Source organism: Python bivittatus, unplaced genomic scaffold (assembly GCF_059951505.1).
Source record: "Python bivittatus isolate LINGU-HERP-01145 unplaced genomic scaffold, Pbiv_v1 ctg000640_np1212, whole genome shotgun sequence".
NCBI lineage: Eukaryota > Metazoa > Chordata > Lepidosauria > Squamata > Pythonidae > Python > Python bivittatus.
The window spans coordinates 599,299-841,596 of NW_028277090.1; the positions used below are offsets into that span (position 1 = coordinate 599,299).

The 242,298-nt window shown below is 42.5% G+C and overlaps 9 protein-coding genes and 1 long non-coding RNA gene across 28 annotated transcripts; 5 read left to right on the plus strand and 5 right to left on the minus strand.

Annotated features, from left to right (window-relative positions):
- The first annotated feature begins 321 nt into the window (after positions 1-321).
- On the plus strand, positions 322-9,813 carry ANTKMT (adenine nucleotide translocase lysine methyltransferase). 2 transcript variants are annotated; one of them, XM_025165806.2, is made up of 6 exons: positions 322-747; positions 1,853-2,053; positions 3,794-3,898; positions 4,650-4,790; positions 6,018-6,068; positions 8,263-9,813. In XM_025165806.2, exons 2-6 carry the CDS (start codon positions 1,892-1,894, stop codon positions 8,449-8,451), a joined length of 648 nt encoding a protein of 215 aa, XP_025021574.1. In that variant the 5' UTR covers positions 322-747; positions 1,853-1,891; the 3' UTR covers positions 8,452-9,813. The 2 variants fall into 2 exon arrangements, with proteins under 2 accessions (XP_025021574.1, XP_007426879.1); XM_007426817.4 differs by having other exon boundaries at positions 324-747; positions 1,887-2,053.
- Positions 9,814-10,188: 375 nt separating this feature from the next.
- CCDC78 (coiled-coil domain containing 78) lies at positions 10,189-28,452 on the minus strand. The gene is made up of 14 exons (XM_088151028.1): positions 28,363-28,452; positions 26,865-26,996; positions 26,490-26,576; positions 25,268-25,447; positions 24,637-24,813; positions 24,049-24,099; positions 23,818-23,906; positions 22,200-22,278; positions 20,133-20,258; positions 19,545-19,738; positions 17,995-18,213; positions 13,369-13,435; positions 12,066-12,166; positions 10,189-10,324 (listed from the first exon to the last, which is right to left on the minus strand). The coding sequence occupies exons 1-14, from the start codon at positions 28,438-28,440 to the stop codon at positions 10,198-10,200; spliced, it is 1,707 nt and encodes a 568-aa protein (XP_088007154.1). The 5' UTR covers positions 28,441-28,452; the 3' UTR covers positions 10,189-10,197.
- A 5,519-nt stretch (positions 28,453-33,971) lies between these two features.
- Positions 33,972-34,830, minus strand: PERCC1 (proline and glutamate rich with coiled coil 1). The gene has a single exon (XM_025165795.2). The coding sequence runs from the start codon at positions 34,806-34,808 to the stop codon at positions 33,972-33,974; it is 837 nt and encodes a 278-aa protein (XP_025021563.1). The 5' UTR covers positions 34,809-34,830.
- A 9,962-nt stretch (positions 34,831-44,792) lies between these two features.
- On the minus strand, positions 44,793-49,008 carry LOC112540475 (uncharacterized). Its single transcript, XR_003084557.2, has 3 exons — positions 48,704-49,008; positions 47,762-47,827; positions 44,793-47,159 (listed from the first exon to the last, which is right to left on the minus strand). It is a non-coding gene; the product is annotated as an uncharacterized LOC112540475 (long non-coding RNA).
- On the plus strand, positions 48,936-68,506 carry LUC7L (LUC7 like). Of its 8 annotated transcripts, none has more exons than XR_015797982.1 (14): positions 48,936-49,132; positions 50,901-50,971; positions 51,610-51,694; positions 51,914-52,008; positions 53,019-53,117; positions 54,118-54,228; positions 55,241-55,384; positions 55,886-56,062; positions 57,465-57,553; positions 58,009-58,038; positions 59,645-59,815; positions 60,759-60,820; positions 61,883-62,033; positions 63,093-63,231. XR_015797982.1 is itself a non-coding variant. In XM_088151038.1 (13 exons), the coding sequence occupies exons 1-12, from the start codon at positions 49,072-49,074 to the stop codon at positions 60,784-60,786; spliced, it is 1,161 nt and encodes a 386-aa protein (XP_088007164.1). In that variant the 5' UTR covers positions 48,936-49,071; the 3' UTR covers positions 60,787-60,820; positions 63,093-63,229. The 8 variants fall into 8 exon arrangements, 5 of the variants coding, with proteins under 5 accessions (XP_088007164.1, XP_088007162.1, XP_088007163.1 ...); XR_015797980.1 differs by lacking the exon at positions 61,883-62,033 and adding an exon at positions 60,086-60,226 and having other exon boundaries at positions 63,093-63,171; XR_015797981.1 differs by lacking the exon at positions 61,883-62,033 and adding an exon at positions 60,137-60,226 and having other exon boundaries at positions 63,093-63,171.
- Positions 68,507-71,291: 2,785 nt separating this feature from the next.
- Positions 71,292-100,390, plus strand: NLRC3 (NLR family CARD domain containing 3). 2 transcript variants are annotated; one of them, XM_025165801.2, is made up of 18 exons: positions 71,292-73,209; positions 76,901-77,046; positions 78,132-79,872; positions 82,058-82,144; positions 84,569-84,652; positions 84,867-84,950; positions 85,039-85,122; positions 85,623-85,706; positions 87,106-87,189; positions 88,266-88,349; positions 89,383-89,466; positions 91,095-91,178; positions 91,790-91,873; positions 95,715-95,798; positions 96,597-96,680; positions 97,384-97,467; positions 98,180-98,263; positions 99,980-100,390. In XM_025165801.2, the coding sequence occupies exons 2-18, from the start codon at positions 77,040-77,042 to the stop codon at positions 100,068-100,070; spliced, it is 3,018 nt and encodes a 1,005-aa protein (XP_025021569.1). In that variant the 5' UTR covers positions 71,292-73,209; positions 76,901-77,039; the 3' UTR covers positions 100,071-100,390. The 2 variants fall into 2 exon arrangements, with proteins under 2 accessions (XP_025021569.1, XP_088007135.1); XM_088151009.1 differs by having other exon boundaries at positions 76,904-77,046.
- A 40-nt stretch (positions 100,391-100,430) lies between these two features.
- Positions 100,431-155,335, minus strand: IFT38 (intraflagellar transport 38). Of its 4 annotated transcripts, XM_007426809.4 has the most exons (13): positions 155,161-155,319; positions 150,667-150,778; positions 148,984-149,068; positions 144,385-144,564; positions 142,528-142,623; positions 131,484-131,567; positions 129,162-129,295; positions 127,269-127,410; positions 115,045-115,117; positions 107,409-107,516; positions 103,953-104,008; positions 102,364-102,420; positions 100,431-101,554 (listed from the first exon to the last, which is right to left on the minus strand). In XM_007426809.4, exons 1-13 carry the CDS (start codon positions 155,180-155,182, stop codon positions 101,402-101,404), a joined length of 1,302 nt encoding a protein of 433 aa, XP_007426871.1. In that variant the 5' UTR covers positions 155,183-155,319; the 3' UTR covers positions 100,431-101,401. The 4 variants fall into 4 exon arrangements, with proteins under 4 accessions (XP_007426871.1, XP_015743320.1, XP_088007137.1 ...); XM_015887834.3 differs by lacking the exon at positions 102,364-102,420; XM_088151011.1 differs by lacking the exon at positions 100,431-101,554 and having other exon boundaries at positions 101,637-102,420; positions 115,045-115,113; positions 127,265-127,410; positions 155,161-155,335.
- A 22,605-nt stretch (positions 155,336-177,940) lies between these two features.
- On the plus strand, positions 177,941-208,030 carry LOC103051800 (glucagon receptor-like). The gene is made up of 14 exons (XM_088151003.1): positions 177,941-178,131; positions 190,931-191,060; positions 191,980-192,076; positions 193,622-193,729; positions 196,213-196,334; positions 197,477-197,583; positions 198,573-198,729; positions 200,618-200,777; positions 201,857-201,917; positions 202,709-202,778; positions 205,798-205,886; positions 206,001-206,139; positions 207,243-207,284; positions 207,907-208,030. Exons 2-14 carry the CDS (start codon positions 190,983-190,985, stop codon positions 207,976-207,978), a joined length of 1,302 nt encoding a protein of 433 aa, XP_088007129.1. The 5' UTR covers positions 177,941-178,131; positions 190,931-190,982; the 3' UTR covers positions 207,979-208,030.
- ANKS3 (ankyrin repeat and sterile alpha motif domain containing 3) lies at positions 204,178-228,301 on the minus strand. Of its 7 annotated transcripts, none has more exons than XR_003084554.2 (19): positions 228,202-228,301; positions 226,847-226,896; positions 225,684-225,854; positions 224,561-224,759; positions 223,873-223,994; positions 222,651-222,732; positions 220,853-220,988; positions 219,897-220,055; positions 219,102-219,230; positions 218,191-218,303; positions 217,509-217,676; positions 216,646-216,770; positions 215,804-215,945; positions 215,303-215,475; positions 214,486-214,571; positions 213,191-213,274; positions 212,889-212,983; positions 212,271-212,485; positions 204,178-204,962 (listed from the first exon to the last, which is right to left on the minus strand). XR_003084554.2 is itself a non-coding variant. In XM_088151001.1 (18 exons), exons 1-17 carry the CDS (start codon positions 228,280-228,282, stop codon positions 212,901-212,903), a joined length of 2,100 nt encoding a protein of 699 aa, XP_088007127.1. In that variant the 5' UTR covers positions 228,283-228,301; the 3' UTR covers positions 209,123-212,485; positions 212,889-212,900. The 7 variants fall into 7 exon arrangements, 4 of the variants coding, with proteins under 4 accessions (XP_088007127.1, XP_025021564.2, XP_007426868.2 ...); XR_015797973.1 differs by having other exon boundaries at positions 212,230-212,485; XR_015797974.1 differs by lacking the exon at positions 204,178-204,962 and adding an exon at positions 204,970-207,913.
- A 391-nt stretch (positions 228,302-228,692) lies between these two features.
- Positions 228,693-238,860, plus strand: DNAAF8 (dynein axonemal assembly factor 8). Its single transcript, XM_088151005.1, has 8 exons — positions 228,693-229,377; positions 229,902-230,015; positions 230,511-231,029; positions 233,272-233,374; positions 234,016-234,157; positions 235,677-235,823; positions 237,047-237,142; positions 238,491-238,860. The coding sequence occupies exons 1-8, from the start codon at positions 229,249-229,251 to the stop codon at positions 238,858-238,860; spliced, it is 1,620 nt and encodes a 539-aa protein (XP_088007131.1). The 5' UTR covers positions 228,693-229,248.
- The last annotated feature ends 3,438 nt before the right edge of the window (positions 238,861-242,298 follow it).

The window sequence follows — 242,298 nt, forward strand, 5'->3', positions numbered from 1 at the left end:
CATCAGTGGCGCTGCGCAAAAGTGGAACTGCGCGGTTAGTCGCCGACAGGCAGAGCAGCATGAGACCTGAGCATGCAACTCTCCACCTACCCTCGAGCGTGCAACCGCATTGAGCATGCTACTCTGCACCCACACTGAGGTGCACTGAGCATGCTACTCTGCACCCACACTGAGGTGCACTGAGCATGCAACTCTGCACCCAGCACCAAGCATGCAACTCTGCACCCACACTGAGCATGCACCCAGCACTGAGCATGCAACAACACCACCACCCCCAGCGGATCTGCAACCTTTGCACTTTGACAAGACACGGGAACGGAAGCTACCGCGGCGCGCGTTTGCACGCGGAGCGTCAAAGCGGCGCGCGGCTCCCGGGAGGGCGAGCCACGTGGGCAGGCGACGCGGGTCCGGTCGAAGAAGCGCCGGGCGGGGCCCAGGCCCGGGTGGGGGGGCACTTGGGTCTTTGCACTGAAAAAGGAAAGTGGGGGAAAGCGAGACGCAACGGGTGGCCGGCTGGCTGCAAAGTCGCCTGCTCGGATCTGCCGCTTTCTGCGGCTGGAAACCTGTTTCTCCTTCTTTTTCTTCTCAGCTGGGGCATGCGCGCTGCCCATGCCCGGAAACAGCCTTCTCCCACCGCCTTATTCTATTTCTAGGCCATCCTTCTTGCAATTGACTCAGGGCACCGTATTGTTCTCCTCCCCTACCGCGACAGCCCTGCAAAGTAGGACAGGCTGAGCAAGGGTTAAGGTGAGATTCGGGGCTGCTGATTGCAATAGTTCGCGTTGAGGCGGGGGGGGGGGACGGGACAGCGCAGCAAAGTTTTCTTGGCAAACACTCCGAGCTCTGAACCGGCTTTTTTCTTTCCTTGTCAGCCCAGCAAGGACCAGCCACCGTCTGTGGCTCGTCTTGGGAAAGAAAAAGAAAAAAAATCAGGCTCCCATGGATGGGAGGCCACTAGGAAACCCCACCGGTTAAATGTTTAAAAATCCTACTTTGCAAGGGCAAACGGGTTCCAAACGCCATAAGTGTGTTTGTGGGGTCCCTGGGAATCAAGCTGGACTTGAGAAGACTTTGCCCTTTTATTAATCCAACCCCATATGGGGAGGGGAGGGGAGGGGAGGGGGAAGGGAGTTTAGGATAATTAAAACTGCAGTCTTACTTCTGCTTACCTAGTGGTAAACCCATTGAACTAAATGGAATTTGCATCTGAATGAGTCTTTATTGTAACACCTTGCAGTACTGTAGGCTGTTAAATTAGACCAGTGTTTCTGAACCTTGGCCACTTGAAGACGTGGACTTCAAGTGGCCAAGGTTGAAAAACACTGCTTTAGATAAATCCAAATCGAGACAATCCTATTCGATTTGCAGAAACCACCCTTTTGAATCCCCATGCTGGCTGGGGAATTCTGGGAGTTGAAGTCCACACATCTTCAAGTGGCCAGGGTTCAGAAACACTGAATTAGACTGTAAACTGAGGTTGATTTGAAGCTAATTTTGCTTTGTGCTTTGGGATTACAGGGTGGATAATCATCAACTAGCAATTTAGGAAATCAAGTATTCTCTTTATGGGAGGGGGTGAAGAAAGGGAAACACTAGCATTGTCCTCTCAAGGATAAAATACGTCACAGTTTGAACATGCAGAATTACATCTTTGGGGTGCAGCTGGAATGAAGCTTTTCAGAACGGTTTCCAAATTAATTTAGAAAATTGGGGAGGGGGGTGACTCATAAAGGACCTTCCTGCATCAGGTATGGATAGATTTTTATTGCAAATGCTAGTCTCTTCACTCTCGCTGCCTTACTGGTGTCCTGGCCGGAAATTGATTTTTTTTAAAAAAAAAAAAATTGGGAAGGAAATTGTTTCCTCTCCAATTTGATCTCTTGCAGAAGAGATGGATCCAGAAGATGCCGAAGAGGTGGCCGCCGAATTGCAAGGCAGGAAAATAGATGGTTGGGGTGTCTTGCAAATTGCAGCAGGCACCGGCTTGACGGCTTATATCGTGTGGGCGGGTATTCTCATGCCCGGTTTCCGCAAAGTGCCCTTAAAACTGCAGGTAAAAGCAAATCATTGTTTTGGGCGTTTTAAAGGGAGAATGGCATGGAAACGCGCAGGGCAGTGAGAAGATGGGGGACATTTGTCCTCTTCCCCCCCCCTCGACTTTTCCACATCTAGTGCTGGACATATTTAGAGGGGGAATTTTTGAAGGCGAAACTTTGGGGCTGGGCAAGAAGGATCTGAAGGGGAGTCATCAAAGATTGAAATGGTGACTGTTTAGTTGGATGTTCCTCTCTGGTGTGTGGATAGACAGGCAGACAGATCGATGTGGTCAGTCTCGCTAGGTAGGCCAGATCAAGAAACGAGCTGTCAAGTCCACAATGTCCATGCCCCAATCCCGAAGAATTCTCATGCAACCAGGCCTGGTTCAGAAAAATGCTCCTTTATTTTGTGGTCCATGTGGCTTTGAACAAAACATTGCTAAAACTGAAGCCTTGAAAAATTTCCCTCTATTTATTCCCCCTCCCCTAATTGCCCTGGCACCTCAATTCCTCTTCACCTGGTGGTGACCTCTTCCCTTCCTCCCACGGATCCATAGCTCCTTCCTGGCCATCAGGCCCCCACTGGCCTTGCCTGCAATCCAACCTGGCCTCATTGCCCATATAAGGTTAAGCTCCTCACCATCTCCTACTCCTATTACAACCCTTAACTACTAGCCCCCCTCCCCAGTCACCATTGGCAGAAGCAAATCAAACAAACTCCCATTGACTGCTATGCTTTGTAAATTAACAATTGTTGGTTGATGCAGGTTCTGACACCAGCACCGGAGGAAGGCTGAAACTACTTCTGTTGAGATTGGCTAGAATAACAGAATCTTGCAAGTCTGATTGTATACCTCCTCCTTATACTCCAGTGAATTAGGGAGGTGACGTAATGGGTAGAAGGAAAAATCTGGAGGAAGAGGAGGAAGAGTCACAATCAAGACCTCGGTCAGATAAGAGAAATTGGAGTCCGGGGCGGAACTGTAATTTGAAAAAGCGTCTCAGATAGGACCCTCCCTAGTTCTCTTGAAGATAAAGGGAGGGAGGGGGGAAGCGCATTCAGCCTTGCAAGATTCTGTTGCCGTAACCTTATAATAAAAGTAGCATCAGCATTTATAACTTGGGTTTCCTAGTCTGGTCTACCTTGAAGGGCTGACAGGCATCTGCCTGAGTGTTATCTCATTTCTCGGGACTTAAAATTTTTTTAGCCCCGTTTGTCTGGGGCATAGTTCCTGCATATCTCCAAGTTTCCTCCCTTACTCTCTACAGATAGTGCCCATTTAGAATAACACATCATGCATATAATGATGGGGAATAAAAGGTTATGTCACAAAAAATTCATTCGTTTTTAAAGTGCCACAAGGGTTTTTTATTAATAGAAGAGACTATCTGTAGCTCAGGGTTGAACTGTGGAGTCCTCGGGGTTCTCTAGCTTGGTGGTTTTCTTGCAGACGTTTCATTACCCAACTATAACATCATCAGTGCTAGAAGATAACTTAACCCTAACCCTAACCCTTCTAGCACTGAAGATGTTACCTAGTTGGGTAATGAAACGTCTGCAAGAAAACAGCCAAGGACTGCACGGATTTTTTTACTGCCACAAATTTGGTTCAACTACACCTTAATGTGGGCCACCAGAACATTTGAAGGTGTTTATTCCAGGAATGTGCACTGAGCATGAGATATCCTTTGGGTCCCGCATGATGGTGTTTGTGGCTTCTCCAATGCGCAATGCCGTTTCCTCTTTCCTGATCCAGGTGCCCTATGTCCCAGCGAGTGCTAAACAGGTCGAGAACGTGATGGAATTGCTCAAAGGACGCTCTGGGAAGATCGCAGATTTGGGCTCCGGGGATGGCAGAATTGTAAGAAAAACTTTGCTGTCTTCCTCTAAGAGCGTTAAATCGCAGCTCTGCAGTACCTTTTTGCTCATGAAGGATTTTTGCTGCTCACGGTTGAAGGACATTTGCGTGGTTGAAGGGCACCTTTGCCTCTAGCTCTCTTTCTGATGAACGCATTGCAGTTTTTTCCCAAATGATAACATAGGATAACCACTCTAGCGCAGTGTTTTTTTATTTTATTTTACATTATTTTATTTTATTTTTCTATTTTTTCTGTTCTATTATTTTTTATTTTTTTTATTTTATTTTTCTATTTTTTCTATTCTATTCTATTCTATTCTATTCTATTCTATATTTTATTTTATTTTATTTTATTTTATTTTATTTTATTTTTTTGCCACAGAAGTGGCATAGCTTTAGAGGTCTCTATAGTATTTCAGTGAAATTGCTTTTCTTCGGTGGGTTTGTTCTGTTACTATATCAATTGTTGCATAATTTTTGGTGCTCTTTTGATATTATAAATTTCTCCCAAACTCTGTTAAAAATGGAAAGATGGTAATGTGCAAAATATTGGAGGTTCGCTTCTTGGTATTTCCAATTAAAACTTAACTAGAAGATGGGATCAAAGATTTTTTCTCTCTGAACCCTGAGAAAGCCGCAGTCCGTCTGAGTAAAACCAGAGCGGGATGGATTGTTTGATTTTGTGGAAAGGAGCTCCTTTGGTTCCTGAGGAATAGAAATCCAGTAAATAAGTAAACATGGTCTATGTTTTCAGGTCCTGGAGGCCTACAAGCAAGGCTTCAGGCCAGCTGTTGGCTATGAACTCAATCCGTGGCTGTTGCGGCTTTCCAGCTATCGTGCGTGGAAAGCTGGGTGTTACGGAAAAGTTTCTTACTACAAGGAAGACCTTTGGAAGGTGAGAAAAAGAGAAAGGAGCCGGGATTCTGAGCATAATGCCAGGATATCCAAACCCTGGATTCACACATGGCTTTGTGCCTCTGGAATAAACCCTCTTTAACCAAGCACACCTTTTCGTGGGATTGCACATCAGGGCCAGCTGTGCAGTCCCAGGAGAGGGCACATCTGCTTTAAAGAATTGCCGATAGGCACAGTTTTGCTTTCAGATCTGAAACTCTTCACGGTCCTATTGCTATGGATTATATGATTCTTGTTGAGGCAGTACTTAGAAAGAACAGGGGAAGTTGCAAAAGTTTGTGCTGAAAAGTGTTCCGTGAGCGTCTGCAGAGGGGGCAAAATTGGCAAGATGGCAGAAGGAGCGTTGTGCTCCAGCCCCTACCTCCACCCCCAGAATTGCGTGCTACATCAGTGCATGGTCAAAAGGGGCAGGCCCTCAGTTGCACATTCTGTTTGTCAACTTGGCCCTCCCCATGGATATCTGTGGCACGCTTAGTGCAACTGTTGATTGATTGATTGATTGATTGATTGATTGATTGAGTACCATCAACTCAGCATTAGCTCTGTTTTTCTTCACGAGGATCTGTCCTCAACCTGGTTCTTCAGGTCTTCCAAAGATGTACCCATTGCCCTGTAACTGAATCCATCCCCCTTGCTGCTGGTCATCCTCTTCTCTTTCCTTCTGCCTTTCCCAGCATTGTGGACTTCTCAAGAGAGAGAGGTCCTCACATTATGTGCCCAAAATATGATAGTTTGAGCCTGGTCATTTGTGCCTCCAGTGAAAATTCTGGGTTGATTTGTTCCGTGATCCATCCTTGGCCGTCCACGGTCTTCTCAAGAGTCTTCTCCAACGCCCATAATTGTTTACATATGAGCTCTAAACAGCACTGTCTGTGTTGTATGTACCTATCAATCATTGTGATAACTAAATTACCCATTGTGCTAAGTCGTGGTTTATTTAGCTACAGCTTCTTGAATGAATCACCCTTGGCTGAGCTCAAACACCCTAAGCTCTCATTTGCAAACCAGAATCTCTTGGTTTGTACAACACTCTGAAAGAAAGCCAAACCAATATTATGGCTTGTAAGCGAAGTGTGAATACCCACCTAGTGAGTTGGACCAAGAAAGATTTTTCCCTTTCGGCTCCTTTTAATGAAAGCTGCCTTAAGCATTTCACAAAAGTAACCTTTTCTCCTATTTTATGCTTTGCCTTTTTTTTTTTTTTAAGGTGAATTTATCAGATTGTCAGAACGTAACCGTGTTCCTGGCACCGAGTGTGGTATGTACATTTGTCCTAGAAGCGATAGGCTTTGCTCCAAAAATATATGTATGGTAGGGGTTAAAAGTCCTGTTTGTGGCAACAAGAAACTTTATTATTGTCACTGACCAGTTCAAAAACAAACCATCCAAAAAAATTCTGAAACAGAAGAGAAGAAATACAATAAAACTTAATAATTATAAAACTGATGTAGTAAAGTATGGCTTGTTTTACAAATAACAAAACAGAACATTGCCATGTTCAGTAAAATAAAGCCACATTGATTGGATCAGTGTTTCTCAACCTTGGCCACTTGCAGATGTGTGGACTTCAACTCCCAGAATTCCCCAGCCAGCCTTGCTGGCTGGGGAATTCTGGGAGTTGAAGTCCACACATCTGCAAGTGGCCAAGGTTGAGAAACACTGGATTAGATGGTAGCCACTGAGAATAAATTGGATCCAGTTGGCCTAGAAATTTGACTACATGGCAAATTGTTAACTGCAACCGGGCATCTTTATAGTAAGAACAATTCCTGTTTGCAAATTACTGGTTTTTTGTCCTTTCAAGGAAGAAACAGCTTTAAAAAAATGAAGCTAGGTCTTCTTGGAAAGGAGGGTACAATCCATGGAGCATAGTGTTAAGAATTTTGGAACAGGGAGACCTGTGGAAATAAGACTCCATTCAGCATTTATGACCATTTCATGATTCAAGCACAAAGTCCTTTGGAATTTTAGCCAGACCCATAAATGCTCTTGAGCTGTTCTGAACTGCCTGTTTCTGCTTTGCTTTTAGCAACAGTAGGAGGATTTGGGGAGGGGGCATGTGATTTTGGGGAAGGCTTGTTCTCTGCCCTTCATTCAGCTTCAATCAGGAAGTTCCCACTATAAATGCTGAAAATTGCAGTTTGCCAAGGCTCGGAAGCTTCGCTGAACTATAATTCCCAGAGAATTCCCTTGGGGGTGCAGAAGGGGGAAAGCGGATATCAAGAAAGAAAAATCACTTTAAATCAAAACAGGCATCCGTAAACTGAGCAAGAACCAGCAATCTTTTGGAAACTCGTCCAAATGTTCAGGTCTCCCACCCTCTCTAAATCTTGCAAGTTTTCAACATTCTCACCATCATTCAATAAACATAACTGTTATGCTGAACTTTAAATTGAATGTTGGCCGTTGTAAGCCATCTGGATCTGCGAAATGATAGCAGACAGAGGATAGTTTCAAATAAACCAAAGATGAATGTATAAATTTACCAGAGCATCAGTGAACTCTCCTGAGATTTAGCCTTTAGCCTTTGTAAAATTCCATATATGTTTGGTTTAATTGAGTGGGGGCACAAGTGCAATTTGGGGCTTGGAAGGCAGTCTCTTCCCTGTGGGCTTCACGATGCTGACCCCAGAGTGTCATTTGTCAAAAGCCCATGTCCTTTGCGTCCTGCTCTGTAGCCATCAAGGGGTTTGTTTGGATTTCGCTTAGCGTGTTGAATGAAGCCATTCCTGTGGGTTTCTAAGTCACGATTTCTAGCACAGCAGTCTGGGTGGACCCAAGCACTGTGGCTAGCTAACAAACCACAGGTAAAGCAAACCATGGCTTAGCATAGTGTGTGAGTTTATTTCTTTACAGACTTATATGGCCTCCTATCTCATCGAATGATTCTAGGCAGCTCACAACAGTCCATAAAAATAAAGACAAAACCACCTTTCTGCCAGACCAAAGAACTTCCCAGCTCAACCCCTGTCCTAGCCCAGAGCTTGGGGGAAGAGCCAGGTCTTCATGGTCTACCGGAAGGCTAAAAGGGTGGGGATCCCTTGGATCTCAGGTGGGCCTAGTCTTTGAGTGCAGTGAAACAAGGGGATATTTGCAACAACCTAAGAACTTAATGATTGCGCAAGAATATGTGTCCTGTGGGATCAGACCCTTGGCCCATCTAGTCCAGAAGTCTGTTCTCACAGTGGCCAACCAACTGCAGAAGGAAGCCCACCAGTCTCCCAACAGATGGCTGTTGGGAGCAGTCCCACTGCTCCCTAGGACCACCATGAATTGGTCCAACCCTTTCTTGAAGCCAGCCAAGCTGGTAGCCATTATCACATCTCCATTTCAAACCAAGGCCATCTTGAGCTTCAGCTGTAGCCCAGGAAAGTGCCTGACTGGTCTGTCTTTATTCCCTGTTGAGAAATAGATCCTTCAGAAGGAACTCTCTCCTCCTCTTCTCTTCCTAGCTGATGCTTCTGGAGAAAAAGCTACTGTTGGAACTTCCAGAAGAGGCCCGTGTGGTGGCTGGGCGTTTTCCTCTCCCCAGTTGGACTCACACAGACACAGCTGGGGAAGGTACGAACCAAGCCTGGGCATACGATGTCAAGGTGGTCCGGCAACTGGAGAAGGATAAGCCAGAGGGGAGCCCAGTGTGAGAACAGGTCACCTTGGACACGCTGATTTCTCAAAACCCCCATGCATCTTTGCTGGCTGTTGGGCCACCAGGAAGGGCCCTTTCTCCATTGCTGAATCAATAGCCTATTTAAGCTGGTGGGATTAAACAACACATTCTTCCCCCCTCTTTTCCCGTTCAGGATTCAGCAGAACAGGGCAGTTCCCTAGAATTTTTGCTCAAAGATTTGTCAGCAGAATCATCCTCTTGGGACTGCTGTGCCTATTTATTTCACTGATTTGCAAGCTGGGCTGGCAGAAGGAATGTATTTGTGACCCGCTGGATTGTACACCAGGCATGGACGTGTCCTCCTCAAGTGCCAATGTCTCCTCATTGGCAGATGGTTTGCTTGGGGATGACTTTTAAAAGCTATCACGTTTCTTAGATTTTATTATGAATATCAGAATGTTGATGGAGGTACTCGGAATACAATGGAAGGGAAGGATGCAACTCAATGAGAAATAGTTCCTTGCATCATTCAGGAGCTCACATCATGTGGTGGATTGACTGTCCAAACTTCAGATCCATGCCTTCCCATATCATTTAGTGGACAATCTTGGGCTGGTTGCTGATTCTCAACCTACCTGTGATGGAATGGAATTATGAAGTTTTCAGGGAGGAAAACATGCTCTTTCGTCTCCTGAGGAGCGAGGGAGAGATAAGAGGATGAGACTGGCACCTCCCTGAGGAATTCACACCGTTGTGGCTGGCTGACTTTGGGAGATGGGGTTTCAGCCTGGGAAGATTCTTGCTAGAGGTTGTAGCTAATAAACATTGCTGGACTGAATCTCCATGGTCTCTTGGAGTTCCTTGGGCTAGGCCTGACATCAATCTTCCCAGACTGAAACCCCAGTTCCCAAAGTCAGCCAGTCACCACAGTGTGAATTCCTCAGGGAGGTGCCAGCCTCATCCTCTTATCTCTCCCTCACTCCTCAGGAGACGAAAGAGCATGTTTTCCTCCCTGAGTTTGGTCTTCATAATTCCATTCCATCATACTACCCTACCTTGCAAGTTTGTTGTGAGGATAAAGTGAACATTGCTGCTAAATTATTTCTCCTTTTGAACGATTACTGTAATTTTTTTGAGTTTTACTTAAATTGTACCAGTGGTACCAACTGAATACAATATTTACAAATGCCAAGTTACACTATTCAAAACTGGCCATGCTATAATATAGGCTGGAAGAAAGCTAAACAGGATAACTAAAAGAAAAAGAAGAGAGGAAAAAAAGGGGGGGGGCGGTTAAAAAGAAAAAACTGAAATACGTTCATACAATACAATAAACCTAGCGAACTGAAAATAAAATCATATTTATACAAACATTACAGTTTTTAACCAACAAATTAAACATAGATCAAATGGAATCGTATTTGATCTTGTGTCTTTGTTCAAAGTCAATACAAAGCGTTGACAGATTTTGTTTAATTCACTTTTACAGGATGTCCTTCCAAAAATGCATATAGTAATCACCTTTTTCACAGCACATATGTTTGATCATATATTCAAAGGCTCTTTGAAGTTCCAGAGTTTTGGAGTAGAATTGAACAACACATTCACATTTTTAAACCCTAAATTCCACCCAAGGACCCAGTTGGCCACTCTGAAGGACTTCAGGTCTTTTTCTTCCTAATACCTCTTGGGGATAAATGTGTACCAGATGTTGGGTCTTGGTTACTCAGGCCAAGAATCCAGTGGTCTTGAGAACGTTGCAAGGATTCTGACCCGCGAACTACACTTCCTCACTGAGGTTCCTTTGGGGTATCAAAAGCATTGGCACCTCAGACACAACAGCACTCAATGCTTGGGATCCGTCTGTTCCCAGGAGTTTCCGCATTCTCACGATCTCCTGCTTGTATCTGCAAGGGAAGCGTAGAGGAGATACGGCTGCTGTGTTGACCTTTGCTGGCGCCTGATAAAATCCAGGTATTCATCAGCTTCCGGTGTGAAAAATACGTCAAGTAGAGCAAAGAGGGCAGAAGGGTGGAAAAAATGAACTCACCTGGGAGGGACTTAACCTGTGTCTTTCAGCATTTGGGAAGTAAAGAGGATCAGCCGCTTTTAGGTTGTAGCAGGCAGTGAAATGCAACTTGGGTTGCCCAAGATGACCTGTTTTCCAGGACCAGTTGTGTTTCCATCCACCTTGAGCTGGCTTTCCTTTCCTTGAGTCAGGGCTCCAGAGCGTAAGATGCTACGAAGTCCTACTTGTGCTCCTGAGACAACCCAACCTGGTCACATCTGAGCACCCACCCATGTGTTGCTGAGGTTCTGCTCTTGCTTTCCAGGTAACTTAAATCAATAGAGGGTGGTTTTGCCCAATATAACTCTTAGGCCAGACTGGGTTCCTAGGCTTGGCTTGTTCCTACGTGTTGACCACCGGCTAGGGGACGAATCACAAGACCTCTGCCAAAGACCTCACTTGAGCCATGAGCTGGCTAATTAGCTATGGGCGAGGGGGGCACCTTCTTTCTAACTTGGTTTCATTACTTGTAGTATGTGAACTATTGATCTGACAGTAGGTCAACTTTATTATGTATTGACTAATATTTTATAACAATTTAAAATAGCTTATTTCAAACTTGCAGCATACAAACGACTGATCTGAAAGGAGTTCAAGGTTGTTATGGTATCTATATGTAGTATTTTATGCAGATCTAAAATACATTGTTTCAAGTTGTAGTATACAAACTATTGATCTGATAATAGTTTAAGTTTATTATTCTATCATCTACCTATCTTGTCTTGACTACTGTTATACAAATCTAAAATACCTTGTTTCAAACTTGCAGTATATGAAATTATTGATCTGACAGTAATTCAAGTTTCTAATTGTCACTGACTATACACACACACACATTCTCTGTATTGACTAATACTTTATACAAATCTAAAATCATAAAGTACTAAGGGAATTAATAACCAAAGGAAAAGACAGGTATGTGGAGTGCATAAAAAGAGTTTATGCAGTCCTTCAGATGCTCAAAAGGAAATAAAGTATTAAGTGGAAATAAGATGTTAACAATAGCATATTAGTAAAATATAGTAACTTGAGTATTAAGAGCTAAATGAAGAGCCTCCCCAATTACTAGAACGTTAAGAAAAGCTGAATAAAGCATTGATTGGTTGGTTGAATGATTGATTATGTGCCATAACCACCCAGAAAGAGATGATTATGAGCTTCCACAAAACCAGAATAAATCCGTTGGGGGAATCTGGCCGTACCCTTGTGTGGTTTCCATCAACTTTGTACAGAGTGTCAAGAGCTGTACTCCAAAATGGGGCAGAATGGGGATCCCTTTGGGAGTGGGTTGGGAGTTTTAAGTCATGCAATGGGGGTCTTGAAGCTTCTGAGCCTGAAGACAATCATTTTGCCACTTAAACCACGCTCCATTTCAAAAATGCAAAAAAGGGAGTGGCTAAAATGTTGGATCCCACTTCCTTTAGGGCCCCCTAAAAGGATGTTGGCAAGCCACACTTCCTGGACCCCTGCTGGTTGCAAAGAAGATCATTTATGAAGCTTTCATCTTGGGATTTTTGAAAGCTCAGGATGAAGACAGACAATGCTTTGGGCCCAAAGAAAAGTTTTGCCTTTGGTCTCACCTCACCAGATGTTTGTCCACATATTCCTGAAGTTCAGCAATCTGTTCTTCTGCTACCATTGCCCGGGCCAGTAGCTGGCTTCTCTCCCTTTCAAGTTCCACCTGAAGTTGTGGGAAGGGAAGCAGAGAGCATGAAGGATGGCCAATAACTGAATGTCTGTAGAGAAGTACTGTCAGCCCTTCAAGGTAGACCAGACTTGAACACCAAAGTTATATCATATTACTCTTTCTATAATCTATGCTATCTAATCATCAAAACCATAAATCACAAGTTCTTTTTTTTTTTTCATTTTTACGCAAAAAGTCCGTAAGAGGCTTCCAGTCACCAATAAATGTAGATAATGTCTTCTCTCTAATCAAATAAGCCAATTTATACATTTAGGCAAAATCTCTCAACTTCACCAACCATTCCTCTATAGAAATCTGAGACATTTTCTCAAATTACATTTCTGCTTTGGGACTCAGACTTCTCTTATCTGAATGTTGCCTTGACAGCGGCTCTTCCTCCTCTTCCTTAAGGTTATTCTCACCGTTTATTACAAATACAGAGATGGCCTTGAAGGAAATACATAGCAACAGCTGGGAAAACATAAACTTAACCCAGAGCGTGAGAAAGAAACTCAAGATTAGCCTGCCTTGACTCTCTGGTATAAGAGAGAGGAGTTCTAGCATTTCCTATGGGGTCTGCTTCCTGACCTGGTCTACCTCAAAGGACTGACAATGTCTAAGATTTATGGGCAGCTTTCTGTCTGTAGACTGGAGATAAGCCATTCATGGGCTTTTTGTAGAGCCAAATCCAAGGTTATGGCCCCTGGAGCATCCCCAGATGGCACCACTGACTTCTCACACTAAAACCACAAACTTCAAGCAGTAGGACCTTTCTCAAAATAAGGCCACAATGAAGGTGTGTTATGCCCCCAGATGCTTTAATGTATCCATTTAAGTTTTAGGCGCCACCAGATCCTACCAAAACATGAAAAAGGCTTTGGTCCTGCCCACCGTGACGTAGCCATGCCCCTACAGTTCTGGGGAAACCAATACCATTCCAAATTGGAAGACGAAAGTGCAAATTGAAAGTTCTTACAAAACCATGGAGGAATCTACGGACATGGCCATGAGAGGTTAATTATGGGAAGAAAAAGCGTATGTGAACTGCAAAGTGTCTTGTTTAACTCAGATTCATTTTAAATGCTATGACTAATCTTCAGCTTTGGGGGTTGAAGCCAACATGGGGACTTGGAAAAATGCACCCTAAAGCCCCTTCATTGATTGGCATTGCCACGTACTTGGAGAGTTTGACTTACTTGTGTAGCATGGGTGAATTCCTGTAGCTGCTTTCTGAGTTCAGCCCAGCCTTCATCCTCCAGCAAACTAGAGACGGGGAGGCAGAATATGTGTGAATTAAAAAGAGACACTATTAGTCTGTTGTCAGTGGCTGTGTTCAGATAACCCTTTTACTTTGACTATTGGCTCACTCAGTTCTGAAAATATTAAGCCAGAGTTTCTCAACCTTATCAACTTTAAGATGTGTGGACTTAAACTCCCAGAATTCCCCAGCCAGCATGCTGGCTGGGGAATTCCAGGAGTTGAAGTCCACCCGTCTTAAAGTTCCTGAGGTTGAGAAACCCTGCATGAAGCCATAAACCAACCAAACAACCTGGATTCATCCCATGCATTAAGTCACAAAACCAATCAACTACCTTTAAAATTCACTAAGGTTATATATTGTGCAGCTACTTGGTTTGTAACTGACCTAGTAAAGGATGTTGTAGGAGGACAGCCAGCGTAATGGGCCATGAGAATAACCTTGGGAGACAGGAGGAAGAGCCACAGTCTAGACAAAGGTCTGATAAACGAAATTTGAGTCCAAAGGAAGGATGGGGGTGGAGAAAGCATCTCAGAAGGGGCCCTCCCTAGATCTCCGGAAAGTATAGGCAGAGGAGGGGAGAAGGCTTTTCAGACTTGCAAGATTCTGTTGCTATAATCTTACAATAAAGGTAATGTTTGTACTCATGATTTTGGTTTCCTGTCTGGACTACCTGAAAGGGCTGCAGCCAGTGACTATGTTTGTCCACCCTAAGCTTCCTGTTGACTACTTCAGTAAGTACTTTTCCTGAGGTTCATGGGTGGGAGCTCATAGGTGCCTCATAGAGTAGCATTGGTTGGCACTGTTGACCAAGACTCAGTGCTTACACCCACGTGGATCCCTGAAGTTCCCTGGTTTCGCTGCTGCTCCCCGGCATTGCCTGTTCAGGTGATCTAAGCAAGGAGAAGATGGAGCAGTAACCTCAGCCTCTCGGGGCCAGCAGACGTGGGCAACTGAAGGACAATGAGGAGGAGAGGAAGAAGACAGCAAGGAACAGCAAGGAGAAGGAGATGTGATAGGGAGTGCCTGCTAAGGTGGCTCTGTGCTAGAACATCTGCTTTGCGTGCCCAGGTTCCACATTCAAACCCAGATGTCTCCAAAACCCCAGCTTTAGCTCTGGAGAAGACCTGTGCCAATCAGGGTGTCTTACAGTCCTGACACACTGAATTACAACTACCTGCTGTCTGGAGGAACAGAAGTTGTAGTCCTAATATCCCTGGAAACTTGGGAGGGAGGGAGGAAGGAAGGAAAGAAGGAAGGAAGCATAGCCAATATCAAGCTGATTGGTTTGGTGCTCTCTCTCTGCCTTAGGCCGCTTCATCAATTCTGTCTGCAGCCCTGAATTCATCCCTGGATAAACATCTCTTCCAGGGACTGAGCAAATGCAAAACCAAATTGCACCCTCCTAGTTCCTGCACAAGAGAAGCATTCTCTAAAAATGGAGGTGAGAAACCATGGGAAGGAGGCCCCATCGTCTTGACCCTCGCCCATCTTTTATGTTTTCATTCTCGTTTTTGTACTTCAGGGAGCAAATCCCCTTACTTCACTTGTGGGGTGTTGAGGGTAGGTGATCTAATCATGGGGAAATATGCGAGCGAGCCGTGGGAAAGTTCTGCTAGTTGGTCCGAGTCCCGCATAAGTAAAATATAGGTCACTTTTGATGTTCGGGGAATTCTGACTGTATAGAAAGAATGGAATGAACTCGGGAATGCATTGTGCTCCAATTTGCATGCGTAAGAAGCATGGATGTCCAAAGCTCCCTCTGGAGGCCACGTTCCTTGCCGCAAGGAACATACAACACCGTGGTTTTTCTCTCTTTCAGCAGTGGAAAAGAAAGACTGACATTTTCACAGCCAGGTCTGACTCAGAGGCGCCGTTTATTCCTTAAGGCAAATAACGCGGGGTGCTTTCCACCCATCGGCTCTGCGTTTTTTTATTTTAGGTTGGCGTTTATGGCTAGCCCTCTTGAACGCTCTTTTTGGCCAGATAGGCAAAACAAAGCCTTACGAATTTACAGGCCTGGGGTGCTTCTACCCCTTTCGTGTGGTGAAGGTGAGAAGTGCTTTGGGTTTTCATGGCATTTTAATGAGGTAACCAGGCTTGACTGCAAATGCTTCGCTGGCAATTCTTAAGGCACCCATAGAAGAAATAGGTGTCGCTCAGGGTTGAACTGTGGAGTCCGTGGGCTTCTCTGAGCTTGGTTGTTTTCTTGCAAACGAAACGTTTGCAAGAAAACAGCCAAGCTCAGAGAAGCCCACGGACTCCACAATTCCTAAGCCCCTGCCTTTAGGAAAGGCAAGATAGAAATACTTCAGATAAATGCATGGCTGCTCCTGAGTCTTTCTCCTTGACGTGCTGTGTTTCTATATGCAAGTTTTGAAGTGATTTTGTTGGGTGGAGGAGCCTTCGGTCTGCCTCCTCTTTGCAGAGGGGAGAAGCAGATCTCAAAGAGGGGTTGCCACTGGCATCACCCCAGATGCTGGGCTGACCCCCACAGGATTACATTTGACCTTCAGGTTTCCACACGGATGACTCCCTGGCCAAGGATGATCAGATGAGAAAGTGAGAGAAGGGGGAAAAAAAACCCCAGGAATATGCCTTTGCTGCTTGCAAAGGTTCCTCCTTACATCTGGTCCCTCTGTGAGAAAGGAAGAATGTTGCATTCAATTCATATAACCCTTTGGCATTATTATAGGGCAGATCCTCTAAAATCCCATTTGCAAGTTCACCCGTGTGGAACCAGAGATGTTGAAACAGTCCAATATGTGTTAATTTATTGCACCATCTATAGAGAGATTCATAACATTTAGCTCTTGCCTCTTTTGCACCAGGACCCTAGGTGATTTGACAATACAGGGAGTCCTTGTTGAGCAACCACAACTGGGACTGGCAACCTGGTCGTTAAGCAAAGCAGTTGCTAAATGAACCCGCAACTGGGCTTATGATCCGACTTCAGCTTTCCTTTGCTTTACAGACGTGTGAAGGTCATAAATGTGAGGATTGGTCACAAAGTTACCTTTTCATCACTGTCATAACTGTGAAAGGTTGCTAAACAAGGCAGTCACTAAATGAGGGCTACCTGGTACTTACATGCTCATCCTTTTCTCAGTTTGTAAATCATAACTCAGGTCGTAGCAAAATACTGTACAGAAAATTAGGTGTCCATTGGTGAAAGGTCTCCCAATGTTGTAACATACTCTTATTTCAACCATTACAACTGCCTGTATTATTTTACTTTTATTTTTTTCAGTTCTACATTTTCTCTCCAGCCTTTGGCTGTAGTAAAGATTTGAATTCATATAAACCCCATGGAGAAGGAGAAGTACTCACTGGGAAGATGTCCCGGAGGCAATCTTTTCACTTAGTTTTACCTAAAGTGACAGAACAAGAAAAAACAATGAATTTATGATTCGATTTCTGTCTTGCCTTTATTTTTGTATGACTCAAGATGGCATACACAATGCTCTCACCTGCGGTTTTCCTCACAACAATCCTGTGAGACGGGTTGGGCTGAGAGAGGAAGGGACTGGCCCAAAGTCACCAACCAGCTTTCCCAGTTTCTAGTCCAGCAACTTCATCACTACACCAAACTGGATTGCTTTGGAATTTGACCAAAACATATTGGAAAGACCTATCTTTTTGCAAGGAGATGATGGGTTCAACCATGGTTTGTTGAATCAACTCTAATTAGTTAGGTCCACCTGACACACCAAGTCATAAACCATAGCTTGCAAGCCAACAGTTGGGTTCATGCTACACTCCAAGCCAAACCCAAGTGAATGACATTCTGTTGGGGATGAAGTCATAAACTCAAGTTCGTATTTGAATAGATCTTCAGGAAGTCCCAAGGCAGTAGACTAGATTGATAATTTGAAAAAAGAAGACAAAAGGAAACCAGAAGATAGCAATAACTAACCACTTCTTTACTCTTGCCAAGAAAACAGCATGGTTGTGTCTATGGAGTCACCATGAGTAAACGCAACTCAGAAAAGACTTTTTAAAACAAAACCTGCCACCTGTTCCAGATATGTCTTCAGTGAGACCATAATTTTCAATAAGAGAAGATGTAATCATGGGAACAGCTTTCCTGATTGAATGTTGCAAGTCCTTGCGGGGAGATCTATGAATAGTTATGAGTGTGGTAATAGAGTCAAACTCCTAGCTGAACATAACAGGTGGTGTATAATATTTAAAATTAAATTACAAAACCTTTAGAGAGGTGTGGGAGGGTAATGGTGTGGGTGGCTAATGTTTTATGCTCTCTTTTGTAAAGAGTTCCAGCTGAGTTCTTATCTTGACTTTATGCCTGACATGCAGTGAAGAGGGTTTGGGAATCTGCTGGAGGAAGAATTGGTTTGGGAACCTGATGGAGGTGGAGGTGCTGAAGGTCCCAGGCTTGCAGAAGCTGGATGTCTTTCTCAGGTCTGAATCTCCTGAAATCCCTTCTAAGAGACCATACTCAGCCTTTAGAAGCCATAGGTTCATCCTGCCCATCCCTAATGTTGAATACTTTTCAGGAGGGATCTATTCATTGGTTGACCTTCCCAGCCACACCTTATATTACCCACCCAAAAGATCCCCTTCTGGGAAAAAATGATGTGGAGTCACCTTCATCTGCAGCTCATGGAGCTGACCTTCCAGTCTGGCTTTGTCTTCCCGCAACCGATTTAACTCTTGCGAGGTGTTGGTCAGGAGTTCAGTATCCGTGATGGAAAAATGGTGCTCCGGTGGACCAGGATCCAGATCACGAGAGCCCAGTAACCGGATTTGCTCACGCTGCATCCTATCGCCAAGCATGCATGTTATTGACAACTGGCCTACAGTCTCAGCAGAGAGGTGGGATCCTAAGCCAGCATCAGAAACTTTAATAAAGCAGCTGCAAACACCTTGCCAGAATTTAATTTGCCTGTCTTTTCTCATCATTGAGTTCAGGGCATAGTGAAAGTTTCCTCATGAGGTCCATGGGACTTGCATGACAGAGCAGGCCTTCCCTGAAATAGCCCCCAGATTATTCTATGGAATAATCTCCCCCCAGAAGTATGCGCAACTCTCAACTTGCTGCAGTTCTGAAAACAGGTTAAAATTTCAATGCACTTTTATTCCCCACTGTAGGTTCTGATCTTGGATTTTATTTGGAGTTTATCTTTATTATTATGTTTTCCTTTCTGTCGATGTTGGATGCCACCCAGAGTCCTATAGAATTGGGGTGGGTTACAAGACTAACATAAATTGAACTAACAAACAAACGCATATTTTAAAAAGTTGTTTTTAAGAGTTTGGGAACTTGAAACCCCCAAACGCCTAAAATGCAAAAAAAACCCCAAAAACCTTTGTATTTTGAGGTGGAAACTGAACAAATCTGGTCTGTGGCCTCAGAACAGTGGTTCTCACCGTAAAGTTGCTGAGATTGAGAAACCGTGCCTTAGAAGGTAGTACAAGAGGTCGCTATTTCATTTCTAAAACAAGCATGCTAAATTTGTATGTTTCTGAAAATGTCAGCCTGGAAGATTGGTAGGCGTTGGACAATACCTAATGAATTTCCCCAAAGTAGAGGAAGATTCCAGTGGTTAGGCAGACAAATACATTTCCTTTCTCCCATGACTTGCTGCAATCAGCTCTTAAAAATGGAGAAAATATAAGCAAATCTGCTTGCTTTGTTTAATATAAACAGGCTGAAAAAAACTAGAATGCCTTCTAGATGACCCGCAGCCCTGACTCTTTTCAAAAAGATGCATGTCAAGAGATGAGCTATTGGACTGCAACAAAAGATTGAGGAACGTATCATTCCGTAGCATTCACAGTAATTCCTTCCCCCAATAGAGTAACATACATACATACATACATACATACACACATATGTATTGGGTTTTGCTGTTTGTTACTGTTTTTCCTCCTTGTTTTCTTGCTTCAATATGTTGCCCATCACCTAGAGCTGCTTAGACAATTCAGGAGGTTTATAAATTGAAAAAATAAAAAAACTGGCCTGACGTACAATGAAAGCATTTTGGAGGTTAACCCAGAGCTGAGTGCTTAGAAGATGCAACGTCCAAAAAGTCTGGGGTCTCAGCTTAAATATTGGGGTGTGCTGTCCTCCAACGTGGCCCCTTCTCTTACCTGTATGCAATCAGTAGACCTTCATGCTTCTTGACCAAATTCTGCATGCGTTTCTTGTAGCCACGAGCAGCTCTCGCCAGCTGTTCCTCCCGAGATCTGTAGGAAGCCCGGATGTCTTTCAGCATGCTGTCCACAAAACGCTTCATTTGACCAGGTTCCTTTGTAGCAGCTGCCGATTTGCTATCGGTGTATTCCTTGAAATACAAACAGCATTGGTGAGACGGCAAAATGGGGCACCCTAGCCTTAATTGCTGACCGACACAGCAGCTCACTCTGTTTGGTGGGCTGATCTCCAATTCTCACCACCATCCCTGGAGTCTAATTTGTGCTCTTGGGTTGCTCTAATGCAGGGTTCCTCAACCTTGGCAACTTTAAGATGGGTGGACTTCAACTCCCAGAATTCCCCAGCCAGCAGGGCTGGCTGGGGAATTCTGGGAGTTGAAGTCCACCCGTCTGAAAGCTGCCAAGGTTGAGGAACCCTGCTCTAATGGGAACTCTTGATTTGGATTGTCGTAATGGGGCAAAGCAAGCTGGTAGAGGCATCTGGACTCACTCCTTTGGGGACCCACTCCAATGGGGAATGCTCACCGCCAGGTCTGTGATGTACTGAACAAGGCGCGAACGGTATTCCTCATTCAGCTCTTTCAGTTGTAATTGTAGCCTGGAATTCTCAGATTCAACTTCTTGAAGCTGGCCTTGAGACGACAGCAGTATCTGTAGCCCAAGCAGAGGAAAATGTACTGTGCTACCTACAAAAGATTCTGTCAAGACCAGAAAAGTCCTTGCAGGATTAGACTGAAAAATGCATTTGATCCCAAAACTGCCTCTGTCATGGCCAACACTGCCTTTCTCAGCTGTACCAATAGAAGACACTATCTGTAGCTCAGGGTTGAATTGTAGAGTCCTTGGGGTTTTCTGAGCTTGGTTGTTTTCTTGCAGACGTTTCATTACCCAACTAGGTAACTTCAGTGCTGTGCGGTGCACTGAAGATGTTACCTAGTTGGGTAATAAAACGTCTGCAAGAAAACAACCAAGCTCAGAGAATCCGAAGAACTCTACATTTCTCAGCTGTTTTCCCAGAAAAACACTAAACTGCTTCTGAAGACATTGTCTACGTCTGATCATTAGGACCTGAAAGCCACTGGTTACATAGCCAAAATGGCCTCCAAGATGGAAAATACTAGCAGATTCGGGGCAATTGGACAGTCTTCAAACTAAAGAAAGGAGAAGAATAATCTAAAAAATCAGCGAAGAACAGAGATGTTCAGAGGCTGCTAGATTCTGTCTAATATGGCTGTGCAGTGTTTGTGATTCAAGAGCAAAGATGGTTCGGAGTCCTGAGGGAGCCACATAATGCCTGTCTGCATCTCCTAAAAGTGGCTGCAGGTTCTTGTTCCTTTTCTGCCCGCCCCTAGTGTTAACATCTCATGTCCAAAAAGTTTCTCCACTGTGGATGTAGTTGGCTGGTGTGATCTCCTGGGTTAGGGTTTCTCAACGTTGCAGGGTTTCTCAACCTTGGCCGCTTTAAGACATATGGACTTAAACTCCCAGAATTTCAGCAGGGTTTCTCAACCTTGGCCGCTTTAAGACATGTGGACTTCAACTCCCAGTTGGGAGTTGAAGTCCCCACGTCTTAAAGCGGCCAAGGTTGAGAAACCCTGGATTACAGCATGTGTAATAAATTTGCAGTGGTAACCATCAACCATTGATTAATAACCCTAACCCTAACCCATTAGATGGGTAAAGGAGTGCAAGACAGCCAAAATAAGTGGATGTAATCAATTGGAGCACAAAACTCACTGGTGGACAAAGAAGGAACAAGAACAAAAAAAGGAACAAGGACAAATTATGCATCTTTTCTTGAGCTCTCGCGGTTGTCCTTTTCCATGGTAGTGCAGTTCTGGGAAAATATACCTTTGATTTAAGGAATTGCAGACACACTCCCAAACATCTTTATGCCTTTGAATCTGGAGCGCCGCACAGCTGTACTCTTTGTTAGATGGATAAACTGGACAAGATGGAAGAAGGAATGGAATGGAATGTCTTGGAAAAAGAGGTAGGAGGACTAAGCGCAACCTTTATTTCAAGCCCGGCTTGTCACAGCTAAAAGCCACTGATGGATCTGTTTTCCTCCAAGGTCTGGCATATAATTTTTAAAAGCATCAAAGCTTGGCAGCGATCAATCTGGGTGCTATAGCAACAGGCAAAGTTGAAAAAGCATTCGGCACAGAACTATTTTCATTTGTTTGCTCTAGAGCTATTGTAAGTTGAAAGTCATCAGCGGACCTCTAATTCTAGGACAATGGATGACGAAGCCAATTTCTCTTGCTTCCATCCTGTTAGAGCTTTGAGGTAGTCCAGACAAGAAGCACAACCTAGAGTACTAGCTCTAGCTTTACTGTAAGGTTACATTAACAGAATCTTGCAAGCCTGAAAGGATTTCTCCCCTCCTTTCCTTTTACTCTCCAGACAACTAGGGAGGATCCCTTCTGAAATGTTTCTCAGGCCCCTTTTCCTTCTGTGGGCTGAGATACCTTTTACATGCCAGTTATCCAGTCTGTGGCTCTCCCTCCTGTCTCCCAAGGTCATTCCCACAGACCATGACACATCCCCGCTTTTGATTTTGCATACAAAGCATTGCTGATTTATTCTTACCACCGACTCCTCTGCCAGCTTATGCTGCGTGTTCCGAATTGCTTTCTTGGCCTCCTGCAACTCCTTGCCCATGGTGACCCTGAAGATACCCAAAACATCACAAATATTACTCTTTGTCCTTTATATTGGGTGAGCTGCCCTTCACTGACCAGGAGCATTATTTAATGCTTTGAGGGAGATGCAGTGGGTGGAGCAATTATGCAAAATTAGCGACGCCTCTCTTTTCTGGCCCTTGCTGTTATTTGGAATATATTTCTTTGTGTTAAGCCTATTTTATTTTTAAACTGAAACGGTAATGTGTTTCATTCCTCCAAATGTCAGGACGCCCAAGTTTGGTGATTCATTCACATGAAGCTGTGGGAAGCCCCATAATTTGGGCTCAGAACAATACGCAGAACTGAGACCACAGCTGCCCCATTCTTGTTTCACATGATCTTGGCAAGAAGGAGCACATGTTTCAGTCTGGTTCCACCTTGTATCCTGTGCAATATGTTTTTTAACCAGATCAATGGATGGGCAGGAATTATAGGGCTACCATTCACATGAAAATGTGAACCTGCTTCTTCATTCTGCAAGTGTTTGGAATAGAGATGTCCAATGATCATAACTCAAAACCAGTCTCTTCTGCTTTGGATCCCACATTTGGATCCTGCAGCCAGATGAATGCATCTCCAAATTGGGTAGCCGGCAGACTTTGATGAACTGTCTCTAGGCTGCTGATCATGTCTCCAACTTTTAACACCCAGGAGAAGTTGGCAGAAGAAGGATATTAGCTGCAGTATTTGAGAGATGGAATTTCCAGTAAGATCAACTGTCCAATCTCAGTCCATAACTCCAGGAGAGTGGTGGAATAACCTCTCTCCATTCCACCTCTAGGGCTGCTCTCCATGGTCCTGAACTCAAGTTCTCTGGTTGGTTTTTACTGTATTGCTTCTTTTTATGGTTCTTTATGAGCCTCCTCCTCCTCCTCCTTTCTCTAGAGCTGAGTTGGAATGGGGAGAAGCATCTGAGGTGTCCACCTATATTTCCCTGCTTTTTTTAAGGGACCAAGCCAAAAGAAGAGGATGATATATAGTGATTAAAAAGGAAGAAAGGATCACAAAAATTACCACATCTATCATCTTGTCAGCTCAGGGATAGAAAGAGAAGGCTCTGAATATGCTAAGATAACTCAGAACAAAGAAAATTCCTTTAGCTACAGATATGATTTGATACATCAACAAGTTTCCAGTCCTTGAATTTCTTAAAACGCTTTTAAATGCCGATGACACTCCCCAAGTTACTTGCCAATTATCATCAATTCTTGGACTATATTTATTTCTTATTTATTCAGGACAATTTTATATTGTATTTTTAATTGATGTTAGCTTCTCTGTAAACCGTCCAGAGTCGTTTTTTAATGCGATGGGCGGTGACAAATTTGATGTATAAATAAATAAATAAAATGTGGTGGCCCAATATCTGTGAAAGAATGAAAGAGAAATTTATGACAGAGCACTCCAGGCATCTTCCTTGGACAACAATTCCCACTATTTCTTAAGGAAAACTATTGGTCAGGTAAAATGTTAGAACACCATAAAAATTTGAAAGGCACTTCAGTTGCTTTAATAGGTCTTACATTCTCTCCTCCAATTTCTGTTGCTGGGAATTGTACATTTCTCTCATTTTTTCCATCTCTTCAGTGACGTGACCTTGGTTTCCCAACAACTGCTGGAGGGGAAAACATAGCAATCACTCAGACAGAGCCATCCCACTTCAGCATTGCCCATCCTGGCTTTTTCCAGTCTGATTCACTTAGATTATAAATCCCATAATTTGGGAAATGAAGTGGCTGTGCCATTACACTCACACTTTTCTCCAGTTTTCGGCGTTCATGTTCTGAAGCCACCACGTCTTCCGGCTAAAAAAAGGAAGCACACGTTGGAACTGTTAGTACATGGAATGAATACAGGAGCTCACTACAATGCAATTTAAGATCACAACTAAAATATAAACCCTCAGAGCATCTGAATGCCCCCCCCCAATATTTTAACCAACAATCTAAACAACATTTAAAATGTGTTGTGCAAATAGGGGCCCTTAAGAAATGTATGCAATTTGTATGGAAATCTCTGTCTTTTTTATGATGCATTTTTATGATGCATTTTCTCTACTTAGTGATACGAGACTGCTCTAAGACGACTTCTGTCTGTAACACATACAAACTCAGATAAACTAAACTAAAAGTCAGTTCCACCTTTCTCCTGCCAACATCCAGAAAAATCATTCTTTCAAGAGACCATTTTTAATAGCTCTCAGAAAGAGGCAAAATTTGCTAGTCAGCCTGGAGAAGGCTTAACTTTTCTGATCAGACGCTCCATCATCTTGTTCACAATCATTTGATGGCAATATCACCATTCCTTCATAAGAAGGAGAGGCAGAAATGAGATCTGGATACCTTGACTTTGCGGGCAGAGAGACGATGAACCAAGGCCCGCACTCGCTCCTCTTCAGCAAATAGTTCTTCAGCTTTGGTTTGGGAGTCAGGGATGTTGGTTTGGATGTGGTATGGATGCTCCCTCTTGGACTTAACCAAGTTAAGTAACTCTGTGCTCAGTTCTTCATTCTTAGAGACCTACAAATGAGAGAGTGGATGAATACAGTTATTTCCCTGCCCCCAAAAAGTTGCAACTTCACAAGATCACTGAATCTTTGGAGATTTCAGGGTTCTCATGTGAGATCATGTAAGATCTTAGGGATGAGTCTACTGAAATCTTGCAATGTTTGATTATTTCATAAGATGTTGCCCCCTGTTTTCAAAGCCCCTGGAAATACTACCGATTCCAGAAATACTGGATATAATGGCAAATAAGCAGGCATGATTGTTCAAGCATTTATCTTAAGATAATTTGCAGTAAAATGAACTTTGAATCTAAATCCATAGCTTTGCACACCAAACTCAGGATGGCACCAATCTTCAGATCCTAATTACAACACTTTTACCACTGACCCTTGATTTCTCCCTCCCCAGTTTGGTAGGCTGCCCAGTGCCTGAAGCAGGTGAAGGATTACTCATGAGCAGCTCATACTTCCTGTTCATGCTCCTTGCCGAGTGCAAGGTAATGGCTCTTCAAAACAAGGTACTCATTTGCCAGCTCCTTGTGGTCCTCCTCCAAGGTGTGCAGGTGTTCCTGCAAAGCATCACGTTCCCCAGTGGTCCTCTCATCATGGAGCTCAGTCTCCAGAATACGATTCTCCAAGCCCAAGATCTGGGGGAGTAGATCCAGAGAGAGAAATGCATGTTAAAAGTAGGCATTGAGCAAGAATGGGAGTAGGAAAGTAGATCAAATTTTAAACCCACGCTTCCCATGATACAACTGGATCATGGAGGGAGAAATGTGTTGTATGGACATTCTAACCCAGACAAATGACCCAGTCAACTAACCTTGAGAGAATTATTAAAGTAAACCTCCTTTGTTAGGTTTCATCCAAATGGCTTACTCGAGGTTAGTTTTTTGTCACCCTTTCCCCATTCATGATAGAGGCAAAGTCCTAGAGAGGCCTCAAAAGAATGGGGCTTCTCTAGGCACTTCATCTCTGTTGCCACTTCAACACCCACATGGCTATATGGGGAATGAAAAGGAGTAGCAAAGGATGGGGTAATTCCCTTCCTATCCTGTCCACATAACATTGAGCCCTACTTGTATTTTTCTTTTCCATTCTGATTGGATAAAAGCCAGGGAGTGAGAAAGGAAATGACAACCTCCCAGCATTCTTTTTGACAGCTGGGAGGACTAACTAAAGGGCCAATGGCCAACTGTCTGTCAGCCTTACTAGGTAGACCAGACAGGAAACATGACCAGATGAGCTAATTCTACTTTATTGTAAAGCTATATTAACAGAATCTTGCAAGTCTGAAAATACAATTCCCCCCCTCCCCATCTTCTTTACAGAAACTAGGGAGGTTCCTTCTGAGCCTCTTGCCTCACCCATTATCCAGCTGCGGGCTGTGCTGCCTCTTATCTGACCATTCCCTTGGTTGCGTCTCTTGGCCCCGTCTCCCATGATCTTTCCCAGATACCATTACACCATCCCAGTAATCTGTATCATGCTGCTAGTACTTGGAATTAAATAAGTTGAACAGAAATTAATTATAAATAATATTGGGGGTGGCTGCATGGTGGGTGGGGCCACCCATTCTGAATCATAGGTTTTAGGGGATGTGACATTAGGCTCGAAATAAAATATGGGGGGGGAAAGTACCTGTTTATAAAGATGTAATAATTAAGCATCCTACAAAAGATCACATACCAGATTCTTCAGTTCAAAGTTCTCGGCTTCATGTTGTTCTCTCATTTTATTAGTTTCGATCTGGAAATCAATGAAGTCTTTGGATATCTATGAGGAGAAATACATCAAGCTTACTTTGTACTCCTGTGACAAAAAGCAGCAGGGACTTAGTCTGTCCCCCTACAGGCACCCTTGGAGTCAGAACTGATGTGGTAGGTGACCCCAGAAACAGTTAAATGTGACCTTCTGCATATGGGACATTTTTATTTTTGGCCACCCTTGCAGAGTTGACGTGTGGGTTTATTGAGGAATTGTAGACCCAGTGCTTTGAACCCAGGAGGAAAGGGGAACACTCTTATTGCATGTGTCAGAGCCACAAATTTGTCCTCCTGTTACCTTAAGTTTCTCCTCTTCACTGCAAATCAGTCTGGAGGACAGGTCCGTCTTGGAGACAGCCAATTGTCCCAGCTTCTCTTGCAACTCTCCCACCTTGCTGTAGAGCCTTTCATTTCGATCTTGCAGCTGAACCTGGGCCAGGAGGGAGGAAGTTTCAAGTGCTACTGGAGAAGAATTTAATTCTGGCATCTTTCAACATAAGAAAGACCAGAGTGCTGCCAAGAATTGAACCTCAGGTCCAACATGTCAGATCTTGGCTGCTGGTGAGGTCCCAGATCTGGCCAAAACTGCACTGAGAGAGGGAGGAGGATGTGATCTTGAGGAGATTACAGCTGTGGAGGGAGAGATCTCTGCCCCAAAGAAGAATGCAGTCTAAATGTATTGTCGAAGGCTTTCACGGCCGGCATACGATGGCTGGTGTGGGTCTTCCGGGCTGTGTGGCCGTGGTCTTGAAGTTTTGTTTCCTAACGTTTCGCCAGCACCTGTGACCGGCATCTTCAGAGTGCAGGAGCACAGACAGAGTGCAGGAGCACAGACAGGAGCAGAGAGAACTCCTGTCTGTGCTCCTGCACTCTGAAGATGCCGGTCACAGGTGCTGGCGAAACGTTAGGAAACAAAACTTCAAGACCACGGCCACACAGCCCGGAAGACCCACACCAGCCAATGCAGTCTAAAATCTGACAGATAGAAAGCAACAGCAAAAGGAGAGGAAGATGGAGGCAAAGTCAAATGAGAAAATGTTATGCTTCCTTTCAGAATTGCAGAAGATCATTTGTGGGATGCTAAAACCACAGGGGCTATTGCAATAATGCCAACCAGTGGATTTTCCTTCTCCTGGTTTTTGGAAGGGGTGTTTTTGTTGTTATTTTTCTTTGTTATGTTTTTTTAATTAAATTGTATCATATCAATGGTAGGGTGCATGGTACAGTCTGTTTATATTTCCTGCTTCACAGTGGCACCCAGCTGCCCTGCCAGTTTTCAGCAATTGTGCTGTGAAATTCAGCAGCTGACTTAGAGGAAGCTTAAGAAAATGGAAAGTGGGTTTGGAGACCGCAAATGGATTGTTTCTGGTTTGAGACTAGTTTCAGTAGATGCAGATGAGAATTAAGGAGATGAGATAGATAGATAGATAGATAGATAGATAGATAGATAGATAGATAGATAGATAGATAGATAGACAGACAGACAGACAGACAGACAGACAGATGACAGATGACAGATGACAGATGACAGATGACAGATGACAGATGACAGATGACAGATGACAGATGACAGATGACAGATGACAGATGATAGATGATAGATGATAGATCTCCCCCAAAATGGCGCAGAAGAGCTCTGGAGGTTATAGATACTTACATTAGCTACTATAGGATGGGAGTTCAAAGGGATACAACTGTTCTGAGTGTTTCTGCTTCCTGGATCTTGGTTATTATGATATCAATATAATAGGACAGGAAAGCATTTATTTTAACACTTAACGTTTCCATTCACTTACATTTTCATTGGTGAGGCACTGAACTTGCTCACGGAAAGTGCTGGTGGTGCTGTTCTCAAGACCCTTTGCCAAGTCCATGCGGTCCTAGGGGTGAGGATGGAACTTTGCAGGCACAGAGGAGAATCCAGGAAGAAGCCAACGAATATTGTCTGAATGGCAAGGAAGTCACCAATTGTTCTGGCTGGCGAAAGCAGGGTTGCTATCAACTCCAGTTGCTAACAGGCGTGGCTCTCAGCTTGTTAAAAAGGTGCAGAGAGACGGACATGCCTCTCCTCCATCGAAAAATACAACATTGCACATTAAATCAAACTTTCTGGAAGAATACTACCCAAATATAAAATGGGGCGTTGTAAGATTGTCCCAGAAAAAGGGCTGAAATATGGTTTTCCAGCATGGAGTGGTTTGAATTATACAAATGGCCAAATTTCCTTTTTTCTGGAGCAAACCTTAAATTTTGAGAGGCGTGTTAGGGGCCACCCTAAAAAAAACTAGATTGGGGCTACAATAAAGGCTTAATGTATTTCACTGGTTCTCCTTTCTGTTACCTTAAAATCTCTTTGGCAGAAATTTTGAAAGTTTCTGGTAGCTGCAGTGGACGTTTTGTCTAAAATCTCCAACTGTAATTCAGGTATTCCTTGCCAAACCAGTGGAGCTAAATTATCCATTCGGATGATTTACCACCTCTTTTCTTCATATGTAAATTAAGTTAGAGCACCAGACATTTCTTCATACCAGTGTTTTTTAAACTTGGGAACTTTAAGATGTGTGGACTTCAACTCCCAGAATTCCCTAGCCAGCCATGCTGGCTAGGGAATTCTGGGAGTTATAGTCCACACATCTTAAAGTTTCCACATTTGGGGAAAAAACACTGCCTTATATCATTCTAAAATGTCCTCATATCATCAAAATCAATCAATCAATGAATCAGTCAATCCCTGTTGCCATTTGCATGACCATTTGAAAGTTCAAATTCTCTTTTTAAAAAGTAAGGGGAAGGCGATAAAATCCTCAAATCAGAGTCTACTGCTGATCACTTTTCCACAATAATATGGAAGTGTTTTGTCAGTGACATTTTCTAGAACATTAAAAAGAAAAAAGAAAGAAATCAAAGATTAGCCTACCACTATGAGATTCCTAATAAGCCTCCCATCCAAGTTTTACCAGGCCTGACTGCTTAGCTTTGGAGGCAAGCAATAATCACTAAGTGTTGATGTTAATCACTTAATTCAATAATAACCAGTTTTTCCAGGATAAACACTACCCTTGATCTCTGAATGTTGCTTTCAGAGACGTCACACTCTGAAAAGCTATGGCAGGCATCGAGAATAACGGGGGCTTTCATTTATTTTTAAATATATTATAAATTAAATACAGTTAATAAGATTGTTCTCTTATCACACAGTTAATTATTTTCCCCTCCCATCACATGAAAAGGTTTACTTGGTAACAACATTTGCAGGGAGTCCCTTGGAGCTCTGGGCATCAGATAATGCAGTTCTAAAGTGTTGATCTGCTGTATAGCCAGAAAGAAAAGAAAAGAAAAGAAAAGAAAAGAAAAGAAAGAAAGAAAGAAAGAAAGAAAGAAAGAAAGAAAGAAAGAAAGAAAGAAAAAGATTTTAAGAGCAATAATAAGAACTAAGAGGAACTAAAATTGAGCAGAGAAAATGAAAAAGAAAGACAAATAACAGAAAAAGCTAAAAGTGCAATAAGAAAAAAAGTAGAAGAAAGTAGAAAAAAAGAAAGATATAAAGAAAGATATAAAGGTATAAAGCAGTGGCTTCCGATATTCTTCACAGCAATTGTAAGGACAATTATATTTTAACCTCTCTCTCTAAAATGACATCATAATACTCTTCTGTCTATACTCTCTCCTGTCTAATCATCAAAGCCATAAATCCAAGTACATTTTTTTCATTTTTATGCAAAAGTCCATAAGAACTTTCCAATCACCCATAAACGTAGATATTGTCCTTTCTCTAATCCAAGAAGTCAGTCTGTCCATCTCAGCACGTTCTGTCCATTTCACCAACCATTCCTCCCTGGTGGGTAATGCTGAATCTTTCCATCTTTGTGCATCTAATAATCTCACCGCAGTAACCAGAAAGTTCTTGAACATGAGTTCTCCAAGGTAACTTAGGCCTGCTTTCCTACCATGGCATAACTCCCCTTGTCCCCCTGTCAGCTAGCTGTGGATGATGATGACTATAGTCCAACACAAGGTGGCAGGCTGGGGAAGATAGGTCTTGTTTGTGCAAAGCCTCTGGGACATATGGAGTTCCTTGATAGCAATCACCACCAGAGAGCAGTGCCAACAAACTCTCCATCAACCATCTCTCACCCTGCAAGTTGCAGGCTGCCAGGGGAGGCTGATGCAGAGGCCAGGAGAGAGCGAGACCCCATTTCTGGGTCAGCCAATGATACTGATGAGAAGTCCATAGCAATAACTGGGGATAAATGTGATTTATTCACACCACATGCTATTAACTTAACAGGCTGGTGTTAGTTTTGCTCTCAGCCTGTGAACATATTCATTCACAAGTTCCATCCTGCAAGTGATCCAAAGAACTGATCCAAAATGAGGTAGCTACCCTAAGTGAGGGTAGCAGCTTTAGCCATGAGACCAACGCTATGGTCACAACATGGGCTTCCTGTTTGCTTCCAGGTAAAATTCCTGACATATCCACATGGTCTCAGCTCCTGGGTACGTAGAAGACCATCTTTCCCAACAAGCTTTGACATCTTCTGGGCGTTCTTTGAGGAAGAGAATGCTAAACGTTCTCACCCCATATGAATTGAGGTGGATGCCTGACAACAAGACCCCACCCTCTGGAACCTCTCTCTCCTGATATGGGGTGCCCCAATTTCCTAGTTTTTAAGAAGCCATTGGCAAGGACATTGGGTGTGAATGATAAAAGGCCTGCCTTTAATTACTTTCTTTGTGATGGGTTGCTGGAGATTAATTTGTGTTTTATACTTCTGTTGTTCTGCCTCGAGTCCTAGAAGGTGGACAGCATATAAAACATTATATACAGTAAATCCCTTCATCCAAATTGCAACATGTTGTTACAGCTGATACTTTGCAATTAATGACTTGCGTGGTAGAACTGAATCCTTCAAACCAACTTCAAGTCTCAACAGCCAGGGAACAGCTGAAATTGCTCCCTCACCTTCAGTGTCTGGTGCCTCCCATATCAGCTCTCTGGGTAATGGAGATGGAAGATGGCCATAAAAGCATTAAGGGGTTCCTTAAGAAAGGGGCTGGTAGAGATTTCAGAACCAGGTTGGGATACTCTACCAACCACCCCCACCGTGGCTTGTTGCCACCAAGTTAATTTTATACAGCCCAGAACCTTTGAAAACTGTTCTCCAAGAGATCAGCTCAGATCCCTGTTAAGAACTATCTGTCCCTTTGCTAAGGAGGGAGAGAAGAATGTATCAGGAAGAAAAAAAAGGGGGAGGCATTGAGGGTAAGGGGATGAGTGGGTGCTCTGCCCCCTTTTTGTTCTGGCCCTTCCAGTGCCTGCTTCAGCCCCCCCTCCAATCTCCCAGCAGATAACTCTACTTTAGAATCTCAAGAACTTTTGGACAATAAAGCCAAATGGGGAACTTAAGACGACCTGAGGACTTACCAGCCCTCCATGCCTAATCAAAGGGATCCTAGCTGCAGGGAGATTCATTGAATGGCACAGAAAGCAGTGGAGAATAAAATGCTTTCCTGCAGATAAGTGTCTTCGTTCGTTCGTTCATTTGTTCGTTCGTTCGTTCGTTCATTCGTTCATTCGTTCTTTCATTCGTTCATTTTGTCCCTGAGCAAACAGACAGGTTTGCTTAGAAGACAAATGACTTTGCTCCTCCAGAAGTTTGCTTCCAAACATTTATCCCCCACCCACACATCCCCCGTCTGATCCCCCTTGGATTACAAAGCTCCTGGTTCACAACCCTTTCTCTGTGTCCAGTTATTCCCTGGGAATATTAATCCATTTTGTTTATGGCCACCGAGGACAAAAGTGTGCTTTCAGAAATGGATTGGTACCTTCTGATTTCTTGATTTCTTTCTTTTTAATCAACAGGAAGAGATGGAACAGTGAGGTTAATTGGCTTGGCCCATTTTCATTTGGTTTTCATTTTTATATCCCTTATATTAACTCTTCTGTTTTCTTTTGCCCTCGACAATTGTACTGTTTTGTTCCAGATCCACTTATTCCTCTAGTCTGATGCTACAGAGTAATATTAATTAGTAAGGTGGACAATGTAATTAAAATCAGCCCTGAATTATTTCAGTGTAATGTAGGGGGTGGAAGGAATTATAGCTACAGCCATACTGTCTTACAACAGAAAGGTCAAAATTGGGCCGAATCCCCTGAAATCGAGGCGGTGGTTAAACTGCAAAAACAAAAATCAATCCATCAATCACTGCACGCTCTCTTTGATTTAGTTATTTTTGGTAATTCAGTAATATCAGATGTCACTGAACTCGCCTTCAGATTGATTGAATTAAAACTTAAGTCATTGAGATACCTGTCTATGTGATATTCATTGTGGCTGATTTAATTCAGATTGGGCTACCTTATCTTGGAGATGCTCAGGTTCTAGATGGGTGAGGATCATGAACCACATAAAGTTGAGGTGGCCGGGGCCAAGAAATGGGGAGGGCCAGGAGAATAGCTGCATTTGATTTAGTTTGACACTTAATGAAAAAGCAATTGCATGCGTTATTATGATGGTTCCCCCTGTCTTCAAGATGCCCTTGAGCTGCACCCAACTCCTGGTGACTTCATGGACACATCCATGTTGTTTTCTTGGCAGCAGAATAGAAGTGTTTGGACATCGCTTTCTTGAGGGATGTCTTTTACTTCCTAGAATACAGTCTTAGGATTCCCTGGTAGTCTTTCAACCAGTATGAAACAACTCTCTCCCTGCTTAGTTTCTGAGCTCAGAGGAGGTCACCCAGATGCTGCCAAATCCTGAGATGTATTTTTCATATTTTCCCTTTCTGTCACATTAAAAAACACAGTGCAGGGGGTTTTTGGGTGGGTGGGTGGGAGAGGGGCCTCTGGAGCTTTTGTTCATGGCTCTGAGATACTTCCTGGGACCCAAACTGTACTATATTGCAAACATGTCCTTAGACACATCTCTGTCTGTCTGTCTCCAGATCTGCCGCTAAGGGCTGAGATCTATCTGAAAGCCTATCCCCGAAATTAGACCTTCTAAGCTTCATCTTCAGTTCCCAATGTCTTCTCACATCCATCTCACCAAATCCCAACCATGATTTCCACTGCTGCCCAGAATCATCACTCAAAGTCATGTTTCCTGTGTAAGCAACTTGTGCCTCCTCCCCTAAAAATGTTGGATTTATAGGCATCCTTCAGCATTGACCGGACCAGCCGGAAGATGCTTTGGGAGGTAATTAAAGCAAAATCTGGAATGCCATAGATTCCCAGCCTCTTGTCTGCTTCCCTGGGAGGGGAAAATACTGGAGGAGACCAACATATTCCCTGAATATGCATTTACAAATGTACACACTGAACTGATGAGAGAAAGGAAGGCTACAAGATGGGAAAATGACTCTGCCTCCCCCACGTTTGATTTCTTAGAGCCCACTCAACTTGTCAGTGTCCGTCACCGGCCACCTCACCAAGCTGCTCTCGGCTGGCATTCAGCTCCTCCTGGCCAGATTCAGAGGTCCAATTAGCCAGTAGATCACTAAAATCGGGGGGGTTACCACTGGGGGTGCATATGGGGCTGAGGGTGGGCTCCCTCCAAAAGGACTGAGGGAGCTTCCTGCCCTGCATGGGGGTGACGTGTGCGTATTTCCTCTCCAGCCTCATCAATTTCTTGTTCTCAGGAGAGAGATGCCGCTGAAGACACCTACACAGACCATATTCGAAAAGTTCAGCCAGGGGGCCCAACTTTTCATCTTTCCTGCAGAGGGGTCTCCAGAGCTGCTCAAAAGGCTTGTGGGGGTCAGAAAAGTCTTCCTCATCCTCACTCTCCCCACGCTGAGAAATCCTGACCAGATCCGTGTAGTACACTATTCGCCCTGACAGTGGTGGGGAGCAGAAATCCTCATAGGTGCTGCCGGTGGTACTTTCCTCCACCTCCTCCTCCTCTTCCTGCTCTTTGTTTTTCCTGCCAAAATATCTCTGGATGTCATTGCTGATGCGCTCAGCAAACTGGAGGAGCTGCAGTGTTTTTTTGGTGTTACTTATGCTGGGGTTGGCCTCAGTAGCTGCATCTTCATGGGCAGGACTCATAAGATCTTCCACTAGTTCCATCTCTTCTCTTCCTTCTTCTTCTCCCTCATCTTCCTCTTCTTCTTCTGTGTCTTCTTCTCCAGATAAATATTGGAAAGCCATCTCCTGGCCAGCCATGGAGGACAGGAATGGATGCTGGAATTCTGTTGGTAGCCTGAACTTGCTTAGAGTTTGGATCACTCCAGCTGCCATTTTTTCCTCCTTTGCTCTTCAAGTGCTTGACTTTCTGGACCGAACAAGCACCCAGGGAGAAGAGGGCATCAATTGCTGGAAATGGAAGACACAATGAGGCAAGTTCCTATCAACACTGTCACTATCTCTTTCTAGGGGCAAACACCAGGAGACTGAAGAAAAGCCATCAAGCCATCGAGAAAGAGAAAGGAAGTTGGCTTGTTTGTAACATTTCTATCCTGCCTTCTTGAGGTTCAGACAAGGTCAATGTTAACAACAACCCCATGGAGGGTTTTGAATAAACCCAGGTAAATGAAGAGGTGGGCAGAAGTGCCACATTAAATGGATCAAAACCAACCCTCTCAAACCCAGAAGAGACAAGACCTGAGTCCTACAGCAAAAGTTGTGTCGTTTGATAAAAATTCAAAATGTAGAGGGAAGATTGGATTTATTTGCCAGTATCCCTCACCTTTGCTAATAGCAGCCTTCTCCATGCCGTGGTGGCGCAGGATGATGGGACTTATAGCCCCACACACCTGGAAAGCACCATGCCAGGGGGAAGCTGATTTATCCTGTCCTCTGGAGAGGCATCTAGCGCGCAGAACAGAAGCATTCCCTTGGCGGATTCTGGGTCTACACTACAGGACATAAAATACCATGCATGAGATGGGGAAAGAACCTCCATTTTGATGCCAGAAACCTAAAGCAGTGATTTGTATCATTAACTACACCAATAATCAGTGTTTTTCCTCCGTGGGTTGCCCAATGGGCTCCCTACATAGGGAAAATACATATATTATGGAAAGAACTATATTTTCTCTGTAATGGGCTAGTTCCCTATATCCAGGTCACCCTGGATGTTGAGGGTTTATTGCAGTGTTTCTCAACCTCAGCAACTTTGAGATGGGTGGACTTCAATTCCCAGAACTCCCCTAGCCAGCATGGGGGAATTCTGGGAGTTGAAGTCCACACATCTTCAAGTGGCCAAGGCTGAGAAACACTGGTCTATTCTGTTTCCATTTGAGGAGCATATTCTTTTCAAGCCCCATCTTCAGAAATAACATGCTTCTCTCCCCCCTCCAGCATGAAAATGACCCAGACCTTTGAGTCTTAAGACAGCCACATCTGGACCCCTACTCTCTCGTTGCTCCTTGGGTCATCTTGGAGCAATACAACATTCGCCACTCAACCTACCTCATGGGGTTATTCAGAAGATCCAAGAGGAGACATCTTCCTAGCTCCTTAATGAAGAATTAAACCAAGGAAGCACTCCTCATTTTGCTGCACCAAGTGGTCCTTAGCGAGAAGCCAGGGGCCCAGAGGACCGTTCCCCCCACCTCCGTAACCAGCAGTCTTTGGGATGCTTACCTGATCTCGGCAGGTTGGCCCCTATGCCTCCTTCTCGGCCAGCTCTCCGCCCATCCACCTGGAACCAAAGTATTTATAGTGGAGCTGCAAGACTGCCGACTAGCAAATATTTGGAGCCTGCATTGTAACTGTAGACTCCGTAAACAAAGCTTGGGTTTGCTTTAGTGCCCGGCAACCGGAGAACACCGTCGACAAGGAGCCAGCGGACGGGAGATAGGGAGTCACCTTAATGGTGGACTTCCTGGGGGATTTTCAAGTGTTATGGTCACTGAGCTCCCTCCAAGCTCCGCAGCTCCAGCTGCTGAACCGCCTGGCGCCCGTTGACCCTTATCTCTCACATTGATTTGGAGACCAAATTGACTCTGGTCAAATAGGCGTAAAATTAAATTTCATGGTCTTTTGACTCCAGGAGTAGGAATCATCTCCAGAAGAAAGTAATGCTTATCCAACAATTTGTGAGCAAACAAGAAGCGTTGGAGCAAAGTTCTTCTCGTTGGAAAAGTCTCTTCTCGGGCAATGCAGCCCTTTGAGACCAGGGGAGAGTTGGAAGGGTAGAAATATTGGGGGGGGGGGCTTTCATTTTAGCCTTAAAAAAGAAGAGGGGGTCTTCAATTAAACAGAATGCAAAGGAAAATAATAATAAAACATTAGAAAAGGGAAGAATGAAGGAAAGGCAACAAGAATATTCGGTCTACAAGGGTTTCTCATATAGGCACATGAAGCTTTGGAACACAGCAGGGGTATCCACAAGGTGTGGTCAAAAAAGTCAAGATGGAGGCCCCGATGGTGCAGTCGAAGCTCTGCTGGTTTTTATGTGCAGTGCATCAATTCACCACTGTGGCTGCCCTCTTGACTTTCTGATTGCCACAATTCATCACAATAAATGTTGGTTTTAGAATTTCAGAAAAGCAGTTGCTTGTTTTTCCTGTTAACTTGTTAAAATAAGCAATGTTTATTTTTTGTGTTCACCATTTTAGCCCACTTTTTCTCAGGGGATAAACCAGTGCAATGGAAGTTTCCCCCCCAAAAAAACCAATCCTGTGAGGTAGGATGATTTGAGATTTACTGACTGGTCCAATGTCACCCATGTTCTTCATGGTTGAAAAAGAATTGAATGAGGGTCCCCCCAATCCTATGTGACAGTTTTCCCATTTACAACACCCTGGTTCTGATAAAGCAAAAAAGCTTTACTCTGTATCACCCCCCACCGCCCCCAAAAGCATTAGGGACCAAGAATGGAGAAATCTTTCCTTGAAATAATAGGCGGATAAAAATACAGAATTTATTTTAATGGTATTTTATATTTTTTAAAAATATAGAGATTTTAATAGATGTTTTAACACATTTTCCCAAACGCATACAGCTTTGTGCAAAACTTCCCTTAACAGGTTTTTGAGACAAGCCCTTTTTTCCTAATACATTATTTCAAGGCGCCAGTTTCTCTAATTTAGAAAACGAAGACAAAATAAGAACAGAATCTTTCAGTTCTGAGAAGTTAAAAAACTGAATTTCCAGCTGTCATATTGATTGCAAAATTGATCAGTTCCTAGAAATAGGAAGCAGATAAAATTATTCTCCTTGCCTAGTGGAACCCTACAAAAAGTGCTAAAGTTTCTCTTTTTTTCCAAATAATGTTCTTAAGAATTACAAACAGAAAGAATAAAAACTACTACAAACTACAAAAAAAACACACCGAAATACAAGAAGAAAAACACCAAAAAGGAAAAAAGCATAGAAAAGGAAAAAAGGAAAGAAAAATAGAAGTAACTTCCCCCTTCATCCCAGCAAGGAAAAACAATTTTAATACCTTATCACCATCTCTTAACATAACAAAAGTTCGTCTTAAAAAAGAAAAAAACCCACTAACCCCGGAGACCATGTGGGCTGGATAGACACATGCAAGTTCAGGACTATAAGCATCTTTTAAAAAATAGCCGTGATCTTGTCTTGTTCATTCTGATTCTTTCCTCCTCTAGATATGTTCTTGAGAAAAGAGATAAACTGAGAAAGAAAATATGCCTGTTTATTTCTTGGAATCGGGGGGGGAGAGAAAGATAAAGTCTGCGAAGAGAGAAAAAGTTGAGCACCCAGTTCACAAACTGACCTCTCTCACTGGTAAGCCTTGTTCAAGTTTTATCAGCGTTCCCATATCTGCTACAGCGGGGCATGAAAAGGGATTATGCCCCTATGAAAAATGGGGTGGATGATTTTTTCAAATTTCTTTGGGGGAAGAAAGATTCTCCCATCTTTTCTCATAGCTAGGTTGCAGCATCAGCCAACCTTGGCTGACTTCAAAAAGATAAGTAGGATTGCACTTGGATGGGAGACCACTAGGAAAGAACAGGGCAAAGCTGGGAAGTTGAAGAAAGTTCCTGGAAAAAGACAGTGGCAAACGACTTCTGTGGGCTGTCCAGAAAACAACACGGATCTGTCCATGAAGTCACCAAGAATGAAGTTTGACTTGAAGGAGACTTCTCCTATTGTCTAGTCCACTAATAGTTTGAAGCATAGCTACTCCCAATCTCAAAACCTCTAACAATAAAATAAGTTTAGGACCAGGAATATAATACTAGATAACAGGAACCCCAAATGAGTGAATGGGGATTTAGAGCTGAGAGGCTGCTACTGAGTAGATCATATCCAGTGGGATTGTCTGTGGGACAAGAAAGAGCATAAAGCAGGACTTCAAACCAGACCTGACAACCAGGTGGAACACAGGTGGTTCCATGTTTCAAAACATGTTGACCCTGCCTGGGGAACCTCTGACCACTTCTGATACTTTCCCCTTAGAATTTGCCAGGTGGAAAATTCTAAGCTAAGGTTCATGGCCAGGAGGCCAAGAGAACTTGGAGGTGATGACCCTGCAAAGAAAAATATGGCAGTATTAGCCATCCTTTGCAGCACAGTAGATAGACTCAATTACAGTGTTGATGGGTGCACTGTTGGAAGACCTGAAGGACCAGGTTGGGGGCAGATCATCCTGGAGAAAGTCTAACTGTCTGATTGCTAACGGTCGACACCAATTTGGTGGTGCATCATCCATCCATCCATCCATCCATGCTAAGACCCAGCTCTTTGAGAAGCCCAAAATGCTGGGAAAGATGGAGGGAAAGAGAAGAAGAGGACAACCAGCAGCAAGGTAGATGATCTGCCCCCAACCTGGTCCTTCAGGTCTTCCAACAGTGCACCCCTCATTTACGGTGGCGACGGGTGCACTGTTGGAAGACCTGAAGGACCAGGTTGGGGGCAGATCATCCTGGAGAAAATCTATGTGATCGCTCAGAGTTGACACTGACTTGAAGGCACCTATCAGTAATAATCAGTCATAAGCAACTATGATCCTGTTCTCAGTAGGTTGCACTCTGCCTTTTGGAGAGGAGCTGGAGTCAAGGAAGGAGAATCTCTCATAACAAGGAAGTGAGCAAGCAAGAATCTCAGTTCTTTTTCAGGCTGGATATTAAGCATTCTCCCTCCCCTGGGGCTACAAATACCTAAACAGATCAAGACTACAAATACCTAAACAGCCACTAGATGGCAGCAAAGAGATTGTATGTGCTGCTCCTAGGGGTTGTCCAGGTTTTTGCGCCCAGATTTGATAGCTGTCCTCTACCACCTCCCTCTCACAAGGGGAAAGGAAAGGTGGGAGAAGGAAAAAAGATCTAATTTACACCATCAGAATAATGGGGGATTCCTTGTTAGACACTTTCAGAGACTAGGAACTGCTGTCCATTTCCTCATCCTCTGATTCGCACATTTCTGGAAACCCCAGAGCAGTTGCTGCAATGTCCCCAACGGGCCTATTTCCATTATTCTACTGAGCAGCAATTTCCTCTCCCGGCCCCCCTTTTTTACCATCCCCAACGCCATCCTTTATGGGATACTAATCATGACTCAGACAACCTGATATGCCTCCCTTTGCAAGCTGATTTATTGATACCATTTGCATCATAAATCATGGAAAACAACAGAATACTATTAATAAAAGACAGGGGTGGAGAAGCTATGCCCCCAAATGTTGCTGAAGGACAGCTGGGAAAGCTGGAAGTTGTGGTTCAGCCCTTTCTGGAGGCCCAGAGCGTCCCCCAAGAGATGCGTGGTGCTCAGTTGCTGGCACGAATCTTGCTGTTGCTGCCAGGAACTGAACAGCTGGATTCACAGATTCGGCTGAGCCATCAATCCTGGCTTACAAACTTCAGTGGCTAAGTTGAAGCAAAGCAGGCCACGTCCCGGCAGAGCCAGGAGTCTATGACTGGGTGGCATACCAGCCTGCGAAATGAATAAATCAGCATGTGAACCATTGCCTTTCAATGGCTCTGAAGGGCTTGCTTGCAGAAGCCTTTTGAAATCCGGCTGAGGAGGGGCCCCACCGTGTCTGAGAACCATGGGCTGTGACACCCACACCGTGTCTTTTTCTCCCATGTGCTGTCTTTTCTCCCCTGAGGTCCAGCATGGGCTTCCAAGGTTCTCTTACATTGCACTCAACTCCTGTCGATAGCATGCTTGGGTAGTATTTATTTATTTATTTACTATACTTGTAAACTGCCCCAACTAAGACTCTGGGCAGCATGCAACACAGTGTACAAAAATGCAGAAATAAGACAGACTAGACAATATAAGAAAAACAGTAGGATTTAATAACAGTCGTCATCTGCAATCAATCAAAAGGATGCTGGAGCAGAATGGTCCTAACAGCCGTTGAGGCCAGATAAGACTTAAGAGGATGAGGTCAACTTTGGGGGTCGGAGGGAGGGAGTGTGGGGGCTATCATTGAAAAGACCTGATACCTAACCCATGTATCACATCTCATGTACCTTTGGGATGGTGGGACCCTCGGCAGGCCTCTAAATGTTTGGATTGGACGGACAGAATCAATTCTGGCCAGGAGATTCTTGACCGTTTTCTTAGCAGTGGTGCAGAAGTGATCTTCTTCAGGGATTTTTTTTAAAAAAATCCCAGCCTAGCCTACACCCCTGAGATATTTTAAATAAATAAACAAATGGGTTTCCTAGTGGTCTCCCATCCAAACCCAAACCCACTCCAAAAGCTACACTTTTTGGAGGAGCTAGGGGCTGCCAGATCTGTATGTCAAAAATTTGGACGGTCTACTCCTCTAGATGCAAAAGTGACCCTAAGAGTCTCGATACACCTCAGGTCTTAAAAGATCAGTGTTGTTCATTTGTGCACCACGGAGCCAGAAGCAGCCTCGGTGACGTCAGATGAGCATATTGGAGGGGCAATGACCGCCTTATCAGCTGCGGCTCGGATCTGTTTGTCAAGTCTGCAAATGGGCCAGATATCTGCTAAGGAGGCAGGAGGGCTGCCAGAGGCAATGTTTGGAGAAGACGAAGTACTCCCATACGGGGCTGGGTTTTGCACGTCATTTGTGCAAAGGGCACTGGTGGAAGAAATCCAGACACACCTCTAGAGTGGGGGGACAAGACCTTCTGTCCCTTTGCGCAAAGGACTGGATTTTAAAAGCGGGCTACTTTTGCCAATCCTGCCAGGGTTCAATGTTCTCGAGGGGGCAGCTAGGTCTACCAGTGTTAGACTTTAGCATTTCCAAATGTTGGAAATAAAACATTGGGGGTGAAGAAAGGGACAACCTCAGGGGCACAGTACTTAGCCTAAAAGAGCTGAGTTCAAGTCCTACCTGTTGCATGATTTGGAGCTCCAGATATTTCCCCCTCCAAGAAAAAGAAAAAAGAAAAGCTGGAAGCTAAACGGTTATTAGCTACTGGAAGCAAAGGTCCACCAGATACATATACTGTACAGGAACAGGGATGTGTCTCCTATAATCCCTTGCTTTTGGTCTTGTTTGGCAAGGGCTGATGAAAAAGCTGATGTCCAAAAGGTTTAGAAGGCCCCCAAATATCTACTCCAACCCTATCATATTGTTATGGGTCATTAGAGATGGATGGCACCTCTGTGATAGATTTGATTCACCCTAGGTGGGGAGAAGTGGTGGCTCTCCAGATGTGCCAGAATTACAGTTCTAGCTCCTCTTATTTTGGTTAGGATTGTCATTCACCAGCATCTGGAGTGACACAGATGGCCCACCTTTGACTGCATGGCACCCTTACCAGTGATGAACAGAATGATGGATTACTCCATTATGCCTATTGCCTTCGTTCACACCAACACATATATACTAAGGCCGTTTCCTCATTAGTGATTTACAGCATCTTCAGAGCATCACTCACCCATCATTGAAGAGATATAAAGCCTCTCCATATTACTCTCATTCTTGCACGTGGATGGTTGGATGGCTCTAGAAGACACCCAGTTCTTACTGGGTAAATTATTTAAACTAGCTGGATTTACACAATTGACTGAGCCACAAACTAGTCAACCACATGTTAACCCAACAGGCTGAGTCTGAGTTCACCACCTTTGGATTCCCAACAGATTCATGTTCCTCAACAGACTCTTAGGGAACAGATTTTTTTTTTGCAGAGAACCAAGCAGCTCTCCAATCATTTAAGCTGAATCCCTGCTGAAGCCACAGAACTCTAAGGTCCAACAGAAAATGGAAAATGGAGAAACATCAGCTCTTGTCTTGAATAATAGGAAGCACCATCTCCAAGAATATTCTCCAGGATCTAAAATGGGAATATGAGAAAAGTACTGATGGGCCTTCTTAAGAGACTATTTCTAACAATGACTGGACAAATATCTGTGGGAATGTCTTAGAACTTTCCCCAACCTGCATTTCCTTCAGATGTATAAACTTCAGCTCCCAGGATACTCAGCAAATCCACATATCTGGAGGACCCTCACAGTTGGAAAGGGTTTCCTAAGACCATGGGAGGCTATCTTAGAGTGAGATGATTCATCCATTGCCTGAAGCCATGGTCAGTTTAATAAGCTACCATCAGGTGGGTTCACATGTCATGCTAGGCCACCATGGTTCATAGACCAAAAGGGTTGGGTTCCGTTGGTGCTTTGCCTCAAACCAAACAAACCAGATTGTGTCCCAGAACGAAACCCATCACTGAAAGAGAACCACATTTCAATTGACAGGTGAGATTTCAGGCAAGAATCTTTCCTAGCATTACATGAAGACATCTTAGGACTGAGCTGAGCTCTCTCGGCTCTAGGAGCCAAAGGCCTTATCCTTGAGGCATAGCACCCTGCATATAGGGAACTCAAGGCCGCAGCAGCTGAGTATCTCTTAATCTTGGCCACCGGTCCTAATGCTTGGAGAGGAGATCCAGGGTGGTGTGTTGCTGAAGGACTAGATGCCAGCCTAGTAGTTATCTCTTGGTTAACATGTTGGGTGAATGCTGCAATGACGTTTGGACCTCACAGGATAACCTGTGTGACTTGGCATATATTCCTGTCCGGGCACCTCTCTTCCTCCTTCGATTTTTCTCATAAATGATCAGCGCTTTTGAGCCAACTTCTGTCTTATCATCCCAGGGGCTCAAAAGCAGCAACCAGGGGTGGATGGAATGAGGGGCAGCTACTCCATCCTTATGTGTGGACCGGGCTTCCTCTTCTTGGCCTCCATGCAAGAAAAATCAATAGCTCCAATATGTTAGCACTCCAAATGAGCTCCAATATTACATGGCCATTAATCCAACAAGCACTTAGCTTGCTTCTGCCCATTAGACGGAACACCGGGTTGTAGCTTTCTACATGCTTACATTCACCGGCATTATAAAAACAAGGCCATAACAAGCGCATGAGACTCTGAGATGAGTAACGGAGGATCAAGCATGTTATTTGTACCTTTGAGACAGTCTTGACTCCTGGTAACTGCCTGGACAAGTCCCTGCAGTTTTCTTGGCAAGATTTTTGGAAGTGGTTTGCCATTGCCTGCTTCCTAGGGCTGAGAGAGAGGGGCTGGCCCAAAGTCACCCAGCTGGCTTCTATGCCCAAGGCAGGACCAGAATCCAGGGTCTCCCGGCTTCTACCCCAGTACCTTTAACCACTGGGTCTCCCGTAAGGGGTTGTTATTAGCAGGTTTGCACACTGTGCTCTGCCATTAGGTGGTTTGCTTTGATTGTGCTTGGATAAACCATTCATTGTGGATGGTAATCCATGATTTATTGTATTGTGCAAACTCAGAAAACTATGGTTTATTAAAACTATGGTTAGGCAAATATAGTTTAACTGATGTGTGAACCCAGCCACTTTTTCCCTTCTCTTTCTTTCATTTCCCCTAGAAATGGGCATTTCAAGACCATCCTTTTACTCTGGAAGCCAACAGGGTCTACCTGAACACATAATTCATATAATTAATTAGAGGAATTATATTAACAGGGATCATGCATCAAGTAAGCCATGTTTTTTTTAACTAGGGCTTGTTGAACATAAAAGAGCAACCTGGTAAACACATGTTATAAATCATGGTTTACATTCCTCAGGTGCTGAATTCATGTATTGGACAATAGGTGAACCATGAAGGTTTCAAAACTATGGTTAAAAGTATGGTTCAGTGAACTCACCTTATGTATTATCACTGACAAATTCCAGCTAAAAATGGTCCAAATTGATTCAGGAGCTATGGGACAAGCCAACAGTATTAGAGTAGGGTTTCTCAACCTTGGAGTCTTGAAGATGTGTGGACTTCAACTCCCAGAATTCCCCAGCCAGCCTGTCAGAAGCAAGCAAACACAAGATTCTGGCTAGGTTCCCAAACTGTGGTTTTGATTGGTTGAAGGTAAGGTAAAAACCCAACTCTACTGATTTGTAGGGGTTGCACTTCCTCATGCAAGACTGTTGTGCAGTCTGGGTGTCCTCTTGGACTCACAGCTCCTCCTCAAAGAGCAAGTGGCAGCTGTGGCCAAGTGGGCCTTTGCACAAGTTCACCCTGAGCACCAATTGTGCCATTTCCTGGACCAGGAGGCCCTTCAGACAGTCACTCACACCCTGGTCACTTCTCGATTGGATTACTTTAATGCACTGTACATGGACCTGCTCTTAAAGAACACTCAGAAGCTACAGCTGGTCCAGCATGCAGCAGCACAGGCAGTGATGGGTTTGTTGCAGTATGCACGTATATCCCAGGTGCTTTGCGAGGTATATTGGTTGCCAGTTGGCTTCCAAGTGCAGTCCAAGGTGCTGGTTATCACCTATATAGCCCTGTATAGCATGGGGCATGGTTTCCTGAGGGACCACCTGTCTCTAGTTGTTTCTATCCATCCAGTGAGGTCAGCTAGAGTGGGCAAGTTCCAGGTCCCATCAATTAAGCAGTGTCATCTTGCAGGACCCAGGAAACCTACCTGCTCAGTGAGGGCTCCTATAGAATGATACCCCCAAAAGATTCATAGTGCTCCCACCCTTCTGACTTTCCACAGACTGCTGATGGGCTAGGATGGGGATCAAGCCCCTTTGATTGGTTATTGGCTGCTTGGTTTGGGGAAGTTTTGGTCTCCAGGCTCCAGTGAGTTGTCTTCTTTTTCTTCTTGTTGTATTGTTTCTTTTTAATTTTTATCTGTAAGCCCCCCAGAGTCACCACTGAGTTGGGCAGTCTTGAAACTGAAATAATAAACAAACATCTCATGACAGAGCATGCTGTGAGAATCAACCATGGTTGATTCATAATTAAACACATCATGGCTTAGCACAATGCATGAATGCAGCTACATTCTAACAAGGCTCAGGTGGAATCTGAGAGCAACTTCAATTCCTTCCCAGCCTAAACCTGCCGTTCTGTCTGCGTACTTTCTAGATATGTGGATTTCATCTCCAGAATTCTCAACAACAGCCACGTTGATGGAGAAATCCTACAGTTGAAGCCCACACATTTGGAAGGCAACCAGCTTAGCAAGGCTGTCCTAAGATCCAGTATTCCATCCTGACGGTAGATATAGTCAGTCCAGAATTGGAAGGTTCTTCTTTTAATTGAAGCTTGTCTTGATTGGGGATAAATTCTAGTCCCTTCTTAGGTAGATGACTTTTTCTGACCCAGAAGCTGCTCCCCTCTCACTGTTTCATCAGACCCAACAAGCCACACTTCCCAGTGGTTTACCAAACTGAATCAGGGGAGTCACTACAACATCACTCAAGCCACCCTAGAATCATGATTAGTTACTCTCTAACACAATTACATGCTTAATCACTTTAGAGAATAACACTGCACGACTGAAACAAAAAAATACAGTTCGTTAAGAGTACTGATGGATCTAAACCTGTGGTTAAAATGACTACATTCAGAAATTTGTGGCAAAAGATCATCTTCCAAAAATCTGGGCTATGAATCTGAGATCCCCCATTTCAAGATTTTATAATTGCAGCCTATTGACCACCACTTAGACTACAACCTCCATCATCCCCAGCCAGCTGGGCCCATAGTTCCAGGTTCCTCTTGGTTGAGAGGTGGTGGTCTGGGAAACTCCAGGTTAGGGAAGGCTATTTTAGATTGTTGTAAACTGAGAATAACTTTCCACAACCTCCTGTGGGGACTTTGGTGGTTTGCAGAAAGTTTATGCTGTAATAAATGTAATTAGTCCTCACTTACTGCTAAACGATGCTTGGAGCAGTATAAATACTTAGTGACCTCTGCTGTCTAGGATCAGAGCTACACATTGTAAGACACCAGGGTTATGAGATTCCACCACTAGTCTTGCATACAGACATTCATTAGCTCAGCTTGAATGGCCAAATGGCTTTTGGTCGGCCGCCATTTCCTTTGCCATAAAGTAGAATAAAAATTGACTTTTCTATGCTTGTTCCGGCTCTTTCCTGCCATGTTTTCAAGTGTTAATTGCTGTGTTGTTATACCCAAGAACATCCCTCCTCTTAGTATTTGATCAGAATAATGTAATAGAAGAGAAGAGAAGACTCCAGACTCTTTCTCATGTTGGAACTCAGCTTCACTCCATTGTAATGTCAGAACTGTGGTAGGCAAACAGAAGTTTTAGATATATGCTCCTTTTTAACCAGCAATCAAAACCGTCCCGCAGATGAGCCATAAAGAGCCAAGTGTAGTCCCACAACATTTTTTTCTCTCTCTCCTGCCCCCAGTTCTCTGGTAATGTGGTATTTTCCCCCTTCTTCCTGGAACGATTAAAAACCACAAATAAGTCTTGCTGAATGTGTGTTATTTCCTGAATGTGGAACATTTGATAGCAGTTGTATGAAAACCATCTTTCTCTGGTACTATCTGGTGGAGATGGACTACAACTTCTATCATTCCAAATCAGCAGGATCACTGGCGGGGAATGATCGAAATCTGAGCCAAGAAATAGCACGAGAGGGACTATCCCATAGCATAGTATAAAATTATCCTAATGAAAGCTTACATGCTACATGCTATCTGCACAGATTTCTGCTGAATAGAGTGAGACATTTATTTGTTTGTTTATTGAATGCATATGTCTCTGAATCGACTTAAGCCATGAGGAATTTGAGTCAGTTCAGGAACGTACACATTTAATAAACAAACTAACAAACAGATAGATGTATTAAAACATTAACATTCCCAAACAATCTAGGAAAATGACAGTCAATAAAAGAACACACAACTTAACATAGCTAGATGGATGCAATGACATGCAAGGAAGCTAGAAAAAAGAAAAGAAAAGAATCATTTCCATAAGCAGCTATGGAAAATTTACAACATAAACTTATTTTGGGTTGCAAATCCTGCCCCATCTTACCAATCCTTAGTCAGTCCAAGAGGCTAAGGAAGTGCCAGAGATCAGACATGGCTGGCCAGATCGTTCCTAAGGGTGAGAAGAGATTTAGAACTTCCAAATTTTTTATTGGTTTATTCCACAGATCTGTATATTATCAGATTCCATCCTAACTTACAGCAGTTAACTTTAAATACCAAATTCCAGTTTGGTATATACAGGCTTTTTCTTGCTGTGAGGCATTGAAAACCTCTTTTTTCGGGCAGATTTGCTCCGTTGTAACCTTTTAAGTTCCACTTCACTCATAGCCATGAATGAGATTAGCAGAAGACCTGGTGGTGGTGCTCATCCAACATAAAAAGCCTGGTGAGCTGAATTTTGGGTAGCTCTTTGTTGCTTAGCAGATTGTGGAAACCCAGCAGGTTGGGGAGTTAATGGGTAATGTCTTGCATGAACCCAGAACATGGGGATTCAATAAAGTGTGTTGTGTGAATGCAACCAAGAAGCTGACTTACAGATTCTGGCCAAGTCAACATAACCTAAACTATGGTTGTATGATTTATTAAATCAGTCATCATTGGCTGACTTCATAAAGTACACTAAGCCAGTGTTTCTCAACCTTGGCAACTTTAAGATGTGTGGACTTCAACTTCCAGAATTCTCCAGCCAGCATGGTGGCTGGAGAATTCTGGGAGTTAAAGTCCACGCATCTTAAAGTTGCCGAGGTTGAGAAACACTGCACTAAGCTATAAACTCTGGTTTACAAATCACAAATACCAGGATTCACACAACATCTAAGCCTGAACCAAAGAAACCAGAGTTTGGCTAGTTGCCCAAACTCACTCCATATTAGAGTGGGTAGCCTTGTCATACAGGCCCTATTTCAACATGCTCTACATGTTATTCAACTCCACTTCCCACCTTCCCCAGCCGACCTCACAAAGCTTAATACGAGCCCCTGCTTACGGGCCAACAAGGCCCATCTCAGGCCCAGGGCCGAACTACAACTCCCGAAAGCCTCTGCGCGGAAGGCGCCTCTCCGCTCCCATCTTGCCCCACGAGCCGACCTCCTTTCCCAGCGTGCCTTGCTTGCCCAAGGTGGAAGTGACAGAACGCGGCGACGTCGTCGTCGTCGTCGTCTTCTTCTCCTTTCTCTCGTCCCCTCGCCCGCTCCGCCCTCTTTCCTCCCGTCGTGCCTTGCGGCGGCAGGCGACGCCAAGAGGCCGTTAGAGCCGCTCGCGCCCGGGGCTCGCGACGGGCCTCCCCCCCCCGCGAGGTTTCCAAGGAGACGCGAGTCCCTCCGCGGCCGCCTCGCCGCTTCCCCGCTGGCCGCCATGTCGGCCCAGGCCCAGATGCGAGCGCTGCTCGACCAGCTGATGGGCACGGCCCGGGACGGTGAGTTGGGGCGGGCGAGGCAGGGGCCTGCAGGAAGGAAGGAAGGAAGGAGAGCAAAGAAGGAAGGCCGCGCCTCGGGCCCGGCGTGGACGGTGTCGAGGCGAGGCCTGGATGAGGCGACCCGCCGCCTCCCCTCTTTTCGTCGCCCTTCGCTTTGCCTCGCCCCCCCCCCACTTTGGCTTCCCTGCTTGGCACAACGAGGTGTTTCCGCCCCTGACAGGGACAGGCAGGCGTTGCTTCTCTCTGCGACCCCCTTCTACCCCCCCCCCCAATAATACCGCACTGGTAGCAGCGCTGTTATTCTGGGGTTTCCCTGAGGATTAATCCCTGAAGACATTCGGGGCTGGGGCAGGCTGTGAAGGATCAGCATCCAGGACCTGGCCAGAGTCGCTCTTCCTTTCTAAAAAGAAATTTTTTTTTTATTTATTCTTATTATTTATTACTATTATTTTTGGCTTTGTTATTTCACAGGTTTCCTGGCTTGAGCCCTTGCATTGGTTCTGCCTGGGGAAAACCCCGTGTGGCATAAAATGCGAGCCTTGGGGTTGATCTGGATACACGGCTATATAAATCGAAGAAATAAACAAATAGGCTGTGGGAGGAAAAAAGGAAAGGCTCATGGTGGCTGTAGGGGAATGTAATTTGAAAGGAGGAGGAGGGGCAATATGCTGCTTCAGTTGGTGTTATTAAGTGGAGCTTCCAAATCCAGAGGCAGTGTATACTTCGCTATGGTAAAAATTTTGGGGGGGAGATTAGTGAGAGCTGCTGTCTTCATGCTCTCCTGATGCGCTTTCCAAGAGGTAGTTGCTGGCCATTGTGGAAACTGGGCAGCCAAAAATGGACTTTAGCCTTTGGCAAAGTTCTTGTTTAGTTATCCAGGCCATCTTTAGCAAAAGGAAACTAAGTACAACAGCAAAACAAAGGCAGCTGAAAGCCAAACCAGTTGGGCTAGTTTGGCAGAGGAGCAGCTTGGCCAGCATAGTGTTGGTCATAGTAATATGGGTGGCAAAATGGTGTTCGGCGCAGCGCCTGGTGACAGGTGCTTAAGCAGGATAGACAAGTCCCTGGCACCTGCGTCATCACATCTTCTTGGTGCCCGAGTCCAAATACCTGCTCAAGCAGGTGGTAGAGTTCTCGATGTAACATCTGATCCCTGGAAACATCTGCTCAGTAATATAAAACACTGGTACAGATGGTATGAGGGGAACAATCAGGCTTTGAAATTAACATAGGGTTTGGTGTATACAGTACATTTATAGGGCTTTCTCGAAAGCATTGGCAAGGAATACATATTACACTAAGTTTTTATAACTTGGACAATTGAAGCTGCCTATAAAACATAAGGCTTTAAACCCCAGATATGTCGGCTGTAGCTCTGTGTAATGAGTTGAAAGCTTGACTTTTCTGGTTTTACATGGTGAGGCTTTTCTTTTGTAGACTCGCCTGTAGACATAATGCTTCGTGTGTAAAAACATGAAGGTAGGCCTGTTTTGCATAGAAAGAGGACTTTAGTATGTGCCCCAGAAAAATATTTCCCTTGAAAAGCTGTGCATTCCTGACAAGGTTTGTATCTGCTTCCCTACTCGAAATCGGCAACTGAAAGTCTGGCACATTTGCACAACTCTGCAGATAACTTTTTGCACTTGGTTTCGTAAATGAATAAAGTGCTCGTTCTTTCTTTGTGTATTTGAGTTGTTTTCTAATTGCTTCCCATATTTTTATTTCATACAAACTGAACAATTGTGGCCCCTCTATTTTATTTATAAAGGTTCAGTGTATCTTTGCCTGCCTACATCAATCTGCAAGGGAGTTGCAGAAAAGCCTCATGTTCATCGAGCCGTGAGTCACAACCAATTTTTAAAGCTGTTATAACAAAAAAAGTGTTTGCTGCTTTTTTTCACGAGTAACTTTAAAAGTGTAGCTTAGAAAAGAAGGAAAAAGAAAAAAAAAACATTTTCAGTAGACACAACAGGATGCTTGCGAATCCTGATCTATAGTCATACACAGACTAGCTTTTTAAAAACAATTGTCACATACCATTACCACTTTGCCTTTACTTTTTATGTATCATTCCCCTGACTTCCTTACTGCAGGTTGGGCAAGAAAACTTTTCCTTTAAAACTTTTCAACAGCGGGCATAAAATTCTGCAGCTGAGGTCTTGAAGAATGCAGATGGGTATAGTATGTGTTGGAGCTCGCAGTGTGTATCAACTAACTTTTTTTTTTTTTTTGCTTGTTTTAAGTGGCTCCCAAATGAGGGTGGGGAAGGGGAGGCATAAGATAATTATCACTTTTTAGACAAACATCTTAAAGTTCTGGTGGCCTTTAGAGATTCAATGTGTGTTAATATGTATGAATCAGTACTTAATGAAAAGATACTTGATTCATAAATGGCTGCCTATTAAAATTTCTGGGTGTGATTCACGGCCTTCAGCTAGTATGGGTTTTGGTTTTCTGAACCTTTGTTTTCTCTGTAGAAAAGATCTTCTGTGGTCTGGACCCAGATTGTTTTTTTACATAAATATCTGACTACGGATCTAATTATGGTCAGCACCATACTTAGTAAGTGGTGCATGTGATATTAAATGCTGTGCATAGTTTGATTCTCAGCTGTGAAAGAAAAAGAATCCATAACTTACGCTTTTATAATTTTCTGAGCAGTTCTGGGGTTCGTGAATGATTTTTGTCTGCATAATGAGGCAAAATAAAACGTGACATAATTTACCTTGCTTAATCAACATTTAACAGTTTTTCATATTTATAACCAAAAATGAATTTCAGGAGATGAAACCAGACAAAGGGTGAAGTTTACAGATGAACGAGTCTGCAAGAGCCATCTTCTGGACTGTTGCCCTCATGATATTCTAGCAGGGACGGTAAGTCCCCTTTCTAATGGTACTCATCCTGGTCACTGCTTTATTTCACCATTCCTCATCCTGCTCCCTACAGCTATATTGGAATGCCACTCCCCGGGTTTCCAAGTAGTGTGGCCAGTGGCCATGTTGGATAGAAGGATAGGACTCAAATCTAACCTTTCTGGAGGGCACAAAGTTGGAAGAAGTGGTTTGGTTTTGCACCTGAAATATGCTCTATACAATTGTGGGCATAAACCAAAACAGAAAAAAAAGCTTTAGGTATTGTGGCATTGTAGGCTTTGATATCTGCGAAATATGAAAATGTAAATATTTTCAACTTCATTTTTTTCTAATAGTTTAAAGTTAAAGTACCAAGTTTAAAATGTTTAAGTTACTTATTTTTATTAAATAGGTAATCAGGTGGTGTGTGACAATAATAAAGCAGTTTTAAAAGGCAATAACAGTATAATGGGGCAATCATGCTTGGGAAAATGTAAGAAAAAAAAAATGGTGCTGCTGATAAAGGAAGAGGTGTCCTTTTAGGAAACAGGATCCCAAACCATTCCACACAGGGCTGTAAAAGTAAGCTCCAACCCAAAAGCAGATATGCAGCTCCTTGTAATATGATGCCGTTTGGCTGGGTCACATGAAGCTTCAGGGTCATTTTCAAAAATGGTTGCATGCATCATCTAGTCACTCAAATTAGATGACTTAAAATGAGAAGGATACATCCCAGAGGGATTCCATGAAATTGTGCTCTATGATCCTGTATTTTACTTGGAATAACAGTACCCCAGTTTGTGTAGAAGAACCTTCTATAAGTATTAAAATATCCCAATATTACTATTGCTGTATTGCCATGGAAAATCCAATCTGTATGATTGTCTTGGGAATATGAAACAAGCCGAGTACCTGATACACCATTATAATTAATGTATTTGCTAATCGCGAGCGGCTTCATATTTTGCTTGTGGTGGCACACTTGATTTTCAGATGACATTGCCTCCCACTCCCCTTTTTTTCTTCAATAGCGCATGGACCTTGGGGAGTGTACAAAAATTCATGATTTGGCGCTAAGAGCAGATTACGAGATTGCAAGTAAAGAGAGGGACCTGTTCTTTGAGCTGGATGTAAGTGATTTATATTTTGATAATAATAAACAGATACAAGTTTGGGCAACAGTCCTATATTCTTTCTGTTATGTAAGATTATTGCAGTAGGCGTAAGTGCTGTGTGGCCTGTGCAAAACATGTAGCAGGTTCTGGGCTATGCAAATCTGTGACAATGTTACATGTTTTATTGTAATGAGATTAATAAGAAAGGTACTCATTTATGACAAAACTATTCTAGGAAGCTTCAAGGTTCTCTGCTTGTCACAGGCTTCAAATTTTCAGTGTGGGGCAGAGCTGTAGCAGGTTAATTTACAGCATATGTAATGGTAAATGCTGATAACCAGAAGCACTTTTGCTCTGTGTGAATCAGTTGCAGATAGAGCCCCGCTTCACAGAAGAGTGGAGACTACTGATCAGGTAGTCTGTCCTCCTAAATTCAGCCTCTTCAAATTCCAGATACTATGATTTAAAACTTGGTTATCCATGTCAACTTTGGAGAGCGTTTGAATCCTCTTTGCTCAGAGGATTCTGACTTACCACTCATATCTTGTCTTAAAACAGTCCTTCGTGCTTTAAAAGCTACACTTTTACCTAAGTGTGTTCTCCTTTCCTTTATATTGTTGATTATTGACTATTGATCTTAAACCAATTCCTTTATATTGTTGATTACTGACTATTAATCTTAAACCAATATTACTATGAAGTCATAATTCTATAATGGTGCTGCAATATTATTAGGCTGTTACTTTAGCTATGAGGGAACAGTTTTATAAATAACATTTCCAGTTCTTCTTCAGAAGAAAATCTCTTGTTTCCATCTCTTTATTTATCTTTTTTTGAAGTGAGATGACAACAGTCATTGGTGACAACAAGAAATAAAGGGAAATTGGGCTCTGCATTTAAGAGAAGGATTTTTCTATTGCCCTTTGATACTGTCTTCATCCCTTGGTTTTTATTCCTGAAATAACGTGGAGGAATGGTTTCCTAACGTTAGCGCTGTCTGTGTCTATGCAATCAGGCAATGGACCACTTGGAATCTTTCATTGCTGAGTGTGATAGAAGAACAGAACTGGCTAAAAAACGACTTGCAGAAACTCAGGAGGAGATCAGCGCTGAAGTGGCTGCAAAGGTATTTGAGTTGTGCAATTGTGCTCTTGGTAAAATGGTAAGGCTCCTGGAGTTCACAGCCTCCTAACTGGCTGTTACGTGAGGCTTCCGGTGGTTGTCTGTGCCATTGATCAGGCAAACCCCATCTGGCTAGTCTTAGTCTGTAGTTTCATACGCTGCTTCAGTGACAGTCTATACTTAACATCTGTGCTAAGACGTGAGATAACTAAGAGCTGGAAGTATCATGTTGTAGAATTTTAAGTTGAGTCCTTCTTCAAACCACCTTGAAATTCCTTTAAAAAGATGGAATATAAATCTAAAAATCAAATAAAAAGCATAGCTGCAAGTTCAGCATTTACGTTGGGGATAACATTAGTTTATCTAATAGATTATGTGGAGAATTGCTGATATGGTGTATTCATGCTTCACATGCTAAATAAATAAAACAGAGCTTTTACAATATATAATAATTGCTTCACTTACTAGTTACTTTTGTCTCATGGCTTTCTACCAGTGCTAAAATTCATTACAAAGCCAAAGATGCAGGTGTTGAACCAGGAGATTAAAAATGAACATGCTTTCTCTTAAACCTGTTTCATGCCAGAACATCAAAAAATAATATTGCTTCCACGAGGGCTGTATATGGACCCTCCAAAAGACTTGGGTGCTGCCCTGAATCCCTCCAAAATTGCCATCAGATCAAGCTCTTTAACGTGACAGAAGAGGAAAATTGTTAACCCAAACAGGGTGTCATAGGATGACAATTTTTCTCTTTTAATAGCATTTAAATTAATTGGATTTTTATTCAACTTTAACTAAAAATGGATTGATTTAATTTTTTGTCCTTGACCCACCTGTTTTTTTGATATGGAGCCCCTGATTTCAAGTTTAGGAGTACCCCTCAACCCCAAAGAGGTGATCTATTCCTCTTCTGATCATTAAAAAAAACAACGTCCCTCGCTTGCCCAAGAAGCAAAAGTGCTGGAAAACACGGCTTATTCCCTTGATGACCAAAACCCGTCTCCACTCTTCAGGCAGAGAAAGTGCACGAACTCAATGAAGACATCGGCAAGCTCCTGGCTAAAGCTGAGCAGTTAGGAGCTGAAGGGAATGTGGATGAATCCCAGAAGATCCTGATGGAAGTTGAGAAAGTCCGTGCCAAGAAGAAAGAAGCAGAGGTTGGTTTTGCTCTTACCTTATTCAAGTTGGATATGCAGAAGTTTTGATTTACTCTTTGCTTAGCCAAAGGCCACCACAGAAAGCCAGGGTATAAGTAACAAAACAAAATGTGGAGTTACCTTAGTCTAAAAATGGAGAAGGAAAATGTAATGTTTATCTTCTTTTTGACTAATGCAGCTTACTACTTTCCTGAGATGGGGATTTTTGGAAATGTAATTGATACTTACATAAAAATAAGTAGTATTTTTATCATTCACAGAAAATGTGGTAACTAATTAGCAGTTTAACCACCAAAGCCAGTGCATAATAAGATGATTTGTGGCTAGATTAGTGTCACTAGTATTCTTTGTGATGTGTTATAATTAGGTAAGAATGCTGCATGAATTATTAAAAAGAATTGCTTGGTAATGATGAGTCATTGGCTGAGGTGGAGAGAAGGAAGACTGAGAAAAGTGAGCTTGGGGTAGTTTTAATTCTAAGCTGTTTCTAATCTTCCATAGGAGGAATACCGCAATTCTATGCCTGCATCCAGTTTCCAGCAACAGAAGCTGCGTGTCTGTGAGGTCTGTTCTGCATACCTCGGTCTCCATGACAACGATCGTCGTCTTGCTGATCATTTTGGAGGCAAATTGCATTTGGGCTTCATTCAGATCCGTGAGAAACTGGACCAGTTGCGGGTAAGGGTTGTAGTTACTCAGAGGTAAAGTAATGTTTTGCATGAAGAGAGCCTTGAAGTCAGTCTGGACAGTTTTAATTAAAACAGTTGGGTAGCAGAGGATGGAGATGTTTTGTGCTGTGGTTTCAGAACACACAATATTGGTCTAGGTGAATCAATATTTGAGTTTGCTCTTTCTCTTTCAAACTTAATCGTGGGTGAGACAGTCAGACAGTCCTATAAAGTAGGGATAGTTTTATACACCCGTGATTAAGTTCATGTGTATGTACCTTGATTTTTCTCTGCTTAATACCTATACAATTCTTAATAGTGTGCTATTGTATGTATGAATTGACCTCATCGAGGTGATGTGAGGTGTTCTGTGCAGTTGCATGGTTGTCATCAGGTAAACAGGCCCATGTGAGTCAGAACTGTTTATTAGAGTTAAGGATGAATTTGACCCTCCTGTTTAAATTGCTGCCTTTGGCCTTTGGGTAGATCCATAGATTGAAACTAAAACTTGTCATTATCAACAGGCAAGTCTGTTATTCTTTTAAGTAAACATTTCTGATATTTCTCATCTTGAGAGGTAACCTCAGGTACTGTATGTGAGACCAACACTTTTTTTCAGCCAATGCACGTGTAAAATCAGTGTGCGGCTGAGGTTTCTGTTGCTGCTTTGCCCCCTGTTTTGAACTTCGTCAGCCTGAATATGAGAAGCACCACGTTCTTTCATCATGAAGAAGTTAAAGACTAATGCAAGTTACAGTAACATTGGTAGTAGAGTGCTAAGCTCTAAAGGGGGATTCTGATCTCGTTCTTTTGTTTTGTTTTTTGGGGCTTTCCTCAAAAATTCTGTGAAGAATTTCTCATAGGATCATTTTCTTCAGGCTTGGGTATTTGATATTTTTGCAAATTATTCTCACATGGGAGCTGTTTTCTCCCACTTCAGCTTCTGCCTTGATATTAACCTGTTGCCTGTTTCACATTAATCTCTGCAACTCCCTAATAATTTGCTTATTGGTTGTTGGGTAAAGGTGTTAGTCCTGAAGCTGTTGGTGGGCACACTGACCATGCTGATTGAGATTTGCAGACCCAATATCAGGAATGTATCGGAATATACTGATGTACCAATGTAGATAACGATAATGTACTCAGATAATGATCTTAAGTGGTTTCTACATACTAACTACTTGGTGCTGCTTTTAAGTAGCTGAATTTTTTTTTCTAATCTGCTTCCTTTAGCTGCTGCATTTACGTTTAATATGCCGTTGTCAGGTTTGTCTCACCTGTTATATAGGAACTTCCGAATAGGAGAGGATGATGTCACCAGATGTCTCTGAATGACTCTTCCTTGTTAACTGCTGGAATCCTTTTGATGTAGAGCACAACTACATTTGACGACGTTTCTTGTCTTGCTCTAGAAAACCGTAGCTGAAAAGCAGGAGAAGAGAAACCAGGACCGGTTGAGGAGGAGGGAAGAAAGAGAGCGAGAAGAGCGTGTGGGACAACGGTGAGGGATTGCAGAGGAGGGGTGGTTATGTGTGTGTTGCTTCCTGTCACAGTGGCATAAGAGAGTTTCTGCTGCTGTATTAAGGTTTCAAAGAAATGGCACGGTAGAAGCTAAGTTACATTTGATCCCCAGGCAGTGCACGCCTATGTGGTGCCTTGCTCTCTGAAGTCAGTAAAATTTAGGAAGTGGGAGGAGGAATGTGGAAGTTCAAACAGATGTCAAAAGTATAGTAACAGGATTGCCTGATAGAAGATGAAAAGTGTTGATTAAACGATTGTCTTTCCGCTATTTAGAATTACTTTAAAATCATTTTCAACATGTTATCTTCTGGGGTCTTAAAAGTGTGCAGGGCTTTTTAGAGCAAAGAATCCTGTTTAATCAGAACATGCTCATAACTCTGCATGCCTACTGTCTCCAGCCCCTTCTCTGAAATAAATGCTGTTCCTTTTTTCTAGATCTGGATCAAGAAATAGAGATCGCAGAAGGTAAGAGAGATTGTATGCGTGTGAGTGAAGGTACGTGTGTATAGTCATTGAGGTGATGGTCTTTCGTTTGAGATGAGCTCGTTGATAACTTTTTGCAGCTCTCCACTTGCTGGCTTTCTCCAGACACGAAAGCAGAAAAGTCCCCCAATCCTTCCTGGACTGTTACTGTTTCTGCCTGTAGCAGGACCCACCTGTTGAGTTGCCACTGAATTGAACTATACTGGGTTGGTACCCTTGGAGTTCCACTCTTTTAAATTATGGTGGCTTTTTGATATATGAAAGTAACTTTGAGTTGCTCAACTGCTTGGTGATCTCATCAGCACTCTGTGGAACAGAAATCCGCTACAAAGTTCAGGACACCCACACACACACCACCCCATGTACTTGCTGAACTGTATTGTTTTATGTGAACAAGGACTATTAAATATATTGTGTTTTAGCATATCAGTAGTTCTTAACTAATTTGAATTAATTTTTTCCTGGTCCAACCCACCCACAGGCAATTGAAAGGCCACATGAGGCCTTTAGCATTCTCTCCCCAAAAAAGCTAGGTAGTCTCACCTTTAGAGAAAGGGAATTTCAATTCCAGGAGCCAGTGCACTCCATCATTTAGAATTCTGCACGGATCCATTGCAGATGCTGTCATGCTGGCATCACATTCTCCTTTTAGCAGAGACTAAGAGTGAAAATTACTTTTAGCTGGCACTTCTCTTGCATGTGCTATAGCTGTTGGGAAGAGAAAGCTCCTTCTCCACGGAGAGTCTCTCTAAAACACAACTGTCTCATCTTTCTTAAATGGGAGGTGGGCTTTTTATGTGGAAACAGTGCATATATGTCTTATGCAAAACAAAGTAAAAGATGTATTTCCTGCATGATGCAATTGAAGCTGGAAAAACAGTGGCTTCCTATTCTTCACGGTTGTAAAAAGTCTGAAGGAATATCAGTAAACAATTGGAACATCGTTGTGCAAAGTTTTAGTTGTAACCCTAGCCTTTGGGTGTATGGGCTATGTACCTTCCAATGACTTTCTTGTATAAGTCTCTATATAATTGTAGCTCAGATGTGTAGAGTTGTCCTGAGAAGTACTATAAGGCAGGGCTGAAAGGGCACGGTAAGACTAAGCCCTTCTGTTCTGTCATTAATTTATGTGGGCATAATCTGAAAATTACTTAGATCATTGTTTAATAAAAGCCAACATTTTCCTATGTAAAGAGGCCATTCATTCATTAATTATTTAATTGGAGCCAGTGACAATTGTGTAAATTGCTGAATGCCCTTGAAAACAGGAGAGAATAAAAATCTGTTTTTACTTGAGCTTAAAATAATGATCCTTAAGGATGGTCTTTTCATCCATATAAAAGCACACTTATCTTAATACTTGGACAGTGGAAATACAGTAGTGATTAGTACAATGTTGGCATAGTTGTTTGGGAGATAAAATACAGGCAAACTCTTGTCTCCTCCTAGAGGAAAAGTCAGGCATAAATAATACATGTACATGAAAAGGGATTTCCTTTCAAATGGGACAGTGAGGAAATCCAGTGACTTTTAATGTAAAGCTCTTCTGTATCACTGGATTGAATTTTGTTCGATCGTCCTGCTGCAGATCACGATCTCGAGAGCGGAGGCGGCGACGTTCACGATCCCTTTCCCGCGAGAAGCGAAAATCCCGCTCCAAGTCTCGAGAACGAGAGAGGCACCGACGCCACCGTAGCCGTTCCCGAAGTCATAGTCGGGGCCACCGACGTGGATCCAGAGACAGGAGCTCCAAACATAAGTATGGCCAGCATTTCTCACTGCTGCTTTGGGGGAAGGCTTGTTTGGCTTGGAGTTTAGCCAGAGGAAACATGTTGATTTCAAACCAGAGATGAAAGCTGAAAGAAACTAGGATATATTTAGAAATTGTGGTGCCAGTTCCCAAAGCCATCAGTGCGTTGGGTTAAAAAGCGTGGTCATAATGATGCAAAGAAGCAGGGAAGGCGTAGCTCCTGTTTTCTCCTACAGTAAACCTTGAATATAACATGCAGCGATCTCATCCACTTTAAAGATCACAAGCTCCAGCAGCCATTTTGAACTCATACCTTTTACTGCACACTAGACCTGCAAATCCTGTTTTCCACAATGTGAGAGAAGACTTCCCTGCTTCTTCGAAACACTTGTTTCTGCCTAAAGGCGTGCTGCTTACTTAGTGAGTAATTGGCATATTGCTCTCAGTAAGATGTTTGTTAGCATTTCTAAAGATGTACGGGTAGGCATGTACGTTGATGCACAAAAGTGGCCCAAACCACTAGTGCTGGTCTGTTATGTAGAAAGTAATTAATAGGTTTAATTCCTATTCAGGGGGAAAAAAAAAGAGATCCTCACATTAGTATTGGGGATGTTGTTGGAATGGATTTAGTTTCTAGTTTGTAGCTGGTAGTTCCATTTAAAACTTACCATTCTATCCCATATAGAAGAAAAAGCTTAAGGAAAGTAATTGATTCCCCATATACAAGTTTTTTTACCAAACCCCTTTGAAAATCTCTGTTCTCTAAAGTCACCAGATTTATAACATCACCCATTAGATGAGCAAGTGAGAAATAAAGAGTTTTTAACCCCTTTTCTCTGCACAAAAAGGAGGATTGAAAAACAGGGATATTAGAAAATGTGTGGAAACTATTACATCATGGTTGAGATACTAAAATCATTTTTTAAATCTGTCTTAAACATGAACAATAAAGAAAAGAAGTTTGGACAATTAGGAAATGAGGAAGACCCTGTAATTACTATTGCTAAAGAGCAGGTAAGGGAAGACTTCAGAAAACTCAAATGTACTGTAGCTCATAAGGTGCTCCCCCGGGAAAAGAATTGCATGGAGGATATTTTCTGGAAAAATGGGGAATGCCAGAAGCCTGGAAAGAAAATAAAAGATTGCACAACTTCTTATTCCTTTTAAACAACAATCTCTTACAATTTCTTAAAAATTCAGCATCTCCAGAAGAAGCAGTACCTGTCAGGTGCAAAAAGTATATATATAAGAGGTGGTGCTGGATAAAGGAATTAACCTATTTATGGATGTGGAACTGTTCCCATCTTTTTTATTTCTTTTGTAATAGACATGTACGTTGGTATTACATTCCAGAATTACGAAAGCGTCATTCAGGGACTGGTTTTGTTGGAGGGAGGGGCACCCTTGTTTTAATTTCAAACAGCATGGTTATTCCTGAGTCTAAAGAACTCCTTCTCAGGTAAAGCTCTTGGTGCACAACTTTTGGAACACAAGTTTTCACCTAATTTTCAACTCAGGTCCATAGCAACTTAAATGTAATGAGCCACTGGAATAATTAAAAACAAGTGGTAATTCTGTAACCCATAAGGTAAACCTCTTCTTTAGATTCCCTTCATATGCTAGCTAGAAAGGATGGGATTTATTATAATGCATTTGGAGGCCCATCCTGCTGGAGAAGACGATTTGATGGAATCAAATTAAGAGTATCGCCCTGTAATTGCAAAAGTAACAATTTCAGTTAGTTTCATACCTTGTGTCTTGCCACCTTTTAGCAGTTGAAAGATGGCATATTCTGACCCCATGTGATAAGCCAGGGTTGAAAGAAAATGGAGATTGCTCACTTGGGTGAGGACCCAAGATTAGTGGAATTATCCAGCTTTATCACCTGCTTCCCATTTTATAGACTGAAACTGTAGCAATCAGGCTGGTGTTGAAGGTTGCTAGCTAGGCACATGTGCTGAAGAAGGAATCTTATCAACCTTAAGAATTCTTGACTCTATTTTTCTTCCCTTTTTTTTTTTTTTTGCCTCTGTTTGAGCACTAACGTCATTGTTTGTGCTTTTCTCTGGGTGGCAGTATGGATTGGACCCAGAAGGAGAGGGCAAGCGAATTTATTATCGTAAGGGGAGAGAGGTTGGGCCATTCATAAAACTGTCTTGCCTAAAGATTCCTTGGCACCTGGTGGCAATAATGTCCTTGACCAAGTCATTCTTGGAGAGCTCCTTTGGTAAGCTGGGTTTTAGGGTCAGCGGGGAAGCTCTAATACTATAGTATAGAACTGGTTCCTGTGAAGAACAGTATCTAGATACAGTATCTAGATTAAGGTTGAACTGTAGAGTGGAAATGGAATTTAAAAATGTGTGTAGTGAACCACAAATTGCAATATGGTCAGATACTGACGAGAGAAGTTGAAGAGTGGGTGATAATTGTATAGAATATTATAAAATATCTCTGTGTTTGATGTGATGCAGAGTAGGGAAAAAAACTCCTTGGTGCTGATATCGCCATCAAATTGTAGGAGATGAATGAGTAAAAGCATGTATTATTGTAAGACTGAATTAAATTTAGAAGTTTTGAAACTGTCCCAGCAGACATTGGGGCGAATTTATTAATTGCCAAATCTCACTTTGGGAAGGTCCTCCATTCTGTTTGGATTCCAAGGCTTTTTTCATGTCTTGCTAATCACCAGCTTTTATTTACTGGACATGAATATTGCCTTGATAAAAGCAGTAAAGAATGTCTACTTTTTCACTGAATGTTTTAAGGAACTTGTTTTTGACTTCTGAGATAGGGCAGTCCATCCATTGCTACAAAGTTGGAAGAGTGGGATTAATTTATATTCCAATGACTCAAGGACAACACCCTCTGAATGGCATTCTTGTCTAGGAGAATTTCATTGTTTAAGAGTTCATGTCCTCTTAAATCTTGATTTTGAAGCATTCTGTTGATGCACAAAAATCAACGGGCTATATATGGAGAACATGAATTATATTTTGGGGAGTTCTTCACATATTCTTTTGTATTGCTTTGCCATTCCTTTGGGGTTGATGTACTATATTTCAAATAAAAACAGCCTTTGAATTATTATCCTTGAGACCAACTTTAGATAGCTTATGCTGAATGAGGATTCCTCTTCTCTGCCTGCCCATCCAGAAAAGTGATTTTTTCCCCCAACTAGCTACAGGTATCTACAGTTCCTTCTCCTGACCACCTTTATGTATATGTAGATTGAACTGTGGTGCTTTTGTTGTGGATCCTCTATAATGTTGCTTGCTTTGTACTTCAGATCCTCTAGGGACCGGTCTTCAAGAGAGAAATCGCGGGACCGGGAGAAGAAAGAGAAGAGTTCTTCTGAACGACGGCATGAGAGCACCAATGGCAAATCTCGCTCAAAGAGGTCGGAGGAGAGGGAAGCTGGCGAGATCTGAACTCCTGCAAGAACCTTCTTGTACTGTAAATAGTCTTGAGAAGCATTCTACACGGCCCAAATCTCTCATTTATATTAACGGAATACAGCACATCTTTTGTAGTTCTGAATTTCTATTGTTTCTGCAGCTAGCAATGACAGTTCCCTGCCATTGACCGAAACTTCGTTTTTATTAAGTATAAACAGACCCAGCAGCCAGTGATCCACCCAAATTAATTCCTTAAACAGAATGCAGCTGCTGGAAAGCAATCCTGTGAGAAGGATTGTGATCTGCTTTAAAAACGTATCCTCACCTTCACCTGCTCACTTTAAAGCATCACTTGCATTTCTGTTGCAATTAAGTTTCTTCCCTCCTTAAAGAACCTCAGATGGTGGGGCTTTCCCCCCCTCTTCTAAACATTGCAGATTCATTTAGGGATTCCAGTACTGTATTTCAAGCATTCAGTTCTGTGTAAACAAGTCAACAGTTCAGCTTACATGCACCCTTGTGCTTTTGAGACAACTGTTACAACTGGAGATGGTTTGGTTTTGGGGTAATTGTATTTATAGTCTGGTGAAGTTAACACAGCATTCTGATTGAAACGAATGATACTGGATTATTTGGCCCAATGCTCTGCTCCTCAGTGTAGTTTTTCACAGCTTGCCTATTTTCCAGCCCATTCACTTTCCGAATTTTGCTCTCGTGTCCTAATTTGTCAGTCATCAGTAACGTTAGCTGCTAGACATAAATATTTACTGCCTGATGGAGAGGTCTTAGCTTAGGTGGCTTCGGTGGCGGAATCTCAGACACTTTGGGGCAATCCTAAACAGGTCTTAAAGACACTGTGTTGAGAGGTGCCCTCAGTGGGCAGATAATCCCGAGAAATGTATTTGTTTGCTGAACAAATTGCAGTGCTGCGCTTCGAAGCTGCGCTTGCAACGACAAACTAAGCATTGGTTGGAAGAGATCAGCGAGATAAAGGAGCATCATCTACTATTGCTATGATCTGTTTAAGACATACAGCAGCTAAATTCTGACAAATGACCACTGAAAGCAGATAAAAGGTACAGCAGATGTTTGGGCCTCTCCTTCATCCCCTCTCCCCCCAGCTCTTTTTGGCTTCATCTGCAAAATTGCAGAGATTAACAGAATTATACTACTCTTCATGCACATTTAGAGTTTCTTTTCTTTCCTATTTTTGTTTTGCTGTCACTGCTACTTTTTCTGATAGAGCAACGTGGCATGTATCTTATTCGTGTGTAGTATTGAATGGCTAGAAGCAGCAGCAAGCAGGTGCATTTGCTGTGGGGAAATGGCCCCACCTCTGATTCAGGCTTTAGGTTCCATGGGAAAGATTCTTCCTGGGAATCTCAAATCTAAAATGCACCCCCCAGCTCAGGAAGGTCAATGGGTCCAGTAAAAGAAACTGGCAAGGGAAATCACGTTAAATGTACAGAGCATTAGGAATGCCTCCCTCAGTGAGGATTTTTATGTTTGGTATTTGCAGTTGAGCAGTTTGATCTGTAACAGCACTTCCCCCCCCACACACACACACACACGTCTTTTGAGGAGTTTTGGTCTAAGTAACGAAGATGTAAGTAAAGTGCTGTTGTCCTGCCAGTCTGATTCACATTAAAAGCTTATCTTTGTGGCTTGGAGTGGTCAGTGCTCTATTTGAGGGTCGTATTGATGTTTAAAACGTCCTGGAAAACAAGGTCCTAATTAGACTAGCATAGAGGGTTAGAAATATACTGAAGCTCACTATGGGGCAATATGATGAGTATCTGTAGCTCATAAGATCCTGCATTGTATTACACATTCCTGAATTGTAGAGACTTGGTCCAATGCTGGGTCAGTGTTTCTACTGTATTGTAACAAGAACAAGGCACAAAAATTGGCTGTCTGTCTACATCACCACAGAGAAGGGCTATTAACATCTATATAAAAGAGAGTTTTAAGAGTTGGAAGTAGGTTTGAAGCTAGAAAGTTACCACCTCTGCTGAAAAGCGTAGGAATTCCAGTTATCTGGTTCCTCCGTAAACACACACATAGCACACGAGCTTTATTTGCTTTTTGTTTGTTTGGGGAATGAATGAATTATTCAACTTCAATTAGATTGGGAGGCAACCAGGCATATTAGTTTCCATTGAATTCTGTTTGAAGGGGAGCACCTCCTTTTGTTTGTATTGTTTCTCATCATGGGAACCACCCAAATCTGCTAATCCTTGCTTGTAGTTCTTGATAACCCCAACAGTTTTCTCATTCGGCCATACCGTTTATTCACTGTCAGGCTCCTGCAAATAGCCAGTGCTCTGAACTTTGTCCAAATCAGATTGGGGCTGATTTGGATGTCAAATAAAATAGAATCAGTTTTCTAAATCATTTTGCATGATGGAGTCAGATTGATTTTTCAGATGAGCTCAGATTTTTGTCTGGACTTCATTTGCACCCCCTGTTATTATGCATTAGATTAGGGGCACCAATTCCCTAAAATTACCAAATAAGCTCACATGGAAGTAGAATCTGAATACTTCCTGGCTTTTAGTTTGTATTTTAAGCCAATGAGTATTTATTACCATGACGTTCCAGAAACAGCACAGTGCAGCATTGCCTTTAAAAACTGAGGTAGTGTAATAAAAATTGGTGTACATATATTTACAATATGAATTCCTAAAGTTCATAGAATTCTAAAGAGCCATTTAGGCCAAGTGTAATCCTCTTGTTTAGTGCAAGAATCTATATTAAACATTCCTGACAGGGTGGGTTTATTTTGGGGGAGGGGGTCTAGTCTCTGCTAGGATACCTCCATTGAAGGGGAACCAACACTTGGTTTGGAAATTAGCTCATTATTGGTTTGAGCCCCACTCTTCCCAGAGGTGATGTAAAAAGTTGGTAACACCCAGGATTGTTTTTGGTTGGCTGATATTTTCACTGTTTCGGTCATAACCATTTTCTTTATTTGAAGCAGTGGAGAGGAAGAAAAAATAGATGCATCTTTTTGAAATTGAGAATTAAGGTATAGGTGGGATTCAAGTGGGTAATTAACATTTCTAAAGGCCTTGAAGGATTGTGGGTGAACACCTTTTCCTTTTTAATATCATATATGTTGCATTCCAGCATTGAGGATTTGCAGTTGTGTAAACAACACAAGCTTTAGAGCTCGAAGCCATTTATAATCTTTAAGTTCAACTTTTCTGTTTACATTCAGCTACTGTGCATTTTTATTCAGATTCTGGCCAACCATGTATAGCAAATAGCTAATTGTCCATCGGTACTATCTGTAAGGGAAGATAGATATGATCCAGATTGAGGGAGGATTCTCTTGCCTATCAATCTGACAGGGAGTAGCTGGAGGTGGGTTTGTTGGGCTTTTGGTCTGTCAGCTGAATATTTGGTTCATGTGTTGTCCACTCTCTGCTATGCAACCGATTCCCTAACAAGTCCGAAGAGTGATTAAAAACTTGTTGGGACTGCCTGGATGATTTCTCCATTCATGCTACCACTGTTTTGTTGGACATTAATTCACACTTGTAGGGCTGCTCTCCTGGCCATGAAGCTGCTGTCCTCTTCTGACCCTGTGTCTGGGGCAGGACATGGGTCTCCTAGAATTCTGTCCTCGTCAAGGTTATTCTGTGAATAGAAGGGATTTCTGTGACTCCCTTATACAGGATGAGTCACGTTCCTGCTGAGTGTTGAACCAGGCACTGGGAACCTAAGTGGTGTGTGAGTCTAATATAAAAGGAAGCCTCCCATCAGATGACATGGGATCCAGAGTCCTTTCATCTTGTACTTCGGAGATCTCTTGTCCAGATGTTCTTGAAATTCTGGATTGATCAGGGTAATCAGCACAATTGTATGTTGCACTGTAGTCTCCTACTTTAAATCCAAGGGACAGATGGGGAAGTAGTTGGGGTGGGTACTAGAATTCAGCTAAGAAATGTTGGGCATAATCAGTTCAAACAATTTAAAAGCCCACTTGAGTTCTTAATCTCAGTTCCCCAGCCCCTTAATGCCCAGCTGTCGTAGGTGGAATTTATCTAGCATGCTCCTTGACCTTATTGGTGGGGGATGATCAGAACAGTCGAGAACATCTGGAGAGCACCAGCCTGGTTTGTCAGTGACTTGCAGCAACAAAAATAGGTCTTTGGTGCGCCAGTAGGTGGCATTAAAGCCTCTGTATAATGTATACCAAGTACAAAGTGGCATATCAGTCTTAATATTTCTTGTCCTAGCCCTGTGCTTTTATGACCTTCTGTGTCTTATTGCATAATAAATGTATTAGATTTTCAAGGTATTAATGTGGTAAGATTGTTCTGATTGGCCAGATTTTGAGACAGGTAACATGTCACCTTCAGCCGTGGTTTGCTTCTCAGTCGTTTATTGGATAGACCATAGTTGGCTGGAGTCAATCTGACAAGCCAAGACAAAGCACACTGCGGCTTACTGCGGTGAGTATCAAATGTCAAGTTATATTTATAGCAAGCGGCTGAAATTTGTAGAACTTAATTTATGCATGGCCTTGTCCATATAGTCACCAGGAGTTGAGACTAACTCGAAGGCACCACCCAGGAAAAAAAAAACATGGTATATATGTGACCTTAATTGGCTAAATTAGGATCTGTCTGTTTCTTCAGAACAGAGGTTGAGGGAGAAGCTGCTTTACTCTGAATAATGCTTACTTGGACAGGTGTATTTATGGAATTAATACGTTGATAATCTCGGCTTTCGGTACAAATAAATGTTCAGAGTACTTTATGAAACAACAGACGATCAAGTAAAAATAAATGAAACATAGAAGCCACGAACTCAAAAACTTGAGCAACTAAAAAGGGGTGTGTTTGCTTTGAGAAAGCATAGTGCCCAGTTCTATGCAGTGCTAATTTCAGTTGTAAAATGAGCCAGCGCTCCTAAAAACAGATTTGGGCTGGGAGGATTTAGGCTGCTACCCTGTACATCTCTGAAAAACTTCGAAACAAGCATGCAGGATTCATATGCATCCATCAGTTTATAAATGGCCTCTCGTGAAAATGGCACACGAATCCTCAATCCATTTTAGTGTCTATTCTGCTGGGGAATTTTGTGTGGGGTGAGTGAGGAGAGGTAGCCCTCATGCAGATTCAAAATGGGAGTCAACAGACTTTATATCTGTATTAAAACTGAAAGCTTGCCTGAGTTTAGATCACTATTAAATAACTTGACATTTTTCAATTATGAATAATCACTCATATCCTGCTTGTAACATTATGGGTGAAAATTGTTCCTATTTTATTTGAATAAAAGACATTTGAGTTAAGTGAAATGCCTCTTCAACTATCTCGTCAGAGGCTCTTGTGCTGTAACTGAATACTTGAAAATAATGAGATATTTTTCTGCTTACCTTGGAATTACACTTTCCAATCTACATATTGAATGATTAATTAGTTGCTGCTTCCTTTGACTCCTGAAGCAAGAAGACTTGGATTTAAACTGACTTTGTTTCATTGACTGGATTCAGGCATCATGCTGCTAGGCCAAAATGTATTTTCATTTGGCTTTGATTTTGTGTGGTACGTGAACAGTGCCCTTGTGGTTTTGTAAACTGTGGTTTATGGCATAGCATATTGGGTGAACCCAGCAAACTATAGCCTGTTCAATAAAGCAGTATTTCTCAAAATGGGATTGCAAACCCCAAGACAATGGATGGGGTCCTTTCCAAGCAGGCCTACCAGTTTGATGCAAAAGTATGCAGAATATAAAGCAATGCAGTGGTTCCAGGAGCCTGTACAAAGCCTGAATGTACTTTTTTCTTTAAAAATTAAACAAATCCTACTATGTTTGCTTTGCTTTGATGCAAAGCTAGGAACATCACTTTGCAGAAGGAATTGCAACAGAGGGGAACAGAAGAGGAGCTGATACCTCAGGGCAGCTGTCATAGGATTGAGAGCACCAAACGCAGCACACGGTGTTTTTGCAAGCAGCATTTTAAGAACATCGTAAGAAAAGGTGACTTAAGGCAAATGTCTTCAAAATGGAACCTTGATTTTCCATAATGCAAACGTAAGCAAGTTCCTCCATCCCATTAAAAATATGGCCTTATGTTTTATTTGCTTATTTCCACTGAAACAATTGTATCACATTGTAAGGTTCTATCATTTTATTGGATACCTAAGTTAAAATTTAATGATGAAAAAGAAGTGGCATATTTCTTCGTTGCCCAAGCCAAACCCCCAAAAATCATTTAAAATTGCTGAGGTTGGAAACATGGCTCTAGAGCAGTGTTCTTGGCTTCAGCAACTTTAAGATGTATGGACTTGGACTCCCAGAGTCCACACATCTTAACATTACTGAAGTTGAGGGACACTGCCCTAGAGAAACCCTGATTTGCCACTGATTTGATAGGGAGCTTGATCTAGTGGGCAAGCATGTACTGAACTCTACAACCCTTTCCTGGAATGAAGTTCATTAGATCTTTATTGTATATAACAAGGTCAGAGATCTAAAAGGAAGCTGGAAAGGAAAAAGGAACGAGCAGCTGTCTCCTGAAGAGGTTGATCTTAGTGACCGTCAGCACAGGAACTACTTTCTCCTTCAACCTGACATGAACACCCACCCACCCAAATAACTTTGTGCTATCTAGATCTCAGTCCCTGAAATCAAATCTGTACAGCAATTGGTTTCTTTCAAATACCCTGGATCCAGCCCTGTAAAATAGCAAAAATCCACTGCTGTTGAGCGTCAGGAAGATGACCTTGATGGAAATACGCAGGAACCTAAGCAAAAGGGGCTGAAACGTTTTTTAAGTCCAGAACAACCAGATAAGGTCTGAAAGCAGCTCAGGCAGACTTCATTGGAGTGTAAGAACGGGGAGGAGATCCAGCACAAACAGAAGAGCAAGATTCTGTTCTTATAGCCAATCAATAAAAGAAGTTTTAGCCTTCCTGTGAAGCTGATTTTCTGGTTTGGTCCATCTAGTGGGGCTGACAACTATCTTCTCTTATAAAAACCCATCTGAAAGAAAACTATTCACCCTTCTGGTTGACTCCTTGGTGTTTTCCCAGGCCTCCAGTGTGTCTGCTTGACCAGGTAAATCTTTCACCCTTCCAATATCTGAATTTCCTGAAGTGGATTTTCTCCACATTCAATACAACGGCACAATGGTGTTTTCTAACTGGTAGCAGTAGGTTGCCTGATCGGAAGCTCCTTCAATGACATTTCATTTCTGGTCTCTCCTAAACTCAGAAAAATCAAATTAGGCGGCCAACTTAAAATGTTCAATTTTTTCCTTGCTCCCTTTTATAGCAAGTAACATACCATAAAATGTCCCTGCCTCCCCTCCTTCTTTAAATGTGGTTTTCTGCATCCTGTCTACAGATTGATTTGATGTAAGAGCTCTCATGCCACAGTCTGTAACCATCTGAGCAAAGTGACAAGTCCTTTGGAGATAGAAGATAGGTTGATCTTGGGTGGGTGGAGGAGATAGATAGATAGATAGATAGATAGATAGATAGATAGATAGATAGATAGATAGATAGATAGATAGATAGATAGATAGATAATGGCCTGGAGGGAGGGAGGGGGAGAGACAGAGATGGATAACCCAGGATGGATGCATGAATGGACAGATGTTTTCAGAGTGTATGCCCAACATTCAGCACAGTTTGACTTGGAACACGTTGCTTTTTAAAGCTCAGTGTCAACCTTGAATGGATCTGAGTTACGTTCTGCAGGTCAACTCAGGGTTAGGCAAGCTGCAGTCAAACGCCCCCTTTTTGCAGTTATGAATACACTCTGTGACTGATGAAAACGGAAGATGCCATTTCTTGCCATTTTGAAGTGGGAAGGTGATGGATACTGTAGCATAAAACCTAAAATAAACTTACAACAACAACAACAACAACAATAATAAATCTTTCAAATATACAACCTCACCCACTTGGGTGATCTGGCGTCATCTGCTTTGTGGTCTTCAGCATTTGTTCACCTGGTTTAACTTGGCATGTAATTTTTTTAAAAACAGAAAAAGAACGAAGGAGGGAAGGGAAGGGAAGGGAAGGGAAGGGAAGGGAAGGGAAGGGGGAAAAAAGAGAGAGAAAGGAAAGGAAGCAAGCAAGCAAGCAGCCATTAGCAATGGTGTAAAAACTACTCTGACAGGAAAAGTTATGTCTATGGACAAGCCACATGTCTGGTTTATCTTTCTCTCTCTGGAAATTTAGTACTGATTTCTCCAGTTTTGTACCATGCATGTTCCTTGGGAGCACAATTTTATTTATTCTCTTTTATTGTCCTTTGTATTGTTTTTGTAAGCATGTTTTTGTTTCTATGCCTTGTTAGCATAGTTATTTGGTTAAAATGGTGGCCATATAGAGTTGCAGAATAAATAAAATTTCTGGAAGTCTCAGCCACTGGGCTTTGAAGCACTAGCACATCTGGAGGATGCCAAGAAGGGGAAGCTTTGTCTAATACAGAGTGTCTATGTTTGAATATCACTGCATTTCCCAGAAGCACAGCTGATGATGCCCAAGGGGCAGGAAAACAATGGTGAAGTTGGGTAGTTTTATTACAAAAGAGAGAGAAAGCATGTAGATGAACTTTGACGGACCACTTTTTGATAATATCTGGATCAGCCCCAATTGAGCTTAATCTGCAGACCAGTCTGCCTTCTGTGTCTGAACCCTGGATCACTGATTCATGAAGGATTGTGAATTTAAAAATAACCAGCTAACAGTTAATTGTATGAAGCAGAATGGAATCAAGTAGTTTTCAGCCCACGGAGACTCATTTTTGCTCACTGCAAAAGGAGAACAATTCTGGCTTCAACATACTAACTCTGGATGGATCTGAATGTGAAATGAAAAGGGAAAAGGAAACTCTCAATAAATTAAAAAAAAAAAAGAACTTTGCATGGATTATTCAGGAAAACATTATTTCCAAATCTAGAAGTATTGATCAGACAAGTTCGGTGAAACATTAGAGCTCGTTTAGCAACTACATAAGAGCCCTTCCATAAATTGACATCTGCTTCAGACAGCAGACACTGGTTTCTTTTAAGAGTAGTTTGGATCCACTGGAAATGTTCCTGCAGATTTGAAATGGGTGGGAGTTATGCCAAAAGCTTGAGCAAGACCCTGCAAAGTGAATCATACTCTCTAGGAATTGATAGAGCGGGGCCCACCTACTCATTTTTCGCTTTAATTGTAATCTTATGAAAAATTACAATTAAAAAGATTAAAAACGAATACGAACTAAAAAAAAGAAAAGAAAAAGAAAAAACTGCAGAAAAAAGTAGAAAAACAGAAAAGAAAGAAAAAGTAAGAATACAGTAAAGAAAAAGAAAAGAAATATATACATAAAAAATGACTTCCCCCTGTATCACAAGAAGCATAAACAATTTTATCACCTTTTCTTAAAACCATCTATTTGATTTTCCCCATCCAATATCGAAAATAGTCTATTGTGCAAAAAGAGTGGTTTCTCTTTTTTTTTCTCTTTGCCACAGTCTGGTAGCATCAACCGAGACAGTTTGGAGTTCAGTCTCTGCCACGTTGCTCCTCAGTGGTCACCACACTGCACCAGGTTGTCATGTAGCCTACGCAACGAACAGGAAGGAAGACCAAATGAGACCCACAGCACAGGAAGAGGTGAGCAGCGAAACTCTGAAGAAAAAGAAAAAAAGACAATGCAACTTTACAGGAACCATGTCAGCAATGCTGTGAAGAGAAAATCCATTGTTTGCTGCATGACTTAGCCTCGTCACAACTTTATTCCCTTTGGACTGAGGGCATTCAAAAAGAGACTCGAACCCACCTTTTATCGTAGAAGCTGCTGGGCTGTTGGGAGCAGTTGATCTAGACAGGACATCCTCCTTCAACTCTGAGTCTTCCGGGCAAGGACACATCTTTGAAAAAAAATAAGCTCTCAAAATCCAGAAGTTTGGCCTTCAGCAGTTTGTAGCTTGCGTTCGAAATGCCAGAGCCAGGGAATGCTGGGGGAGCCTCAAGAAATGTATCTACAAAGAAGGTAGGAGATTAAGTGTGTGTGTGTGTGTGTGTGTGTGTGTGTGTGTGTGTGTTGGGAGGGGCGGTGGGTTAAAAAGAAGAGGGGAAAGCAAAAACTATTTTAAATTTCTCTGCTGGTAAGGTATCCAAAAGCCATGAGAAGGTCAAGCTACTCCTGACAACTGTGTAGCCAAGAGTTGGCCTGTTCCTTCCAAGTTTAAAATGGATGTGTGTCTTCCAGTAGCAGCCACATTAGAGTAGTTTGTGGTTACCAATGTGCTCAGTGTTGCAGATTTACACAGGAGATGTACAACCTGTGTGTGACCTCCCCAAAGTCTGGAAAGTTTTGTTAAGTTTTAAACTGAACATAAGAGCAAGGGAAATTGCTAAAGATGTTTGCAGGAAACCTTCGTAGCTTTGACCCAAAATCACAACAACCGGAGAATCCTGGGGAAGTTTCATGAAATGGAGAGTGAGAATCGCAACTACATTTAAATGTAAATGATACAAAATGCAAATTAGTTTTTCTTATTTTTGGAGACTCGAATCCTGTCCCACCACGGTTCGTGCTGCCTGGCATAGGTCTTCAGCAGAGGAGTTTTTAAGCTTTTTCCTGAAGAGAAGAGACTATCTGAGTCCTTCTGTAGATGGAGATACATGTTTTTTTTTCTTCTTTTTAATATAACATTTTATCCTACACATACAGCCAGTTTAAATTCTTCACGTTGATAGTAAAGCATACAGAATATAGATACAGAAAAGTGAGATACTGAAAACAAAGTGAAAAGAAAATAAAACATAAAAAACATAAAAAGGAGGAATTTTTGATGGCTCATTTTTCTCTTCCCTTTCATTGTTCCTAGCCACTAATGACTTAAGTATTTTTACTTTTCTCAAAATATTGGGGATTGTTGCTTCTATTTATTTAAATTATTTCATCTGATTTTTAAACTGACCTCTTAACTCTTTTTCTTAGAAACCGTAATTCAAATGTCTAAACCTGCTGTGTGATATATCATACATAAGGGGGCCATTCCTGCTTGAATTTAGCTCAATTTCTGTTATATATATTTTTTCCATCGCGGCATATTCACCAATGCTGCTCTCCCATTCTTGTATCGCCAACAGAGTCTCACTTTTCCAGTGTGGTGCCAAATTGGTTCTTGCCACTGCCAGCATCTATTTTAGTAGATTGCAAAACTTGGTAAAGATTGGTTGATGGTGGTCTCAAAATATTTTATCCATTGTTGCACCACTGTGCCTTTTTCCCATGCAGCTGGGATGAATTTTCCAAGGCGTTAAGTTTCACTTCAGTGAGACAGTCACATCTTGTGCCTACAGATTATACCCTGCCTCAGTAACTTTAATAGGGAAGGGAGGATCATAAATTAGCGCAAAACTCAAAACAAAATAAAGCCAAAAGCAGAAAAGAGGAAGGAAGGAAGGAAGGAAGGAAGGAAGGAAGGAAGGAAGGAAGGAAGGAAGGAAAGAAAGAAAGAAAGAAAGAAAGAAAGAAAGAAAGAAAGAAAGAAAGAAAGAAAGAAAGAAAGAAAGAAAGAAAGAAAGAAAGAAAGAAAGAAAGAAAGAAAGAAAGAAAGAAAGAAAGAAAGAAAGAAAGAGGAAGGAAGGAAGGAAGGAAGGAAGGAAGGAAGGAGGGGGGAGGGGGAGGGGGAGGCAGCGGTGGCGGCCAGATCGAGCCAGATGACACTGCTTGACAAGTTGCAACCATAGCTAATGAAACCTGCTTAGCGTTCCTGATGGAAGAATCTATCAGGGAAGAAGCTTTGTCCTGGTTATCAGTCAAGACGGGTCCCAATTTTCTTGATGTGATGCCAGGTGTTGCCAGTCATACATCCATCTAGGGAGAAAGAAACTTTCCCTCATTTCCATTTGGCCTTTTCCTTGCCAACCCTTCTCACCAACAAGGGTTCTCAACAGTTTTGCTCTGAGACGTAAGTCTAGGTGAAGGGAAATGGTACCACAGAATCCTGATCTTCAACTTAACCTGCAATGAATGGTCATAATCAACAGTAATACAAAATCAGCCATCTTTTGATTGTTTTGTATGAAGAGTCAATTAAATCCCCAAGTGAGCAGTATTTTTTTTAAAAAGAAAGAATGAGAGCGAGTGATCATTTGATTAGCAGATTTTTTTTTCAGGGTGATGCTTTAATCTATTATAGTTTTGCAAACCAGACAGGCTAATACTTGAAAGAAGTAGTGATTAAAAAACGGAATGGCGTCCTTGCAAATACGTCCAGGCACAACCAATTCTTCAGTCCTTTTTAGCAGGGAAGTCATGGCTAAATTGACTACAACACTAATGCAGTTCTAAAGGCTTTTGCGTCAACAACATGAAGCTGAATAGGTTGAATGAATGGCTTATTTATGCAATATACTAAATAGTATAAAAGAATAATAATAATAATTCAAAGAATAATAATAAAAGACTCCTGCGTATGGAAGCAGAATTCCTGTTTGTTTATTGAATACTTCTTTTCCATCCAATTAAAATTCAAGGAGGCTTACAGAACTTAGCAAAATTGGGAATAAATAAATAAACAAAATGCAGATACTTCTTTTGGGGGGTATTTGGTATTACTTTTTAAATCTATTTTATTTTTTAAAAATAAAATAAAACAGGCAAATGTGGGTCTCGCTCATTTTGATGGCCCACAGGGCATTGCTGTTTTCCCTCTTCCTGATGCAAAGCCCCCTACCCTATAGTTAGACAGAGAATCAATGGGAACCTTTTGAAAAAGGTATCGCTGCAACATGGGGAATTGTGATTGTCATGGCTGGAGAGAGATGCATACATGTCCGCTCCCAATTCAATGCAGTCTTGATGGATTCAAGGTTGGATACAAGTACAGGGTGTCTCAGATCAACCATGCTTTTAATCCTGCCTGTCTCACCCTGATATTCTCCAAATGGGTAAATTTCAACTTCCAAACTCTGTAGCTGGCCAGGCCGCTGCTAAGAATTGAAATCCACAGGTCTGGAGTTCAGTGTGGGGAAAGCTGCATTAATGTGTTATGAAGTTTAGGTCCTGAAAAACATCCATTGTCAGAAGAGACAGTAAATGTGAGGTTAAGAGGCAAGGAAGGAGTGAAAGAGTAGGAAGTGGTGTGAAACAGTGGGAGTTGATTAGAGGAACAAGTGAGGGCACTGAAAAAAAGGAAAGTTCTGTCCCAGCCAATTCTTCTTCTTTACCTTACCAAGTGTTCAACAGTGTCATGATAAAAAAGTTCAGCTTATCGATATATCTGTCCACAACTGAGCACAGCAACAAGGATGTTGCATCAGCAGCAGCTGGGCTACAGATTTATAAGCAAAGCTGGTTTGCTATGAAGACCATAATACCAAGTATTTTTCCATCTCATGGGTAGGGTTCAGACATAGCTGACATACTATTGTCTTTGTTCCTGGAGGCAACCACAGTAGATAAGGATGGAGAGTTGAGACTGATCAAGTCCTTTAGTTCTTCCAATGCTCTGACTTTCTCCCAGAAGGCGCCATCCAGGTGGTAAATTCGGGTGATCCTATTAGGACAATGGAAGGATATGAGAGTGAGAGATATGGCGGTGAAGCATATACAGCAATAGAAATAGAGAGAGGAAATAGTGATGAACTGAAAAGATTGAGCTGATTGTTTTCTCTTCTCTCTTTTCATCCCTCTGCATTCACAATAACCTTTCTTTCTTCTCCTTCAGAAGCATGGATAAAGACTTGTCCAGTAAGATTTCCCATGCAATGCATCAAGTAGAGGGTTGTGAAGGGTGAACATGGTGGAATCCGTCTATCACCTGCAGTCAATATCCTATTGTAGCTAATGATCCCAGCAAACCTCTGATGGATGGTGAGTAGATAGTCTTACTAGGAGATGCATTTTTGCTCCATGTTATTATTCTTATGGTTGGTCGCACAGTCAGCCAGATGTTTAGACAGGATTTGGCATTTTTATCCACCTGTTGAGTCCTTCCCAAAGACCCGGGATAGGCAGATGTTGTTATTTAATAATATTAAAGGTATCATCACAGGATATGAGCTATTCCAAGCAGAGCTGCCTTTTGCAATCGACTGGTGGTGATTCTGTCCTTGCTGATGGTCTTCCAGTGGTGCTCCAGATGTTTTGGGATTGCACCTAAGGCGCCTATAACTATTGGTACTATCTTTGCTTTCTTTTGCCATAGTTGATGTTATTATTATTAGCCAGTGCTGAAGGTTTTGAAAAGCAGTATTGTGTGTGAGTCATCTGAACAGGTTTGCACAATTTGTCCTGATTGTCTTTAACCTCAAGATGAGAACAACTTTTAGCAAAAAACTTTACTCCATGGACCAGATCTCTTTCAAATACTCCAGCCATTCTTGGCTTTGTATGAACAATGGATATTGATTTAGGTTTCTTCCCAATATGGGTGTTTCTAAATACATAAAGGAGATATAACTTAAACTTTCATTTCCCATTGAAGCCAATACTTACTGATAGAATTGTCTGCTATTAGATCACTGTTTTTCAACCTTGGGAACTTTAAGATGTGTGGACTTCAATTCCCAGAATTCCCCAGCCAGCCACGCTGGCTGGGGAATTCTGGGAGTTGAAGCCCACACATCTTAAAGTTCCCAAGGTTGAGAAACACTGTATTAGATGGATGAAGAGTCCCTTCGTTCAGAGTATTGGAGAGGATTACTATTATACCCATCAAACCCTTAAAGATCAAGCTAGCTTACTCTGTGGCATTCAGTGCTGAGCATCATGATATTTGATCCTTGAAAAAGAGGGAGTGTATGTGTAGAAGGAGGGAGGCCTCCACTTTTGCCTTATTGAACTATAGGAAAGCTCTTGCCAGCCATCTTTGGCCTATTAGCCAGATGCCCCAATCCCTGATGTGACACCCCTGCCTCCCATGTCATTTGGTCATTCTCTTCCTTCTTTCTTCACAGAACCAATGGTGCAAAAGCACATGGAGTGTCTTCAGACCTGGTGTGGTACTAACACAGAACTCATCCCTTTGGGGAAATTGAATGATCTCCTCCTTGTGGAAGGACTGAGTGATCTCCAGCAGAAGCAACATGATTTTATACAGATTGAAACCACCAATGGCTTAAGGAATATTTCCAAAAGGATCCCCTTGGAGAAGCTCTTCCTGCCTCTCTCCAAGTTCAGCGTTCCTCCAAGGATCTCAGTGACAATTGGGGTGGCAGGTATCGGCAAGAGCACCTTGGTCAAATTCTTTGTCCACGCTTGGGCAAAAGGAGAGATAAGCAAGAATTTTACGTTTGTTCTGCCTCTCACTTTTCGGGAACTGAATGCTTATGAAAAACTCTCTGCTGAGAAGCTAGTCAGGCTGGCAGCCCCCCATTTAACTGATCTGAGCTTTCTTCCCATGAGCAGTGCCAGAACCCTTCTGATTCTTGATGGTCTGGATGAATTTAAGACACTTTTAGATTTTTCCAACACAATGGCTTGCACAGACCTCCAGAAGGAAATCCAAGTGGACAACTTAATCACCAACATCATCCGAGGCAACCTGTTGCAAGAGATGTCCATCTGGATCACTTCTCGGCCAACAGCAACCAGCCAAATCCCAGGTGGCCTTGTGGACCGGATGACTGAGGTACAAGGTTTTGGAGATACAGAAATCAAAAACTATTTAGATCACATGTTCAGTGAGAACCAAAGCTTAGCAGATGGTGTGATGCAGCATCTCAAGACTAACAAGTCTTTGTATACCCTCTGTACTGTACCAGCATTTTGCCGCATCTGCGGGTCCTCGATGGGCTATTTTCTAAAGAATGCTGATCTCTCTCCTGAAACGTCACCAGTTCCTAAGACTTTGTCAGAAATCTATTCCTATTTCTTCAAAATACTGTTGTGCAGTGATTGGCAAGGGAAACAGAAGGAAGTCCTTCGGATTGAACCAGTGGTGAGCAACTGTAAGAAGATGATGAATGGGTTGGGCCGACTGGCATTCTATGGCCTGATCAAGAGAAAGTATATGTTTTTTGAACAGGACATGAAAGCCTATGGAGTTGACCTCTCTTCCCTTTACTTCAGCTTGTCCAACAGAATCTTGCTTAAGGAAGAGACTCCATTTTCTACCATCTACTATTTCTCCCACTTAACATTTCAGGAATTTCTAGCTGCTACTTATTATTATACTGCGGCAAAACGGGCCCTCTTTGATCTCTTTGTTGACAGTGGAATGTCTTGGCCCAAGTTGGGCTTGGGCAACCATATAAAAAATGCCATCCATAGATCCTTACAATCTGAGGATGGGCACTTGGACGTTTTTGTACGCTTCCTTGCTGGTCTCCTTTCCTCACAGGTCAACAAAATCTTGTCTGACTGGTTCATGGTGAGGGATGAACACCACAGCTACCGGAGTCATGTGGTCAGCCTCTTCCAGAATTTCCTAGGAGTGGACCAAGTTGTTTCCTGTAGGACTGTGAACCTCATGCGGTGTTTATGTGAGCTTCAGCACACTGAGGTGGCTGCCAGCGTTGAAGAGGCTATGAAAACTGAGAGTCTAGCCGGAAAGTTGACACCGATCAATTGCTCTGCCTTGGCCTACCTTCTACAGACTTCAGAGACATGTGTGGAAGAAGCAAATCTCTCCAACTGTCTCACTTACCACATCTTGCAAAGTCTTCTCTCCCAGCTTCTTTACTGCAGCAGTCTCAGGTAGGTCTCGTCCAGGATTTGAAGTGAGACAGGATTCACCAGAGCTTGCTTATTTATGTATTTATTAGATTGATATCCCGTCTTTCGTTCAGTTGCTCAAGGTGGTGCATCTAGGGCTCTTATATCTGCTCTTTCTTAGTGGGCAATTCCAGTCAGTTGGTGTGCTGAGGAGAGAAGAGGAGAAGGAGTAATCAAGCCTGTGGTTGCATCAGTATAGGCACTGTATTCCTTAGCTTTCTTCCCCATGTTATTTAATATCTACACAACATCATCTGTTGGTTTAGAGTGAGGTAACAACTGGTGATACTTAGCTGTGTACTGCCATTCCAGGCCAATCTGGGGAAGCTATGGAAGTCTTGACCCAGTGCCTAGAGGCTGTGAGGGCCTGGATGGGTCAAAACAAACTCAGATTAAAGCCCTGAAAGATGGAGCTGCTGTTCACTGGGGATGGATCTTGCTCTATCCACATTCCAGTTCTGGCTCAGGATGAGTTGCATTTTCCCTGAAAGAGTAGGTCTGTGATTTGACATTCCTCCCGGTCTCACAGCTCCTCTTAAAAAGCATGTGGAGGTTGTTCAGCTCCAGGAAAAGGTCTCCTGACATCCCAACCAGGTAACCTGTGTGTGTGCATGCTATACCTTCTGTGTGAGGCCCCCAGGCAGTGAATAGCTTCTTCCCCACAGTGGCACAGCAGCCAGATTCTTCCCTTCTTCCTGCAGCTTCTCCTTTTGCTAGGTTGACCATAAGTCCCAGTTTGGACTATAAATTATATGGTTGCCCTACTTATAAGCAACCCTAAGAATGTCAGATTTAAATAAACTAAGGGAGGAAGGAAGGAAGGAAGGAAGGAAGGAAGGAAGGAAGGAAGGAAGGAAGGAAGGAAGGAAGGAAGGAAGGAAGGAAGGAAGGAAGGAAGGAAAAAAAGGGGGCTATATGTGATGCAGGACCTAGTTGCTTGGCCAATGGGAAAGACTGACCAAGTAGCCATCCCAGTAGCACTAGCTCAAGGAGGTGCACACAGGGGATCAAAAAGTCATGAAGGTGGCCACAATCATGCAGTTGAAACCTTGGCAATATTTCAGTCCCATGGTTATGGCTGCTATCTTGAACTTTTTTACCACCATCATCACCACCATCACCCCCATTGCCTCTACATGGGATAAAGTTGGCTCCTGTTCACCAGTCTATGCTTTGTCTTGTCCATTCTCCCACCAACCTTCATCTCATAGTCTACTACCATGGCCAAGTGTTGATTTAGTACCTCTGGCTCCTCAACAGGATTTTGTTAAGAAGCAGAAGCAGGTTGAGGCTGCCACCCCCAAACTGATTACACCTCCAGTTAGACAATGTTAGTCTTTATTTGAATGACTGAGTCAATAAGTTGATTCTGTTCAATGATCTTCTGTTTAGGCGAACCATCATTGATGAAGTCAGTGTGCATGTGTGCAAAAATCCACTGAATTGCTGAATTAATTCTGAGGGACTGAATTTATTTCAACACATCAAATCAATTTGCTGATTTGATTTGAAGGGTTGCTTTGATTGGTACACTTTTGAATGGAAGCTTTGTACACAATCCTTGTTTTCATATTAGGTGTAGGCTTCTTCCCTTTTTTTTTTTTTTGCAGGTTAGGAAGTAGTTGTGAGAGCAGCAGAAACTGAGTAGCTTCTGCTCTGAATTGAAATTTCTTGTTAGGTTCCTTCCTGGGTGTGGCTGGGTTTAGGGCACCGCTGTGCAAATGTTTGATGCAAAGGCAAATATTCTACTCAGTTTTCAGAAAGTAAATCCAAATAATCAAACAGGAGAGTTCTGAATCCACTTCAGTGTTTCAACAGAGGCCCAGAAATGGTTTTTTTAAAGAATGGATTCAGAAATCTGAATTGATCTGATTTGGTTTGAATGTTCAGATTGATCTGAATCATGGAATGACTGATCTTCCCATTCAAATCAATGATTCAAGACAGAGTGGGACAATTTTACATAAGTTATCACCTAGCCTAGGTTCACACCTTGTGCATATCCCCCCCCCCCACTGCTGCCGCCCCCTTGGGCCACTTGCTCTCATAGCCGCTAGGAACACTCCACCATTGTTCCATTCATGCTCAAGGAACCTGCCCATTTTTTCTTTTCTCTACCTTGGATTAATTGAAAATGCTTTGTTTTCTCCCTTCTCTTCCCCACCAGGCTGGACTGCAACCAGTTGAAAGACAGTGCCATGGACCTCCTCGGCAGTGTGCTGAGCGGAAAAGACTGTCAGATTCAAAAAATCAGGTATTTCTCATCAACAGTACAGTTCTCTCTCTCTCTCTTTTCATTCTGTACAGGTTGAACACAGGCATTTTACATTTCCCTTTCCATGGTTGGAAATGATTAGCAGCTGGCAGAATTATACTTGACATAAACCCGGGGCAGGCCTATCGTTGGGAAAGGGGAGGTGTCCAGCTCAGGTGGCAGATTCTGGGAACCTTCATGAATTTTCTGTCAATTCTTCTTAGTTAAAAGACCAAACAAGCCACAGGCTTTAGGGCCCTGGCCTCAAGCTGAAATTAACTCTGTTCTGAGGTGCAAGTCACGCAAACTCTTCTTTGCAGCTTAATTGAAGCCAAAGAGATGGGGTTGCAAGAATCTCAGCAACTGCATTATTTCCCGTTGAGAACCAATTTATCTCCTAAGTGAGGGTGGATCCTTCTGTAATTTCTTTCTAATGGCTTTTCTCCAAACCAGCAAGAATATGGGTCTTGTCTTTTCACTCATAATGCATGAGCTTGCAGGTGTCAATTTACACAGCCGTCTCCTGAACCCATATCAACTTGACAATTCACCTGTGCATCAAGGGTGCCAGATAGTTTCTCCTGAAGACCCTATATTAACATGGAATCGGCTGTTGAATGAGGTGAAGGGCTGTTACCCAGGTGTTGAAGTAGGATGCATTTTGTCTGCTCAGTTGACTTCTGCTTGTGGATGATGGAAAGGCATGTTCTTACTTGCCTTTGGGCAGCAAATGCGTTGGGAACCAGATGCTACAGAATGGAAGAAGGTCATGGAAGCAGTGATGCTATCTCCAGAGTGCTTGCAGATTCGAAGGAAAAATTGGACATTTCCTATGTTGTTGGGCAATGTGCATTTTGTATGACTGCAATAAAGAGGAATTTCAAGGTGGCATCTTCCTTGGAAGGAGACATCACTAGGGACTTTCATAGTCCTTGACTGATCTATCAGTTTCAAAGTAGAACCAGTAAGGAAGTAGGGAGAAAATAAAGCAACCTAAGTGACAAATTGACATCCTTTTCTCGGGTACCCCAGAAAGAATTATACACATTTTCCAACAGAAAATGTTTATTTTTATTTCATACATAGAGTTTTCTTTCAGCCCTACTGCCCACAAGTAGGAGCTACCTTCTCAAGATCTTTGTCCCATTCAGAACATTCTGGAGGGTTCCCCAATTGTTCCTAAGCCACTGGCTTGCCTTTTGCCCAAATTTCAGACTTTGCCCACATATTGCTCCAGAACTGGAGAGGGTCCCCAAGGGCTGCAGGTAGCCCTTGACCTAATTTTGTGCAGGTGCAGGCAGCCCACAAAAATAGTTGGTTAAAACAGTGAGAATGGTGAATTGAAGACCTGATGTTCCTTGAGACTCATGACCATGTTGCTTACATATATAGTTCATGCATGGGTGATTGCAATGAAACATGGCCAACTTTTACTTTATTTGGGACTGTTGTGTACAGTTTTTACATACAAGAAGCCCTTATAATATGATGTTTGTGGTGGTGGCACAGCTTTCTTTTTTCTTTCACTATTTAGTCTGTTTTATCAAAGAAATAAAAGCAAAAGGAATGGGGTGGATCACTGTCAGCATGCAACCCTGATAGACTATACCCAAATGCAGATTATCCCCTAAGTGGGGAAGAAATTATCCTTGTTTTGGGATGAAATCAGTCCTAATATTAAGACTGAAACTTCATAACAGAGATTTGGGGGAATTTGCTCATTTTCTGCTTCTCCTTCCTTGGCTCTCTATCAGGGAACCAATAGAAATGGATTTTGAGCCACAACATGCACATTCTTTGTAGCTGCTACTTTCCTTGATTTTCCAAGATTTTATTATATTACTCCTAAGACAAGAATGCATGACCAAAACTTTAATAATGCCATTTCATATGATTGATGATCTTCGATATTTCTTCTGGCACTAAGATTCGAACCCGAAGACAGTATTTTTAGGAATAATTTCTTATAGATGGGAAGGAGCGAGGGGGATTGAAAATGACTTGTAAATGATTGGTTTATGGTTGCTTCAACTGAGCACATCATTCTTTGAGATGCAGACCCCAGCATCTTGGAGTTACACACATTCCAGGGCAACAATTGCTCCAGCTTAAGGAAACCGTAAAGACTGAAGCCTGTTTCAGCCCTTCTAATCACAAAAGTAAATTCCTGTTTAGCTTTCCTTTGCTGCTCATGCCAAGCCTCCCAAACCCTCTATTTTAGTTACTCTGAATTAATTTCAGAGATTTGGGATAACCTGGGTCCATAAGGGAACATCAACTTTACAACAAAGCCATACTGTATATTAAAACAACAAGCTTCAGTTAAAATGATTGCGACATCTGGGGGAATTACACATCTGGTGAACGGAGTCCTTTTTTTTCCTAATGCCTTTAACCATCTTTTAAAATACCTCTTTCTGGCAGCTTGGCAGAAAACCAGATTGGTACCAAAGGAGCGAAAGCTCTTGCTAAATCCCTGATGGTCAACAGGAGCCTTTTAGCTCTGGAGTAAGTATTTCGTGTGTTCAAAAGCACTGGGGCCCTGTGAGAGGGGTGGGCAACTGTGTGCAGGTGAGCTGAGCCTGCCCCAATGGAGAAACCCCTACCTCCACTTGACATTTATCATAGTTTTAAAAGCATGTTTATCCTGCTTCCAAGCTGATAGGGAAAGTCTGCAGGTTGTCAGCGTGTGGCTAATTCTCCCCTCCCTTCCTTCTGCTAGTCTTCGGCTTAATGCCATTGGACCCAACGGAGCAAAGGCGCTTGCGGATGCATTGAAAAACAACCAGCACTTGCTTTCGCTCAAGTAAGATCTTCCCTTTCTTGGCCTTGAACTAACGATCCCCGAATCCTTGTCTGGAAGGCTTATAACAAGGTCATCTTTTTTCCTTCAGCCTCCAAAGTAACCTGATCAAGGAGAAAGGGGCAATCGGCCTGTCGGAGGCTCTCGTCACCAACCAAACTCTGATGACGCTGCAGTGAGTTTCTCCCATCTTTGCCCAAGTTGCGTCCTTCCCACCCCGCTCCTTGTTGGGCAACAGCTGGCATTCGTTTTAGGCTGTCCACTGCCCGCCCAGGCAACAGCTTTTCGTTTTAGGCTGTTTGCTTGTCCTCTGGAGCGGTGCTGGGAGGTCCCGATCCAGCCTGGCCCATTCTGGCAGTGCAGGATGAATGGCTTTTGCGTGCTGGAATGCCTGCCTAGATTTCAAAGCAACAGTTCTGCAGGGGAAAGGCCTTTAATCTGCTTTTCTCCTGGACATCATATGAAAAAAGTCAGTGACATGCCCTTTCCCAAATTAGAAAAAGCCCCCCTCTTGACCTAGGACACTCCCCTCAATTTTGGTCCAGGGCAAACCAAGCGTCCAGGGTACTCCCCTCAATGTTGCCCTCTTTTGAAATAGAGAGTTGCTTGCTGCTACATCTGGAAGGACAGTTCTCCGTTTCTGGATCCACTAACCATCTCCTTCTCTTTTCCCAGCCTCCAGAAGAACGGGGTGGGACCGCAAGGTTCAAAGCAGCTGGCTGAAGCGCTGAAGAAGAACTGGGGGCTCAAGGACCTCATGTGAGGAACAAGAAACTGAATGCCTCCCATCAAGCATGGTGTGGCAGTCACGTAGATAGGAACCATCTAGCAGCCAGCAGTTCCATAGCTGTAGCTATGCCCTCCAACATAGGAATAAGCCAGTATCCGCTGTCTGATATTGCTGCTCCGATCTGTCTAATGCAGTGTTTCTCAACCTCGGCAAGTTTAATATGTGTGGACTTCAATTCCCAGAATTGCTGGCTGGGGAATTCTGGGAGTTGAAGTCCACACAACTTAAAGTTGCTGAAGTTGAGAAACACTGGTCTAATGGTAGGGCTGGCTTCAAATATCTCCCTTTGGGAATTAGCAGCATTTAATCTTTTTGATAGTGGGGTTGGCCTGCAAGTTGTCTTGTAGGCCCTGCTGGAGCTGGCAAAGCTAAATAATATTAGCATGTTTAACATGCATTTAATTTACCGCCATATTCAAACCCCACTTTCATCCCCTAAAGCAGTGTTTCTCAACCTTGGCAAGTTGACGATGTGTGGACGTCAACTCCCAGAATCCCCCAGCCAACCATGCTGGCTGGGGAATTCTGGGAGTTGAAGTCCACACATCTTAAAGGTCCCAAGGTTGAGAAACGCTGGTTGAGGATAATAAAAGGAGAAAGCAGTGGGAAATGAAATGCAGGAGGTGCAGGCAGTGTTAATTAACAATAGTTAGTGGCTACTCGTAAGACAGCAGAGTGGTACATGGGGATTTGCAGAAGGAATAATGAAATGTGTATTGCCATGTAAACTCTGCCCCTATTATGTGTGCCTCAGGACATCACTCACATGTATTTAAGGGGTAGAGCTTGTGACACAAGGTCATTTTAATCACATCTCTGGATTCAATAGATGTGTCTGATGTGATTCAGCCATTCCTCCATTGAACAGTTGATCCACAAATGTTGTGATCAGAAAGGTAGGCCTCCATTTAAAGTGCCAGAAAAACGATTCCGCTAAGCTCTAGCCCAGCTACGTTCTATCTCCCAAACTCCTGGCTAAGGAAGACCATCTTGAGGCCAACATTCCCGGGCTCCCTTCCCAAGGTCAGGAAGGCCAGGGCAAAGCTTCCCCCATTCCTCATCTGCAGATGGTGAAATAATGCTGAACAAGATCGTGGTCTAGTCTTCTCTTGACATATAGTAGGAATCAGACCACATGTGAAGCCATCATAAGGGTTCTGTTTGGGAACAGGATGTGCACTGGGCCAAGGTTGAATCCACTCAGTTGGTCTCCATCTCCCTCCCTTTGCAGGATGATAACTCTGTGCATCTGATGGAATGGACACTCAGCCTATGAAAACTGAAATTATAAGCATTTTTAAAGTGTCCTTTTCTGGGTTTTAAGTCATCAAGTGACGTATTGACATCCATTCATTTCTCTTCTTTTAGTTTGTCGGGGAACTGTATTGGAGACATGGGTGCAGCGGCCCTGGCTGAAGGACTAAAGTCGAATCACACCCTTTTAACCCTGGAGTAAGTTGCTCCTGTCCCCACTGCTGGTGTCTATCTGTTGGGGTTACTTTTTCTCCCCTCCTTGGAAAGAGACTATTCAGAGGTTCAAGAAAGTTCACAGAACCAGCGCAGAAGAATTGGTTGTTTAGAAGGGCAGAGAAAGATCCCTTGTCCTGGGTCATCTCACAAACTGAACTAGTCCCCTTTTGTCAACCCCCAGGGTTTGGGGCAGATGATATCTCCAGACGGAGCTGGTCCTGAAACTTTGTGCATGAAAAGTGTGTGCTGTGTTACCTGGCCAGGCTGGGACCATGGGAAACTACAGCAGGCCTTTGGGGCATTACATTTTCCCATATCCCACCAGATTCCATTCCTTTGGAACTCATAAAGCTAATCTCCCCTTTAAGACCAGTTTTTAAAAAGCTCCCAATGCAAGTTTACACCAGTAGATACTGTAAATCGGTTGGAGAACGAAGTAAGGGGAAGTCAGAAGTTAAATATTTATCTATATTGTTTTTAAGGGTTTTTTTTTCTCTTCCTTTTCTTCTATTTTTAACAGATACAAATAGTAATATAGTGGAGATTTTGCTACTAAGCTCAAAAATTCGTTTTGATAGATAGATAGATAGATAGATAGATAGATAGATAGATAGATAGATAGATAGATAGATAGATAGATAGATAGATAGATATGCTGAAAACAACTCAGTGTAATTGCTTGGCATCTTTTATTAATGCTATATTGAGCATTATTTATATAGCCTCAGTTATTATCTGGCCATCTATAGATATTCTGGAAATATCTCTGTTTTACATTTTTTTTAAAAGGGGGAGGGAAAAGAAAATAAAAAGCCCCCAGCTCCTGCTTCTGAGTCCAAAGGCATCGTGCTCTCAGTTAGTATTACTGTAAATACGGCTGGCTCCTTCTGAGATTTCACCCATGCCATCGTAAGGATGAGAGACTTGAGATTTTTGCTCTCTGGATCCAGTGAAAACAAAGCTTCAAACAGAATGGAGAGAATGCAGTTAGGAAGGGATCCAGCTGGCCCACCTTTCTCATTTCCACCCTCCCCACCCCGGCTTTGTGTGTATTTCAGCCTCCAGAGCAATTCCATCAGTGACACCGGAGCGACTGCACTCACCCGTGCTCTCTGCTGCAACCGAGGTCTCACCAGCCTCAAGTAGGTCCATTCTGCGGTCTGCCCAGTGCTAACACCCATGATGTCTTCTGTCCTTTGCCTACAATCCTGAAAGCAGGAATGGACCACTGGCTATGCCTTTTTATCACCTGGGCTGAAGTCAACAGAGATGGTCTCACGCCATTCTTCTGCTCCAGCACCATTTATTTGTTTGTTTGTTTGTTTGTTTGTTTATTTATATTTCAAATTTGTTGCCACCCATCTCACTGTGAAGTGCCATGCTAGGTCGCATAGTGAAGGCTGCAAACCAGGCCCACCTTGGATTTTTGAGACCAGCCAGGTTTGTCTAGGTTCTGCCGTCTCTTGTGACAAAGGCAGGGGGTTAGTGCTGAATTGTTACAAGCTTCTCCTTTGGGCTCAGCTCTTGCTGTTTTGGAGGAGTTTTTCCTCAAACCTTTTGGCAAATAATTGTCTCAGCAGAAGAGAAGATCTGTAGCTCAGGGTTGAACTATGAGTCCTTGGTGCTCTCTGAGCTTGGTCCTCTCTGAGATGTACTTTCGGACTTGCAAGATACTGTTAAAGTAACCTTACAATAAAGTTGGAGCTAGTACTTCTGGGTGTGCTTCTTGTCTGGACTACTTTGCAAGGCTGAAAGTACATTTCTCCCCTATTGCCTTTACAGTCCAAGAAACTAGGGAGGGTCCCTTCTGAGATGTTTGCCATGCCCCCTTTCCTTCTGAGGGCTCAGGTGCCACTTATCTGACCATCCCCTAGTCTGTGGCTCTTCTTCCTGTCTCCCAAGGTCATTCCCACATAACACTTCCCCAAAGGTTATCAGATGCTTGGGATATCTGGATGCTTTCTCTCACATGCCCACCTCTTCATACCCCTGTCAGGTTGTATAAACAAAATAATTAGCCATTAAATCATCACAAAAAGGAGTTGCAAGGAAACAGACTTGCAAATTTCACCCTCTTCTCCTATGTTCCAATCACTTATGTCAGATAGGGGTGCCAAACTCAATGAAGGCTTTAAGAAAACATCAGTAATGGTTTTCTCTTCTTCTTTTTTTAAGTCTACGGGAAAATTCCATAAGCAAAGAGGGAGCACAAGCCATCGCCAATGCTCTGCGAGCTAATTCTACTCTAAGGAACCTGGAGTGAGTCCCTTCCCTATTCAAAATTCACAAGTCTGTAAATTTTGCCTAGGCTACAACATTTTACAGCCTGGCACTGGGATGGAGAAATCATGGCCCTCCATAGTGCGAACTACAGGACCCAATAGCCCCATGCAGGAAGAAAAATGGAGAGACATGCTGGGAGTTGTAGTTCAAAGGGGGAAGGGGCCAAGTTTTTTATTGTGGGCCTTTGCAGTATAACTATAAAGGATGTGTTTAATTGGTTTATTTGGGGCACTTGATCTTGGGATTCATCTCTCAAAGAGATCTGCTGTGGGCCTAAATACAAAAGGACAAGTCTCTTGTAACAGCAGCATATTAAGACTTTTGTAAGCTTAATATTTAATTATTGCTTTGGTATTTTTAATTTGAGAGCCAGGTTGGTGTAGTGATTAAAGGCACCAGGCTAGAAACCAAGAGACCATGAGTTCCAGTCATGCTTTGGCAAAAAGCCAGCTGGGTGACCTTGGGCCAGTCCCTCTCTCGCAACCCTGGGAAGAGGAAGCCGATAGAAGAGAATATCTGTAGCTCAGGGTTGAACCGTGGAGTCCTTGGGGTTCTCTGAGCTTGGTTGTTTTCTTGCAGACGTTTTGTTACCCAGCTAGGAAACATCTTCAGTGCTGTGAAAATGTTATCTAGACGGGTAATGAAATGTCTGCAAGAAAGCAATCAAGCTCAGAGAACCCCAAGGACACTATAAGAAGAAAGCCAGGGCAAACCAGTTCCCAAAATCTTAGCAAAAAAACTGCAGGGACTTGTCCAGATAGTTGCCAGGAGTCAACAATGACTTGAAGGCACTAATTATTATTATTTGGGAAATGTGTTTCCATCGTTCGCAGGCTAGTACGTAGGAGTCCTGATCTTGTTCTGGACTGCTAGGCACAATTAGAATTTTAAAATCAGGTGACTGCATCCTTTCCTCCCGCTGGATGCTCCTTATCTTCCCCCTTTCTTTGGGCAGGCAGGCAAACTTTCAAGCAAACCTCTAGACCTTTTTATTGGGTGCTCAGAGGCTTTCCTGGCCATCAAAACCATCCTGGAAACTTGGTGCTTTGCTTTTCCACAAGTTGTAATTAAAATATTTTGGGGACCCCCAGTCAGTTGGGCCAGGGATGAAGGCTCCATAGGTTAAAGAACGGTGGGCAGTTAGTTGAGCAGGAAATGAGTCAAAGGGAAAGAGGTGGAGAAAAAGGTAGGAGAAAAAGAAGGGAAATGGGAAAACCTGAGAAATCATCAAGAGATAGAAGAGGCAAAAGATCTTGGTGAACTCTGGAGTAAGTCAAGATGGTAGGCAATCTAAATTTCATACAGATAGTCCTCGTTTAGCGACCATTCAGTTATGATGGTCATGAAAGAGTAACTTTACGACCAATCCTCTCATTTACGACCTTCACAGCTCTGTAAAGCAAAGGAAAGCTGAAGTCAGATCATAAGCACAGTTGTGGTTTCACTTAGCAACCACTTTGCTTAACGACTGAGTTGCTGGTCCCAATTGTGATCACTAAACGAGAATTCCCTGTATATTATTTTGAAATACCCCCATGAAGCTATATCTTCAATGGCATCAATGCACCTTTTTAACCCTCTTTTTCTCTGGGTGCTTCTTCCAGCTTGGCGGCCAACTTGCTGCATGACGAAGGGGTCCACGCCATTGCCCAGGCATTGAAGGAGAACCAGGCCCTCACTTCCCTGCAGTGAGTTCTAGGGACTTGCATGAAGGTGGCGTTTGCTGTCTTTCTTGGCATGGCCTAATCCTGTGATTTAGTCCTCAGCATCTTTTGAAATACCAAGCCAAGTGCAGGTCACCAGCCAGGGATGGAAGCCTCCCAGGAGCTTTTGAGTTTCCTACCTCCCTGGGACTATAAAAATGGTGGTGTGGGGGGCAGATTCACGGTGTAACCTCTACCTCGCACAAAAGGGAAGGACTTATCCATAACACCTTGCAACTGGAAAGAGAAACTCTTTGTCCATTTGCAAAGTTGCTTCCCAAAGTCAGTTTCACTCATTTGAAGCTGCTCCCCAGGCATATGAGATACTTTTTAAGAGATAAAAAGCTGTTTTTGACTCTGTGAAAAAGCCAGAAGAACATTTCCTTCACTTTGAATAACTGTAGTCCCAAATCTCACTCAAGAGAGTATTTGGGAAAGGGACTTTGGGAGGAAGGATGTGGCGGGCACCTCCTCCCTTTCCAAACCATGGGACCTTGGACAGCGACAATTCAGACCCACCCATCCACCCCGCTTATCCTGAACTGGTATAGTCCAGAAGACCTGGCTCTCATTCTGATTTTTCTCTCTTCTTTTAGCCTGCAGTGGAATTTCATTCAAGTCAGAGCAGCTAAGGCCCTGAATCTAGCTTTGCAATTCAACAGGAGCCTGACCATCTTGGAGTAAGTCCTCATCTACATCTAACATGGACAGTTTTTTCAATGAATGAAAAAACTGTCCACTTTTCTAAAATCTCAGGATTGATTTAGTCCCGTAAGAATTCTGTTGCAGCAGAATGCTTTAAGATTACACTGCTTTCGATGATGTATAAGCAGCAGCGGGATCCTGCAAGACGGTTACTAGAATTCCTCATCCGGGCTCCCACCACACACTGAACCATAAACTAATTAAACAGGCAGGGGTTGCCCAGCATGCTCATCCACAAAGCAAACTAACCAAGGTTAAAATTCACCAAGTTTAGGTTGTGTGAAGGCAGCCATTAGATCATTAACAGGTCTGGGTAACTATCAACAAAGCTGATGCACCACTTTGGATCCTCACACAAAGGCATCCATTGAACAGAATGTTCAGGACTGGCTTTGATTTGGTTCAGAAGAATTCTTGGCTGATCAGAAGATGTGAGGTGGGTACCAGTCATGTTCTGGAAGAATCTGAACAGGGAAGAAACACGCTACTTGAAGCTCTGATTTGCAGAACAGCTGCTCACCAGCCATGTAGGGTTGTTCTAAAAACTGCTGTGAGAATGTATGTGAAAATCCTTTAATGGCTTGCTCCGTTTTGATATTCCTGAGGTGCCTTCAGATTCTCAGCCCAGGCTGGGGGAACCCTAATCCAACTTTCTGAAGGCTACCAGTGTGAAGGAAGATGCTCTGAATGGTGGAGTTGCACTATAGAAAAGCCAACAGACCTTGACACTGATAGAATAACTTTGTATTTAAAATTAAATCTGATGTAGAATTGAATTTTACTTGGACACCATTCTTGGACTACAGTCTTATACATGGAATCATGCCCCATCCAAAATTGTATATCTTAACTTGATGTCTAATTTATAGTTCTGGTTTAATGCATTATTTACTCTCTACAGTTTTAATGATTTGAACTGTGTTAACCAAACATTGATTTAAACTTAAAATTCAACAGGGAGTTGTGGATTTTGATTAGAAAATCAGTATGAGTATTAGAATGTATTAGTTTTACATACATGCGTATATACATAGAAGCCGTGCAGAAACAGTTTGCCTCCTGGCTGTTTTCTGGGATTTTTTTTTAAATTCCCCAATCAATCCTACAAACTACGGATTTTCCAGTGGTCTCCCATTCAGGTACAAACCAGGTCTGGCCCTGCTCGATTATTTTTTTGAGATCAGCTGAGCGATGGTGCTTCCCTTCCTTAAGACAGGGTCGAGATAGCTATTCCCAACTTTTTTGAAAGGAAAAAAAATATCAAGCTTTCTGACATAAATTAACCAGCCCGATTATTACTTGGTGCTGTTATGCCGTATAAAGTGGCTTGACCACTTCTCTTAATTGCATAATATAAATGCCAAGCTAATGATTGCGGTGGTAAAAAATCCGCAGCGGACCCCATTTAGTGTTCATTTTATTGCAGCTGCAGTGGGGGGTTGACTCTAAGCAGCTTACAATGGCAGTTACGGTGGGAAACATTGAAGCAATAAATATAACACCAGCTAATGGCAGTCCCCATGTAGCTTACTGCAGCAAAGTGTGGTAGTGCAACAATCCATACCAGGCTCCCCCCCGCAAAATCACTTCCTCGTCTAACAACCTGCTGAAACAACCAAATCTTAATGGCTTCCTTGAACCCCAAGAAGGATGGTGCCAGTTTCATCTCAGGGGAGGGGATGCAGAGACCCACCCAGATCTTCTTAGATGGCTAGATACCATGGAAGCAGGAAGCATATCTACATGTAAGTGGGAATGACCTTGGGAGACAGAGGGAAGAGCCACAGCCAGAGGAACAGTCGGATAAGAGAGAGCATAGCCTGCAGCTAGATAATAGGTGGGGCAAGAGGCTCAGGAGGGACCCTCCCTAATTTCTCAGGCTGTAAAGGCGACGGGAGACACTTGTACTTTTAGTCTTGCAAGATTCTGTGAATGTAACCTTACAATAAAGTTAGAGCTAGTATTTCTGGGTGTGCTTCTTGTCTGGGCTACCTTGCAAGGCTCACCCTATGGGAGTTATAGAAAGTAACAGAGGAGGAAAGAGACCAGTGGGTCACACCCACTTTGCAAATTTAAACCCATCTTCAACTTCTCAATGTTGTGACCTTTGTCTGAAAGAACTCCTGGAATAACAGGCCTGTCTCTCAGGGAATTCTCCAACAAAAGACCTGCCAGCATCCTGACGGAATTACGGTCCTTAAAAGCTATTGTGAAAAACTCTGAGAGACCTTTCTTGGAAACCAGACACTTTCTAAGCCTGTTTGGGGATGCATGTGAAATTAAGAATATCTCCTCTCCCCCAGTTGTTCTTTCTCTCCTCTCTCTCTCTCTATATATATATCTATGTATCTTCCCCAGGCTTTTAGAGAGGAATGGTGTGATAAAGTCACATTGAAAATGTGCCTCCTTTGTTTAAGTTGGTTATATTGTACTTACATATACCCCGTTTTTCCCCTTGCAATAAAATGCAGTGCATTGGGAAGAAAGGTGTGATTAACTTTTTCTAAATCCTTGATTTGCAGACAAGTTTATTTTTTTAAAAGTCTGGGAGCATTTAGAAATGTCACCCCCTTTCCTGCCAGCCACATTCTGCCAGCTGAGCAACATCACTCTGTGCAATGCTTAGAAGTGGTACCCAGGCTTTCGCCACGTCTTCTTGAGAAAAGCAGTTTTACAAGCCGTAACTGGAGTGGGCTTGTTAAAAAAGTAAGCTTGGTCCAAGACATTGAGCAGAACAAGGTTGCCAAGTCCTTGGAATCCAGTGGGCTGTTCAGACTGCAGTTCCTGAAAGGGCCTTCATAAATATTTTAAAGTTTAAAATGAAATACAGTGGTACCTCGGGATACGAACTTAATCCGTTCCGTGACTCTGGGCGTATCCCGAGTTGGTCATAACCTGAAGGAAATTTCCCCCTAGGGTTCAATGTAAATCCGGTTAATCCGTTCCGCCCTCCGAATTTGGTCGCACCCCAAAGCAAATTTTCCCATAAGGTTCAATGTAATTACCGTTAATCCGTTCTGGTGTCCGCGGACCACGCGTCAGGGGTGCGAAAACGGCCGGGCGCGGCGCGGTGCGAAAACGGTCGGGTGTGGCACGGCGTGAAAATGGCCGGGCACGGCGTGGCACGAAAACGGCTGGGCACAGCGCGGTGTGAAAATGGCTGGGCGCCGCGCTGCGCGGCAGAAAAATGGCCGCGGACCACGTGTCAGGGGCGGAAAAATGGCTGCGGACCACGTGTCAGGGGTGGAAAAATGGCCGTGGACCATGTGTCAGGGGCGGAAAAATGGCCGTGGACCACGTGTCGGGGCGGAAAAATGACCATACCCCAAGGCGGAGTTCGCACATCGAGGTAAATTTTTGCGGCCGGAGCTGGTCGTAACCCGAAAAGTTCGTTAGCAGAGGCGTTCGTATCCCGAGGTACCACTGTAGTTCCTTGCAAGCAGATTGTAGCCAAATGTGCTCACCAGCCTGTGGATTTTCAGGTTCTTGATGCATTACTTGTATAAACTTTGCACACATTCAAACATTGCATCCTCTGTCACCTTTTTTGGTCCAGATGGCATGGTTTTGGGCAGTGTTTCTCAACCTTGGCCACTTGAAGATGTGTGGAATTCTGGGAGTTGAAGTCCACACATCTTCAAGTGGCCAAGGTTGAGAAACACTGGTTTAGGGAACAGTCCTTCGATCTTGTGTCTACTTGGAGAACAGCAGATGATATTCTTTTTCCCTTGGTCAAAGGATTTCTGGCATTCCTAGAAATCTCCACCATCCTTGAGCTGTGAAGTAAATGAATCCTTTGCGTTTGTTCTCTTTCAGTTTACAAGAAAATGCAATTGGGGATGAAGGAACAGCTGCTTTGGCTTCTGCTCTGAAGGTGAACTCAACGCTTGAGGCTCTCTAGTAAGTTTCTAGGCTACATACAAGGGTACCACATCAATCAAGAGAGAGCCAGGCAAAACCATTGGTGGACGCGGTCAGCTACTGTTGGCCCAGGACTTAAATCTGGCCTAAAACAGTTGACCCACTACTTGTCCATGGCTGGTGTTCATGTGTGTGTTGAAACTGGGCTGTTATGGATAATTTCCTCAATGATATGTTTAGTGGCCGATGCCTTTCCAACCCCAGAGAACATTAATGAACTATGATTAGATTCCAGCTCTAAATGTGAGGTCATCCAATCCCAGAAAAACCAAATTTGCAGTATTTACTTTTGTGAGTGGAAAAACTGAACAACATGAACCACCTTAAGAATGCTGAATGGGAGTTTCATTTCCCACAGGAACTTTGTAAGATGAAGAACCAACCAAGACCAGTTTTGATCTCGCCAGCTTCCCCTAACTATGTATTTCACCTTGTTTATATGGAAAGCGGAGAGGACAGAGAGCGACAAGTGCAAACTATTTTGACATTAAAGTCAGAGAATCCCACAAGCAAATGCTTGGCATTAAAACTACGCTTCCCATCTTTTGACAATTTATTCCGTTGACTCCCTGGACCAGTGTTTCTCAACCTTGGCAACTTGAAGATGTGTGGACTTCAACTCCCAGTATTCCCCAGCCAGCATGCTGGCTGGGGATTTCTGGGAGTTGAAGTCCACACATCTTCAAGTTGCCACGGTTAAGAAACACTGCCCTGGACACTGCTGAATGGTGGGCTGGCCCAGCTTGAACCCTCTTAAAGGTTCTGATTTGTTTGCAGCTTGCAGGTGGCAGGGATCGGGGTGAGCGGGGCCAGAGCCTTGGCAGAAGCATTGGCTGTTAACAAGTGCCTTGCAGTGTTGGAGTAAGTAATCTCACCTCTCCCATAGGGGTGCAACTGACAAAGAAAGTGGGGAGGGGGGATTACACTCATGCATCTCAGACCCTAGCAGGTTAGCAGAGTCCAGCTTTCAACAATCTGCCACTCCCCAGGGGTGATGGATTGCAATTCCCATTATCCCCACCGGGAATTGCTGAGATAGCTGGGAGTTCTTTGGAAGCACCAAGTGTAATGGTATGTGGGAATGATCTTGGGAGACAGGGGAAGAGAGGCTGCCTAGAGAACGATTAGATAAGAGGGGGCATAGCCCGCAGCTGCATAATGGGAAGAGAAAGAGACTCAGAAAGGAACCTTCCTAACTTCTCAGGCTGTAAAAGAGACAGCGGGAGATTTGCACTTGCAAGATTCTGTTAATGTAGCCTTACAATAAAGTAGAATTAGCTCGTGTTTCCTGTTTGGTCTACCTAGGAAGGCTGACACCAAGTTAGGCTATAAAGACTGTGCCAACCTTTCCCAGTTCAAGAGTTCAGCCTTGGGCCCCTCCTGAAATCTCTGAAACCTACTTCAATTTCAGCTGTCCCAACTTCTCATGGGTTTTGAATATCTGTTATGTATTTATTTTTTAAATAATTAATGGTGTTCCCTGGGTACCACCTAGGAACATTGGGGGTCATTCCCTGCCCGGGCTATGGGGATCATGTCTTTCTCTTCCTTATTTCTGATTTAGCCTGAGAGGAAACTCCATTGGTCTGATAGGAGCCAAGGCAATGGCCCACTCCTTGAAAGTTAACAGCACCCTCCGCAGGCTGAAGTAAGTAGTGCATCTGGGAAAGGCTACTGTGAAAGACGCTCATGATATTGCTCAAATGAGAGGCAATCTTTTCTGTGTCCCGGTATCGTTTGTCTGGAGGAATTGCTTTTCTAGCTTTGGCAACAAGTTTCAGCTCTTAACATTTGGGTCATATATACCCTGCTTGGGTCAGACTGAAAGGGTTTTGCATTTATTATCCAGACAAAGAAAGAAGCAGATTGCTTTAAGGGCCTACTCGAATCAATACCATACCTATCATCAGCCAGGTGTTAGATTTGTAAAGCACAAGGCTTATTGATATTACAAGAACATCTTGTCTTTGTTCCTAAAGTAACTGGCTGCCTTGGAACGGCTTAAGCTCAAGGAAATGTCTTAACCCGAAAGAAACATCTTAAGCTCAAGGAAACAGGAAATGCAAAACAGGACGGTTGCATCAGTTAATCTTTTAAACACAGCTTTAGAGTTGCACATGACTCATTTTCAGGCATAAGTCTTGATAGATTCTCAGCATTCATTTGGTATTTCTTAGGACCTTTTGTGGAAAATAAAAACAAAGCTAAAACAGATATGAGGCATGTGCTAAATCATACCAAAGACTAAAACAGACATACAGATTGCGAGAAATAGGTTCACTCAGCATGCTGAGCAAGAACCAAACGACGTTAGAACTTCCTATATGTGTATACAGCCATGTCTCTGTGCTCTTGCTCAGCCTCCAGGAGAACTCCTTGGGCATGGATGGGGCTATTTGCATCGCCACAGCCCTGACGGGGAGCCACAACCTCACCTACATCAAGTAAGTACCTTTTATGAGCTAGTGGGTTTGAGCTAGAACAGCCTTTCCCAAGGTGGTGCCTACTGGAGAAGTTGGTCTAGAAGCCCCAGAAGCTCCTACTTATGGTGAAATGAAAAGCAGGCAGAGTTGGTTTTTACTCATCGATATACTATGGAGGCAGAAGTCCAGTTCCCAATATTCTTAGCCAATATTTTTAAACCTCAAAAGTCAAGTTTCTAGCCCATATCATTGTTGGAGGGAAGTCTAACATTTATAGACCTGTCTTTAGTGAACTATCAGTATGGAGCTCAGTAGAGACTAGAAGATGCCCTAATTCCTTCTTTATTGCTGCCACTCCTTGGCCCATCTTTCTGCAAACTTATCTACCAGTTACTCTCCCCCTCCAGAAAAGTAGAGAAAATCCAGCACTATTGAAAATCTGAGTATTGAAACCAGGTTATACTCAGGAAGATATAAGGGGGACAGGGCAGAACCAATGCTTTCATCAAAATGATGAAAACAGTGTTGCAATGTCACAGCCCCAGCGCCACCCCTCCCGTAAGTAGGTGGATGTCATAATGCATATACAAAAGGGGCATAGGTTGCATTGTGACACCATAACACTGCTTTCATCTTCTGCCACCTCGCTGGAGGCCACTGAAGGGTGAGGCTGGCTGCAACCACCGAGAGGGAAAGTTTCTATCTTAGGAGTTACTGAATCTCAGATTCTGCCTTGCTGGGTAGGTCAGACTGTTTCTGTGTCCCAGGACAACCCTAACTTTAGACACATAAAGTACCGGAAAACGTAGCATTAGCTGACCACTTGGATAGCTGATAAGGAGGTCAGCCAAAGACTATTAGTTATATACCTTTAGTATCAGAAGGCCAGAGTGCCACGCGGTCAGGGCATGAAGCCCCTAGTTGGCTGCTGATCTGATCCAGCAGGCTAGAAACTGATCATCATTAATGCCATGTTGACATGTCTTAGCTGGCATAACAGGCTATATCTGTAATCCAAAGCCAGGTACAAAATGAATTTTAAGCTATAAAATGGTATCATCTCAAAACCTGAAATTGACAATGTATTAAAATCAAATCAGTAATCTTTGCTTTTCTTCATTGTTTTGCTGTCCTTGATTGGTTCTGGCCCAAGTCTATATTGCAGGATGAGGATTACCCACTTTTAGCATTCACTCACAGCTTCTACTTTGTCTCTGTACATTTGGGCACACATGCCTTTGAGTCAGTCCTGACTCTTGGTAACTATATGGACAAGTCTAGGCAATTTTAGGCACCAGGTCTCTTGAACCCTTTATAAAAAACAGCCCCAGCCTGCTCACTGGCAGCACTGATCAGGAAGCTAAAGCTTACATTTTGGGCACATAATGCAAAGGTAAGGGTCAACCAAGAAGACCCTGATGCTTGGAAAACTCAAAGGCACTTGAAAACCAAGCCAACAGAAGACAAGGTGGCTAAATGCTGCCACCGATGACCCAAGCATGAGCTCATGAGCTCCAAAGAAGCCGTTAGTCCTGCTGAAATAATGTCTGTTGGTCACAAAGAGTCAGAAGTGACCGAATGACGATGACCATAAACCAATACCGTACATGACTGAAAGTAAGCAGTGAAGCTACAACCACCTGCTCCCCGCATCCCCTTCCAACCTGACCAGTCTGACCTTGAGCAAAGTCTTTGTGGTGAAGTTGCCCCTAAAGCTTCTTTTTTTCTCTCCCACAGCTTACTGGGAAATAAAATTGGGGAATCAGGAGCTAAGGTGATTTCCGATGCCATCCGAACAAACACTCCTAACTGTGTTGTGGAGATATAAAGCAGGGCTGGGACTATATCAGAGGAAGAGTGGTGTTCCACACTCTCGGATGGATGCCTTCCCTGTGCCTGGACCGCTGACTGAGGGCATGGTGACGGGATGGATCTCATGAAGGCACAGGAGAGGCCTGAAGGGGAGATCCAGCCATGAAACAGGGATGAAAGAGAAGCCCCACCACTACCACCACCACCACCACCACCACCACCACCACCACCACCAATCATGAGCATTCCTGATTTTTGCTCCTGCAAGAAGGGTGCTTGGATGAAGCAGCATTACCAAAGCTGATTTGAAAGAGGCCAGTATATTGATTCTGGAATAATCACTCTTGTATTTCTATAATTGGGGAGAAAGGTACAAGAGCAAACATAAGGGAGAAGGGCATTTATTTGCAAAATGCAGGAATGTTACAGTCAAAGAAATTCAGAAGGTAATAAAAGAGTCATTGGCCTACAATGGTGAACCAAGGAACCTTCAGTACAGAACAAGGTCAACAGAATACTTGTTGGCTTGAGCAAAACAGTCTATCAAATACTTCCATGAATCTGAAAAGAGCTGCTTCTACAGAAGTCCCAGGAATTGTATTAGATTTGTAGTGAGAGGAAGGTGGCCATGCCAAAACCACAATGCTTGTCCTCTAAATAATGAAAACTTGGTTAGGAGAATCACATTGATAAAATATGCTTTACGCCAGCATGGATTTGTGGACAGAAGTCTCTATGTACTTAATTAAGTTAAAATAAGCTCTATTTTTCCTAGAATTTTTTTCCCCAGATGCGAGTTTCCCCCCAAATGGACCAACTCGCGCTGGATGATAGGGTCAAGGACAAATGAACTGAAAAAGCTCCAAACCAATCAACCTCCCCTTGTGGGATTTCCCCCCACTTTTGTTCAACTGACAATTTTGCCTTGATCTATGACAAAAAACAATTCAAAAAACAAAAAGTGGGTTTGTTCAAGGCTCAACCACAGTCTGTAAAGTAGACCCAAGGCCAGGCTGTTAATTCATCCTAAATTGCTCTTTGAAATAATTGGGACCCACATCCAAGTACCGGCCAAGATTTTGTTACTAGATTGTAAACTTGGAGGTGTGGGGTTGGGGGTTCTTTGACCTTCAGCATGGTAGAACTTCCATGGCTTCCAGCGTTATCATTTTGTTTCCTCAATTATGACTCCTTTTTGAGGCCTTTAAAATTCATGAAGCGATAACAGCTTTGAGGCCTAAAATATATCACCATTCTAGGACTGCTTACACTGCCTTAATATGGCCTTGTAGTATGTGTAGCAAGAGTCATGGGCAAGCTGTCATCTGACATCCCTGTTGGGGTTCCTCAGAAATCATTATCGCTCTCCTCCAGAGGCTCAGGCTTCCTGACTCTCCGATTGGCCTTGGTGGGGGAGATGTCCATGCTGTCATCTTCCAAATCATCATCATCGTCATCGTCGTCATCATCCAGATCAATTTCACTGTCCTCTGAGTCCTCCTGTAAGAAAATATATGCATTGGTTATCTGATTTTTTTTAAAAAATATGCCTGGTCTTGAAGAATTAATATAGATAATATTTATACAAAACATTGAATGAATACAGTTGCTATCCAGTTAAATCATCTATCATCTATTTAGTCCATCTTTAGTTTATTGTGAATAAAAGCTGTAATTCCAAAGGACAAAGCACTTTGTGTATGTGTGTGAGAGAGAAAGAGATGAGTGGGGCCTGGAGGTTCCTCTCCCTCCCCTATAGTAACCTCCTGTCCTACTGAAAAGTTTTGTTTGAAGATAAAGTTCCACAGGGAAACACAATGAAAAGGGGGAATTTTGAGGGAAAAAATCAGGATGGTGCAAGAACTTGCCTTTCCATTTTCTTTAAAACATAAATACAAATATCCTGGTTCCCATAACCTGCTTTATGGCTAACCCTAGTGGGTTTACTAAAACACAATTTAAAGCTCAATATGTTGTGACGACCCAGAAAATCGTGGCTAAACACAGTTTGGCAAACTAATCCTGAGAAATCTCTGCTTCTTAGTTCTGGGGTGACTTCCATCCATTAGATCCAGCCCCACCTCCCTTGATGGTAGTCTACAAACACAATCTGACGTTGGGGGGAAGCTCTCACGGGTTGTCTCCATCCCTGGCAGATGGCGTGCCAGCTCTTGCTTCTTACCTTCATTCCTTTCCTCCCACTGCCAATGGCTTCTGATGGTGAGCAGGACCCAAGGCCAGAGTAGGGAGGCAAGTGACATGTGGGTATGGAATGAGGAGCAAGGTTGGCAGACAGGAGAGGCACGCACCTTTGCCTTGGCTCGAGAAGCCTTGCGCTTTTTGGTTCGGGCTTGGGCTGCCCCGATCTTTGGCAGAGGGAGCAGCGGCATGCGAGGCGACGCAAGATGGGGGTAGAAAGAAATTAGAGGAATGACAGCAGAGAAGGTTATAAAAGAATGAGTGCAAAAGGCAAATAGAAAGAGAATTCAAATCCAAACAAGGCTGGAGAAAACAGCTTAGCGACATGACTGGGTCAAGCACATGGACCAAGCTAAGAGGGGAACTACCTGCTTGAAGAAATATAATCAAGGCAGACACTTTAGGGTTAGTTTACACTTTAAAGGCCATGTTATCTCCATGGGGCTCTTGTGTAGCCTGCTATCTGTGGGCAGCTGCTGATGTTACAACCCAGCCCAGCAACGCATTTTCAGACCTGATACCTAAGTTGCCCCCCAAATCTGGCCCAGGGTGAATGGATCTATTTTGGGCGTAGATCTATTTTGGACGATTCTATAAATCTCCAGAGTGGGCCCAGCAAAACAAATCGGAGAAGAATGCTTTCAAACTAGAGTTACTATTATAGGTAGCATAAATAGATGCTGAAACAAACCCAGCCTGATCTTTTTGCTCAGCCATTCAAAAAGGGAAACTATCCATCACAACTACTGCACGGAAACTGGGGTTCATATTTCCTTCATCCCTGCAAAGACATGGAGAGTGACCTGCTAGATGTGTGCTTGAAGTATCAGGACAACGGAGAGAAGCTGGTTCTGTGGGGAAGAGCTCACTTCTATAACTAAGAATCATGAATCTTTGACAACGTATTGTGTGAAGAGAAAGAAGGGGTTCCTGTTAGCTGGTTGGCAATACAGATACCATATGCATAGTAGAGAAGCAAATTATAAGTGTCATGTTTCTCCTCTACTTCTATTCACATCAGAATCAATAGAGTATCTTATACAAAGACAGTAGAAAAATTCCAGCAGGATCCTGAATACTCAGAGCAAAATACTTAAGAGTGCCTAAATCCCATTGAAAGCCATGGGACTAAGAAGGAAATTACAAAATTAAGTACTGAAATAAGATGCAGGCCCAAACTCTCAGTTCTGAGAAACATGTAGTTATGGCCACTTAAGATATTATCCTGCAAAACATTTTGTTGTCAGTGTTCATGACCACTTTTAATCAAAGTGAATTCTATAAATCACCCAAAGCTTATTCACAAACCCAGATGTTTTTAGTATGCAGAGCACATGTGTATTTGAATATACATACGAATAAATCATTCAAAGAGAAGCATAACCTATAGAGGTCATAAGGTTATAGTTGATCATCCTACCTTTATGAATGATTCACAATCCTAACTTATCCCTTTGTCTTCTGGTTCAACCCTGCATAATTTAACTGTTATTTAAAACCTGGTGTAACTTTACACACAGGAAATGGTCTTTGCCTTAATCATAAATAAATGCAAAAATGCACCGGCATGAAATGAGTTAAATCTTCATGCTTTCCAAGAGAAAAACCTTTTTTAAAATAACCTTTTCTTCTATTTTGCAAAAAGGGCACATGAACTCATGTTTAAACATATCACGGGACACCAGCCATAGCCACTTACATCATCCTCCGTGTCTCCCCCTTGCATGGTTCCAACAATCCGCTTGCTTGGCCGCCCTAGAACATACAGAATTCATCAGAAAATGTCGTGAAAAATGCAAGCAAACCTCTGGCAGAACCCTAAATAAATAAATAAACTCTGAGACCTCAAAGCCCAGAGATGTTTCCATAGTCATTAGAGCTATGAAAGATACTAATGTCCACGCCTGTTTGAATGGGCACCTTCTTGGTGTGATTCCACCCTTCCAAGGAGGCTCTTTTCCTTTAGCCCAGGTTGAATTAGGTATGATGGGCTTAAACCAGAGGAAACTGACTTGGACAGTCTGTCAGCCATCTACTTAGAAAAGCTTTCACTGTTACAGTCTGAAGCTGTGGTTCCTTCCGTAAGGGACAGTGAGTGAGTGTTTTACTCCTGGAGAGCACTCGGTGGGGGAAGCATGTGAAATAATGCATAGAGGGCTTTGGGAACTGGTTGAACATGTTCTTTTCAACATACTTTTTAGAGTTGGAAAGACATTTTTCTGTTAAGACAAGGTGCTTAGGAGAACATCTGTATCTTTTGCTCTGGACCAAGCGGAAGTCTTCATGACTGCTGTAGCTTTTAGGTCAATAGAGGTCAGTTTTAAAGAGCCCGGCTGTCTGATTTTAAGGCAAGGGCGGCTGACCCTTTTCAGGCAAAGGGTCACCCTTGGCCTTTGGATGACATGCCAGAAAGCATACCAGGTCCCAATTAGCACTAAATGTGAACTGACTCAATTTAAATATAGTGAACGTTAAACAAGTTAAATAACTCTGTACGATTAATTGCACTGAAGTTAATAATTTTGCCCTTTCTGGCATTAGCAAAGACAACTGAGCCAAAGGATGATGCAAAACGTTTTGAATTCAAACTGCTTCAAAATTTTAAATGCTTCAAGTGCAAAACAGTAACTTTGGCCATTTCAGAATACGCTCAACACAGTTCCAAAAGGATGGAAACAACCTGTTTCTCTCCCCAAACAGTTGCTTTGTGCTTAAACTGGTTTGAATTCAAAATGTTTCGCACTCCACCTGAGCAGCGCTGGGGGGGGGGTCACTTGAGGGGCCACAGGTTGCACCCCGCCCCCACTATAAAGGCAAAATGAGAAGCGAGGGACAGTTCCATGCACATAATGCCAACCTGCCCTCCACATGGGGGGTGGGGTAGGAGTTGATTTTAAAAGAAAAAGAATGAACAGTAAGAAGTCCTCAATGCTCATTTCCTCACATTGTAAGATTCTCCAGATGTGAGCTGTGATGAAAGCTCCTGAGAACAGGGACAGCAGGGAGGAAGAAGGCCAGATGTGGATGGAGGATGCAGTGATCCTCATCCGTTCGCTTATTATTATACATGAATGGATCCGTTCTGTCTTTAAGTATCTCTACAACTGAACAGGTCTTGCAAGGTCAATCAGGTTGACCTGCATCTTTTGTGCCAAACAGCCTGGAAAAAAACAGCTACACTCTATTTTTAATTAATAACTTTATACATCAGGCTTCATAGAACTGAAAAAAATATATATATTTCACCTCCAGGGTACTGTCTCATGACCCTTCAAGGGACCTGTTACCAATTATTTCCAAAGAGAAAAGTAACTGGGTTACTTGAGCATTTTAACTCACTTATCCCTGCACTTTATTTATTTGTATTTCAAATTTAGTCACTGCCCATCTCACTCAAGAGCGACTCTGGGCGGTTGACAGTAAAACAAGAATAAATATCAATTAACATACAATTAAAACTGCACTTGCTCTCCCAACAGCTGTTGAAGGCTAGGAGGGTGAGCATGGTGGGGGGCACACTTTGGCAGAGAAGGGGGGGAAAGAGATGTAAGAGTGGAAAAAAATGGTAGGTTGGGCAAGCAGAACTGGGGGGTTTTTTTGCGCAATCTTTTTTTTTAAAAAATCTACAGATGATGAAGCTATGAAAACAGAAAGATGGGGGTGTTTTAGCATAAAGGGTAGGGGTAGGCATAAAGGGATGGAAACACTCGTACAAACAACAGCAGCAAGTTGAGGCTGGTTGGGAAAGCAGAGCCAACTTGGCACTGAAGCTTCACCCTGGGTGAACGAACCCTGCGCTGGCTCCCGGGAAGGAAGAGCCCTGCCGTCTGCAAAGATCGGTTCTCATTTCACGCCTTCAACCTAGCCTCTAGCCCTGATCCCCCTCGGACAAAGAAAGTGTGCTGTGTTTTTTTGCCATGAGCAACAAGGCTAAGAAAGTCGTACTCTGCAGGCTGATTCCACAGAGCAGGGTTTGAGAAACCCGGCCATAGAGACTTGGCCTTGTATCGAAAGGCAGGGCTCCAATCCAGGAGGTTTAGCGGGCTTCCTGTCCCCTGCTGAGTTGTGTGACAAAACTGCAGATGTGCAAAACATGAAGAAGGGGGGCAGCCAATGAAAACAGCACAGAGCCAGCCTAGACTTCGCTGATCCCACCAGGGCTCCCGAGAGCTTGTCAATCCTGCTGCTCGGGAAACACGACGATGTAGAAGTGATACGTTCAATCAGCCCGACTGAAGACAAGATGTCCTCTCCTTTAGGGACAACTCGGTTGTTCTCCGAAAGAAAAGGAAGAGCAGAGGTGCCACGTCTCTGCCGTGGCGTTGTGGCCAAGCTGGATTCCCCTGGGCAGAACAGCATCACAGGGCAGCTGGCAGGATGAGTGCAGAGCTGGGCTGGAAGACAAAGGAGACCTTTGTCTTTTCTTCCTTTTTCGTTCTTCTGCAACAGGACGTGGCGCACCGAGCCCAAGGCTCGGCCTAGGGCTTGTAAGCATTAAAAACAGCAGTGTTAAGGAGTCTTTTTTCTTGGGCCTTCTTGGGTGGGTTTAAGGAAGCATCTGCATAAGAAGGGCCAGGTTGGAGGGTTTTATGTTAAAAGCTTAAGGACCAGGCAGATGAGCGAATGCCAAGGAGTACGGAGAGAGATTGCAAGAAAATATGCCGCAGCCATTACAAAAACATCAGCTTAGCCTGAAAAGGCAGGCCGGGCTGAGAAAGAAGCTCAAGGCTGCCTCGGCTTGACTCTCTTGGTTTAAGAGGAGGGGAAAAAGAAACTCTGTCCAGCTTTCAAAATTCTGTTATTATAGCCTATCATAATAAATAAAGAATTCTAGTATTTCTCGTGCAGTTTGTTTCCTGACCTGGCCTACCTCAAAGGGCTGTCTGACAGCCAAGCACACGTTTCTAATTCCTGTAGCCCTCGTTCCTACGCGCCTCAGTTTCATCTGAACTCTGGAGAAAGGCAGCAGTCCACATTCAGCTCAGGAATAAGGGAATCTTTAGAACTTGAAGAATACGAACTTTCCTTGTGCTTACATGTGTTTAAAACTGGTTTTCTAATTTGCGTGGTCACGCGAACAGGCTGAACAGTTTGAAAATGAGCTGTATCTTGAAAGCAGTTAGGGAAGAAGAAAGGGGGGGGCAGATCGACTCACCTTGCATGAGCATTTCCATGGCCGTGTGTTGCTTGATCAGCTGCCGGTCTTCCATTTCGCTGTCTGATCCATCGTCCTCGTGGATCTCAATGTCTGAGTCATCATGACCTAAATAAAAAACGAGAGCCCTTCAAGTTATTAACTGCCCGAAAGACAGGCTGAGGATGTCATCTTGTTTCTCGAGCTTCTTCGTACCCTTTGAAAGAACAAAAGGGGCTGTTCAGGCCACTAAGAGGCCACTGCACGGTGGTAGAGAACACGGAGCACGTGCAAAGGAGCCGGAGGCTTTCAGATGAAAAGACCTCAGCTAGAAAAGCTGGGCAAGGATTGGGAGGCATTTCAGAGCTTACACTAGTTTTTGTGGACTTTCCACCTCAAAAATTGCAGGAAAAGAGAGCCGCGGCTTTTGGGCAGTTATGACTCAGGTGACCTTCCCAGATTGCAAAAAAGGGGACTGGAAGGTGGCTTACAATACAAGAGGCTCAGAATACCCACCCCAGGGGCATCAATGGACTGATTGATTCTACGGTGGCTTTATGGTCTGGATATTCTGGCATTCCTTAACTTCGTCAAGCAGAACTACAGAGCCTGAGAGGGTTAAAATATCTTCCTCTGCTAGGTCAATCAAGTCAGCTCTCACTGCCACACTCCTCTGCTTACTCTCCAAAAAGAAGGTAGTGGATGCCTGAGAAGGCTTCTCTTTCGAAGCTCCAAACTGCAATTTCTCACATGCAACAGGGATGTGTAAATCTCATGGGTGTTCAGAGTCGTCTGGTCAAACCAGGCTGAGCAGTATCTTTTTCTGTTGTTGTTATTATATTTCATTTATTCAAACATTTAAAGAAACAGAATAAACAGCCACATTAAAAAAAAGAAGATAGAAAGAAACACAGTGGATAAGGAATGAAATCAGTGAATATACAGGGAGTTTACAATTATCATAAAATTTAAAATCCATTATTCCATAGTTAAATGTATAGAACTAAGTTCATTATGTCATCTTAAGAAATAGCTAGAAGTCTCCAGAAAACTCTGAACGTGATATTAATATTGATATCATCACTATTTGTCATTATTCTAAGGATAAAAGCACAGGGGGAAAAGAATTAAAAAACTAAAAAGAAAAAAATACAGTAAAAATATTGAGAAGCTACATTGTACCCGACTGATAATTGCATAATGTATTTATAAACATTGAAATGGTTAATTATCATCTTTACGACAATTATTTTTCCCTTAAAAACAGAACTCTAGTGCCTGAATTCATCTTGTGTGATGTATTATAGGGGAGCCATTCTTGCTTAAATTTAGTTAAACTTCTGTTCTGAATGTATGCTGTTAATTTTGTCATTCCTTGCATATTCCCCAAGACTGGTTTCCCAGTCTGATATTGTTGGAAAACTGTCTCTTTTCCAACATTGAGCCAAATTTGTCCTCACGGTCATTGGCATATTTCTTCTTAAATTGTGATATTTTTAATTCAATTGTTCTGGAACAATTCCTAGTAGGAAAAAACTGAGGTTTCAATTCAAACTTTCCCTTAAAAATTTTTTTTGGAATAATGCTGGGTATTCCTTTTCAGTACTTTTGAGGTTTTTCACATGGCCAACCCGTCCGATCAACTGTTCTTTCTGTATCGGGTTGAGTGACATCACGCCATGCGTTTTTCATGTGCTATCTGCATTGATTGTGTTTACAAAATCCAGAAGGCGCTTCACTCACATGCCAGCTGGTTATTCATCATGAAAATAGAAGGTTGGGGCTGATAAGCCCCAGATGCATTTGCTGTCAAGCTGACCTATGTAGTCCCACTCACAGACTCCCATTTACATAGTTCCCAGCACTGGCATTTGGGGCTCGGCCTTCATCCCTTGCAGGTAAGTGACGCTATCGATCTTCTTGCCCTTCTCAAAGCATTGTTAGGGGATCTGATGAACCACTGGCCACCCCCACATTACATCTGCAGGAGATGTATTCATCACCAGGTTTTACAACTGTCAATTATAGAAGCCAAAACATTTGATTTCAGAAGGATGCCTATCCTGTTTATAGTAGATCTGCTTGTTTACAAGATCTTGGAAGTTTTTCTCTCTTTTATTTGGGCTTTCTTTTTTTTAAAAAAAAGCAACTCTGCCTCTCTCTGGCCTTCTGCAATCCCAATGCCTTTAGATATATTGAACTTCTAATCAGTAACTTTTAAAAATTATCCCTACTGTTCTCATTTATTGATGTTTTATGCATTTTGCAATCATTGATATTTGACAACACCTGGCCAAGCCTTATTTGAGATACAGGAAGAGCACAGGGGAGCGTTTGTTTCTCTACAGCCATGAAAGACATTACAATGGCACCCAACCCATGTTAAAATAAAAATAACAAAGCATTTATTCTGGTCAGGGAGAAAAGTCCATTCCAGAGACACAGAAAGGACAATGCACATAGATAGCGAGAAGAAAAGAACTGCAGTTTTAGACCTTATGAAGTAAATGGCTATGTTAACTAAGTTTGCACATCAGCATTTTAAAAAGAAAATTCAACTTACAGGCAGGGAAAAGAAACCAACTGAAACTAGCAGATTTGGAGACCAACCAGTACACCTCCCTGATCAATGCAAGTTTTTCTATGATGATACGTATCCCTGACTGATGGCTGCCCAGTTCCCATTCAAGTATTTCCAATGAGGGAGTCTCCACCCCACCCACCAAACAGCATTTTTTCCCCATTGCTGAACAACTTCTATTGCTAGGAAGTGCATGCCTTCTACTGAGATCATTTCCCTGTGGTTCTCATCTACTGGTTCTAGTCTTATCCTCTTGAGGGGAAAAAAAAAGGAAAATTTGTGCTCCATCATTTACATGTCAAGTATTTATGTTAGCATCCTTTTTTTGGCGGGGGGTGCCTTCTAGTCAGATCTTGATCTTGGTGTCTGCCTAGACTAGTCCCTGCAGTTTTCCTGGCAAGGTTTTCCAGAAGGGGTTTGCCATTGCATGCTTCCTAGAACTGAGAGAGGGTGACTGGCCCAAGGTCACCCACTGGCTTTGTACCTAAGGTTTTTCGGAAAGGGTTTGCCATTGCCTCCTTCCTAGGGCTGAGAGAAAGTGGCTGGCTCAAAGTCATCCAATTGGCTTTTTCTAAGGCGGGACTAGAACTCAGGGTCTCCCGTTCTTAGCCTGGTGCCTCCACCACTACACCAAAATGGCCCCCTTAGCATCCTTTACCAACTCAGTTTTCTTCAGCAATTTCTCATATGACTTGGGTACCTATTGCCTCACCATTTTGGCTTTCTTCTCTGGACAATGCCCTTCTTAAACAGCAGGACCCAAAACTGGATCCAGCGCTCCGGCTCGGGAACTATCACAGGGTGATATGCTTCCTTCACCTCTCGGCTTTTTTAGCAGGAACCTTGCCCTGCTGGTGTAGGCTTAATTCCTTCATTTGTGTTGGCCTTCAAGCTAGGTCCTTCCTATCTAAATATCATCTCATTTCTACTAAATTTCATCTTGCTGTTTTGGTTGATTGTTCCAGCCCCAAAAGGAACGGCAAACAAAAGGTTCATTCATACCTCAGCTTATTAAAACAAAACTATGATAGCCCATAGTTGCTGACAGTGATTAAAGTAATGCTATGTTTTCCTTCTGAGTTTTGTATAGAACTTTGCCAGTAAGACCTAAGCTCTGTGAACTCCTGCCAAATAATATCAGTTTTAATATGCATCCCAGAAGTGGTCAATCTGCACCCCTAGTCCCATTTTTAAGCTCCCAGAGCCAAAACTAAGCTACTGATTTTAACCAACCCTTTTTTTCAAGCAGAAGGGGCAAATAGGGGCATTAAACAACATTAACCTTATGAGGTTTAGTACAGCCAGTTTGTTCCTTAAATCTCTCACATTTTTTAAAGGTCTGAGAATGTCAGTCCTCTCATGATAGCGAAATAAATAACTGGCCTCATTGTTCAAGCTCAAAATGTTTTTAAAAATATTATGACCACAACAAGGGTAGAGTGTCTTGATTTAACCTGACCATTTTTGATACGTGGCAAAATACTCTTCAAGAATAGAATGGGAAAGTCCATCACACAGTTTTATAACATACTCTTTATGCTGAGAGGGGTCTGGGTTCCATCCTTGGCATTTCCCCTTGACAGGATTTTAAATGTTAAGGTCCTGGAGAAAATCTCGGGCAGGGATCCTTTGCGCTCCAGCTCCTGTCCAGTTCCCAACATGGCCAATGATCATGAGCTAAGAGTTGTAGAAGACCTTCTGTAGGACAGTAAATTCCTCAGAGCAATCTAACTTAGACATGTTGCCTGTTTTCTCTGAATGGCTCTATGCAGAAAAACCGATCGAGAGACTCCAGAAGGCGGCTATCTATTTGTGCTACCACAAATGCACAACAGCTTCTGTGAACATCTTAATGTATGTGCAGGTCTCGGTGAGAGAATAAGCAAGAGCAAAGAGTAAAGCAACCGTTTAGGAGGAAAGAAAGCACTTAATCCCCAGTGTGCAAAATAAACCCCTCCCTGATCAAACTCTGGTTCCACTTTAGCAACAGGCAGAACCTATGGAGAGATGTGTCACTTTCTCGATAAAGCTTCTGTTCCGGCAAAGAACAAAATGTGCTTTGCATTCACCCAGGGAACCTGCGCGTTTCCTTGGATTATGGGGCCCTGCTAATCAAATGCTGCTCTTGTTCTTTCCTGGGGCTTCACATATTTCTTTACCAAAGCAAAAGCCATGGGACACTCCTTTGAATGGCCTCAGCTCTGGAGCCCAGACCCCCCCCAACCCATATGGCATTTTGCTGACAAATAACCCAGACTGAAGGTCTATGATAAGAAGAAGCTGGGTGGCTGAGATAATTATTGCTCCAGGGGAAAAATCCATATCCAGCACTTGATGTCCCTAGTTCACTTTCACTTCTCTGAGAAACTCATTTCGTGGCCCTAGGCACATTCTCATTCATGAGTGTAGGTCTAAGATTGTGGAGGTGAAATGCTCCAAACACTCTTTAAAATGCAAGAACTCTGAACATGTCCTCTGTTTGCCTCTTGTTGCCTAGGCCTTCTGGTATTCTCCTGTTAGGATTCCACAGAAGTACACATTTTCAGCATCAAAGTAAGTAAAGCAAACAGACAGTCTCTTCGCCTACCCAAGTGGCTACCGTGAAAGAAACATTAAAGAAAAGAAGGTTAACAAGTGGAAAAGTGGGAAATGTTCAGCTACAAAAAAGGAAACTATTAATTCACCTGCAAATTCAAGGGTATTTCCTAAAACCTTTAGTTAAGATATCCAAATAAACTTCATTTAGTAGATATTTGCATATTTTTGTATAAAAGTAGCATGCTGGCTGGGGAATTCTGGGAGTTGAAGTCCACTCATCTGAAGGTTGCTGAGGTTGAGAAACACTGTAGTAGACCAAAGATACTATATATAAGCTCTGGTTCTGCTTTTGATCAGGGCTGCCTGACAAGCTGGGAGCCCAGTGTACACTATTTTATGGTTTGCATGCTAATAAAATTATGTTGTATCTTCAAAGAGATTTGGTTGCTTTAGGTGAGTCAGGTTTGGCCACAACGAACTCTAGCCTCCTCCATGCATTCCCATGATGTCATTTCACTACCCCACCAAAAGCACTGATATGACACTCCCAGCTCCCCCCAAATTGCTCAGACTGCCTGAAGACTTTCTTCTCAATGCTAAGCATGACTGCAACATCAAATCTGGATACCAGTTGATATTATATATGGTGAAACCCTAGCAGTGCACTATACCAGCCTCTGCCTTAGATATTAGCTCCCAGAATCCCTACCCAGAATGGCCATACACAGTGCAGAAGATTGTGCTATTCAAACTGAGATACTGATGATGGGGAAGGAACACGGTTCCACTCCCTTGTCGAAGGGAACACTTTCCATTCACACCTCCCAAACACTGATAACGACAAGGAGCATTGCATAAAGCACATATAACTTTTTATTATATGTTGTCCAGGTTGCTTATTGAATGCACCCAAAATAAATACGTGGAAAGTAAATTGTACCTATCTCCATTTCTTTGCTATAAATGGTAGAATGGTTGAGAAGAGGGGCTGTGAGTGCTCGGAAGAAACTATCAGCAGGGACTACAGCCCCACTCAACAAAACAATCTGTACCCTTACCCTCCAAATTTGGATCGACATACACACACACACACACCCCATTGTGCAACAGGTTGAAACTTGAAAAAGGAATATTTCATCTATATCAAACTCCCCCAGATCTGCTGCCCCTCAGTGCACGTCGAGTTGCAATCTTGTTTCCTAGGCAACACTTCCAGAACTTTGCCATTTAAAATCAAGTTCCAAAGAGGGAAGACCCTTTTGGGCATTCTTGTACAGGGCAGTTGCAGTTGATCCACTTTGGTCCAACAAACCAGTCTGTAGTCAGTAATTTGTTCTGTAATGTTGGTTTCTACACCACAGAAGAAAGGAGTGGAAAAGAGGAAAGCCACAAGCCAATGGAAAACCAGCTAGCATGATAAAATAAGGCTTAATTTCCTTAATTGACCCACCAGAGACCACCTTCATCTTCTTTTCAGTGCAAGTTAACTAAGTGTGGCAATATTAAAATTGCCCGAGTGATTCATGCAAAGGGCCCTTGCTGACATCTTATTTAAGATGAGTCAAAACTGTTGGCAGAAGCTCCCAAATAAATTATTCCAAGCTATTACTAATTTTTCCAGTCAAACGTTATTATGTTAATAATTTATACTGCTATATATTTCAACGTCTGGCTTAATTATATCCTACTAGAAGGGATATTTTCTAACAGAGACATTTGATCAAGACGTGCAAGAAAGAAAGATTATTCATTTTTCATTCCAGATTGTAACCTGTCCCTTGCAGCACATAAATCAAATGAACAAACGAATGAATGAATGAATGAGAATGAACAAATACTGCTTTTCACAGTGGTCTTTTAGACCATGAATGGCTAACGTTCAGGCATGCATGAACAGGACAAGAAAAACTTTCTGCAAATAGCAACTTTTGTGGACTCATTTGCGAACACTGATTAATTAAATGGTTAATTCACTGCACTTAGCTGAAACAATATTACTAAAAGGTTAGTCTCAATCCTGACTGAGATCTAGAATGTGAGATATACCTTTCTGTTCAACTAGCAAAGGCTGACTATTTCCCTGCCGAGACATATCTTCTGCAGGCAGAACTTTTCAAGCTAAGTCTCTGATTAAGTTAAAACTCAAATGCACCATCAGAGATCCCAGGGCCTCCTGTGGCCCTCAAAAGCCTTGAGGGAAACCCCAAGAGCTACTTCAAAAGTCAACATTGAGTTGTCATGCTTAATATGACAGAAGGCAAGAAAAATTAGATTGCATGTGTTTAGTTAATTTAATTGCCTTCCTCCTTGAGACAAGGATGAAGATACAGACTGAGAGATCTGCTCTCAATATACCTCAAAGGTCAACCCAATTGGGCTGTTTCGGCTTTATTTATTTATTTAAAATTGTCATGGCTGCCCACTCCAGCAAACTTTGGGCAGCTGGCATTAAGCTATGGCATCATCCAAAATGGCTACAGTAAACTGGACATGGAAAAAGTCCACAGGACTATCCCAGTGCATGAAAAGGTAACTTACTTCCACTCTTCAGCAAACGTTTCTCTTCCTCCTTCAGCTTATTCTGCATCAGACGCAAAGTATTTTCTGCTTCCTGTAGGGAAGGGAAAAGATCAAAATCAGGACAGCCACTCTTCAGGATCCCTCAGCTTAGGAGAGAAAGGAGGCAGATGCTAGAATGCCAGGAAAGTTAAGATCAAGGGCTTGTGAAAGACAGCTTAGTTCCACAAATTGAGAACTCAACAAAAAAGTGAAAATATCAGCAGTTCCAGCAAGCTTTTGAACCTCTGTATGATTCTGTTTTATTCTGGTCCTGAATTCCAATGGCAGCAGTGCTGCTTCCTGATTTCTTAACTTTAAGCGTCCTATAGATATCCATCGCAAGCCACAAAGGTATGAAAATGGCAATGTGTGAGCCCTGGTGTCATTGTGCCAATGACAGAATTATGAGGATATGTCATGAAGTCTGACACAAGTTGTGTCCTTTGCATGATAATGCCCTAATGCATGGGTCATCATTCACCCTCCTTGCCTCCCCCCCCCATGTCCATGGGCACCCCTTCATAATGATCCTATGAAAGAAAAGCAGGAAATATTAAGCAACAAGTAGCCCACAGTCTCAAAACATTGCAAGGACACTGGTCAGACATAAATAAACATTTTGCTTCTGCCATTTGTTAAAGAAGTCCTCTCAGGAGCTCGAATGATTCAAGGAAGTGCTTCAATGACAACATATGGCTCAATTTCTGGACCAAAATCTAGGCACTAATGAAGCTGCATGTAATTCTCATTAAGCACAAAACCAGAACTTAACATGGTCTGCAGTCACAGCTTCCACAGTAAAAAGAATATTTAAAAAAAAAATCCTTACAAATGTAGTGAGGAAAGCCTGCTGGCTAAGCTAAGAAGAAAAAAAAAAACTCAGAAGCTAGAAAGATAATTAAATGCCACTGTTATGATTTCAGGCCTACCTGAGAAAACATTTTATCTTCATGGCTAGCCTACCATAATTCCTTTGCCTTCGTGACTAACCAACCAGTAACAGCCAGCAGTTAAAAGGAAGGAATATGTTTAATGTACAGAACTTCAAGAAAAAGAGTCCTGAAAAACCTTTATAGTGCTCTGTGTACTCACAGCAGAACTGAAGTTTCATGTTAAATATGTGTTAGTCCTAACACACACACACACACACACAGAGGGAAAGGTAGGCAGCAAAAGCTGGAAGGCAGTGATTCAAAAACTTCTTTTTGACACTTCAGAGAAGTGAGTGAAAAACTGGAAATCCTGTATAGACTTTTTGCGTGAAACAGAAAAAAAACGAACTTATGATTTATGGTTTCGATGCTTATAAAAAGAAGAGAGTCATTTTGTAACCTGGAATAAGAGGTCAATTTATAATTGTATTTATAACTGTTGTGAAGAGGAACAGAAGCTACTTTCTTGTATCTTTTTCTTCTTTTCTATTTTTCTTTTCTTTTCCTTTTTGCACTTTTAGCTTTCTCTTTGATTTCTTTCTTGTTTTCTTTTTCTCACGTTGTATTGGTTTAGATTAGTTTTTATCTTCTTTTAAAAATTTTTTTAAATAAAATTATACAGGAGAAGGAGGAGGAGAAGGAGAAGGAGAAGGAGAAGGAGGAGGAGGAGGAGGAGGAGGAGGAGAAGGAGAGGAGGAGGAGGAGGAGGAGGAGGAGAAGGAGGAGGATAGTAGTAGTGAGTGAAAAACAGATGGCAATTCCTGAAAAGAAAGAAGAACAGGGATGCATCAACTAGTGCCAACACAGCTGTCAATGCTGTTTGATATGTTACCTCACACTCAGTAAGGGATAGAGTTATAATCCAGACAGGGTACCATAGTGTCAGGCCTAGTCCAAGGAACTCCAAGAGACCATGTAAATTCAGTCCAGCAATGTTTATTAGCTACAACCTCTAGCAAGAATCTTCCCAGACTGAAACCCCAGCTCCCAAGTAATGCCAGCCACAGCACTGTGAATTCCTCAGGGAGGTGCCAGTCTCATCCTCTTATCTTTCCCTTGCGCCTCGGGAGATGAAAGAAAATGTTTTTCTCCCTGAGTCTGGCCTTCATAATTCCATCCCATCACACATAGCTAGCTCCTGGTCACTGCTAATGAGACCAGAGAAATCTAGATTTTAGCACACGCGGATCATGTGGAGATGGCTGAATCCAGACAATGGTAGGATTCCTACACCTTTAACAGTTACATGACAAGCTACGTCTGCTGTGTCCCCCCTGTCTGGCTCACAGGTCTCCTGGACCAGAAGACCTCTGAAAAGATTCCTATCTTGCCTGAAAAACAAACTTTAGATAGCTCTTTTATGCTTCTGTTTCCTCCTGTTCATCTTTGATTGCTGATTAAATCCAATAGTTATGGTTTCAAACAGAGGGGCACTTAACACACATCAGCCTCTGCACAATATCTAAGAAAGATCTTAGACTGAGAAGTGGCAGACTAAACGGAGAATGCAATTTATCTTTTGGTAAGCAAGAAAGATACCTGACTGCAAAATGTCACATTTTCTAGCTGTAAAAATTGAAGTTAGAGAGAAAATTCAAGGAAAATGTGTCTTGCCATGGAGATCCAGAACTTTAAGGTTGCAATTGCTTCCCTGTGATTTTACAGAGGTTGGTGTGTTCTCCTAGCAAAATGGGTACAGAATGCTGTGTTTTGCCAGAAAGGTGGATGGTATAAAATTTGATTGACATAATTGGGAAGCTTGACTCCATTGCACTCACATTAAACTGTAATTTAAAGAAAAACAGATCTATAGTTCCCATTGTTAAAGCTCTTGATCTGTGATGGCATGGTGACAATATGCAAATAAACAAACGTGATGCAGGAGGAGAGTGGAACGGTGTGTTCTCTCTTCTGCACATCACAGCATTGCCTCTGCAAGTCCATTTTGCTCTGTGTGGGCAAATATCCTGAAATCTGTCAGCGCAGCCATCTCCCCTGGAGTCTCCCTACCCGCCTGCCCACCCACCCCCGACCTGATGTCCTCCAAAGTGCTGGGATCACAGCTTCGAGAATTAACAACCAAAACTGCAAGTTCTGGGCAGAGCTGATCCAGATGTGGAAAAAAAGAACTGCCCCAGTTGTTTCTGGAATAAATTATATTGTCTGTTTTCCTTTTATCTTAGTCTTGCTTTAAAGTGTACAATAGTAGGCTTCCAGCCAACAAAAAGCAGATGAGCCTTCGGCAATTGGGCATCCAAACACCGAACAGGCATTTTCTTTACCGCCACGGTGAAAACATTCATTGATTTCCATTGATCATGTACTAATTAATAGCCTGTTTAATACCCCAGACCTCATCTCTTCAGTCTTAGGCTAAGGAGGGAGAAAAACACCTGGCAGCGCTGAGGTAATAAATCATTTTACAGAAAGTTATAGAAGGAGAATGCAGATTTTGGAAGTTGAATTATACTAGTTTGAATAACCATCTCCCCAAGTGGGTTCAAAAAAGCTCACAACAAAAGCTGCTGCAGAATTAACAAAGCCACCAGTTAATTAGGTTGATCAGCAACAAGGCTCTGCAATGCACAACGTTATCTATCCCACAGTATTCCTACAAAGCTGCCTTCACAACTTTGGGGAGTCTGCAGTTGTGTTCTGGCCCCTTCAAGTCACTGTTGGATACATCCACAAAGTAGCCTTGCCTTGTTCTTCAGTTCTTCCAATTTACAGAAGCTTGGCGACCTTTGTTCTGCTCTGGGCCTTAGGTGACAAAACATCTTGGCTTCCTCTACTCTACAAAAGACTGGCCTTCCCCATAGCGCACTGCTAGAGACAACTAAAGTTAACACGGGAATCAATGTTACAAGCCATGCCAATGCTGAGTGGTTCTCTCTCCTTTTGTTTGGCGTGTGTGTGTGTGCCTTCCAGTCATGTTGACTCCTGGTGACTGCCTGGACAAGTCCCTGCAGTTTTCTTGGCAAAGTTTTTCAGAAGTGGCTTGCCGTTGTCTGCTTCCTAGAGCTGAGAGAAACGACTGGGCCAAAGTCACCCAGCTGGCTTTGTGCCTAGGGTGGAACTAGAACAGCGATGGGCTCGGTGTATCAAAAATTCAGAAAATATCTAGCTTGATTCTGCCGGCATGTCAATTCTTTACATATTCATTTATTAAAAAAAAATAGAATCCAATCATGTGTGGTGCTATGTATTACATAAAGAAACGTCAAATAATTACAAAAATGAAATGTGAGTAAAACAAACTCAGTTTCTTTGGTAACTCAAACAGGGAGAGTAGTTGTTGTCAGGTGTTGGTGAATGCTGGCGTGGCACCCAAAACGCTGTGGCATGTCACCTTTGATGCATGTGTCATAGGTTGGCTATCACTGGACTAGAACTCAAGGTCTCCCGGTTCCTAGCCTGATGCCTTAACCACAAACCCAAATGTTTGAACTTCTAAAGAAGAGACAGTCCGTAGGCATAAAGCCTTATGATGTAAAGTGCTACTCATGCTGCAATCCTTGGCCTTAACTATGTGAAACATGGGAAGAATGGGCAGGCAAAGCATGGTGAACGAGGCTTACATCCTTGGCACTTTCACCAAAGTAGTCAAAGAAAAGGAGAACCAGAGGAGCTGATATTCTTGGTTCTTTGCAACTCCTTGTAGGCTTCCCTTCCCCTAGGTTAGCACAATGACCAAGAGAAGCTCTTCATATCCTCACAGTTCAATCAAAAGGGACTTCTAGTTTTCACAGTCCTTCCTTATTAAGCATGCCAGGCCAAGAAACATTAATTCTATATAACAATTGAACAGCGTGGAGACGAGCACAGAGTCCAGGGAAGAAGATGAAAATGCCAAATTCCAACTCACAGGAGATTTTGCTTGAACACAATGTATCCTCAGTCACAAAGAGCTTTACGTTTAAAATTATGTCTGGGAGAAAAGGTCAACAAGATGCAAATGCTGGTAACTGAGATCAGAAAACCACACTGTTGTTGACTGTGTTTTTGTTTTTTTTAAAGAATCATTAAGGGACTAGGATGTGTTAACAGTGTACGTTTCTAATAATGAGTACTTTTTTCAATGGCCAACTCTGTAAAGCTTTTCAATCAGGGACATCTCCAATTAAATCAAGCGTGCTTCCATTATATCTGAAATTACTTCAACAGGTCTCCTATTTATTTGCTGACTTTCCTCTCTGGAGCTAGCAAAAGTATGAATTGTAATGATTCAATAAAAGCTCATTTGCTCTTCTCTTGACGCACTGAAGTTCTATTGCATTAGTTTACTTTGGTGAGTTGGTTGAATGCACAGGCTTTATATGAATAAACGGATGAGTCGGTGGTATATAAAAAAAACAGGAACACTCTGCAATGCTTGAAAAAGTTTGTCAGGCAAATTAATTCTGATAGAGGACTTAATTTAACAGATGGGGCTTCTCAGAGCCCGGTAAAAGAAATCTTACTAGCTTAGGATGTCACAGTTATCTTCATGCATATCAGAAGCGACATCTGTGCATCTGGGACAGGGTGACAAGGACTTAGGGTGGGGAGAGAGTACTGTGAAAACTGGGATACAAGATCTTATCGTATGTGTATTGTTTTCACTGGCTCTACAGCCTTCAATGCAACATTATGGAGTATCTGTTAATGTCACATCTGAAGACTCAGTGAAATACCTTCCTAACATATAAGAGCCAGACCAGTCTAGAGAGTGCAAAAATGGGGAAAGGGTTAAAATCTGCACTCTGCCCCTCACAAGCATTATATCAAACCTGTTGAAGTTAGCATGAAGTAGGCTACAATTTCAGTTTCAAAAATCAATCATTGCCCATTTTATGCTGTCCCCCGCTGCTGCCCCCAAATTAATTTTTTCTGTGCCACCACTGATTCTGGCAGACACTTCAGAAAGAATTTAAGGAGGAACTCAACATCTGGCCAGCTCCTCACACTCCATCACAAAAGCTCCTTAAGCTTGTCTGAATCTTGATATTGGAATCCAACTCTGTTTAGACTGGGACCTAGTATGTATCAGGTATACACAACACAATTCTGGTGTTCGCCCGGTGTCAGGTTTCCTCCCGGGTCTCCGTCCCAGAGACTATTCCCCTCTAGCTCTCCTGCTTCCTCCCCCTTTCACTCTGTCTCCCTCCCCTGTTTCTGAGCTCATCAACAGAGGGTGAAAAGAAAGGAACAGCCTGGATTTACTGTAGCGTGCTCAGCATGGCTTGACTTTCTTCTGGATCTGCTCAGCCCAACACTGTTGGGGGAAGAACCTCCCTCAGGGTCTTTTGCCCAGTCCTTCCCCAGAGACCAGAGCATCACCAACCAGAGACAATCCCCTCCTTCCTGTCTTGGGCCTTAGGTGAAGATCTCAACTCTCTGGGCCTTCACTTCCATTCTTCCAGGAAAGCCACCTATGGACCTTTTTCCTCTGTCCTCAACCAGGAACCGGCAACTGCTCTGCACACTCATGTAACTTCACTCTCCAACTTTTCTCTCCAGCCAATCTGGTTTGCACAGACTTTCTCTCCTCTCCTTCTCTCTCTCTCCAGTTTTTAGTCAGATGGGCAGCATGCTCCCCAGCAACTGAGGAGGTGGATTTTCCCCCCAGGACTCTCATCCCCAACACCTATATACCAGGCTGGATCAATAGGACTGCTGTCTCTAAGTCTCCACAATGACCCTGGCTAGCAGCCATGTCGGCTCATCAGCCCTAGCTGCCCTTCAAAGCTTCTTCTCCCCTTTTCTCTCTCCATTTGCTGACACACGCCAGCACAACAGCAGCCAGGCCAGGCCAGTAAAACCCATATGCCACAGCCCTCCTTGCCTACAACTGCAGGAATTCAGACAAAACCACAATGAAAGGTCAGGAGGAGCTCTTACTGTCATTTATCTGGTTTGCACCTCGGCCTTCTTGTGCTGAAAGAGCACCAATCTTTTCCCTCTGCTAGAAGACTTAGTCCTAACAAGAAGAGCATTTAGAGCACCCCTTAGGAGGAAAGTCAAACAAAGCATAACTGGGAGAAGAGCCTCAGGAGAGAATTGGATTTCCTAACCTTCACTGCAGCTGGAAAGCAAGTGGTGGACCTCCTAACATTCCCATATCTAAATATTTCATTGGGAGACCATAATGTGGAACAGGGATCTCAACTCCTCTGAGCACTAAACCATGTCACAATGGCCTCAGGACAAGTTACTTATACACCAACTCACAATGCATGGGAGTGACTTCTACACCAGTAGCTCTCCTAGTGGTACACAAACCACAGGGAGAATTCCAGAGCAGGCTAGAAGTGTAGTTTTAGTCACTGAAATTTTATTTATTTGCTCTATTGTTACACTACCATATTTCCCAAGGACTCATGGCAGTCTTTAAAACATAATATAAATGATCAATATAACCACATAAGACCTTTAAACTTATCAATGCCTTTTGCGGGGGTGGGGGGGATCTTTTAAATTTTATTATAGTAAGACCCAAGTTCTTTGATCAAAGAATTGGTGTGACTTTAGATGCAAAAAGGAGAGAACTATTGTTCCAAACCGAAGTTGCCTGGGAACAATCTGTATGCCAAGAATTTAATTGTAATTACTTATTCTCAACAGAAGAGAATTGAAGAGAGTTAATCATTTCAGAACTGAATAAGCTATATGGAAGCCCTAATTGCATCTCCTCCCGCCCTCCATTTACCTAGTGCAGAAGCGATCTGTGCTCACTGCAGATGGTCGGGGGGCTGAAGAGGATATTAACTTACCCCCAAGGAACACATAAAGAAGGATCCAGTCAAACAGAGCAGGCATTTTTCTAACCCAGCCAAGAGCTCACAGCAAGGCAACATCCTTCTGCTCTTTAACTTGAATATAATTAACCTGTCAATATAAGCAACTCAGGGTCTGGTAACAAGGATTGGAATGTGCCCTCCTCTTTTTCATTCCCGGTTCTTTTCCCTGCTCCCTCCCATCCTTTTTGCCAACAGTCACTCGGCATTCTCCACCTACTGAACACGCTGTATTGTCACCAGGCTGTCTGGCTTCACCCATGGTTGTTTTAAGTAAGGGAGGGGGTTATGCCCTTCTTCGAAGCTCAGAATTGCTCCAAGCATGACAACCTTTCCCTTTTATTTTTCAGGGGCACCGCTTTCCTTTTAAATTGGCCTTCACAATCTGAGTTTGCTATGGAAAGGAACAATGCCACCTCTGAGTAAGGGCTGCTGAACAACCACCTTTTTCTCCCTTCAAGGGCTGTATCTGTATATTTCAGCCTATGCTTAAAAAGCAAAAAAGTCTTCCTAGGAGTTTGGAATTTCCTTTTCGTTGAGAAGTCAAGAGAGGCAGAGAAGCTTCTCTGAATGTTCATCTGCCCAGCAACAGGAGAAGATTAGGAACCTTGTGAGATGTACTCTTGTTGTGGACAGCAACAGAGTGAAACAACAACAGCAACTGGCTAGAGTGGGACATTACTACAGCGCAGCACTTACAAACCCATGGAAGTTAAGAGTGGAAACCAACCAACTGCCAGCCATCTCAGTGAAGAAAGGATTCCTTAGAGAGAGAGTAAATGGCTCAACCTTCTTCTGCAGTATCTCCACACCTAGTCCTATAAGATCAGAAATAAGAGGCCAGTAACTGTATGACTGAGACCCAGTTTGGTGTAGTGGTCCTGGGGCAGAAACCAGGAGTCTGTGAGATTTAGTTCTGTCTTAGGCAGGAAGCCAGGTGGGTGATTTGGGGCCAGTCCCTCTCAGCCCTAAGAAGAAGGCAATAGCAAACTACTTCCAAAAATCTTGCCAGGACAACTACATGGATTTATCCGTATAATTGCTAGAAGTCAAGCCTGATCTGAAGGCGCACACACACATAAAAAACCCCGTGTATGATTATAATATGAATAATCTACCTAACTGAAATTCTCTAAAAATATAAAACCAATCAAAACAATAACGTATATCAGTATGTGGTACAAGACCAATATAATTTTAAAAAATGAAGTGATTCGCCCACTCCCAAGGTACTTTAAATCAATCAAAACGAAAATGCCTAAGACAAGAATGGTGTGAAAGGGACACCAACACACACATCAGACTTGACTTGGCCACCTTGGAAGAAAGTATGGGGGGAGTATCTGGGCAGGAGGAAAGCAAAAGTTAGCCAGAAGGGTAACCAGCGGGCCCCTACACAGACTATCCCACCAGCAAAGATAGGATTCATAACAAGAGAAGCTGAAGAGGGCCTCTTCTGTATTTTACATGTATTTGCATCAAGCACTTCCATATTCCAACTGCGGAACCTCAGAATTCTTGGATGGGATTAATAGAAATCTACGTCAAAAGCAGCTAAGTTGGTTTGGCAGGAATGGGCCAAGATTGCATCAGGGAGCCCTGATTGTGTCACCATCAGGAGGGGTGGGTCCAAAATGGTCAGCCCTGTTTTCACAGCCTTTTTAATGTAACACATTTTTTGGAAAACATAACACATTTTTCTTTGCTTCTTCTTTCAGTTAAAACAAAGATTATGCTCCAAAATTCCATTGTGAGCTGGAAGGGCTCCAGATATATAAAAATAAATAAAGATGGGGTGGGTCAAGTGCATCCTATCGGCCAGAGTTGCTCATCCCTGATCTATATAATCATACCCTGATTTAATCATACCCTGATAACAGCGTACCACTGTTTTTTTTCAATCTGGAGGGAGCAAAAAAGAACAGGTTTAATTACATACTTATATACTGAATGCAATTTCTTTTCATTGGCCTTTATAAATGGGAAGGGACATTTTTCAAAAGCGGGCTGCATGTAATCCAGAGTGCTCAGTTAGATGACAAAATATTTGCTTAACCTTTGACTCTCTTTTCCAATTAAAAATGCAACCTACCCAGTATTGCCAGCCATGGAAAAAAGAACAAAGAACACAAACCACTGTGTTTGCCAAGCGTCTTAGAAATTATAAGTAGATCGCCTTATAAAAATTCATTTCTCCACAGGTATGGAGAAAAGTACTATTTCTTAAAAACACATCCAGAAAATAAGCACATAACCAAATAACTCGAGTGAATATCTTGGTCCTTTCAGCAAACAGAGCCCAGAAGATGTTATTTCCTTTGTACCAGGATGACTAAAGCTTTGCTAAACTGGCAGAAAAGGAAAATCAGAACTAAGAATATCAGCAAAGGTCCATTAAACTGGAAAAGTAGGTACTACAAAGATTGCAATTTCATTTCTGATTGCAAATCATATTTTCTTTTGTTAATCTGAAGAAAGAGAAGACAATTACGAAGCACAGTAGTAGAAGTGCAGTTCCAAGAAGGGCTGCAATAAATGACTTTCCAGCATTTGCGATAAAACCTAATTTCTGGCAAATATGTTCAAACGGTAGGCAATTAGTAAGGCAAGGAAAGAAAAAAGCTCTCATTTCAAACACTTGGCTGCCTAACCTCATTTTAAAAACTTTCTGAAATGAAGATTCCAAAATACCTTTAAGTTCTACGAAGGAAGCACCTGAATTTTTAATTGCAAAACTCTTCTATAAATTTATTGATACCCTTCAAGTTACAAATAATGTAGAATAAAACCAGAAAAACAAAATGTGTAAATTCAATTTAAACAACCCAACTAAAGCTATACATTCAAACAAACCCTAAATAATATGGACCAACTACTTATATACTAATAAGCCAATACATTGCAGAAAAAAGAGAAAGAAAAAAGGGAAAAAAGAATAAAATGAAAAAATCAAATAGAACATAAAAATACAATAATAATACATTATTCTATATTGGTATAGTACAGAATTCTTTATTACAGCTTAGTGCAAGATAATGCAGCTCAACTTTTAAGCAACAAGTTAAATGTAGACTTCATATCATTTGGTCCAAATCTATTATGACTCTATCGTATCTCCTTTCTTTCAAGCCAATTCAAAGGCTGAAAATTGTCAAATTTTGTTAAGTCATCCTTTAGAATCCCATATCCTTCAATATTTTTTGACATAGCACAGATATGGTATTTCCAAAGCTCTTCATAGACAAATATCATATTTTGGAGATATAATTTAATAAAATATTAACAACTTTAAATCTGCATTTTCTCCCAAGAACCTGGTTTACCATAATGTTAACAGCTAACCAAAAAGAGGCTATGAGTGGACATGACCATATCATATGCAGTGAAGTGCCTTCTACTTATTACATCTCAAGAGGAAAGACAATAACCAGACCTTTTTAAATCAATGTAGTATATTTCGTTTCTGGGACCACTGATTTTGTAATATAGGATACTCCAATTCTCCATTCCAAATTTCTTACCTGACAGTATTCAATTGTTGGTTTAAAAAAAAAAAGTTTCAAATATTTTCAATGCTCCTGGAGTTTTACAGGCAGCTAAAATATCCAGGCTGAACAAGGTAAACTGCATTTCTTGATTCTACTGGAAATAGATTCACCACAGGCAAAGAGATTTCATTTCCCAATGGTATGAAACTAGAGCTCACACAGACGTAACGCTAAAAACTCTATTCTATGCAGAATTAAGGACATCTAAGTTTATATACGAATATGATGTAAAAATATTAAAAGTCTGTGTTAGATGCCCATATTTTGTTCTCTATCCATGGTTCCCCTGATTGGAAAGCTGAAACCATAATGCTTAGGTACACTAGTGTAAGATTGGAAGAAGTAGTTTCCTTAGTTTATAGAGAAATATATTTAAGTTGTGAAACAAGATTAAAACAAAAACATGCAACTAGGCAAAAGTTTAATGTGCCAAAGATGTATCTCCCTGCAGAAAGTAAGCTATTGGCTTGGACATGTAAAATCATTAACCTACCCATTCCCAGAGCATTTTTATAATTCTTTAAAATGCCTGCAGGTACCTTTTTTTTTTAAAATAAAAAGCTTGAAAGATGAATGACATAACCAGAGTCTAATGCCTGAGTTGATACACTTTACTGTAATGCTGGGGAAAACGGTACTCACAATTACAAATGACTCTGCTGTAACTCCATTTATTCACTGCATATCTTTTCACCCAGGTGGGATTTTTAGCTGTATTGCATAATTTTCCTTTTATGAATCTTTGACTATTCTTTAAAAAGAGAGCAGTTCTGAGAAGATGAAAATCAGTACCCTGAGGATTCTATAGGAAGACTCAAAGCCCCGACACTAAATATATCCAATAATTAGGATAAAACAGCAGATAACAGAAGAAATGTATTTAAGGGACATGCACGATAGAAATTATGACTAAAGCACTTCAAGTACTGTAATATTTAGAAACTTGCCTCAAATCTCTCTTGCTCCATGCGGTGTTGGTCATCCAGTTGTTGCTCCAGGTACATCAAGTTACGAAACTTCTCCACGTAACAGCTGTATTGTTTCTGCAACTCCTCCTCAATTTTCTCGTATTCATCCATAAAGGCTGGGCTGGTGAGGACAAAAAGGCTGGGTTCACACACTGCACTAAGCCATGATTTGATAAATCATGATTTATGGGTTAAAACTGGCTGGGCTGGCATAATACTTTAAAATGTAAAACATCATTTACCAACTACAATGAATAGGTTCGCACAACATACACTAAGTTAAAATCAAACAAACCTTTTTATAGCTTAGTGCGATACATACTCAGCCAAAGAAAAGGACGATGATAAACACTGTATTTGCAGTTGGGCAGTAAACTGTCATATTATCTTTTGTGCCTTGTTTATTTCCCCAAATATCACTGCCAATACCTCACTTGTTTGAACCATACATTTGAGGGTGTCGGCATTAACCCATATAAAGGAACTCCTCCCAACTCCAATATTTAAGGCTACATAGCTCCAGGTAGGCCATGGAAGAAGGTGGGAAGCCCCAAATGTAAAAGGAGATATCAATTAAAAAGCAAAATTTAAAGTGTTAAGGAAAACAGAGTCCACATAGCGTTAAAAGTAATAACTATATTCATTTCCAAACACTGGTATACTTCCATGCACAACCATGTAGACAGATTTTTTTCCATGCAGCTTAGAAAAATGGAGTTGCTATGATTAATCTGACAAATGTTCCAGCCCAGCTTTCCCCCAGCTGGGTATCCTACAAATGTTGGAATTCAACCGCTGGAATTCTCTACGCAGCATGGCCAATTCTGAAAGTTGAAGTTCAGATATCTGAAAGATGCCCAGGTTTACGAAGATTGTTCCACCAGGTTACCTCACAAGCCGCCATCTTTCTAATGCACAATCTCACTGATCAATAATTGTATTATTCTGCATGATCACACCATGCAATGTTTTTGTTATGGTTTTATGGTTTGGGGATGTTTTTACTGCTGTTTTATAAGCCTCCCAGGGTTATTGGACATAACATAACATAAATAAATAAATGGCTATATCTGAAACAATGTAATTCCCACATTGCATGCTCTATGAAACAGGTTTAAATGCTTACACTGTACATTCTAATAAGCCTATAATTCTTGGGGCTCTTGCTACCTTTTTTGACAAAAGGTACTTTAAAGAAGAATGGCCTTCCAGTAGGCTAAAGAAGGTGAACATAATGCTCCACCTGCAAATTGCACAATTACACACACTCCTTGCTATCACACTTAGACTCCAGGATCCATGCTGGCTTTCATTCTATCAATGAACATTTCTTTCCCGCGTGGTTATGGCGCTCCATTTCACAAGGCACCAATAAAGCAACGCTAATAGCTCAAGGAAAAAAACATAGCATGGCTGAGAAACAGCCACCTATTCTTCAATGCCCAACTTCAGGCTGATCGATCCAAAAGGCAGGAAACATGGGTGGAGTTCCTGGGGGCTCTGAAGTCTGTAGAAAGGATAGTCAAAGAAGCAATGAGTTTGCAGGATGCCTTCAGGCACTGAAAACAAAGTACCGGCTCAACAGATCCCACTTTCTTTTAACTCATTTGTGGTGGGGGTTAAAACTCATAATAGTGAAAAGCTTAAAATTATTGAGTAAAGCTTGAAGTAGCCTTATGCTTGTTATTTGGAAGATCTAATGACTAGACAAAAGGATGACTAAAAACAACCGACCAACTGACCGTTGTAAAGAGCACATTAGAAGAAGTCGTGCTTTACAGCAATCCTTGGAGGTCAACATTTCTCACCCCACCATGGGCAAATGAACATTCAGTTAACTTTTCAAAGGACAGAGAGGATATTAGCTCCTACCGAACACTCTGCAAAGTTTGCAGGCGCTTGTGGTTTCTCTCCAGCTCAGACTTCCTCTTTTCAATCTTGGCTTCCAAACTGGCTTCATCAGCAGCCACATTGTTCAGCATGTCTTTCATTTTCTGGACTTGCTCCTGCAAAAAAAAAAGGGGGGGAACCCACAGCAGAGATGAGCTGCCATGTCTACTGTACGCCGCCCAGAATCACATCCGCGAGTCTACTGTAGATGGGCATGAGATGGGCAGAATAAATAAATTTCTGGTGGTATCCTCAAATTAGCTTTTGATTCCAAGCATTGTTCAATATTGATTCGAAATATTTTCCTAATTTCTTTTTCGGGTACATAGATCTAGGGCTGTGTGTGCTAAGAGCCAATGTAGTACAGAATACACAACTAGGCTGAGGGAGAAGCAGAGTGAAATCCCCATTCAGCCATGAAGCTCATTGGACTGTCATAGGCTAGTCCAGTGTTTCTCAATCTTGGCAACTTTGAGATGTCTGGACTTCAGCTCCCAGAATTCCCCAGCCAGCATGGCTGGATGAGGAATTCTGGGAGTTGAAGTCCAGATACCTCAAAATCCAGATACCTTAAGGTTGCCAAGGTTGAGAAACCCTGGACTAATCAATGTCTCCCCCTTTAGTCTACTTCACAAGATTGCTATGAAGAGAAATGGGAAGGGAGCACCCAGAGCTTCTTGAAACACTGGCAGGACACAGGTGACCATTATAATATTAACACATTAACACTGCATATCAAGGCAACCTCTGTCCCAGGAAAAGAAAAATCCTGCTCAGAAGTGGACTAATAAGCAAATATTTCAAGAACCCTGAGCAGTCACAGCTGACAGCCGGCATGGTTCTAGACTGTTCCACGGTAAAACTAGCTCCCCTTGGACTGAAAGAAAAGACAGACATCCTCTTGCTGTTTTAGGCCTGTAAATATTCCTCAGATCATAGGTTCTTGGTCTAATTTGCAAAACAAAAATGACACTTTCTGATGGATGCAGTGTCATGTTTGATTAGCGAGCTTCCCAGAATCATCCAGGATCTTTTGCTCATTTCAAGGAAGGGTGACAAATGTCATTTTTATCTGGATGTCAAGAAATACTGGGATCTGAGAAGCTCCTCATACATAAAAGTAAAGGAAACAGATGGCTATAAGGTGTACAAACATGGGAGAAAACACTCCCATTGGATCTTGAAGTAGCTGTTTTATACTGATGCTGTACATGAAAAAAGTGAGAGCTGTTCAGCTTCCCTTGTAAGTCTTTCTATCAAGAATAGGAAGGTCAAAGAAGAAAAAGCTCCTTCTCAGAAGGAGGATATTGAAAACCATCTTAAAAGCAAAGGTGTCCAAACATGAAGCTAAAGGAATAACTATTTGTTCATTGCTAAATTAACAAAGTTTGAAGAGTCTGCAACTGTTCGGCATTGTTTTATGTGAATCCTTCTTCTTTAGAACTGCTTGTTGGAGACAAGACATTTTTTGGGTCCTCTTTTGCAGCAACCCTAGTATAATGCTCCCTTCCCCAACTAGAAGAAAGTGATGAGAAGACTGTTTTAAAAAGGCAGCAGGGGAGAGAAACATGTTGCATAGCCTCAGAGATGCAGAGGACTTTGAAAATGTTACTCTTTAAAAGGGTTAAATTGGCAAAAAAAGGGGCCCTTGACATTCAAGCAGCTTTGGAACTAACTAGCTGGGAGAGTTTTCCAAATTGGATATATTGCCCAAGAAACCAAATGCTATTATGCAACAGCGTCTGGAGCTATACTTGGAGTGTTAATAGAGGGTAATATGAATTTGAGTTTAAATCTCAAGTGCAATTTATTTCCATTTATAGTTCCGATATGGAACTCCTTGACCCGGTTATGCTGAACAAACAGGAGCCTCATGGAATGAAGAGTGAAATGAAGCAGAGGAGTGCCAGGGTGGAAAGTTTAAGCACGGCCTTCCCACATTTACCTCTCTTTCTGTGAGCCTTTCCCTTAGGAACAAAAGAAGTAAACAAGTTTTACCCTCCAAATTTGCCCTGATAATGTTCAAGGGCTGTTTTATTACAATGGAAGTTATAGGACTTTGCATCCCAAGACATTAAGTTGGTCCTCCTTGGATGACTAGTTGATTAAAACTTTGAGGAAAGTGTATTCCCCAAGGACTATACATTTGACTGTTGTTTTTTTAATTACAATGTCTACCAGTTTTTATTATGAACCTTTTTCTCTACATATATGGGTGGGATATAATTTTAAATGCAAAAAATAAGCAAGATCTTACTGACGATGCCTAACAAAGTCATTGCATTAAAAAGCCATCATCCTTACCAAAATATCTTTGATGGCAACGCGCATCACTTTTTCGGTTTCGTTTATCTCCAGAGGTCTTGCAATTGCTTCTGTCCTCAGTTCCTGAAAGGCAAAAATGAAACAAAACGTTACAAGAACTGAACAAGGACAAAACCAGAAAAATATTGTTACGAGCTTTAAATCTGTTTTCTTACTTGGCCAGCCTGATTTAGGAGGATGGTAAATCACCAAACTTAGGGATCCTTAGAGAAGGAAATCTACAGGCGAGGAGCTTAGAACTTCCTTTAATCGCTCTCAGACATCTTAAAGTTGGCAACCCTCTTTACATAATCTCTTTAACAGTTAAAAACGTAGCACATCAACATCAATTTAAATGACACTTTATAAAAGGAATATGGGCAAAAAGTCTGAAGCGTAACATATACTCTCTTCGCTTTCAGATAAGGCACAGAGATGTCACAGCAGGAATCATCTTAGAAGTCACCAGTTGGGAATACACCTTAATTAAGTGACAATTTTACTAACCATGGTTTACTGAAAAAACCTAATGGCTGGATTCAATTATTATAAGAAGCTAAAAAGCATTATGATTTAGTGTAATGTGAAAACCAGCTGGCCTTTTCTCTTATGAGAAAGAGAAAGCCTCTGTGTTCTTCAGTTTTAATTAAGCAAATAATTTATAGGTTTAATTCTTAAATCTTGAACACACTCCTGCTCAGCCCTTGCAATGGGACTGCCTCCATTCCAGATCTCTTGATTTCAGAATTTGAACTAAGCTATTTGTTAAAGCAATGACTGTGGGCCATTTCTCATTTTGAAGGCTCAATCCTGTTTCTATAGCAGAGCAGTTGAACGCTTTGGCATTTCACTCAATTCCTGCAACGGATTTACTAAGGGAAGAAATTTAGCATATGAAGCCAAAGGAGACAGGCCTCAAGGATATTTTCTGCTGTAATATATTTAACAGCTTCAGAGAGACCCAAAGATTCTTAGATGGTATTACCAAAACACAAGAAATTACACACCAGTTGAGCGCAGGGAAGAAAATCTATTTAGTGCCCAGCAGGCAGAAGACCAAAGGAGAGATCACTTCCACATCTGCAAACAGCAGCACTGATAACATTGATAAGTTATGAAAGTAACTTTGCTAAAGTGCCTTCGAGCTACGCGAAAAGCCACACAAATCACACAGGGGAGAGATAACAATTTCAGCAAAGCGATACGGCTCTGCAACTGATATTGCACTACAGTAGATGATGATGATGATGATTGATGATGATGATGAATGTAGCACTTTTACCTGTTGTATAGCACATCATCTGCAGTGTAATTTTTAAATTTTTTTTTGCAGCTGCCCCAAATACTAAGGAACCAGCTGTGGTGACAACAGTGGCAGGGGACATCATGGCATGCTACGACTACACGCCTTGCAAAGAGACAGTGCCTGGCTCAGCCTCCCTCTCCAGCCAGTACCGAGAAAGGCACGTGCCCCAAATCTCAGAAAGAGAATGCCATAAGGATGAGCAGGCTACATGAGACAATGGCCCAACGTGGTAGCTACATGTATTTTAATGTTGGATCTGGATTGATAAGCCTTAGACAGTGTTTCTCAACCGTGGCGACTTTCAGATGGGTGGACTTGAACTCCCAGAATTCCGCAGCCAGCATGGCTGGCTGGGGAATTCTGGGAGTTGAAGTCCACCCATCTGAAAGTCGCCAAGGTTGAGAAACACTGCCTTAGGATCAAACTGCTGCAATACAATAATGGCTCCTGACGGACTTTGGTCTCCTCAGCATTGTCAGCTAGGTAGTTATGTGGTAGAGTAAATTCTTCACTGTATTCTTTTGAGGATTCTCAGAATTCTGTATTCTGCGCTGAGTTCTTTTGAGGAAAGATTTGATACAGGGCAGGCAGGCATTTCACAGAGAAAAGGTCACTCACATCCCTCTTCACTACTTCTTCTTAAACCAAGGATTGAAGTTGATTTTCATGACCTTTTATGACAGGTATAGGCAACCTAACCTCCCTCCAAAATTGCTAGGCTATGGCTCCCACAATCTCTTTCCCATGCAGCTGATGTGGAGAAGCCCACAGCATCTGGTGGACACCAAATTATCTCCTCCTGCTCTGTGACATCTATACTTTATGACCCCAATGTACAGTTCACACTTTTCGTGAAAAGAGGTGGAAATTCTTATATTGAAAAGCTTGGGAAATCAGGGGTTGTGAAAGCTGGAAGTAGAGAAAAGAAAGGCTCTTTTAAAAACCGCTTCAGAGAAGAGATCAGAACTTTAAAAAAAGATTAGCATCTGTAATGGTATGTGGGAAAGTCCTTGGGAGACTGGGCCAAGAGACGCTGCCAAGGGGATGGCCAGTTAAGAGACTTGCAAGACGGATGTCAGCCTCCCCGGGTAAACCAGATAGGAATCACAACCAGACGAGCTAATTTTACTTTATTGTAATGCTACATTGACAGAGTCTTGCAAGTCTGAAAGTACAATTCTCCCCCATCTCCTTTACAGCCTGAGAAACTAGGGAGGGTCTCTTCTGAGCCTCTTGCTCCTCCCACTATGCAGCTGTGGGCTATGCTGTCTCTTATCTGAGCGTTCTCTAGGCAATTTCCCAAGGTCTTTCCCACATACCATTACAACACCTAAGTTTGAGTTTAAGCACAATACTAAAAGCATCCCAATACTGTGTAGTTTGTTTAAATCAGATTGCAGCTGAAGAGAGCCAGAGTCAAGATGCAGCAGGTGTACTACAAAGCCATTTTAGACACTTTGTACTTGAAAGTCTTAAGCCAAAATTTGGGTTAGATATTTAGTCTCCTTGAAGATGGCAGAAGCTACTTACATGATCACCCCTTCCCCCAAGAAAAGCCACCGGGGGGGGGCGGGGATGTTACTGGATTCCCACTCCCAGAAATCCCTAATCATTGGCCATCATTGTTCCCCCACCCATCCTTACATATTTAGTGAGTGAATCTGAAAGCAGGGATGAGTTGAAATGGACATCACCCACATGCAAGATCCATCATCCTCTTGTACAATTTGAAGCATTGCTTTTGGTCGCAACTCTGGGCAGAGTTCAAGGGCTAGTCTGATTTATGGGGCCCCAGGTCAGAAGTGGGCAATCCAGAGCCCTTGACTTAACTTCCTTTGCGTGAGATCAGACTTCTAATAAAAACTAACTGCCCCTTCCTACCAACTTGCTGCTTGAAGCAGAGAAATAAAGAGAAAAAAGGACGGTCTTTTGACTCTTGGATTCCCACCCACCCACCACTACTACCTCCATCTCTGTTTACCATACCCTCAACAGATTTGACTTAAAGGAAAAGGTTGCCAACTTTGGTCCTAAATGTATCCCAGAGATTTCTTTCTGGCATGTGTTACTGTATTGCCTCTATTGAAATAATAAACGGAGGTCCTACCCTTTCAGCTAGAGGAGATTATATGAAGCCATGTTTTCTCAATGGTGGCAGCTTTGGCATCTTGTCGACCTTATCTTAGCTGTGAAGTGAAACATGTTTGTCTCAAGGCTTTTTCAGACCTTTGAACTGTTGCAGCACGTGCCCTGTGGAACAGCTTGGTCCCCACCCTGATGAGATTTGGATGGCCCCGATCCTACTGGCCTTTCTTAAGGCTCTCAAAACCTGGCTGTTCCCACAGGCAGTAGGCCAGATTCTTGAGTGAGCTGTCTCTAGGAGGCATAGTAGCAGATTGATTAGCATCCTTGGTTGCCAATTTGCTTTGCTTATTTTGATAGGTATTGTTTTTGGGACTGCTTTGGTTTGGATGCTAAGAGTCATTATGTAATTGATGGCCATACAAAATGAATGAATGAATGAATGAATGAATGAATGAATGAATGAATGAATGAATGAATACATGCATACGTACATACATACATACATACATACATAAACTGCAGATTGCACAACTACAACGCTGCCACCATTGCTTTACGTGTGATGACTGGTTAATTTCCAGCTGCTTGTACTGGCAGCGAGATGCATTAGTTGTTAGTACTTTTCTTTAAACTCCTGTAAACTCAGTTACGTCTACAGGGATTTTTCTTTTAGAAAGTGATTGCAGAGCAACATCAGTGGACAAGTTAATCCAAAGCGACAGGTGACAACCATCATTTCAGAATGATACATTTAGGAGTGCAGCTTCTGAATCTTAATTGGACTGGCCAAATCACAAGTGGCCAGAGCACTCTTTGAAAATGCAAAATCCTCTATACTTTCTTAGCACACCACACAGGCAAAGAGGATAAAGAAAAACATTTCCATCGGCAGGAAATGCACATTGCAAGCAAATTAGGGAAGTGGATTGGAATTATCGTAGTAAAAATCCTGATGGAACCACTGATGGGAATAGTCACCCTGATATTACACTGCACCTATACTCTGGCAGTAGAATTAGTTTATGAAGCTTAAGAGTTAAGCAAAAGAGAATGAGAAGAAAAAGATGTTTAGGCATCCTAATGGTGTTCCAGAAGTTCTTACAAACCTCCCAGGCACTGCGGTAGGGTGGCTGTTGAGCCCTTGTCGGGCAAATTTTGTACAGTTCTTGGAATTTGTGTCCGGGAATGTATACTCTCTTTGTTCATTATTAAAAATATTTTATGGTGTAAGCTGCCCATGGTCATTCTGGAGTCAGGTGGCCTTTAATCAAATTGATAAATATATAAAACTCAACCTTCTATCCCATGGCAGTATGTGAACACAAATACGACTGTTAGTACTGGTTTGAAGGAACACATGGTGAGGAAGAGGCTAGAATGAGGACAATCACGCCCCTGTTTCCCCCTCAGACAATATGTACCTTACCATTAGATTGTCCTTCCCCAGTCCAATGCTTTTCAAACATGCTGGGAGTTACAATCCCCACCCACCTAGACATCATCGGAATAGGAAAATCACACTGAATTGGTCCGCCAAATTTCCTTTCAAGTCAACACATACAAGCTGGCCAGAAAGCATCTAAGATTGCAATTCTATACATTCTTACTTGAAAGTAATGGCCAAATTTGCTGCTGTGTTTTGGCTAGAGGATAAGACAAAGTGATATGTAAGCCTTCAAATCAGTTGAATACACCAACACCTTTCAACTCTCTTTCCCAGTATCCCACTGAACACCCAAACCCACACTGACTGGGAGTGATAGGAAATTGTCATCCAGGACATATCTATAAGCTTATCTCTAGATAAATACATATGCCCTTGGGCTATCAATCTTAAAATGTACTATATTTTTCTTTTCATGGTTTAACACAAAGCAAACTCTTAATTCTGGTTAATGAGGGAAGCATAAAAACATAAGTGTTCGATTTGCACAATCAGATTGAAGGAATAAAACCAACCTGAAAGCAGCTCTGAAATGGGAACTATTCAAAGATGTATCAGATTAATAAACAGAAAAACAGTACTTTATCAAGGAGGCAAGGTGCTCCCTACTGCTTACAATATTGTGCAACATCTATTCATTAGAAATCAGGGGAGCACAATGTAGCATTAACGCTGATGAGCTAAAGCAGAAAGTCATTTTAAAGCAATTAACAAGCATCCAAAATATTCCACAGAGATGGCGTGAGTCCTTACACATTCAGGAAAGAAAGCTGAAAGCAAAAGAATCAGAATTTATACCCAGTATGGCCAAAGGGAATTCTATTCCCAACACATCTGGAGAACACCAGGTTTGAAGAAAACTGATATGGGAAACTTGGGACCAATTTGGAGGAGAAAAATAAAATTGATCTTCAGAGTAGAAGACAACACCTAGAAGGAAAGATGGATGGAATTTCAGGGCTTGTCCGTATGCCCTAAAAACCGAATCTGACATTTCATTTGCCTCTTTCGAGCTCTTTCAGGTCTTATGCAACTGTACAGCAGCAGCTTTTGGGCTGGTGTCCTCAATGGCCAATTTAAAGGATCGTCATTTTAGAACTGAGGAATATTAAATGGTCATCACTTATCCTCTATAGTATTTTTTGCAATTTAAATCAGAAAGATACCTGAAATAAGCTACTCACCCCACCAAACACAACCCTCAGATCACTCTGATCTCCTCTCTTCTACTAACAACATGAAGTGTAATTCGTGTAATTGCATTCTATCTTGTAAGAAAATGTATTTATTCTACTAATGCCTTGAATTGTAAAAAATGATTATCCCTAGAAAAAATGACACATATAACAAGAAGCACAATGCACAGAATAAGTCATTATAGTTCCTTCACCAATTCAGGATTCTCATGTTTTGGAGCCAGATCAAGTCTGAGTGGATTTCGTTCTCAATGCAGCGAAGCACAGCAAATTCTTCATGCACCACTGCTACTTTAGGAAGAATGGGAGACTGTAAATATCAAAATGACTTTCAAATGAAGTAACAAGGTCTGTTTCAGATTGACACTGATTTCTTTCCCCATAACCTAGGAATTGAAAATAAGGACACGCCCCAAAGTGCAATTCTCATCTTTGCATAAGTCACTCAGTTTCAACCTTGATAAAGCTGTTTTGAGTGACTGGCCTGCTTAACTTTTAAAGGTGGTTAAGCTCCATCACACAGGATTCCAAGATGGCAGAGGAAAAGAAGGGGACACCGCACATTTCCACTTTTGCTTCTTCAAGGGCAGGCTGCCACCCAAAGCCACTAGCTCATGAAATGGAAGGGCTGTCCACACACAACTTCTGTTAGATGTGCTTGTGTTTCTTGAGATGTTGGAGAACTTCAGATGAGGCTGCTTAGGCTTCACATCACCTATCACAGCTGCCATTCTGAAGGGAATCTGGCACGGTGGATAGTGCAACCTTTCAAAGCATCTTCATTAACCTGGCATGCAGAGCACTAACAGAAAACCTTGGGGTGCAAAGGGGTAGCAAGGGCTATGATCAGGGTAGCCACACCGCCTATTGCAATATGCATGGAATACAAGTAGTCGATCGGAATCTCTATAAACAAACTGCATATACATTAGAGTAATAATTAAATAAATAAAGCCCTTTGCCTGAAATCTGGCAAGCTGGAAATATTACAGGTGAGACTCTCCAAGGTCATGCTAGGCAGAGGCCACATGAGCCAGCCAGCCAGATTTGCTATTCTAAGAGAAGCAATTTCTCATTTTTCTAACAGTAGCTTCTTCTCTTACTGATCAGCTGCGGAGAAGGAGGAGGGGAAAGATGTGCTTTCATTGCTACAAGTGAAGGGGGATCAGCCACCATCTCATTGCCCAGAGCTCAGTCTTTATTTTTTTTTAAGCGTTCAGTTTCAGTCTGCCACAATTTGGTACCTTCCAAATATACTGGACAACAGACCCCATGGTGCCAAGCCATGCAAGTGTAACCTAAGCCCATAATTAACTACTAGCCTGATAACTAAATAGAACTTCCAGATCCAAAGACTCCACATTACTGAAAGCCAGACCCTCAAGGCAAACAAGAGGAGGAAGCCGCTGTCTTCAGACCCTGCATGCAGACATCTCAGAGACATCCCTTTGGAAAGTTGCAAACCTAAAAAGCTAAAAGTCATACTGGCAGAAAAATCTATCAATCTCAATACTTCTAGAAGACAGCAGTTTGAGAAAGGCTGGTCTAGAAAAAGAACATGTCCTTGGAAACAGAATAGTGGGCAAAATGCCTGATCTAGCAGGGCTATTTCAACTTCCTTAACCAGCATTTTGCTCAGTTTCCATCCTCCTCAGTTGTCCTAAAGCACACTCATAGCTCTTTCTTCTTCCTGAATACTAGGTTGCCAGGCGAACAAAGCCCAGTACTTCAACATTCAAGCCTATCAGGAATCCCAAGGAATAGCTGGATACACAAGAAGAGAGGAAAACATGCAGGTCCAGGCCCAGGAATATTAGGACTCTAATTATGTGCCATAAAGCTATGGTTTTTCCAGTAGTAATGTATGGCTGTGAGAGCTGGACCATAAAGAAGGCTGAGCGCCGAAGAATTGATGCCTTTGAACTGTGGTGCTGGAGAAGACTCTTAAGAGTCCCCTGGACTGCTAGGAGGTCAAACCAGTCAATCTTAAAGGAAATCAACCCTGATTGCTCATTGGAAGGATTGATAATGAAGCTCAAGCTCAGATACTTTGGTCACCTAATGCGAAGAGAGGACTCTTTGGAGAAGACCCTGATGCTGGGAAAGATGGAAGGCAAAAGGAGAAGAGGACAGCAGAGGATGAGATGGTTAGATAGCATCACTGAAGCAATGAGCATAAAACTGAGCAAACTCAGGGAGGCAGTGAAGGACAGGAAGGCCTGGCGCAATATGGTTCATGGGGTCACAAAGAGCCGGACACGACTTAACGACTGAACAACAACAACAACAATTATGGGCCATCAAGTTGGTGTCAACTCTTAGCAACCACAGAGATAGATTGTTGCCAAGATATCCTGTCCCTAACCTGGTCCTTCAGGGTGGCAGCAGAAAATGGAAACAGAGGAGGAACTACATAACAAAACTAGTCCTTCCAAATATATACTGGTTCCAGTGCAGAGCTGAGAAGCACCATTATAAGGTCTTCCAGGAGTAAATCTAGCATCAGTGGAAAACCTGCCACAGGTGCCCCACAAGCTGTTCTCCTTGGATTTCAAAACATCTGAACCTAGACACTGAACATTCTACTCCTGCACTGACTCAGGTGAAAAACGGCAATTTAATTACATTATTATTCCATAATGGGCATTATGTTTCTTGTTGCGGAAAATCAATTCACATGCAAAGACTCTGATTGAGACAAAAAAAAATAGACCTTAATGAACTAGTGCATCAATGGAGAACAAGGTTTATTGCTCATAAAATGAGAAATATCCCCAACTGCATCATTTGCTTTCCCTCCGACAGAGAAAGAAAGTTATTGACTCCTCTAGGAAATACAAAGTATAGCAAAAGTCCTCTTGACCTGCCTGACAAGGATTATGAGACGGTTGTATGTCAGAAGTCCTTAATATTTACAGGATCACTCCCAAGATGCATTCCACTCACACATGGATTTTGTTAATATGACCATGCCTGGGGCTTCCAGTGACTAAATCAGTAACAGAAGCTCAACAGAGAGCAATAATAGCTCTGCTTGAACATCCATGCCTTAGTAGGAGCTGCATTTCTTCATTTTAATTAATTGCCCAGAAAGCAGGAGAGGGAAAAAAGGCACTGATCATTAGGAACAGAGCATTAAAAAAGGTTGCTTGAGCCTTCTCAAAGATTTTCACACAACAAATTTGTGTGCTTTGCCTTTAAAAATGTCCTGTTGACCCTCATGAGGCAGAAGGAACAACCAGTTCTCTTGAGACAGGTCATAGCAAAGAGACTCTGCCACCTCTTTTTGACTCTGTTTAAAACTTTCAAAAGGATCCTTTCCCACCAGAGAGTGAAACATCCTCCTATGAAAAATATGCACTCCTTTGCAGGATGTCACAAACCTGCTAGAAGGTGCAATTTAAGAAGGGCTCCCTAATGAAAAGCTGGAAGGAGGGCTGCTCAGTAAAAGGTGATTCCCCCCCCACCCTTCATATTTATCACTGCCCCAATAATAGAGAATTTACATACCTCAGACTTGAACTCTTGGGATACCTGGAGTTCTCTAACCACGGTTGTTTTCTTGTAGGCCTTTTGTTACCATGCTAGATGACACCATCACTGGATGGTGTTCCCTAGCCTGGTAACAAAACATCTGCAGAAAAACCACCAAGCTCAGAGAACATCAATTATCCAACATTTATCACTTGTGGAGTTGAGGAGCTGCCCAATACTGATTCTCTGTTCAGTCCCTGAAAGCTTATATAGTATTCAGAACATTATATAAGGAGAGAATCATACAGTCTTAAAAAGTCTTAATGCAGGCGTCCCTAAGCATGCTGGATAGAGAAACCACCATTAGGAGCCAGACAGTTGTCTTGGAAACAATGAAACTGACATAATCACAAGCCTACAGCCTTCTGCCATAAATCCAGAAAACCCCATAACAAGGCCATTGGTGCAGATGACAGACCGACACTGAAACAATACAGTGCTCCTGTACAAGCAGTTACTTGCTAAACCAGTGATGGCAAACCTATGACACGCATGTCAAAGGTGACACGCCACAACATTTTGGGTGACATGCCAGCATTCACCAACACCCGACAACAACTATTCTCCCTGTTTGAGTTACCAAAGAAACTGAGTTTGTTTTACTCGTATTTCATTTTTGTAATTATCTGACGTTTCTTTATATAATACATAGCACCACATAGGATTGGACTGTATTTTTTTTAAATAAATGAATACATAAAGAACTGTTTCTCTTTTGTTCAGGGGGCGGGGTGACACATCAGCAGAGTCAAATTAGGCATTTTTTTTAACTTCTGACATACCAAGCCCAAAAGGTTCACCATCACTGCCCTAAACTATACTAACATCCCAGTGGGTTGAACACAACAGAGGAACCTCTAACAGCCAAACACTGTTGCTAAGCCAGTTCCACTGTTTTCTAAGAACAAAACTCTTTTTTTCTCTATAAACCAGAAAGGCATAGAAAAGGGGAAGTATCTGGCTTAGTGACAGATCTTCCAAGTAGACCAGACCAAGAAATCAACTACTTGTACTGACATTAGCTATAATAACAGAATCTTGCAAGTCTGATTTTCTTGTACCTCCTCCTCCTATTTTTAGTTCAGTGAGTTCGGGAGGTGTCTCTCTGAGTCACTTCATGTTATCTGGCGGCTATGGACTTAAAATATATTTCAGCCCCTTGTGCCTAGGCAACAACTTTTGTGTAACTCTGTCACGGCCATCTTCCTTCTTCTCTACTCTTAGGCACATGACTGAGAAGGATGGAATTTATGAGAGAGAGAAGGTGACACAAGTTGAGGGGTGGGGTGGGGACTGAAAATGGATAGAGGTAGAAAGGTAGCCAGCAACAGAAGAATAAGGAGAATTAATATTCACAGATTTGTTACTGAAAGGTAGCTGCGTATCGGGTATCACATACCTAGAAATATTAAAAATAGAAAACAGTTTTGGGACATTCAAATGTTTCTTTGTGCTTAAAAGCACTCTTTGTAGACTTACCCTTAGCATCACTTCTTTGCCCAATAAGTCATACAGAGAAGCTCCTTTCGACGTGATTTCTGAAGCAAGTTGCCTGGCTGTCTTCAAATCACTGATCTAAACAAACGTTTGGAGAAATCAGAGTTTACCTTTCAAGAAGTGGTTCACAGTAAGGAGTGGAGAGGGAATACTCCTAATTAAAGCTATGTACTGAGATAGTAATACATTTGGAAGTGCCTGTCTCAAAGCAGATTAATAACTATAGTAATTTGTGCAGTGGTTTCAGTGGATCTGAAAAATTTATTTATTCATAAGTTGGTGAGCAGTAAGCTGCACATTACATTATTTTTGCTGACCATTTCAATTGTGAAGGAAAAATAGCTGCACAGAGCTCCAAGCTGGAACGTGCTCCTGGACTGGATTGAGGGGATGGGGGAAGGGCCCCATTACCTCCTTACCAAAGTACACCATGGATGCTGTTTGCTCCACAAAATATCATTCATAGAATATGCCATCTCAGTGAGCAAGGTGCAGCTGTGGGAAAGAGCCAGAATTTGGGATGGGTCCACGATCCAGATAGAGCATACCACAGATTGGATACCATGCAAAAGCTAAGGTTGGGTCATGCTTTGCAAATGCTTTTCGGAAGAGGAACTTCAGGAAGTGTGGAAGCGTGAATGAAGTACATGTCTGGGACTCATCTAAACAGCTGCAGCCTTTTCTGTAACAGCTGCACGATCTAGAAAAAGATTAAACTGTTTTAATGAGTCTCAGACTGGCACCTCATTTGCATTCACACACTTCCTACAGCCCTTCTTCCAAAGCATTTCTTCAAAATGCAAGTATCCAGCTGAAGCACTTTTTTGTGAAAACGTATGCATCCTAACACTGGCCTGAAAGAGCCAATAGTCCTGGACTAATCAGAAATATCTATTCCTGTCTATAAACTGAATGTGCCCCTCTTAAGAAATAGCATTTCCTCAAGGAGGAGGAAACGGGGTGCTACTAGAACAGTGTTTCTCAACCTTGGCAACTTGAAGATGTCTGGACTGCAACTCCCAGAATTCCCCAGCCAGCCTTTCTTGTTTTGTCTTCCTCTTTACTTTTGAACCCTTTACTTTCTCTTGTTGTAATTATTATTTGAGTCCCTTTCTCCCTGCTGCAGTGATAAGTTGCTCATTTTTAATTGCTTGTTTTACCTGCCTTCATTGTTGCATCGTGTCTCTACATTAACCTTGCACTCTAGTTCGTTTGAACTCCACTTTTTCTGCATTAACAATGTCTGCTAAATGAGCAGTTCTAGATTTTTACCTGCATGTTATTTGGTGGAAATTAGCAAATGGGAGCATTTGACAATGTGTCCCTGCAGCAAGATGCGCACCTAGATTCACACACCATGCTAAGCTACAATGCTATTTTCAGGTTTGGCTTATCATGGCATGTGAATCTCACCATTGCAGTTTATACACTACTGCTTATGACTTAGCCTAAAGTACAGACCCAATCAACCATGATTTATTCAACAAATTATGGTTTAGCACAATGCATGAATCCAGGTCAGTATGTCTACTGGATTTTGTTAATAACTATGGAAACAGAATACCTCCCCCATCCCCCTCACAGCTATTTTATTCCAGATGGGAGGGGGAAAAATCAGCCTTCTAAAACAAAAACAAACATGGTCTTCTTTAAACTAAAGTCATGTGAACTTCTGGTTAGATGGATGTAGATGCAGGATATGCTGACTTCAATCATTATACATAGGACGGCACCTAATCCACTTTATAAGGGAGTTATGACCCACCTAAATGATGCTGTAAGGCCCTAGGAGGAAAGGAAAGACTCAGCACATAAAAGAAGAAATTCAAAGTTCCTTACTTTGGAACCCAGATCAAATTTGAATTTGCTGGTGTCTTCTTCACCCACAGCTGTGGTTTCCATTCCTTTGCTCTTCATGGCGTTGTAAAGCACAGCGGTGATCTTCAGCAGCTCCTTCACAGCATAGCCATCTGCTTGGTAAAGCTTCTTGGTGTTGAGTTTTATGTGAGCTTTGGTTGCCTGTTGGAAGAACAAATGAATGCTCTGCTATCGCTATTAATAGATTTATATCCCAGGATGATGCTCCTCACAGCTATTTACAGAGAACCCCCAAATAGCTTCCAGATCAGGAAATGAAATGATGTGGGACGGTTTGGATTCCAGAATGAGGCTGTACCACATGCCTTCTGACTAGGTCCTGCAACTGCTGGGACCTAGAGCCACCTTCCAAAGATTTTCATTTTATTTATTCATCTGTTAGATTTATCTGTCTTTTCTCCAGAAATTCAAGAGGGCGTCCATGTTAACCCTTCCACCAAGGTTATTCCTACAATAGCTAACCAGCGAGGTAGGTTGAACTGAAATCATAGTTGGCCCAAAGACACCAAATATGTCTCCATGGCTGAATCCAGACTTGAATCAGGGTCTCTCTGGTTCTAGTCCTATACCCTAACAGTACATCAAATATGTTTTACCTAAAAACAGAGGCACCTTCAGTGAGGCTCTGTAATTCTAACAGAGTAAAAGGGAAGAAAAAGAAAGCTTGAGCAATGATTTTAATTGTGAGCCGCCCAGAGTCACCTGTTGGGGGGAGATGGGCGGCATACAAATTTAATAATAAATAAATAAAATAAATACATTCATCCTAATGTAGCAAATACCGTCTGGAGCAGCCAGGTCCTGATTAATTAGAAGGGAAATTCAGCACAGGAACTTTATTGCTCTAGTTTACCAAGGGTGAAATTTACAGTTGACCAGATCTTCATTTAATTGACACATCAGTTTTGTCCATGCCATGGAGCCTCCTTTCTTGCAAAGGCTATAGCTCTCTTTGTGATTTGCCATAATGGGATCACTTGTTTTAAAGGATACTTCTCTTTCAAAAGCCCTTGTAGATCCACAATGCATCCTGGATCCATTAAACTGTGATTATTCTATTTTGATTTCACTCCCTGGCGTAGGGCATAAGTCAATCCAATCTAGTACATTTACATACCCTAACACTTCTAATGCACTTGGGAAATTAAATGAGGAATATACCTGGAGGAAGGGGCACTCCTGGGAGGGGCCAACAGGAGAGGAGGAGCAAGTGGCAAGGCCTGGTTGAAAATGGAATACATTTCTTGACTTGGGCAAAGGCACAAATAGGGGATAGTGTCACTCTCTGCATTCTGTATGAGCCTTAAAATTATGTATAATGAAATTGATGTGATTAAGATAGAACAAGCACAATGATTTCATCCCAGCTATTAAGATCAACCAAAACTAGCCTTTTTGATCCCACCAGTCACAGGTCCAACAGGCAGCCATTTAAAAGTCAGTCAAGACTCAAAAGTGGAAGCATCTCAATTTGCACAGAAGGGCCTATTGTAGGTACTCAGTGTGGCAGAGGCAATACTGTCCTCCAGCAACCCAGTATTTCTCTGTGATCTGTATATCGGTGGCTATGTATAATATACTGATCAGCCCTAAATCTTGAGTAACAGACTGGTCTTGGCCATGTGGCTGCTTGCACTTTCCATAGACATCTCTGCTTATCTCTCCACTTGTCTCTTTCTTGGCCTTCCTGCCCTTCCACACACACACTTTTTTATCAGCTATCCTGCTTTCTGCTTACTGATCCCTTGCAGCAAGTCTTTAATCTCTCTCTTCACATGCAATTGAATAAATATTCATAGACAGATCAGCCATTCTTATTCACAGGCTTTAGGCAATGCCCAAAACAGCACCTTTTAATCTAACCATAATTGGAATTAGTACTCATACAGTCCCACCTCCAGTGGCAAGGCAGCAGGTGACCCGTCCAATCCTTTTTGCAGATTTTGGAGCCCGCTAACTGCTGGTGAAAATCAGCGGCACAGTTTCCTGCCATCTTGCATTCAAAACTGTCTTCTGCTAAAAACTCCAGTGATTCTGAACATGCTGTAGAAAGGATAGCTGTAATCATCTTAGATTTTATTCTGTTGATTTTGCCTTGTTATCAACAGCCTCCTTCAGATGTGTCCTGAAAGCACAAGGTTACTGCTCTGCAAACTACATCTGTGTGCATCCACATTACCACTCCTTCCAAAATAAAACTATCAACTTGAGGATGCAAATATAAAAACTGAAGTCTTCAAGAAAGTCTTACCCCTGGTGGGAGTATTTTTAGTTCAAAACATGACACAAATGGATTGTGAATGAGTTAAATTCTCAGGTAGAAATGATGGGAGACAGGATGCTTAGGAAATCCTTGGCAAATAGATGACAAATTTTCACCCCACACAGACTACTATCTGTGAATGTTCAGTTTGCTTTGACCAAGCAGAGCTCTGCTGCCTATCTCAAACTAGAAACTATTTTAAAAATGTGAACAAAATTATCTGGCTACAGGGAAAAGACTAGAACAAAAACCTGTCTTTATTCTTAAAACTTTCCAGCCTACACCTTATATCAATTTGGCACTAAACACATTCACACCAGAATTCTACTGAAGTGAAAATAGAGGGGGGAACATCTTGCAAAGTCCACAGAGATGTTAAAAACGTGCCATCAAAGTGACTTCTATATCTTTCTAATGGCAAGAGTGATTTCAAACCCCCAAATGAGTATATTAATGGATTATAATCAGTTAATATTCATACCCTGATAGCAGCAAGCTATGCTTGGAATCAAATAATAACAAGCTAATGCACTCCTACTCAGGAGTATAAACAATTGTTGCTTTTTTAAAAAATCACCTACAGGGCTCTGGAAAAAGAAAGGTGTAAGTAACAGCAGAGGGAGGAGACAAAGGCTGTGGATAATAGCAAGGACTTCTATGGGTTGGAAGAACCCTATGTTGTTAGGGGAGAAACAGAGGAAGCTATGGGAACAAGCAGGTAACTTGTCGATGTTATGAAATATGACAGAAGTGTTGCCAAAAAGATAATTTCCCTTATAACTGAAAAACAAAAAATAAAAAAAAAGCTATCCCAAGTTGAAGAAATTCACTGAAGAGAGCAGGAAAAGGATAAAGCAGGAGATCAAGGTCCTTGAGATTGGTCAAAATGGGACATCAACCAGGCCGAGCTGAAAGCTTTAGGAAGAGGCAGAAAGAATATCTGAGGGATCGCCTCTCCCCAATTACATCATTCCATTTTCTGAGATGGAGTGGATTTTAAAATCATCCTTCAACAACCACATCAACAAAGGAGATTAAAAAATAACAGAAAAGGTTCAGATTACAGTGGTGCTAACCACTGTAACGGAACAGTGCAGTTCTGTGCTAATGACCTGATAAGGCTACATAGACAAAGGAATAATTAATTTTTGAGAGCCCCTGAAATAGGTTGTCTGGAACTGAGGGCAAAGACAGACAATTATTGTTCTATAACAGAACAAGGAACCCATATTTGCAATATACTGGCCCTCTTTGGGCAACATTTAACTGCATTCTTGCTAAACTAAAATTTGCCTAATTTTTGGCTTTCCTCTTTCAAAGATGATTTGAGTTTCCACCAGTATTACAAACCACCACTAAATACAGGAAGTTGCATTTTCCTGGCATTGTTGACTTAAAACAAGAATCTAAAGAACCTCAGAGCCCCACTAATCATCTGGTCCAGGATCCGGCTTCCCACAATGGTATCCCATTTCTCTTATCCTTTGGCTCAGAGGTACCTAGCATGTTAACATCCCCACACTAAAATTCTCTTCAAATGCTTTTGCCTATAGCCATTACAGTCATTATGTCATCCTTCATTCTTGTTAACACGTTCCATAATAAATAAGATTGCTTCTGATAAGAAGAGTCATCCATTTGTCTCCACTGGAGTCCAAGCCCACCTCTTTGTACAGGTTTGGTTTGTTCTAAATGTATCCAGGGCCTACTACATCTCAGTTCTTCCTCCAATTCCTCCAATCCATGTATACTTGTTTATTTGGCCCAATATATGAAGCATTTCTGAAAATGTGCCCTTGAAGTTCCATTAGCAACCTAGAGGTTGTCTTCTAAGGTAGTTCTGTTGGCAGTTATACACATGGGACATCATCTGATAATTCCACCTGGATGACTGAGAATCTTCATCAACATACACACTGGACCTGCTCCTCCATCCCAGAATTTTTTACCAGCCTATCTATCTGAGAGATGCTGAATGCAGTCTCTACCCCAGGCAGACAAGTCATCATGAATTCAACATGTCCATTACATCTCTCTTTCCATATATTTCTAATAACTCTTCTAATACTAAGAGTGTCTTCAACATTATTAGTCTCAGGACCTATCTCCAGCTTCAACCTCTGCCATACTGAGACCCAATTCTCAAACTACAGGTCCATTTTTCTTCTCCTTCTCTCTCTCTGTTTCTTCATTCAAAACAAACAAACAAATAAAATTAACTGGAGAGCACTCTGGTACTGTATTTAATATTTGCTTACGACCTTTCTGGGCCATCGACATTAAATAAACAAACTCACCATAAACTGAGCAACAGCCTTAATGAAAAAAACCCGGTCCTGCTCTGTTTCAACATCAGAAGGGATATCAGTCTGAGGTTCATATCTGCAAAAGGCAACATATATTGAATTAAGCAGGTTCCAGCAGCATCTCATTATATTTATCTGAATTGAAACATTTACATCCCACTATTTGTGTTACAGCTGTTCAAAATGGCTAGCAATACAATGGACACATACTATACTATAAAACATTATAAAACTTAACACGAAGCAACCCAGAGCAACAATGAGAACTAAATCAGGACCAGCAGAAAGGAGGGGAAACCCCCCGTATAATACCCTTTTCTACTTGGTTCCCAGAAAATCATCAACCAAAAGATTCTCCATGGAAAGATTTCTAGAGATTCAGTGACAGATGGAAAAGAGGTGTTGCAGGATATTATTATTAATACGATTTTTCACATCTCTTGCTGAGACTACCTGGTCGGTCACCCCTGGAAGGAGGATTGCTGCTGATCTGAGCAGCTGATGATGAGACTCAGCCTGCAAGGAGAAGAAAGTAGGGAACTATTTGCAGACAACATTGCTGCTGTGCTTCATTATCATCAAGCACCTCTTCTCCTGAAAGACCAGTTCTGAAATAAGGTCCTGTTCAGTTCAGTAGAAATCAGCCAAGCTGGAATTCACTAGACCTCTTACGTAGGAAGCAACACTCATCAGTTCAAATGATTAGAAATAGCCATACTTGGGACTGCTTTAGAGACTTTGGTACCAACCTTTAATATAACAGCAGAGAGCAAGAGAAAGGTTCACTATTTTAAACTCAGAACTAAATAAAGCATAAAGCTGTCTTTGCTCTTCCAAGAAAATTACAGGTCTCTCTAAATGCAAAGAAAGCTAATTCCTTTGAAATATTTTTGAGTTCTTAATGGAACAATCCCCAAACTGAATCAAATTAATCTACTTATTGCCTAATTTTCAGTGCAGAAGGATGTAATCTTTTATGGTCTGAGGACCACACATGGATTTTGAGTGGCGTGATGGGGGCCGCACACCACAAAAAACATGGGATGAGGACAAAGGACTGGGCAGGGCTAGTCCAAAAACTAAACTTGACTGAATTGCACTGTAATTTAATTTAGTTTATGTGATTGCTCCCTGTGACTTTAATAGTTACCCTCTTCTGTCCTATTGCAAACTATAATTTAAGCAGCAATTTTTAAGAGGACTTCTGGGGAGCTGCCCCAAAAAATTGAAGATTGGGACTGCAGATAACCCAGGAATTTTAGGTTATGCATCGCCAGAATGTCTTGTTTACAAAATACACAACAAATCTTAAATTTACTTTTTTACCAACCCCATATATCTTACCAATGTCTTTTTAATATATTAGTGGGAAATTCCTCTGATGCTTAATTTCAAATGGAAAACAGTTGAGGAAAGTGATTTTAATCTCAAAAATATGCTGAGCTACCATGGAGGAACAACAGATGGTTTAAACTGATGATCAAACATCAATATTTTAAAAAGGCTTTGTGGGTATTTTAGTTGCAACCTTTTTTTAAAAAAACTGGAAATCTTCCAGAATATTTCAACCTCTGAGTTTCAACTTTAAGCCAGCTCTTTTGGAAAGCTCCAAGCATTTCAGTACTGTGATCACAACTGCTGATATTTACTTTGAAATTAAAGTTAAGTACCAACCTTTTCACCAGCCAAAGGAGTATCTCTGAAACCAACATGAAATTTGGAGTGCGAAAATTCTCCATCGAGATAAGCCGGGGATAGCCAAGAGCCCTCATCATCTCAGTAAAATCTTTGGTAACAAACAAATATGAAACCTTTAATAAATTCAAGTACAGTAACATCTTAATCTTATTCCCTCATTTCTACGCTGAACGGGAAACTTCATTCTATAGAATTCTGTTACTAACAAAGATATTCATGAAGAGTACATAAAAAGATGGACTTTTAAAAAATCTGTTCAATCGTGTCCAATGGACTACAAACCTATAAATAAATCCACACGTATTCTCAAACGGGCATTCACCTAAGAAATTGATGGGGTGGTACTTAATGTTAGGCTTAAAATAGGTCATAACAAGACTACCACCATTTTCTTCTTTGAAAGGCCAGGTGGAAGCCTTGTCCATCCCAAAAGAACTGATTCAGTGGCTAGGTCAGCACATCCTGTCAGATCTTGGTTTGTTGAATAAATGACAAACCGGAACATTAAATTCACCAACTGTGGTTTATAAATCACAACAGCTGGATGCAAAGAACACAGTACAGCTTTCTTTTATCTGTTCAATAGTCTCGGACAGTACAGTAAGGCAAAATCAAACAAACCACATTATAGATTAGTGCAGTGTGTGAACTCTGGGCAGAGAGATCCCAAGACAATGAACCTTTAAAAGAATTTATCCTCAGTGGGAGCAAAAGACACTAGATAAGGGCAGCCCCAGAGGTTTCACAACAGAAGTCACTTTGCATGCTATGCTTCAAAGCATGACATGCCGACAAATGAAAATGAAGTACAGAAAACAGCAGGCTGACGACTGAATCAGTAATGAAAACAGAGTTTAGTGTTTGTCAGAAAATATGACTCAGAATTAATCATAAGCTCCAGCATTAGTACCATGAGTCTGAAAAATAAGACATTGCAATGAGCTGTGTGTAGCTGCTTGCCAATTTTTGAAAAGTAGAAGAGAATGATGTCAGGCTTTCTTTACATGGTCTTAAAATGTGGGTCATAAATTATTATGGGTACCTGTACTCCTTCCACAAATTTTAAATTACAGAAAGGATCCATCCACCTTACTTTGCATGCTGGCCTTCTTAGATACCAGATTTGAACATCTAAGTAGCATTTAAACATCTAAAGTAGCATGAGCCAAATAAAATTAAATGGAGTCCAGAGTAGAGCTTTTCCTGTACCATTCAGGCCCTACCAATACATCTATCTGATACTTCTACACAGGGGTGTCCCCAGGGTATAATCAAAGAAGTCAAGATGGCACCCAGGATAACACAATTGAAACTTTTTATTATGCAACACACATAAAAAACAGGTGGAGCTTTGGTTGCGCTTTTATGACCACCATTTTGACTTTTGGGATCATACCTGGCAGGAACTGACTTCCATATAACCATCTTTCCCATTTCACTGAAATCTTTCCTCAGTCCCTTAGACCTCACACGATAGTGAAACAAAGACTATAGAAAACCTAAACTAATCCCACTTCCTTCTTTTATTTATAGCCCATCTTTATCTTCCCTCAGTCCACTGCTTCTCTTCTACTGAATTTTAGTTTGTAATGAAAGATGTTACCTAGTTGGGTAATGAAACATCTACAAGCAAACAACCAAGCTCAGAGAGCACCAAGAACTCCACTGTTCAACTCTGAGCTACAGATATTGGACAGATTAGATCAATTCTAGGCATTCGGATGGCCCTATGAAAATATATTAATTGATGTTAACTTGTACTATCCAAAAGGTAAATGGAACATTTCATTTTAAACTTTAACCAAGAAGATGAGGTGGTGGGCAAGAGAGAAAAACATGAAAACAATGAATGCATCTGGGAAGGTCACAAAGCTGGAGCAGAAGTTGAAAGAATCTCTCACTGTCACTTTCCAGCAACCAAAATATATGTTCTTTGTTTCAGGATGTACTAAACAGCATCAGTATTAGTAGCCACCAAAACCATGATTCTCCATGATCCTGTCCAATCCCCTTCTCAAACCAACCATTGGCCACCATAACCACAACTGCTGGCAGTGAATTAACAGAATCACAGGGCTGGAAGAGAACACAAGGATAATCTAGTCCAGTGTTTTTCAAACTTGGCAACTTTAAGATGTGTGGACTTCAACAGCATGCTGGCTGCGGAATTCTGGGAGTTGAAGTCCACACATCCTAAAGTTGCCAAGTTTGGAAAAAATGATCTAGTCCAACCCTCTGCAATGTGCAAGCAAACTATCCTCAAAAAGAAGTTCTCCAGACTCTTCTTAGAAACCTCCACAGATGGAGATCCTACAATCTCCACGTTGTGCAGGTCTTACCATCAGGAAATTCTTTACAGTGAAATGAAATCTAGGCAGGTGCAATTTATACCCATTATTTCTGGTCATATTTTCTGTTGCCACAGAAGAGTAGTAAATGCAGTTAGATATTTAGCGGCTTATTGATCAGACAGGCATTATTGATAATTAAGCAAACAGTCCAGACTGCCAGATAGCATAGTTTCTGTAGTAGCTCCAGAGAAAGGAAAGCTCATTCCACATTTCCCCCGCCCCCCCAAAAAAACTTTGGTTATGTTCACCCAAGAGCTGAGTTTATTGCTAATTAATCATGGTCTAGTGAATTAGTCCAAACTGGCCAGGTCTGTACTGCACAATAAATAACCACACTGGCTGAGTTCACACAACGTATGACCTGCCTTCACACTGCACACCCAATCAGGCCAGTAAATTAATCCATTTTGAGGATTCTTACTGAACCATGTTGCCAACAAAGATCCGCATAGTCAAAGCTATGGTTTTTCCAGTAGTAATGTATGCTGTGAGAGCTGGACCATAAAGAAGGCTGAGCACCGAAGAACTGATGCCTTTGAACTGTGGTGCTGGAGAAGACTCTTAAGAGTCCCCTGGACTGCTAGGAGGTCAAACCAGTCAATCTTAAAGGAAATCAACCCTGATTGCACATTGGAAGGATTGATAATGAAGCTCAAGCTCAGATACTTTGGTCACCTAATGCGAAGAGAGGACTCTTTGGAAAAGACCCTGATGCTGGGAAAGATTGAAGGCAAAAAGAGAAGAGGACGGCAGAGGATGAGATGGCTAGATAGCATCCCTGAAGCAATGAGCATGAAACTGAGCAAACTCAGGGAGGCAGTGAAGGACAGGAAGGCTTGGAGTGATATGGTTCATGGGGCCACGAAGAGTCGGACGCGACTTAACGACTGAACAACAACAACAACTGAACCATGACTTAACCAGTGACTGGATTCACCCAACCTACTAAGCCAGGAGAAAACTAACCAAGATTAGCACTAACTAAATGCTGCATGCTGCATAATGGCGTCTGCCATTTATCTATTATTTATTTAATTTATATAGCCTTTACCTGACCAGGTTAAACACGTCGTGTGACATGGGCCCAACCTTCAACCACATTGCAGCCTCGTGTGCCACCAGTTTTGATCTGATCATCGCACCCCCAACACTGGCCCCCCCAAAAAGGGGAGTCTCCTCTTCTCTGGCTGCTAATACAGGATGACAGGCTGACTCACTTCTTCAGCCAAGGACAATTTCAAACATAAAATACAATCCAGGTGAGTCAAGTTTGTGAGCTGACTCAGAAGGCTCTCCTCACATTGGTCCATGGAGGGAGGCTAAAACAAGGTACCTGCAACACCGTACAACAGTGTTGTGCAAACTTGGCCACTTTAAGATGAGTGGGCTTCAACTCCCAGAATTCCCCAGCCAGGCTTAAAGTGGCCAAGTTTGGACAACACTGCTGTACAAGAAGCAAAGGGCTCCTGGTATGTTACTTATTTTATTAAATTTAGAGGCTGCAAATGACTGGGTGTCTTACAATTAAAAATGGGAAAATAATAAGAGAAGGCAGAGACCAGGAGCACCCCCCCCTTTTCATCCTTGAGAGTAGGGCAGCATACAAGTTTAATAAAATTATTATTATTATTATGGTTTTCATTTAGGAAGTGGAACCATGGTTACAGCAGCTTCTCCAAACCTGATGCCCTCCAGGTGTGTTGAAACTCTGACCTCTAGAGCCATGCTGGCTGGGGATGATGGGACTCCACACAGAGTTTTTAAGCTGGGGGGATGAGGGGGGAAACGCTTCTTATCCTGGATGCCTCCAGGCGACCTCTAGATGGCAGCAGCGAGCCAGGGTTTCCCTCGCGTCTCTTTGCTGCCCTCCAGTGGTCGTGATGATTCTTGCAGGCCAGCTATGCTAGCCCAGGAGCCCTGGGACTCCTACCTGCCAGGGTTGTTGTATGAATCAAAGCGGGGGGGGTCACATCCTGCGCTCTTTGGGGACGGGGAGCGGTGATAATGGCGCCCCGCTGGGGTGATTAGGCGATGGGAGAAGTTGGAGGGGGCTCGATGGGAATACACATACACCCCGGATCTCCTTCCCTCGTCTCCCCCTCCACCCCATTCGACTCACTCCGGAGGTCGCGGAAAGACATAATGGCTTCCTCCAACCCCGTCGGATGGCTCGGTTCGACGGATAAATACACCAAGACTCCACCGCGAGGTAGGCCGCGCCGCTTACGTAGCCATGGCAACGGGGCTACGGCGAGCGGCGGGGCTCATGTCGAGCGGGGAGGCGGAGCAGTGGCGTACAACGTCCTGGGCTGGGAGGGAGGCTGGGCTGGCTGGAGTTGCCCTGCGCTGCTCAGCTGTTTTACAGGAGCGTTTTTCACTCACAGACGCAGACGCGCGCGCGCGCACGCACACACACGCACACGCACGAGCAAAGTGGGGGAAAAAATAAAATACCAAAGTGTTTGGAATATCAGTACAGTAATCAAAACTAATCTCATAGGCAGCACAGAACTGACCCGGGCCGGTCAGTGTTAGGATGGGAGACCTCTAGGAAGTCCCAGGGCTATAAACTCAGCTGCAGGGGTGTCCACAGGGAGGAGGTCAAAAAAGTCAATGGTGAGGGACCTAAAAAAGGGCAAGGCTTTGACAGCATGGTTATGGCTGGCATCTGGACTTTTTTGACCCCCTGGGCATTCACCCCTGCACTGGGGAATCAGGAAAAGTTGATGGAAAAGTCAGTAGTGGCCTCTCCTTTCCCCCTCTGGCCTACATGAAAATGTCCCTTATTTATTTATTTTTCTTTATTCATTATATTTACATGCTGCCCATCTCACAGAAATGGGTCTCTGGGCAGCGTACTATAAAACCCCCCAAAACAATAATTACAAGAATACTCTAAAATTAAAACATAAATATTATTATTTAAAAAAAAAACTAGGAAGTGTAGGGAGACCATAGATGTTACACCCCATGTAGCCACCTCATTAAATCCCCATTTCCGCAAGACCCCAACATTTGGTTAGGCTGACATAACCACATTTTAAGGGACTTCTGGAAGGATGTCAAAGAGGGGGCCAGACTCACCTTGTGGGGGGGGAATGATGTTCCACAGGGTCGGCGCCACAGCAAAAAAGGCCCATCTCCTGGGTCTCACCAGAAAATAGTTCCTTAACAGATGGGAACTGGAGCATGCCCTAACTGGGGCCTGACACGGACAAAGAGGAGGAGTAACAGATCCCATGTTCCTGCTGGCTCTTTCTTGGCAATGGTGTGCTAAAGAGATGTAACACCAGCCTTGCAATTGCCCTGCCTCTGTTTGCTGGAACATCCCTTCCCAAACCACTGATGAAATATATTTCCTCTTGTCCATAGCTGTGTAATGACCCCCAACCTGAAAGGAAGTCCCTGAATTAAAGGGGAGATGGATTATTAGCACATCTTCCCAGAACAGCCATCTCATGTGGGCAGAGGACGCTTGGTCTGCCTTCCAAGAGTGGGTCCCTGCCAGAGCCCAGCCCGCTCTCCTTCTTAAGTCCCTTTTCTCTGCCCAAAGTTAGCCTCCAGCTTCTGCTCCACCAAGACACCCAGTTGACACCTACAAATATCACAAACACATCAGTGCAGTTTCCTTGAGATCAATACAGAAGCAGTTTGTCATCATCTTCCTTTGAGATGTTTTTCGATTTCCATTTGAGCCCTGGTAGCCTCCTATCTGGTAGCCTCCTATCTGAGATGAAGCTCTTCATGGCAAAGGGCTGGACTATTTGCAGGACCACCTCTCCCTGATTGTGTCTACCTGTCCCATCCAATCTGGCAGGAAAAGCATTGGTCATCTCTCCAGATCCAGAAAGTGTGCCTGGTCTGGCACAGCAGCTACCCTCTGGCACACCATTCCCCCTTAGATTAGAGTGGCCCTGACCTGGCCAAGTTTTTTTTTAAAAAAGATCTGGATGTGTTGCTGGCACGGGGTTCAGATGATGAGTTGAAGCCCATCAAGTTGTTGACTTGTGGTCAGTAGGGTTGACCTTGGTTGCTACTGCATGGATCAAGGTTGTTCGCATTCTGATTTTAAATGCTGTTAGCCACCCAGCGTTGCTCTGGTTGGAAGGCCAGCTCTATAGATCAAATAAATAAATAAATAGGTATGACCCTGATTAGTTTCTGGGCCCAGAAAAGGTCCCTCATTTCATTTCAGCACTGGCAAATGGACAGCTCCAGGTTGAGGAGAGCAGGGTGGACATAGTCCACCAGCAACATTTTCCAGTTCCTCCAGAGCGCTCCCAATGCCCACCATCAACCCCTGAAAGCAACAACTGGATTCTGCCTAATGTTAGAAGCAGCCTTAATGTTTAACTCTGTATCTGTCAGGCCCAATCCAGGAACAGGGAAACAGGTCATCCAAATTCAGTTCTTTAATTGCTTACACCATATAGACAGAATCTTGCCAGACTAAATCTGTACTACTCTAACCTAGTGGATATACCCTGAGAGATTCTAGGGAGTGGCTATTCTAAACTCTTCCTCTTCCCACGCTCCTGCTCTGGACTGTGTTATCTCTTGTCTCCCCCTCCTCCTGGAATGCTCCCCCTCCTTCCTGAGAACCTGGATCTCTACTGCAATCCACCACAGTATCTTTGACCACAGGGGAAGTTTTCAAAGGCAGGACTGCCATCTCTAACAGCAACACGGCCTCCTGGCAAAGGCCCGCAGATCAATCCGTGGCTCAGAGACTTTGGCACCTGGTTTGCTCACCTTGTCTGGCTCTGTGTGCAATTACAAGGAGTGACATATTGTTGTTGTTGCGTCATTCTATCTCCCTCACCTGACCTTTCCATTCTGGACAGCCATGGGACAATTTATACCAGACCACAACTTTCTTTTGTTCTTTTTTTTCTTAAAAAAACCCACATATTTTTATTATTAGAAAAATGAAATGCAAAGGAGAAAAAAGTCTGCAACGGATAGTAACAGTTGAAGAACAGAAAAAGAAACAACTACCGAGCATGAATAAAATAAATTCTGGGAAAACTTTATAGCAAAAGATTCTTCCCTTCCCTTCCCTTCCCTTCCCTTCCCTTCCCTTCCCTTCCCTTCCCTTCCCTTCCCTTCCCTTCCCTTCCCTTCCCTTCCCTTCCTCTAGTTTCCCCAACCACTGATCACAGCCTAGATATATATGCTTTATATATTTATTTCCTCCCATTGTTAGCAAATCTGTCCTGCTCTTCCTTGTTCCACAAGTGAAGAATCACCCTTCCTCATCTTCACAGACTTGAAAAGTGCTTTTCCACCCAAACCCAGACCTTTCTGTGATTCTTCAGAGCAGCAAATATTCCCCTTTGGGGCTTCCATGTCACATGTTCTTGGCACAAACAGCACTGCTAAAGTCTTTGAGGAGGATGTAATAAGTTTTCAAGAGCCTCCTAGTTGCTGTGGTGCTATCCTTTTGAAGAACGTATGCTAAGCTTGTAAATGCCACTTGAATGAGGGGGAAAAGCTTGTTGTGCCAATATAAAAGGGCAGAATTGCTGCGCAAGGATTTCACTTGCTTTTGATCATTTACTAAATGTTGAATGTTGACGAGGAAGTATACATAAATAGGAAGGGCGCTCCTATCTTTCTTCCTTCCCTTAATTAGAGAAATTATGGTCCACACCCCTGGCCTGTAATTAATAATATACACAGAGAAGTTCACATAGAATTATTCATCCCCATGAGAGATGCACTCTCTGAAGCAGCATTCATGAATAAACTACCAGACCGATCATATTTCTATGGATTTGCATGACAAAGAAATGACATTTGCTCCCAACGATGATTCAATCTGCGAACTAGAAAAGGGCTGTGGAAGGTAGGGCCCTGTCTCTTTCAGGCTTATGATTGCATTGTATCTGTCAAGTCCACGATGTCCAACTCGCAGTTCTGAAGCATTCTCATGCAACCAGGCTTGGTTCAGACAAATACTTCTTTATTAAGGGGTACATGTAGCTTGTAAACAGAACATTGCTAAAACTAACGCCTCCCTCTATTTATCTCCCCTCCCTTTATTGCCTGGCGTCGTGACTCCTCTTCACCTGTTGTTGACCTCTCTCCTTCCTCCCTGAGCTTCTTCCTGGTTCTTTGGGCCCCAGCTGCCTGGCCGGCAATCAAGCCAGTCTAAATTGCCCCTATATGGTTAAGCTGCTTCCCAACTCCCCTTACAACCATTAACAGCCACCCCGCCCCCCTACTTAGTTACCAGTGGCAGAAACAAATCAATCCAACTCCCAACGAATGCAATACAATGGAAAACAACAACAGTTGGGTGATGCAGGTTCTGACAGTATCACATTGCAATGACACACCATCTACCCCACCTATAAACAGGAGGCTGAACAAAGTCTGATGAAATATAAGTGTGGGAGCTACCAGATCTGGGATGCAAAGGTCTAGGTAGCCAATACAGGTATAATGATATGTGGGAATGGCCTTGGGAGACAGCAGGAAGAGCTGCAGATGGGACAACCAGTGTGTAAAAGGTATCTCGGTCCACTGAAGGAGAGGAGGCATGGGAAGGGACCCTCCCTAGTCTTCTGGAGAGTACAAGGCAGGGAGGGGAGAAATCTTTTCAGACTTGCAAGATTCTGTTAACATAACCTTACAATAAAGATAGAGCTAGGATTCCTGGTTGTGCTTCTTGTCTGGGCTACCTTGAAGGGCTAACAAGATGAGCCCAAAGATACGCAGCTCCCAACTGTTTGCTGCCATCGACTGGTGTCTGGATCCTTACCGCCCAGCTCAGGAGTAGCCGGTAAAGGAATCTAAGAGATGAAGGAATGGATGATCCGTTAGCAGAGGAGAAACAGCAACTCAGTCCTGAGAAAGTGGAAAGTGTGAGAAAGAAACTCAAAATAACTCTGCCTTGATTCTGTTTGGTATAAGATGGGGCAGAGAAAAGCTCTGAAAGGCTTTCTGGATTAATGTCAGCCCTTTGAGGTAGACCAGGTCAGGAAACTGACACCACAAGGATTCCAGGAATACGAATTTATTGTTGTGGGGTATCATAACAGAAACTTGAGCAAAGTTTCTGCTGTTCAAAGGTCTGGGCTTTTTGTGTTGTTGTTGTTTGTGCAATTTAACATCACTTTACTATAGTTTTGTAATTGCAACTATTTTTCTAAGTTTACATAGCTCTCCTGGTATGTATGGGATATTATGATTAATGTAAATTAATAGCACTATTTGACATTACTATTAATGAATCTTACCAATGAAAATAACAAGGGAGCATGGTCTGTGGTCAATGAGAATCCCTCTCAAAGCACTTTGGGGGAGACTTCACCCCCATAAAGCTCCTTATAATGGAATGTGAGAATGACCTTGGGAGATGGGGGGGAGAGATGCTGCTTAGGGAACAATCAGATAAGAGGGGGTGTAGCCTGCAGCTGCATAATGGACAGAGAAAGAAACTCGGAAAGGAACCTCCCTAACTTCTCAGGCTGTAAAAGAGATAGTGGGAGATTTGTACTTTCAGACTTGCAAGATTCTGTTAATGTAGCCTTACAATAAAGTAGAATTGGCTCATGTTTCCTGTCTGGTCTACCTGGACACTCCTCCCAGTGCCATTTTGGATCCATATTGTAGAATTTGCCTGATTATTTGAGATAGCTAGCTAGATACCTCACACAAGTAGTAGTTGTGGGAATAGTATCACATTGATTGATTGATTGATTGATTGATTGATTGATTGATTGATTGATTAGACTGTTATGTCGCCAACTCCATTCAGGCTCATAGCAGCTTACAAACAGAAATCCAAACAGCCATGGTATACCATTGATATCAAGAATAAAATGCCTGCAATAAGTACAAACAATAGAACACTAAAACAAAGCATTAAAATGTCTATGGCAGATGGTCACACAAATAAGGCAACACAACTAAAAAACATAATATAACTGGATAACAATCTCCTCATAGTCCCATAATAATCTAATTCACCAACATGGATATTCAACCGCCAAACATCATGGCTTCTAATGCTTTCCAGAAAGTCACTGGAGGTGTGTGTTAGTCTGTCACTCAGACAGAGGCTGCTCCATAGCTGTGGAGCCATAACCAAAAAGCCTAATTTCCTAGGCTCACACCCCACACTGTCTGGCCTCAAGATGAACATAGTCCTAGAAGCTGAAGTCAACCTTTTCAGATATTTTTATGAACCTCCCAGCTTCCTATCTGTGCTAGTTTGAGGATGTGCAAAAGATGAAGTCTGAGGAGAACAGCAACAAGAAAATAATTAGGTAGGAACTACCTCTCCTCTCAACCCCCATAAAAGGCAGCATTAGTCCCCCATTTTCCTATTGAGGAAGCACACTCAGCTGTGAAATTAAAAGCATGGCCTCCAGAATGAATCCTGCAACATTTTAGCAAGTGTTGTGACTGATACTGCACTTCAGGTCTGGAGGGGTTAATCCTTGGCCCACATGGAAGCATCCATATATATATATATATATATATATATATATATATATATATAGTTTTAAATGCATCCTGGATCTTCAGAATGAGAGAGAACAACAAAGGGCCCCTTCAGTTCAATCCATTAAAAAATCGATAGGAGAAATGGTGGCGTATGATCATGGTTTTAAAATTGGAGGAAAAAAAGCCTTAGTGTGCTATGCTGATGACGCTACTCTGGTAGCTGAAAATGCAAAGGATCTGCAAGCTCTAGTAATGAAAGAAGGAGTGTGGTAGAAAAAAAATGGGGCTGAGATTAAATATAAAGAAGACCGTACTAATGACAACAGGAGCAGCAACCAGCCTTAGAATCAGCAATGAAGATATCGAAATGGTGGAGAGCTTCTGCCTTTTAGGATCAACCACCAACAGTAAAGGAATCAACCATCAAGAAATAAACTGCAGAGTAGCACTTGGTAGAATGGCCATGAAATCCTTGGAAAAGAAATTCAGAATTAGGGGAAAGACTTTGGCGATCGTAGTTAATTTCCAGCTAACTGTTTTAACAAACATGTATCGTGCTGGAATTTCAGCTTTTGTAGAAAGGCATTTTTGCTCCTTGCAAATAAATTAGGAAAGGTGTTTTATTTAAAATGAAAATTAATGACACTCATTATCAGATGTGATAGATAGATAGATAGATAGATAGATAGATAGATAGATAGATAGATAGAGTCTACTTGAGTATAAATCAATTTAAGCATTACTGAAATTGGGAGCGGCAATGAGGGGAACAATATTTTTAAAAATTATAATTCCAAGGAAAACCCTCCCCAAAGCATTAGAAAAACTGAAAATTCTCGCTTAATTTAAACAGAATAAAACACATGAATATGCAGCCACCGAAATGTGTAAGGGCTTGCATTCTCCAGAGATTTTCATTGGGCAAATGATGACCAAAAATAAACAGTTAAGGCTGAGGAAGAAGTAAGAAAGTCCAAAAATTAGGCAATTGCCCTCCATAGTGTCAGCCACAGGATGATTATTTTTTTTTATTTGTTCAATTTATACATTTATATTTATTCAACTTATATTCCATGTATACATTGAAAAATTAAATGTAATGGCTTTTCTGATTTCAGAACTTGGGGAGACACCCTCTCTTGAATATCACTTGCACCTTCAACTAACAAATCATAGTGTATAGTCACTATTTTGAGATTGACTTTGAACTGCAAGATCCCATGTCTGAAGTGGCTTTGGGTTTGTTTGTTTTTTTTGCCTCCTTCCCTCCCTTCTTCCTTTCTCTATTTCTCTCTTTCTTTCCCTCTTTTTTCCTTCCTTCCTTCCTTCCTTCCTTCCTTCCTTCCTTCCCTCCTTCCTTCCTTCCTTCCTTCCTTCCTTCCTTCCTTCCTTCCCTCCCTCCCTCCCTCCCTCTCTCTCTTTCTTTCTTTCTTTCTCTCTCTCTCTTTTCCTTCCTTCCTTCCTCCTTTCTCTCTTTCTTTCCCGTCCCTCCCTTCCTTCCTTGCTTCTGCTTTCACTTTCACTTTCACTTTCTCTCTTTTGCTTTCTCTTTCTCTTTCTTTTCCTTCCTCCCTTCCTCCCTCCTTCCCTCCCTCCCTCCCTCCCTCCCTTCCTATTAGTATAACAATACTAACAAGACTATCAGGATGAACAAGCATCCGGAAAACTCAATTTTTTTTCATGCAGTCCTTTGTGTCATTGTAGTTGCACCTAATAAAAGCATTGCCCAACCACTAATGTTGGATTTGTTTCTTCCACTGACCCACAGAGCTCTGAGTGTTGAATCAGTAACTGTCAGACTTTGCTGCAAACTTTCCAGGGACTCAACAGAAAAGAAAAAAAAAACAAGGAATATCCAAATGACCTCTCTGAAAGCCTTTATTTTTCATCACCGCTGTCATTAGGAAACCCAGCAGGACATACCACTGGAGACATTGCTTAATCTCCCCCAGTCTTCAAAACCATTTCTAATAGCACAAATTCACCAAGGCCAGGCTTAGCTAATCCAATTCATGCATGCTAAAGGAGCCAGCTACCACAGAGGCAAAGATGAATGTGAGGAAATAATAACCTCTGTCAAAAAGAAGCCACCTCGATTAACGGCATGAGGTAGATTAAACAACCGAAAACACATTTTCCCCACCTCTGACCTGTTAATGTCCTGGAGCAGAAAAGGGCAAGTGGTGGATCGATTTCCCTATGAGGAATGGATAGAACAGGTGGGTCATTTTAGTTTAAAAATAAAGGCAAGAAAAGAAGGAAATATGACGAGGAATACATTTATACTTTATTCTTCTCCCAAAGTATAAAAATCTCCCAAAGTAGGGATATTTTTTTCTCCTTTGCTCAAAACAAACTTGACTGCAAACGAAACAAGCCGGAGAAAATGAATAAGGACATTCAATAGCCATAATAATGCATCATCAATATAAGTCATTAAAGGAGTAAAAGATACAAAAGCTTGCACAGACATGCTAAACAAAGAAAAGTTCTCCATGGCGCGTGGAAGACTAAATCATCAGTAACAGGATAGCAAAACTACAGGCGATAGTCAATTAAGTGATGTTCCTGGAATGACTCTTAGTCTAATCTTCCCGTTGGCAGCACAGAGTCTAGCTGTCAAAACAGCAGAAGGATCATGAGCAGGAAATATTTTTTTAACACCAATCATTGCTAGACCGCACTGCTCCAAGACACAGTGATGGTGGATGGCGTCGACAGTTTTAAAGAGGGATTAGGAGTCATTCGTGCAAAAAAGCACTTTTCATAACACTCGCTTTCTGCAGGTGACTTTGTTTTGTTTTTAGCTATTGAAAAAGATAGATTTTTAGCAGAGCAAAGATAATGCCGTGGAAAACTTTGTTCCCTGCAGAGCAGAATTTAGTATCTTTTGCAGCAGCAGCGTCTCCGATCAAAACAGGGCTTTGAGGGGCTGTCCCAAAAAGCACGACACACATGAGCAGAGATGAAACGATGGTCCCTGGAAAGTCGTGCGCCATCCCAACCATTGTCTGTTTCCATCAATTGTCCAGCATTTGCTCCATCTGCAGCCTTCAAGGTGCAATAAATATCTGTTGGTTTTAACCTATCAAACTCTCCGTGATTTAGAGTCCTCATCTAGGCAAGGTTCTGAGCCCACCGCAACTTCTAAGGATGGAAAGCAACTTCACACACTTGAGGAGGTAGACAAAGAGGCCATTGTTTATAAGACCAGTTTTGAGAAGCTATAGGATTGCAAGCCCTCTTGAGAATTCAGTTTCCTTGGGAAAAATGGTGATGATGATGATGATGACGACGACGACAACAACAACATACTGATGATGTTACCTAGTTGGGTAATGAAATGTCTAAGCCAACAACCAAGCTCAGAGAGCCTCAAGGACTCCACAGTATTCACTGATTCTTAGGAATTTTGGTATGGCCACTTAATATAGACACCAGTGTTACAATCTGAATTTGTATGCTGAATTTTAACTGTATTTCTGGATTGTATGTTTGGTTTTCCAGGCCTTTTGGAATTAGGGATATATAAATATGATAAATAACTAATTGGCCCATCAATAGGATGATTTTTTTCTTGTTGTTTGCCATTTTTTTCTTTTATCTGTGTCAGGATTAGATCTTAAGCAGAAGCTAAGGTGAGCTAGTAGGGAGGAACCAGGAGCTATGGGAAAAAGCAAATCTGTTTTGTTTTGTTTTTTTATAGTAATTTTATTAAGGATTATAATTACAACAATACCAAATAAATACAGACAAAAAAAAAAAGAATAAAAAGAAAAAAGTAAAAAGTGCAGAAAAAAAAGAAAAAAGGAAGAAAGAGAGAAAAAAAGAATATATTAAAAAAAAGAAAAGAAATATATGAAGAAGTGACTTCTCACCTTCATCAAAACAAGTATAAACAATTTTAGTAACTTATCACCTTCTCTTAAAATACAACAAATGATTTTTTCTTCCCATATCCCATCTCTTATCTATAAACAAATCCTTAAAACCTCATCATTAGTCCATTAAGGGTTACCAGAGAATGTATTTAGTTCAGCCTTGATTGAATAAACCAACTTTAGATTCCTTCCTTTTACTTTTAACAATCTTGATCTTTAGTCCCTTCAAATGTCATAGCACTTGATTTCTTTTCATTTTTTCTTTGTCCTTTCTCACAAAATTCTTCAAAACTTGAACAAGCCTCTTTGTAAATCCAGTATAGGAAAACTATCTAGATCACTTGGTTGATTGTCTGTGCATCCTTTTTAATTATTAAGACATCAGCCGGTTCCTTTTGTGTGTCCAGTGGAGCATCTTTTTCCATGTCATTCTTGTAGCCTGTCATCTGTAAGTCCACTTTCAACTCAGTCTCTGTCTTGTCAGATAAAACTTGTTCCTCTTCCATAACATCTTTTGAACACTGTCTATCTATAGAGGCAGACGCTATTAAGGGATGAAGCAAATCTGAAGATCAAAGAGGACAAAGAGAATAGAGCAAATTCACCAGACTTGCTATTTTTAATTGTTTTAAGGGACTCATCAAACTTGTGGTAGATTCGGGTGGCTTCTGACCTTGATCGCAGTTTAGTGCCACCAGATCCAGAGACAACAGAACATAAAAATCAGCTGCTAAGAAACCCAAGTGGAAGAAGATAACTGCCTTCCCATCTATATACATATGAGAAGGAGAGAGAGGAAGAGAGAGAGAGATGGTTACTGCTGTTGCTATTACATTATATTACTTTCTTTCTCTTTTCTTTTACTCGTCTTTTATTTTTTTCCCCTTGTTCTGTTTTATTAATTAAAGACACCCTCCACTCCAAATGGTTTTAACGATTGCTGGTTTTATTGCTCACCTTGGTTGTGGCTTACAGCTAACTCCTGAAAGCCACCTTGAACTTTTTCAGAAAAAGGTGCTGGTGGAGTAAATTATACCATCCACAAAGGTGTGTATATATACGAGACTCTGCTATAAATCCTTGGAAATTCCAGCAGATAATATAAGTTACTTCCAGTTCATGGTGGTAGATAAATGTTTCAGTCTCCCTCAAAGAAGATTTGTGAAGTAGAAGTGGAATAGGAAGGTTATATTCTAACAGAAGGGAGGTAGAACTAAGGAGGCCAGTGGCTATGAATCCATGGTTAGCTCATTGATCCAGGGATGTCCACGTAGACAAGAGACATTCAACAGAGGCTTTGCTGATTAAATGTTTCGGTTCAATAATTTCTTAATAAGATGAGGACACCAATTCATCAAGCAGCAGGTGAAGTAATGACTGGAGAGATTTAAAAGACTGGCTACAACTTTGGGTACAAGATATTAATCAGATCCCAATCCCACAACTACAGAGGATGGAGGCTTGGGGATGGGATGGGCACTTTCTCCCCTTGGCATCCCTGCCTAAAATGCCAAGCATTGCTAATTCTGCAGCCTCATGGAAAAGCTCAATACACCCAAATAATAGAGATGGGGGCTTGATTCTCACAACCCCCTAACCTGTAGCCTTGTTTCATTCATTCACTGGGTTAGCATATTGGGCAAGCTCAATCAGCTGGGGTTGCTTCAATTAACTGTGGTTCGGTAACCAAATGTTGGTGCAAGGGACAAGTCTAGATATGAGACTGAAGGGCCAATCTGCAGGGACACCTAAGCTCATCTAAGCGCTAACCTAAGAAGACAGTGACTATCATTTGCAAGCTGCACTGCCTAAAGACAGTGTTCCCTTGCCCCATGCCCTGGACTACACTTCCCACCCAGAGCCTTTGCTGGCTGTGGGTGATGGGCATATTGTCCAACACATCCAAAGGAGTTTGGGTTAGGAAGGGCGCCTTAAGAAACACTCTAGTGCAGTGTTTCTCAACCTTGGCCACTTTAAGATGTGTGGACCTCAGCTCCCAGCTTGCTGGGGAATTCTGGGAGTTGAAGTCCACACATCTTAAAGTGGCCAAGGTTGAGGAACACTGGTCTAGTGAGTCCACACCCACTCCCATCCTTTAACTCGACTACTATCCTGCTGCTGCATTTAATTATTGTTTCACAAAAGTGAAAGCTTAAGGCATTGGCAGCCTCCCCTGACCATCTCTATTTACTCAACCTTTGGCTAGCTAAGGAACTGTGATGGATGAAGCAATTTTGCTTCCTGGCAGTTCTGCTAATATATAGATTGTCACCCTCTCATTGGAAGGGTCCCTCCCTTGGCTTCCCTTCACTGTGGTGGATTTCACAGAGCTTTTGGAAGAGAGAGAGAATGCGTTCCTCTGATGATGAGGAAAGCCATTTGCGTACATCGCTTAACAAAATAGGAGGGCTGTGTGGGGCTTTGGGTTTGAAGGCAGAAAAGTCATTTTGAGCATGCAGGGGTGCAAACATGGCACCTGTCCACCACTTGCTTAAAGGAACTGCAGAAAGGAGACCCATTCACTTCTCTGGGTGTCCTAGAGGTTGGAATCCCAAATCCTGCACAGCCCACTAGGTGAAAATGTCCTCTGGACTCAGGGATTGAAGACGATTGTGTAGCTGAAGGTTGCACTTTTTTAAAAAAAATTAGTTGGGGAGCTTCTGAGAATGACAGGGCCCAGGGCCCTTGAAGAGTTGGAAGGGGTTACTGAGAGCCTGCAGTCCAAAACCTGTTTGGTCCAGAAATCAAATTAAAGTGCCCCTCTTGATGAGTATGGAGATGACCTTAAAGAAGTGTCCAACAGCCATCACATAAACACTAGATTAGTCCTGGAAGAGTGGAAGGAATGAGAAAGAAACTCAAGATTGTTGCACCTTGATTCTCCTCGGTATAAGAGTGGGGGAGAAACTTTGCCAGGCTTTCAAGATTCTGTTATCATACCCTTTAACAATAAACTAGAGATCCAGCAGGTCTTGTGGCATTTGTTTCCTGACCTGACCTACCTTTAAGGGTTGACAATCAAATCAAACCCAGTTCTTCATTACAAGTCAATGACCCAGACTAAATAAAACTTAGCCAATAAAACCTACAAATAAAACTACAAGATAGAACATGTAAAATAAAATAAAGCTTCCAAAATAAAAACTATACAATTATGCTTGCACTATTCTATTTAATGGTTGTACACCACCCAGAGTCACCTTGTAAGAGATGGGCGGCTATATAAATATGATAGATAGATAGATAGATAGATAGATAGATAGATAGATAGATAGATAGATAGACAGACAGACAGACAGACAGACAGACAGACAGACAGACAGACAGACAGACAGACAGACAGATAGATAGATAGATAGATAGATAGATAGACAGATTTTGCTGTCAGCAACATAGGAGGGTTTTGGCTTTGGTTTTGTGCCTTTGAGTCAGCGTTGACTCCTGATGACTGCCTGGACTAGTCCTTGCAGTTTTCTTGACTTCAGAAGCAGTGTGCCATTGCCTCCTTCTTAGGGCTAAGAGAGAGTGACTGGCTTAAGGTCACCCAGTTGGCTTTGCGCTCAAGACAGGACTAGAACTCACAGTCTCCTGGTTTCTAGCCTGATGCCTTAAGCACTGCACCAAACTGGCTCTCCAATATATGAATTTTACAAGCTGCAAAAACAGACTTTGCAACAGCAAGAGTTACCTGGGGATCCTTAAAGGGCTGACAATTTCTGACAGATGGCTGTCCAGCCACTACTTGAACACAGGAGAATCATATATGTAACCACCACGCCAATGGAGCGGGGGGAGGCCCTGAAATTTGGGAAGAGTGAGGGCACTGCAACAAAACAGATAGGCTTTTTATTTTTATTATTCTGGTTGTCCTATTTTTATTCTCCTTCCTCTCACCCCAGTGAAACGTTGCGTAGTTGAACATCGGTGTTTTGCTCACAAAGGTTAACAGCAGCACATTCTCGCGGGGGTCTGAAGGGGGACAAAAATGGCTGTGCGGGATCTGCCTTCTGTTTTGAAACCGCAGGACGCTCAGCCCTGCTGTAAAGAAAGACAAGGCAATCAAAAGAGAAAGGCCAACGGAGAGCAGAAAGAAACAGCGGAAGGGAATATATATAATATATATATTATTGCCACTGTTTGGAATGAGTCTTGGTGTTGAACCCACTGTAAATCTATTGCTTTGTTATGTGGGCGTCTTGCTTTTTAATTGCTAATTGTTGCCTTGGGGATCCATCATTTTTTCCCTGCAATGTGACATGCAGGGACAAAAAATTTAGCCTGTTCTCCCCTCCTGGGTTCCTTCCAATAACTGTGCAGTGACATTTATAAATCTCAAAAGGCAAGTTCTGGTCTGGATAGGAACCCCATGGGGGGACAAGTGGGAAGACTTTTGCTGGCTAGATGAAAAGGGAGAAAAATGTTAACCTTCTCACCTCTTCAACAGCAGGCCCAAGAAACATACTCCCCCAGCCTCCACAGCAGCTGTTAAAAGCATCATGGCATTTTGGGGACCGGCAGGTGCTTGGAGGTGGGGGAATCGGACGGATGACCTGCGTGTCCTGTGATCTGCCCAGAACATCCAAAGCCAGCCTGTAGCCTCCAAGGGAGAATCATACAGGAGAAATAGCTTCAACTGCTAATCCAGTCATTATCTTATTTATCTCCTTGCAAGCTGGGGATGCTAGGAATTGTAGACCCTCCATCAGGAGGATCTAGATTCAAGAAGATGTCCAGTGGAATTCACCAGAATTAGTTCTAGTTCTATTAGGACAGGCTGCTGACAATAATCCTTGGCCTGGGGGAATCAGAATCAGAATAAAGATTTAACGAATAAAACATCATCCAGACGATTCAGCAGCGTGCCTTTCATCATTTCCACTTTCTGTCACATTAGCAATTAGAATTTGGCCGCAACCATTGGGGCGGCTCTGGGGGCGAGCACTAACGTTAGGGAATTATGGTTAGTTATCTCGGCATGAAACATGCAGAAAATTAGAAGCCTAGTAAGCCTTAAAGAGAGTGACCTTACGGTGCAATTCTGTGCAGGTCTGCTTCTGAAATAAGTCCATGGTATTAATAAATGGGGTTCAGAAAGAAGTCCATTTATTCCAAGGGAAGGGCACATAGGATCCCAGTCTCATGTATTACTCAGAAGAAAATCTGACGGTGTTGAAAAACACTTACTCCACAGAAGGGGGAAACAGCATTGCCACTTAAGTCATATAACTGATAGGGCATTCATAGCAATTTTCTTTTCCTATTCTTTTTTTACTCACAGTCTAGCTTTGAACACCTTGAAATATATTCACATGCTCTGGAGTAAGTAATGTATCTCAGCAACTCCTCCCCAATGAAAGAATGTTATTTTTAATTATAATACGTTGCAAATCTTCTATTGTGGTTAAAATTAAATCCCAGCCCATCCTCAGCTCTGAACAAGGATGTCCGCAAGGAAGGAGTCCAAAAAACCAAAATGGCAGCCACAACCGTGCACTTGCTTTTACCCAAAAGGGCAGGGCTTCGATCGCATGGTTGAGCCACCATCTTGACTTTTTTGACCCTCCTCTGGACACCCTTGGCTCAGAATAACCCCCATGATCATTCACAGGACCCACGAAGCCCTTGGGAGTTTGCCCTGACAATACCCTGTAAATACACCATGGTATCATATGAGGAACCCCTGACCGGTTCTTCTGAGAAATAGATATATGATCCTTTTGTAAAGACAGCTTCACTCATATCATTCCAATATTTTCCAGTGGACCAAAATGAGACTATTGTTTTAAAGGCTGGACAAGGGAAATGGGTGATAGATTGGCCCGCTAAGAATGCGTGGGCTTCAGCAATCACACCAAGAGGTGAAATGGACGATATTCTATTCCGCTTGCCCTGTTTCCTTTTCCACTTCAAAACGCCTCCTTACTTATCCTGCTGTTGCTGCACTCATTATGCCCACATGTTGTGGCCCAAGTATGAAGGATGCTGGAAGTTGTAGTCCAACAATGACTGGAAGGTTATAGGTACCACACCCAGTGGAAGAGCTGGTGCAATCACTGACACTATGATAAAGACCGAGTTTTACCAACTCCTTGCCCAATGTTTTGGCCCAAAGCCAAGGACTAATGGAAACCCATGGCAGCACTTTGAGGAGCACATGGACTCAATCCCAAGTTCTACTCCAGTGAACTTTTCTCCAAGTTTCATAAGTCAAGCTGCCCCTGCTCTCATAAGCATCCAACAGAAGCCGCCATGATGTCAACGTATAACATGTGGGTCATAATATCATTGTGCCAATGACCCAGCTATGTCATTTACACAATGACATCATGAACTAGTGATCATTTGCACTCCCTGCTCACACTGTGAAAACCTGTCCTCCCTCCCTCTTTTTCTCTCTCAATCTCTTTCTGACATAGAGGGACTTGAGGTTTCTCAAGGTCCACACATCATCATCATTATCTGAAAAGGAGGCAGATGGGAGCTTCCGGGTGATTCAGGGCTGACTGAAGACATCTCTGCAAATAATGGAGATAGATGACCATGGTGAAGAGTGAAGGACTGGCAAGTAGACCGGTCCTTTGGAACCTCTCCGGAGAAGGAGAGGATGGGAGATTGCCCACAAGTGCTCTGAATGGCAGCGTCTCACAAGGGGATCATAAAACAGCGGTCTCCCGCAGGATTGAGTGCCAGGAGATGAAGGAAGACAACTTCTTGCTCTCAGCCATGGCAGAGACTTTAAAAAGGACACTAAGCCCATTGCACTCACTTTCTAATTACTTTCGGAAATGATCTATTTAACCATCTCATGGATACTAGAGACCTTCAAAATGCTGAGTTTATTGGACACCTGGTGATTTTTACCTTCTTCCTTTGATACAGGGAATTTTAAATAGAGACTTAAGAGTTTAAAAACAATATATAATTGGCAAAAAGCAAAAGAGAGAGAGAGGGAGAGAGAGGGGGAGAGAGAGAGAGAGAGGGAGAGAGAGAGAGAGAAGATTTTGATTTAAGAAAGTCATAAACGGACTAGGAGACCAGAGGAATTGGGAGCATTTGTACTTTTGCTCTAAGATTGGAAAAACGAGTATATAATTAAATAGTACACCCATGGGAAATGACTGAGATGGAATTAAATCCATATTAGGAACTGAGATTCTTTGAATGTTGCACATGGACACTAGAGGGGACTAAAGGACCAGAAAGAAAAAAAAGGAAAGGAAAAGTGCATCTGTCAACATTCAAACTAAGGTTTTAAAATGGCCAATCTTGAGTTTTGAGTTACTCAAAGAGCCCTTTGAAAATGGACTGAGATATTAATAACTAATGTCTTAGAAATCATACAGGTCCCAATGGTTAGACCTTTAGAAGATGTTAAGGAAGATTTTAAAAACCAACTTTTACCGGACACAGATATAATAGAACTTGAAAGTACAGAATATAATAAAACTGAAGAGATTACCAAAATGGAGATACAAAAAAAATAAATCAAGAAAAGGACTTGGACAAGAAGCAGTTGCGACAAGAAATCCTGGACAATGCCTCTTTCCTGGATTTACAAAGTAGCTTGGTAAAGGATCTGGAGAATTTTTTGAAATGCCAGAGATTAATGAAAGACCAAATCCTGCAGCACCACTGGAATGAACAAAAGGCCAAGATTGTGAAGCACAAAAGGAAGGAGATAAAGTTGGATTATTTGATCAGGGATAAATTGTTTGACATTTCTGGTGACTTCTAATAGACTTTTTGCTGAACTGGGACTGAAACGATGACAATTTTTGGATTGCATATAGATATGAGTTGGGTTACAGGAAGAGGAGTTTTTTTGTTTGTAATTTTAAAAGAGAGTGAAGAGTTATGACGTTAGCTTATGCTCGGTGTGATGAAAGTTGGAAGCCATTTCTTTATTATTGTCTTTGCTTTTTCTTCTTTTCCTTTTTTCCTTTTCTCTTTTACTCTCTCTTTTCTTTTTTCTTTCTCTTGCACTTCTTAAACTTCTTTCTTTTCTTTTATCTTTTAGTTTCGTTTGGGCTTGTTTTTACGATGTCTATTAAAAACATCAATAAAAATGATGATGATGATGATGATGATGATGATGATGATGATGATGATGAAGTCCACCCATCTTAAAGTTGCTGAGGTTGAGGAACCGATGTCTATTAAAAACATCAATAAAAATGATGATGATGATGATGATGATGATGATGATGATGATGAAGTCCACCCATCTTAAAGTTGCTGAGGTTGAGGAACCCTGATCTAGTGGACGTTCCTTACCTTTGCAGCACAGATATGCTAGTCCCATCCTATTCCCCTGCAATCAGGTGAGTTGAAGACATGGGGTGAAGACTGGGTGGCCTCTGTGCCTGCAGGGTCTAAGGCAGCTGCCTCCCCTGTCTTTGTTATATTTATGCCACAGGGGTAACACTCTAGCTCAGCTAGAAAGCTGCTTAGCAAGGCCGTGTGCTGCCTGCTTCATACAGCTCAGGAATTGGAATCTGGCTTGTTTCCTGCTATTTTGGATTGCCATGATCAGGAGGTTGGTCGTAAACCTACAACCAAGCTGCAGTACATCTGCTGGTGATCCAAGGTGGGGGCAGTTTGGGGCTTAGGCATGGTGAGCCTGTAACTTTTGTCCAAGAGCCATTTGCAGGGCTGGTGGTCGAGTGATACCACATGCCTGCTTCCTACTCAAAGACTGTAGCTGGAAGTCTTGTATGAATACAGCACTTGTGCCAAATCAGAGTTGGGCCAGTTGGTCTTTATCTTAGCAGTGGTGGTGCTCTCCATGGTCTTGAAACCATGGCAGACACCCCTAAGATCTCTCCATGGTGCTAAAGCTAGGACAGATACTTGTGCCTTCTCTCCATGGTCCTGAACCCCTGCGTGCCAGCCTTTTCTCTACTTCTCTGATGCAGGCCTTGGTGAATGAAAACGTAATGTGATTCTGTAAAGTGCAGTTGCCACAAACCTGAATCAGCAACCAGTTATTCACTTCAGTTTTCAAGGCCATATTGTGGCAATCAAAGACGGCTACCTTGACTTTTTGGACTTCCTTCTTATGCCCCACATAGAAGGGCCCCGTCTTGTCATCTTTAATACAGGGTCATATTTAGGGTTTGGGAACCAGTTTGGTGTAGTGGCATCAGGCTAGAAACTGGGAGACATGAGTTCTAGTCCCACTTTGACACAAAGCCAGCTGGGTGACCTGGGGCCAGTCCTTCTCTCTTGGCCCTGGGAGGAAGGCAATGGCAAACCACTTCCAAAATCTTACCAAGAAAACTGCAGGGACTTGTCCAAGCAGTTGCCAGGAGTCAATACTAACTTGAAGATACAGATACAGATACAGATACAGATACAGATACAGATACAGATACAGATACAGATACAGATACAGATACAGAGATATAGATATAGATATAGATACAGATGCTTTACAGCTGACACGATGCTTTTAATACTGACTCCATTCAGAGCAACGTGATTTGATTTAAAATTTAGAATCCTATCCTTATCTTCTCCCAAAAGCTTTCAAGGAAATTGCTGATAGTATCCTGTGTCTTCTGTGCCTCTTAAAATCTCTCTTCTTAGCTACTGAAAAACAAGCAAAGGTTATAGAAAAAGGAACCAGCTGAAAAATGAGCAACACTATTGTTCCCCCCTCCTTTGGTAATGACCTGAAATCCTTTGAGAGCTGAAGTGGAAGCGCTCTCTCTCTCTCTCTTTCTTTTCATTTCTCTTCAGTCAATAAATATTGACCAGGGACACCAAGAAGTGTCTAAGCAATATGAACCAACCTGCCCCTTTCACAGCTGTGTCCCATCCATGGTCACCTGCAAAGTCCACATCTTTTGCATCTGCAGAAGCTTCGAGACAAAAAGAAAGAGCAGAAAGAACTTATGTGAAAAATGAGCTGCTGGATCTGTGCAGTTGAGCAATCTTCTCTCTACAGGTTGCAAGTGTACAACTTTGTTCCCAATACGTATCTTGGATTTATGCCAATTTTATGTCGGGTTGTCCTCTGCAGTCTTAGAAGGATAAAAATACCCTTAAAAGGTGGGGTCACAGCCATTCAAATAAAAAGTCTTATTAAAATAATTTTCTCCATCTCATTTGTTGCCCAAAGGACTCCCACAGGGATTTGTAATGTGAAAGCAAATCATCTGGTTACAAAATATAATGAATTATCTCTAAAGCAATCAGTGGAGAAAAATTATTGAAACCTTGGCAAAGGCCACAGTGAATAAAACAGCCTGAGCAAGTTTGCACAAGTCTGGCACTAGCCTTTGATGATTGACTCAAATCATCAAAGAATCAAGAGCAACTGCTGGGTTGGATTGGGGTTTATTTTCCCTTATTGTGAAATAAAATAAAGAAGTGTACAAATGATTGTGGTTTTCATGAATAATGGGGGAGGGGGGATCCTGGATGCCTTTTCAATTTCTAAAGCATGCCCAAGAGAACATTCAGAAGGTGGCTTGATGTAATTCGGTCAATACATAGGAAAGATGAAATCAAAGCATTTCAGAATATCCCCTTTATCAGAGGTCATTGTTGCTAATTTGCTATGGCAAAAGATATTGACTTCTTTTTCAGTGCAGCCATATAACTGAGTCTCCACCTACGCCAAACTGTTAATTTAGGCTGCATGGTCCATGCTGCTGTTCTAGCCATGATGGCTACATGCTAGCTCAGACTGCTTCTGAGCTTAAGCCATGGATTGTTTAACCCTGTTAACTGAATAAAGCACCATGGGCTGAAACTGTACAACACATTAAGCAGAAACGTACATAAATGGCAAGCAAGCCAATTCCACGCTAGCAAGATGCAAGAATTATCTGGCTGCTATGGGAAACAGGGTGTTAAAGTAGAACAGCGGTTGGCTGGATCCAGAAGTGCTAGGAAATAAATGAAAATGTTTTTGGTCCCTGCCCCAGGCTTGACACTCAAAGTGCTGTGAATAGAAGTGGAGACACCACCCGTGATCTTCTGAAACTGACATGCTGGTGATTCAAACTTTCTTCAGAAATGGAGGATAGCTTGGTCCTTCTGAATCCAAGAAAAAGGAGTCCAAAGCTGTGATGTTTCAATCATTATCTGGTTCTTACAAATCTTCATTTTTGGAATAGTCACAAACAACTACAAAGTGTCTAAACACAAATCAGGCATCTGTTATTGTCCTTTTTTGCATGTATGCATTTTAAATAAAACTCTTGGACCTGGATTGTTCGTTGATCTGTTTGAACTGAGTCCCCTCAGTTAATCTGCTGGTAAATGCAACGATAACAGGATACAGTACCAATATGCTTTGGGAAGAGTGGTTGTGTCCAACTTTACAACAGACAATCTGTTTCTGAAGGCTTCTTCTCTTCCAAGGTCTGTCTAGTCCAAATCTAACTGAAAGATAACCATGGTTCAAAACAGCGTTTCTCAGTCTCAGCAACTTAAGATGTGTGGACTTCATGTCTAAGAATTCTTGGACTTGAAGTCCACACTTTTTAATGTTGCTGCAACTGAGAAACACTAGTTTAAAATTAAAAAGAGAGCAGCAGAAGTCTGGAAAAATGAGCTGCTATTGAAGTCTGAAGGTTGTGTAGCCAAACCAACACATGCAGGGTGACTTAAAATGTGTGGCATTGCAACTTATTACATAGTTTGCAACAGTCATAGTCTATATCAGTGTTTCTCAACCTTGGCATCTTTAAGACCTGTGGACTTCAACTCCCAGAATTCCCCAGCCAGCATGGCTGGCTGGGGAATTCTGGGAGTTGAAGTCCACAGGTCTTAAAGATGCCAAGGTTGAGAAACACTGGTCTATATTCTTATGGCCCGCTAAACTATAAACTGACTAATTCCAAATTCAGACCTGGTCCTGAAGGTTCAGCATCTAAAGCCAAAATCTCCCTTATGCCTCCCAGACCTTCTGTGGCTGGAAGTAAAATAATAAATGAAACTATTAATTGCTATTCAAGGGCAATCAGTTGTTTTCCATTATTTAATGGAGCGGTGTGGGCTCATTAGAGACCCTACTGGGTGTGGAGATAATCATAGAAGCTAGAATCAAACCAACCACTTTATGACAGTGTTCCCACATGTAAACCACAATCTGATTGGGGGGGGGGGAACACAATAGGTGCTTGTGAACTTAACTTAGCACGTCGGAAACAAAGCCCGGGAGTTAGAAGCTGCTTTCACTGGTATTTGCATCATGCATCCCACTCCTCAGCCTTCCTGTTGGCTCTGTAACTCTGGGGACTCCGGAGGCTTAGCGCGTTGTGTGAACCGAGCCACTGGTGGTTGGCCTGTGCGAGCCCGACGCGTGGCTGGCTGGGCTTCCCAACTTTTTAAAGAGAAGCGGAGAAACAGGCGCGCCGCTTCCAGAAGGAGAAACTTGCCGCGCGGGGGGAGAGGGGCGTTTTCCACCCACTCCCCGCCAGATTTTTTTAAAATGCCGCCCCCAAACAGGACGCCACGTGGATCAGGGAGGGGCGGCGGCTGGGCGGGCGAGGGCGCGCCGAGCTTCTCTTGGACTCGGTCTTCTGCAGAGGCGCGGACTTCCTCGCCTCCTGCAACGGCATTGCGCCCGGGCGATCTTCGGCGGCGGCTGCTGCTGCTGCTGCTGCTGCTGCTGCCGTGCCGTGCCGTGCCGTGCCGTGCCGTGCCCCGCGTTCCCCAGCGCGCGGCTGCGGGGCCAGAGCGAGCCTTCCAACTGCCCGGAGGCGGAAAGCAGGCTTTGTAGAGGAGCCGCCAAGGAGGTAAGGGGCAAGGAGACGCCTCCGAGGCCGGGAAAGCTTGGTGGGGTGAGAGAGACCTCCTCCCGCGCGGGACATGGCAAACTACCTCGAAAACGCGCGTCGTGTGTCTGTATGTACCCCGACCGCACGAGTTTGGCATATACACGCGCGTCGCCAGGAGAAGAGCCGCTGAGGCTTAATTTAAGTCTGGACTAAGCGGGATTCAGCTCCGGAAGCTTTTGCATGAGGAGGGGGCTTAAGAAATGATGAGGTCTCTCGGCAAGGGTACAGGAGTGTATCCGAGAGCGTGCAAAGGGTCTCTCTCTCCCTCTCTCTCTCTCTCTCTCAGCGGCGAGTAATGCAGTTGGACCCCTCCAACTGGGGTTGGAGAATGGGCTTCTTCTTGGCCAGATCTGTGGTTTGGCATGAGAAAGAACATCTCCTAATGTCATCCAGATGGTAGAGTCTGCACTGATGTTGGGCACTCCTGGATTTTCTGTGGCTAAAGTGAAGCTGGCTGGGGCACGTCCAGAGCACTTTTATCTTATGCCTCTTTTGAAATCCTCAGTCCTGTCCCAAACATAAGGGTCCTTGCGCGAAATTCTACTTTCCAGAGTGAAAGGAGGAAGAAAATGTCACTGTCCTTAAGGGTCTGTGGGGCTCCTGGGTCTTGGGGATGATAAAATGAGGGTGGTAGAATTTCTGCCTGGATTTAAAATGTAGCTTCATTGGTATCTCTGAACAAGAGAAGGGTCTGTCTAAATGCCCATCTGGGTTTATCCTTAAAATTCAGTCCTTCCTCAAAGAAACTAGTTTGAGTCCAGTTGCAACTCACCCCGTGATTGTTTCATTTTCAGTACAAAACACGCAGAGAGCTAGCTGAGACGTGATGGGAATCATAGCGCAAGGGATCTGAAGGGACTGGGGAAGAATGATGTGCATTATCTTCTGTGATGGGCAAATCCCATGTAACATTATGGGGCAAAGTGCCTTGAAGGAGTTGAAGGAAAGAGTCCATCTGCCAGCGCTCACAGGGTTTTGGTGTCATCTGTCAGATCAAGTGGGGGCATGTTGGGCCAGGGAGAGGGAGCCCAGCATACTTCAGAAATCAGATCCAGGTCTTCACTGGATTCATGTAACTTGTCCTGCTTTGAGGAAACAAGGGAGCACCGGAGCTTCACCACCTGATCCAACCAAATCCAAAGGTTGGCTAAGGGTCAGGAGAAGAAGTCCAAGCTAGTAGGGAAAGGAAGTTCCCCAAGCAGAGTCCATGAGTCAGTTCAGAGGTTTGAACAATGGGATTATGAGACGCAAAGCTAAGACTTTCAGAAAGTGGAACTTCAGCACTGAACAGCTTTACATCAGTATGAGTTCTGCTTGGGTCCACCAGCCTTTGGTGACCAAACAGACTATTTGTGAGCAAGGTCTGAGTAAACCAGTTCCTCTCAAGGGAGTCTTCCTTGCAGCTTTGCCCTGCTTTCTCTGCATAGTTTGCAGAGCATTGACATGCTTAGAGGGGCTTCCATGTCAGAGATACGTGCAGTTCTTTTGGCTTCTTCAAAGAGGAGCTGGATGACCCTTCTCTTCCTGAGTTTGGCCTGAGGTTCCATTTCAGAGGAAACTTCCCACACAGAAATCAAAAGACCTGGTTCCTGCAGGGTCATGACTTCATCCAGTATTTCAGTGCTTTAGCACATTGGTTGTGTTCTTGCTGGTGGAAGAGTAGAAGTTGTATTTCACATCCACATGCAGAAGTTGTCAGAGTCAAGTGACTTCATTTGAGCCAGGGGAAAAGGGTTCAGCCTTGGAAGATTTTGAATGGTGGAGCGATGTACCAATATATTTACAATATTTATATACCATCTGTCCTGCAGTGCATCTCCAAGACTTTCCAAATGCATTTGCATAAAAGTAAAAGTATGATCTGTAAATCTGAACATGTGTTGGCTTGGAAGGAAGTGACCATGGCTGTATTCACACAACTTACTAGGCCATCTTTTGTTTAGCCGTGGTTAATGTAAAAGTTGTGGTTGGCTGCATTCATTCAACAGAATAGACCATAAATCATGGTTTACAACTAAGTGGGTTTCCATAACTTGTTAAATCAAACTTAAAAAATCCATGTTACAGCTTAGTGGGTTAAGTGAACTGGTAGGCTTCTGACTTGTCCAACGTTACTCAGGAAACTTCATAGGTGAACACAGATCCCTCTGATGGAGCCTCTCTGGTCACAAAGACCAGAAATCCAGAGTGTGCACCTTGATAGCTTTCTCCTGGATGAGTCTTTGCTAAGCAGAGAACCCAGCTGTGTGTTTGAGATGAGATGAGAACCCTTCTCTGCAGAAGCTCATTCATACAGACCCACACCCTATTCATGCTAAACTCCCATCAACACAGAACAAGTTGGGACCAAGGCTGGGGCTAGGCTGTGTTTTTGACAGCCTCTTGTCCATCCTGACTTTCCTGGCATTGTGATTTGCGATTCTTTGGCAACTGAGAAGCCAAAGATGGATTTCTTGGAGGTACAAAATTTCACCTTTCCTTTCCCCCATTTTATCCTCACTACCCTGTGAAGGAGCTGAACGTGTGGAAAGCTAGATTTGCCCCACATACTAAGTCAAAATACAAGCTGTTCTTTACTAGCCTAGTGGGTCATACAAACCCAACCTGTATAGGTTGTAAATAATGGTTTATAGCCGTGAGTTGTGGAAATTCCACTAACAAGGGTTTATTCTACAAACCTTGATTCAACAAATCATTATTTAATGCTTTGTGTGAACATAGGTAGAAAGACCAGATCATGCATCATGCTTAAGCCATGATTTTTATAGCCATGGTTTAATAAGTAACCACAATTGGCTCATACAACAAAGTCAGAATAAAAGCTGCTTATTAATAGCTTAGTGTGTTGTGTGAGTCATAGTTTACAGCTGTTTGAACCAGCCAACAATGATTTAGTCAGACTTTCTTAAGCAAACTATGACTTAGTGCATTGTAAGAATGCAGCCGGAGAGAAAGTGGCCTGGATTCCATATTATACTTAAGCCGTAGTTTTGCATAAATATGCATATGGTTTATTTGAAGAACCATAACTGGCAGAGTTTGTACAATAGTCTAAGCCATGAATTATGGTCTCCAAACCACAGTGGCTTGTTTATGGCTTACCATGATGTAGGAATGTTGTCATACCAATATTGATGTCAACCCAGACCAAATGGCTGTTGAGGACAATCTGCAAATATTAATAATGTGTAATTAATTACTATTATTATTAATTAATTAATCATGCAGGGATGCAGTATTGCCACTAAGCATAGATGACCCAGAATTATCATCTGTCTTGGCTTATTTTGGTTTAGCAGGCTGACTGAACCCATGCATTGTAGTTTATTCAATAAACCATGGTCAGACAATGCATCCCTTTGTGCAATGTGTGAACTAGGCCAAGGATTCTTGGGGTATCTTAAATATAAACCCTCTATTGGTGTGATAAAGGATAAGATTTGATAAGATTTTTTTTCTCCTCTATGTTTAGCCTGGCTGCATTTGCTCCTAAAACCCACAGATCTTTTCACTGTTATTTGAACAGAAGCTTTTGAGGAAATGTCTCACGTGCAGTCTGACCCCGGGGCATGGAGTGTGATGCTCTCCTGCCTCTCCCTCTCCAAAGACCCCTCTGATATGTGAGCACTCCATACCTCTCCACCGCTCCTTTGAAAAGATCATTTCTGCATCTACCAGCGGTTGAATTTCCTCTACTTCTGATCCTCTTGACTCTGTTGAGGTAGAAAGAATAATTCCTTTTATTTCAGCAGAAAGCCATAATAGATGCTTGCAGCTTTATTGGTGGCTTACAACATGCAAATCAGTGCTGGACCACCTTTTCATAAAATGCCACTGTGTTAGAACTGTTTCCAGGAATTTGGAACAGAGGTACTTTGTTTGGATGCCGCTTTTGGTTTATTCTCAGATTGCTGTTTGTTGGCAGGCCAGGGGTGACTTTGGCTAACAAGGAAGCTGAGCTGGGGGTATGGGGAAGATAAACACTGGCAGTTCTCTTGATATCGTGCCAGGCTCCTCACCCTAGTTGATGTTATTTTTTAAAAGGGTATCTGTCTGTCTGTCTATCTAGCTACCTATCTATCCATCCATCTGTCCATCCTAGGTTCTCTCTCTCTCACTTCCATCCATCCATCCATCCATCCTAGGTTATCTATCTATCTATCTATCTATCTATCTATCTATCTATCTATCCATCCATCCATCCATCCATCCATTCACCCACCTGCCCACCCACCCATCCTAGGTTATCTATCCATCCATCCATCCATCCATCCATCCTAGGTTATCCATCCATCCATCCATCCATCCATCCATCCATCCATCCATCCATTCTAGCTTACTTAGGATGTATAGATAAATACATAGATTATCCATCCATCCATCCATTTATCCATCTTAGGTTCTCTATCTATCCATCCATCCATGCATCCATCCATGCATCCATCCATGCATCCATCCATCCATTCTAGCTTACTTAGGATGTATAGATAAATACATAGATTATCCATCCATCCATCCATTTATCCATCTTAGGTTCTCTATCTATCCATCCATCCATGCATCCATCCATGCATCCATCCATGCATCCATCCATCCATTCTAGCTTACTTAGGATGTATAGATAAATACATAGATTATCCATCCATCCATCCATTTATCCATCTTAGGTTCTCTATCTATCCATCCATCCATCCATCCATCCATCCATCCATCCATCCATCCTAGGTTATCTATCTATCTGACACCCACCCACCCATCCACCCATCCACCCCTCCATGGAAGTAAATATGCTAGAAAGCAATGAACCAACCCCTGACATCTTCATGATTTACAAGAACACCTTTGAATCTCATTGGCATTCTTACAAAATGAGATGGAAGTGGCTGCACGCTAGCACATTGTTTAGGACTTTGCCCCCCTCGCCCTGCCCCCCATCCAAACAGAAAGGTAAATAGAGGTAGTTGAGAATCTTATGTAGGTTAGGGGGATTATTGACGAGTAATCCTACCATTTTGCCTTTTCATAAGCAGATATTTTCCGATTGGCCCTGGCTGCCATTTCGTGACAATGCATCAACATGCTTTCAAAATTTGAAATGTGCCCACCGGCTACAAATGTTGAACAGAGTACAGCAGTGCTCCCAGAAACCCTTTGCCCAGAGAAAAAACACACACCAGCATGATAGGTTTGCAAACTGCAATGTCCATATCTTGTTCTCCAAAGAAACTCAGCCAGAAAATATATACTATCTAGTTGTTTATTGATAAAAATGCAAAACTTCATAAAATACAAATTGCATACAAAATATAGGAAAAAAACACTTCTTCTCATATATTCAGCATCCAAGACTTATCCACAAAAACAAAGTCTCTAGCCAAAAACTCTCAGAGAAGAGGTACACTACTTGGTTATTAGTTACAACTACATAATCCATAAATCTACATACCTACATAGTGGCTGCAACTACAACTGTAACTGACAAAGCCGGGCATACAATGCTCCAGTTATATTGGCACTCCATGCCCACCCACTGGGTAACTAGCATACACACACCAATAGGTGGCAGTAATTAGCAGTATACGTGCACAACACACAGTCACAAGTTACACTAACAATAACAACTTTGTCACATGACTCATATAGCCATAATATTGTTGTACAGATAATGGGATGAACTTCTTTCCCATGAGAAAATCCTGACAACAAAATGCCAGGAACCTCTGCTCTACACTATCTGAAAGGGTAGCCTCATAGCCTGTTGCGGTAAAACCAATAATCTCTGGGTATCTTCAAGATACATGTATTGGGACATCACTCTTTATGGACTACCAGCTAATACTTCACTAAGACTGAAGTAGTAATCCAACAGAGGGGGGACTAGGTGTCCATGGTTCCAGGTGGCAATGATGGTTAGCAAACCCTGAGTTTAGAAGAAAATGGGATACAGGAGAAGCAGACCGTTTTTGACTGTTAAAAGTCAGGAGGAATCTGGCAGCACCTTTTCCTACGAACACATTTTATTACAAGGCATCTCGAGAATGAAAGAGTTGAGTTGAGAGACTAGTGGGTCTCAACAAACACAAGGGTTTTTAACACATTACAACTGTTCATTGATATGGTGCTTGTAATCTGCTTCACATGTAACAGATGTAACAGGACCACCCTCTCTTCCCCCCCACACTTCCTACCCCCTCCCCCCAATTTAAATCCTACATCAGTCCAGTCGCTCTATGCATCTGATGAAGGGAGCTGCAACTCACCAAAGCTGATGCCTTTTACTAACATGTGTTAGTGGGAAAAGATGCTCCCAGACGCCTTCTGATTTTTTGCCACCAGGACAAAACATGGCATTCCTCCTACAATATCTTTCAAAAGGTGATGGAAACTGTCATTGATCATTGGCTATAAACACAATTCAAAACGAGTGGATGATGTGCGTGGCATATGGATTTTTTGGCCTGGCCTGGCTGCTGTTGTGCTGGTGTGAGCCAGACGTGGAGGGAAGAAAAAGGAGAAAAAGGCAGTTCAAACCTGGCTGTGAAGGGCAGTTGTGTTGTCACAAGGGCTGATGAGCTAACCTGGGTGCTGGCCAGCGCTGCTGTGGGGAGATTTTGAGTCAGCAGCCCCATGGGTTCAGTGAGATATATAGGTGTCGGGGACGAGAGACCTGGGGGGACACCCACCTCCTCAGTTCCTGCTTTAGTCAGGACATGCTGCCCATCTGACTAAAAATTGGAGAGAAAGAGAAGAGAGGAGAGAAAAAATTTGCACTAGAGTGGATGGAGAAGCCAGAATGTGGAGAACAGCTGGAGGGTGAAGGGTGCAGGGCAAATGTTGGTTCCTGTCCAGGGAGAGAAGAAGGATGGTCCAGGGGTGGTTTTCCTGGAAGTTGGGAGGCGAAGACCCAGAGGGACAAGCTGCACCCAAGATCCCGGAGGGCAAGAAGAGATCTGGCTGGTTGCAGGCTTCACCCAAGATCCTGGAGAGGACAGAGGGGGAAGACTGCCAGCAGAGCAGCCCTGGTTTGGCGGGGGGAGAGGGGGGAACTGGGCAGAAGACCCTGTGCTTCCCCCAACGCAGAAGCGGACAGTGTTTCGGCTGAGCTGGAAAAAAAGTCAAGCAATTTATTTATTTATTTATTTATTTATTTATTTATTTTTCAAATTTGTCACTGCCCATCTCACTGTGAGGTGAGTCTGGGTGATTTACAGTAAAAAAAATTCCTTTCCTTTCCTTTCCTTTCCTTTCCTTTCCTTTCCTTTCCTTTCCTTTCCTTTCCTTTCCTTTCCTTTCCTTTCCTTCCTCTTCCTTTCTCTTATCAAGCCCAGAAAGGGAGGAGGGAGATGGAGAAAAATGGGGAGCAAGCAGGAGAAGTAGAGGGGGAAAGTTACTGGTAGGGAGCTGTGGGAAGTAACCCAGCGTCAGCACCATGCTATTTAACCCTGTTGTAAATACCTTCTGTAAGTATCTGTACATAGTTTTAAAAAAAGCATAAAAAACCTCTGTGGTTGTGTGGTTGTGTGTCCATTCCCACCTTTGCTATGTAATACACCTCCAGTCCAAAAACAAACCCCGTCACACTGTGACAATGTGACACAGATATTCCTGTTTGGGGGAGCTGAATAATGAAAGTTGCATGATAATCTATCCATTGCTTTTCTCAGTGACTGTGTTCCCATGACCCACTGAACCACCAATGATGAATAATTGGTGAATAATATTATGGGACTCTTTTAGCTTGTGCAAACCCAGCTCATATGATCAAGTTTATGGCTTCACATTATTTTCGGTAACGTGGGTTAGATTTTCTGCTTATAGTGAGCATACTCAGTTAATAAAGTAGAAGTCGGTGCTAGTCAGCTTTTGTGGTTAAGACCAGGGGTAGACCTGGAAAATAAGATTTATTCACTTAAACTGTCCTTAACCTATTGTGTGTGCACTCAGTGAGCTTCGTTCTAAAGTGCCTAGCCCTGTTTGTTGTCACAACCAATTTTGTGCAAAACCAGATTTGATTATCTGGCTTACTCTATGTTGTATTTCATCCCCTTCCTTAATAGGACACTTTTTGGCATTCTAGTTCATGGTCTTCATATTATAAATGCCTTTAAAACTGGATCAGAGGGAGAGAAAAGTCAAAAGTCACCCAGTCTGCAATAGGTTTCTCAAACAGGGTGCTGGGTTCCTATTCTGAACAGACTCAACCATAGTTTTAACTGGGAAACTGTCAGCATTTTAGACCAAGCTAAATCCAAATATGCAAGAGAATTCTTGGAAGCCTGGTATTCAGACAAGGCAGCAATTAACAGACACACAGAGATAAACAGCATCTACATACTATTCAAAAGAGACAAAAGACCAGATCGCCTCACCAGCATTCAATCTCCAGCAATCATCACCCAGATAAGCCAAGGTTACCACCAGGCACACAATCAAGCAGCAAACATATGCTAATCAAAGAACTACCAGAGGAGCAAAACAAAACCCCCATCCTCACCAGCACTGGCAAGGCAGGCCACAGCACATAAATAGAGAGCAAACCCCATCCCATTTTAGCACTGAAGTTGTTCCCTAGCCAGGTAATGAAACGTTTGCGAGGAAACAACCAAGCTTAGAGAACCCCAAGGACTCCACAGTTCAACTGAGCTACACATATTCACCTCTATCGGTCCAATTCCTTTAATGAGCAGCCAATAAGAGCCATGGGGCAGTGAAGGGGAAAATTCCCACGACTTAATTTACAAGGGGAAACCGCACAGTCTGCTTGAGCCAAGATTATTTGAGCAGCACGGGGACAGACCCCAAGGTTCTTCCCACTTCTAAGGAGAGTACAAACAACTTTTATACAGTCGTGTCATAAATGATGACCGGTAATGATGCCAAATGCCAGTCATCTTATTTTCGGTAACGTGGGTTAGATTTTCTGCTTATAGTGAGCATACTCAGTTAATAAAGTAGAAGTCGGTGCTAGTCAGCTTTTGTGGTTAAGTTACTTCCTAGTTCCCATTTCAAAATACAAGTAATTAAGATGACTCGTGAGCCAGCATCTGCAGACACCTAACAAGCTATTAGGGAGGCCTTCTTGAGATCAGGGGCCTTGATCTTGGTTCAGGTAGTTGTTTTACTCCTTCAATAGTTAAGTAGCAAGCCAGACATGTGTGGCCTTTGATAACAATGGCATCTTTGTTGTTGTCCGATGCCAAGGGACAGAGACTCGCAATTTCCATCTTTTGGAGATCCTGCCAGTTCTGTAAAATTACCCCTAGTGCTTGAGTGAAGGAACAACTAATTTAATCCATCACATTTAGTTCATTTTCCCCCCACTTTGTCGACTGAAAACCCAGCTGAATTGGGGAAGAAAATAATTCCCAGGGCTGCCTTCCTTGTTCAGTTTCAAGGAATAGAAGGAGACACTCAGCTTGTCAAGAATTTGCAAACAGATGGAAAAAGAAATAAAGTTAATGTTGGAGACTAAATTCAACTTCTGGCAATTTTTTCTCCTCCCCTCTTTTTTGTCTTCGAAACAAATCTATCATAAGACTGTGCAGTAGCTTAAATATACTGTAGGTGTGGTTGCAAGACCAGTGTGATTAAGCATGGAGCAAGTATTGGAGACAAAGAGAAAACCCAGTTATGGAACCATCATTTCTTGGGAAATGTTAGCATGCTTTACAGCACTGGTGTGGTTTCTGTTTTGTTTTGTTTTTTTCTCAGATGGATGGATAACTAGAAACCTTCTAATCCCGCCTAGGCAGAAAGCCAGCTGGGTGACTTTGGGCCAGTCAGTCACTCTCAGCCCTGGGAAGGAGGCAATGGCAACCCCCTTCTGAAAAACCTTGCCAAGAAAACTGCAGGGACTTTATTATTATTATTATTGGGGACCAGTTTAGTGTAAGGTAGGGTTTCTCAACCTTGGCAACTTGAAGATGTGTGGACTTTAATTCCCAGAATTCCCCAGCCAGGGAATTCTGGGAATTGAAGTCCACACATCTTCAAGTTGCCAAGATGAGAAGCACTGTTGTAGAGGTTAAGGCACCAGGCTAGAAACCGGGAGACCCTGAGTTCTAGTCCCACCTTAGACACAAAGCCAGTTGGGTGACCTTGGGCCAGTCACTTTCTCTCAGCCCTGGGAAGGAAGGAGGCAATGGCAAGCGCCTTCTGAAAAACCTTGCCAAGAAAACTGCAGGGACTTGTCCAGGCAGCCTCCAAGAATCAGACACGATTGAACAGATTAGAAAAAAACTCATTGGAATCGTACTGAGCAAGCATATGAAATGTCATTTTGGGTATTTCCTTGAATGTGAAATTCTGATGTCTGACAGATCAGTGTTACGCTGTCACTGCAGTAATGTTCTCCAATCAAACATCTCTCTGGGATGATACTTTCCATACTTGAAGAGATTCCAGCAGGGGATCCCAGCCATGTTGGATGCTGGAGTCAGACTTGCATCAAGGCGGGATTTTGCACACAGCAAAGCAACAGCAAGAGGTGTTTGGGTCTGATCCTTTCATCTCCTTGAAATCCTGCATCCTGAGAGGAAGCAGTCTGTTTCTTCTAGATGGCATTAATGGATACAAAGCGATGTGCCTTTTTAAGAAATGAAGAAAAAAGAATGTTGACCTTTGGTGTTAGGAAGGATCGGTCAGACCGTCTGATGGATCAAGGGAACGTACCAGAAGCCTGTAGTGATGCATCAGAAGGGCAGAGATGGGTTGAAAGCTCTTTGGCCAGGACTGGAGAAAACGAAGCAAGGGGCAAGGAAGGGGGGAACCGTGTGTATTACTCACCCAAAGCAAAGGATGAAAAATTAAAGCGAGAGTTTACCAAGAAATCCCAGGATGTGGAAAAAAATCCCAGAATGTGGCCAAAGTAAATTGGTTTTTCCCTGTTGCTCAGGAAATTACACAGATATGTTCATGAAGACACTATCAGTCAGGCTAGATTTGAAGGAGATTATTTCTATATCTTTGTTCGTTTTGTTTGCCCAGCCTGGACTTGTGTCAATTCTTTGCAGATTGGGGAGCAGGAGTGAGACCCAGTGAAATACCAAATACTGAAACCGCTCCCTCCCACATCCAGAAAAAACCCAGCTGGGCAACTTTCATCCTTACTAGGTACTGAGAATGGTATTTGGGGCATATCGTAATACTCGTCAAAAATTGCCATTAGGAAAAGGGCTGTCTTGGGTTGCTAGGGCATCATTGTTGTGTTTCTGCCCCTTTGTTGGAACCACAATGACAAATAAATATAATTTCATTCTGTCCTCCTCCTGCGCTACTCTGAGACCATAGTCTTTCATTTTTCAACTTCGGCAAATAATGACAGGACCCAACATCCTTGCTGATTTAAAACACAGTTCTTCTACATCTGAGTTTAAAACTTTATCTGAAAATGGTTGTGGCCAAATTTTGTTCTCACTGAAGCTATGATTCAGCTTTTTGTTTTTATTCCAGATAATACTTTTCAAATGTAGCTGTGCTTCTCTTTTTATGGTTATGTGCCATACTACTAATCTCTCTCTCTCTCTCTCTCTCTCTTTCCCCCCACTTACCTACCTACCTACCCACCCACCCACCCACCCATCCTATCCATCCATCCATCCACACTATCTATCTACCTATCTACTTACCTATCATCTATCTTTCACCAGAATATAAGAAAGAGATTATACAAATCCTGTGAAAGGTATAAGAATAAGGTAGTGAAATACAGGTGGACACACAACAAATCTGAAATATCATGAACGAATATATTCCAGTGTATTATTGGAAATTTATAATAAGATATTTCATATCTATTTTCCAAACAAAACCCAAATCTGCCTGTTGAAGCTTAAACTGAAAATGCTTGCTTAACAGTACAAGTTGCTATAAAAACTATAGACAATAAACAATAGATTAGATCAATACTGGAAGTTATACATCAAGTTAAAATATAAACATTAGAGCTGTTGGACATGCTCCCGTGTATAAAACTGTAATCCAAGACTGGTTTTCAAAAAGAGTTAAATTCTACATTGGATTTGCTTTTCCAATGCAGTTATGCTGAGCATCAAGGCACACCACATTCCTTTGAGTTCAATCAAGGTTCCTGGTGATTACACAGACTTGTAGATTACTTGACAATAATATTGGTTTGCCATTACCTTCTTCTTGGCTTTTGCTTATTTTGCTTTGATTTCTTACTTCCCAGTCTAATTTACGGCCCTGGAATTTCCATGGAGTCTCCCATCTAAGTACTAACCAGGCCTGATCCTATTTAGCTTCCAAAGGAATCTGAATTAGCCAGCACATTTCTGCAGGAAAGAACATACTGTATAGCACTGCTATGTCTTTTGAATCAATCCAGATCAATTAAAATCCATCTCAGCTATTTATTTATAGCACTCTTCCCCACTCTGTTGCCCTCCAGATGTCCTGGGACCAAATCCCAAAATTCCCAACATCCACATTGGCTAGAGAATCTAGACACCATGCTTTCAACTCATTGGGTAAGCAATAGGTTGGGTAAGGCGGGTTTGGAGATTCAGGCCAGCCAAAAGTCTGAGGGTCTAGTGCAGTGTTTCTCAACCTCAGCCACTTTAAGATGTGTAGACTTCAACTCCCAGAATTCTCCAGCCAGCATGCTGGCTGGAGAATTCTGGGAGTTGAAGTCTACACATCTTAAAGTTGCCAAGGTTGAGAAACACTGATCTATTGGGTCAGCTCTGAGACTTTTTAAAGCCAACACAACCTTTTTTTTTCCTTCTATTTTTTTTAGAGAGCTCAGGAGCATAGCTGGGTGAGTGATTCATGTGCCAAGGCTGTGGCTCATGATGAAGGATGTGTTTTTCTCCCATCATATAGCAAAAGGGATTGGCTTCCTCTTGATGAGCTCTGTCTTCATGGAGGTAAGACGGCCAGATCAGCAAATCGCAAGAGTTTGCTTTGTTCCTTGGAAATTATCCTGGACTCAGACACCAGGACTTCCTGCCCACAACTGACAGAACTCTTACTCCATATGTTGTGAAAGGAGGTAGAATTCAGCTGGGGAGAAGTGGAACTGAATGATGTGTATTAGGCAGAAAATGTACCTGGTGGGCTAGAGAGAGATTCTTGGATGGGTTTTCCAACTGAATGGTTTTTCATTAAAGAAAACGGAGATTCTCAAAAGTATATATTTAATGAAAACAGCAAGTTTCTAGACTTCATCATGGCTGGGATTTCAGTTAATGGATTAAAACAAAAAGAGACAGGCAGGAGGGAGGACAGCAAATAGAAACCATTCTAGAAGCAAGCTGAGATCTTTCTCCTTGATTCTAAATCCCTGCTGGGGATTTTGCTCCTTGCCCCCAAAAGAAGAAAAAAGTTGGTCTCCATTCAAACATGGTCAGATCTGGGTGTTGAGTGGGCACCTTCTTCCCCTTGTCCAAGAAAGACCGTCTTATCTATCAGTACAGAAACTAGGATGGAGGCATGCAGTGGACATGAATAAAATGAACACAGCGTATTATGTGACATGACCTTTCCCCACCACCACCAAGAGGAAGCCAGCTGTTGAATAGATTTTGGATGCCTGTCCTCATTCTGCTAGCAGAAAAATAACATCATATAATGTTATATGTATATTATCGTTTCCCACAAGTCTCCCTTTCAATTCCTTTAGAGCAAAGAAGCAAGTTTCTAGCCCTTACAATGATGTTCCAGAATAGCAGAACCACGTGGACTTAGATAGCACCAGGGAAACAGAATGGTTGAAATCCAGCTAGTGATAGTATGCTCTTAATAGCGTGCTCCTGACAAGTCTAACATAGGTGTAATTTTATGCAGAGCTGCAGTGCAAAAATTCTAGAGAAGACATTTGACCAGTGGTTGAGATATAAAGATGAATGTTTGAAGAAGTTGGCAAATGATCCTTACCCTTCAGGTAAGAATTTGTATCTTTGGTGAACTGTGAATCATAGGAACAATGGTATCTTGGGGGCAAAATGTTTTTCTTATGTGCTTTTTGTGTTGTGAGCATAGCAGGAAGCAAACTTAGTGGCTATGCTGTGAAAATGACCATCAGACTTTCTTCAAAGTAAGCTTAATAATGGCCCAAGTTGTCTTTTCCTACATTCAGTTTCTCATGGCAACCAAACAGATACCAGGAAAACTCCCAACCATGAACAGAAGGGCCATTGTTGCTTCTTCCCATCTGGATTTCCAGCATCAAAATGTGTGATTCCGATGTGCCCAAGCTGTCACTTGTTTGCAGTTAACCCAAGATTACAAGCCACATCACTACTTCCACTTGTCTTCTTCACTACTGTATCTCTGATGATGGTTCCCTATTTGTTCGTTCATTGATTTAAAGGACTGTTTATGCTACTTACTATGGAAATGCACCTGAAAGCAGACCACATTAAATGTAAGGGGGAAAAAATATATAAAATCAGATGTATTAAAAGGTGATGGAAAAGGAAAAGAAAAAAAGCTGTTTGCCCAACATTTGCAGAAGAGAAGCCTTGATAAAGAGATAAGTCTTCAAGAAGTGCTTTGAAGATACAACAGTGGAGGAAGAGAAAGCATTCCAATGCCCCCACCTAGAAGACCTGCCCAAGACCTTCCCTGTCCCACAACCTCCCATGATGATCTCAGTGATCAACCAAGTCTGGGAATAATGGGACAGGCATTCATATTTAAATAGAGAGGAGGAGCTGAGAAAAGGATTTCCTCCAAGCTGCAGAAGTTTCATCTTCTGACTTCTGCAAATCAACCTGTTGCTGTTAAACAGCCTTCCCTGGCTTGGCATGCCTCCAGATATGCTGAACGATGGTTCCCAGTTACTCACAAAGAGCCCATTTACTTGTCAGGTTCCTCCCCATCACTTGTTCAGGCTCCTGGAATATCTCAAGTTTGCCTTTGTCTCTTTTTCTGGAAGTGCCCTACCTATCCAGACAAAGTCCTGCAAAGCAACCCCTTCCTCGTCTCTTATTTCTCAAGGATGCTGCTAGGGCCTGTGTGATATTGGAGGCATTCGCTGAAGATAAAGATGAGGCTGAAGGCTGGTGTTTTGCTTCCCATTTAATTGTTTTAATTTAAGAAGTCTTACAAATGACTAAGAGCCAGTGTGGTGTTGTGGTTAAGGCACCAGGCTAGAAACTGGGAGACTGGAAGTTCTAGTCCCACCTTAGGCATGAAGCCAACTGGGTGACCTTGGGCCAGTCACCCTCTCTCAGCCCTAGGAAGGAGGCAATGGCAAACCACTTCCGAAATCTTGCCAAGAAAACTGCAGGGACTGGTCCAGGCAGTTGCCAGGAGTCAACACTGACTTAAAGGGACCCCCCCCCAAAATCAATAAAAGCAGAGAGCTTCATGGGTACCAATGCTATTGACAGCGAGCATTTAGATACCCATGGATACTCTGTTCCTATGCCCAGCTTAAATCAAGGTCATCCTACCCAACCAGTCTTGCTTCTGTGCCTTGCAGGGCTCTTTTGCAACCGGACATTTGATATGTATGCATGCTGGCCAGATGGGAGCCCAGGAGCTATCGTCAACGTATCTTGCCCTTTCTATCTACCCTGGTATGAGAAAGGTAAGGCTGGGTCTTTGGGCTCGGAAAGGGATCAACAAAACATCCCAAGGAGATTGCTTCCTAGATACACTGAAGTTACTTTGTTTAATCTCCACTTTTTTGTTCACCAAAGAACAAAAAAGGGGAGATTAGTGTGGAAGAACTTCTCTACTCGTCTGAAACTTCTGTATAATAAAATGTTTGTCCAATCTAGCTTTTCTATAGCTGTTCTGGGTTGTTTTGCTCCATGAAAATCCAACCCAAAAATCAAGAGTGGGGATTTTGCTGAGCTACAGTTTGCAGCAACCCTGATCAGAATGAGCAATGACGTGGGATTCTGGGAGTTTTAGTTCAGCAACTCCTGGATTATACGAGCTCCCCACTCTTTCGGAGGATAGTATTATTTTGAACTATATACCCAGTACATGGAACTTGACAACTGGACAACATAAATGAATCCTCTGTGCCCTTACTAGGGCCAAAAGACTGATACTGCAGCATTGGAAAGATAAAATGCATGGCCCCGTTTATTCAATGGATCAAAGACCTGATTGTACTTGCCACTTAGGAGTGGATTACCTACAGACATAGACTTTGTATGGACAAATATAATGAAATATGGGACTCATTTATACAAAATACAGTAGGTCTCTTTTTTAAAAAAAACACGATAATCATATAAATGTATTAGAAATATATACGTACTAGAATAATATTGGCATTAGATATGTATATATAGAATTGTAATTGTTTACTGTTATAATGACATATTAACTTTTTTTTTTGGTATTTCACTTTTTTGTTAAAGCACTTTTTGCCCCCCCCCCCTTTCAATAAATAAATAAGTAAATAGATCCCCACTCTTGACTTGCATGGACTGGATGGGTAGAAGGTCAGGTCATGAGTGCTGTCCTTGGTACTGAAATGGTGGGTCCATACACTTCTGGGCAGAAAATTGCTTTGGAAGTGGCGAGGGCTATTTTTCCTTCTCTTCTCTGCAGTGACTAATTCAGCTTATATAATCCCTGCCCATATTTTGTCCATTCCTGCAAATAACTGCCCTGACAGGTGGTGCAGAAGTGCATACGAGCATCAGGTTTGAATAAACACAGCCCCGTATTACAGAGAGAGACATTCTAGCATTGGGACAGATAATGTGGGTGCCTTCACTGTGTGTTGGGGCCATATGAGGTTCTTTAGCACTAAAAGATCCATTCTGCATAACGTTACAATAATGATCTCAAGAAAGGAAATTGCGCTTAAACCTGCTGGGATAAACCCTTCCTGGAGAATGAATTTACTTGGGCAGACTTGTTTCCTCTACTTTGTTTTTTACAAGAATCCTCATATCTACCTACAAGAGATAGATGCTGAACCTCAGAACTGAGCTGTTCCATTCGCAAAGCTGCTTCTGGTTACTCCAAATTTCAACATCCTGATTTAAGGAAAAGATGATGTTATTGTGTTGTTGTTGTTGTTTTAACTACTAACCTTCAACAAAGAATGGTCTACCAAAACATCCTAACCCACTTCTGCTTCACCTGGCATCTTTCAGTAGAGTCGGCTGAAGTTGGGCAGCATCCAAATTGAACTAACTAAATAATAAAAATAAAATGTTCTGGATATCAGTCCCATAATCCTCCAGACATGTGAGAATTATGGGTATTTGTCCACCTTATCTGTGCTACTCAGTAGGGCATTATTTGGTAGCTGCTCCATCTCGTGGCCATAAGAGGAAAAGCAGTTTATTGTAGATTGATAGAACAGAGCCTCTATGCCAGGCTCTTGTGTGAAAACTCTTACGTGAGCAGGGTAATCTGTCAACCAGGCCACAAAGTGGAGCAGCTTGGATCTCTTAAAGCCTCTAATTACGTCCTTTGTTGGTGCTCAAAAATAAAAAAAAAATTCTTATTCCTGTCTCTGTGGAGAAGGCTGAGCCTCCTAGGGTTCTAATGTTCTTGAGATGTTTGACCCACTTGGTGGGACTCCTTAGAGCAGCCTTCCTCCAACCTGAGGTGCCCTTCAGATGTGGGGACTTCACTGCCCAAGACTTCTTAACCAGCATGGACATTGCTGAGAATTCTGGTCACATGAGGTGTGTGCTCCCATGTGCAATCTCTCCCTCTTTGCATGGGTTTCCACTCTGGCTTCTTAAGTGAGTGCCACATATGGGAAGATGATGATTGATGCAAATCTCCCTTTTAATGACACAAAGACTCTGTTTACAGAACACATTTAAATGGGTTGTTGGATTGCAGATTGCATAGACACCCTAACCCAGCCAGCTGATCCAGACAACCCCACTCTCCCCATCAGCCATGTCATGTAATTGGCTTGCTGAATGGAACTGTGAGATGAAGTCCTAGAGAGGCCCTATGAAAAATGGCTTCCCTAGGAATTCTGTCTCTGTCTTTGACTCCCCCTCTCCTGGCCATATGGCAAGAGGTGAAAAGAAAGCAGAACGATGCAGGGCATTTGCTTACTCTGGCTGTTTGTGCTTGCAGTTAAACATGGGTTTGTGAGCCGCAGATGTGGGCTTGATGGGAATTGGGTGCTGCTGAACGGGACGGCTTTCTGGTGGGACCATGCCCAATGTGTCGAGGAGACAGAAGCCACCACCAAAGAGGTGAGAAAGGAAGCCAGTTAGAACTGAGCGGCATGCCACGATGGTGATTTCCAAGCGTGGCTCCCCAGATATCCATAGAATACAATCCCATCGACCTGCTTGACCTGTGGGAATGGTGGGAATCGTAGTCCAATCTTGGCTGACCTAAGGTGGGAATCCCTACCTTAATGTTACTATTCTGTTCTGGGTTTTGCTGGATTTCCTGTGAACTTTTGGGATGGTTAAATGATCAGCTTTCTTGTGTTCTAGTATTTCTGAACTTAAAGGGCAACCTGTGTTCTCCTCTTCAGTAAAAAGTTCATTTTTACATTGTTTTGTCCATGAGTGCAGAAAGCACAAGGAAGACAGGATGCAGATTTTTAGCATTTAGTTCTACTTGAATTCATATTCCAAGTAAGTTTCCATGCTGTACAATCATTTTTTTAAAAAAATACCCTTAAACTAAATTATTAAAATACATTTTTCTCAAAGATGGCTTTCTTTTCTTTCGAGCATGGCTTGCATACAGTTTTTATATCTTGCTCTATAGGATGGTCTGATTTGCATCAAGATTATTTTTGCTGGCTTCCCGTTAGGCCTGGATAATCTCCAGCAGGGGAGACTTCAGGGGAATACCAGGGCTAGAGATTAGTCAGACCAAAAACATCCCCAAAGAAGGCAGTGCCAAATCACTTTTATATTCCTGCTGAGGAAGGAAGGGAAGGGGAGGGGAGGGGAGGGGAGGGGAGGGAGGGAGGGAGGGAGGGAGGAAGGAAGGAAGGAAGGAAGGAAGGAAGGAAGGAAGTAATCTAGCTGTAAGTAAAGAAGGGAGGGAGGGAGGGAGGAATCAGTCTGGTCTAGATAGGTAGCATAATGTATAACTGATGAAAAATGGATGGGGCTTGATTTTAGGTTGAGTTTCAACTTTAAATTGGTAAAGACTTGTATACAACATGAATGTTTTCCCTACAGTGAGTGGTCTGGTTTGTTATACTTCATGGTGAAAACAATAAGTTGATTTGATCTATCCAAAAATTATCCTTTTACTCTTCCACACCCCAGGCTCTTAGGCATCCGGTTCTATCCTCTCCTCCGCCCCAAGCCCTGCCTGTGGCTGAGGCCCCTTTTTGCCTGCTTGACAGACATCTTTCTTTCTTGTGTAGGAAGCAGCTTACCGCCTCATGGTCAGTTTCAAAGTCCTCTACACCGTGGGCTACTCCCTGTCACTGCTGGCACTGATCTTGGCTCTACTCATCCTGACCGTCTTCAGGTAAAGGTGATAGCTGAGGAATGGTGGGGCTTGCAGGCTCCAAATCTGGAGAAGCCGAGAGCCATAACGGTATAGTGATTAAGGTGTAGGACGTGGACCGAGGAGAGCCAGGGTCAACTCTCACCCTCAATAGGGCACTTATTGAGTGACTTTGGGTCATTTCTTTCAGCCCACACAGATTATTGTAGGATAAAATTAAAAGATCCTCACATAAGCCACTTGGAGCTCTCGGAGAAAATACAGCAGGAGGAAGATGATGAAAGTGATATCATCATTCATTTGGAAGGGAATGGTTAAGCCACTGAGTCCAACCCCACTTCTGGATAACCAATTCCATTGTCAAATTGCCCTTACTATCAGGAAATTTATCCTAAAATTAAACTGGAGTGTGCCTTTCTGTATCTTAAATCCATTATTCAGTCTCCTGCACTCTGAAATAATGAAGAACAAATCTTGACCTTCTTTGTGATGTCTTTTCCAATACTTAAAAAGATCTAGCATATCTTCATTCAGCCATTTTTCTCAAGCTAAACATACCCATCTCTTTCCATCTTTCTTTGTAGCATTTACTTTCTAACCTTCTAATCATCCCTGTTGCCATTCTCTGAACCTGCTCCAGTGTCTCTGAATCCTTCTTAAAATATGGCGCTAGGATTGCATACTGTGGTCAAGGTGGAGGCTAATACCAAATAAAATGGAACAGTTACTTCTCATGATTTAGATGCTGCTAGAATCATCCTCATGTTGGATCTTTCCAGAGATGATCCTTTGTGTTCTTGTTGGGGCTCTTTCACAGAACCATAAAGTTCTCCTAGACCATCCCAAACACATGGCTGCTCAATTCTCTTTGAAAGTCTCCAGTAAGAGGAAACTCTTCCTCCAGTTGGTTCCACCATATAATAAAGGTTCTCACAGTCAAAAGATTTTGTATTGGCTGATTTATTATGACAGCTTTGCCTATTAATAATTATGTTCCTTTGGTCCTTCAGGAGACTTCGCTGCACTCGGAATTATATTCACGCTAATCTTTTTGCCTCCTTTGGACTACGGGCTATCTCGGTGATCGTGAAGGATGCATTGCTGGAGAAGATGTGGGGAAGGGAGATCTTCCAGATGTCTGATTGGGAAGCCTTATTGAGTCACGAGGTAAGTACTGTCTGCCTGGGGGTAGTTACAGAGAGATGGAGGTCCCTGGCCTACTTATGTTTGTAGTCTATTTCAAACATCTCCTTGGATGGGCCTGATTTCACACATTAAGCATGATTTGCCATGACTAGTTGAATAAACCACAATTGGCTGGGCTTGCAGAACTTGCTGAGACACGAGCCCTGGTTTACAAATCACATAAGCTGGGTTTACCCAACAAACTAAGCCAAAACCAGTCATGTTACGGTGTAGTGTGAAGTATGGAGTAGATGGATGTGAGAATGGTTTGGACTGGATCTGCACTAGGGCTAATCCAACACATTTTGCTAACAGGGGTGAAAGCCAATGATCAGTTCATATCATACATACAGAAGTCATCTAGACTGGCAGGAGTTTTTTTTTATTTTAAGACTTGAAACGGGGTAACCTTTTCCCTTCAGGACAGGAGCAGAGTACTTGCTGGGAATGCCAAAGGGTTCAGTTCAGTTCCACAGCATCTTCTGGTAGAGGTGAGAAAGATTCTTTTCTGAAATCCTGGAGAACCACTGTGGTTAGTTGAACCTAGTTAGGGGACTTTGGTCTAAGGCAGCTTGCTGTGTTTGTATGGCACATGTAGCTGTACCTCCTAAAATGACATTGCCTGGAGAGTTGGAATAATTGCTGCTGCCTCCAGCTTCTACTGCCCGAGACAGTTGCTCTACTTTGTCTAACAAGAGAGCCAGCCCACCTGTCTGAGGTGGAAATGACCATTTTTAATGCCTTTTCCAGTTTTAAAAAGTTCTTACAGAGATACAGTGAGCCAATCCTGTAGCCAACGCAACCCTCTGGCTGTTTTCTGATGTCAAATCTTCAGAAAGGCAAAGATGGATGGATGGATGGATGGATGGATGGACAGATGGAGAGACGGATGGGCAAACAAACAAACAAGGAAGCCTCCTGCTCTCTAGCCAGGATGGATACTTTTTCACTCTACCATCTCTACTGTTGCTTGTGGTAGACCAAGATCTGCCCTTGTTGTCTGCACCTGTCCATCTTCATGTAGTGATTAGAACAACCTTCTTGGGCACTCTTCAGGTTATGCAAACTACAATTCCTAGGGCTTAGGAGATCTAGGAAACTTGTCCATGATGTTTACTAGCTGTCTGTAGGATAATCTCAGCTTCTCATCAAAATACACCTGACAAATTTTCTGTGAGCAGAAAACTAACATGTGAGAAAACCATGCACTCTGTCCTGAGCATGGTGAGAGCATTCAAACCTGCAATCCTGTTTGCCCCTTTTTGGTTCCTCTCACATACTGGAGAGGAAGAGGGTTCAGTTGAATTCTGTCATGCATTGGAAAGATGTGGCAAGTTGAAATGGCTCCATCCTTGATAACGTATGCATACTATATGAAGGGGTTGTATGCAAGCGGGCATACTTTGCTCAGATGGAAATCCTGTGTTGGCTATTTTACACCATATGAATGTTCAGCAGGGAATGTGACTGGTATTCCTATCTTCATGGGTGGGGGAACTAGTCACCTCAACTCCTTTCATCATATATTTTCTGTGCTTGAGATTGAGGTGAATCCTTCTTAGTCTGTAGAATCTTCAGGTGTGAAATGCATGCCTTGAACTGAATTGAAAAGGTAATGTTTTCCTCAAGTAAGGCTTGACTCCTGTTGACAACATACACATCTGTATTATTTTTGAGAAAACAGAAGTAGTTGGCTGTTGTCTTCCTCCAGAATGATTTTCTACCTCCTAGTGAAATCTATAGCCCAGGATATTCTAATGGTTTCCTATCCAACTACTAATCAGGTGGTCCCTAAAATGTCCTTGTTTTGGAGGAGCAAGCAGCTATTCCATTCTTTCGATGACTCTTTTCTCGGCTTTCCTTCTCTTAGGCTGCAATTGGTTGCCGGGTGGCTCAGGTCATGATGCAGTACTGCATCCTAGCCAATCACTATTGGTTTCTGGTGGAGGCTGTCTACCTGTACAAACTTCTGATTGGAGCCGTGTTTTCAGAGAAGAATTACTACACGCTGTATCTCTACCTTGGCTGGGGTGAGATGAAACAGGGGAAGAGGATGGTTTGTTCCTTTAATGTTGGGGCCAAGCTTCAAATTATTCCAGTCTTCCCCATCATGCACAACTTATTTGGAGGACCGCAAGATGGGGAAGCCCTCATTATGTTCAGGATGCCCTTGGGGAGAGAGATGGAGATGAGATCATCTGAGCAAAGCAAATAGAGCTCTTTGCTGTCCCATTTCCTACCAAATTCACCTTTGTCTTCAAGTACAGGAATGAGCTGTTTGCAGCTAATAGCTCAGCTATATATGTAACTTTCCATCTCAGCTGGTGGATAAGGTCCCATGTTACAAGCTGCTCAGAGACAACCTGGAATGGAGCAACACAGAAATCTTTATAATAAATCAATAAAGCTTAGCTGTCCCTAGATGAGAGATATCAGCCAAATCTTTCTACACTTAGAATTTTTTACACCTAACCTGAGGTGAGCAGCCAAATCTCCATACATAGGCAAGAAACAGACCCATTTCAGCAGCTATCCACTACAGCTCTGCCTGTTAACCACATCTTGCCAACCATTTATGGTTTATTTAAGAATAAATTTATTTACAAGAACTTCAAAGTATATTTACTGCAAGAAAATCCCATCCCTGCCTGAGTAGGGGCACTGGACCCATAGCCTTTTGGCTAATGGCACCCAAAGCTCCTATCCTCATAGGTCCATCTTGAAGGACCAGCTGGGTTGCGTGGGGTGAAGGTGAAGGGCAGAGCAAGTCCTGAATGTTATGGGCTAGGTAGAATCCAGAGCCCCAACCCAGCTCCCCCCATTTCTTCCCAAAATATAACCTCCTCCTTCCTTCCTTGAAACCTCGAGTCAAAATAATGCAAACCACTTTACGGTGCCATTTTAAAACCTGCAGAACTGATTCTGAGTACAAAATTTGCATTCCCTGGGCAATTTTCCCTCTTAAATTGGAACATTCTGTGGCTTATGAAATCTCAGCCATACTTCTCGGCTGCAATCTTTTCAGTATCTAAGAAAAACTACAGCAAGAAAACAGGAGGGAACTGGCTTATTGATTCCCGTGATCATTTGGCCTTTTTTTTTTTTATAGGGACCCCCGTGGCTTTTGTGGTACCATGGATAGCTGCCAAATACCTGAAGGAAAATGCAGAGTGAGTGTGGAGATGCTGGGTGGGAACCTCTTGCAAGCAACTATTCTTTGGCAGAGGGCCATGTGGATGGTAGACCTAATGAAGGTAGACAATCTCACACCTTTGCTGTCTTCTTCTACAATCTTGCTGGAGGAAAATGTACTTTCACCCCAGATCTGAACTGTTAGAAAGAGACCTGAAAATGTGTCCAAGGGTTTCATAAGATTTGTATCCTAGATGGAGGAGGGAAGGTTAGGGTTATCCTAAGGATAACCTCACACTGGGGACTGGAGACGCCATGTACTGCTGGAGCAACTTGAAGAAGCAAGCACCGCAGGGCCAAGATTGGGCCAAACAGACCTTATTTCTGCACGTTGCAGAACTCCAAGCCAGCACAGCACGTTGGATGCATTTTCTGCTCAACAAAAACCAGACTCTGGATGAGGAACAAGCATTGTGAAACCCAGGTTGCTGACTAAGGCCCACTGGGGCAAGGGAGAGAGGTTTGTACTGCTGGCATCCAACAGGACTTGGTGGTGAGCAAATGGGCTTTTGCATTCATTCAGGCCTGTCACTGGGCAAACTAGTCAAGAAATTCCAATCATGGCAATCAATTTCTTTGAAAAAGATTATCTTATAGTGCCCCTTTTGACCTAATTTTGGAGTGCTAACTATAAGGTAACCCCAATGCTCTTAAATCCTCATAGCTGATAAGAACTATCAATAATCTATTAGAACATTTATCTGTGTTATGGATGATCAGAATATGGTCTTATTTATGTCTAATGGTTGTCTTATTTTGTAAACTGCAGGTGCTGGGGGGTTAATGAGAACATGGCTTACTGGTGGATTATTCGTATCCCTATTCTGCTAGCATCTGTGGTAAGCACCTCCCCAGTTGGAATGGGAGGGAGATGACAAGGTGCTTCTGAAGGTGGCAGGATCAGAGCTCCATGAAAACCCAGCTATGGATGGGCCATAGTTCAGTGATGGAGACCCTGATATGTATTCTAAAGGTCCAAGATTCAGGTAATGATGGAGACATTCCAATCTGAAGCCTCAGAGTAGATGAACCATGTAGGACTAGGTGAAGGTTCAGCTAGATGAACCAGTAGCTTCACTTGGTATAAAGGAGCTTTGTATGTTCCTCAGAGTGATTGCATTTCCTATCATTCATCACTTCTTTGTAAGCGAAACATGTGGCTCTGTGCAACTCCTCAAACATTCAACAAGGAACAAAGATACAGCATAATCTTGCTGGGATCATATCTTTCAGAATGCCTTCAGTCCTCCAGGAGTATGAAGGATGCCTTAGGTCAAAAACGTCTTGCTTTGGGACAGCAAGCATCTCTTGTTGGAGCAACAATTGAAGGTGCATAGGGCCTGCTATCCTAGCTAGGCTATGGCTGGTTAGATTCATTGGCTCATATTGGTTTTGGAAACCCAGGTTGCATCTAAGTGTGGCTAAACAGCAGATTCCACCAGCTCAGTATACAGCCTTAATCAGCCTTGAAAGCTCTGCAGAAATGTGTGTTCCCTTTGGAGAAGTCTCATGAGGTCAAAGTCCATTCTTCTCCAACTTGATGCTCTCCAGAAATGTTGAGTCTGCAGCTCCCAGGATGTTGGCTGGAGAATTAGGGAATGTTGATAAAGGACTTAGGAGGCACATCTGTGCTTGTACTTATCTAGATCCTTTAAGCAGGACTGGAGAATCTTTTTGGTTGACAGGCTGTCGCATTCCACAACAGCAAGAATCGGAAAACTGCAAGCACATACGTTGAGTGTTTTTCCATAATAGTTTTAGTTTTTTAATTTTAAATAATTATATAGTGCTGGTACATTATAACTTGCCTGCTAGTTTTGATACAACCGGTTGCCAAGATGCTTATTTCTTATTTAAACAATGATACCCCCCACCACACACACACATTCCTTGTAAAACAATGGCTCACTACTTTGCCTTGTCATACAATAGATTTTATCAGAGATTTTCTCAAGCAACACTAGAGACCAGCCCTTATCATGGCATTTATTAGATAATAAATTAGATAATTTATTATTGAAGTTACTTTAGATATCTAGATAATCTAGATATTTCCATTGTTCAACAGCAACTACTTTGCCTATTAGAAATAGAAACTTAGTGAGATTTTTATTTTGCAATTTTGTGTTCTGACCATCAAATATGTAGAGCCCTTGGGGTTCTCTGAGCTTGGTTGTTTTGCAAATGTTTCATGAAACGTCTGCAAGAAAACCACCAAGCTCAGAGAACCCCAAGGACTCTACACTTCAACCCTGAGGTACATATCTTCTCTTCTATTGGCATCAAATATGTGTAGGAAACCTAACTGGAAAGAATTCAATTTTCTACTTAGTTATATATGACATTTCATTAAATATCTTCTTCCACAAACCTAAAATTTTCTCACATTCCCACCAGAGGTGAAAGAATGTTTCCTTCAATGTACAGCAACTCACTGAACATTTGGAAGATTTATGTGAGATTCTTAGCAGAGTGTGATGCTGCCAAAATAAACATTTAAGATATATTTCCTATGTAGATGCTGAGAAGAATCCTTCGTGCTGCAGTGAGACTGCCAAACATAATCAAGTTATTACCCTAAATCTAAATTCTGAGCCTCTTTTATCTCTGTGGCAGATTTGCCATAATCTATTTCAAATACAATCTTTTTTTTTTGAAATTCTACTTTATTCTTTGAAAAAGGGGGTAGATATCTATTTGCAAACTCCATCACTTTATTTTGTAACGTTGAATTGATCTGACACCACAAAAACCATGGTACTCCTGTTCTAATTGTTCAACTTGTCCTAAATAGCAGCATGTAGATAGGTAGGTAGGTAAGTATAAATATTTTATTGTAGAAAGACCCTTCTTTTTCCATAATTTCAATTGCACGGCTCTATCTTTATTGAAATTTGAATAACTTATCAATGGAGTTAAGGCACTTCTTCAATGCCTGGAATAAGTCCTGAAAACTGCTTCCTCAAGATTTCGGCACATTGCAAGCGTGAAATCATTACTGAGTTCATTTATTTTATGAAGATCTGTTGGGGAGAGAAAAGACAAATTTAAATTCTTAACCCGAAACGAAGTATTTTCTATCTCAACTGGCTGTTTGGCTGAAGGGTAATACCGGCCAACTGAACTGCTTGATAATATATTTTTAAGCGAGCTATGCCCCTTTAGTACAGAAGGATAATGCTTAGTTTAGGACAAGCTTTCAACTAAGTGTTGCAGAGTGTCTTCTCTTTTAATAGATGTATTCCTACTCTGGATTCTGATACAGGTCAATGCACTCATGAAGAAAATGGTCCTTGTGAGCAAAGCCACAACATTTAGGTTCTAGTCCTTCTCACAAAACATGATCTGCTTTCAAGATCTTGGATTCCATTTCAGAAGCGAAGCAAGGAAGGGCTGCCATTTTAAACTTCCCATCATGATCTACAGCAACACCTTGTTATAGGTGCTTCAGGGCAGCACAGAATAAGGAAATAGCCATTCTAAGGCCATACCAATGTTTATTACAGCATTCGTGTGCCTCGCACTAGATAATCTCTCTCCCAACTCCCTATCACAGGATGAAGCACAGCTGAGATTGTATCCCAAGAGGAATTCTTCAAGCCAGTAGTAATAATTTCTAGGATGAACAGGACAGTTTGGCCCAGTATGGAAAGTCACTCTCTTGTGAGATGGGCGGCTATACAAATATGATCAACAGACAGACAAATATTAACTTAAAACATAAATGGCTGACAAAGGAAGAACAGAATTTCCCCTTAAATTTGGGATTGATCTTTTTAACCTTATTCTGTAATGAAAATATTTGTTTACTTGGAAATCTCAGTCATCCTCCAATAAATGCCTCCTATTTCTTCCCAGATTAATCTGTTGATTTTCATGCAAATTCTCAAAGTGATCTTGGCTAAGTTACGGGCTAGTCAGAAGGACTATGCAGATTACAAGCTGCGGTGAGTTGAGAGCTCCAGGCCAACGATCATGGCCGATTCTGGCTTCCTAATGGAAGGTTGTACCTAAGCCTGACTCTCCCCTACTAATTCTGACATCTCTACGGTTTCTTCCAGGTTAGCCAAAGCCACCCTCACCCTCATCCCTCTGTTTGGGATTCATGAAGTGGTCTTCATCTTTGCTACAGATGAACAAACCACAGGAATCTTGCGCTACATCAAAGTTTTCTTCACAATTTTCCTCAACTCCTTCCAGGTAACTTTCACTTCAATGCCATTCTGATTCAACTTTCAGGTATTTATGGTTGGATTCTAGCTACTGCTTTCACTTATAGGTTCTTATATCCAGGCATGGAAAATATTATTGTACCAACTTTGCAGTAGGAACCTGTGTTTCTTGATAGTTAAATGATCTGTCAAGGTTGGCTCTATGTCCAGCGTGTTCTCCAGTAGCCTCTCCAAAAAGATTATCTGGTAGCTCTTTTCATTTTGAACAGCTGAAGAGTTCCCCTTTCACACTGTGGCTCACATAGAGCTTTGTATCAAGGCATTCTGGGAGATAACATTGTTGGAATATCAGTAACTGACAATTGTGTGTGTTTGGGCCTTCAAGTTAAACTTGATTCCTGGCAACTGCAGTTTGCTTGACAGCATTTTTGGAAGTTGTTTGCCATTGCTTTCTTCCTAGGGCTGAGAGAGAAACTGGTCCAGGTCACTCAGCTGGCTTTGTGCCTAAGGCAGGACTAGAACTACAGTATCCCTGTTTCTGACCTGGCGCCTTTAACTGCTACACCAAACTGGCTCTTGTAGCTGACCATATAAGACTATAAATCTAGTGCCTAAGCTTCCTTCTCCAATGTGGTGCCCTCCAGATGTGCTAGTCTTCCAATCCCATATCCTGGGTCTCCTGCCAACATGATAGCTACACTTGCTGGAAATTCAAACCCACCCTGCATGAAAAGTAGCAGGTGGGGGAAAGCTGAACTGGGGAAGAATGGAAAAATTAAGAAGGAAGAGTCCATCTGAACAAGTTTGGCTCTGAAGTGCATGAAATATTTTAGAATTAAATCTGCTAAGAGATAAATCATGGGTGTTTTCTGTAAAGCTGTACAGATGTACTTAAAGATCATAGTTGTAGAGTTGGAAGGGACCACCATTACCACAACTGACACCAAAAATTTAATTTTCGTAATGCAGGATTTGGGTTATGCAATTGATTCCAGATCATACATGCTTCTGATCATAGCTATCTTAGTCCAGATCCAGTGCCCAACCACCACAATTTTGGGTATCGTGACAGTTGTGACTTAATAGATCTCTAAAAGTTATTGTAAGCTCATGCTGCTTTATCTACTATAGGGATTCCTGGTTGCTGTACTCTACTGCTTTGCCAATAAAGAAGTAAGTATTCCCCCTTGACCCTGCCACTAATTCTGAGCAGCTGCAGAGGGCCCCACCAGGCCATCTCCACCTTTAGATAGAAAAGGCACCACCAAAGACAGTCTAAACTGAGCACTAATCATCTTAACTGGCCATGTTAAAAAAAAAAAAGTGGGGGGAGGGAATCTATGTCTAGAACTGACCTTAAAGAGTTACTGTAAGCTTACAAGATGAAGCCTAGATATTAATGAAAACTTACATCTTTTCAGATTTAGTTTTCAGAGAACATTATGGTTCAGGTGGTGAGAGACCCAGGTTCAGGTCCCCACTCAAACAAGCGGGTGACAACTTTGGACCTGTCATTCTCACAGCCCATCCTGCCTCGCAAATTGGTTCCTGTGCAATAAAATGGAGACATCTCCACCACCACATGTATAACACTGTGCTCAGAGGAAAGGCAGGATGTAAATGTAGTGATTTTAAAAAATGCATCCATCTTTTCAGCCACTCTTGGATTCCGGAATCGCCAGTTAATCCCCTGTGTGTTTTGATCACCAAGATCTCCCCTATTCCTGCGTAGGCAGAGGTATAAATGCTGTGGGATCCAGACAGAAACATTAAATACCAAACGTTCTTGTTCCAGGTGAAATCTGAAATAAAGAAGAAATGGCAACTGTGGAAACTGGACCATCCAGCCCTCTGCTGCACTCAGTGAATGAAATAAGGTGGAATCTTGTATGTCATTGCAAGAATGTGCAGAAGTTGCCAGATGGGCCTTGGAACTGCTCAGATTGGATTGCTGCTGCTATTTAAGGCAGCTAAGTCCTGCTCTGGAATGACCCTCCTTGATGGTTTGCTATCTTCACTGTCTTGAGGCCAGACAAAGGGGGAAATGCTTATTGTGACACTGCAAATACTGAATCCAGTATTGGCAGGATGATGCCGACGTTCTGAAGAATATGATGGGAAACCATCTGGAACAAACTGCAAAAGAAACATTGAAGCTTTTCACAGTGTTGCATGCATAGATCATGGACCCTAATCAGCTCAGGATTCAACTTTTATAGGTCAAAGCAGGACTGACATTCATGATAGGTAATGGCCTTAATGCTCTTCAGGGCTTGACTGCACTGTTGAGTGGTGCTCTTATGCCTTTCATGTAGCCAGATGTGGAGGCCCAAACAGGTGAAAGCTCTTTCACTTCTGAACGTCTGGGAGAAAAGGGGAGGAATTAGAAAGGCTGTTCATCAACTGATGTAGGGCTCCCCACTCAAGCAATGGCCAACTGACTACTCACCTAGCTCTATCCTGGGACCTTCCCTAACATCCATACCAAGGTTCAGTACAGATATCATGTAACATGTAACTTGAAAATAGTTAAGGACTTGGTGTGATTCAGAGGCTCAATGTTTGTCTCCATCTGTGTTTTGTGTTTGTTTGTTTTTTGTATACATAACTAGAATCAGGGTTGCTGGAAGAAGCACAATTAACCTTGGAGAAATGGCATGCACAAAGGTTTAGTGTTGCAAATTCCCCATCTCCTATTAAAAAAGGACACTGGTCTGTCTTGGACAACCATGGTGTCCCAAAATGTCCAAAAGAGGATGAAATTGGACAGTTTTAAATTGCTGGTTTAAAATTGATACTATTTTAAACCAGCATAGTAAGAAAGTACCAAACTCACCATTCCCCATGAAGGAAGAAAGGCAACCCTAACCAATGTTTCTCAACCGTAGCAACTTTAAGAGGTGTGGATTTCAATTCCCAGAATCCTCCCAGCCAGCATGCTGGCTGGGGGATTCTGGGAGTTGAAGTCCACACCTCTTAAAGTTGCCAAAGTTGAGAAACACTGATCTAGGATCTGGGGAAAGTAGATGGCGAATACGAATGAAACTATTTTGGAGTTTCAAAAAAGCCACCAGGCTGTTGAATCCTGATAAATGTTTGGAAAACAGTATTTCATGTGAACTTAGCCCAGCCTGGCATGTTCCTTTTGATTTAACACTGAAAGATGCTGGTGCTCATATACATTTGTACATGTATTAAAAATAGTGTAAATAAATATTTTTTCAGCAGAAGTGCATCACAGAGGCTCTGAAGGAGCAATCAACTGGTCAGGCTTGTCAATCAAGTGTACTGTGTGAAGTGCCTTCTTTTGTGCTTGGATGCAATTTCAAGAACTGTTGATTTGGAAGCAGGGAGGCACTGGGATGCAGAGCATTTCCAAGTAGAACATTTTAGGACTTCCTGGGGTGGTGGAGGTACTTTTAGATGATTCCAGCATATCAACTGGACTAAAACAGCGGAAGGGAACCCTGGTAGCTATTAATGTTCTTCACTGCAAAGCAACCATGGAGGGCTCTCTTCTAAATGGAAAATCTTTTTCATTGATTTCATCAATATCAACAGCAGAAGCCACATAACAACTTCACTTTTCAAAACTCTTGCTCATTCCTATCATGGGTCTGGAGAAAGCTATGTCACCCAAAAGAATGTGGCAGTACAGCTTCTCCTAGACTGCTTAGGTATGTCTGCAGAAAGATCCACCTCCCACAAAATGCCATATTAACAATACAGGGGACTGGAAATGGATGCACTTGACAATGTGTGGGTCTGAGTTGCAGTTGTGTTACACAGAAGACAGGTAGAGGAGGATCCTATAAAGAAATGAATGATATACACATACACGAAATCCACAACCAAGCAGCATCTTGAACCATTTAAGCATTGTTGTGATTTGTTCACAAAGATGAGTGTTGAATTTGCAAAAAAAAAAAACGAAGCGAAGCGAAGCGAAGCGAAGGGAAGGGAAGGGAAGGGAAGGGAAAGAAAAGAAAATACCTTCCCCACAACCCATGCTTGAAACAGAGGCATCCTCTTCTCCAAAGCCCCCCTGTGAAACATACTCTAGGGCACGCTCTCCAAATTTGGTGTCCTCTAGATTTATTAGATTACAACTCCCATTATTTCAGCTGGGTCATTAGCCCTGATAAATAGGCTCCAGTGCTCTTCAGTTTCGCTACAGCATAGGCAGCAGAGTTTCATTATGGCCCCTTCCGGATGTTTTGGAAGAGAAGAAAATTCCCACTTAGCATAGTGAACACAGCTGGAGGCCATAAGATAGAAAAAGGCTGTTCTAAAATCATGCATTTTGGTCTTTAAAACGTCATTGTTTTATTTGAAAAGCATCTACTTCAGTATATCAAAAATAGATTGCAATATTTATTCTACATTGCTATAAATAGCCAACTGTCTGGTTTTCACAAGCAAAACACAAAGCGGTGAAGACATACCTGAGCCGTACCATGTCAGTCTACAATTGAGCATTTTATGACTGAACCACCTTCTTTACTATACAGTTCCTTCACATATAAGATTAGCTGGCATAACAGGTAAAATATCTGAGCTAGAAACCCTGCCTCCATCTTTCCCCAACCTAGTGCCCTCCACTCATTTCAGAACATAATGCCCATCATCTCTGATCACCGGCTATGTTGGATCCAAAGTCATTTTAAAACATCCAGAAGACACCCAATGGAGAAGGATGAACAAGCAGGTAAAACCATGTGATCCTTTGAGTTCCTTCTACAGTTGGCAGTAGTACAGCCATGCCCAAGATTTAAACTGGTTTGTATTTCATAAAGATCTCTCTCACTTGCCAGATATAATTTAAGACAGCTAAAAATCACAATCTTTAGTCAAAGGCAAAAGATGTATATGACCTGAAGACAAACCAGACTATAACAGTATTAAAAGTGGACATTCTTTAAAATATCGTACCGCTTCCAAGAGGAGTAGGCTTATGGTGTGCATCAGAAAATAATACATTTCACACCCAACTCCCTTTAACTAAGAGTACTAGCAGCCATGAACCCTGGAGTGGTCACTCAAGCTTTAAAAATACCCACATTATCATGGGGTGAAATAGAAAAGGAAGTCCAGCCAGAATAGAGGCACCCTCTGGCAGCATCAGTCTTATCAAACAGTGGATCTTTCTAACATCATGCTACCCTTCCTCCACTGTCTGAAAATTTCAGAGAACAGCACACAAAGGTTGGCTGCTAATGGCAGCCAAGCCAGGTTCTGGGTGACTTGCTTTGCAGAAGAAACAGGTTCACTGAGTTGTGTGTTCTACATTTTGGGAATCTCTGCCAAATATAAGTGTAAAGTGAGCCAAGGCACTTGTGAGATATGCATATCAATAAGGAACAGAATAACGAAAAGACATTTAGCTCCTTCCCACCAACTCTTCAACAATCAGGGAAGGCTCTGGCAGATACAACTTTTTCACAGCTTCCAGGACCATTACTTCTAAATGCTAGCTAGACCTGGACAACCTTCTGCTTTGAATCGCATGACCATCTTACAACATCAGTTATCGTGGGATAACTATCCATGAGATCACTTCAATGTGTTTTTCATTTAAAGAGCATGAGCTCTATGTCAGAGGCCTTCAACAGCGTCTTACATATCCTAGGATTACTACTCTTATAAGGACAAGACCAGGGTGTTATCTCTGGCCCTTCAGAAATAGAACCCTAACCAAATCCAGAGTACCTTGTTCTGTCTCCTAGCAGATTTTATAACCTCATTTCTGCTTATGGGGGTCATCTCATATTGCAAAGTGTGAGACAATAATCTCAAATTGTGTGCTAAAATAAAGGACACAAAAGATGCATTTTGTTCCTGCTAAAAATAACCATTTCCACATAAAAAATCACATTCGATTGGAGGACAAAAGAACAGGTAGCCATAAAATGGTGGGAGGGGAGAATTGCAAACTCTTTCAGTCTCCAGGTCAAAAGAGGATGAAGTCCCTAGGCTGAGGGTTTTATTGCCATTATGTTTCCTGTTGTGGACACAGGGACAGATGAAGAAGAAACCTGGATATTGACATCAACAATGCTTGCTTGATCACTAAGAAATAGCAAGCATGTCTTCCACAACAAGGCACATCTTAACTTGCCTGCTTGGAACGTCCAAGCCTTAGAGAGCTCCTGTGCTCACCATTCTTCTGGCTTTGCAGACTCAGACCCACGTTCCTCCTTCAGCACAGCAGGTGTGCCACCCAGCAGATCTGCCCTCAACTGTAACCGACGGCAGGCACGCTTTCTGAGGCTCTCGCTGGAGATGGCCTGTGCAGTCGATCCATCGCTTGCACTCGTTCACTCTCTCAGGCAAACACAGCTTCAGGGTGGAATGATCACCCAACGTCAGCATCTCTGCAACATAAAGCATGGACTTCAGCCAGCTTTTCAAAGGGGACAGGAGCAACCGGGCACTGCTACTTGGGGCAGATGCTTTACAAGGCTGAGCAGGCTCTGAAGCTGGGTTCTCACATCACATCAAGACAGAAGTTTTCCAACGCATCAACTTGGATTCACATATTGGGCTGAACCACAAACAAACCACAGATGGCTTGGTGTGATGCAGGAGCCCGACTTACAGAAAGTTATATACCTTCTGGATGATGCAAGCAATTTATGAAGTGGTCTGGCATCTTGTTTCCCAGAATGGTCAACCAAATGCCCCCAGAGCATTCACAAGTCATCTTGGGCTTGAAGATCACAATCTTATACACCAGCTTCACCTCTCAGTCCTGGGGGCTATTTGCTCCTTACTTACCTTCCTCTACTGCTAGGGTTGTTTGTGGAGTGCCTTGCCCTTCTCTGGATGCTGTAGCCTCCCAAGATTATGGTTGACAGAACAAAGGGCTGTCCCTAGAGAGACAGATCAGTTCAGTTACCACAAGTGTTGGGAATGGCAAAAACATCCACTGTGACAAGCAAGTTAGGGGAGGCTGTCTTTTATTCCATTATTTCCCTTTGATAACAGCCTTTTGCACCCACTGAGTGTGTCATGCTGCTGCTGTCATTTTGGTCAGATTAAGGAGAAGACAAGCGCTCAACAGCCTGTATTAACCATACCCATTTCTCCCACGCACTCCTCCAGAAGAGTTGACAGCTCAGACAGGCTAAGGGCCTTCAAGGTCGATGACCATCCTTCAGGGCCTAAGACCAAGAAAGAAATCAGCAGGATTAATTCAAGCCAGCATTGTTCTAAAGGTCAGATGGATGTGGAAGAAGCCCCTTCCCCAATTTCAGTCAAAGCAGAGCCATGTATGGTAGTCTTTATTTTTACAAAAAGAAGAAATCCAGCTGCTTTGCCCTAAGAAAAGTAGGAACCTGTGAAAAGTATTAGGGTGAATAGGAAAGGAGAGATTTTCCTTCTAAAATCACTTATTTTCCTTCTAAAATGACTGTTTTCCTTCTAACATTTTCCTTCCAAAATGACTATTACTTCTCAAGTCGACTCTCATACAAGCTTTCAAAATATAACAGCATATTCTCCATCCCTACCCCTTGGTGCTTGAAGGATCTTTTATGTGGAATTTGCATGCTCATCAGACTCTAGGGGCCTTAAACCAGGCTGGCTGGGGAATTCGGGGAGCTGAAGTCCACACATCTTCAAGTCGCCAAGGTTGAGGAACCCTGCCTTAAACAACTGAATCACTAACATGACTTCTTTCTTTCTATGCCGTGTTGACTCCTGGAGCCTGCCTGGACGAGTTCCTGCATTTTTCTTGGCAAAATGTTCTGAAGTGGTTGCCCTGGCCTCCTCCTTCCTAGGGCTGACAGGGAGTGACTTGCCCAATGTCACCCAGCTGTTTTTGTGCCTAAGGTGGGACTAGATCTCTCTGTAGATCTTTCTCTCTCTCAGCCCCAGGAAGAAGGCAACCACAAACTACTTCCAAAAATCTTGCCAAGAAAACTGCACAAACATGATGTCCTCATGGAAGAGATGAACTGAGCCTTGCATTTAATCACTAGCTCAGTAGCTACAACTGACATGGTACTGCAGAAAATGAGCAAGTGACCGGGGGGTGGGGGCAGAGCACACCCAACCTCCTCTACCAGCCCCTAGCAGGCTAGTAAAATACCTCTGTAGGTTGGCCACTTACCACCTAAATTTACATGGCTGAATGAGTGGCTTTGTTCAGATCTCCAGAAGGCAGGTCAGTGGTCTGGTCAATCCCTCCATTTCTAATTAACTAATTGGTAAAATCATCACTGGTCCCAGTCATCCATTTAATATCATATCTAATGGGAGTTTCCAACAGCCACTCAGACACGCCACACCCCATTGTTTTAGTTTGGCCTGCAGGTGCGTTATGTTGGGGAATGCAACCACCTTTTGGTCGTTAATTGCACGGCCCACTTACTGGCTTCTAGGTGTGCTCGGATCTCCAACCTCTGGCCAGGTGCCTGCTCCTGGTTTATCCGGGAAGCCAGCTCTGCCTGACAGGCCCTGAAGAGAAACCAAAAGAACATCAAGAGGATTCTGTGAAAGGAAATAACACATATCGAAACAGCGGAGCACTAGAAACCAGAATATTCTCATGGAAGGATCATTCAGCACAGAACTAAGGCTTATTTGTAAAACAACCCTTAAAAGGCAGGTGGTATCTGAGCTCCGCACCCAGAGAAGGTAAAGCTACACCTAAAAACAAAGGGAAATTTGGCTGACAGAAGCACCTCCTTTCCAGATTCAAAGCACTAGGACTTCTTGCACAATTCTGTCACATGAGTTATTTTGCCCCATGTTTACTCTGATACTCATATTTGCGGCGTAGAGGTAAAGATGATCTCCGCCTTCAACTACCAGAAATCTTTTTCAGTCAACTCTGGCTCCCAGACTGTGCTTCAATCATATCATCACCACTTAGAAATTTAGAGGGACAGGGTGGATGGTTTGAACATTAAAAAAAAACCCCAACCAACCAACCAACCCACCCCACTTATCAGGAGAAATATCTAGTACCCTATTCCGTCTCCCCGCCCCCCGCCCAGTCAATGTTTTTTATACAGCCTTGCTTGCTTCTAAGGCGACAGCCCAAGTGAAGCACCAGAACAGAAGAGTCACCTAAGAAAAGCCACCCTGGCATTCTACTTTTCTGATTCTTGCAATTACTGAATGGGCACTAGCACAAGGAAGGGATCGCATAGGGAGTAAATCTGAGTCCTGCTGAAGGCACTCACTGCATCTGCTCCAAGAGGATCCCAGCATTTCTGGTGATGGCCTGGGCTTCTTGGAGTTTGGCTTGGGCACTGCTCCAGGCCACGTCCTGCTCCATCAGGCAGCTCTCGACCACAGCTCGCAGCTCCTGCTCTTGGCTCACCTGTCCTTTCAGCACTTCAACCTCCTCACACCTCTGCAAGGAAAGAGAGAAAAAGGACAAGGGGACCAGAGTCCAGAGTTTTGGGTGCCACAGAGATCCAACTACTAACGCTAAATCCATTCCCACACTCTTTTGTGCAATGAAGAACAGCTGCTGGACTTCCTCTGACTTGAAGAGAAAAAGAACTAGGGCACCAGTATTTCATCCTCCCCCTCTCGGCATTTCAGGGACTTGAACCAATTAGGCACCCAAGCAACGTGTATGTATTACAACCGGGGTGCAACAGAACATCCCTGCCCATAGCAACCATGCTTTGCCAGGCAGATGTTCCCCAATGCACTAGACGAGTGGGGTCCTTTACCTTGTGAAGTTGAATGGCCAATTCTTGCATTTCTGCTTCCAGCCGATCAGCATAGGCCAGCTCTAGAGCATCGCTCGGTGGCCGGGCACTGCTATGCCATCGGGCAATGGCAGAGGTCATCTTCCTCTTTGGTCCAAAGAGCCTATAGAGGAAAGGACCAGGATTCAGAAAGAAGCTCCTGCAAGAGAAGTCTGCAGGCAGAACAAAGCTGCCTCTTGTGTGGATGGGCATGCCCGTTCTCCCACAAAGACCCACCTGACACCAAGTGTGTCCAGGAGGTCACTGCGTACAGCTGTATCTTTAGCCAAATCAACTATCCTTTTTTTTTTTTATGAAACTGCTCTGTGATATGGAATGCTAACTTCTGCAGGGCAAACTCGGTTGGCTTAGAAGCACACTGAAATTCTCAGCAAACTAATTACAAAACAACATGCCACGGAAGTTCAAGTTAGACAATCCACACAAGGGGGAGCTAGAGAAGCACTCATAAAAGAGCGCATCTCTTGAATTAGCCTAGGAGAGAACTGCCACCATTGGTCCTTCTTGGGAGTTTCAGCAAACAGGTATCCCAGACTCTGATTGCTATCCCAACATTCAACAGAGTTCTCAGAGCTTAACTACAATCTGTGTCCTGCACAATAATGCTGCTGTTCTTTCTGGCTGTGCAGAAGCAGAGCAAGCAGAGCACCAGAAGCTGTGGCATGAATGCAGCCAGAGTCTCTAGCATTAAGGAATATTCGGGGCCAAAACAGCAACATGTGAAGCATTGAGGGATAGATTATTTGGCTGGAAAGCTGCACGGCTCTGGGCCCAGTCCTCAGCATAGAAATCCAGGGACTTACGTGATGCCGATCTCTTTTAGGTCACTCTCCGTCAAAGTTAGGAAGATGCGGAGGTCGACATCTTGCTCCTCAAATATTTGCAAGTACTTCAAGCAGCCAATCTGATCTAGGAAGGCAGCAAGATCCTACAGCCCAGGCGAGGCAAACAGAACAGACCTTCAGGAGGCTGCATTGCAACTCAAGAAAAAAGGACCTGCGCTATTCCTATACCAGCTCTACCGACCAAAACACCCACCATTCCTATCAGCTTCTGCACACAGTCAGCAACGCCTAAAGTGGAACTGTCCTAAAGCTGAGAAAGTTGGGATGTTGGGAGTAACTCCAAACTCCTACTTAGATATAACCTTCCCTGAACCAGCTTTGGATTGTACGCTTGCTCAGAGTATCCTACTCTACAAGGCTGTAGCGAGAATGAAGGAGACCGTTCCTTCTAGGAAACTGGAGGTTGGCTAGCAAAAACTGGATGGGGCAGACAAGTCTGTCCCTGGATCCACTTATAAACACAACAAGGCATTTGTAGACACTCGCTGGGATGTCTCTGCCCCTTTGTCTCTGCCCGGCCCTTGGGGACTCAACTTTTCTAGTTTCTTGACAGGCTCACCAGTGTCCTGTAACGGAATGTCTAACAAATCATGGGAACACGGGGGAGGGAGGAGGACTGTTACAGAAAAGATTCTTCAGTCCAGGAGAGGGAGAAAGGATGAGAAAAAGAATCAGAATAACTTCCCCTTAATTACTCTAGATATAACTTGACCTGGAGAATTGTTCTGATGGGTTCTCAAGATTCTGTTACAATACCCAACTACCAATAAAGATGGTTCTTCTTTCCTGGGTTGGCTAGCCTTGCGAGCCTTGAGAGTTACCTGGGGACCAGGACAGGAGGTGGTCTCTTCATTAGAAGGGCCACAGTGCTGAGCTGAGGCCCTGGATTTCCAAGGCCACTGAGTTTCACTGTTGCCGTAGCGATTCTTGGCCTTCATGGAACTCTTGGCATGTTTTCGGCTGGAGGACTTTGCTGCGTGGTCAGAATCCTGCACACATTGAGAAAGGACAGGGGATAAGGCTAGTGAAGCAGTGTTCCTCGAGCCCCAGGTGTATTAGACTACAATGACAGGACCACCTCCATTAACAAAGGTCAGTGGCCTAACAACTCCAGGAGCCCCATAGTTACCTTCTTATCATGAGTAGAAAAAGAATCATGCTTTTTTTTGAGGAGCAGCCTCAGCTTGCCTTAAAGCCACCAGAATTGCTCTAGTTCATATTTCTCCTCCACACCAATATGTATTTGCTCTAAAAACAGGAACCTCCACTTAAGACACCTTTAAGTCTAGCTCAATTCCTGGTAACTACATGGACACACCCATGCCATTTCCTTGGCAACTAAGATAGAAGTGGTCTTCTCAACCTAGTCTATAGTCCTGGTATTTTCTGGTGGTCCCTCACCCAAGTACTTGAACAGGCCCAATCCTGCTTAGCTTGAGCCCACATGAGATTGCCCATCTGTTGCCAGTTCTTGAGATTCATGCCACCATGTCTTGCACCTACCTCGTTGCTCTCTAAGGAGCCCTCGCTGCTGATCCCCACAGTTCTGGCCAGACCTTCACTGCTGCTGCTGGTCCGGATAGCGCCCACATCATTTGTGAAGAAGGAATTCTCTTCTGAAACAGTGAGAAGTGATAGAAGAGTCCGTTTCAAGCTCAATGGAGGCCTATTAGCAGGAACTTTTATAGACTGACATGATACTGACTGAAAAAAATATTGGGCAAATCTGTCAATTTTAGGCCAACAGCACTATTTTTCACCATGAACTGCACCGCAGTATTCAGAAAAATCTTGGATGTTGGCATCCTGGGGCATTCTGATTTATTCACCACGTACAAATTGCACTGAGTTTGGCCTACAAGTGTCTTATCCCTGTTTCACAGTGAGTGCTTCAGATTAATTCCAAAATATATGGCTGGGTTATAGTTTTAATTGAGATGCAAGATGGCAACTTTCAAGTTCTCCAACTTTTCAACAGGTGAAATGTGATAAAACATAGGTAATGAGGAGAAGCAAAAGAAATGTCAAAATTAGATATCTAAGTTATGAGGTCATAGTCAGTCCCAAGACAGAGGTCGTGGATTGAACACACACTTGGCGTAGACGGTGCTGGTATCAGACTGCAGCCTAATTTCAGGAGCAGGGAAATGGCTGTTTCCTTCAGCTTTGAAAACACAAAAATAATCCTACTCTAACATCTGCCAGGAACAACATACTCAAGCCCCTTAGCTTGACAGAGAGTAGAAACGAAGAAGCCTAATTCATCTTTAGATTATGTATTCTGGAGCAAAATAAACATCCCTGCAATAAAACAGTCTGTATTTAAAAAAAAGTCTGTCTGCCTGGAAGGCCGTGAGAGGAATCTCAGACTGTCTGCAAGATCAGTCTATCCAGACAAAGAAAACAAAGGTTACCTCGGCTGCTACTGCTTTCCCCGTCGTGGTCATTGATGGGAGAGATGACATCTCGGTATCGAAGGTCACCTCCCTCAAAGCCACTTCCATCATCTTTAAAGGTGACGTAGCCTTCTGGAGGGACCTGCTCTGTGTGTAAAAGGAAGGAACAGTAAAAGGAAGGGAGGTGAACAAATGAATGGGAAGCCTTTAGCAATTTGCACTACGTAAATGTTCCTTGGGGAGTTCAGTGGAAGGAAAATGGATGTGTGTAGGAGGGGGCCAAAAGAGCAGAGACCGTATTTACTGAATCATTTTTATTCTACTTTTGTGCTGGAAAGACTCCAAGCAGCTAACAAAAGGCAGCATGAAACATTGTACAAGCTTTTTTTTTTTTTTATACAAAAGCCACACACACAAGAAGGGCAGTTGCAGTAATCTAGATAATCAAGCAAGTCATCTAGCCCTTTGAAACAACTCTCACGCCTCACCATAAAGACTTTCAGAACAAGCAAATTCAGGGCGTGCTGGCTTCACGCAACTTACTTTCAGAACAACAGCTGGTGAGTTTAGTACTTTACAGAAAGTGCAGTTATCAGATTCTCTAGAATAGTAACAAAGGACGTCCCTGAAGTTCCTCATGGAGCTCTTTGGGAAATGATTATGCAGAATTTTATTTTTTATTTCCCTAGGAGCTCAAGACAGCCCTCCCTCCTTCCATTTCCCCCTCAATATTAACTTAGGATGTCAAGCATTGTAGGGGTAGCAGGCCATCTAGACAGATGCTGAAGCAGAGGAGGTGAAACCTGAACTCACCATAATGCAACCGACTCTTCCCTCCAGTTCTGACCGCTGTTATCTTGGCCAGAGCATGAGGACCTTCATGAATACTGGGGCCTTTGGATTTACGGACAGGCCTTTGTCTTTGGGGAGCGCAGGAGGACTCATCTGATGAGCTCAGATCTTCATACTTTCCTGAGTGCCCAAATGTACAAGCAGGAAACGTAAGATTCTAAGCGTATATATGCGAGCATTTTTGTCATGGATAAAGGATCCAGAAGAACCACCCAGCCCTTCTCTATTTCCATCATGGATTCTCCTCTTGATCTTTTTCACAATTAAAGTTTGCTGTTAAATACACAAAATTCTAAACATTTGTGGAGAGCCACAGAGATGGAGCAACTACGCAGCGTCAGCTACAGAAACATGCTTTAACCCTGGGAAATGAAGAAAACATTAGAAAGAAACTCAGACTGGCTCCACCTTAATTCCAGGGATGGAGAGAGCCAAGGAGATGGCCTTGAAGCAAGTATTCAGAAACCGTTAGGTCAGCAAAAATGACAGAAGCATTCCGTAAGTCCTGGGAACAAAGAGAGTATTAAGAGACTCAGGTTGGCCCCTCCCTGACTCACAGGATATAAGAGGGAGGGGAGAAGAAACATAATCAGAATGGCAAGGTTCTGTTATTATAGCCTATCTCAGTAAAGTATAATAATAATCTTCCTGAAGAGTTGGTTTTCTGGACGTCTATCTCATGGGCCTGCCTGGGTTGTAAGAGGGAGGAAACAGAAAACACAGTCAGGCTTTCAAGATTTTGTTATCCTGTTATTCTATTAGCTTATATCCATAAAGTAGAGTTCCAGACATTCTTGAGTCTGTTTACTGACCTGCCCGAGCTCAAAGGGCATATGTCAATCGACTATATCAAACTGGGCTTCCGTTTGAGTCAGATTCTTTTCAAAGACAGGTTACATTACAGCCTTTTTACTCACCTGTGCCCCTGCGGAAGACTTTGGGCACGGGGGCTGTATGCAAGTCTATCAGCCCTACAATCTTCATGTGTCCGTATTTCATGGCCAAGGTCCGTGCTGTGGCCCCTGTGCTATCCCGTATGTCCACTTTCACACCCTGTTGGGGAGACAGCACCCTTCATTCAATCGGACCAGTAGGAATTAGCCTACAGCATTTAGAAACCAAAACAATTGCACTGAGCGCTCCTAATGTGAAGCTTTTATGTGCCCGTGCTCCGATTGCAGGCACCAGGGGATTACGCATTTACTGTGAAAAGCTTTCTAAGCTTGATAAGAAACTTTTAGAATGCGTTGTGGATTATATAAATGCCGCACTGGAAATGGTCAATGCGATTATGTCTTTAGTCAACTAAAAATGCAATTATAACCACCAGATAAACCAGCCTAAGTCAAGAGGCTCATAGGATTAAACTCTAACCTTAACTTAAAAACGGGTGGGCTCTCTGGAAATTCAGAAAAGAACACTGAGGTTCAGAAAAGACTGAAAGAACTGAAAAAATTAAGCTTAAAGAAAAAAAAAACTGAGAAGGGATATAATATTTCTCAAGTACCTAAAGGGATGTTCTCTATCACTCCAGAGTGCCCAGCAGAATAATGGATGTAATTTACATAAAGGCAAATTCTAATTTCAATGTTAGAAAATAAGATTTCCTGATGGCAAGGGTAGTTGGATTTCAGAACCAACAACTCAGACAGGTGGTGAGCTTATCTTCATTGGATGTGTCCAAGCAGAGGCTCAGCAGCCATTTGTTGGGGATATAGATTTTGTTGTTTAGTCGTTAAGTCGTGTCCGACTCTTCGTGACCCCATGAACCATATTGCGCCAGGCCTTCCTGTCCTTCACTGCCTCCCTGAGTTTGCTCAGTTTCATGCTCATTGCTTCAGTGATGCTATCTAACCATCTCATCCTCTGCCGTCCTCTTCTCCTTTTGCCTTCAATCTTTCCCAGCATCAGGGTCTTCTCCAAAGAGATCTCTCTTCGCATTAGGTGACCAAAATATCTGAGCTTGAGCTTCATTATTGATCCTTCCAATGAGCAATCAGGGTTGAGGGGATATAGATAGTCCTCAACTTACGACCACAATTGGGACCAGAACTTCCATTGTTAAGCGAGGTGGTTGTTAAGCGAGTCATGCCCAATTTTACCACCTCTTTTGTTGCAGTTGTTAAGCGAATCACGCAATCATTAAGCAAATCCGGCTTCCCCCATTGACTTTGCTTGTAGGAAGCCCGCTGGGAAAGTCACAAATGGTGATCATGTGACCCGGGACACTGCAACTGTCATAAGTGCAAGGACCTGTCGTAAGTCACTTTTTTCAGTGCTGTCGTAACCTTGGTCATTAAACAAATGGTTGTAAGTTGAGGACTACCTGAACTTTAATTCAGATTACTACATGGAGCAGGGGGGTGGAGTGAATAGTCTCAAGCGTCCTTCCAAATCTATGATTCTATGAGAAAGATAAGTCCCAGAGTCTACACAGGCTATATAACAGACACTGTACACTGAAATGATACATGGATTTCAATCATACATATGACCAAGCAACAACTTACAGGCATGGTTTCTTGAAAACAACTCTAATAATCTGGTTTGCGCATAAATTATCCTAAACTGTAACAGCTTTCTTCTCACATCATGCTCAGCCCAAAACAAAAAAGGATATTACAGCTGAGCACGATGTACACATCCCCACTGTTTATAAATGCTGGATCGCAGGAGGGGTGCTTTGGATTCTCCCTGGATTCAGCGGTTACTTACATGACTGAGAAGATATTGGACGATAATCTCATGGCCAGAAGCCGCTGCTTCCATCAGAGGGGAGTATCCACAAAGGGGTTCCCTGGCAGAAGAGAAAGTTAAAACTTATGGAAGACTAAAGTCGAACTTGGTATGATTATCCATGAGGCAGAGTCACACTGGTTGCAAACACACAGAATTGAGAGAATATCCAAAAAATGCGTAATGCAAATCCAGATTTATTTCATAGGACCTTGCATTCCAAGGTGAACACGGTTAGTTTAAGGATCTGGATTCTGCTCTTAATTTCATGCGGCTCCCAAAGTAGCTCCATAAAGTCAATCAGCCTGACAGGGTGGCTGTGGAACAATAACCTATCTAGGGAGCTAGCAACCAGGCAATTTACTTTTCTTCTCAGCATTCTCCAACGGCCTCCGTGAGAAAAAGAGGCACAGCCCCAGCTTACTAAGTCTTTCTGGGCCACTAGCTAAGGGACTGAATAGATTTATTTATTATTAGATTTATATCTCTGTTATACAACTCAGGGTGGCAGATATAATATTCCCACCTCCTATTTCTTCCACAACATCCTTGTAATGTGGGTTGGGCTGAAAGAGTATGACTGGTCCAAAGTCACCCAGCTGGTTTTCATGGCTAAGGGAGGCCCAGAACTCATGGTCTCCCAATTTCTAGTCCAGCACCTTAACCGCTACCCCAAACTGGCTCTAAGTGCTGCGTGGAGAAGTCACAATCCTTCCCCATTGGTGTGCTAGTCATAAAATGAAAACAGCTGCATTCACACCACATGCTAAGTCAAAATGAAGATGCCACGTCATAACGTGATGCAACAGGCAAGTTTGCCTAAGAAGCCATGTAGTTTGTTTGCTCCTGGTTTCACTCCTTGTGCTTTGTAAACCCATTTAGTGTATTATACAAGCAGAACCGATAAACGTCAAGCCTCTCATAGCATGGCATGATCAAGAAAGCAAGAATTACACAAGTATTTTAACATAAAAAGAGGAGAGAAGTATAAAATCTTGGAAGCTGCAATAGGACTTCTCAGTCCTTATTGATTAGGACTGCTGGAGTTCTGTAAGGCCAGCCACTGTGGCCATTTAGGCTCTAGATTAGTTATTTATAAATCAAGGGGTCACATTTGTTACTTTCTAGACACTGCAGCATTATGCTATAATAGCTAGACCTGCACTCCTTAAAACTGTTACATTGGGCCATTTTCTCCTACCTGCAGTTAGCATTGGCTCCACTGTCCAGTAAGAACTTGACCATTTGCTGATGGCCGGCACTGGTACAATGAAAAAGGGCTGTCCAACCATGGATGTCCTTCATCTCCAACTCAGCACCTTGCTTCAAAGAAACAGAGCATTTGTTATGGTAACGCATCCCCAGGATTACCTCACTGAAAAGGAGGCCTATTCAAGGTGCCTTCATGACAATTTCAGAATGCAGCTGATGTCCACGCTGGGTGTCAAGTTCTTCAAGGCAGGCAAACTTGAGAAACCACTATTTGGATTTCTGAAAGGTTCTTTATTGCTAGGAACATAACAGAATCTTGGAAGCCTACCAGAGCAATTCTCCAAGTTAACTGATACCTAGTGTAATTAAAGTGGTGTTATTCTGAATCTCTTTCTCATGTTTCCACACCCCCAATCCCCTGGATTCAGAAATCTTTTCTGTACTGGCCCTGCGTCCTCCTGTAACACTCCAGATCCCTCTTCCATGTTCCCAGGGTCTGTTAGACATTCCATCATATTTGGTTAGTTATTTTGTGCTCATATTTTTTATTAGGGTACCAACAGATTTGGCCTTGTTTCTTAATTGTGCTAGCTATATGTGACCAGAAGTGACACTTCCCTTATTTAGACGGCATGACTAGTTTATTGGTTTTGCCAACCATTATAAAGTTCACCCACCTTAAGCAGAAAGGCAGCAACACACTCATTTCCACAGCTGGCTGCCAACATAAGCGGAGTCTGTCCTTCTGGGGTTGACATATTCACGTTTGCTCCAGCTTCTAGCAGCATGTGAACAATGGTGTCATGACCAATATAGGAGGCATACATCAGTGGAGTCCAGCCACCGCGGTTCTGCTGATTCAAGTCCTTCTCCCCTCTGGAAGGTAGACAAGATGTGAAATTTCCTAGTAGTGGAAAAGCGCAAGCTACCGCCATTCACACGTCAGAAAGGGTGCTTCCTCACTTGCACTGTTTCTCTGGCCTAAAATGAGTGTTTTCAAAAATCCTTTTGACCTGTGTTCATTTTGCCCTTTGGGAGCTAACTTTTCAACATGGCTTGCTTCAGAAGATGTGGGGAGGGCAACTGTGCTCATCTGCTTAAGTTTGACACTGGACCAGTTGCCATGGAAACAAAATACTGGGCAAGATGGGCCTAGAAATGTTCTTCTTGTGCTTGTATGAGTATACTACTCTCAGCATTCCTCCGGTTTGCTTGAAGGCATTCTTAGGCTGTCACTAACTTCAAGTATCACAGAATTATTCTGAATTATCCATATGGGATAATGCAGCCAAATGAGGTGGCGATGTGGAGTCTCCCATTTTAGGCTGAATGTGACAGACACCACTTTGGAACGTAAAAGCCTCATCCCTATTACTGAGTGGAATATATTCATCATCACCTTCAGGAGAAATGTATAGTCATATACTCTCTACTGCAGTGCTTCTCAATTTTGGCAACTTTAAGACGTGTGGACTTCAACTCCCAGAATTCCCCCAGCCAGCATGGCTGGCTGGGGGAATTCTGGGAGTTGAAGTCCATACGTCTTAAAGTTGCCAAAATTGAGAAACATTGCTCTACTGTGATAGCTTTCTACTGGGGGTGCTACTTTTTATAAGTAACACTCATCAAATTCATCCATTTACATTCAGAAATGCCATCCGCAAATGAGGTCCTGCCCCTCCACTATCTCCAGACTATACCACCATACTACCGCATTGTAGATCAGGCCTTGCTTGCCGATGACTTACAGATGAGAAATGTGAACCTCCAGTGAGAGGTTCCCATTAGACATTCTCTTACCGCTCAATACTGTCCTTTACCACCTCATACTGGCCTATAGAGGCTGCCGTGTGAAGGTCCAGAGGTACGTCTAACTCTTGGCAGCTGGCTGCCTGAGCCTCCCCGTGCCACATGGTTAGGCTGCGATTCAGAAGCTCCGACTCGCTGGCTTCGTCACTCAGTTCCGACATTCTGTCCAAAAGAAACAAGTTCCTTGAGTTCTTTAATTTCACCCTCATTTTCCAGTCATACGGAACAGACTCTCGTGCCTAAAGGAGGAGGACCTGCTGCACTGAATAACAGCACAGAATATTGCATTGTGGGATTGTGTATAATCTTTGATTATAATAAAAGTTTGAATCAGTATTTCCTTTCAGGTGTCATGTACTTCCCATCATCCATGGTTCAAAATATGCCAAGGGTAGCAGTTTAAGGAATTTTTAAAACATATCCATCCCCTTCACAAATGAGCCTTTAATCTAGAAATTGGGGGATAACTTTTAAATTCGAAATCAATTATACATAATACTGAAACCAAAGCGATCATATTCTAACTGGGTTACAGATGGGACAAAGTCTCCCTTGAGTCATCTCCCACTGTCCACATATGTTTTCTTGGCAACAGTACAGAGGCTGACCATTCCCTTTTTTCAGGATTAAAAAAAAAAAGTTTATACTCTTCCTGGTTTCCTAGTGGCTTCCCAATGAAATACTAACCAGATTTGCCCCTACTTAGTTTATTTCCCAAGGCCAACCAGAAGCTGCCCCCTGCTTGTGAGCAGAATGTGAAGAAAATAAAAATATGAGCAATTAAAACAACATTAGAACTAACAACAACAACAAAACCATGGAGTCCTTGGTGCTCTCTGAGCTTGGCTGTCGGCTTGCAGACGTTGCATTCCCAACTAGGTAACATCATCAGTGTGAATGAGTGTGGGGTTTGCTGCCTGTTAATATGCTCTAGCATGCCCTGCTAGTTTTGGTGGGGGTGTGGTTGCCTCCTTGGTTAGAGTATTGCCTGATCGTTTGTCTGGTGCTGATCCCTGGTTATCTGAAGGTAAGCTGTTGGAGGGGATGTGTTGGAGCCTTTCTGTTTCCTTCCTAGGTTTTTTATGGTCTCTTGAATAGGGTGTAAATGTGGTTTATCTCTGTGTCTATTGGAACAGAACAATAAGACAACCTACCTTTGCTGCAGCAGTAAAACAGGCAGTCTTACGAAATCCCCCTTTATTTCCTGAGAAAGAGCAGGATAAAGATGCCATAAACAATTTGAAGTCAATAAAATAGGAAACCATCTGGCCAAGGGGCTGGCCTCAAACCTGGACGGCCCCAACCCTGTTGGCCTTAGCACTGCAGCCTGTCAGGGCAGGGTCAGGTTAAGCCACCCTCGCGTGTCTATTTATTTATATATTTATTCTTCCAATTTATATTTTATTTGCCATTTTGCCATCTGGTAGTGGTGGTGCAGAGCCTATAAAATGGTTATATTGTTCCTGATATTGACTGTGCTCTCCTGTGGATTGTATGACATGGTTTTAATTGTTTGATGTTTTAATGCTTGCCTGATTATTTTTGGTACTGTTCGTGTTTTAACCTTGTAAGCCACCCAGAGTCACAGATGTGAGATGGGTGGCTGTATAAATCAAATAAGTAAATAAATATTTAAATGCCGACTCTATTGGCATTTAGGAAATCGCTCAAAACCTGGTTCTCGCAACAGGCTTCAGGATCCCAGCGAAATAGGGAGCCCGCGAGATGGTTACCCTGCATGTAGGATGCCAGTCTATTCTCCCCCAGTCCTATTTATACCTGCGTTTAAGCTGTTTTTAAATTGCTTTACATTTTTTTAATTGTCGCATTATACCGTTGTATTGTAATTGTTATACTTGACTGTTTTATTGTACGCTGCCCAGAGTCACGTATGCGAGATGGGCGACTATGTAAATTTAATAAATAAATAAATAAAGCCGCCCATCTCATATATACGACTCTAGGCAGCTTACCAACAGGTAAAACAATACAAAACAATTCAAAAACAATATAAACCAGGCAAAGATGTATAAAAACCATCATAAAATAGCTTCTTCCCTGAATGGGAAATCGGAATTCACTTTCGATCCCGGATTATTCTTATTTTTATTGCTTTTTGGTGTCCCTCTAGGCACGTATAAGTTGTGCTAATGGACCAGCGGTTCTCAACCTTGGCAACTTTAAGATGTGTGGACTTCAACTCCCAGAATTCCCCAGCCAGGCATCTTAAAGCTGCCAAGGTTGAGAAACACTGGGATAAACGAAACAAAAGGCCACCGGTGCCCATCAACCCCACCGCCCCATAGGCTGGGGCCGATGGGAGTTGTAGTCCAACCCCTCTGACACTCACCACAGGCGCCCATTCGTTCCTCGAGCGGCCACGCCAAGACACGACCAGGCGCCGGAGGCTCCCTGGCCACGAAGTCTTCCGGAGCCTCGAGACAGCCCAGCTGCTCTAGCGCGGCCAAAGCAGCTTTGCCCCTCTCGGCCACCGTACCGCCTCACCTACCCGGCTCTCCAGCGAACGAGCGGCGATGAAACCGCGAAGAGAGGCCGTCAGCCCGGCCTGCAGGCCTCGCTCGCGCTCCATCCACGTGACCCCACTTATCTCCCGCCTCCTCCGGCCACTCGCCTTCCTTTACGTCCGTCATCCATCGCTGTGGCTCAATTATCCAATGAGAAGCGAGGCTCGCGCTACCCCCCCGCCTCCCGAACTAGGCAGCCAATAAACACCCTGAAAAGTTGAGCGGGGAGGAGAGAACGATCTCCCTCCGGGCCTGGCCAGGTCCGAAACGATAACACGAGAAGCGGCTGTTTAAAAAAAGAAGGAGGAGAGGGAAGAGAGAATAGCGGGGTTTTCTTCTTCGCAGTGACACGACCTCTTTCAAACGTCTTACGTTTTATCGGCTAGTCGTTTCCAAGCAGGGTAGGGGAGCCCACGCTAAATGGACGTGGACGTCCTGCCAGGACCTCCGGGGGGGGTGGAGCCAAAGCCGGGAAACGCACGCCGTTTGAAATGCGGCTCGGGATAACGGCGGTTGAGGGACGTGGAGCGAGTGCGGTTGTTCCCTTGTGATCGGGAAGGGATCGTGTGAGCGGCTGGGCTACGGTGGTGGCACAAGAACGAGGCGGGATTCAACCGGAGAGCGGCTGCCGCCTCTGGTTGCCAGGGAAGCACCGAAGGCTGTCCCCGTTGCTAGGAGGCGGGGCTAATTGATGGACAGTTGCCATAGTTACGAGGCTCCCTTTCCTCCCTCCCTGTAGTTCACTCTTAGTTCATTGCCTCCAAGCCCTTCCCCCCTTTTTAACTGATGTAACTGAAACAAAGATTGATCATTGTCTGTCTGGTGCTAATGTGGTCTTGAGGGTCAAGGGCCAGGACTGGCCAAAGACCCCCAGTGAGACCCCTGTAGAACCGGCCCTATAGAAGCTCCCATATCAAAAATAGCATTTCTCCACTTGGATGGAATTGGTGTTTTTTTTTGCTGCTTTAGCTCCGTGCCTTTAATGCCGTGCACTGGATCCTAGCTCAGCTGGTACCCTGAGACCCCTTCGGATGGCATCGGGGGACCGAAACAAGGAAACGGGCCCCCCCCCTGACCTTCATGGCCCTCCCTTCCGGTGGGGAGCCCTCCTGTCTGCAATAAGAGATCAGATTCCTTCGATGGACTCTGATGTATCCTTGGTAATTCCAGTTCTATTTTCTGTTAGGTGTAAGTTATTCTTCTCAAGTAGGAGGAATTTATTCAGGCAGGAGGTGGAGATTTGCAGAATGATTAGAGGGGCATTCTTTGAAACTGTGGTACCTGTCCAGATATGACATTGAGAGCGATTGGATGAAGAAGCTGGTTTTCTCTGCAAGGCAGGCTACGATAGCAATAGAAATTCAAACGGAGGCCCTGTATTGTAAAGGTTTGGCTTAATTTTTCCCCCAAGAGCATCCATAACCAGATAAGAAAATTTAATGCTGTTAAATAGCACTATATTGTTTGCTGTGATTTGTTCAATCCTGTTTTATTTTTAAAGATCATTTCTAGTGACATGCCAGAGGCACTGGCATTATTCTTCCAAGGAAATGAGCTTAAGTTTACAATTTTGTGCTGAGATTAATGATATCCCCTAAAGAAACAGCAGGCAGATGTCAGTGTCATTTTTTATTGTTGTTGCTTTTTAACAAATTTCATCCAGTTTCTGTCTCCTACATGATAGGCTGATGGGGAGGAAGATGGGGAGCTTTTCCTCTTTCAACGAGATCAGCCCAACTTGATTCCTGACCTGACAGAAGAACTAAAAGATCTTCCACCAGAAGAATCACACTTGCAGGTCATTTGATTCTATTTAGTTAATTTATCTAATTATTCTATCTGGTTCTATTTAACCCAGAATTAAGGCTTACTTGGGCCAACCAGAAAATTCTTAAAGCCTTAAATAAGAGAGCTTTTTTAATTTACTTAAAAAGCTTCCCTAGCTTAAGTTCTGAACAAAATTCTCTGAATGCAGTTTTACAACTTACTTAAGTTACTGTGTTCAACCATTTTATAGATAAGCACAGTACATTGAAGCATAAACTAACAAATGGACTGGTTTTGCACAATGCACTAACAACAACAAAAGTAACCAAGGGTAACACTACCCAAGCATTACATGTTGTGCAAATACAGCTGCTAGATCTTTAACTTACCCCATTAAGTGTGTTGTATAAACATAGCTTTTATATGTGGCATACAACAACTGGGCACAAAGTTTCTGCATGTTAAGTTTTTCAAATGTGCATTATTGTTTATGGCAATGTAACTGGTGTTTCTTCTGAACTTTTAGGAAACATTTTCCTTCATGAGACATCCTCGAGAGATCTGGAATGAAGATCTGGGAAGTTCAGCCTTTCAGAATGAGAGGGTCCCTCTGTCTGAATCTAGGGGGGACCTCCTGCTTGACACAGGCCTCTTCAGATCTCAAACTGAAGAAGAGCCAAGCCGACATGCCATTAGTTCTTCAGAGTTCTTTATGAATGAGCAGCAATTTGGCGAGGGTATTTCAAGAGTCATCACAGGAAAAGAGTGGGATCTTAGGAGAGAGAAGAACACTCCAAATTCATCATCTGATATGTTACCGACCATGGAAACCTCACCTTTGTTGATGTTAGACACTAGTGAGAAGGAGCGAAGGAAGCTAATAGAAACAAAGATCCTTTCCAAAGCACCATTGAGACTCCCTTCTGACTTAAGTTATCCACAATCCCAAAATAAAAAAAATTTAGAAAGAATGGCAGAGGTAAAAAAGGAGGCAGCAGTTGTTTTAGCTGAACATCCCCAGGAACTGACATTATTTTGCTTCAAGGTATGGATGGGAGTAGGATCTTTTCTATCTCTGTAATCATCTGATCATCCAAGCCTCTGAATCTCCCTTTCTTTGTATTTGATAATATAATCCTCCTAATCAGCTATTATCATGAATAAAGGTGGAAAGCCTATGGATGCTAGTATAGCAATATGTTTATTTGGTATATGCTTATGTTTAAGTGCAGTGCAAGTCTTATTTTTCCTTCATAGCAACCCTGTGAGATAGGCTGGGCAGAGAGGAGTGACTGGCCCAAATACAGGTAGTGAACTTCTATGGCTGAGGAGGTATTAGAACCTGGGTCTCTCCACTCTCAGGAGAACAAAACTTGTTGGCCGAATGCTGCTGGTTAAAAGATGGTTGAAGGTGGTACAGCAGAGGTCTTTTGCCTCGTGGTGACCATGTAGCTTACCTTGCTGTGGCTTCTTTATGTTTTTTCTCTTTTGCGAGTGATTCTGTGTCATTGGGCATACTAGCAGAAGATAACAAGAAATTAGTGAAGGCCTCATGTCAGGAAGCAACAGCCCCATCACATGCACTGTCTCTTAGCCTCTTCCGTTCTCTGTGCGCATAGGAGGCCCTAGTTCAGTTCTCAGCATCTCTAAGTAGGATTGGAAAAACTCCTCTTGGAAACACTGGGGAGTGCCACTGGTCAGGAACAACAGCACCGAGCTAGGTCTCTAGTGCAGGGTTTCTCAACCTTGGCAACTTTAAGACGTGTGGACTTCAACTCCCAGAATTCCCCAGCCAGCATGGCACAATGACCTAGCCACATGTTAATTACAAGGCATGAAAATGTCAGTGTGCTAGCAGAACAATCTAATACTCCAGTACACATGAGGAGGAATGTTGTGAGTGACTAAGCCAGGCTTCCAGAGTTCCAAACATGCCCCAAAGCTGGACTTTCCTTTGACCTAGCTCTAGCAAAGCTATGTCTGATTTGAACTGTAAATAGTCCTGTTTCAGAGCTCATGAACGTAGCCCATTCACTGAATATTTCTTGGACTTCATAATAAATTTTTGAAGGTTTCCAGTGCATCATCAGCCTTATTTTCCTGTAGCTGGAGAGGATTTAGGTACCTCTGTCATGCTTCTTTGGAAAAATGCTTTAAATGTAATTTCTATTTATTTGCCATCTTCGTCTCTTCCCCACTCTGCAATCAGTGGATCTCTGGGGTCTTTGCCAAGTCACAGTTAGCTCCAGCCTGATGTGACAAATTAAGCTGGAGCATCTGATCAAGACCCAGAGCAAATTTTGCTATTTTAGAGCTGGGCTAATTTGGGGTGGGAGGATGGTCTTCTATTTCTTGGAGGTTTAGCAGCCAAGAACAACATTATGGTTTTGTTTTTTCAAGAGACAACAAATAGATGAGAGTTTACAATGGAAACAGCATTAGCTTTGATCACCAACAGTGTCTGAATCAGAATGAAAGGCTTGAATTTACATATTTGTTGCAACTGTGATGCTATTCAGCTGTAATTGGCAGTTTATGTCTTCAGAATGATGTACAATTGCTATTGTGGTCCTAAAGCTGTCAGTTTATAACACAAAGCTTGAGGCTCTAATATGAAAGAAACAGCAACACTCATTTCTAACTGTTCATATTTTGAAAACTGGCATTTATATTATCTTTTGCAATACATACTTTGGGAGCAAATGTTTGAGAATACAGCCAGAACCCTATTGAATAGCCTGGTAACTTTGATGGAGCCATATGCATTCTATGGTGCAATCAAGAGGGGGGGGGAGGGGGGTGTTGGACATGTTCCTAGTATTAAAAAGTGTCAGATAGATGGCAAAAACAGCTAAATTTTAAGGCTGAAAGTACTGAAAATAAAACTTGAGTGTTGGATGGATTGTTAAGATGTGAGGAATTTTTGCAGTGGCCCGAGGGAAAGCTGTTATAAAGCTTAATAAAAATGAATAAGAGTTATGTTTTAGACATGACTTACAGATTGTGCAAGTTAAAACTTTAACATCTTGTGTTAAAACAGTATACTTCCTGCCTCACAGGAGCATATTCCCACAAGTGTCCTTAACACCAATTTTTTAAACTTAAGTGGTCCCTCTCATGGCTGTGTAGCACTTTGAATTTGACTTCCAAAAGGTAGTTCAGAAAGACACATTTACTTTAATGTCACAAAAAAGTACCAGTTTGCACTCCAAAGCAGCTTTGGGAGATGAAATCCAAAGTGCTGGCAACCTTGGTTTTTATTCATTCACAAACTATTCTCCTTCCAGGATATTGAGAAATGGGATCTAGACAAAGTTCTCCAGAAGCTGGAGAGGCAAAGTAAGGCTACAAGCTGGCCAGTGGAAGCTGGATCTCCTTCTATGAGCCATGGTGAGTTCACAAAACATTAGAACTCACTAAATCTGCCACAATCAGTGGAAATGCAGCCGCATATCCACGGGGGCACAAAGTTCAGATGTTTATGTAGTGCTTTATAGTTATTCCTACTGTAATGTACTCAGATTCTTCTTGATTATTTTATCTTCCCCAATCTGTTGCCCCCCAGATGAACTTTAGCTTCAGCTCCCATAATCCCAGCTAACTTGATTTTACTGGATAGGGATTATGGGAGCTGAAGTCCACTTTTAATACAGCTGTTCAGTGGAGGTTATCCCCACCATTATGCATCTTTCAAATGTATAAAGATTCTGGAAACCTGGCTTCTGCAATATAATTTTATCTATGATAATACAACAAACTAAATAGCTGGCTAAAAGCTATTTGCATTTGCATGATTTTTCCCCCAGGTTCTCAGCTCTTTTAGAGGATGTGACTTTCTTCCAAAATAACTTTCTTTTTTCATTTAAATGAGATATGATTATCATAATACTTTCCTGTAAATAAGGATTTAAAAATGCTCTGTAAGCGAGTGAGTAATCCATACTCCTCTCCTGATGGGCTAGACTAAGAAATGAAGATATTGACGTTCCTTTTCCCAGCAAGATTAAGTAGTTCTTCTTTCCCACCTTCAGAAACTTTCAGGGCTGTGTCCCAGTCAAGGCTGATGGGAAAACTAGAAGAATTGTCTCGTCAGCAGTCAAAGGCATTTTTCTCTCACTGCCAGAGGTGCCCTCCCAAACATCTCAACCTTGACCAATGCCGGGGGGATGCGAGGTAGGTCTGTTCTGTTGCCTTGACTGGAAGCATCATTAGATCTGCCCAAAGTTTCTTGCTACTGAAAAAGTGTTATCTAATACTTTGGGAATGCACCATATTTTTTTCCAGGCAATGTGCCATACCTTAAGTGATGCTTTGGAGGTACCACTCCAAAGGATAGGTGAAAGTCAAGACAAAGAAATAGAGCCAGGACAAAAATTGAATTTGATTTGATTTCAATTTAATTAAAATTCAGTGCCATATTCACCTCAATGGGTGACAGCCCTAAGCTTAAGATGATTTTTCTCAAAAGGAAAATTAAGCCAAAAAGAGTTGACTGAAAACACACAAAAATCCCTTGGTTCTTTCTGGGGTTGTTACCTCCCACCAATCTGGACATTTTTCTTTTTTGTCATAAAATGCATTTTTGGATGTACACCCTGGCCAGAAGCCAACTCAAAAGAAAAAATAAGAGGCATGATTGGGACAACACAAGTAATTATTGACTCATGGAATTCATTGTAACTGATTACAAATGACCTATAAAATAAGGTACTCCATTTTGTAAAATTAATTGATCTTTCCTGCCTGTGTACACACAAAGCAAGCTCAAACTCATAGATGCATACAAGTTCACAACATTCACAGAGAAAGAAAGACTAGGAATCTGGTTACAGCAACCATTGATCTGTGAATGTTTATTCCTGAGAAAATCCTGTTGGACTGACTAGCTCTTACCCCCATCAAATCCCTTATTAGCTCTGTAGCTCAGGGAGTGACCTTGGACCAGTCATTCCTCCTGAGCTGGTTAAATGCTGGAGGTGGACCCACGTCACTCTCTGTTTACAACAGCCTCACTGGTAATCGGATTATTTCTAGGCACAATTCAAAATGCTGGGTCTGCAAAGGCCTACGTGAATTGGAAAAGGGTTATTTGGAAAACCGCACTGGTCTCTCCGTTTTTAATACTTCCAGGACAGGTCCTCCTTTACTCAGTCTTTCCATTGGAGACATGGATGACAGGGACATGGAAGGGGTCTTTGAGTAGTTTCTCCTAAGTTCTACAAGTCTCTTCCAAGGGAGGCCAGTCAAGCTTCATCTCTGTAGACTTTCTCTTAGCAAGGGAAGGTTGTATTTTGACATTTAGCTGGACTTGGTACTCAGGTTTTAATCTGAGTTGTGCTTACTTTTGAGTAAACTAGAATAGAACCATGCAGTAAAACTGGTTTAATTACCATCATGTCCTCTTACCAAGAAAAAGAGCTGATTTGTGATGATACTTAAAATTCTTATAATTTCTTGACCAGCTCAAGGTTGCATTTTTTTTTCTTTTTGCTGTTTCTTGGTTGGAAATGATTATGTTAATCCAGGTTTGAACTAGACTATACTGTGTCTGTTTTGAACACATTGTGTAGGGAGATGCCATCTTAGCTTGCGTGCTAAATGAGTGCAATGAAATGATTATTGTAAAAGTGCTTCTAATCCATTTTTGAGGGAGAGCAGATATTGCAACAGTGAATGTCATTTATGCTTTCAGAGACGTTTCTGTCCCAGCACCAGTAAGAAATGATCTGAGTCAGACTCCAGCAGCTCTGTTATGTGCTCCAGAGCCCCCGACCGTGTATATTGATTTAAGGGACACCATATCTCAAAAGCTCAAACCTTTGGCTGACGAAGCACCAAGGTAATTAGCAGTGTGTTGCCTTGCAGTAATCGTGGGACCAGAAAATGCTTTTGTATCATCTAAGATAGGAGTTGCATGGCCATGAGTGACTTGGGGCAGAGAGGGCACACGCTTCAAAAAGAAGCTGTCCAGGCCAAAACCTAAATCTGATTCTTTCGCCTTTCAATTGAAACTTGATAAGAAGAAAAATACATAAAGTTATGTTCTGATAGAGCAAAGGCAGTTAAGATTTAGAAAGGAGAACAGATGCAGCACAGGGCCACAGGGAATGAACCCCTATCTGAGATATGAAAAATAAACTGATTTTTAAAAATGTGAATGCCACTGCTTTGTTCCTATCATTCAGTAATTGAAGCATAAGGCTGGAGGGGACCTCAGAAATAATCTAGTTTAAACCCCTGCTCAGTGTACATTATGTGGTTTTCATCAACCCCAGGTGTAAGCAATAGCCTGAAAGCAGAAGACAACATTCATGGGCTCATGGCTGCAACATCCATCCTGATTTGGGATTGTTTTTCTTCTTCTCCGCCCCTGCTTTTTGTAATATCCCATCTAATGAAAAGTTCTAGAGAACCTGAAAGTTTGCACATTTTGCGGTCAGTTTGGTTGATTCTAATAAAGTTACTATCCCAACTGTGGATTTTGCTGTTGTTTTAATGGATCAGTATGGGCTACAATTTCCTTTTGTTTTCTTTTTTGGGAACTTAAAGGAGCAACATGAAAGGAATTCAGATTTGTTTACTATGCCCGTCTTCCAGAGACTCCCTGTAAAGGCAATTTCAAACATATTAAAAAAAATCTGAATGATAGGGTAGATTCTTTGAGGTAAGGCTAAAAGAAGCTCTTCTGAATTCTGAGAGCTGCTGCTTTTTAGAGCTGGATTCTGATGAAAGAAAGGGGATTATTTGTTTTCTACTTGAGAGTGGAAGCTCCTGAGTTATCAGCCTGCAAAAGGCAACTAAAATCAGCTCTAGTAAGACAATAGGAATCAAGAATTAAGAAAAGTCTGTTGTAGCTTGTAGTAAGCAAACTGGCTTACTCCTACTGTAGCATATTTTGAATATTTGTTCCAGGTAAGATTTTTTAAAAACTCCCAGTGCTTATTGTATTTGATGCCAAACGTTGCTTTGCAATGAATGCTCTTATCAGGTCTATAGTTGTTGTTCTGGTAGGTGGCCACCGGTAATAAAACAGAGCAATCAGATTTCCCTCTCATTTTTCAGCTTGAGTGACAGCTCCTCTGATGACGAGGAAGATATAAAAGTGACAGCCCAAAGCAAAGAAGAAGGGAGCAGGAATGAGTTTTCCCAGCCATCACGGTACAGATGAGCAACAGTCCACATGTTCATGACACAAATGAGCTATCTTCACAGCAACAAATCCATTCTGCAATCACACGGGAAACTAGTTGATCCAGTATGACCTGACAAATACCTTGACTTTAACTACCCACTCACCCATCTTCTGCAGTTATTGCTACATTTTTCCTGGCTGCCAATTTGCTATTAAATGTACCCTTGATTGAGTGCTCTGGACAACCATAGCTCTGTTGGGTAGTCCCTATATGAAATGTCTCTCTATATACCAGTTTATCTCATTTCCACATTACTTTTTTAGGAACGTGAACTCATGTAAAATGTGTCTCCTGTCCCTAAGTTTCATTCAAGGTGACCTTCTGGGGTATTGTCATTTTCTGCTCATCTTATCAATCCAGGGCCGCTGCCTCTAATACTGAATGCAAGTGTTAATGGTCAGTGGGAGGGAGAATGAAAACATACATACATGCATAAAAAGAGGCTAATGAAGACTGAGTGGGTCCATTAGCCATGAAATGTTGGATGTAAGTTGGAAAAGAAAAATGGAAGACTAAGAAATGGAGAAAGCCAGTACTGTGTTCCGCTTGTACCCAGTATATTTAATGAAATCCTGGAAGAAGGCATGATGACTTCTTAACAATTCCTGTTAAGAAATGTGGATATATGTCAGCTTTATCTGTCATTGATGCATTGATTGTCCAGTCAAACTAACTTTCCCATCGTTCAACAGGCTCTAGATCAGTGTTTTTCAAACACAGTCCCCAACATGCTGGCTGGGGAATTCTGGGAGTTGAGGTCCACACATCTTAAAGTGGCCAAGTTTGAAAAACCCTGTGATAGATAGAACTGTTGTTCCCATCATTCAGAGTCAACGCAGCTCCTTAAGAAAAGCTGTACAGTCAAGCTCTTCCAGTAGAGGCCTTTTTAACAACTCTGGCTGAATCAAAACTTTCACCTAAGAATAATATGGCTTTGAATGGTTTTGGCTTAGTGTGATGTGTGAAATCAGCCACTGTAGTTTGAACTAATCATTTATGGCTTAGTATGTTTTGTGAATTAGGTCAAAACAGCTTGTTCAACAAACCATGATATAGTATACAGAACTGAGTGCAATTTCTGAACCTAGCCAAAACATTTGCAGTTGGCTTATTAATTAATTAATTAATTAATCTTTTACTTGTCTTTTTAAAGGGCTGCCCTAAGTTGCAGACTATTGCAACAAGCCATCATTATATCATAGCTTTGCATGATGTGTGAACTAAACCACATTGTTTGGTGGGGGGTGTTGTTTAACATGATGTATAAATCCAACATGCTATGTCAACCAAAGCATTCTCTCTCTCATTTCTAGGGAAAATTGCACTGGGAAATGTTTTCTGCTGCAACAGCTCCGAAACTTTCGAAAAAGGATATCTCAATTGCCAGCTCCTGCACCAGACAAAAGGAGCCAAAATCTCCAGAAACCTGACCAAACTGATCTGCTGAATGTCAGAAGAAGGCAGAGTCTGAAACATCGGCGTCAGTCCTCAACGATGGCAGGAAATTTGGAGTCTAATGCAAGGAATTCCCTTCTCATTGACTGCACTAAGGGTGCAGCTAAGCCTTCTGGAGAATTCCAGAAAGAAACCAAGGAAGAGACACATTCAGAATTGCCTCCAGATTCTTCTGCAAAGAAAGATGCCAAACACTCAAGGTATTGCATGAAAACGCTTGAAATATAATTGATTTGCTATGTACTTCCTTTCCTCCAAGAAACTCAAGAGAGCAGAATACCTTCCCTCTTTTAGTTCTGTCACTAACTGGGGTCACTCATCATGCTGAACTATACTGTGGTTTGGTTTTCCTTTGCATGTAACACAAATCCAGTCATTGTTGTTTGAAAGTCATGTTTTGGACCTCAGCATGAGATGGCCAGTGATGGCTTAATCATTCAGTCTTTGTTAGACCAGTCATGGCTTTAGCATGATTTCTGAACCCAGTCAGTGGTCTTGAAAACTTCATGGCCAGTAGGAATTTGAGTCTGGGCTTCTTCATCAGTTTGAACCCAAGGCTCCAATCATTACATGGTGCTGGCTCTTGGCAATAATCAATAGCATATTTATTTCAATTTATAATCAAAGACCATTGGACTTGGGTGGCTATTACATTTTAAATAATTTGAAAGTTATTTAAATAATAACATGGAAAGGTCCTATAGATCTTTAAGGTGAAGTTTATGCATTGCCTTCCCATGTAAAGTGGTTTGTTTCTAAAAGATACAAGTCTCTTCTCCATTCTGTATTTTGCAGGACTCTAGAAAACCAGCAGGAAAAGCAAGTAAAAGAGAAAACAGTGAAACTGAGGTTCCAGGAACAGCTGGAGAAATCAAAGCCACAGTGCTCCACCGGTGGGAAGCAACCCATGGCTGAACAAACCCCCATCTTGTTCCATACGGTCAGTACATGGGGGGTTCCAAAGAGGTTCCTTTTCTCCAGGGATCTGAAACTTAATAAGGAAATAGCCGGGAAGAGTGGGCCATAATCTAGAGAGAGTAATCCTCAGCCATCACCAGAAAGGCTCTATCTCTGGGGTTGTCTTTGGAAAATATGGAGGCCTGCCCTGTTCCCTCCCATTCCAAAATATAGTTTCCAGCTGAAACTATCCAAGAGGATCAACCCTCTTTCCTCCACTACCTCTACTTCCTCAAGTACTTTTTCAAGTTATCCCCGAATCCTCACACATAAGACAAAATGGCCTAAGATTCCTCACCATAGGTTGTAGGAAAGGAGCGGCATGGGGGAAGTTGAATCAGTCAAACATGTATATTTACACTGTTCTTTTCATGCGACCTAGCATGAGGATTTAATAACACCTTTAATTGTCAATAGTCACAGACGTTCAGAAGAGATCATTGCTCTTCTCCTCCCAGCCAACTGATTTAACTATGATTTTACATCCTATTTATTGTGGAGTTATAGTCCTAACTATTTTGTATATTATCTGTGCCATCCTAGTTTAGTTTCTTTGTGTATGTCCGGGTTGCTGATAGCATTGTGGTCTCTGACTGTAAATAAAGCTGGTCTAATGGTCCAAGAACCTCCAATGTGACTAGCTCTTGTAGAGAAGTGAGACTAAGAGAAGGATCATGGTTCTGTGTAGTATTTTACTGAGGTACCTGGGATTGATTGAGTGATTGATTGATTGATTGATTGATTACACCACCACCAGTTTTATTTCTACTTCTTTGGAGGCGGGACCAGCACTTCGGCTACTCATTTCTTACAAATCCAATGAAAATCTTCTGGTTTATCCAAGCACATGAAACTTATTTGTCTTCTTGTAGATATCTGTATGATTTTAAAAAAAATTATGGTGACGGTGTATGAGCCATCTCATGTATTTTACCTGGATGGAAAAGGGGGACACTGCCCTATTCTGGTTATGGATGAATGCATTATTTCGAAATCTGAAATTCAAACACCAACAAAGATAGGTTTTAGGTAACAGAAGCATGTAGCTAAGTGCAAAGGTCTAGGAGCAGTAGCTGAGTTCTCTCTTCTTGCTGCCTGGGCCATACTACTCCCAAACACCATTCTGCACCCATGACTGAACTTCACAGGAACAGACCTACAAGCATAGAAAACAAGCACATCAAGGGGAAAACTATTTAGCCTAGTCTTCTTTCCACATGATTCTCTTTTTGTTGGTAATTGTGTATTCATGTGACCTGTCTTCTCCCTTTTCCACTCCTTACATCATAAAAACAATGCAGCATGAGCAGAGGTTATACTGTCTCAGGACAAGATCCATCCTCTACAGAACAAGGATCAGCAATAAGAAGACACCAAGCTAAAAATGAGTGAATGTTTGGCCAGTCTGGTTTTCCATGTAAGATCTCAAGGGCACCAGGAATGTTGGTCATTAAATACAATAGCTTCAACATTTGCTAGCAAATTCTCCTCCTCTGGCTAGGTCTTATCTGAACTTGGAATATAGTGTACGAGTCAATTAATATTTATATAGGCGTCTCAGCATTAGAACCAATGCATTCAAGTGGTTTACAAGCACTGATGGGAAGGCAGTTGTGTTCTTCTCCTGTGGCTCCCCAACAACTAGTACTGCTTGTGATTCAGGAGGTCATATATAGCTACCAAGACTGTAGTGCAGTATCCATTGATACCGCTGTCTTCTATGAATTTGCCCCATCCCTTCAAAATCATCTTAAATCATAAAAACTAAAATGAATATCATGGAAAAAATCTATGTGGTCGCTAAGAGTTAACAACAACTTGATGGCACGTAATCCAATCAGTCAAAATGAATTTGTTGTCATCCTCTGCCGTCCTCTTCTCCTTTTGCCTTCAGTCTTTCCCAGCATCAGCATCAGGGTCTTTCCAAAGAGTCCCAAAGTATCTGAGCTTGAGCTTCATTATCAATCCTTCCAATGAGCAATCAGGGTTGATTTCCTTTAAGATTGACTGGTTTGACCTCCTAGCAGTCCAGGGGACTCTTAAGAGTCTTCTCCAGCACCACAGTTCAAAGGCATCAATTCTTCAGCGCTCGGCCTTTTTTATGGTTTATGGTCTCACAGCCATACATTACTACTTGAAAAACCATAGCTTTGACTATGCGGATCTTTGTTGGCAAGGTGATGTCTCTGCTTTTTAATATGCTATCTATATGAATATATGATTTAAAATTCCTGGGGCTTAAAAAATGAGATCATTGACCATAATAAAACACAGAAGTTGGTTTTCAGCCAGGGTTGAGAAAAGTAGTCTTCATGCTCATTCTTTCTACTCTTTTCATCTGTCACCTGTCCAGCACTTCCACCAAGCAAAATAGTTTTGAATTCAACCCTAACTTTCAGTGTTTTGTAGCAGCCCACTTTTCTTTCATCTGCAAGTCTGATAAGCAGACTCCTCATTCTGTCATTTAAACCACTAATAAAGATAGAATTCTTTCCACTTGAATACTGTGCCAACAATCAAACAATTCTATGTGGCTTGCAATCCGTGCATGACTCTTCCCTTTGACGGATCTTCATTCTTCATAAACAACTATTAATAAATCATTTCAAAGGGAAGATGAAGAGGCGTCAGCAGTCCCCATACAGCTGTCCTTTTCAAGATGGGCCTGAAAGATGGTCTGACAGCAATGCTTTCTGTGTCTTGGATAAG

Excerpts from the sequence above, each read along its gene's own strand:
- CCDC78 (XM_088151028.1), bottom strand. The coding sequence starts at position 28,440 with ATGGACTTGGCAAAGGGTCTTGAGAACAGCACCACCAGCACTTTCCGT. Across the intron at positions 12,167-13,368 it reads AATTCACCCATGCTACACAA|GTGGAACTTGAAAGGGAGAG; the intron begins GTAAGTCAAACT and ends CCACAACTTCAG. Across the intron at positions 10,325-12,065 it reads GTGGACAAACATCTGGTGAG|ATACAAGCAGGAGATCGTGA; the intron begins GTGAGACCAAAG and ends CTTCCCTTGCAG.
- LUC7L (XM_088151036.1), top strand. The coding sequence starts at position 49,072 with ATGTCGGCCCAGGCCCAGATGCGAGCGCTGCTCGACCAGCTGATGGGC. Across the intron at positions 52,009-53,018 it reads ATGATATTCTAGCAGGGACG|CGCATGGACCTTGGGGAGTG; the intron begins GTAAGTCCCCTT and ends TTTCTTCAATAG. Across the intron at positions 55,385-55,885 it reads CCAAGAAGAAAGAAGCAGAG|GAGGAATACCGCAATTCTAT; the intron begins GTTGGTTTTGCT and ends AATCTTCCATAG.
- PERCC1 (XM_025165795.2), bottom strand. The coding sequence starts at position 34,808 with ATGGCAGCTGGAGTGATCCAAACTCTAAGCAAGTTCAGGCTACCAACA.
- IFT38 (XM_088151011.1), bottom strand. The coding sequence starts at position 155,182 with ATGTCTTTCCGCGACCTCCGGA. Across the intron at positions 142,624-144,384 it reads AATTTGATCTGGGTTCCAAA|ATCAGTGATTTGAAGACAGC; the intron begins GTAAGGAACTTT and ends ACGTTTGTTTAG. Across the intron at positions 115,114-127,264 it reads GCAAGAGAGATTTGAGGCAA|CAGAAAATACTTTGCGTCTG; the intron begins GTTTCTAAATAT and ends CCCTACAGGAAG.
- ANKS3 (XM_025165796.2), bottom strand. The coding sequence starts at position 228,282 with ATGGAGCGCGAGCGAGGCCTGCAGGCCGGGCTGACGGCCTCTCTTCGC. Across the intron at positions 220,056-220,852 it reads AGTCTTCCGCAGGGGCACAG|GAAAGTATGAAGATCTGAGC; the intron begins GTGAGTAAAAAG and ends TTGGGCACTCAG. Across the intron at positions 219,231-219,896 it reads GAAGAGTCGGTTGCATTATG|AGCAGGTCCCTCCAGAAGGC; the intron begins GTGAGTTCAGGT and ends TTTTACACACAG.
- DNAAF8 (XM_088151005.1), top strand. The coding sequence starts at position 229,249 with ATGGCATCGGGGGACCGAAACAAGGAAACGGGCCCCCCCCCTGACCTT. Across the intron at positions 230,016-230,510 it reads CAGAAGAATCACACTTGCAG|GAAACATTTTCCTTCATGAG; the intron begins GTCATTTGATTC and ends CTGAACTTTTAG. Across the intron at positions 235,824-237,046 it reads TTGGCTGACGAAGCACCAAG|CTTGAGTGACAGCTCCTCTG; the intron begins GTAATTAGCAGT and ends CTCATTTTTCAG.
- LOC103051800 (XM_088151003.1), top strand. The coding sequence starts at position 190,983 with ATGATGAAGGATGTGTTTTTCTCCCATCATATAGCAAAAGGGATTGGC. Across the intron at positions 191,061-191,979 it reads TGAGCTCTGTCTTCATGGAG|AGCTGCAGTGCAAAAATTCT; the intron begins GTAAGACGGCCA and ends AATTTTATGCAG. Across the intron at positions 197,584-198,572 it reads CTCATCCTGACCGTCTTCAG|GAGACTTCGCTGCACTCGGA; the intron begins GTAAAGGTGATA and ends TTGGTCCTTCAG.
- ANTKMT (XM_025165806.2), top strand. The coding sequence starts at position 1,892 with ATGGATCCAGAAGATGCCGAAGAGGTGGCCGCCGAATTGCAAGGCAGG. Across the intron at positions 4,791-6,017 it reads ACAAGGAAGACCTTTGGAAG|GTGAATTTATCAGATTGTCA; the intron begins GTGAGAAAAAGA and ends TTTTTTTTTAAG. Across the intron at positions 6,069-8,262 it reads TGTTCCTGGCACCGAGTGTG|CTGATGCTTCTGGAGAAAAA; the intron begins GTATGTACATTT and ends TTCTCTTCCTAG.
- NLRC3 (XM_025165801.2), top strand. Across the intron at positions 88,350-89,382 it reads CGAGGTCTCACCAGCCTCAA|TCTACGGGAAAATTCCATAA; the intron begins GTAGGTCCATTC and ends TCTTTTTTTAAG. Across the intron at positions 95,799-96,596 it reads TCAACGCTTGAGGCTCTCTA|CTTGCAGGTGGCAGGGATCG; the intron begins GTAAGTTTCTAG and ends ATTTGTTTGCAG.